This window comes from Canis lupus, chromosome 19, assembly GCF_011100685.1.
Source record: "Canis lupus familiaris isolate Mischka breed German Shepherd chromosome 19, alternate assembly UU_Cfam_GSD_1.0, whole genome shotgun sequence".
Lineage (NCBI taxonomy): Eukaryota > Metazoa > Chordata > Mammalia > Carnivora > Canidae > Canis > Canis lupus.
The window spans coordinates 19657970-19946327 of record NC_049240.1 but is presented as its reverse complement, the minus strand read 5'-3'; the positions used below and the strand labels follow the sequence as shown (position 1 = coordinate 19946327).

General features: G+C 37.9%; 2 protein-coding genes, 1 long non-coding RNA gene and 1 other non-coding gene across 5 annotated transcripts; 2 read left to right on the top strand and 2 right to left on the bottom strand.

Annotated features, from left to right (window-relative positions):
• Positions 1-57636: 57636 nt before the first annotated feature.
• On the bottom strand, positions 57637-100358 carry NDNF (neuron derived neurotrophic factor). Its single transcript, XM_038564766.1, has 4 exons — positions 100010-100358; positions 73991-74179; positions 64149-64273; positions 57637-62024 (listed from the first exon to the last, which is right to left on the bottom strand). The coding sequence occupies exons 2-4, from the start codon at positions 74176-74178 to the stop codon at positions 60631-60633; spliced, it is 1707 nt and encodes a 568-aa protein (XP_038420694.1). The 5' UTR covers position 74179; positions 100010-100358; the 3' UTR covers positions 57637-60630.
• Positions 100359-100779: 421 nt separating this feature from the next.
• LOC106560046 lies at positions 100780-145347 on the top strand. The gene is made up of 5 exons (XR_005373974.1): positions 100780-100830; positions 101065-101210; positions 112538-112711; positions 125710-125856; positions 143708-145347. It is a non-coding gene; the product is annotated as an uncharacterized LOC106560046 (long non-coding RNA).
• A 2151-nt stretch (positions 145348-147498) lies between these two features.
• LOC119864556 lies at positions 147499-147604 on the top strand. The gene has a single exon (XR_005374379.1). It is a non-coding gene; the product is annotated as a U6 spliceosomal RNA (small nuclear RNA).
• A 1967-nt stretch (positions 147605-149571) lies between these two features.
• On the bottom strand, positions 149572-252521 carry TNIP3 (TNFAIP3 interacting protein 3). 2 transcript variants are annotated; one of them, XM_038564764.1, is made up of 14 exons: positions 252396-252521; positions 237432-237517; positions 200315-200435; positions 183656-183742; positions 179976-180056; positions 178007-178072; positions 176543-176674; positions 173941-174069; positions 168933-169052; positions 165945-166070; positions 161956-162006; positions 160911-161009; positions 157996-158056; positions 149572-150183 (listed from the first exon to the last, which is right to left on the bottom strand). In XM_038564764.1, the coding sequence occupies exons 1-14, from the start codon at positions 252495-252497 to the stop codon at positions 150152-150154; spliced, it is 1293 nt and encodes a 430-aa protein (XP_038420692.1). In that variant the 5' UTR covers positions 252498-252521; the 3' UTR covers positions 149572-150151. The 2 variants fall into 2 exon arrangements, with proteins under 2 accessions (XP_038420692.1, XP_038420693.1); XM_038564765.1 differs by lacking the exon at positions 165945-166070.
• Positions 252522-288358: the final 35837 nt, after the last annotated feature.

Sequence of the window (288358 nt, the reverse complement as noted above, 5' to 3'; positions counted from 1 at the left end):
AAGTTAAAAAAGAATCTGATGCACCTAACATAGAAAAATGAAGAAAGAAAACATCTATAACTTAGAAATAAACACTTGGGACTAAAATGATTCTTAGTTATTTGTGACCTATTTAATTTGACTTAGATGCAAGCATGGAGGTGCACAATTCCACAGAGCAATAAAAACTACCTTTAAAATATAATGTACCAGTGCCCAAGTAGCAACAGAGATAATACGTCTAAAAAAATATTTGGCCTTAAGAACTGTAATTACTGATGCAAGACAAAAAAAAAATTAGTTTAGGTCAACCCATATGTTTTCTCTTAAAAAAAAAAGGATAATGGTCTGAAAAGAAAGAGAATAAACTGATATTTGTAAAATCTTTGACAGTTTGGAGTGAGAGGGAGAAGGCGGGACAAAGGTATTACTTATAAAGATTAAGTGTTATAAAGATTAAGTGTTAAGAACCTTGAGTTCTTTGTTCTTGATTCAAAAATTAGTCATTTTCCTCATTTTAACAACCTAAGGTATCATAAAGTCATTAACATTTTACCGTGTGACAAACTTCATAAATATGAAAAAATAAGGTACCATCTTTCTGCAATAACTGCCACATGATCTAAATGGCTTATAAGGAATGTTTGCAAGAATAGTACACTAAATATGAGATTTGTGTGTTGACATTGCCAATATTCTTAATGCACATATAATAATAAAAATGGTTATTAATGAGTATGTGCACAATGTGAAACTTCATTTAATACTTTTCCCCTTAGAGATGTATAGAGATAAATAGATTTAATCCTTCTCAAGAAACACTTCTACCTCTTGGGAATATTCTAAGTTATAAACATTCTATGTCAATAAAACAGGGCCTTAAGGACTAGGTTCACTGTCTTGCAAGGATTTTCATGGCATTCTAATGCCCAGAGAAGTATGGATCATCTAGAGTAGACTGATGCTTCTTGAACAAACATGTAATAATTTGGGGCTTCACTTGGGGGTCCCTCTTTTGCACATATACACATAAAGCACACATGCATTTACTCAAGTAACCAGGTTTGAGGAATCAAAAGCAGGAAGAAAATTATAGTAGTTTCCAGATGCTGTTATAATCAAATCTGAATTACCCATCGGCAAGTACCTCCTGCCAGGGAGAAGAGTAATGAATCCTGACAGATGGGACACCTGGGCCAAATCAAATCAAAGCAAATTCCCTCACCCAGCAAGGCCTAATGTCGCTACCCATACAGAGTGGCCTTCCTTCCCCATGCGGACTCTCCACAGCTGGGGCCTCTGCCACCTTTCCAGTTTTATCTGCTACTGAACCCCTACAGGAACCCTATCTAGCAATCACACTGATCCCTCACCTCATCCAAACACACTTACTGCATTCATGCTACACTCAGGGTGAGCTCACTCTTTAACTGAAATTGCTCTTCCTTTTACCACTTTGCCTTCCAATTGGCTTATCCTTCAAAACTAAAAAATTAAAAGAAAACACAGACAGAACCACAGACAGATAGACAGACACACAGACACACACACACACACACACACATACCTTACCTCCTCTCTGAAGCCCTCCTTGATCGTCTCAGAAAAATTATGTTTGTCTAATCATGGATGCACTCATCCATGTCTTCTATTTTACTTGCAGCTTTTTGTGACTTGGGTTATAGGTACTTCCTCTCCAAACATGGCAAACAATTGTGAGAAGAGGACCAGGAATGGGAGACTTAAGGAAGGGGCCTGTCTTACATTCTAGGACCTACAAAGTTCTCTCCGTAACTCAATATTTTCAGTTGCAGAACAGGGGAATTGGGCCCATTAATCTCTAAAATACCTTTGAATTCTAAAAATTGATCTTTCTAGCATGTTACCTGAATCAGTAAGTTTTTATTTCTTGATTTCATATTCTTTACCCATTGTTTTGGTTTGCCAGGGCTGTTGTAACAAAGAACCACAATTTTCTGCTATCTCTGCTGTCACTTAAGTATAATTGACAGTTAGTCATAATCTCCTGTCTCAAAAGAATGTCATGAAAGCAAGATACTAAGAAAGATTTTAAAGCACATTGGGGACTATTTAGCAGACCCTACCAATAATAGGAGCTAAACTATTCACATTTCAAAAACATATTGGCTCTTTTAGACCATAATAACGTGGCTGTAATATGGACTCGTTATATGGATCCCGATATTAAGCCTAACCCTAATGATGCTTAATAACAAAATCCCTTTGAAAATCTGATCCTCTATGAAAAACAAGTGTCAAGTTATTACATTTCTTTTTCCAAGTTGATTGCCCCCTTTTAATCTCTTGGAATTTGTAAAATGCAATATCTTTTGGAGCTAATCTAGTGATGAAGATTGGAGAATGGATTTAAACCAAATATGAAGTACATTTCTCGTGTAATAAATGTAACATTGATGGATTTTTAATAAACTTATTGTCAGAATACTATGCTTTCTGTCTTTCATCTCTTTCCTAAATCACTCAAGCCCATCTCTGAGATTTAATAAATCCACATTAAGTCTAAACCTAGAGAAACCTAGCCAAGACTCATATTGGTGTCTGCCAGTGTTCCTACAGCCCTCAACCTTTGTAACAACGCAGGCAAATTCTGATGTCAAATTCAGGAAGTAGTGTGAAACTCTTACTGAAGCCGGCACAGATTGCCAATGTTTCCTAGGAGAAAAAAATCTTTAATCTGAACAAAATAGTGCAATTCTGAAAATGAATTTCCCCAGGAACTCAGAAGTGCCAGAGAGACTACATGAGACCAATAAAAGAGGTTGCTGGGTTCCACAATTAAGGAGCACCATGGGTCCAGACCCCACAGTCTAACCTGTGTCTTAAGGGCTGCTCTCTCCTTGAATCCTGCCCTTCATCACACATCCCACCCATCTCCCACTCCCACTCCTCACTTTCCCCCAGAAAACTAAGAGGTACTTTCTTGCCAAACTCCACACAAATGAAGGTCTGTCCTCTCAGCTGGTTGGCCAAGGTGCCAGTATTCCTTCAGGCTGTCTTTATTAAATCAGTCACCTGGATTCAAAGACATTCATAAAAAATAAAATACATACTCTCACGTGCACAAATATATAACTAGCATTTCAATTTTACTAACCAAATAAATATGTATTGATCTTTTGAAACGGTATAAAAGTCACCCACTACTTGAAGTACTACAAATGTATAAAAAGACAGACTTTTATTCAAAATTGCTGGTTTCCAATAAATATATTTTATTTTAATATTAAATTATAAAATCATAGTATCCATGAAAAATATCAACTAGACTTTTATTTTTTTTATTTTTAAAGATTTTATTTATTTATTTATTTATTTATTTATTTATTTATTTATTTATTTATTTATTTATTTATTCATAGACACGGAGAGAGAGGCAGAGACACAGGCAGAGGGAGAAGCAGGCTCCCTGCAGAGAGCCCAACGTGGGACTCGATCCCAGTTCTCCAGGATCACACCCCAGGCTGCAGGCGGTGCTAAACTGCTGTGCCACCGGAGTTGCCCTCAACTAGACTTTTATTTTTTTATTTTTTATTTTTTTTAAATTTCTTATTCATTTATGATAGTCACAGAGAGAGAGAGAGAGAGAGAGGCAGAGACATAGGCATAGGGAGAAGCAGGCTCCATGCACCGGGAGCCTGATGTGGGATTCGATCCCGGGTCTCCAGGATCACGCCCTGGGCCAAAGGCAGACGCCAAACCGCTGCACCACCCAGGGATCCCTCAACTAGACTTTTAAATATCACTGTCCACATCTAGTTTCAAGTTCTTAATTAATGATATACTTAACTTACTGAAGACAATATTAAGGCTGATTTTCTTTTCTTTTCTTTTTTTTTTTTTTTTTAAAGATTTTGTTTATTTGATAGAACACAAGCAGGGCGAAAGGCAGGCATAGGGAGTAGGAACAGGCCCCCAGGCAAGGGGCTTGACCCCAGGACCCAAGATCATGACCAAAGCAGAAGGCAGATGCTCAAACAACTGAGCCACGCAGGTGCCCCAAGGTTGAGTCTCTTTACTAATTAAAACCTTGCAAAATATATAATGTACAATAATTTTATTTTTTTCTATTTTGTTTATTTTATTATATTTTATTTTTTCTTTTCAAATTAATATGTAACAATTTTAAAATTCACTTCCAGTCAGCATTGGTAAAGAGAGAACTTAAAAGTGATTGCCCACTCTATTAATTACATATAAAACTACCCATAATTTTTCTTGCTTTTTCTTCTACTCATCTTCAAACTTTTTTCTTATTACTAAAAGTGTTAAAGTACAAAATTGTAACCTCCCCTTCTGGAAGAACACAAGGGTCAACTATTTCTTACCATTCAACTACAGAAATTGCTCATCCCGAGATGAAGTGGTACAATGTAGAGAGTGATTGTTTATAGCTATGTGTTGTTCTATATTTACTTTAAAAATAAATATTGCTTGGTAATATAAAAAAGCAGTGATTATATTTTTTGTTATGTCTGACTCTAGAGTGAGCAAATATAAAAAGTCTTTTCTAGGAGTAAATTATTCATTAGGTTAGGTCATTGAAATCAGATTTACACAAGATTTTATCACTTTAAAACTAAATTCCTCCTCATTTTCCTACCAGGCAATAGAAAGCAATTTCAGTAAATACAGTGCCTAATGGGTGTACATCCAAATATCCACCCCAAGGATTCTCCATATGGCTCACATCACAGTGTACCATTCTAGGTTATTTCCCCTAGGAAGCACAAGTCTTCTGAAATTCTACATTGCTTTCATACTCAGTGATATTCAACAAACTTCTCAGTACCTGAGGAAAACACAGCTTCCACACATTCCAGTATTAGAATTTCGTGGAAAATTAATTGTAAAGGTGAACTCATCTGTTATATCAAGCTTTTTACTCACTAAATGGTAAGTATCCATTCAATCCATTCTTCTTCGATTAAACTATTACAAACAGTAATTATAAGTATTAATGACTTTAAAGGATTAATATGATAGGAGACATAGTCTTTTTTTTTTTTTTTTTTAATTTATTTATGATAGTCACAGAGGGAGAAGCAGGCTCCACGCACCGGGAGCCCGATGTGGGATTCGATCCCGGGTCTCCAGGATCGCGACCTGGGCCAAAGGCAGGCGCCAAACCGCTGCACCACCCAGGGATCCCGAGACATAGTCTTCTATAATTGGTTCTAAACATCCCACTTGAGTGAGTTCTTGTTTTCCTTAAATGCATTGTCTCATGGTCATGTAAGTCTTCCTTCTTTTCTTCTTGTCCTTGCTCATTTAAATCAAATGATCTGAAACAGTCTGTCCATTTCTTTTTTTTTTCTTTCTTCTTATAAAGATTTTATTTATTTATTCATGAGAGACACAGAAGGAGAGAGAGAGAGAAACAGAGATACAGGCAGAGGGAGAAGCAGGGAGCCTGACATGGGACATGGGACTTGATCCCGGGTCTCCAGGAGCACGCCCTGGGCCGAAGGCAGGCACCAAACCGCTGAGCCACCCAGGGATCCCAGTCTGTCCATTTCTTTTTGCCGGTCTGAACCTCAAAGTCTTCCTTGATTTATCAGATCACTTCCCCTTCTTTATGCACAAGTTGTGTTGTTGTTGTTGTTGTTTTTAAGATTTCATTTATTTATTCATGAGAGACATAGACAGAGGGAGAAGCAGGCTCCATGCAGGGAGCCCAATGTGGGACTCGATCCCAGGACTCCAGGATCGCGCCCTGGGCCGAAGGCAGGTGCCAAACCGCTGAGACACGCAGGGATCCCGACAAGTTTTTTTAAAATATTGAAACAATTGCTAAGATGTGGACATGGTATCACTACTGTATTTCTAGTATTCGATTTCCATGAACAAATCACATTTTGATTACAAGTATTTTTATATTTATGTAGATGTTGCACAATTTTTTTTAAATAAAGGAAATTATAGACATCTCTGAGAAACAGGTTACTCTAACCTAAAATTTGCTTCTTAAATTAGTTTTTGACCCTGTTGTCTCCAAAGCTAGAGACTGGTTTATTGGTACAATATGATATTTATGTATGATATCTATTAACATTGAAGGAAATTATCAACCCCCCTTATCTTATCTCATTTAACTATTTCATTTCTGTTCCAATTAAGACTCCAATATTTTCACACATCTTCTAAAAGGAAGTTGATAATATGTTTCTGCACATGAGTTACTTTAGCATGTATACAATTTCTCAAATGTCTCCATATGCTTGAAACATAATACCACTTTGCTATAATTTTAAAAGATGAGAAATTTTATTTTAAAGAAGATTCTTGGGCAGCCCAGGTGGCTCAGCGGTTTAGCGCCACCTTCGGCCCAGGGCCTGATCCGGAGACCCGGGATCGAGTCCCACGTTGGGCTCCCTGCATGGAGCCTGCTTCTCCCTCCGCTTGTGTCTCTGCCTCTCTGTGTGTGTGTCTCTCATGAATAAATAAATAAAATCTAAAAAAAAAAAAAAAAAAAAAAAGAATTGTAAATGCAAAATTTTAGCACTTTTCAGTGCCAAATGTCTCTAGTTACCTTTTCAGAGGAATAGCTAACTTATAGGAGGCACTGTATAAATATAGCCAAATGAAATTTTTTTTAAAAAGTAGAAATTTTAAAAAAGACTATCAAATTGGCTAAAATTACAGACCTCTCAATAACTGCCACAATCCCCAGGAGAGGAATATAATAGTAAGCATTATCCAGAGGTTACTAGTATTATAAAACTCAGTTCCAGCCTACTTCTATCTTAAAAAAATCTTCTCCCATTATCTATGGTCAGATAGGATTTTTTGTTTATTTTGCTCACTGTTGTATTCTTACTGCTTATAATAATATTTGGTACATAGAAGGCATCCAATAAGTACTGTTGAATAAATGAATAGCAAAACAACAGCAACAAGAGAAGCTAATATTTGTTGAGCACTTACTAGTAAAACACTGGTTGAATTTCCACAGGGACTTTCTCATTAAGCTTAACAAACACAAGAAACTTTTAGATCACCTAGAAAAACTAGTCAGAAACAAAATTGAACCAGAGCATTACCTGAATGATCCAAGCACTTCTAAAGGCATGCACATTCATCTACATGGAAAATACCTGATTTTATCTAGATTTACATAATTCAATAAAGTACAAAATAGGTGTTTTGCTTAAATTATCTTGCTATTGTTTGGAGTTTTCTGTATTACTGTTTTACATCATAGTAAACACTGATTAACAAGTAGAAAGTTAAAATATTTAATCTAAATTTTACTTACTGAGGTTGTGGTAGAAAGCATCTGAGATGATGAATATGAAACACAGAGTGAGAGCTTAGTGTATACTAAGTGTACTAAATGCTCAGTAAATGCTAGTTATTGCTACTGTTTCCTAAAATATTGCTACCCGAGGAACACTTATAACTATAAGGTAAATTAGAGGTCAAGATTTATAATTCAATTAAGAATATATGACTGTGATAATGTTGTACTCTTTTCCAAAGTAATTTATGTTATTTACTTTAAAACAATCTCAAGGACCCATCATGTTACTCATGGTGTCCACTACAAGTTACCCAGGGAAAGGGAGAAGAACATGACTGGCTGGAACTCAACAGAGATATGGGCAAGCGTTAATAACCCACATAAGTAAATATGAAACTCAAATAAAAAACGTAAAACAATGTACACTTTTCCCTTGGAAACCTCAGTTTTACTTAGGTGTGGATCAAAGTGTGGTGGGCATATGCTGATCCTTCTTTTGCAGAAGACAATTAGAAGAAGCATATGGTCTCCAAACTTGTGGCCAACACTTTGATAAGTGTGTTCAGGGTAGAAAAGGCATAATACTTAATGTTTGGCTTTAAAAGATGTTTCTTGAAGCTGAATTAAATTAAAACCCCCAGAATCTCAACTTTCTCCTCCCTTTTAAAGTCTATGGCCAATGGACATTTATATGAATATGTGATAATAACATTAAGGGAATTAATACGGTGGAGGGAAGATCTAAAGATTGCATCTTTGAACCAGTGAAAGTGAGATGGGGAAGCTGAAGGGACTCCATTTTAGAAGGGCTCCATCTCTGCTCTTTTTCTGCGAGGCCTCATTTGCTCACATTCCATATTTGGCCCCTGAATAAGCCAAAGGAGCTCTGTTCCCACTTCAAGGGGGAAACGAGAGTTAGTCATTCTCTAAGTTTTGTTTTAGGCCTCAAACACCTGATATCACCTAAAAAGAGCCAGATTCCCAACATGTTCCAGGACATTCGCTTCAAACAAAACTCTGCCTAGAACAAAACTAATGCTGGAATCAATGCCCCTGCCTTTGGTAATTTGTGGAATAACACTTATTATTCACCTGACACTCACCTCTGATTGGACCCTACCCTGGACTCCCGAAGGAATGCGTACCCAAGACCTCTTTCCAATATACATCCCTAGCCCCAAATAATGGTGAGATTCATTCTCTTTTTCTTTCGGAGTCTCCAAGACACTCTGTCTGCCATTCTGTCAGTCATGCTTTTAAATAAACTCTGTTTTTACTTTTTCCAGCTCATGTTTGATTTCCATCTTATATAAAGCCAAAGACCCTCTAGGCTGGTCCTATGGGACCTTCCCCTGGGTTCTCAGATCTAGCCTGGCTGCATCAAAAGCAAGCTTTCTCCCCTTCAACTGAGAGAACTAATGTAAAACTAAGGACTCTGAAAGCCTTCTCTTGCTGAATTCTACTTAGGCAACTGAGCCATTCTACTCCTTGACTTCCCAACCAAGTTCCCAGGGAATCTATTAGTAAATAAAAATTAATGATTAAAGAAAACTGTTGGGATCCCTGGGTGGCGCAGCGGTTTGGCGCCTGCCTTTGGCCCAGGGCGTGATCCTGGAGACCCTGGATCGAATCCCACGTCAGGCTCCCGGTGCATGGAGCCTGCTTCTCCCTCTGCCTGTGTCTCTGCCTCTCTCTCTCTCTCTCTCTGTGACTATCATAAATAAATAAAAATTAAAAAAAAAAAAAAAAGAAAACTGTGAAGAAATTTCCAGAGTTCAAATTGCTATTCAAATTTATTTGTTTATGAAAAACACATAAAAAAATACTCTGAAAAAGATAATACCAAAATCTCAGGAGGTGAAGGTCTTCAGTATAAATGCCAAACTGTGAAAGATATTAGGTTATTAAAATGCACATTATACTCTAATATTATCTTACAACACTTACTTTTTTTTTTACTATTATTAATATTTATTTATTTTTGTAGATTAACTGGCCAAAAATCTCTACCCCTGAGACAGAGCATTTAGTTGCAAGAACCATAAGAAATTTTGGAATCAAACTTTCCTCTCATACTTATGTTTTCCCTTTATTTTAGTGATTGAGACATTTCTGACAGAAAATCAGACAAGCAGTATCTGCTTCATATTCTTGAAACAGAGGCAGTGACCCCTGGATACGTGTGTTTCTTTCACGACACAAGAAGTCCATATCTTTTGCAAAACTGCGTTCTTCCCTGACATTCTAAAAGAACAACATAAATAACATCTTCAGCAAATCCATGAATAATACCTCCTAGCACTGAGTTATGTTTCCACTCACTGCTCATTTGAACGGCAAAGCAAGTAAAATCAAGAAAATCGTAAGTCTGTAAGGAGCTCCTGGAAGCTTTAAGATAATGTTCAAAAGAACAAAATTAGAGCCAGAGCTTGCAAGACAAACCCTCGCTAAGCTTTTATAATGGGCAACAAGTTTCTTCGGGTGCTGGTGCAAGTATGTGAAACTGCTGGACCAGTTTTTGGCTGAGTCTTACTTAGGGTTTGGGCCTGGAAGATGACACCTTACTTTATAAAAATTGCCTTTGACAGCTTTTGTACTTCCGCAGCAAAACTCAGTGCGAGGGGAGTCCCCCTGCGACACTGGGGGAGATGAGGATTAAGGCGAGGATGCGGCATCACTGTAGGGCATGGGCAAGGTCATAGAATGTCTCCTGTACTACATTCTGCTTCTGAAAGATTGAGCTTTGTGACTCTTTTCCTTCACAGTCTGGTGTTGATAGGACCAGGACAGTTAGAGATATAAGACCTGGAACAAATCGCATTGACGTGAGCTCAACGCAAACCACATGTTCACTACTGATTTCGAACTTGTGTTCCTCCAAAGAAATCAAAGACATAATCTACTTTCTTAAACAATTAAACAGGCCTTTTGTCAGTGTTTAAGAAGGCCTTTCCCCCCTGAGGGAAAATGCTCCCCCTCCCGCTCCTCAATTCCATGATGTTGTTTTCTTTGCCTACACTTTTGATGATGTGAAATACATGTTTTTTCTCCTCTAATATATTTTGACTTGCTATGAGCAAATGATTTATAAAGATAAAACTTGGTAACATTTGCTTCTAGAAGTTATTTCAAAACCATTTGACTTCAATCAGTATTTCCATCTAGTCCATTAATTTCTTAAACCTCAGAAATTACGGGAGTACCATCACCCTCCACTTAGTTAAGTTTAGATTGAGTCAGGTTTGGAGAACTTTATTTTTGATCAGTAGAAAGAACCGTGTGAGAGTAACATCATGCTCTCTCAGTTTGCTACCTCACACGGAAGAGGCTTTCATTAAAATCATTCCTCAATTTCATAATGTTTTTGCTCCATTCTATTCATATTTTAAATAATATTGCCAAGAATGTTGTCTTTCCTCTCAACCCAGATTTCCTGACTACCACTCAGGTTCAGAGGCACATAAGTAAATAAAATTTTAAAAAGAACCAACTCTGTGGGTCCTGGAGGAAGGACACACACTCGGCTGCTTTCGCCTGACTTTTATTGTCAAGCCTGCCTGCTTTCATTCTCCAAGCCATTTTGCCTCCATCCCAAGCTTTCACGCTATACGTTATTATAAAGTTCTGTTTTCTTTTACCATGGGAACATAGACACTTAAGATAATTAATTACCATCATCATTATTTCTTTAACTAAGACCAAAAATTACAAAGCAATTTAATACAGAGACTCGTCTTGAAAACCCTTTACAAACCTAAGCTAATTTGCCATTGTAATTCACCAAGAATGGCTATTATCCTCTCTTTATAAAGGGGTAAACTAAAAGGTTAAGTGAAGAGCTTAAGGCTACTGAATAAGTTAATACCATTTCTGGGAGTAGATCACAGGAATGCCAGGTTCCTGCCTTTAAGCTCCAATTAGAATACCACGTCTATAAGAATGGCCCATTGAAAAGTCTGAATAAAGGCACATTTTACTCAAGACACTTTCTTCCCTTTAAAAATAACTAAATAAAATCTATTTCATTCACTTAATTTTAAGCATGTTTTTCTGAATAAATGTTTATTATTGAACACTCAGCATTTACAGAAAATAAAATAATAACCACATACAACTCAGAGATAGCCAGTAGTAAAATTGTGGGTAGAGTATGTTTTCTGTGCACAAATTTACTTTCATTTCACGAAGTTACGAGTATGCTTGAGCTGAGATTTAGAAACCTTTTTCAATAAACTATGTGGAATATGCACAACATTTCCACGTCAAACTTAATTTTTTCCTAAATTAAAGCAAAGGCAAATGTCAGTAATGAACAGAAAATAGTCACAATAGAACGAAGGATACAACTTAAGGACAATAGCAAATGTTTGCATAAGAGGTAGTCTAGAAACAACAACAACAAAAAAGCTTTGAATATCTGGCAAAGGAATTGGATTTTGATAAGTGAAACTGTCACTCACAAACTTGAATGCCCTGATCTCTTAGTGCATGATTTCTCCCAAAGCTCAGAAATGTAAAACACGAAGGAATCACAGTGAAGAGTTTCCTAGAGGCTCTCCTCTAAAAAATGCCAGGAGCGGATCCACATTTTGAGGGATATCACACTTAGGCAGTTGTGTGTGTGTGTGTGTGTGTGTGTCGTGAGGGGGATGGTACATGAAAGAAAAAGAATACAGAATGAAGGCACAAAATTGAGTATGAAAGTGAGAATTTACTTAGAATGAAAAAAAGAGTAGATTGCAAATTTTTAATAGCTGCAAAACAGATAAGCACATTATGCAACATGTAAATTATACCCTGAAACAAATTTTGAAAAGCTAATGAAACCACAAACATTCCAAATCCAGGGGAAAAATATATATGATATATTGGATCACTTGTAATAACTTTGTTGCCTCATTTTGCATTTCCTGTGATAAAGATTCAGTGATACCATTTTCCACGGAGAGAAGAGCAAGCTAATTTAAACTTCCCCCTAGCATGATTACTAAACATTTATTTATTTGTTTGTTCGTTTTTAAAGATTTTATTTATTCATGAGAGACACAGATAGAGAGGCAGAAACATAGGCAGAGGGAGAAGCAGGCTCCCCACAGGAAGCCCAATGGAGGACTCATCCCTGGACTGGGATCACTCCCTGAACTGAAGGCAGACGCCCAACCGCTGAGCCATCCAGGCATTCCACTACAAATTTATTTTTATTAAAACAGTTTACAAAAGAATTTTATAGCTTCACAGATCATTATTGGTAAAGTTACAGAAATTTTCTGGATTTTTGTTGAGTTCAATAAAGGCTCCTTTTTTAAAAAAATTTATAGACTGTAAGTCTTCGGGGCATTTCATGTTCTGTGTGTGTGGTAAGGGTGGGTGTGTGTGCAGGGAGTGATCACACTCAATTGACAATTAGCCAGTTTTTAATTGGAATCTTTGGTTGTCATGGAGGTTATGAGTGTTTTCTATTACCTTTGTCACGGCCAGATTGCCAGTCTTGAACATGCAATCATCAAGAAACGCCAGTCTTTGTCTAGCGTGTATATGATTCACTTCTCTTCATGATTTGATTAGCAAACAATCCAAGAACCTCTTTATTATTGTATTCAAATCTTGTCTCCTCCTTTTAATTAATTGCAGCCTTTGAAATAATCTTTTGTTACAATTTTCTTCTAACAGCAGAATAATTTACATTGATTTCATCACCTTAACACTTTCACTTTGTATTTCCTTACTTTTTACCTGAATTTTCACTCAGTTCTTTAACAAAGAGATTTAAAGATGACAAAGGATATGACCAAATCAAAACTCTAAGATTTTTCACCTACTTTATTGAAATATTTCGGAGTGTCTTTCCAACTAATAGCTAAAATGATGTATTCGAACTTTACCGAATATGCCATAGGCATCAAAAATAAAAGTACTGGGTCCAGGTTCTGTGCATTTCACACCTCCTTTCCCCACCGTTATCTACACACTTCAGCACTGGACACTATGGGGGCATGCTCATATCCTGACCTCTGGCCCTGCAGCATTATGTCATGCCACAGTTTGGGTTGACAGTATTTCTGAAAATCATTTCTACACTAGGGACAGCTAGAATTAACTTGACTATACAGAAAGTTGGTGTGAATCACAGAAAAATATTCCCATAAACCTAGACTAAATGAATCCTCAATTCAGTTTTACCTTGGCTATATCCCCCAAATGCCACGGGTCACTCCAACCTCACCCAGCTAGAGGGGAATTGTGTTAGAAGAGAAGTTGGACCAGAAAGCCCCACCATTTGTAACCAAATGTGGGCACAACATCTTATTTTTATAAATTTTATAAAAACATATAACCAGGGGCAGCTCGGGTGGCTCAGCGGTTTAGCGCCGCCTTCAGCCCAGGGCCTGATCCTGGAGACCCAGGATCGAGTCCCACGTCAGGCTTCCTGCATGGGGCCTGCTTCTCCCTCTGTCTGTATCTCTGCCTCTCTCTCTCTCTCTCTGTGTGTGTGTGTGTCTCTCATCAATAAATAAAATAAATCTTAAAAAAAAAACAACATATAACTAGACAAGTGGATTTCTAGCCATCCCCTTCGCCCTCACCCCCACTAAGTATTGGGGTCTTGGAAGGAGCCTGGGAAAAGAAGAGGCTCTGAAGCTTAAGCTTCATAGGTTTCATGGTGAATCCACCGCAGATTATTTATCTATATGGCAGTCCTGCAAAGTAACTACAATCATTACCTCCAGACGAGGGAATTCAGAAAGGTTAAGAGACTTACACAGAGTCAGAGCTAGCAAGGAGTGGAACCAGAATTTAATGCTAATTGTTGAGTGTGGAGCTCAAACACAAAACTGAGTGTTTAGTATGGGCTGGGAACTATGCTGAGCACTTTATTTTATTTTATTTTTTTTAATTATTTATTTATTTATGATAGTCACACACACAGAGAGAGAGAGAGAGGCAGAGACACAGGCAGAGGGAGAAGCAGGCTCCATGCACCGGGAGCCGGACGCGGGATTCAATCCCAGGTCTCCAGGATTGCGCCCTGGGCCAAAGGCAGGCGCCAAACAGCTGCGCCACTCAGGGATCCCATGCTGAGCACTTTACATTCACTGCTTAATCCTCAGAACAAGATTATATTATAGGTATTGTTATTATCCCCATTTAGCAGATGGAATAATCAAGAAGCAAAGATATTGTCATCTGTCCAAGGTCATCCAGCTGGTAAGTGGGGTGGGATTCAAATGCCGGTCTGTCTACAGAGTCCACAGACTTAACCACTTTAGCACCCTCCCTCCCAATATTCTTACATCATATATGGCTATGATATGGATATACTATGAAGTAAACCACAAAATGCACTTTACAATTTTTTCAAAGAAAAATTTTGCACTTGCACAGAACACTTTAGACTTGGTGCCTAGATCTCCTGTTTAAGCGATAAACACACACTATTTTGGTCTAGTAGGTCTATTTTTTTTATTTTTATTTATTTATGATAGTCACAGAGAGAGAGAGAGAGGCAGAGACATAGGCAGAGGGAGAAGCAGGCTCCACGCACCGGGAGCCTGACGTGGGATTCGATCCCGGGTCTCCAGGATCGCCCCCTGGGCCAAAGGCAGGTGCTAAACTGCTGCGCCACCCAGGGATCCCTAGTAGGTCTATTTCGATGAAACTTGACATTGACATGAAAAGCATTGAGGATTTTTGCACGGGGAATGACACAATAAAAATATTGTTTTAGGACAGATATAAAGAAAAATTATCTGAAGAAATAATGGTTGAACCGCTGCAATTAGTTAAGTGCATCAAGTTTTAGAGATTACAGAAAAATGGAGAGGTGTTCCCAGATATGAGTGGGTACAAAGTCAGGATGGGAGGCAGAACCAGAGTTGTCAATGGTGGTGGTGGAGAGGAAGTGTCAGTAAAGAGGAGAGAAGATTAAGAGACAAAACAAAGGAAATATTTAAATGGGATGAGGAGAACTAGAAGCCAAGTCAAGGCAAGAGAAATTTCGAAGGCCCAAGTGGTCCAAAGAACCAAATATCTAACAAGAATCAGAGATGGAGACTGAGAAACAGATGTGTGAATTTTTAAAGAAGTGGTCAGAGCTATTGTAATGTTAGGCTTTTAAACATCGAGAATAAAGGGATTTAAAAAGCCATTTGCCAGAAGTTACATTAGGGAGGTTATGCAAGTTCTCAAATATTCTAGTCTTCAAATTTACCACCCTTTTAACATTTTTATTTGCTTTAAGTGCAAAAGGCACACAGAGAGGCATGTTGGAGATATTTTTAATAGATATACGAAATATGAGGCTATCAGTGAGAACACAACCTCAGGTTCCTTGAGGGCAGGGATTATTTATTTTATCTTTTTCTTTGTCCAGCACAGAACTTGGCACCTGTTGGGTGCCCAGTGGATGGCGGATAAGTGCAATGTGCGTGGTCAGAAATGGAATGGTTTGTCACCACAGCTTTGATTTCTTGGTTTGCTGTCTCTTATACTTCATTTAGTATCCTAGGACAACTACCAAAGTTGAAACTTTGGTACAAAGAACATTTAAATGTTCTATATACAGAGTCGCCAAAAAATGATGTGAGGTTTGCGGATGAAAATAGTTTGTTAAAAACCATGTAATGAAGCACATTAAGACTCTCTTCCCAACTTTTCTGTGTAGTGTTTCAGGTGAACTTACCTCCAAACTCCAGCAGTGAATCCTTATTCATAAATCAATGAGGCTAATTTCATCTCTTTTGCCACAGAGCAGGTAACTCATGTTCAGCCCAGCTGAATGCAAGACACTGACTTGCCTGGCCACAGAGATTATTTCAAGAATGGTCTTCTCCACACAAAAGTCAGGAAAATTTGGGGGGATTCTGGGATCTCTTCTTGTTTGGGGATTATGATTGATGTTATAAGGCAAAAAAAGCACAAAATGTGCACTCAATTCTTCCTTTTGTGGCTTCATTTTCCATAAGCTTAAGCCTGTAAAGAGTGTCCTGGAGAAGTAGAGAGTAGGGAAAGTGATCCTTCTAAACTAGGGGGAAGAAAAAAAATAATAAAATAAATAAAATAAACTAGGGGGAAGAATGGAGATCTGTGGGGTGCAGGGGAACAGCATTTGCTCCATGTCAGATCCCTTGAAAGCAACAAATGCATAGGACACTGTAAGAGGTCAATTTTGAACCACTAGAATGTCCATGGCCAAGAGTAGAATAGCAGGATCAGAATGAGCAGTCCCGTTGGGTCTATTTAGGCTATATCCCTCAGGGTCTTAGTGGTGACCAGCATGAAAAGATGACCAGCTGTAACCAAAGGACCTCTCTGATGTATTAGAGCATATATAAAACCCCAGGACCTTTGCATAACTTTGCACAGGGAACCCAGTAATGACTGGAGCTGAATTATTTTCCAGCTTGACAGAACAAAGGCTTCAAAGAAAATAAAGAAATAAGTTTTTTAAATTTTGCTTCCTTGAGTTTGTGAACTAAGAATCACACTGTCTTTGGTTAATCTTCTACATTCTGGTAAAATCTCTAACACCTTAAGCATAAGGTGGTGAAAGCATAAGAGATGCCTAACAAATGTATGATGGATGGATGGTTGGATAAATAGATGGATAGCATTTTAGGATGAGATTTGAAAGCTAGTGCTCCAACAGAGGCTATAGAGTTCCCATACAATAACTTCAAGGATGATGAGCAATGATTAGAAATTATTCAAATTCTGATAGGTCTGTAAGAGTCAAATCTAGCGGGGTTATTCTTTCAGTTGTACAGAGTTTTAATAAAGTACGTTAAATCTGGTGTTACCTTACATCTGGGTCACTGAGGCCAAACAAAACGGAGTAGAAAAGAAAACAAGAGAACTCCAAACTGCACAGAGCTCTCGGTGATTTGAATCAGAGCTGTCTGCTATGTCATCCAAGCACAACAGAAGTGCAGGTGCAGGCATGGGGATAAAAGTCAAAAAAGAGCGCATGTGATCTTGAAAGTCCCAGAATTTATTCACCATGTAGAGGAGTTAACCAAGTGATTAAGTGGCTCCAGTGTGTTTTAGAATCCTTGGTTTATTTTCCCCTATGTAGGGATTGTCCTTTTGCAAAATGCTATAAATTAGGTTCTGATGTGGGGACTACTTTGGTCTATCAATTAACTCTCTACTTTTGGCAGCACAACTGTACAATAAATTAATTAGGAACTCTTGAAAGAGCTTTAGCAGTCTTAAGTGTTTTTGTAATGCTGTTGAACAGGATGTGGAAGTTTGAATTCCATGTTGGTAATTTCCCAGAGAAGTGGGTTGGTTTTACAACTGAAGCTTTCCTAATGGGTAAATGTCAATTGACCTATGTTCAACATGAAGTGTGAAGTATTTCGATCCACACAACATTTATTAAGTTAACGTCTGAAGGTTGATAAATAGCTATATAGGATAGATGTAATCTTAAGAGACTGTATTTAGTAACTGCCAGAGAGGTGATTTTCTTCCTGGCATAAGAATGGACACATTCTGAGCGTTTTCATACCTAACAGCACCTTGGGAAAAAAATATTTCAGGGATGTACTGTATATGAAAAAAATTACCTCAAAACTTTGCATTTTCTTCTATACATGATGAAGAGTATCATGCAAAATTGACCCCCAGACAGATTTCTCTAGATGATAGATGAAGTGTAGAGTCACTGCACACTGACAAAATGAAATTTTTTGAAAACATTTGTATATAACTCCATCACAACGTTGGAGTGGTTGTTAATTTTTTAAAAAATTGAAATTGAAAAGCAAGATTATCAGTCGCACAGTGTTAAGGACAGCTTTTCATTGCTCTGGATCCACGGGGAATATGTCTTCAGTTGGGATGTTGTGCCTTAAAATCCTCAGCTACACAAATTTCTTCTGCAATTTTCCTCAAAACAATCTTGTGCAGGTCTTATTCATTATTCGTAAAGTTCGAAAAGTACAGGTAACAGAACAAACGTACAGGGACGGGAACAATTGCGTTATACCGGCAAAACTAGCCGTAATGAATCCTTTGGCTGGGATGTCCAGTCAATGTTCTAAGAGTGTGGACTTTAAAATTGTCAGTCAATGGAAGGGGGAGTGAGGAGAAAGAAGAGACTGAGGAAAGAGATCTATTTTGCTCTAGCTTTGCTTACAAACTTGATCAAGGACCTGGCACAACTTGAAGTCACATTGTCCCTATTTTCCTTGTGTCATTCTTCTCCCTCTTCCCATGGCAACAAGGAAAGTTTATAACCCACCAGGAATGCTATGAATGTCTCAAAATAGTAGAAAATCATCTTGGTGGAATGGCAATGGTTATCTCTCACAGGTTCCTTCTGTTTTGACCTGACTGAGAGGTCATTGACCCCAACTGAACATATAGGGGTCCTTTGAAGATACCTCACCCAGCCTTTCTTTCTATTCTTCTTTACTAGAGTCATCTTTTCAAAAAGCACTTTAGAGGCTGTCACAACACTCTAAGTATTATCTGATTTATCTCTGAGAGCAGTAATTTCAGAGCAGTATGACAAGTCAACATAGCATAAGACCCTCACCAACAGCACACTAGCAGTAAGAGGCCGAAAGGCTATAAGGTCATCTCTAAGAGCCTCGTTTTGTTATATGCCTAGAATTTGTCCCAAGTTCTAGGAAGAAATAGTTCAACAACGTAAGTGCTCATACTCCACTGTATTCTCCTAAAGAGTCTCCAATTTTTTTTTTTTTTTTTTTTTTTATGATAGCCACAGAGAGAGAGAGAGAGAGAGGCAGAGACACAGGCAGAGGGAGAAGCAGGCTCCATGCACCGGGAGCCCGACGTGGGATTCGATCCCAGGTCTCCAGGATCCGCGCCCTGGGCCAAAGGCAGGTGCCAAACCGCTGCGCCACCCAGGGATCCCCATTTTTTTTAAAAGCCTACATTCTCTTACCTTCCAACAGACCAATGCTTGGCAGCTGTTTTTGACAATTTTTGAATGAAATTTGGTCTAAGCCTTCTTCATTAGCATGTAAGGACCTTCAAGGCATTGCAGTGAAGCCCCGGGATACAGGAAGTCAATAGAACTTGAAGAATCCTTTTTTTTTTTTTTTTTTTTTAAGATTTTATTTATTAGTTCACGAGAGACAGAGAGAGAAACAGAGAGAGACAGAGAGAGAGAGAGAGAGAGAGAGAGGCACAGGCAGAGGGAGAAGCAGGCTCCAAGCAGGGAGCCTGATGCTGGACCCGATCCTGGGACTCCAGGATCACACCCTGGGCCGAAGGCAGGCGCCAAACCACTGAGTTATCCAGGGATCCCCTGAAAAATCCTTTTGGAGTGTCACTTTCATTGAAAGGTTTGGAGAAAAAATGTTTTGATGTTAGAGACCCCCAAGAACTTTTAGTACAAGCACATCTACATTTTTCCTCTCCTGGGCTATGCAGAGTGGACATGAAGACTTACTTTTGTGAGTATGTCAGTGATGACAATGAACCCTAATATCGATGTGCACAACCTTTGTCTTACAATTTCACTTTTCTTCCACTCATCTAAATTGAGAGCAAGAAAATGTGAATGTCAGAATGACCAAAATTGTTTCATGTCCAGGATAGCTCCATTTGCAGGGTGTGAGAGAGGAACTAACCAGACTCACACAGTAGATGACCCGAAGAACTGTACTTGGGAGAAAACTCAAATCCATTGTTGCTTTGTTAGCCTCAGGCTACTCTCTATGATGAAGCTGTGGATGGTACTGATCAAAAGTTTTGGAGCTCATGGGGAAAGTTTCAAGGGTAGAAGAAAAGAAAGAGGGCAAAAATCTTGGATAAGGGGAATTAATTCATTGTCATCTTAACAATAGTGGTTAGCTTATTAAGTTGACTTAATAGCATTAAAAAATTTCCAATGGTATTTTCCTTTATGAAGCAAGACAGCATCAATGAAAGTGAGGTTCAAATACCAAGTAATGTTGATTATAGATAATATATATAAATTTTCTATTTATACATATACTTATATATACATTTCTATTGTTAACTTTTTAAAAGTATTATATTTATAGTAAAATAAAAGCATATGTATTATGAAGCAGAATGTAAAATTAACCTATATTATCATGATGAAATAGGAAATAAAAATTTTTTGTAATATAGTGAGCCACTTTGGAGAACCTGAGTATTCCTTTATGGAGGCAGACCTCACAGAGAGATGATGGCTAAGAGTAAATGAGGTAATGCTAAGTACTTAGTACTGGGCCTGGTTAAGTTTAGTCATTGTTGCTGTTACTAGTATTACTTTTGTCATCATCATCATCATCATTCTTGCCATCACTATCACTATCAAGGTAGAAAAAAGTCATTCCCAGGCAGATTTTAGCATGTTAGCTTTGCTCATTTCTCAGTTTCCATTGAGGAGAGTTTCCACTTTCTTTGAGATTACCCATTTACTTATAATACCTCACAATGGTCTAAGGTGAAGAAAATGGGAATAAGTAGGATTTTACTGTATCACAATAGGTGATGTAGCTTCACGCTAACCTTGGAAAGATCCAAGTATATATTCTCTTAAGTCTTCAGAACAGAAAGAGAATTTTCCCTAGTAAATATATCCAGGAAAAGCAAGTCAAGTTAATGTGTGTGTATTGCCCGAAAGCATGCATATCTTAATCTTGAAGTATTTACATGTGTGTGTTAGATTCTTTCTGGTTATGGATATTGTTGGAGAAAGTGAAGTTGCTTTTGAAGTTCCTCCTTAGATATGAAATTGAATTCCAAAAATATCTCTACTCTTTGAAAAAAAAAATCATGACATTGTAAAACAAATTGTTTTTGAAGTCTTTTTATTTATTTAATCAATACTTTCTAGGTTTCAAGGAAGAATTTAAATTTATTTTTGATAATGGAAAAAATGGTTTTTATTGAAAACTCTACTTTTTTTTAAGATTTTATTTATTTATTCATGAGAGACAGAGAGACAGAGAGAGAGAGAGAGAGAGAGAGAGAAGCAGAGACACAGGCAGAGGGAGAAGCAGGCTCCATGCAGGAAGCCTGATGTGGGACTTGATCCTGGGTCTCCAGGATCACACCCTGGACTGAAGGAGGCTCTAAACCGTTGAGCCACCCGGGATACCCAAAAACTCTACTTTTTTATATCTTTGTGGTAGATATAAAGCAACATTAATGCTTCCTTACCAGTCCAGGATTGTTCCACATTTCCTGGTCTTCCAAGCACTTGTGAGAAAGCACCATTTTGTTTTTCTGAATGGCCAGTGGAAAATGAGGGAGACTTAGGACTATAACCCAATGAATGAATTTGTGAAGGCAACTCATATGCACGCCACAAACCAAAGAAACCATTCGACCATTTGGATTATTTCTAGAACTGTCTGAATTCAGTAAGACAGTTAATTTTATTCTGCCTTTTGCATTAGTTTTACCAAGAATAGAAAGAGAATTGGGCCTTTGAGCTTACTTAGTACTAAATGACAGACAAATCCTAGCCCTGGGAGCAATTCCATTTTCATTTCCCAAGTCTGATACTACAAGTGATATGGCCTCCTTCCCACCCTGTTGCATGAAAGCACCTTTGGGAGTTACTTTATCCAAGTTCACAATAGAACACCTCATTAGTCATGAATAACACCTATTAAAAAGCCAAAGATTCTTAGAATTCCTCTATAAAATTATTCATCTCAGAATTTTTATTTTTGACATTCAAAATACATTTCCAGGCCAATACTAAATCCTTATGATTTGATTCTTTCAACTTCCCAGGAAAATATATTCTTAGTCTCTCCAAATTGTTTAGTGGGACATCACAGGCATGATATTTGCTTCTCATGGCTCAGATTTCCCACTGGCAAGTGAGATGAATAATCATACAAGTTATTGCCCACAAAGATTTGCTCTGAAAAAATGTACAGGTTTAAAATCAATATCAACTATTAAAATATTTAATTACATATGCTTCATATTTAGTCCTATGACAGAAAATCATTCCATAAGTGTGACTGTTAGGTGAGAACAGGAAGCTTACATATAAGTATAATTGCTAGAAACTGTGATCCTTATAATCTTCTCTTCAAAAAACTGGTCAACTTTTCAGTTCATAGCAGGCCAGGTTAAAATTATGAAGTTGCCAGGTAGGCAAGCCAAGGTCATACATGTAAGGAAAATATTCTCAAATCCTGTTTTTGGCTGCAATAAGTTATCATTAATTTTGCTCTCAGTTTTAAGAAGAGTTTTTTTTTTTTCCTTACTACAAATTCAAGTTTATGTATTTAAAGTTAGACTCTTGGACTTAAGATTTTAGTGAATATCCCAGAAATGGAAAACCTGTGCTTAAAGTCAGAAAGAAATCTTCTAACCATCATTCTACATAAAAAATCACTTTTCACCTGCTATTGTTCTTGTGGCCAAGATGACTTTTGATTATCCCTTATTTGGATCTGAATATGACAGAAATCAGAGCAAAAGTAGAATTATTATAAATCTAAATTATGGTGAAATGGGAAATGCCATTTATTTCACTATGGACAACATAATGTACCTACCAGAAGAGTTATATGAAACTTGAAAAGAGATTATTGAGTGTTCTTCTATTGTAGTATGGGGCTTGATATGTTTGATTGTCTGGGGTATATTACAACTCTGTAGAAGCAGAGTTGTCTCTGTAGAAGTTGAGTTGTCCTTTGGACCAACTCTTTATTGGTCCTTCATTTAATGAGTTAAATAACAGATTTGATACCTGTTCATTTTATGCTTGACTAATAGCATAATTTTAAACTGTTTGATAATTATGTTTAACGTGCTCTAAATTGTAAGTTTAAAATAATAATAACCAGAAATAACAAAGTTGTCACTATGTAAACTTAACATTACAAATGTAAGACATCTGGAACTGAGACCTCAGGGATCTCCTGTTCAATTTTCCTAATTTCAGTTGATACTCTTGAGCCAAGATAACTTTGAAGAAGAGAAAAGAAATTGTATTTTGTTCTACCCCCATCCTCATATCAAATAAATCCCTAAATTATGGGTATTCTACACCCTTAATACTTCTCCCTGTCACTATCTTCTATTTTTTTTATTCTTTTAAGTTTATTTATTTAAGTAATCTACAGATCCAACATGGGGATTGAACTCACAACCCTGAGATCAAGAGTCTCATACTCCTCCAACTGACCAGCCAGGTGCCTCTCCCTCCTTTTTAAATTTTGAAGTATAGTCAGCATATAGTGTTTTCAGGTGTCTGACATAATGAGTTGACATTTCTATACGTTGTGCAATGCTCATCATGATAAAAGTAGTTACGATTTGTCATCATGCAGCCTCTTACAATATTATTGACCGTATTCCCCATGATGTTCTTTTCATCTCCATGACATTTATTTTATAACTGGAAGTTCATACCTCTTAATCCCCTTCATCTACCCCACCCATCGTCCCATCATCCTCTTCTCTGGCACCCACCAGTTTGTTCTCTGTATGTATGAGTCCCCTTAGTTCTTCTTTGACTACATTCCACTGACACCACCTCACCCAAAATATCCTCATCTGTTTGCATTACCACAATAGCCACCCAGCCAGTCTCCTCATTTCCACTTCTGCTTCTGTCTACCTCTCCCATACATAAAAGCCAGTACACTCTTTTGAAAATATTTTCTGATTATGGCACTTTCTGTTTAAAATACGTCAGTGGGGCAGCCCCAGTGGTCCAGTGGTTTAGCTGGGGACCCAGAATTGAGTCCCACGTTGGGCTCCCTGCATGGAGCCTGCTTCTCCTCTGCCTGTGTTCTCTGCCTCTCTCTCTCTCTCTCTCTCTCTCTCTCTGTGTCTGTCATGAATAAATAAATAAAATCTTCAAAAAATAAAATAAAATAAAATAAAATAAAATAAAATAAAATAAAATAAAATACATCAGTGACTTTCCATGGTCCATAAAATAAAACCAAAGTAGTTTAACTTGAGCCTTCAAGGCTCCTTGATTCAGGTTCTATTTCACCAGCCATGTCCCTGCCTACTGCCTCTCCATTCTCTAGGTCAGAAGTCAGCACACTTTTTCTCTAAAAGACCAGATAATAAATATTTTAGACTTTCCAAGCCATACAGTCTCTTTGGCAATTGCTCACTCTTCAGTCATAGTGCAAAGTCTATCCCTAGCCAATCCCTGCTATAGCTCATAACTGCCCTTCTTTCAGCACCTTCATTATATTGACCATTTTCCTACCCCAGGATCTTTGCTCACACTGCTGTGTCCCTGCCGGGAACACTTTCTTGTCTTCTTCCTTATTCTCAACTACAAATAGCTTACCATTATTCTCTCAAACTTGGCCTGCTTCACACATATATGTAATTAATTGTATATCCATGAAGGCATCTGAATGGTCCTTTGTGAAAAGTCCACTTCTGGATAGTTCTAGATAAAAATTTAACCTCTTTCCCCACCCGGGAAGAACAGTACCCTCCTCAAGACTTAGGGCAGATCTAAGAACCCTAGAACCCAATGGTGTCAGCTGAGTAGGATAGATCCTTGCAAAGACTATAAATTTTCAAGGTCTTCAAGAGGTGGGTTGACTTTGGGCTTTGGGCTAGGAAATTGGAGCTAATTTGTATAGTTTCTGAAAATCTTTCACCACCAGACCAATCAAACCAGTACATCCAAACTAATTTTAAAAAATCAAAACATCCTTAATAGTAAAAGAAGGAGAAAAAGAAGGAGGAGTAGGAGAAGAAGAGGAAGAAGAGAAGCAGCAGAAGCAGCAGCAGCAGCATCAACACCAGGTCTCCTTTTCTGAAAGATATAGGTAGCAGAAGCTCCTCCTTTATGGAAATCTACTTGAGGAGAACAGAGTTAAACATAAAACCAGTACACAATCCCCTTTCCAGATCAGGACTGAATGGGATACTAACTCATTTCATCAAATTAATGATCTTAATCCCTGCATTCTCTACTGTCCTTTCACAAAAGGTTGTGCCAGGAAGCTACATGTCTCAGTAAAAACAAATTACTTGATGCTAAAATCTGGTCCCTCTTTGGAAAATATGTCTCTGGCTTTCATACTGAAATCAAAATGCTACATTTTCACATATGCGTTGTTGAGACACACAAGATGCTGTTTTGACTTCTACAGAACGTAAAACTGTTTTAAAAATGTTGTAGCAAACACTTTAGCCCATTCCTTACAGAAGAAACAATGGATATGCCCCAGAAGATGACGTTTCTTCTGAGGGTGGTCCAAGACAGGGTGAAGATTTACTTAGATGGCTCTGTGCTTAAGGTTTTGATAAATTGGGGCAACAGCCTAGGGTCATATATTCTTTGCTAGACAAGGGAGGTGAGGCTGCTTTAGAAACCAGGCAGACAATAGGTGGGAAGACACTTAGTTAGGAGTCAAGCTAATAAAAAACCTTAGGGACTGATAGCCATGCAATTGGCAGGTAAAATGCCCCATTTACAAAGCTTTGTCCATCTCTCCTGCCCTTCTTAGATGGGGCGAGGGATGTGCCCTTCTGAGTCACCACCTCGGAGGTCTCTTTCTAAATTTGATATTATTAATCATTCTTTTTAGTCAAACTTAACTTTTAAATACTTCAGAGATAAAAGAGTGAAGGAGACCAAATGTGAATTTCTCTTGAGGCCTGACTCCTAACTAGGGTTTTCCGTGACCCCCAGATTTCTTGTTTCCCTTCATAGTTAATCATGAAACTAACTTATGATTGTCTCTAACTTGATGTGGCCCACTTTGCCTATTGTTTTTATTCCTGCTTAGTATAGTACTACCTGCATAGTACTACCATCCCCTTGCTGCTTTTCTGTGGGAGGCAAGATTTCGTAGGTATATTTTGGTATATTGAGTTCTCTTTCCTTGCCAAGAGGACACCTGTAGTTCTGTCACAATGCACAGCAGACTACCACACACAGTGTTCCTTGGGACATCATTATAAATTCAATCTGAGGAATACCTGGGTGGCTCAGTCGGTCAAGTGTCCAACTCTTGATATTGGCTTGGGTCATGATCTTGGGGTTGTGAGATTGGGCTCTGAGCTCAGCATGGAGTCTGCTTGAGATTTTCTCTCTCCTCTCCCTTTGCCCCTCACCCCGCTCACATTCTTTCTCTAAAAAAAAAAAAGTAAAGATTTTTTAAAATTTCAATTTGATCGTTTTCTCTTGAAATGTTAGTTTTCTTTGTGTATACATTATTTCACCAATCCTCCTGATACCTGAACCATGAGTATTTGTCAAGAGTGACTGTGACTTATTTTTTCCTTCTTTTTGTGAATTGGGTTCTAGAGTAAGTTTGGAAGATATTTGTATAAGTTGGTGCTTTGTAGATGACTCCAGGGAGTATTTTTCCTATTCTTTTAACAATTTTCATTTATTTTATGAACAGGTATTATATTCCCAAGTTTTAAAATCAGAATGCTATAACAGATTTATGTAGAAAAGTCTGTCTCCCATGCTCTCAGTTCATATAATTCCCTAGTGCTAATCACTTTTTGTTACTTGTTATTATATTCCCTTCTAGAATTTTTGCATATATATTCTTATTTTCCCTCTTTCCTATATAAAAGGTAATACACTGATACTCAGTTTCCTACCTTACTCTTTTCACTTAACAATATATCTTAGAAATATTTCTATATCAGTAAAAAGAAAGTGACCATACTCTTCTCTGTTCTCTCTTGTCTCTCCTCTCCTCACTTCTCCTCTTTTTTAATATGTAGGATATTTTAGAGTTACATATTTTACATTTAAACTCCGTGTGAAATTTATCCTGTAGAATCCCTATGAAGAAAAGATTAAACTTTGCCTTTTTTTTTTTTCAAATGACTATCTCATTGTTCCAAAACTGTATCTGTCTTTATGCCATTAATTGAAGATAACACCTTTGACACATCCTAAGCACCTGTATGGATTTGAGTCTATTTGAGGTTTTTCTATTTTGGACTATTGATCTGTCCATTTGTTCCTGCCCTAGCATCATGTTACTTTATTTATTAAGACATTACATTTTGTTTAAATGACTGATAGGTTGAGTCAATTTTCATTGCACTTACTTATCTTTCAGTTTTCCGAGATATCTTTCCTTAGTTCATTTTTTAAAAAGATTTTATTTTTCATTTGACAGAGCAAGTGACTGAGAGAGCACAGGCAGGGGGAGCAGCAGGCAGAGGGAGAGGGAGAAGCAGGCCCCCCATGGAGCAGGGAGCCCGATGCAGGGCTCAATCCCCAGACCCTGGGATCATGACCTGTGCCAAAGGCAAATGCTTAACCGACTGAGCCATCCAGGTGCCCTTATCTAGTTTATTCTTACAGAAAAACTTCAGGATAACATGCTTAGTTGCAAACATTTGTAACTTAATTGGGATTGCATTTAATTTATAAATTAACCAGGGAGAAATAACATATTTATACTATTAAAATTTCCTACTCAAAAACACATCTTTCCACTTAGATCTATTTTGTGTCCTTCAAGAGCCTTGTAAAGCTTCTTCATATAATATATCTTCATATAACATCTCTTAACTCTTTTTTTTTCATATTTATTTGCTTTTTTAACCTTGCTGATTTTTTTATGTTTAGCTTTTCTGAATCAGTTTTGTGAATCAGTTGTTAAATCCTTCTAAAAATATAAGTGAGAATAATCATTTATACTTATCTATATGTCTGGGCTTAGTCTTGTATTATTTTCTCTGTCAAGAACTGTTTTTCACTATGTGATCTCTGCTCATTTATTTATTTATTTAAGAAAGAAGGAGAGAGAGAGAGAGGTAGATGGAGGAACAGAGGGAGAGAGAGAATCTTAAGCAGGCACCATGATCAGCACAAAGCCCAATATAGGGCTCAACCTCACAACCCTGGGATCATAACCTCAGCCAAAATCAAGAGTCGGATACTTAAATGACTGAGCCATCCAGGTGCCCCTCTTTGCTCTTTTAAAAAATATAGCCCTATGTCTTAGGAACTTGTATTTTTGTTCTGGTGGCTTCTTCTTCTTCTTTTTTTTTTTCCTTTAAGATTTATTTATTTATTTATTCATGAGAATACACAGAGAGGAGAGAGAGAGGGGCAGAGTCACAGGCAGAGGGAGAAGCAGGCTCCATGCAGGGAGCCGGATGTGGGACTCGATCCCGGGTCTCCAAGATCACACCCTGGGCTGAAGGCGGTGCTAAACCGCTGAGCCACCCGGGCTGCCCATTCTGGTGGCTTCTTGAGCTCCTGCATTTTCTACATCACCTATAATCTCCAGGTCCACTTCAAATTCTCAAATGGTAATTGCCCAACGCCTACACCTGTCTGTCTCCTCCCTTAGTTATGCCATATATGTTCTGTACAGTCCTCTATCAATTTTCAAATTTTCTGTAGGACAGTTGGATTACAATGTTCATCTCTTTCATGGCAATATTTTTTGGAGAGTTTTCATTATCTAAGGAAAAATCGAGTCTCTTTGTTTCAGTTTTCTTTCTTTCTTTTTTTTTTTTTCAAGATTTTATTTATTTATTCATGAGACAGAGAGAGAGAGGGAGAGAGGCAGAGACACAGAAGGAGAAGCAGGCTCCATGCAAGGAGCCTGATGTGGGACTCCATCCCTGGTCTCCAGGATCATGCCCCGGGCTGAAGGAGGTGCTAAACTGCTAAGCTACAAGAGCTGCCCTCAGTTTTCTTTATAGTATAATTCATAGGATTCTGTGCTTCTTTAAAAAAAATATTTGAATTTATTTGATTTTCTTGGACTATTAGCAGAAGGTTCCAATGGAGGAAGAGATGACCCAAGGTAGCATCCTAAAACTCACAGTTTAAGGGCTCCCTTTTCTGTTATTAGAGCAGAGTTTCTCACCCTTGGAACTATTAACATTTGGGGCTTGATAATTCTCTAATGTGGAGCTGTCCTGTGCATTGCAGGAGGTTCTCCAGTGTGACAACCAAATGGCTCCTGCCATTGTTCAAACCACCCTGGGTTGAAAAGCACTGTGCTAGAGTGAAAGACTTTCTTCTTAATCTGTGTAATCATATCTCCTTTGATAGCCAGTGTCATATCTGATTCAGGAGGGCTTTTGTCGCCAGTCCATGCATTTCTCAATCTCTCTTCTTCTCAACCAGAGGCATCCTCTTGACCATCATCAAGAGATATCACTGTCTTCTGAGAATGCATGCACTCTCAGATCCGTATTTTGTGAGATCTTTTAAAGGTCTGCCACCTATAGGCTCCTTTGGCTATAGTCTTCACCTTTTTTTCTGCCTCTCTCCCCATTATTGGGCTGAATATGAGCCTTAGTCATCCTTGAGCCCTGTTTAGTCTCCACACTGCTCTCCGCAGCTTCCTCTCATGGCATGGTCTCCTAGGAGTGGATATTTTCTAGAGATCTCTGAAATCTGTCCCTACTAGCTTTCTAGCACTCTGTTCTTTTGCCTTGCAGTTTCCCTGCCTCTGCCCGTGGCAATACATCTTACACATAATCTGTGGTTTGGGGGATTTCACAGTTTTATAGAAAATGCAGTCTGTGGGAATTTTTTGGGTCCCCCCATCCCTGTATTTTTCTCCCTTATTTTCTCTGTATAGGTTTCAGGGAAAGTGGTACTAACTTGCTCATATTCATGTAGAACCAGAAGTCCTGAAAATGTATTTTAAGTATTTTTTCTTTCTAGGACAACATTTTTCTCTGGTGGATGTAGTGGATTGGCCCTTAGTATCCATTTAACCTCCTTCTGGTGAGTCTTCCTTCTCATACTCCATGCAAGAGTGTCCACAAGCTGGTTGGAGGTGCTGGCTATCAGAAATAGCAGGTTTTGAAGACCATGGGGACAAAGGCCATCTGCCTGCTGTTCAGCTTTTCTGCTAAGAAGTAGAATCCTTGAGACTTTGGGATTTTTATTCATTGGAAGTAAGTATCCAGTCACATCCTTGGTTAGTGGCCAGATGCAGTTATGGCAGTAACAGGATCATAACCCTGTCCCTGGGTCTCAACTAAGGCAATCTGCTTTTTAAATATAATTGTTTTTAATTGTTGTAAAATATACATAACGTAAAATTCATCATCTTAACCATTTCTAGGTATACATTTCAGTAGTAATAAGCATATTTACAGTGTTGTGTAACCAATCTCTAGAACTTTTTCATCTTGCTACACCTATACTCATGGAACAGCAATGTTCTATTTCTTTTGCCCCATAGTCCCTACTGATCACCATTCCATTTTCTGTTTCTATAAATTGAATTATTCTAGATAGCTCACTAGAGTCATACTATATTTTTCTTTTTGTGATTGGTTTATTTCATTTAGCATAATGTCCTCAGGATTCATTGATGTGGCATGTGTCAGAATTTCCTTGCTTTTTGTATTTGTATACAAATACACCATATTTTCTCTATCCATTTATCCATTGATGAACATTTGAGTTGCTTCTATCTCTTGGCTACTGTGAATAATGCTGCTGTGACCCTGGAGTAGGCAGTGTGCTTTTGAAGTCAACAGTTCCACTGACAGCCCCTAATTCCAATCTAGCCAATGATAAGAGTTTGGCGGGTTAGCTCAGCAGCATTGCTCTGAAGTGTGCTTATCCGGCCCTTCCTGAGTTTTGTTTTGTTTTGTTTTAGATTTTTAAACAAGTAATCTCTTTTTCTTTATGAATGCTAGACCATTTTTAATTTCCTGCAATGGACCTTGACTCCTTTTGTTGTTAGTTTCAAAATAGTTGCAGGCCACTCAACGTTAAGTATGGGAAACTAGTTTGGTTATCTGACTTTTTGGATTTGATTAGAGATGACCCAGTTATCGATGGAAAATGGGAAATGGCAAAAGAACAAAATAGTTATTTAAGGGCAGGGGGTGGGGGTGACTGGGTGGTGGGCACTGAGGGGGGCACTTGACGGGATGAGCACTGGGTGTTATTCTGTATGTTGGCAAATTGAACACCAATAAAAAATAAATTTATTATTAAAAAAAATAGTTATTTAAATTATCCCCTGGAATAAAGGCCATTGAAGGCAAGGCTTCAGTGGGCTGGGGCCTGTTGTGATGGGCCATTATGTGGGGAGTCAAAAAACTTGAGGACAAAGTGGTTTCTTCTGATTTCTACAGAAACATAAGGAAAGAAGTGTAAATATCAGGATTTTAAGTTCTTAGTTAATTGAAGGGCAGTTCATTCATAGGCTTTCTTGGTCTCATAGGAAATTTGGAATGTTGACTGAGAGAAAGGGGATCTGAGAATTGGAATGGGGACATTTGGGGGCATTTATATTAATCATCGCACCCAACAGCCCAAGCTGCACTGAACCTTCCTTATCAAAAGAAGAAGTGACTCCCTTCTTTTTCCCTAGGGACAAAGGTAGAAAATATTGCTATTGAAATGGGTTTACAGATGAATGGCAACTCTCAATCACCCGAGCAAAGATAGGCATGGTCATCATAGTAGGCGGGAGGGTAGGAAAGGTAATCTGAAAGGTTTGACCTTTCTTCTGTCACCTCTTTGGTGATAGCTACTTGATAAATGGGAATCTTCAAAGTGAAAAAGAAGGGCAACTAAAATTCTAGAATACTCCACCTCTAGGAAATACAGCAGCCTGACTTATCATGGTAGGGAGATATGATTTCTTATGCAATTTTCCAGAGGTCTATAACTGTGGAGTACATTTAAGGAAGGCCACTGTGATGAGGCCTAAAGTTTGATTTGTAGATATTTATGCTGCACTTCCCTAAAGGGACCTGTGGCCATTTTTTGAAGTTTCTGTGTACCTAGATGTTTTCAGGGCTTATTGGGAACTACTCTGATGCTAAGGCTTGTCACTTAAATATCACTGTGTTCTACCAATGACAGTTGATTGGGAATCAACTGTATGAAGCTCAGGTAACACAAGGAATTTTGGCTTGAGACTGTCTCATAGTGGACATAATGACTCCACGACCAGACCTTAGTTATTTCTTCCATTTATTATTTTCAAAAGATTCATTTACTTATTTTAGAGAGAAAGGAAGAAGGGGAGACGGAGGGGCTGAGGGAGAGAGAGAGAGAATCTTAAGCAGACTCCACACTGAGTGTAGAGCCTAACTTGTGGTTCAACCTCATGACCAGAGCAAAACCTGAGCCAAAACCAAGAGTTGGTAGCTCAACCAACTGAGCCACCCAGGTGCCCCTCCTCCACTTATTAATGTAGATTTTAAATAGGAATTCTTGGGAATTAGCAGAATATAGCATTGGCTCACTAACCTAGGAAGTAAAGGCGGTTCTGATGAAAATGCCAAGAGGAAGCATTTGTAATCCTCCTTCCGTATCAAATTGTTAACCAAAAGCAGTGTCACTTTTCTGGAAGAATACAGATGTTAGTGTCATCTTCAAACAGTTGAAATAAGTAGAGGTGGTGCTTCCTATCAAATGGCCTTTTAACTTGGTTTTTGGTTTAGGAGAATGAAAAGGGATTTTTCCAAAATTAATAAGGTGGTGACTCAAATTATAAGTGTTGTTCCAGATGTGCTCTATTTACACCACCACTCCTAGCATATGGTATACAGCCATTGATTTTGAAAATGCTTACAGTGAACCAGCTGGAAAGACTTCTCATGCCCAAGGCCAATTAAAGCTGGCAGCTTTATGACTTATCTGGTAGAGGGAAACATGTATATTTGTATGTATATTTTTTTTGTGTGTGTATATATACACACACGCGTGTGTGTATATATACACATACAGTCATCACAAATGTGCTTTTGTGCTCCGTTCAAAACCTAAATGCTTTATGAAGGCCCTTCAGGCCTTATGCTTGTTCTTATTGGTGGTAGCAGAGATGAGGCAAGGTATAAAAATTTATATTTCATACCTTCATTTTGGAGATCATATACTAATATGTCTCAGACTCCAGAAAAGAATCACTGGGATAAGAAAGACTGCACTTTCCCAGGCTATATAACTTTCTGGCATTTAACTGTTTCACTAAGGTGTTTAGATTTCTGCTACTTCCTGCTCATGATGGCCTATCATAATAATATAATTGACCAGCAGGAAGTCCTGTGAGGTTAGTGATTATATTTAAATGTGATTACATTGTAACATGGGGTACAGACGTTCCTCTGGTTTGTTCTTTGCTTATATTTTTTTTTTACTGAGATGAAAAAAGACATTGAATTTATCATTTTGATCACTTTTGTGTACATTCAGTGGTGTTAAGTATATTCATATTATTGTGCAATAGATCTCTAGAATGTCTTCATTTTGCAAAACTGAAACTTTAGACCCACTAAGCAGTAGTTCCTCCCTCCCCCCATACCAGCTCTTAGCAACTATTTTTCTACTTTTTGTTATTGACAGATTATTTTAGATGCTTTGTGTGAGTGGAATCATATAGTATGTGTCATTTTGTGACAATTTCTTTTGCTTAGGATAATGTACTCAAGATTTGTCCATGTAGTAGCATGTGATAGGATTTCCTTGTTTCTCAAGATTGCATCATATTCCCTTGTATGTTTATACCACATTTTCTTCATCTGTTTTTCTCTCAGAGGATCTTTGGGTTCCACATCTTGACTATTGTGATTAATGCTGCAGTAAACATATGTGTGCAAATATCTCCTCAAAACTCTGCTTTTGATTCATTTGGATATATATTCAGAAGTTGAATTGCTAGATCGGATGATAATTCTATTTTTAAGAACCAACCTCCATACTGTTTTCCACAATGGCCGCCCCAATTTGCATTTCCATCAGCTGTGCACAGGCTTCTGATTTCTCTGTATCTTCACCAATACTTGTCATGTTCTGTTTTGCTAGTGGTCATCCTGATGGATGTGAGGTGCTACCTGCTTGTGGTTTTGATTTGCATTTCCTTATGATTAGTGATGCGGAACCTCTTCCCATATGCTTGCTGGCCATTTGTGTATCTGCTCTAGAGGATTGTCCAGTCAAGGCCTTTGTTCATTTTTTAATCAGGTTATTTTATTGTTGTCAAATTGTAGAAGGTCCTTATATATTCTGGATATTAACCCCTCATCAGATATGATGTGCAAATATTTCTTCACATTCTTTATATTGCCTTTTCATTCTGATGATTGTTTCCTTTGATGAGCATAAATTTTTAAGTTAGTCCCTTTTTGCTTTAGTTAGCTCTGCTTTTAGTGTAATGGCCATGAAATTGTTGCCAAATCCAAAGTCCTAAAGCTCTTCCCCTATGTTTTGTTCCAGGAGTTTGGTACTTTGAGGTCTTACATTTAGGTCTTTATCTATATATATTTATATATAATGTCTTCTTATAATATAATATGAGAAGATAAACAATCCAATAAAAACAGACCAGATTTTTTTAGGTTAGGAATTGGGAGAGACTGAGGAAGAGGCAAAGAGAGAATCTTAAGCGGGCTCCATGCCCAGCCTGGAGCCTGATCTCACAATCCTGAGAACATGACCCGGGCTGAAATCAAGAGTCAAACACTTAACCAATTGAGCCACCCAGGTGCCCCCAAACAGACCAGCTATGTATGCAGACATTTCAGAAAAGAGTTATACAAATAGCCCTATTATCACAAAAAAGATATTCCAATGAGGTACCACTATATACCCAGCAAAAGGCTAACATATAAAAACATATAATAATAACATAAGGCTAATATATAATAAATAATCTCAATTCCAAGTGTCAGTGAGTATGTGTAAGGATAGCAACTGGGTCTCTTATACATTGCTGGTATATGTCTAAAATGATACTTCCATTTTGGAAAACTTCTTGGTAGTTCCTTATAAATAATACACTTACCCATGATCCTGCAGTTTTCTTTGTGGGTCTTTATCTGAGAGGAATAAAGATGTATATCCACAAAATATCTTAAATATGAATATTCATAGCATCTTTATTCATAATGGCCATAAACTGGAAACAACCCAAATTTCTATCAACAGGTGAATAGATTTGTGGCATATTCAACAATAGATTACTACTCAGCAATAGCAAAGGAACTATGTGCCAATTTATATAATAACCTGGGATGGATCTCAAAAACATGATCCTGAGCAAATGAAACCTGACACAAAAGAGTATATCTTGTATACTTATATGGCTTCATTATATGAAATCCTAGAAATAATTTTGCTGTGGTGATCTCTTACTAATGTGTAAGGTGAAAGCTGGTGAATCCCAAAAGTAGTTGATTTCATTGTCATTAAAGCTAATGAGGGGTGCCTGACTGGCTCAATCAGTGAAGCAGGCGACTCTTGATCTCAGGGTGATGAGTTCAAGCCCCATATTGGCTGTGGAGCCTACCTAAAAAAAATAAAAAATAAAAATAAAAAATAAATCTAATGAAATACCTTAGGTGAAGGGAGGTTGAGTATTTCCAAGAGCATTGCTAATCTTAGTTTTAGAATTTTATTTATTCTACTTTTCCTGGAGATTGAGGATTAATTTTTTGTTAATAAGAGCCAAGGCTTGGGATCCCTGGGTGGCGCAGCGGTTTGGCGCCTGCCTTTGGCCCAGGGCGCGATCCTGGAGACCCGGGATCGAATCCCACATCGGGCTCCCGGTGCATGGAGCCTGCTTCTCTCCCTCTGCCTGTGTCTCTGCCTCTCTCTCTCTCTCTCTCTCTCTCTGTGACTATCATAAATAAATAAAAAAAAAAAAACTAAAAAAAAAAAAAAGAGCCAAGGCTTTGCAAAGTTCATTAATAAGAAGCCCAGTAAAAGATGTGACCTGTTGCTAGAAAGATGGGTTAGATTTCACCATAACAGAAATAAAAAAAAAAAAAAATCAAACAGATTTTTCACTACAACTTCCTTTGCAGTGACAAAAAGCCTCAATCCGTCCTGAGAAGCGAATAATGACCGAAAGATACTTTTTGCCCATTTGTAGGGGTGAAGAGGGCCAGAGGAATACAAAGGAGCTTTGAAGCATTGATTCCTTTCCATGTCCCACCCATCTTTGCAGTCTTGCCAGGATTATGTTGTTGGCAAGTATGACATATAATAGAAACATCCTCGGCAATATTCTTTATAAAAGATGAAACATTTTTTTCTAAAACCAAGAAGAGCATTTTGTATAATCAGACAACAGTTCTGTGAGCACCATGATTATTTTTGAGCAGTGTGTATTCTGATTTTTGCAAATGTCTTTTTTCCGTGAACCAGGGCTTACCTTGGGCAATACATGGCCTCTTTGAGTCTCTGCAAGGCTTTTTTCTTTTTGAGGGGCATGGGTACAATAATCTTAGTTATTTCTGAAGAGCTCAGGAAGCCTCTTTGATTCTGAAGCATTACCTGTATCACAGCCCATTCTACACACTTACCTACTACTGGTATAAATATTTGCTCTTTAACTCGTGTAACTTGACTATCTCAGGGGAGAGTGGTCAACTCAGCCATTTGACGGATTTAACTTTTGGTAGAAACTCATACTCTACTGGTGGAGTTTGATCTCTGATAATATAACCTGTGTAACATTTTCCAGTTTTTATTTTTGGATAAACAAAATGAAATAAGGATTATCTGAAGGAGTTTCCAGAAAAAATTATCCTACAAAAGTCAAAAGATTATGGGATTTTCCTTCTTTAGAGAAAGGAATGTTGCTAGGTGTCAGGGATTATAGCAATGGATAGAGATCTTTGAAAGGGAAATTAACAATATGTCCTTGAATATTAGTAAGGTGTCTAGCTGAGGAGTACTGATGTCAACACATTATGGGTAGCCATCACATTTGAGACAGGAGAACTAAATCAGTTGAAATTTTCACAAGCTCTGCTAGTCAAACTTTTATGTGAGGCGGATAAGCAGGGGCCAACAGACTGAAATAAGCACTGGCTTCCTGATTGCTTTCTTGCAGTTGAATCAATATCCCAATGCCTGTCCAGGACAATCACAGTAAAAAAGAGTGAAGAGTTGGTAATAATTATGTAATATATGTAATATTCACATATAAGATCAGGGGTTGTTGGAGAGATTTCTTTAGTTTTAAAAAAGGTGCGATCAGTTTGTTTTCCCAAAGAAAATATTGAATGATCTCAGCAGAATTTAGTATTTTGTGCCTACATCGTCCCCCAAGCCTTAAAAGTCCCATGTGCCTTTGGTAACTGATCTAGAAAGTCCCTAAATTATATAGTTGACTAAATTTTTTTGGGGGGGTAATGGCCAAATTTGGCTGTTTCTGCATTTTTGCTATTAATATGATGAAGCTATAAATACCCTTGAATATTTCACACATGTACCAGTCTATTTAGAAATGGTAATGTCTTCAGAAATAGCTGGATCTGGGGAAAACGAATCCTGGCAGAGCCAACTTCTCTATCCATCTTGCTCTTCCTTCTTGGGTTTACTTTCAGGCAGGCTCTTCCCGCATTGCCTAGAGTGTCTTTGCAGTCATACTTCCCCAGTTTAAATCCTGGCTCTCCCATTTACCAGTTGTGTCCTTTATGGAAGTTACTATATTTCTGTTTCAGTTTCCTCATTTTATAAATGGAAGTAATAATTGCTATCTTATATGATTACTTGGGCAATTAAATGAGACTAAACATGCAAATTATTAATACATGTTTTATTAGGGTTCCTGGATCATAGTAAATACTAAATAAATATTAGATTTTATTATTGCTGTTTTTCTAAATGATTATTGAACCAATCAAAGGCTAAATGCCCTGAAGAAGAAAAATCAACCCAACTAAACTATATGGATTAAGAATAGTGAAATTTCTCAAAAGAGAGGCTAAAAAGAATGAAACAGTATATCCACACATACATACATATATATGCCTAATATATCCTATCATAATCATAAAGTACAACATAAAACTAAAATCTGGGCACCTGGGTGGCGGAGTTGATTAAGTGTCCAACTCTTGGTTTCAGTTCAGATCGTGATCTCAGAGTTCTGGTATTGAGCCCAAGCATCCGACTCTTGCGCTCAGCACAAGTCTGCTTATGATTATCTCTCCTTCTCCTCTGTCCCTCCTGTTCATGCTCTCTCTTTTTCTCTAAAAGAAATAAATATTTTTTTTTAAAAACATAAAATCTGAATAAGCATGCATAGTAATAAAAAATGTCAGAAATGTAATAGCAATTGCATTTGAATGGTTGGATATTGGCGTTTAAAATATTCTATTGTTTTCAAAAATGTCTATGACAAATGTGTACTGATTTTATAATAACATAACCAATATTCCATTCAACAGAATCTGATGGGAGTTTCTACTGGCTGGACTCTCATCTGTGTGTTAGGACTAGGGAGGTGGGCAAGAGACAAAACTCCTTGCCTAGTGGTGCTTACATCTAAAGACAATAGTAAGGACGCCTGTGGCTCAGCAGTTGAGTGTCTGCCTTTGGCTCAGGTGGTGATCCCGGTTCCCAGGATCGAGTCCCTCATCAGGCTCCCTGAGAGGAGCTGCTTCTCCCTTTGCCTGTGTCTCTGCCTCTCTCTGTGTCTCTCACGAATAAATAAATAGAAATCTTAAAAAAAAAATAAAGACAATAGTTCTCTATCACATATTAAAAGAGAAGCAGGCCCAGGTTTGCTGATAGAATTGTTGGCACAGTCTTAGCTCTGCTACTTGCCGCTGTATGACCCTCAAGAAGTCACTTGCTATCTCTGAGCCCTACTATCTTCAGCTAAAAGGTAGGGATAAAGGACCTATCTTACAAGGTTACTGTGAGGACTAAGTAGAACAATGGGTATTTCAGGGTTCTAAAACGTAAATCACAGTACAAATATTTAAGGCGTGATTAATGTGGGGTCTTCTATACTTGTAGCAGTTACAAAATAATACTCTCAAATTATTTTTATGACAAAATGTGTTTATAGGAAGTACTAAATGATGCAATATTTAAATCCTTTTTATTGGATTTGTTTAGTAGTGTGCAAAGCTATCTGAAGGTAAAGTTGTGTCTTTAGTTGTACTGGATGAAGAAACTGGATTTTAAAATATCCAAGATCTCTTTTATTACTTAAGACTGGAAACATGGAAGACTTTTTGGATAAAGCTCATAGCCAAAGTTTTGGTTGCCTAGGAAATTTGTCAGCTGTCTCACCACTCCTGAAATGCATTTCCTAATTCTGCCTAATTTGCTAAAGGTTTTAATAAATTTAGGCAGTAATGAAATCTTCATTTAAATATTGCTGCATACATAAAATGTCGCTTTTTTTGTTCTGGCATTTCATCTTCAGCAAATATTATTTTTAGTGATTTCATGCAAGTCAGGGTGCATAGGATTATTTATACTATGAATCAAGAGCTTTGTTATTAAGAAGAACATTAGGGATTCTCTAATTTAACGCCTCACTTTACGTTGAAAAAGCAGAGCTCCTGACAAGCTAAATGGCTTCAACCCACAGTCAGTGAGGTTGCTGTCTCCCGTCCACCACCCCCCACCCCAGGATCCTGGGGATTTGACTCCTAATGTAGCACGGACCGGTTGGTTCAGTACAGCCAGACCTCCCAACAGCTTCTACCCTTCTGTGAGTTTCCATTGGCTCTCTGGGCTGGAGCCAGAAATGAAAGTGTCACAGTGACATTGTTAGATGACATCCCTGCTGTTTTCCCATAGAAATAGTTACTATTTCTGTGGTGTTTTTTTTTTTTTAAGATTTTATTTATTTATTCATGAGAGACACAGAGAGAGAGGCAGAGACACAGGCAGAGGGAGAAGCAGGCTCCCTGCGGGGAGCCCGATGATGGGGGTGGGGGCTCATCCCTGGAACCTGAATCACACCCGGAGCTGAAGGCAGAAGCTGAACCACTGAGCCACCCAGGTGCCCCTGGCTTTTCTTTTCTTTTCTTTCTTTCTTTTCTTTTCTTTTTTTTTTTTTTTAATGTTTGCTGAATTGAACTTGTCTTTTCTCTGTCTCTTGGTCCCAGTTGCATTGTCACCCAAATGCTTCCCTTCCAAAAATTAAGCTCTGGAATTCAAGAGCAGAGCAATAAAACATTTCCCTCTCAACTTCTCCTTTCAGGTTAGATTTATGTCTTCATTTAGAAGGAAACAAGGGGATATCTTTTGGAGTGTAAACTTTTATACTTACTTTTGAAGCAGCCCATGCCATTAGTTCTTGCGAAGATTCTAATTTATATTAGAAATTACTTGAAATTTCTTACTTGAAATCCCCCAAATCTATATCTTAGAGACAGGAAGAACAAAGCAAACAACAAAAGCTTCCAGTGATGCTCCCGAATGTTTACAATGGTACAGGAAACCAGGCCAGGCTCCTGCCAGCACTACCTTAGCAGGAGGGACGCAGAAGGACCCCCGCAGAGAGCTCTGTACGGGCTGGCCTCTCCAAAGCCTCTGCAGTATTCCACATGTGACAAAACCCAGCAGCAGCCTCTCCTCTCCTCTCCTCTCCTCTCCTCTCCTCTCCTCTCCTCTCCTCTCCTCTCCTCTCCTCTCCTCTCCTCTCCTCTCCTCTCCTCTCCTCTCCTCTCCTCTCCCTCCTCTCCTCTCCTCTCTTCTCCTCCCCACCTCCCGTCCCCTCTCCCCTCTTCTCCTCACCTCTCCCCTCCGAGGCCACCCTTCTTTAGTATTGCTTGTGGCTTGTCCTTACTTTAAAGGATGGAGGTTGTAGAGTCTCTGTTTCTGCAGTGGCTCTGGCATTTATTAGTCCTCATTGCCTTTGGCTCTGGCAGGCAGTGTTTTCAGTTCTACCCCAGGCCTCCAAACAACTGGTACCTCATCAGTTTTCTAGAATTGTGATTCATGATCACTGCTCCTCACCACCTCAGTTAGTAGGAGTTGGCCAGCATTTGTTTATGGAAAGAAAATAGACCTTGATTAGGCATGGAATGCAGCTGAAGTGGGGCTACAAGGCGAACTGATTGATAGGCCAATCTCTAGTTTTCATGTTTTGATTGCAAATTGGTAAATGTGATTTCTAAAGTAAAGCTCCAGTGTGAGTATTTTTAATGATCAGTGTCATGGCAAGTTGGAAACAGGTAGAGGAGTGGAAGCAAATATTCCTGACCACCACCTTTACCACTTAGAAGGCCTAAGAAGGGTAAATTGCATTGCATTTGCATGGAGTTTTGATAGTTAAAAATATTTGTGAAAAATAATTATGACTATTAGGTAAAAAGCTTGCTAACTAATTTTGAAATAGTGCCAGTGAATAGAGGAGCCAAACAAAGGAAATATTGTACAATAAAAAGCCTTTGAGTAGGAATCAAGGAACAGCCCCCATACCTTGCTGTGTGACCCTGGGCAACCTGCTTAACCCTCTGAGGCTATTTCTTTGACTTTAAACTGGGGATGCTTGACTGGATTAGCTGAGAGAGCTCTTCTAGGATTAATTATCTAAGTAGTCTGTATCTCTTGTTGTTTTATGACTTGCTAGAAATTACTTGGTGTGGAGGGGTGAGATTGTTTCCATTCTGTTTCTGAATTGTTGACAAGGTATATTGTTCATTTCTCATCATTTGAGCCCATCTGTTTCATAACACTGCAGATTTACAGCCCTTTTTGCAAGGCACCCACATTATCTATATTGCAAATGTGGAGGGTCACAGAATGTTTTTAATAAGCTAGGACTGAAACAGCAGGACCATTACATAAGCTTCTCAGAACAGACATGTGTTAAGGAAACTAATCACAGAAGCTCAAGTCATAACATTCCGCAGACCTAAAAGAGGGGCATTTACCCTCTATTGCAAAAAGTCATTTTTAGGTAAAGTGTAATAAAGTGTAAAGTGTAATATTTGCATAGTATATTTAAATGTAGGGTTTGTTAATTCCCTGTACACAGGTTATTCTTAACGTGCACTTTTTCTACTTTTATCAAAGTGATAAATTTTCCACAGTTGTTTTGTGATGTAGGCAACAGGAAGCCATTGGATTTTCACAGTTTTAAAATGCAAGTGTTTTCCGGGACTCTGTTAGCTTGTTTTCTGGGTGCTCTATTCTGGTTTCTCAGTAGGCAAAGAAAGGGTGAGAGGAAACCTTAGTAAAACTAACATCAACACAAAGAAAAAATTTGAAGGCTAAGGTTTAGTTCCAATGCAATTTTCTCTTTTGATCCTGATGTCTGCAATGGTGTCAGCAACCTTGAGTTTATTTATGGCTCCTGGGTATAATCTAGCTATGTGTGAAAGCCTGGTACCAGGCTTCCCTAAATGCCTTGATGATAAAGGTCAGTCCAGAACAGAAGTATGAGGGGAAGCAACTATCCTTACCCTGTTCTGTTTAACCTAGCAATAGCACATCTGGCCAAAGTTAGAAGTGGGCTTCTACAGTAGTTGAAAATTTAGAAGTGCATAAATTTAGAAGTGTATAGCTGTGTATCTTATAGATATATACATATATACCTAAATGGGCATTCAAATATGGCCTGGTAAGTTGAATTTGGGAGAGAGGGCTGAGATCAAAAGTAATAAAAATGTAAAGAAATGCAATGCCCATGGGGCACCTGGGTGACTTGGTGGTTGAGCGTCTGCTCAGGTCATGATCCCGGGATCCTGGGACGATGACCATGTCCCGGATGGGGCTCCCCGCAGGAAGCCTGCTTCTCCCTCTGCCTATGTCTGCCTCTCTCTCTCTCTGTGTGTGTGTGTGTCTCTCATGAATAAATAAATAAAATCTTGAAGAAAAAAAAAAAAAGAAAGAAATGCAATGCCCCCAAAGCAGACATTTTTAATTGCATCTTTGGGTCTGCAATCAAGGATAATGCTTATAATCGAGAAAAGAAAGGCAACAGCACAGAGGGAGTTTCCACATTCTTGAGTTTCTGATACTTAGATTCTATACCTTCCAGAACATTCAACTGACTCCCTTAATATTTTGACTTAACATTTGTAAAATTTTCTTAAACGGTACAGTCTTTACCTAAACTCGAAGACAGAGTATTAAATCCAGCTGAAATAACACCCCTAAAGGTTGTTTTGTTTAGTAGCATCTTTCTTTTATCAATCGAAAATGATGAAGAGATATTTGTTTGGGTTTCTAAATTCCATTTGCTCTGTTAAAACAACATTGCAGCCAAAAGACCCTAATGAAAGTTTCCCTGTGACAAGCCTAAACAATGATCCAAGAGGAATGAAAAACCGAACTAATGAGAAAATGATGTAAAAGGCCAACTCTCTGCTCTCCCCCCAAGGATTTTAATTACAGAGAATTCAACAGCTGTGCCAGGGGTAACACAGGAGTGCTGGCCATGCAAAATAACACCTTGGAGTGGAATGAATTTGAAGTAAATGGGCTGGAAATATTGGCTTTCCAAGCAATCAACAACAACACATGAGGGGAAACATGGAGTCTTTAATTTGGTTAAGGGTGCTGATCCCAGACTTCTCTGTAGCATCTGATTCTGGTGAGTGTGCAGATGCTTGTGATCCCTGATTAATGGGGAAATAATCTTTCACTTCAACTGTCCATCATAGATGGTGGGAGTATAAGATCGTGTTCAGGATCTGATAAGCCATTGTATACTTTTCCCACGTATAAAAGTGAATGTTCCCTAGACTCTACGATTCATTGTAGAACTATATTATTCTGTATCATCATTGACTTTTTGTGCAGCTCAACTTTGACAGAACATTTTAAATAAAATTTTCTCTCAGTTTCAAAGGGCTTATGTCTCTTCCCTTTGTTGTTCCTTTCTATAGGAAAATTATAGGGAACTTAGATAAATTACCTAAAACATGTTCTTATTGATCAGCCCACCAATGAGGAGTCCGGATATGCCAAAGAGTACCCGAAATACTGTTGTGTCAACCAAAAATGTCACAGGATTTCTCAAATGGGTTCAAAGTAGTAAAAGAATGCAAAAGCCAAGGGAAAAGAGAAGTTATTTTCAGCTTTTATGTCTAAAGAGTAACCCTGAGCTTTTATTCTTACTTTAATTTTTAAGTTTATTATTTTTTAAGATTGTATTTATTTATTCATGAGAGACACTCAAAGAGAGGCAGAGACATAGGCAGAGGGAGAAGCAGGCTCCCTGCAGGGAGCCTGATGTGGAACTCGATGCCAGGATCTTGGGATCATGACCTGAGCCAAAGGCAGATGCTCAACCACTGAGCCACCTGGGTGTCCCTCTTACTTTAATTTTTTACATAAGTATTGGAACACCTCCCATTTACTTGAAAGTTCTTATTACGCATTGCAAAATGCAAGAGAATCACTCCTGTTGGGGGATTAATTCAGCCCTTTAGTTCACCAGTAAGAGGTTGTGGCGCCGTGTGGCCCCAATCACTCGCTTCAGACCTTCTTCTATTGGGAACAGGCAGGTGACTCTTTGTGGCATCACTGTCCAGTCCCTCAGGGTTTTCTCAGGAAGAAGCTTTGGGAAGGGAAAAGAGCCTGTAGGTTAAAGTCAGATTGACTTTGAAGCTCAGCCTTATGATCTGGGCAGTTTGCTTAACAAAGCAACTTGTCCAATGTGACCTTGTTAGTAGATGAAGGAGCTGGCATTTGAATTTAAGGTTCTCTGATGTTAGCCTTGTGCTCAGTTAAGCTTTATGTTCTTGGTGAAGATGCATATGTCACATAGAGTCGGTATAGATGGGTATAAGTATATATGGGTTTCCTTAGAAAGTTCTGCTTCCTTCCTGAATGCTTTGCAAAATTCTGGCTGCTGCTCGCTTCATAGCAAACTGGCCCCGAGCTGCACAGCTCTGGGCTCTGAGTGCTCTGTGGCTGTGCCCCGTCTGCTGGTCTCATCTGCTGCCCCGAACCCGGGTTCTGCTGCACCCAGGAGAACAACGCAGAGGCGGAGAACTCCCACATTGTAATGCATATGCACATGTCAGGGTCAGGACCAAGGTCTCTCAACCTCTGAAAGACAGGGCTACTTTCTGTCAGTTCCTTCTACCTCCTTATCTTGTTTTATTTAAATTATATCTTAATGATTGAAACTGCTTTTAAAGAATTAGATGCTTTCTTCTCCCTTTCCTCCCCAAGCAAAAATATTCAGCACTCAGGAAATATTTGGGCTGGACTTTGGCTCTCTTGGCTGTACATTGCTACTGCAGGAGCCAGGAGTAACCTCAGTAGGTATCTGCCTCGACTCGGTTGTCAAAAAGAGTAGTTGAGTGTTGGCTAGACTACACTTTCTGGGAAGGCGGTGATGGTATCTGGTTTTCCCCTACTGTATACCAAAACATAGCATGGTGTCTGGGTTGTAGATAGCACTCAGTAAATATTTACTGAATGAGTGAAAGAGTTAAAAAAAAAAAAAAAAGAAAAGAAAAAAACCTGTGACTTTAGTTTTACAATGGTCTGTATGTTCATTTATTCATTCAGCAAATATTCAGTAACCTGGATACGGTGGATATACATCAGTTTAGGTACTTAGGGATGCATGTACACCTAGAACATTCTGGTGCATTCACTAGAAAACCATATTTTTCAATATTTGACTATGCTGGAATCATTTTAAAGATTTCTCTAAGGTCACGAGGCACCATCTACTTCTTTTAATATATTCTATTTTTTAGAAAAAAATTAGATTTATTGAAAAATTGTGTAGATAGTACAGAGGATTCCCATATACCTTACACCAAGTTCTCTGATTATTAGCATCATATATTACTATAGCACATTTGTTACAATTAATGAACCAATATTGATGCATTATTATTAGCCAAAGCCCATACTTCATTGATATTTCCTTAGTTTTTACTTAATATCCTTAGGCTCCTCTTAGCTGTGACCATTTCTCAGAATTTTTGATGATCTTGACCGTTTTGGGGAGTACTGGTAAGGCATTTTGTAGAACATCTCTCAGTTGGACTTTCTCTGATGATTTTCTCATGATTAGGTTGGGATTATAGGCTTTTGGGACTCAGGAAGACTATGGAAGATCATGTCAAGGTACTTGCTATCAAGATCAGTATCACTGTTGATGTTGACCTTAGTAATTTGAATCCAAAATTCATATATTGAAAACCCACTCTTAGGAGGTGGGGCCTTTGGAGGCAGAGCCCACATGAATGGAATTAGTCTTATAAAAGAGACCCAGAACACTAGCTCATCCCTTCTATCATGGGAGGACACATTGAGAAGTTAACAGTCTACAACCCTTCTTAGGGCCTTCACCAGAACCTGACCGTAATGGCACTCTGATCTTATGCTTGTAAGCTTCAGAACTGTGAGAATTAAATTTCTGTTGTTTATAAGCTGCCCAGGATGGTATTTTGTTATAGTAGCCCAAATAGACTAAGACAGAAACCAAGATCTGAGTGTTAGCTGTGCTTACTGCTACTGGGATAGGATTGCTTTTCAGCCTTCTCAGCTGACAAAGCATGGAAATATATGTGTGTGTGGTCATCTGTGTATATACATATATTGATAAATCTTTCCACATGTAAATATCTATATCTTTCTTAATCTAAACATGAGTTTATAATGGCATCTCCAACTCCATTCTATTATCACATGGATCACTCTAGCCTCCTCCTCTCCTTACTTATTGGTAAATTCCCATTCCAACAGTGAGAAACCCGTCTTTCCATCCCCGCCATACATTTTACCTAATTGTACAATTTCAGTATACATGGGTAGCAATATCAGAATGAACACTTAGCCCAATGGGAAACCTCTTATCAACTGGACCACGTTGCTCGCATAGTTTTTTTTTGCTCTAAGTCTTATACACATTTTCAAAGTACCCTAGGTCAGCAACTTCCACCCCATTCCCTACAGTGGGATTGTTTCATACATTTTTAATACAATTAGATTCCATGGTCAGTCTGTGATCCATTCTGTGATTTCCTTACTTCTTATACGATTTCTTAAAATTTGCATACAAAGATATACTGTTAGGGACTCCTGGGTGACTCAGAGGTTGAGCATCTGCCTTCAGCTCAGGGTGTGATCCTGGAGTCCCAAGATCGAGTCCCGCATCGGGCTCCCTGCGTGGATCCTGCTTCTCCCTCTGCCTATGTCTCTGCCTCTCTGTGTCTCTCATGAATAAATAAATAAAATCTTAAAAAAAAAAACCCAAAGATATACTGGTAGAATAAAACAAAGTAAAGATAAATAAGCAAAATAATCAACTTATGTGATTTAAAAAACAGTATAAAAGCAACGAGAGCAGAAGGAAGAATGAAATAATGTTAATATTAGAAATTAGCATAACATAAAACCCAGAGGAGGTGGTCCAGGATGGTGGCAGAGGAAGATACTGAAGTCACCTCCTCCCACAGACACACTGAATCAAGAGTTACATATGAAACAATTCCCAGAAAAAGATCTGAAAATTAGCAGAACAGCTCCTTCACAACAAATGATAAAAGAGCCACATCAAGACGGTAAGAGAGGCAGAGAAGCTGTATCACAAAAAAAACAAAACAGAATACCCCACCCCAGTGCTGTGACTAAAATTGGGAGGGATCTCACCTATCTGGAACTTCTGCCTGAGGAGCAAGGGGTTTGTGCCTTAGTTGAGGCCCCTCTACATGCAGGTCCTTCAATGGAGAGACGAGTGCCCAGAATGTCTGGCTCTGAAAAACCAATGGGGCTCACATCCAGTAGACCCAAAGAAAACCAAGGCTATTGGGAACTGAAATCCTTCTCAGAGCCAGAGGGTAGTGTGTTGGGGGATGGGCAAAATGGGTGAAGGGAGCCAAGAGGTAGAAACTTCCAATTATAAAATAAATAAATCATGAGGATGAAATATATTAAAAAGAATAATAATAAATAAACAATTTAGAAGATTTAGAAGACTGAAAAAATTTAGCAGCTTCTGGTTTCTTTGGGAAAAATAAAACGATAAGTTCATGAGAAGCTTTTAAAAAATAAAACCTAAGTAATTTGAAAAATAATAAAGAAAATAAACTATATAGAGAGAGAATATTTAAAACTATAACATAATACTATGAACAACTTTGGAACAGGGAATTTGAAAATTTAATGACAAGTACTAAGGGAAAATATGAGTTAAAATTTTGATTGAAGAGGGAATACGAAAATGGAGTAGAAAACGATTAGTAAATAAATAGAACAAGTAGTCATAAGGCTCCAAAGGATAATAGAACCAGATGGTTCCCAGGTGTGTTTTACCAAATATTCAAGAAACCAATAACCCCTAATATTATACAAATTGTTTCTGGGGATAAGGAGAAAAGGAAAGCTCCTCAATTAATTTTGTGAGGCAAAGATAACTTTTGTAAGAAAACCAGACAACGGCAGTAGGAGAAAGAAAAATTAGAATGCATTCTCATTCTGGAACATGAGAGTATAAATCCAAGACAAATATTTTATGGTTATTATATTCTATACATGCTTTTTGTAAATAACTTCATATCCTCTGTGTATTTACATAAAATACATATAATTTTTTTTGTAAATATATAAAAATCAGATGTACAACAAACCAGATGTTGGCATAAGCTGTATATTTTATCTTGCCCAAAATGCAGATGCAGTAATAATTTTTATTATACACTCTTTAAAAATATTTTTCAATTCTTAGTTTAATCCAGTATAGGTCCCTTGAGAGTAGTTTCATTTTACTTTTTTATGGTCGCTTTGTTTAATCAGAATTTGGAATGAGCATGAAATAGGAATATTAAAGCTATTTGCTCAAGCTCTTGTTAGAGAAGTGTGTTACCCTATATAAAAAGGTAACTGAGGCAAGCTTGAATGACCAAAAATTGAGTTTATTTGGGAACAGTAGAGGAATTGCAGTTTGAGAAATGCAAAGTGCAGTAACCTATAAGGAGGCCATTGAAGATCTTGGGTGAGTTGTATTTATGGGCAAGGAGTGCAAAGAGTGGGAAGTCCAGCCAAGGTCTGGTCATTAAATTCATTAGGTAGAGGATAGCGAGAGATTCTTGTCAGCTGTTCGATGGTCAGGAGATAAGTTTTGGTTTTCTATGGGAAATTGGTCTCTCAGTTCTTAAGTTTCCTTTTCCAGAGTGTGTGCGCAAGGTTCTCCATGTAACATCCTCTGGTTCCATTTTAGATTGAAATCCTTTCACAGGTGGCTTTGCATTTAACTCCCAAGTGACAGAGATGCTGAACCCAGGTGTTGGCTCTCTTTTGTGCCTGTCCTATCAGTCCCCTCCCTGAATGCTCCAAAGGCAGGATACAAAGGAGAAAGCCTCAAGGTGACCTGACTGTGTTTGTCATTTTCATCCAAGGCAGAATTGTTTGGGAGTAATGGTGGAAAGATAAGAGACTTTTCTCCTTCACTATTCCTTCCCCAAACAGGAAACTGATTACTGCTCAAGACACATGCAGAGTGAAGAGTCCTTTGAAAGGACTCCTTCCCTTGCTCTTATTGGATTAAGTGAGTGGGGGGTAGAGGTTTGTGAGGGCGATAGTAAAAGAGAAGCCAGGGGGTGACCTGCTTTTAACCCTACCTCTATGTCACATGGACTCAGGGACAATGTAGAGCGTCAGCTTTAGTTGCCAAATGTCAACTTGATTAGTGTGGATAGAAACACAGATCATCCCAAACAATGTTTAATATAAATGTTAACATAAAAAATCCCTTAAACTGGGCTTCAGAAATGTGTCCTTTGAACTTAACATTGGAATACATTTGTCTGTTTCTTAGAGTTATGTGTGTATTAACCCCTAAGCAATATTCCATATTGTGGGGGTGAACACGCCCACAAATATGCTGATGAGGAGGCAGATGAAGACAAGGTCTGAGAGTGTTTTACTTATGTTAAAGAAAAGTTTATTCTGACATCTGTTAAAAGGGTAAGAGAGATTTTATTCAAGTCAGTTACGGTAGGTCTAGAGAGACCACTGCAGTGGGGTTTTGCAGTAGGGGGAGCTTGATCCAGATATGACAAAGAGAAGTAGGGATTTACAGCCAAATAGGAGGGTGGGGAAGGTGTCTGTGGCTGGAAAAGGACTTTGAGAATATGGTCACTCTGGCTAAACTCACTGAACAGGGTTCTTGCTGAAGACAAGCCAGGATGGTAAGATATTATCTGGGGGGTGGTGAGGGATGAGGAGTTTGGTCAGATATCAAGAGTTATCGGATAACAGAGGTGGGGGGAGTTCTAGCAGAATTCTTGCTAAATTTGGCCTGTGCAGGACCTACCAGGATGGACGCTGAAAGTCCAAACTTTGATGGCTTAGATGACAAGCCTCATGAAAGTTAGGTCAAAGAGAGTCCATTGTCCCTTGTTGGGAGAGAAAGCTCATGGGTCACAATGGACGCAGGAAAGGTAGGTGTTGATTCGGCACTGAATTTGAGTATGGTTTCATTTTTTTTTTTTAAGATTTTCTTTATTTATTCATGAAGGACAGAGAGAGAAAGAGGCAAGAGACAGGAAAAGCAGGCTTCATGCAAGGAGCCCGATGTGGGACTTGATCCCAGGACTCTGGGATCATGCTCTAAGCCGAAGGCAGATGCTCAACCACTGAGCCACCCAAGCGTCCCAGTATGGTATCATATGTAACTGAGGTAGGTCACCACTGAGTGTTTATTTTTATTTTATTTTTTTTACCACTCTGTGTTTATGCTGAGTCAGGCTTTACACATCTGAAGGCAATGTCTAGGAAGAAGCAATGTTTTATTTCTTTTTTTTTCTTTTTATTTCTTTTTAATTTAAATTCAATTTGCCAACATATAGTATAACACCCAGTATTCATCCCATCAAGTGCCCTTCTTAGTGCCCGTCACCCTGTTACCCCATCCCCCCACTGTCCTCCCCTTCTGCAACCATTTATTTGTTTCCCAGAGTTAGGAGGCTCTCATGGTTTGTCTTCCTCTCTAATTTTTTCCTACTCAGTTTCCCTTCCTTTCCTTATGGTTCCTTTCACTATTTCTTATATTCCATATATGAACAAAACCATATAATAATTGTATTTCTCCGATTGACTTATTGACATAGCATAATACCCTCTAGTTCCATCCATGTCGATGTAAATGGTACGTATTTATCCTTTCTGATGGCTGAGTAATATTCCATTGTGTTTATATATATATATATATATATATATATATATATATATATATATATCTCACATCTGCCTTATTCATTCATCTAGGTTTTTTAAAGATTTTATTTATTTATTCATGAGAGACACAGAGAGATAAAGAGGCACAGACACAGGCAGAGGGAGAAGCAGGCTCCACGCAGGGAGCTTGACGTGGGACTCGATCCTGGGACTCTGGCATCACGCCCTGAGGCAGATGCTCAACCACTGAGCCACCCAGGCATCCCCATTCATCTGTTGAAGGATGTCTTAGCTCTGAAGTGATGTTTAAAAAAAAAAAAGAATGAGATCAAGCTGACATGGAATGAGGACCAAAATATCAAGTTCGATGATAAAAAGCCAGTTACAAAACTGTGTATTTAGTATAACTCCATATTTTATAAAAATGAATAATAATGATGATAATAATTATTTGTTTATGTACCAGGGAAGGAAAAAGCATTGGCATATGAACAGAATTGTTAAAAATGGGGTTTTTTTGGATGAGAAATTAGAGTGAGGGTTCGAGTTTCATGTTATGTGTTTTAGTAACGTTGAAGGGTTTTTTAATACCAAACATTGCCTTAGGAATTAGGAGAAAAATTTTTTTATAATAAATTTATTTTTTATTGGTGTGCAATTTGCCAACATACAGAATAACACCCAGTGCTCATCCCGTCAAGTGACCCCTCAGTGCCCATCAACCCATTCACCCCCACCACCCGCTCTCCTCCCCTTCCACCACCCCTAGTTTGTTTCCCAGAGTTAGGAGTCTTCATGTTCTGTCTTCCTTTCTGATATTTCCTACCCATTTCTTCTCCCTTCCCTTCTATTCCTTTTCACTATTATTTATATTCCCCAAATAAATGAGACCATATAATGTTTGTCCTTCTCCGACTGACTTACTTCACTCAGCATAATACCCTCCAGTTCCATCCACGTTGAAGCAAATGGTGGGTATTTGTCGTTTCTAATGGCTGAGGAAGATTCCATTGTATACATAAACCACATCTTCTTTATCCATTCATCTTTCGATGGACACCGAGGCTCCTTCCACAGTTTGGCTATTGTGGACATTGTTGCTAGAAACATCGGGGTGCAGGTGTCCTGGCGTTTCATTGCATCTGTATCTTTGGGGTAAATCCCCAGCAGTGCAATTGCTGGGTCGTAGGGCAGGTATATTTTTGACTCTTTGAGGAACCTCCACACAGTTTTCCAGAGTGGCTGCACCAGTTCACATTCCCACCCACAGTGCAGGAGGGTTCCCCTTTCTCCACATCCTCTCCAACATTTGTGGTTTCCTGCCTTGTTAATTTTCCCCATTCTCACTGGTGTGAGGTGGGATCTCATTGTGGTTTTGATTTGTATTTCCCTGATGGCAAGTGATGCAGAGCATTAGGAGAATATATTTTTAAAGCAGGGGAGGAGCAAGAGAAGCAACAGGGCCCTTATCCCTTCTTGGCATTGTCTAGCAAAGAGTGCTACTAGAGAAGCTGCATCAACTAACTTCCTGGCCCCAAAGACCATACCTGAGGCTTGTCATCAACTCCCCCCCTTCCCCACGCAGGGCTGAGTTCACCAGCTTTCTGTCTGGAACTTAGGCAATAGCCATGTGAGCTTCTTCAATGCCAAATACACAGCAAGAATTTGTATGGGAACAAAGATGCAAGAAAGTGTATCAGAAGACTATGAATAGCAAGTACCCAGTGCAAAGCAAATCCTTAGTAGAATGAACAGTCCAATATGCTCTAAAAGTAGATTTGTGCCAGTGAATTCCATAAAAACCAAAAGCAAGGAAAAAGGGTTATCTTTTGAAGCATTGGCTTTATCCATAACCCTGGATTTGACACTGGGCTGGACCCTTTCTTAGCTGTGTGATGTTGGGGAAGCGCCTTAACTTCTCTGACCTTTGCCTTGTTTCTTCATCAGTAAAATGTGGACAATAGCAATATCTGTCTCATAAGGCTGTCGTGTGAATTAATACCACAGTGCCTCAGCTCAGGGCTTCACATATAATGAAGGCCCAGTAAGTGCCTGCCATTAAAAAACAAAAAACAAAAAACTATAACAAAAGAAGGCAAATATGCACAAAGGCAAAACTGAAACAAAACTAAAAGTAACCACAGACAACTGTTTCTATGCTGAAACGCAGAAGCATTAAATAAAGGTTTATTGGCATCATATTACTGACACACATTATATCATATGTAAACATCACAGCAAATTCTGTATAAGAAGGTCTATAAGCAAAAACCAAGCAAGGTTGTTGGTACAAGACATCACTAAAACAGGAAAATTCTACCCAGTAAGAGGAGTTTTGCTTACTTTTTTTTAGTTTACTTTACTTTGTGAATTGCCTCTCTTCTGTCTTTAGCCCTCTGTGTTTATGCCAAAGATAATTTGTTTATAAATGTCTAGGACAAGCTTTAAATATATTTTAACTTTTCCCCATTCTTATCAATCCACTTCTCATGTATTCTATTCTGATGAAATTCTGGTTCACTACTAAGTACTAGAGCTCGCAACCGCACCAAGTGGAAGGAGAAAGATGCATGGATTTGGAGCAAGATGTATCCACTTTGTGACATTGAGCCCGTTATGCAATTCCTTTGTTCTTTGGGTTATTTGTCTCTTCAGTGAGACTGCAATCATGTCTTCATCTCAGAGTCATTAGGATTAACTAACTGTATTTCACATGCCTGGCACTCAGTGTGTGCTTAAAGACCGTTTCCTTGCTTTTCCAAAAGGAATCTTAGAGATCATCACTCTTTTCATTTTACAAATGAGAAAGCTCAAGTCCACAGAAGTTAACAAAACAAAACAAAAACCAACCCCACATACCCAAAGTCCCATTTTTAGTACACTTTCCACTGCAGTCCTTTCTCCTATGAGCTTGTTTAACTTCAAGAGAGAAGAGAAAACTCAGTGGAATCAAAAAGTATTCTTTTTAATATAGGTAAGCCACCAAGAGATTTTTAAAGTAGGAGTGAGTTTTATGAAAGGTAATAAGTAGTCTAAGAACTGTCTTAAATCCTCAGAGACATTAAAAACAGAAGTTCTGTTCTTCCAAGATTTCCATAGCAGAGCATAAGTATTCTGTATGCTTTGGCACCAAAAACTCCAGAACTGAGCATTTATCTGCACATTTCAACTCAGGCCTCCCGGAATGCTTGCCTGTGGAATTGGCAGAGGAGCTGGCGTTCAGAATTTAGAGCAGTCAAGTTTGCTCAGTACACAGCTGTATTTGAAGCCCAGCTCTCTGCCATTAGTCCCCCGAACTTGCACAAAACACAAGTAATTTAAATGGAAATGCTGTGATCTTACCCTGCTTTCGCATCTTTGTCATCCTTTTCCATACCTGAAGAGATCACCCATGGATAACCCAAGAGAACCGGTTATCATGTACATGATGGAAAAAAAGCAAAGATTCAGCAACCTGTAATTTAGATCTTGGACTCTATTTGAGAGAGAAAGGCAAGCTTTATTCAGCAGGAAGGAGATATTCAATACTACCATGTAAGAATAGCCAGCCAAGAGTCTGTTATTTCTTTAAAAACAGTTGTTAGAATGACATTTTACCAAATAAAACTGGTTCAATTTTATTTGGTTATTTAACAAATGTATGCATACTTGTTTGTCTCTCTCACTTGTCTCATTTGCCTCTTGTCTCAGGTTTAAGATTTTTCTCCATCCAGAAAGAGCAGGACACATAGGATGTCGCTAGGGCTGCTTGTGGCTGCTATGATATGTGGAAACTCAGTCTTTGGAAATGGGCCATGCTTGTGACTACACCAGTTGCTCTTAGCAAATTGCTCATATAGCAAACTAGATCTGTTGTTGTAACTATTACATGGGTAAGCCACAAGCTACTTACTTTGCCATATGGATCTGCAGATGAGCATGAAATGGGTCAGACAAACACAGAGGCCTATGCAATATATCTGCGGCTCTTGAGGGTAGCAGCAAGCTGCTTCTAAAAACTGCTGTTGTTCTGGCTTTGTGGAACTTCTCTAGACTGAACGGCAAAAGCAGCTATTACATTAATCTTATTTAATAGGTCTGACTTCATTCTATAGGAAGGGATGAGACTGAACAGGACTCGATCCCAGGTCTCCAGGATCCCAACTGTGTCTTAATGTACTTGGTTATTTGTTATAACCAATTTTTCTCAGAACCAAAACTTTGCCAGAGTTATAATTAAGGATGGACTTTTGAGTCTTTGTCAAGTATTATCTTAAAACAGCTGCCTATGTGGGCACCTGGGTGGCTCAGTCAGTTAAGTGTCTGACTCTTGGTTTTGGCTCAGGTCATGATCTCAGGATCCTGGGATCCAGCCCTGAGTTGGGCTCTGAGCTCAGGGCGGAGTCTGCTTCAGTTTCTCCCTCTCTCTCTACCCATCCCAGCTGCTTTACTCTTTCTCTCTTTCTAAAATAAATAAATAAAATCTTTAAAAAAATTGATTTAGGGCAGCTTGGGTGGCTTGGCAGTTTAGCGCCACCTTCAGCCCAGGGCGTGATCCTGGAGACCAGGGATCGAGTCCCACGTCGGGCTCCCTGCATGGGGCCTGCTTCTCCCTCTGCCTGTGTCTCTGCCTCTCTCTCTCTCTCTCTCTCTCTGTGTCTTTCATGAATAAATAAAAAAAATCTTAAAAAATTAATTTAAAAAACCGTGTATTAGTCTGTGCTGCCTTATTTACACAAGTCGGAAGGATTATATCAAGAGCTAACTATAGACAAGAAATAGATTTGCTTATTTCCAAATTATGGCAACATTAATCTTGGCAGGTATTTACACAGGAAGAAAGAAACCCAAAACATTTTGAAATTGCTGCTTAAAACTCAGTTTCTTACAATAATATTGGACTCAAAAACAAAGCACCACATTCATCACATCTCTTATTATAAGCTGATTATTTTTTTCCAGACTGTTCTGGAAAAAGTGAGAACTGTTCTGCTCCAAATTCTCTGTATTACACCTTTGTCTCAATTCCAATATTATGTCAAATTCTGAAGTCTTAGGACACATGCTCATCCTGGGAGGGTGCTTGATGTGCCCTTGGCTTGAAGTATCTAAACTTTACATTTCTGAGAAGTTTCAAGAAACTTACACTTACCTGAAAGTTCTCCCCTGTAGCATAATGGGATGATGAGTTACATTCATCCTTATTTCTGTTTTTTAATGAGTCTTTTACTAGGACTCGGTATTCCTCCCTGCACTACTTCCCTCTCCCTCTATCACTCGAGGGGCAGCTGGTGCCACCATATCTTTAGTAGTAGCTGAATAATGACAAGATGGCGATGTAACTATGCTGAAGGCCATGTACTCTTCAATCTTGGAACCAATAATTTTTTCTGTGATGGCAATCAATAGCCTTCTATTTATTTTACGCTTTGAAAACATATTTAAAAACATCTTGGAAAGAAGCATAGGGTAGATACGAAAAGCCTTTCTAAGTAACTTTGCCTCTAAATTTTGATTACTGAATTTCTCAAAGGTTCAGAAGGAGGAATGTGAATAAACAGAACTGAAAATCTTATCTAAATAACGTGATTGATCCTTCCTAGGAAATGAGAATGTCAATCAGTGCATCCAATTTTAATAGAGTGGATGGTGATCTAGGTTAAATTTTCCAGTATAATTTTGCACATAAAACAGAACCCAAAATCTTAATAAAGTTAAGCTAGAGTAGATCTCTCATTGCCCTTGTTCTCTCAGGCCCCTTCGAGATAGAAACTTAGATAAAACCGTGCTTTTCTCCTTGCTCCTTTTCATCTTCCTGCTCTCCTCTCTTCCACTTTCTACCTTCAAAGCAAAAGCAAAGGCCCAAATCCCAAACTACTGTGTATTTTTCTGGCCAGAATTCTCTGGGGAAAACGCAATGATGAGTGTGCCCTGATGCCTCCCAGGTCCTGTGATCAACTACAAACAGAGGACAGCTGAAGTCTGGCAGTGGTCACTTCTCTTGGTGCTGGTGAGAGAACCCAAAGTCAAGTTCCCAGACGATTTTATCTCTATCACACCATATCAAAGTGGGGAAGGAAGTGGCTGGAGACGCTCCAAATGACCTTGTTTTTCAAGTTAGATGCTAACTTGTTTTGTTTTACTTTTAAGCCTGCCACAGAATAGAGACAAAGAAGTAACTCTGGATGAGTCACTGTATGCTTTCTGGAGTAAAGAAATGCTTAAAATGAAGTCCTAGAGTGAACATTAAACTGGGATTATAAGAATCTGGGTTCTAGTTTTGTTGGGCCTCAATTTATCTGTAAAATGAAGTAGTAGAAATAGATGATCTCTAAGAGGGAATGGTAAAGTATTGGAAGAGATCCTGATTGGCTTCAGGTCCATCAAATCCTTGAATTGTATACAAAACGAAGTGTGTGTGTGTGTGTGTGTGTGTGTGTGTGTGTGTGTTTCATTGAATGCCTCTGGACCTCCCAATCTATTAAGAATCATTAAGCTGACTTCAAACTTTAAAGTTTATCTAAGTGATGGTTTTTATTGAAGTCATTTCATTTGGCTTTTCAAGATACCCAAATCATAATTTTTTCAAATGTACTCTGAGTAATGAAAATAAGAAATGAATATAACCTTTCCAGCACATACCCTTTAATGCATGCACATTTAAAAATTATTCTAGACACTGATTATAAAATAATTTAACCAAGAAAATCATCTGCTATATTTTTTTATAGATTCTGGATAGTTTTAGATTTAAAAAATACAGGGCTTATCCTTACAAATCATTAATGATCTTATAGCCTCAAGTTTGTGTGTGCCTGAAACCTAAAACACTTTGTGTCTTTGAAAATAACTAAACATATCTTTTTTCTTACAAGTTTGAAGTTGTCAGTCATAGGTTACACACATACTCCTAAGAAAACCTGAAACAACCTTTAAGAATAAATTGCTTTGCAATAATAAATAAGACAAAACATTGATTTCCTTTTGGAAATGACCCACAAGTGGCTTTGTCTCCCTCCAACAATTAGTGATTTATATCCTGGTAAGTATTTTGGAATCTGGGTAATTCCACTATTTATCTGTTTTGATCATGAGAACTTTATTTTTACTTCTCTAGTCTTCAGTTTCATTTGCACCTGATAAATAAAGATTGTGAACTTGCATGAAATGCCCTCAACGATTCTTCCCTCCTCAATGATACCGTGGCGCTCCTTGGGATTCTCAATGTCCTGTCTTCAAAACAGCTTTCTGGATTTTAAGGTAGACAAGGTAGTGCTTTCATAGTAGCTATTTTCTAGTTTTTTTTAAGAACAATTTTTTCTTTCTTGTCTCCAGTTCACCTGAATGCTCCTAAAAATCTAACACATTAGTAAATGAGATCTTTATTTTTAATAGGTTTTCCCCTTTCTCTAGGAGTGATAGATGTTTCACGAAGTGTATTTAATTTTCCTGTAAGTTCTAAAAGGTAAATTTCACTGGGGCCATGAAAGAATTCTCAAATTTATCCAGGCTATGTAGAAACCACCATCACAGCTGGCTGAAAGGTAAAAGCTTGGTTAAATTGACTTGGCTGGGTTCCCAGGGGTTCACAGGCATTAAGCAATATCTGAGAGTAAGTCCATTGCCTTCAGAAGCTGTAATAACTCTTTGATCCACTGTAGTTCCATTTAGCACATTGCTCTATAATAACATATTTGTGAGTTATATGAGAAAGTCGATTCTCCTTTCAAAGGCACCATGTTTATAACTTAGGATGTAACATCTCTGGGATGTTGTCAATTTTAAAGTTCTTCCAGATGATTGACTACATGGCCATTGGGCACATTTTCCCTTTTCCTTTTTAAAAACTCTTTCAGGTATCATTACTGTTTTATATAGATGTGATCAATTTTCTTTTTTTTTTTTTAGAGGTGATCAATTTTCTTTTGATATCATAACCCAAAGGAGTTGGATGATAAATTCTTAGGGGAGATATTTTATCCTAAGGTGATCAGATCATAGTGACCACCACATATATTACCTTGACCATAACGAATCTATACTCCATAGGAATGCTGCTGATGTGTGCCCGCCACATGAAAGGTGGTGCCAACAGGTAGGGGACAATATAGCAGTTAAGAGATTATATCTGTCCCCACTTGTGCTCCCCACAGGAGCACTTTATAATTTAAGAATCGTATAATTCTACAAAAGACAATGTCTTATATAATACGAAATATCTTATAGTGTCATCTTATCCAAATCTGTCACCACCCCATTTATAAACGGAAAAGGGGGACAGTGGGAGTTAACAGATTTTCCTAAAGTTATATAGCTTAGGTGATTGTAAATTCTATACTCTTCTGACCCTAATCTAATATTCTCATGACAGCTCATGTATAGAACTGTGGAGAATGAAATTATCTAAGATGCTCTTCGAGCAGTCTTTGCTAAATGGTTCTTGTTATTGTTTGCCTAAGTTACTTGGCAAAAATTCATGAAAAATCAAAGTATCAGATTGTGAATGTTATCAAACAGTAGCTTCTATCATCTCCTCATTACCAAATAAAATCCTAACTGGTGGTTGCTAGATTGCTTCAGACAGACATGAAAATGGTTATTTTGCTAATATTCAAGCAGATGGAAAATACTTGGGAAATCCCAACTTTGTACTTAAAACAGATGCTTATTTTTAAGATAAATGTAATATATTTTAGGTCGTTAAGAACAATTTGTTGAATCCTTATCGAGCTACGGTGTTTGGCTTAACCCGGTCTTTTAAAACGGGTCTGTTAGAGGTCCCTCAACTCTCAGGACACCTGGCTCCAGTGAGTGTCCGAATACAAACTGTAGTAACTGTCTCTAATGCCACAGTGACTTTAGAGAGATGTAGTATGTTATTTTCACTGTTAAGAAGAGGGTTGATGCTGGTGCCAAATTATATGAGAGCACAGTTTTGTGAACAGAAGAGAAATTGAATACACCATGGTAGCTGCTTGGGAAAATGAACCGTATATAATCTAATATCTTTAATTTTATGTACATGGATATAATGTATGTCAACTTTGTACATGAGATACATACAGTATTTAAACATTTTACTCAACAGATAAGAATTTACAATAGCAATATAACTGACTAGAGGGCCGTCCACGTAATATACTTAGATTAGATCTGTACTTTAACAGGAAAAGAATTTAATAGTTTACAATCATAGAAACACTGACATTTAAAACAAGACTTTATAAAATAATTTATATATATCCTAGCATCTATAGAGAGGAATGATTTGCATTTGTTGATGTGTGCAATGAATGGCATATTTTAAACTTTTAGGTAATAAAATAATTTAGAAGCAGTTCATGCAGTGGTCAAAGCAAGGGATGGCAGTTCCTTCAAGGTGCCCTCTATCTTTGACATCAACGGGCAGCAGACGCACAGTAGGTACCATGGGGCACACTAGAACAAGTCTCCTCAACAGTTACTCATATAAACAGCAATATACACAAGGTGATATCCTTCCTTCCCCAGTACGAGTACCGCTCACAACTTCTCTCAGCCTTGGGGGTAGTCGGTTTACCCTTAAGGTGATTCCATGTCTCTCCTGCAGGTCTATGTAATAATCTCTCTCCCCACGAGGTAACTAACAGAACTTCCTGGTTTTCACCACCTTACTCTGATACCTCACTGAGTGCCCCCCATGTCCAATGACATAAACATCCAGCAGGTAAGACTTTCCAGGCAGAAGTCCTTTAATTGTTTCCGTGGTCACTGCTCTCTGTAGGTTTTGACTGTGGAAATATTTACAGAGGACTTTTTCCGATTTCTTCCTTGTGTCTGGTCCGAGGCATTGGTTTTGCTCTCTCTTCTTCTGGTCTTCATTGTAGTTATCATCCACTTCCTTTTTGTAGATGCAGAACTTGTTCCTCTCCTGAGTGCCCAGCCAAGCCACAGTGGCCGAAGAACAGGTGCGGAGCTTGTCGAAGGCTTTGATTCTTGTGTCTTCGGGAAGAGACGGGAACGGCTGCTTACTAGGCCTTGTGGTGGCCAGTATTTTCAACATGGACGCTCCTTTCTTGTGTCCTTTCAGTCGAATGAGATACTTGGCTTTCGGCTTTCCTCTAAGCTGGAACTGTCGGATGCCTTCCACATTCTGAGACAGGAGAAGTTTCCCATCCCTTCTCACTTGGATTTGGATGGCATCCAGGCAAGAGTGAATGAAGAAAGTGACTTTTTGGTGAGAAGAGACTGGGGCAAACCGTAAAAACTTGGCCCCCTTCCTTTTGACGAACACATCTGTAACCTTCCCATCTTTCAGCTCAACTGTCTTCTGTTGGGCTTCTTCCTTGGTCCTGGCAAAAGTGCCCACGTATGCGGTGCTGGTGTTGCTGTTGCTGTTGGCCACGAAGACGTCGAAGTAGTACTGCGTGTCGGGCTTCAGATCCGAGACGGTGAAGATGTTCTTGTTTCCTATGCAGATTTTCTGAATGTCCACCTTGGGCCTCGCGTAGACATGCCGCCCCAGTTTGGGAGAAGGCTTTGCGAGGAAGCTGCGCTCTTTCCCCGGATTATCTGAAGGAAACCCAAAATGGGCAAAATCAAAGGGGCTGAAGTCCAGCCCGGGTTTTGGAGCCATCATAAAAGCGTCATCTGCACTCACTTTTGCATCCACTGCACAGAGACTTTTGAAATTGTGCTCTCTGTTGATGACCACACAGTACTGAATGGGCTGTTTCAGCAAAGAGGCCGTGGGGCTCGGTTTCCAGGCCAAAGTGACCGTGGTGCGTCCCAGGGAGGTAACATCTACTCGTGGGTCATAAGGTAATTCGGGGTAGGGTTGATCAGACTCCGGAGTTGTGGTGGCATACACTTTGAAATGTGTGTCTTTCTCTGTTGAAAGAAGCTCCAACTGATATAAACCAGACGGAGAACTAGAAGATATAAAATACTCCACATCATTGCCTTTGTAGGAGAATAATTCTGTGCCTTCCTCATTAATGATCTGTTGCCTCTGCTGCTCCAGAGGCTCTGGGTCACCTAGAAGACATGAGAGAAGCACAAGCTACACATCAGGGTATGTACCACGGCTTGCCGACCTTAAATTCTGTCTTTAACACTATCTTTTTATGTTCTCTGTTATAAAAATGATAATGTGGGGCCTGCGCTGCTCAGTTGGTTCAGGGGTGGATTCTTGATTTTTGGCTCAGGCCATGATCTTAGGGTCCTGGGACTGAGCCCTAAGTCTGGCTCCCTGCTCAGCAGAGAGTCTGCTTGGGATTCTCTTTCCCTCTCCTTCTCCCATGGCACCTTTCCCCATTTGAGCTCTCTCCATCTCTCTCTCTCAAATAAATAAATAAATAAATAAATAAATCTTAAAAAAAATGATTCCCAGGACATAGTTGGGAAATAAAAAAAAAAACAAGAGAAAAATTCATCCATTAATTCATGGTCCTGAGACAGTACTTTGTTAGTGTTTTGATTCCTTTTCTTTTTTCTTTAAAGATTTTATTTATTTATTCATGAGAGACACAGAGAGCGAGGCAGAGACACAGGCAGAGGGAGAGGCAGGCTCCCTGCAGGGAGCCCAATGCAACCCTATCCCAGGATGATGACCTGAGCCAAAGGAAGACACTCAACCACTAAACCACCCAGGCATCCCTATTTTGATTCATTTCCATTCCATCCTTCACATATTTTATGCAATTGATATTATTCTTTTTCATCTTTCTCTATAACTTAATAACATTTATTCTCATACATGTATGTTCCCAGACAACCTCCATTTTTGAATCTTGTCTTTCTTGCTTAATTCTATTATATAATAAAATAATTTTTAAAAAACAATATTTTCATAAATATATAAATAATACTGTTGGTCAATTTCTGACCATTTAAGATGATGCCTATATATATATATATTTTTTTTTTTTTCTGAATTTAAATTTAGGCTTCAGGATAGACTTCAATTACTGGAAGTTTTAGATCAAAGACTGTAAACCTTTTAGAGATTAATCCCTTCTGTCAATCTGCTTATCAAAAGGATTCAATCTGATTGCTTTTTGATGGCCGGCCATTTCACTAATTTTACCCTTGTTACTAGGACTGGATAGTTTCTCATTAAAATATAAAGCACCAGTAAGAGTACCTAATTTTCAGCATGGAGAACATATGCCTAGGAATAATAGGAGGGTTGTATTGAAAAACTAATTTTTCTACCTTTTTTATTGTTAATATTAGATATCACATAGATACCAGATAAGCGTAGAGGACCTGATGAAGGACCGAGCAGTGAGAGTGGGAATGTACCTTGTTCAGCTTAATACTGCAAGCTCGGTGAGGGATGTAGAATTTCATATTCCCAAATCATGAAATGAACAATCTCATGCAGTTATTTGTTCTCTGTCTCCCTTGATGATGTACTTCCTATATTTTCCTGGTTCCAACTCCCTCTGTCATCTCATCACTATGAGTAGAGCAGCTTGCTAGCATCCTTTGCATGGCACCAGTCACCAGCCTTCACCTTTAAGCTGTGATGCCTTTGCCCCTTAAAGGGAGCTGGTCACCTTGGGACCTCACATGGGCTTTTCTCATTTCCCGGTATCTTGGTATCTGCTTTCCACAATCTGCAACTTCTTTAAATGCCTAACATACCCCCTACTGACTTTCTAGTCATCCTCGAATTTCAATGGTGAGAAATGCCTTTTAACTCCTCTTTTTGGCATCATCCTTTATTCCCTAGAGATCTTGGCTGCATATTGGAATCACCAAGGGAGAGATTTTAACAGCCCTATGTCCTGGCCACACTGACAGGGCAATTAAATCAGAACCTCTAAGGGTGGAATCCAGGCACCAGTCGTTTTTAAAGCTCCCAGTGCTGATTCCAATGTTTGGGTGAGATTGCAAACCACGGCTAGAGAGGCTAGTCCAAACCTCCATTTCTCACTCTTTTGGGCTCCATGTCTGTCTCCCTTAACTGGTTATGTTACCAAAATCACTGTCATTTGGTGCCATCTGTCATTTCTCTCATCTCCATTGTGAAGTCTCCAGCTTTTTCACCTATGCATCTGTGCTGCTTTTTTGTACAGACAGAGGTCTGTATATTTCATAGGTCCTTTAGCTATTCATTCAGAGGTCTGGGGCCAAACTGATCACGCTGCTTACCGGAGCCTTCCCCGCTTGCCTCCTCTGGCAGCTCCTGGAGACTCAGCTTCCACTCTAAAGGTGCATCACAGGGAGTCACTGTGACTGATAATGGAGTATTGTCTTCTTCAACCACAAAAAAATACCTGGGGAGAAGTGAGCCAATTCAGACTGAGATCATTCATTTTAAGACTTGCAAGCAAGAGTCACTGGGAAAAAAAAAATCCCTGGTTTAGTTTTTAATCATTTAACAGGACTACTCTGACACCTTATGGAAAATATCACCTTCCTGCCCATGAAGTTCTCTTTCACACTTCATTTGTCTTCAAAGCACTTATCACTACCTGGCATATTACATGTTTCTTTGTTTACCTTTTTATTTTTCCATCTCCTCTAACTAGAATAGAAGGTATAAGAGCTCAGGATATTCAGTTCATTGATGAAGACTTACAGACTAAAGTAATTCTTAATAAGTATTTGGTGAATGAATTGATTAATACATTTAGACTTCAGCTTTTTGGGGAAAAGTCTTTAATTGTTTGCAGAGGCTAAAACTTCCTCAGTGTTGGGGCCCTTGCCTACTTCACTGACCTCTCATCTTCTGTGCTCTGAAACACATGGGGCTCCCCTAGTTTCCCAGAATCCACCCCATGTTGGAACCTCTGGGATTTTGTTTTATATGCCTGAAATGCCACCCCCTGCCCTTACTTATACTCAAGTGTCGCTTCTTTAGGACTGCCTTTTCTGACTCCTAATTCGGGGTCAGGTTCTCATATGCTCTCAGAGAGTCCTGTGCTTTTCACCTGGAGCACTCACTGAAATTTGTGCCTGTATATTTGTATTATTTTATTGTCATTTTCTCTATAAAGCACCACTTAGGGTTGTTTTGCCTTGTCATTGTGGTCCCAGCATTTAGAACTGATTTCTGCATGTGGTAGGTACTTGATAAATATTTTGAAATGATCAATTACTAAATTAATGAGGAGAACTCAAGAATCTTAACATCAACCTATTATTCCAGCTCCAATATACTTACACCTACAGTCTGCTTCTATCTAAAGATACAGAACCTGAATGGCACTATAAGTACTTCCCCCCCACACACACATCATTCAAATGTGGGAGTAGGGCAGTGAGAAGAGACAAATAAAGACTCTATAAAAGTAAAAACAACATGTTCATAAAATAATAAATTTAGATGTCATCTAGACAAAATAGCTAGATGACTGAAGTATTTACTGCGTAGGAAGTTATACATATCATAAGCATTTTTCAAGACAGGTGTCAGATGACTTAATTTTCAATTGAGTCTACTTTTTGGAGAATAGAATTTTGTTCATTTGGCCAGGTTGCATGAGATATATTAACAACAGACACACAACTGAATCCGTCTATATTACAAAGAAATAGGTACAACAAAATAATGTTTGGCATCATGTAAGTAAAAATGTGCTCAAAACTTCTAGGTTTTGAGTTTCACGTGGCTAGCAGAGCTACCTACTGAAGTAGAAATCCATGTGTCGGTTCATCTGCTACCTTCTGTTCTCATTTCACACAAAAAGTAGCTTATTTCCCAAAGTAACTGTGCCTTACTAACTTAAATACAGGCTATAGGCAACCAATGACAAAACAATTCTTGCGTTCCACAAGGTACTCATTATACATATAAAACAGCAAGGAGTCCCTCTAACTCAACGTTTTCATATGGAAGCACTTATGATTAGGTATAAAAGATAATCTGAACAAACTTTAACAATTTAACAAACATTTGTTGGCTACATACACAAAGCACTTGGTGAAGAAAACAGCAATCAGAGATAATAGGGCATGATCTATGTGCTCCAGATATTTACTGGCTGGTGAGGGAGACAGAAATGTAATGAATAACTAAGAAAACATGGCCCCAAATTATAAGGCCAAAGCTGAGGGATAAACACCCCATGAAACATTTAGCCTTTGAAATTTATGTGTAAACATAAGCATAATTAATGAAAAAAAAAAGCTATTCACAGCTGCTAAATTTTATCAGGAATTTCGTTAGTTGTAATATCAACAATGTCTATGAGTGCCTCCCACTGCATATTTCACTCCTAGAAATGATGTTTCTATTGTTGCTGCAACTCTCAACTCAGTGTGAATTGACATTTCATCTAAATGTAGATATCAAAGCCCTCAGTCATTATTTGTGGGGAAAAAAGCCAGGAAAGAATAAACAATTATATATAATTTTTGAAGGTCAAAATATTATGTAAGCCCAATTTGTTGATGGAGTAAAGGTAAATGAACAGTAATAGTTTTGTTTTAAAGATTTTATTTATTTATTCATGAGAGACAGAGAGAGAGAGAGAGAGAGAGACATAGGCAGAGGGAGAAGCAGGCTTCATGCAGGAAGTCTGATGTGGGACTCGATCCCAGAGTCCTGGGATTATGCCTTGAGCCAAAGGCAGACGCTCAACCACTGAGCCACCCAAGCATCCCAACAGTAATAGTTTTTTACTGAAGTTTGTTTTAATATTCTCAGAATATAATCATATTGTTAAAAAAATTATCTTTTTTTTAAAATTTAAGTAGGCTCCATGGCCAGCATGAAGCCCAATACAAGACTCAAACTCACAATCCTGAGATCAAGACCTGAGCTAATATGAAGAGTTGGAAGCTTAACTGACTGAGCCACCCAGGCACCCCAAAAGGACTATCCTTCTAAGACAATGTAAACCCTTGAGGAATCATATGTATTCATTTAATTTCACATATCTTTTAGCTTCTTTTTGTTGAGATACAACTGAAATATATTAGTTTCAAATGTACAAAAATAATGATTTGATATATGTATATCCTGTAAAATGATCATCACAGTAGTCTACTTTCCCTCTGTAACCATATAAAGTTACATAATATGCAATATAATATTATTGACTGTAGTCATTATGCTCTACATAACATCTCATTTTCTTTGGAGAGATACCCAGAAGCGGAATTCCTGGGTTATATGATAGTTCTACAGATTTTTGAGGAATCTATTACTGTTTTCTGTAGTGGCAGTACCAATTTATATTTCCACTCATAGTGCACAAGGATTCCCTTTTCTCCACATTCTTGCCAATATTTGTTATTTACTGCCTTTTACATAATAATAATTCTGACAGGTATGAGGTGGCATCTCATTATGTTTTTGATTTGGATTTCCCTGATGATTAGTGATATTGAGCATCTTTTCATATATCTGTTGGCCATACGTATGTCTTCTTTGCAAAAATGTTATTCATATCCTCTTCTTTTTTTTTATTTTTTTCATATCCTCTTCTAATCATTTAGATTAGAAGGTTAATAGACTGAATAGACTAACCTGATTAAAAAATAAATAATAGACTGAATAGACTAATTACTAGCAAGAAGATTGCTAGTCCCAACCAACAGAAGTCCAGGACCAGATGGCTTCATTGGTGAATTCTACTAAACATTCAAAGAAGGTTAGTCATTTTTAAATCAGGTGTGTTGTGTTTTTATTTATAGGTCATATGCATTCTTTATATGTTTTGGATTTTAACCCTTTATTAGGTATATAATTTACAAATATCTTCTCCCATTCATTAGGTTGCCTTTTTATTTTGTTAATGATTTCCATCATTATGCAGAAACCATTTAGTTTGATGTAGTCCCACTTATTTTTGCTTTTGTTACCCTTGCCTTTGGAGCCAATTTTTTTTTTTAAAGGAGAAAAAAAAAAACAAACCCAAAACATTGATGGGACCAATATTAAGGAGCTTACCACCTATGTTTGGTTTAGTGATCCAGTTTCATTCTTTGGCATGTGGATGTCCAATTTTCCCAATATTTGTTAAACTCCTTTTCCTATTGTATATTCTTGGCTCTTTTGCCATAAATTAATTGACCATATATTCATGGTTTATTTCTGGGTTGTCTATTCTGTTCCATGGATCTATGTATCTGTCTTTATGCAAATACCATACTATTTTGATTACTATACCTTTGTAGTACAGTTCAAAATCAGGAAACATAATACCTCCGGCTTTGTTCTTCTTTCTCGAGATTGCTTTGGTTTTCAGGGTTTTTTGTGGTTCCATACACATTTTAGGATTCTTTGTTCTATTTCTGTGAAAAATGCCATTAGAATTTTGATAGGGATTGCACCGAATCTATAGCTTGCTTTGAGTAGTATGGACATTTTGACAGTATTAATTCTTCCAATTCATGAACACAGAATATGTTTCCATTTATGTGTGTCTTCTTCAGTTTCTTTCACCAATGTCAGTTTTCAGTGCACAGGTCTTTTTCTTCCTTGGTTAACTTTATTCCTAGGTATTCCATTGTGTTTTTTTTTAAAGTTTGGAAAACTTTATTGAGAGAATTCCAACATTGAATATTCCATTCTTTTTGATGCAATTGTAAATGGAATTATTTTTATTAATTTCTCTTTCTGGTAGTTCATTATCAGTGTATAAAAACACAATAGATTTTCGTATACTGATTTTGTATCCTTCAACTTTCCTGAATTTATTAGTCACAACAATTTCTTTTGGTGGAATCTTTAGGGTATTCTATATATAAAATCATGTTGTTTGCAAAAGGTGACAGTTTTACTTCTTCCTTTCCAATATGAACACTTTTTATATCATTTTCTTCGTAATTGGTTGGGCTAGGATTCCTTGTACCACGTTAAATGTCCGTGGCAAGAGCGGGCATCCTCGTCTTATCCTTGATCTTAGAGAATAACCTCGTCTTATCCTTGATCTTAGAGAATAAGCCTTCACCATTTTTTTCACCATTGAGTGTGATGTTAGCTGTGGGCTTGTCATATATGGCCTTTATCATATTCAGGTACTTTCTCTCTGTACATGCTCTATAGAGAATTTTATCATAAATAGATGTTGAATTTTACCAAATGCTTTTTCTGCATATTTTGAGATGGTTATATGATTTTTTTATCCTTCTTTTGGTTAATGTGGTATCACACTTATTGATTTGTGATGCATCCTTGCATCCCTGGAATAAATCCTACCTGATGGTGGTGTATGATATTTTTAATATATTGCTGAATTTGGTTTGCTAATATTTGTTGAGAGGTTCTACATGTAAGTTCATTAGTGATATTGGCCTGTAATTTTCTTTTTTTGGTGTCCTCATCTGGTTTCAATATCAGGGTAGTGTTGGCCTCATAAAGTCAGTTTGGAAATATTCCATCCTATTCAATTTTTTGAAATATTTTGAGGAAGATAGGTATTAGATATTCTTTGAATGTTTAGCAGAATTCACCAATGAAGTCTTCTGGTCCTGGACTTCTGTTGGTTGGGACTAGCAATCTTCTTGCTAGTAATTAGTCTATTCAGATTTTCTATTTCCTCATGGTTCAGTCTTAGAGATTGTATGTTTCTTCAGATTTATCCACTTTTTTCTAGTTTGTCCAATTTTTTGGCATATAATTCTTCTTACTAGTCTCATAGTAGGTCCTTTGTATTTCTTTGATATCAGTTGTAACTTATTCCCTTTTGTTTCTGATTTTGAGTCCACTCTTTTTTTCTTAGTGAGTGGAGCTAAAAGTTTATCAATTTTATTTTTTCAAAGAACAACCTCTTAGCTTCATTGATCTTTCCTATTGTCTCTTTAGTCTCTATTTTATTTATTTCCACTCTGATATTTATTATTTTCTTCCTTCTTTTAACTCTGGGCTTCATTTATCCCTATTTTTCTAGCCCTTTTAGGGGTAAAATTAGATTGTTTATTTGAGATTTTTCTGATTTCTTAAGGTAGCTCTGTATCACTATTAACTTCCCTCTTAAAACTGCTTTTGCTGTAGTGCATACATTTTGGTGTGTTACATTTCCACTTTCATTTGCCTCAAAGTATCTTTTTATTTTACTTTTTCATTGACCTACTATTTGTTCAGTAAGTAGCATGTTTTTAAGTCTCCACATATATGTGATTTTTCCAGTTTTCCTTTTGTGATTGACTTCTGGTTTCATACAATTATGGTCTAAAAAGATGTTTAATATAATTTCAATCTTCTTAAATTTATCGAGACTTTTTCTTGGCCTAACATATGATTTATCCCTGAGAATGTTCCATGAGAAGAATGTATATTCTGTTGCTTATGGATGGAATGTTTTGTATATATATCTAGTAAATCTATCTGGTCTAATGTGTCATTTAAGGCCAGTGTTTCCATATTGATTTTCCATCTGGATGATCTAGCCATTAATGAATATGGAGTGCTAAGTCCCTCTACTATAATTGTATTGCTGTCAATTTCTCCCTGTAGGTCTGTTAATATTTGTTTATATATTTAGGGTGCTCCTATCTATATTGGGTATATAAATGTTTACAAATGTTAAAATTTTTTTAAAATATATTTACAAATGTTATATATTCTTGCTAGATGGACCTTTGTATCATTATGTAATGCCTATCTTTGTCTTTTATTATAGTCTTTTGTTTTAAAGTCTATTTTGTATGGTATAAGCACAATTACCCCAATTTTCTTTTGGTTTCTATCTGCATGGGACATATTTTTCCATCCCTTTGTTTTCAATCTGTGGGGGTCATTATATCTAAAATGAGGTTTCTTTAGGAGCATATAGAATGGAAAACAAAACAAAACAAAACAAACAAACAAAAAAACAATCCATTCAGCCACTCCATGTCTTTTGACCAGAGAATTTAGTCCATTTATGTTTAAAGTAATTATAAGCAGGTGTATACTTACTACCATTTTGTTCATTGTTTTCTGGCTATTTTATAGATCTCTTCTGTTCTTTCTCCTTCTCTTGCTTTCTATCCTTGTGGTTTGAGTGTTATGTTTAGATTTCATTTTCATTATCTTTTTTGTATATGCCATAGGTTTTTGCTTTATGGTCACCATGAGACTTACAAATATAAGCCTATGTATATATACCAGTCTATTTTAAGTTGGTATCAAGTTAAGTATGAACACATTCTGAAATTCTACATTTTTACTTCCCAGTCCCACATTTTATGCTTTTGATGTCACATTTACATCATTTTGTATACATATTCTAAATAATTATTGTAGTCTTAGTTATTTTTTACTACTTTTGTCTTTTAATCTTCATGCTAGCTTTAAAAGTGATTAAAGGTAGTGTTTACGGGCAGCCCAGGTGGCTCAATGCTTTAGTGCTGCCTTCAGCCCAGGGCGTGATCCTGGAGACACAGGGTCGAGTCCCATGTCAGGCTCCCTGCATGAAGCCTGCTTCTCCCTCTGCCTGTGTCTCTGCCTCTCTCTATCTCTGTGTCTCTCATGAATAAATAAATAAAATCTTTTTTTTAAAAGGTAGTGTTTACTACCTTTAATATATATTTAACCTTACCAGGGAAATTTTTACTTTCATGTTTTCTTGGTACTAGTTAGTGCTCTTTTTATTTAAAGACATTTCTTTAACATTTCTTGTAAGGATGGGTTAGTGGTGGTGAACTCCCTGGTTTTTGGTTGTCTGGAAAACTCTAGCTCTCTTCAATTTTGAAAATTGTGCTGGGTGAGTTATCTTGGTGGGAGTTTTTTGCTTTCAGCACTTTGAATATATAATATCATTCTCTACTGGCATGCAAAGTTTCTGCTGAAAAATCTGCTGATAATCTTGTGGGGGCTCCCTTATTTGTAACACGTTTTTCTTTTGGTTTTAAGATTCTCTCTTTATCTTTGAATTTTGACATTTTAATGTAATATATCTTAGTGTGGATCTCTTCAGGTTCATCTTATTTTGAACTATGGGTTTCCTGGACATGGATGCATATTTTGTCTTCCAGGTTAGGGCAGTTTTCAACTATTATATTTTCAAATAAGTTTTCTGTTCTTTACTCTCTCTCTTTTCTTTATGGGACCTCTAGTATGCAACTGTTGTTCCATCATACATTGTCCTATAGGTTTCTTAAAAGATCTTCACTTTTTCTAATTATTTTTTCTTGTTCCTGTTCTGCTTAGGTGAGTTCCACTGCCCTGTATTCTGGGTTACTGAACTTTTCTTATGGTTTATCTAGTCTGTCGCTGAACCCCTATAGTATGTTTCAGTTTGGTTACTACGTTTTTAAGATCTATGACTATGTCTAGTATTTTCTTACATTTTTCTATTTCTTTGTTAAAATTCCCTTTGTGTTCATTCATTCTTCTCCCAAGACTGGTGAGCATCTTTATGACCACTACTATGGAATTTTTATCATGTAAATTACTTATCTCTGTTTCATTAAGTTTTTTAAATTTTATTTATTTATTTTTCCTCCCTGGGGTTTTATCTTGTTCTTTCACTTGGAACATATTCCTCTGATCTTTTGTTTTTTGTTCTTTCATTTTGCTCTCTCTGTTGATTTCTATGTATTAGGTGAAAGAACTATCTCTCCCAGTCTTAAAGGATTGGTCACAAGAAGACTGAGATGACTCTCAGTCTTCATCTCTGCAGTATCTTCATGGTGGTAACCTGCAAAGAACTGTTTCTCTGATTATTTCAGTCCCATGGGGCTTAGATGTGTAACCACTCTGGTCACCAGAGTTGGGAATTCACAAGGCATCCCCTGTGTGGCCTGTGCATACCTATGGCTTTGTTTGGGCTGTGGTGGAGTGCCAGGCTGGGGCAAGCCCACCTGCCAGGGTTAGTAATGTGGGACTGTAGCAGTGATATGGGGTAAACAGTGCTAGTAAGGGAGAAGGAGAGTGCAAAAATGATACCTGCCAGCACTTCCATGCCTTGAAAGAGTTCCAGGAGACCCCTTACCTTCCAGCAGACATTTTAAGATTAGCCAGTGAATCTCCTTTGCAAGCAGTCTAGGCATTTTTCAACTTGCTGTGTTTGTACTGGGCCTGGGGGTGAGTAAGTCTGTGCATATGCCCTTTAAGAGTGGAGTTTTAGGGGGTGCCTGGGTAGCTGAGTCAGTTGAGCATCCAACTCTTGTTTTGGCTCAGGTTATGATCTCAGGGTTGTGAGTTTGAACCCTGCATTGGGCTCCATACTCAGTGGGGAGTCTGCTTGAGATTCTTTCCCTCTGTCCCTACCTCTGCTTCCTTGCTCTCTCTCTCTCTCTCAAATAAATAAATCAGAAAGAAAGAAAGAAAGAAAGAAAGAAAGAAAGAAAGAAAGAAAGAAAGAAAGAAAGAAAAAGTGGAATCAGTTTCTCATAGCCTTTTGGGTGTCCTGGACATAAGCCAGATGTTTTTGGGGCTTGTCCCTTTGGTGTAGGTCCCAAGGGTTGGGGGGCCTGATGTGGGGCTCAGACCCCTTGCTCCTCAAGGATGTGTTCTGTATTTTTCAGAATCTCCCTGTTTGTAAGTTGCCACACTAGGGGGGTAGAGTTTTTGGCAAGATCATGCCTCTGCCTCTCCTATCCATCCCTGTGTGGCCTTTTTATCCTTTGTATGATGGAACTATTCAGCTAGTTTTCAGATCTTCTTCAGAGAGAATTGTTCTCTATATGGCTGGAGATTTGTTGTGCAAGGGGAAGAGGTGAGTTCAGGGTCTTCCTATGCCCCTGTTTTGAAACCTGTTCTTGATTAATTTCATCTTGATCCTAAAGAATCCTTCTTAGAAATTTCCTACTATCCCAAAGTTAAGAAAATAATCATTCCAAAATGTAAGAACTGCAAAAATTGCCCTCTCCATCCCAAAAGAGATCACAATGAGAAAAGATCAAACAGCTTCTACTTAATGATTAGATGTTGCATTGACATTTTCTTTTCTTAGAGAAAAGAGGCAATACTATTCAGAGGTTGACTGCCAATTATTTATTCTGAGTCTAAATGGTTACTTTGCTTTTTATTTTTATTTTTTTTTTGTTACTTTGCTTTTTAGAGTCAAAAATGAATAAATGAACTTTTGATAAAGAAAGTACTGCAGAGAGAATACCTTTTGGGTGTGTCTCGAAAGAGATAACTGCTAATTTCAGCTCCATCTGGAATTACTGATGAATCATGAAAAAATGCCTTGTCACGGATCTGCATCTGAAAAAGTTCTTCATCTCGAGTGGGTAGCTTCTGAGTCCTTGAGCTGAGTGGTAATAGCAGCCACAGCAGACACCAGTGGAGAGGCACCATCCTGAGGTAACAGAAATGATTGCTTACATTAGTTCTGCAGGTAGACACTTGGGCAAGTTGCAAACTTTCTAAAGGGTTAAGAATATTTTAGTTTTGATATAAAGTTACATTTGCATTATGTACTTTGAATACATACATGATCTTTTTTTTAAAAAAGATTTTATTTATTTATTCATGAGAGATGAGAGACCAGAGACAGAGAGGCAGAGACACAGGCAGAGGGAGAAGCAAGCTCCATGCAGGGAGCCCGATGTGGGACTCGATCCTGGGTCTCCAGGATCACGGCGCTAAACTGCTGAGCCACCTGGCTGCCCTACATACATGATCTTGAAGACAACTTTCCTGTTTTGTTTTTTTGTCCCAAAGTATTTCATGGAGTTGACAACAAATTCACTAGAATTTCAGATATTAAAAGATTTTGAAATGAAAGGACTCTTGGTACATCAACTTCTCTGGATATTCAGAGAGAAAATTCCCACTTCAATATGGCAGAAGTCAATATGGTTCTTGCAGAAATGTGCACACAAATGTCTCAGAGAATTGCACCATAGCATAAAGAGACACATAGACTCACTGAGAGCCAGAAAAGTACCATCACACAATTATTTTTATTCTTTCTTGAAATTTGACTAAGGATTATACATGTATAATATTATTCTTGTTTCCAAGGTCATTTTTTCATAAAACAGAGGTTTTTAGAGAGGTTTAATTATTTTATAGGTTAAGCATTTTGTCCAAAATCACAAGGTAAATTATTTGCTGATGTCTAATTATTATTCATTACTACTCTTCAGCACAACATTTAAATATAAGCTTTTATCATATTAAAAGTGGGCCTGGATTCCCACTCTTGAATCAGGTGGGATCATTGGAAAATTGTATACTTATGTCATTTGTCTTAACCTTCAGTACAGTTATATATATACTACACCTGCTAAGTGTTTTCATTGAGTTCCACTTTGGCATTCAAATTTACTTTCACCAAAGATCCTATAGATAATTGGGTAATTATGGATCACTCTCTACTGCACACTGCTATAGGGATATTGTCAATGATACCATCATCTACATGTCTGTTTCTCTAATAGGAAGCCTCAGGTAGGCAAGCTCTTTTGATGTCAAGTACTGGTGAAAGGTTTTGCTTCCTCTGAGGATTTGTTTGGTGCCCTTCTCCCTCACAAAAAGAACTCTGTAAGAAGTTGTTTTCCCTTATCTCTTTGACAATGTACATCAGGGAATTCAAGCATTTGGGAAACATAGTATGTTTATACTTAAGTGCTTGAAATAGTGGGAAAGTCAAATGAAAACATTTGCAATAATTTGAAATGATGTGAACATCAGTTTTATTTCTAAAGCATCATTACTATAGCTATGAGATCACCTCTACTCAAACCATTATTTGACTTTAATTTTATCTTTCTTGGAGTGCTATCAAAAATAGATTCATACAACTAAAAATATTTTTTGAAGAGAATATGCTTTTCTTTTTTATGAGAATGTGAGAAGTAATTTTCTCACAGTGAGCTTACTCAAAAAGTAAATTTAACTTCCTTTTTCAAAAACAGGTGGTTGAAACAAACAAACAAACAAACAGGTGGTTGTTGTTTTTTTTTGTTTGTTTTTTTGCCATGTGTTCTGAAGTTTTCCATATAAGATATCTGCAGTAATTGAGAGTTACTATGTGCAAAGCAAGGTGTTAAATTCATAGCTGCATTATTGCATTTAGTCTTCACAATAATATTGTGAAGTAGATGCTATTCTCATATAAGAATAAACCTTTTTTTTACATAAGCAGAGAAAGGATATAAATCCAAGTGGATCTTACTGCAGAGCCCAAACATTTGTCCTCTATGATATTTCTCAAGAAATCCATCATAATTTCTAAGAAGGGGTTCTTATTTCTCATCCTCATTGCTCAATTGTATTGTAATTGAATACTTGACTAAGAGCTAAGAAATCTGACTTTTAAGTTGTAGTGCTAACTAGATGGTAATCTAAGGCAATGTTTCACCACCCTGGATAGACCTCAATTTTTTGAAGGGTTTAGATAATGATCTCTAAACTTTGAAAACAAATGATGATTCTGAGACTGAATCCTCAACTCTTCCTCCCAACTAGCTAGTAGTTTAGAAGTAAGACCAGGCCTTCTTAAGTTTCATCAAATAATCTGAACCTCAGATATCCAGATGATTGTCTGGATGGAATCTAAGAAGTTGGGGATGGAAAGCGGGAGCTCAGATTAGTTACTAATAGCAGATGAAGCATAAAACTAAAAAAGATGGCCAGATAGATCAAAATCAAAACTCAGTGAACCTTTTTAAAACCAACAGGGACATGGTTGACTAAACTGAATGAGACCTCTACTCACAAACCTTAGTCCCTCCCCTCTGATGCCCTTCTTCCTGCAGCTAACAGAAATGAACAATTTGATAGACTAGAATTTGCTTGACTGCCACTATTAAGAAATAATTATTATTTCAGCATAATGGAATTTATCTAGCTTACTTTATAGCAGCATCCCGGAAACTTTGATTCCTGAGAGCCGAAGAAGCTGGATAGTAAAATTCGTCTCTTTAGAAATGGTTAGAATTTGGCTTTCCATAATTATTAGGAACTTAGAGCAAACATGCTATGGCAGCACTGAGTATGAGCTACTCAGATGTATTTGCCCTAGAACCACTCCAGGGCAGCTTTACCTCATTAGGCTCTATGTTTGCCCAGAAAGTTGTCACTGTAGAGTAGCACAGTACAACTCAGCAAGACATGCTGCCCAATGCCCCAGGAGATTTGGGATATTTAGGTCAGCTCCAGAGTAGAAGAGGTAGCTAGGTATGATTGGTAGGGTTTTCCCAGCATCCAGGCCATCCTCCATGGGACGAACTTTCTCTTTATTAAATCAGTAAATAAGAAATGAGTTTTGAGTTAAAAACAACAATATTACTAAGTTTTGTTTTGTACGTGATGCACTCTTCTAAATGTTTTATATACATTATCTTAGGTAATGATAGCAACAATTCTATGATGTAGGCAATATTATTTCTCTCATTTCAAAAATGATCAAATTGAGGCTTGGACATGTAAGATCACATAATGAATATAATATGATATAAGGAATACAATTTATCATGAGTAAGTTAATATGGAAAGTAGAATTATTGTATATTCTCCATATCAGCTACTTTAAAATTTATAAATAAATAAACAACAGTGAACAGCTTCAGATGATAGGATTCTACAACATAAGTGTTGAGAGAGAATTCTCCAGGGGTCTCTGTGCTTGTTTTTACACTTCTTGGGAGCAGAACTAACTGCCTTTGTTCCAGATTATCTCCTCAAGGATGTTTGTATAATGAAAAGCCTTGGAAGATAAAGTTTCTGGAGCCAAGAGCAGGCTTGCTCACTATACCATGGAAGATCTGAGATCCCCAAGCTCAGGACTCGTAAAAAAACCTATTTCGGCGCTGGTGCTGTCTCGCCCTCTTTTCATCTGTGGGAACTGGGGGTCAGGGAGCCAGTGGGAGAAAACCATGGATTCTACTATTGCTCTGAGTTGCACTGATATAGCTTTTGTCTCTGACCCAGGAGTCTCATGCCATCTAGCATCAATGAAACTATGTATGACAGGTGACTTGTTAGCTTACAAGCAGAGTAAAATCTCAAACTCTTCACAGTTCTTGACATAATGATTTACTTACTAAATTATTTTACTGGCTTATCTACTTTACCGGCTTAGATAGAAGTTTTTATTTAGATTACTCCAACAGGGAGTAGACTCAACTCTTATCTTTTGCTTTCTTTATTAAAAAAAAATCATTACTCCTCCAGTTAAAATTCTATCAGGTAAACTTTTTTTTTCTGAAACAATTTTAACCATTTTACTTGTTGTGTATTATGGGCAAAAGACACTTTTGGGATAAGTGTTTAAAATTAATATAATTCCTTTCTTTTTTTTTTCATTCTATCTATATAAGATGGATGCTAGCTAAGCCTATTGTGGTAATCATTTCATCTCATATATAAATCAAACTATCATGTATGCACCTAAAATTTACACAGGAATGTATGACAACTATCTTTCAATAAAACTGGAAAAAATTAGTATGATCCCAAAGCACAGATCTTTATATTCTACAGAATTATCTTTTTGAAAATGTTATCTAATAACAGTCTCTATTGTTGGGGAAAAGCATACTCAGTCATCAGAGAAAGTTAATCATTTGATCGATTTGATCAGGTTACAGTCAGAATTATCTTAAATGGAATGTATTTAAAAGAAGCATTGAAGATAGCTAATAAAAATATTATGCAGTGTATATATTTTTACAACTTCACTGATCCAGGTTTAAAGCTTTACTTAGATATTGTTTAAAGGGTTGTTTTAAGATTTTATAGATTCCCCCCCCTACTAATAAAATGTTGTCTCACAGACATTCAGCTTAAGAATTAGTTATTTTAAATAAACAACTAAAAATACATTCCTCTTAAGAATAAGACTTGGGTAAGCCAGTCTATAAGAACTGACTTTTCTTCTAAGATTACAAAAGTGCCCTCTAATGGCATAACTTTTCCTCTCATTTATTTTTGTTGCTTCTAGGTATGCAGAGCTTATCTAAATTAAAAGTTTAAATTAAATAACACTTCTCAACGTTTCTCTTTCAGCATTATTTCTTTGTCAAGGGCAGCTGGTAGCAATCTCGACAACCTATCTGTATAACAAGAAACCACACTCTTTTTATAATAAAGGGTCTAGTTTCAACAGAAGTAGGAAGTTGCTAGGATGATTCCAAATATTTTTATTTTTCTAGGCAGATCAATCAACTTGGCTCCACAATTATCCACAGCCCAAAAAAACTAGATGGTGGTTACCCTATTACTGAGAAGATTGACTTTGTTTCAATTAAAAAGTTCTAATGAATCAAGTAATAAAGATGCTAATCTAAAACTGATATTGTTCATGTTGTCAGAGGTATTTTCATATTTGGCATACTCTTTTAGACCCTGCCAAGACTGAAGTGAGAAAAGAAAAATGGTCTAATGATTTGATATACCTCAACCTTTAGTCTAGATATGAATAATCTATATTATTGTATAGCTTTATTCTTTGGAACGCTCATGTGCCCTAGATGAAAAGGAGAAATTGTTTTCGGAATATAATTATCCAACGATTAAGCATGTGTTCTGTACTAAAAAAGTTAGAGAGTGGTCTGGGCACTGTATTTATATGGCACACACATACATACACTCTCCCACCCACATATTTAAGGTCAAACTGTTTGGAAACATTATATGAACACGGTTGCTTCTCCTGCTCCTCTCCACCTTCTCTACAGGGCTCTCTGCTCCCCCATCCCACAGAGCGAAAGGGGAACAGTAGAGAGCACAGGGAATGAACTCAAGACCAGTTTTGAAGAACATACCGACGAAGAGTTATGAAACATTTGTGATATTTCCTAAAGGGAAGGGAGTAGAGCATATGATGGACAACTGAAAACATGCAATTCATTCTTTTTTTTTTTTTTTTCATGTAATTCATTTTCAGACTATTTTCAGCATTCACTTAAACATTTTATTCTATGGAGCCTTTAGTGTAGTTAAAACAGTCAAGCTGACCTGGCATAACTTTTTACCACAAACCTGTGTGAATGTTTGAGAACTGTAAAATTGTCTAATGGTAAGCAGGAAAAAATTAAAGGAAGCTCAAATAATTTACCAGTGTGTCAACTAAACACAAGAGGATGACCTCTATCACCACAAAAACATCGTATGGTTAAAGCAATAAAACTTGCCAGGGGGTGTCTGCAGCAACTTCACTACTGTCATTTGACAAGATTTATCTTTAATTACATAAGATTGGCTAGTCAATTTACTATCTCGGTTAACCCCCTGGGTCACTTAGTGAACATAAAAATTCATTATTTGAAATTGTGTAAACAATGATTATAAGTAAATAAACCTGGTTAATTTTTTACTTCTTTAAAAAAATATATTAGATGTATTTAATTGCAACCCTAATTGGTAATCTTAAGAGGAGGGAAATATCTCATGCCACTAAAATGCTCACCTTTATAGACTACTGTTTGGCTATACTATCTCACTAATGTAAAGAATTTGCGAGTCTGGTAAATAAAAAGTTGTTTCAGGTTTTTGTGAACTGTCCAAGACTCTCTGAATAGAAGGTGTCACATATATTAAAGACATTGTGACCATTCTCAGCACTGTGGATTCCTCAGAACAGCAGCCAACTTCTCAGGCTACCTGTGAGTGATAGGATCAAAGCAAATCCCTCCATCCCTCCACCGCCAACCACCAAGGGCCTGCAAGTTCCTTGCAAGAGCACGTGACATATTTGTAAAAAAATGTTGTCAAGCTCTTATAGATATTAAATTTTGCAAAACTCAGTAAGATCAGATTCATCTGTATAAACAGGCCACACCAAGTGAACGATTAAAAGAAAAAAAAAACCCGTAATGTCATTAAGATTCACTTAAAAACTATTCAGTGCAACCCAATCAAATGTAGGCCACAAACATGAAATTTACAATCACCAGAAAGAATAGGCATTCTGAATTTACTTGAGGCAAATGCATCTGGAGTAAATGAAATCTAATGTTTAATTACAGGGAATGGAAAGTGCATGATTATAATTGAGTGAGGATGACTTCAAGGAGTGGTAGGCCACAGAGATTTGTGTTCTTTTCCTTTCCTTTTTAAGTGCAAATATTTAGTCTCTCAATTTCTATTTTTAAACTCAAGGGCATTTGTTTTTGTTTGAAACATCCATGCCACATCTGATAATAAATCTGAAGCATTTAATCTAGCTGTAAAGAAAAAAAATGTAGTGTTCACTGGGGGACTGGCCCCTGTGTTTGCCACAGCCTGCTCTGTGAGCGAGGGAGTCTGGCTGTGTATTTTAAGAGCACAATGCCCAGCATGGACATACAGGTTCCCTCAAGGCTGACATTTAGCAATGAAAAAAGCTGAATTCTCAGAAGTTGTTCTGTTCTGTGGTCTTGCAAACAGGGCAAAAACATTAACTGAAATTAGCTGGTCATTCTTATCCATACGGAAATATCTTCTGCTGTGCTTGAAAACTGGTGGGAAATAGAGCATCTTGTGGTTTGGGGGTGTTTCTATATCTGAAAAGGGTGAAATGAAGCAGGTGGTAGGAACTGGTTCCCACTAAGGAGCGGTCTCTGGCACGTGCTAGGTGAGCCCTAGTTCCTCAATGACTGCACAGCACAGCTGCAGTGCGCTAACCCCAGCAGAGCAGAATCCGAGTTAGGCACACAATCCACTGGCTAAAGCTCTCCAAATGCAGGCTGTCATTACATAGTGGAATGATTATTAAGAGTTTTAGTGTTCATTATGTCAATAATCTATGGATTAGGGACCTTCACATGCGTTTCAACTGCAATGATTCCAACCTCTTCTACCACTTCTCTAAATGATTGCCAACTTTTATTCTGGAAGGAAATTAAATTAGTATGAAAAAGCAATGTAAAATTAAAACATGCCAAAGATCTGAATAAAGTTTCCATTCTCTCATCTCCTCCCCTCTGATCCTCATGGTGTGTAGTTCACAACGGGGCCGAGGCTAGGGCACTCTAATTTTAAAAGATGGTCATGCCTACAGAATAAACTTGAAAGAGGATCAGATTTTAGAATAAGTAATCATGTATTCCCACCAACACTAATGCCAATAAAAAAGAATAATGAACAAGAGAAATGGCCAAAATAAGTGTACTATAGATAAGAGTAGTCTTAGATCTAGGAGGCCAGACCCGTTTTACTAAAGGAAGGAGTAGATCTCCTAAAATGCATCTGATAGGCAATTAGAAGATACGGTAAATTCAAGAGAAACATAGAAGATAATGCAAAGTAAAACTGGGACAAAGGACTGAATATCTTCCTCCTATCAAAATTTCCTCTGCATGTGCAACTGAGATAGCTGGGATAATTTCCACTATCTTAGGAGAAGGAGAAGCTAATGATTCCTGGAATAATGCAAGCCCCTAAGGGAGGAATAATATGCTTGGTTGCTTTTCTTACTTTAGTTTGGCAACTAAGCCTTATTTCCTGTTGATCTGCAACAAAATGAAAATGACTTCCTGTGCAATGTTCCCCAAAGCAGTTAACAAACTGCACGCCCCATCCTCTGCTGAAATTTAGCTAAGATGTAACACGGCAATGTGCCAGTTGCATCTAGCAATAGCACCTATCAGCCTAGAAGATAAGACATGAATTGTCACAGGCAACAGATACTGGCTCCCTGCTGTGTGTATCACACTGAAATTACAAAGACGCTTAAAATGGATTCAGACTGTTTTGCAGTTCACAATTGAGTTGAGTGGACGTTAATTACAGATACAAGTACCCGGCAATGTAAGATAACACAATATTCAAGGAAACAAGTGGCTCATACAGTAAGTGCTTAACAGAGGTTGAGTGAAGACACAGCAAGAATCAGAGAGAAAGTAGGAAAAAGAGAGGAAGTAGATGCCGGGAACGGAGGTAGATGGAGGTGGGAGCCCAGGAGCTGAGTCACAGAAGTAGGACTGCATCAGTAAGAGTTAATGAACAAGTCTTAATTGAGCACTTCATTTGTGCAAGACCCTGTACAATGTGCCAGTTATATGAGATGTCCTCTCTTCCTGAGGTACTTATAGTCTAGAAAGAAGTGAGTAAGAAAATACTTTTGTAAGAGATCAAGAGAGATCACTAGGGAACTAATTGTGAAGGTTCATCAGAGCAAAATATCGCTTTATAAAGGATGGGAAAACTTAGAAAGCTAAAAGATCATTATCTAATGGTTTACAATCTATGTTTCTTAGCAGGCACTGAAATTCCTGGGAAGAATTTTGAAGAGGGGCCCTACAGTTCTACATCATGTCCTAAGACCACAGGGAAAGACTACAGAGTCAAGAACAAGTATTTCCTCAAGCAGATTACTTTTTCAAAGAGCGTTTTTGCAACACTCCTCTTTTCCCCATAGAATTTCCTTCTCTTGCACCCCCACGGTTGGGAAGCATGGTTCAGTGGGAAAAAAAATAACACACTAACTCAGGACAGTTCCACTGCAGGCATGAGAACTATCCACATTGATGGCTTGTTGGCCCAGATGTTCTCCTGGGTACCCTATAGTCATGAATGCCTGAGGGTCTAGGGAAGTGCATCATAGCTCTAGGAGAGCTGGCAAAGAAAGACAGAAACTAAGTTTCACAAAGATGCAAAGTATGACTTGGGCTCCTCTGTATTTAATTCTAAGACAAAAAAGAATAGGCTAAAGACAAATGAAAAACCAACCTACTTTTATGGAAATCTGTCCATCCATTTCAGGGACTGAATGGTTAGTGCTGTAAGTTAGCCCTGGGAGTGGGCTTCCCACTGCTGTGGTAATAGCATAGAAGAGTATTAATGTGAATTTCTATTAATGAGCAAACCCACTTCCCACTCCCTTGGAAATGATCATTATGACAGAAGAGGTGAGTTGTTGTGGACTCATTGGAGGTTAAGACTACAGTATGTCAATTTTGAACTTAGCATTTTATAGTTATTTTAACCAGGATGGGAACTCTTCAGTAAGATACTCCATAGACTTCTTAGGACACCAAAACTAAGATGGAAAGAGATAAAAATGAAGAGAATCAGAATTCTCCAAGCACTGATTCCATATCCCAAACTGAACTAGGTGGGATGAGGACTCATAAGACAAATCATGGGAGTTTACAACTTACTCATAAAAACAAAACTTACATACCCAAGCAGCAGAATTCAATAATGTCAGTATATTCACTATTTTTTTTTTTTTTTTACTCAACCTATCTGTCATGGGTCCTTGCTATGTGCCAGACACACTTCTAGGGACCCTGATAATCTCATGAAGCCTTATCCTAGTGGAGGTGACAGCACATACACAGAACATAAATAACGAAACACTAGTGGCTGGCATCCACTGCTCCACAGAGAATTAAAATAGGCCTGCGTGAGACAAAGTGGTGACCACTTTAAGGTGAAATATTTAGAGAAGGTTTCTGGGAAGAAATGACATTTCCTCTGAGATATGAACCAGAGGAAGCCAGTGAAATAAATGTCAGAAGAAGGAGCATTCTGGGCAGAGAGACAGCTGGTGTAAAAAGCCCAAAGGAGGCACTAGACCTGAGTATGGATGAAAGAGAGGATATTAATGTGGAATAAAGTGGGCAGAGGGGAGAGTGTAAGGCAAAGGGCAGATTACATACAGCTCTGAAAACCATATTAAGGCATTTGGATTCTATTCTGAGAATGATGGAATGCCTTTAAGAAGCCCAGGATCACGGTCTGAACCATGTTTGTTTGTTTTTAAGGAAAAATTCTATTTTGTGGAAAATGGATATTAGGGAAGGGTTAACTATAAAAGCAAAAATCAACCTCATCTTTGTAAAAGCAACAAGCTCAAATGATCAGATGAAGGAGATCAGACCAGATGAAGGCTACCGCAGTTGTCCACGGCACACATGGTGATGGCCTAAACTTGGTGGGGGCGATGAAGAGTAATGGGACATGGGCTATATTTTACAGTCACAGTCACCAAAATGTGCAGGTGAGTCGGAGGCAGGAAGTGAGGGAAAGAGAAGAATCAAAAAGAACACCTCGACTTTAGGAACATAGGTACAATAAAATAACAAAACATTGGAAGAAATCAGAGAAATGAAATTAGTTGGTCAGAATTTCTAAATGGCATCAAATAATTCATGAATTGCTCATCATCTTAGATGCAGTATTTAGAAGCTAATTTGTATACTGAATAAGGTGTTAGAAAGACAAAAAAGGAAGATATTCTCTTCTTGCTATGAGAAACCAAAAGGAGCACCGGCCAAAGTGGGAAGTAGCAAGATGTGCGAGTCAGAAGAGCAAAAATATTGATTTCAATTATCAGGGTGGGAAAAGGGATCTGTTGGGTGCTGGGAAGGTGGATGAGACATCCTGGGGAAAGGCAGCAAGCATACACACACACACACACACACACACACACACACACACACACACACACCAGTATCTGTTTCATTGAATTTATATTTCCAATGAAGAGTGCGTAACATTTGAGGCTAACTAATTTGTCAAAACTTCTGGTAAGAGGCTGCTTATGGTCAGGGAACAGGAAGTGAAGAGAAACAGATATGAAGTTATGAAGAGATTTTGACAAGAAAACACTGAAATTGGGAATATACTCAGACCTCTTCATAAGCTGTGTCCAAATGGGCAGTCTACTTAAACTTAGGAATCTTCCCGTAAGCCCACATCTGCCAAGTGCCACCTAACTGACACTATGGGCATTTTTCTGTAGGGCACCGCCATCCACCGAGGAATCCTACAGGCAATAGGCTGAATGAGAATGAGGGGAGCTGCACAGGTGCGGGCAGGGAAAATGCAGATGGTGAGCTCAGTGACAGGCAGGAAAGAGCAGACTAGAGACAGCAAACAGGTCACTAGCTGGGCTCTTAGGATAGACACCAAACTTCGAAGTACAATACCCTAAAGCAGAAAAGTCAGCAATCTTTTCAGACATTTTGTAATACACAGAGTAAGGGTTCCCTAAATACCCATTGACTGGTGGGCCACACTGAACAACCACCACATCTGCTGAGCAAAGAGCATGACTAGTTTTGTGTGAGAGCCACAGCAAGGATAAAACAAAATACTGTAGCAGGAACAAAGATTCTAAAAATAATCTCTCTCACTCATCCATCAGCAACAACCTCAAATTTTCACGTATTTTCCATCTATCTCATACTACCTTCTCAAAGGAACTTCAAGAATTTTAAAAGCTTTTCTCATTCTATTTACCACACTAACAAAACCAGGTATTTAATTATTCAGCCTTGAAGACACTCCTGTTCTCATGACAAACCTGGTTTCAAAAATTGCTTCGGTAATTCTCCCAGCTATGTCTGCTGCACACATGGGCTGAATATTCCATAAAGTTTTGATCAAAGAGATCTTTATAACCCAGCTTCCAGTGATGTAATAAAAAGTGATACTCATCAACATGGCAGGGACAACAGGAACTTTTTTCTTTTTATTTTTTTTAAAGAGCAAGCATGATGGAATTGCAGAGTTCACCGGCTGATTCAACAAATGTTTATTGGGCACTTACTCTGTGCCAAGCACTGCCTGAGATACTGGGAATAGGGCAGTGGACAAGATGTGTGATGTCCTCATGCTTGCAAGGCTGGCCCTTCGGTAAGTGAGGGAGGTGAGGTATGACTAAGCATCTACGTGTGAAGAGGTCGGAGGGAGCCCTGGGAGGGAATGTTGGGGGTGGGGAAGAGCCCTCCTAGGCTGAGTGGTCATGGAAGGCCTCTCTGAGGAAGTGACATTTCCACAGGGACTTGAACAGAGGATTAAGTCATGGAGACCGAGGGGGAAGGATCTATTCGGTCTACAGGGGGCTTTATGTCCAAAAATCTGCCCCACCTGTGCCTTAGCTATAACCCTCAGCCACTAAGGGGGACACAAGCGCAGCCCACAGGGACCAGAAGACAGCACTGACTCTCTGAGGCAGCCACAATCACATCTGGCGAGGAAGAACTGGCCAGTGTTAAATCCAGGAATGCTGGGATGGGTGGTGACACCAGATGTTTTAAGGTCCGTTATCAGATGAAAGAGGGATTAGAAGCACTCTGGCTGGCCCAGCTAGTCCCAGCGGCTGGCATGGGTCTACAAGGAAGGAGTTTGGGACTCAGTAAAATAAAGATTTATCTGACAAAGCCGTTAAACTGAACAGAGCAGTTTAAAAAGTAGGAGGTGTTCTGACAGAGAAAGGATGCTTCCTGACTTTCTGGAGTGATATACAAAAAAAAAAAAAAAAACCTACAAAATCTACAGGAAGATTCTTAATAGGATTGCAGCAGTGTGATACTAACCTAGATGGTTGTTATCTGAGCCCTCTCCGTACCCTGCCAGTGAGTGGACTGGTGTTTATTAGGGGCCTACTGCAAGTTCCCTGGGGACATGAGAGGTTGATAAGGCAGGATCGAGGTCTTCCAGTGAAACCAGAGACTTTGATTCTTATGGCACTTTCTTACTTGAATTATAGCTATTTTAATATTTTTTCTCGTCTTAAAAAAAATCTTCATGAGGTTTTCATAGCATGAGTTTACTCAAGTAAGTGCCCTTTAGAAAAGATTTTTTTACTCATTTTTCTATCTCTTAGATAGACTTTTTTAGTTCTTTCACAAAGTGGGCACTAAATAAATGTTTGCTTAATTCTACTGATTTCAAGAAGTTTACTGTAAGGAGTAAGGTGATCAGAAATCTCTGCCTTCATATTCTGGACTATGCAAGGCAGCTGGGAGTGGTCTCAAGGCTGATTCTTAGCTCCAGGCCCATTTTTCCTTCTGGTGCCTGGGTGCCTAATACTCAAAGGTGTGAAGGGGCTCAGCGTTGTCCTCACCAGGCTAGATGCAGACTGGAGTGGGAATCGGGGCCCTATTCCTTCCTCTACCAGGACACTTTTGCACCATCGAGCCCACCATCAGATTAAGTAACTGCGACCACTCCTGAGCTGCCTTGGTTTCTTTTCATGTTTGTTGACTGAAATGGAAGAGTGGTTCTTGGCAAGGCCGCTGAAGGGTCACCCAGATGCTGCCTGAAAACCAGTACATGCTAGTTTTACCTCAGTGGCACCGTCCTGCCAGGTGCCAAACTAGGCCTTGACGTTACCTGCTTTTCTTCAGTCTCCATCCCTGACTAAGCAACACATCCTGCCAACCTACCTGCTGCCTATTCTCTCAGATTGGTTCTCCCTTCTCTGTCCAAACTGCCAGTCCCTCAAATGATCCACTTCCTGCTTCTCACACCTATTTCCCACATTTCTCCTTATTTTGCACAGTGTGACACTATAAACAAATGTTTCATTCTTCTGCTGACAGAAGTAAAAAAAAAAAAAAAAGTCAGATGGTTTCCCGTGAACTGGAGGATCAAGTCCAGGCACCTGAGGTCCTTGACCTCGCTAGTCCCTGTGCCCAGCTCCTCTCCTCCAACTCCCCACACTTGGCTCCCAGCTCCCAACAGGTGCTACAGCCCTGGGCACAGGGGCCACCTCTGTAGGGTGCCTCTGTGGCAGCTCCTCATTCTCCATGACTCAAGCATCTACTACCACGAGGAAATTTCGTTGTGCACCTTTTTATGCACATACTTCTGCCACAGACCATTTTAACTTCTCTGTGTGTGTATTCTTGAGATGCCCGGTTCTGTAGAAAGGAGATGCAATCTTTACGACAGTTCTTATGCTGATCGTGGAACCCAAATGCCAAGCAGACGTTCATGACATTTTGTGGGTATGTAACAAGTAAATGAAATTGAAAATAATAAAACCGATTATTATTGCTGATTTATGAAATTTGTTTCACAAGAGATATTATTAGCTAAATAGAAAAGAAGTTGTGGATGTTTTTGACAATTTTATGGGCATAAAAAGGTTTACTTTGTAAGACTTAAAAATTTGGGGAGTGTTTCTTTAATCTTTTGAAGGTTGACTTCATGGAAACCTGTTGGTTGGCTGCCATAGACGGGTGGTATGTGCTGGATGGTCCAGGGGCCTGGTAGGAGGATGCATTTTTTCTGTCCTTAAAAACACAGACATGTCCTAGTAAGAATAACACAGTGCACTGCTCAGCAGGACCTCTTTTCCCCTGAACACATGTAAAATATGGTTTGGTTGGGATACATTCTGATCAGAGAATAGAAATGCTATAGAACAGTGCTTCTCAAACCTGAGTGTGCAATCACACCACTCAGTTTTCCCATTAAGATGCAGATTCTAATTCAAAAGGTGTGTGTGGGGATCCTGATCCCTCTGCTTGGCTTCCAGCCTCTAACTATCTCGGCACAGAAGCAGATTCTCATAGCTGATGGGCTGTACTTTGAGTAGCTCTGTCTCTTCCAATCCTGTGACGGATTACCTGGTAATGGTGGCACTGTGATTTTCTTCTCCAGTATTTTCACTGTTCTTACTCTTTTTAAAATATTTTATTTTAAAGTAATCTCTACACCCAGCATTGGGCTTGAACTTACAACCCCAAGATCAAGAGTTGCATGCTCTACTGACCAAGCCAGCCAGGTATCCCTTGTTATTTGAACTTTCTGATTTCTAATTTTTACCTTTCTAATTTTACCTTTCTAATTTTTCTGATTTCTACTCATTACCAAATGTAATGTACTAAACATCTATTTAGCATAGATGACACGGAGATTATACACATCCTTTCCCCCTTTTACTTTGAATATTATTATTACATCAACACAATTTCACAGCTTTCTTTTCCCTATCTTCTTTATGTTAAAGAAGAAGAAGGAGGAGGAGGAGGAGGAGGAGGAGGAGGAGACGACGATGATGATGACAATGACAGGCAGGCTTACTCCCTCTGGGGAATATGTCTATGTTTATATTAAAGCCCAATAATAATGGCCTAGTGGAATTTTTAGGAGATTGTGACAAGATTCTAATTTCTTCGTATACTTAATGCAACTGGCAAATACTGAGAAATAAGATGCTATCAAAAAGAAATTATAATTACTATAGAATTATAAATACCATAGACTAAGAATTGGCATATGATTCCATGGACCCATTCTCATATTTTCCCAAATACATGATGGTCCCAAAACTTTGCCTCTTTACCCCCAATTGGCAGTTATTTTGATAAGACAGCATTAAAGCCTATCTACTATCAAAAAGTTTTTGAGGTTGCCTCCAGTGCTAAAGCACAGGACAAAATTAAAGTAGTAATTTAAAAATAACGATAATCAGGGTAATATAATTCAAAGATAGAAGAGTGAGACATATGTCCCGGGAACTTTAAGTAGTTAAAACAGTTAAACCTTAAATTATTCTTATTTCCAGAAAAAAGAAAAAAGGGGGGGCTACCCAAGTATGCAGTTGTCGTGTTCTTGTAAAAAGAAATAAGTTAAAGTAACAGTTTTCAAATACGTATTTCTTCTGTGATCTCTCTTACAAAATCTAAGGCCAGAAACAAACTATAAATGTAGAGCCCTGTCTTCGGAGAGATGAGATAATACCCCCCAAGGACACTGGTTCGTGACAATCTCGCAGTTGAGAGAACCTGAAAGAAAGGGTAGTTAACGTATCGCCTCTCTTTTCTTTCTGTAGCTCACTCTCTGGTCTAATGTCTCCAAGTTTGGGAGCAGTTAAAAGACTGACAAAGTAAAACAGAAAATGATCTCTGGACTTCGAGTAAGAAGATCTGAATTGAAGAGGTTCTGACTAAACCATGATTGGCTTTTGTACTTTGAACAAGCCTCTTCATCTCTTTTAGTCTCTGTTTCCTCATCTACAAGATGGACACAGTTATTCCCAGGGTTGTTATGAAGTTTAAAATAGTGGATACGAATGCTCTTTTCAATTGAAAAAGGGTTCTATTTATCTATAAGTCAGCTTATAAAACAGCTTCTCTAACTAGTTGCAAAATATTATTCAATAACAAAAGGTACGTGTTTTGATCTACCTGCTCTTTAAACAGGTATCAGAAGGAGTCTCAGCAAGAGGTTATTCTATCTGAATTTACCTAATCAGGAAAAAGTTAGGCTCCTATTTCATCAAAGACTGACTAGAAACACAGAGGAAAGCCAACACATTGGGTTTTTAAAAATCATCACATAAAACAGTAGGAAATTCTTAATATTCTTTTTTGTTAGCCTTGATAGACCATATTGGAGGGCATCAGTATTGTTTAACAAACAAAGATGGATTAAACGGATTCAAAGGTGAGTGTGCTCAGGCTGTTTAGGCACTGGATCTAGCAAAGGATTTCAGATGCACGTGTCGAGATTAGAGAGCTGAGGATCAGGCTCAGTTCCTGGGATGTTCTGCATTATTATTTCTGGATTAAGAGATGATTAAAGAACAGGGCACTCAAAAGGCAGATAATGTGGACAGACCCCACAGTCACTTTTAATGAAGACTTTATAGTAAATTATGATGATATAACACAAGCACGTAAGTCTGCAACAATCAGAGAGATGACAAGCCACAAAAATGCTGACCACAATTATTTCCTCTCTACTTCCCTCCCCATAAAAATTAAGATACACAGTTAGGTGTGGTTTTTCTTCCTAAAAAAAAAAAAAATTTTTAAGGGACGCATGAGGGAAAGGCTGCAGCTGGTGAGTGTTGGGGATCGACGGTGTTTAGTGGTCATTACACAGGATAGAGCCTGCCAAGAGAAAAAAGATGTTTCCAAACTGCCTCTTTGTTGTCATTGCTATGTAAGTGTAAATAAAACTTTAAATATAGAGATTTTAAAAGAATTATAGACTGAACTTTCTGGCTGAAGTGTTAATGTGTGTGTTATATACATATTTTCACTGTTTGAGCTTACTTATTACTCATTATGTTTTAAAGGACTTTCAACATTTAGACTATTTGGAATATGTGTCTATAATAATTCTCATTATTCCATTGAAATGTACAACTTCATCCAATTTGGGGGGAGATCATTTATTTCAAAAATTTTAAAACAGATCTAACTTAAAATCTTATCTCTTAAAAATGCCACATTATTACTAGATTGCTAGAATGACTATAAAGGTAAATTATTAGGAATTAACACTAATTTAAAAAGGGATTCTGCAGATTTTTTAATTTTCAGTGTTGTACCTTAACACATACTGACTTAAAAGTGGAAAAGTGTAATCGTCTTCCTCTACAAAATTACCTAGTAAGTTAACCATAACCAAAACCAGCAAACATTTAGCACATAAGCTGTCTATGATTAAGGTCTTATGAATTTAGATAAACTCAATGATATTTTTGAATCATTAAATTGTAAAAAGAAAGAGAAAGAAAGAAAGAAAGAAAGAAAGAAAGAAAGAAAGAAAGAAAGAAAGAAAGAAAGAAAGAAAATAAATCCAAGCAAATTGTTTCCTTATAAAGTAATTTGGAAACTAATATCAGTTTAAGAGTTTTAAATATTTCCATCAATTCTGCTTCTGAAACCAGAGTCTCCACTTTATTTTAAAAGTTAGTGAGTGTAGGTAAGTCTCTTAACTAAAACGGAGTCTCAGATTTCTCAGCAGTAGGAGGATTAATATCTTCCTCACTGGGTTCCTGTGAAGATTAAGGAAAATGATGGATGTGGCAGGCAGTACCTTGTAAACAATTGAGGGTTTTTCAGAGTAATAATATTGTTAATAAGTAGGATAATATCCATTCACCTTGTGAAGTTCAAAGTACAGGAACAACTTTAACATAAGTTAATAACTGGCAACTTTACGGAGAAACAATAAAATCTCGAATAAAAAATTCAAAATGTAATACAATATATATTTGTGTGAAAGCATTAGGCAGGTTAGATAACTTTTTTTAAACTCTTAAAATACTGAAAATTTCAGAAGATAATGGAGTATATTATCTATTTACGGGTAACAGAGGAATTATCAAATACTTATACATAAAACTAAGAATACTTTTGAAGATAATGGTGACTAATTTATTTGAGGGCTCTTTCAGCTTTCTGTTTAAGACCTCTGGTTCTGTAATGTGTTGTCTCCAAATCTTTTCGAATTGGGATTCAATATATGTTGCTTAAGGCATTCGACACTGCGGTGAGTATCATAGTTGATTATATTGGATGAGCTCCTACACTGCACATCTTTTCTCTGGTTAACTTGTGGGTAGGTAGGGCTGACTTCTAAATCTTGATTAGAATGTCATTATTTTCACCTGTTATTATATTTACTTCACAGAAGCTATCACCTCTATCATTATTGATTTTTTTAATGACCATCCAATATGCTGAGTAAGAGTGCCTTTGTCAATAGATATATTAACACAATGTTAACAAAACTTCTTTTCCTTATTTACACATAAGAGTAAATGTAAATAGAGCTTTTGATATTTTCTCCTTTCATCATAAGGGGTCATCTTGTGAGGCCAAGAGGATACTTCTTTTAAAGGAAGTATTAAAAAATTTTTTTTAAAAAATAATAAAGGAAGTATTTACAGCAGACCTCTGCTTTACAAGACCAATACTATCAAAAGCTAGATACCTGTTCAGTACCTCAGTGGTTTAAAAGAGTATTCTGTTTCTTTCATTTTATTGAAAAGATAAGTTTTTAAATACAAATATTCACTAGACCTAACCTTGCAAAGATAACCTCAATGTCCTTACCAATTCCTCAACATCGAGATTCCATATCTTAAATTCACATCAAGGTAGAAAGAAGATGAATAACATATTTTGTGGACCCAGTATAAAATGAAAAATTGTGGGGCCCAGTGCAAGATCTCTTGTTCAGAAACTAAGAATTTTAAGATGGTGACAGACAAGCATTCAACTAAGCACAGGAAGCCCTTCCAAGTGTGGTCCGTGAAGCTGGCCCCTGGTAAAACTTAAACTAGTATATAAGAAACAAAATCAATTATCAGAAGAAGAGAATACCTAGGGCTATTTTCATATTTGTAGTGGACACTGAAAAACAAAATTACTTCAAAAATGAAAAACCATCGTTTTGCAGATAGCATTTTAGTACCATGAGAGACCTTGGTAACACTGGGGGCAGGGTGGCTTCCCCAATACCTCAGGCCATCTCTCAAGGGACCTGCCGGCTTGTCCATCTACTAATACAGTTATGCCTGCTACTGTGATCTTCAGAAGGTCAAATCGTTATCTTCTATTTAAGAGGCAGTTTCATTTTTCATTAAAAACAGTAATATATTTTCATAGCATTTTAGCAACCTTCAAAGGATCACCCCTAGAACTAAAATATCTGAGACCTAGGGAGGCCAAGAGATAAATGATTGCTGTCTTTTCTCAGTTTGCCAGGTGTTTTTAGCTACCACTGCTGTTTCTGATCTCTGTCACCACTGTTGGCAACAAATCTCTCTTCAATTATAGGATCCAGTTACTTCTAAATCAATCCCAATTTGAAGCTTTTGATAATATCACTGAATTTTAGTGAATGCTGTGATTTTACTATGAATTATGACATTTATTGAGTGCTATCAACATATGAATAATATTTAGGTTTCAACCAAGACATATATACTTGTGTATTGTTATAGGTAAAATGTATTTGTTGTCTGCCTTTAAATGTATTTTAAACAAGATAACTAAAAGGGATCAAGTACATTTATGCTTATGTGAGTTGCTTGTTTTTTTGTTTTGTTTTTTTTTTGGTATGACTGGTAGTTTGATCAGAAACATATTTTGTTACAGAAATAAAATGCAGAGAGTTACATTTGGGAATGCCCATGAGCTTAGAGTACACATGACCTGAACAGAAAGAGAGTAATCAAAGGCATCTCCTAGGTTCCTATGGATTGCCGAGATTTATTTTTCACTATGATGTGCTGTAAATCATAACCATCTATACTCTTGTAGCCCTTTAGTTAGAGAAAATAACCCTAAATAAATCAAGCCCTTTTACACTAGCTTTTCCCTTTTAAATATAATATTTTCAAGTAAGTATCACAATGTTGCCCCTCATTTTGTCATCTATCCAGACACAGTATTCTCTATCTTTGCAAATAAACATTTGTTCATAGTTTCTATACTAAAATTTAAATAAAAGTCATGGTGATTTCAAAAACAAGATATCACCCTTCACAAATCTTTCTAATTATGAGTTCAGGTTTTACTGTTTCTTTTAGAAAATGATAAAATTCAGTCTCATTCTATATGCTCAGAGAACAAAATGTAGTTACGATGATTTTTAAGTTACAGATAAAACACCCACTTGAATACCGTTCATATTTTTTGGCTATGTCTTTAGATTGTGGAATATATGTCCTCTGAGCACACAGCTGGAAGAAGACAGTGTGTGTCTCACTTTCATGTCCGGGAGAAGACAAAAACTTGTACAGTTACCATGTACTACAGTCAGTCACCACTCTTTGTGAGATTGGCTGTAATCATTCCAATTAGAAAACAGACATGAGTGCATGTTGCTAACTCAATTTTTGTTATTTGGCTATTATATTTAAAACCCCCACACTGCAGAGGCTATTGTCTAAGAGGTCTGCTCAAATGAGTCCATTTCTAATTATGTGTAATTATGTTTTTATTGAGTTCCTTCCAAACTTAATATAACCCATTGTTTCTAAAAATGTTTCTTTTTCTCATAACTATATTCTTTCAAAAGAATAGCAACAAATTCTTTCAAAAGAACAATTAAGGGACATTGGAAAAGTTAACTGTATACGTTCTTCCATAGTTTTCTTTTTTAAAGATTCATTCAGAGTTTTCACAAGTGAAACTAAGAATACTTCAGAGAAATATACAAAATTTTAAATATGTGTCATTTTCAAATTGGATACAGGAAAAATTAACAAATCAAAACCAAAAACTACTCACCAACTTACTATAATAAATCAGTTTCCAAAGGATCTGGAAATTGTTGATGGAATAATGACATGTAATCTTGGAAGTTTCTATATTTAAAAACTTGAGGTCTGTGGACTTTAAAGTTTAAATCACATTTAGTTCAGTGAGTTCTTAAAAATTTTGACATTGTAACAGGACCCAATACCCAGCTGTTCTGTGGTCAAATCTGTCTATCCCAAAGGGAAAAATCTGCAGAAACATGGCCAGTTTGATTTTATCCTATATTGATCAAATACCTTACTCTTAATTTGTAAAGTGTGAAACAAGTAATATCTTTTAAAATCTCGGATCAGTTAATAGTATATATTTTATAATTTTCAAATATTGCAAAATACTAAAATGTATAGATTAGTTGGTTTGCTGGTTTCAGTAAACTACCAAAAGAAAAGGGGAATGTGTGAATATAGCATCTTCAGGTTTCGGAAATGTGTTCAGGAAGTAAGCAGCCAAGAATACACCTGCATTAGTTACTGGCTCGGGCACTGGTGGGCTACAGAATGCAAATGTCAGGTGTCATCTCAGAAGTGGCAAGGGATCTAAACACACGTCCTAACACAGATTCATCCAAATGGCATAGTTTTTCCCAGAAATATAACTGAATTTAAGATCAGTATGATGTAATAAAATATTAGCGTTTTGCTTTTCTATGTCATACTGATTCTTTTTTTAAACAATAGTAGCAAGATTATTTACTTTTCTTCCTAGGTGAAAATCAACATGTGGCAGCATTAGTGTGTATATCATAGGTATCAATTTACACCATAACACAGTGTTAAAATTAGGCAAGATTTAGTGTTAAGTTCCGGGTTCAAATTGCAAAGCATTTTTAAATGGAGTATTTAAATTTTGGAGGACTTTAACTTTGAGATCAGTTTGAAAGCAAAGATTTAGCATCATTTACCACTTACTACTCAGCTATAACTTGTTAAAAGTTGTCACTTCTACTGAATGATTGTGAATGAACTGGATAAGGATAAATCACACTCTTCAGAATAGTAGTTCCAAAATAGACATTTAGGGGTTCTAGACACTGTTTCAAGCTCAAGTGAATAATTTGAATGAGTTTTGTAGATCACACTTGCCTTTGGCCCAATATAGATGCCTTTGGGATAGGATTTCCTCCCAGTGACTAAGCTGATGGCAACTGACCCTGGCGAGGTCCAGTCCTTACTTGGATGCTACTCTGGGCTCCCCAAAGCAAGTCCTGACACTGAGACGGGGAGCAAAAAAGTGTGAAAGCACCGCTCAGTCACTGCATTCAACACTATCACTGGAATAACTAAGGAAGAAAGATTAAAAATTTTTTAGTGCACATTATGAGGAATTCACACTACTCTTCACTATTTGTAAACTCAGGCATAGTCGTTATATTTCCAATATCTACTCATTCATCGTTGCAAAACGATGATTATTTCTGTCCTAACAATGACAACAAGAACACAGTCAGTTTGAAAATAAAAAATTTGGCCTCTTGATAGACTGAGCAGAAGTACAATAGAAATGAACATAGGAGGGTAACAGCGGGCAGGTGCATTTTATTTCTACCTTTCCCTCTTCCATCCCAAGTAATCAGGGCTCTACCACACAACTTTTCCCCTATCACAAGGAGACTCTGGTCAATAAATCCAAGTGAGAAAACAAATATCTGGATCACCAGGTTCATGAAGCCAATCAAAGAAGTCACTACGTTATCTGAAGACAGACCCGCGATGGGGGCTACGATGGCTACGTCAGCATTCCTTCAGCATGGGATTGCCAAGGTTATGACATCACCCTTTGCTTTTTACCATTCATATGTCACCAGACATATGTTCAATAGACGCAGGACAAATAAAATGAGGGTCAGGGCTTCCCTCATTCTTAGAAGGATATTTTCCAATTATATATTTTGTTACATCTTAAGAGATAAAAGCTGTGTCTGCAAGTGATTAAAAGATGTTTTATATTCATGGTTTCATTCCTGTTGAAATAAATGCGTAATTTAAACCATACATGATTCCTAGCAATTTAGGCCCATTACAGAGTTCTAGCTTCTTTTTTATGATAGTTACTAATCAAAACAGAGTGTTGCTGCCACGTGGAGCCTGTGACTTCCACATACAGGTTTAATGAATAAAACGTCCTGACATAAAAATGAAAACAATACAGACAAAGCTGCAAGCCGTGGCGTTTCTGGTGTGTGGTAAAGATTAAGGACATTCGCTGAAGTTAAGAATTATGCAGAGAAAACACTTGTAATTTCTTTCTCTAAAGGAAGAATGAAAGGATTTTTTAGTGAAATCTGAAATAGTCACTAATTTTTCCAACTTCTGGACCCCTCATTCCCAGCTGATTCCCCCTCCTGAAGAACCTAAACTCATCAGAGTCACTTTTAAAGGATAAATGATGGGATATTTTAATGTAATCTTGCATATAGGTTTAGATTGAAAATGGGAATTGGGACCATAATTAATTATGTTGCCAAGTTTTTTGAACTTTAAGGAGACAGACTGAGGCAAACGAGGGCATTTCATAAGACTGCAACCTCCGAAAAGTTCATGGGTTAGAACTTTGGTAAAAATGACAGTATCTTTTTTGACGTTTAATTAATTCCATATGCAGAATGAGTGTGAGGAATTAATACCCTTTTGGTGTGTTCACTTTCTGAAACCACTGTAATAAGAGACTGACACAAAATGAAAACCAAATATAAACACGGTCTTCAGCTAGGGTACGGCCTTATTATCATCCTTAATAAACAATAATCAATAATGATAAATACTGAGAGCCCTCGGCGCACTCTGCCCCGTATGCATATCTGCTCTCGCATCCATCCATCACATCTTTCAGGATAATAAAACAATTCAATCCCATCAAATCCCCAAAACCGCTCCCTCTGGAGGGATGTTTTATCTCCACTTCTGCGAGCCCAGGGAGGATTTTGCTTGTTTGAAAGGGGCGGAGAATGGAGCGGGGGGGTCCTATTTTTTCCCATTGACGACTCCCCTGGTTCTCACAGGCGCTCAGGGACCGTGTGGGAGGAAAATGGGAGGAAAATGGGAGGAAAATGGGAGGAGGTGCGGAGATTCCCTCCTTCAGAAGAGAAAAAGAGTTCAGGAAGCCCGGGCAAAAGAAGGGGTGGGCGAGGGCGGTGCGGGACGCAGGGCAGCGCATCGGAGAGGCCAGCGACCAAGGGAAAAAAAGAAATTCTTTTCTGACATAGTAGGATCGAATGGTGAAAAGTAGACAAATTAACCAGCCCAACTAAGTTGCTAAGAGCACCTATGTTTAAAAAAAAAAAAAAAAAAATCGAACCCAGAGGTATTTTCTCAGCTTCACTTGTCGCCCAAGGTCTTGGTTTCAGGGAGCTACCTGCACCCAGAGCGGGAGATGGACAGCGCCCGAAGGGCACCGGGAGGGGACCCACGACCCGGCCCGGAGGAGAGCGCAACGCCCTCGCGGAGGTGCCCGCCGCAAACTCCGAGGGCCTCGGCGACCCGCGTGGACCCGGTGCTGGGGGCTGCGGCCGATTCCCCGGCCTCGCGAGGGGGCACGCGCGGGAGGGGGCGGGAGGGGCGCACAACCAAACGAAACTGCACCCTAAATTGTGCAGTTTGCCAAGTGTCCCAGGAGAAGAGCTGGGACCCGCGGCCACTCGTGCGCACGATCCCCGAGTGTCGGGGCCGCCCCAACTCTCAGCTCCGTACTGAAGGTAGCGCCGACCCCAGCGGACACGACTGGTGCACACCCAGGGCGAGGGCACGACGGCCTGTCGCGCGGTCTGGGCCTCGCTGGCGGCGCCGGTGCCCCCCACCCCCCACCCCCAGGCCAAAGCAGCTTCGGTCCCAGGCCTCCCTGCTCAGCTCGAGGAAGTTTCTCCAACGCTGCTCGCTACCAGGCGGAGGGCTAACGGGGAGCCGGGGCGGCAGGGGTTCGACCGGCCGGAGCGGACCCAGGTCCCCAGTGCCCCCCGCCCCCCGGGAGCCCGCGCCCGCCCGGCCCGCGGGCGAGCCCCGAACGCAGCGCAGGCGCCTCGCTTTGCGTCCCGCGCCGACGCGCCGGCAAGACCCGGGTCCCGCAGGCTTCGCGAGCGAAGGGCAGAGGGCACGAACCTAAGCGGAGGCTGCAGCCCTGCCGGCGCCCGGCCAAGCCCGGGATGGACGCTCGGCGGCTCTGCCGGCTCCGCCACGCCCGGGCCCCGGGAGCCCCGTGTCCCCGGCCTGTGCACCGTGCCTCCACCTCCCCGCACGGAGCCCGCGTGGAAAACCGAGGGAGACCTGCCCCCCACGCCCCTTAAGCCCTCAGCTCCTGGGGCTCTGGCGCCCTCGTCCAGGGCGACCGGGAACCTCGCCGGGCCCGTCCGAGTCGCGCAGACGAGCCCCGGGGCGTGAGCGCTCCCTGCGCCGGGTCTGGGGCTGGCGGGCTGCGGAGCCGGGGCGTCGGAGTTCGGCTTTCCTCTCGCCACTTACCTTGCAAAAATCTGTGTGATTTTCCTGGGAGGGGGAGAGGCAAAGAAAAAAAAAAATCCCTCCCCGAGGTGTGGTGTGCGGAACAGTCCACGTCCCCGGCCAAGATGCTGAGCGCCAGGACTCAGGACCCGGAGGGGCTGGGAGGCGGAGGGGGAGGCAGATAAAAGAAAAAAAGGAAAGGAAGAAGAAAAAGAAATCGGCCGAAGTGTCCCAACTTTGCGGTGGGCGCTGCAAACTTCAAAGGCGGGCGAGGCTGGCGGCGCGCGGCCGCCGAAGTTGCCGCGAAGTGGAGCGCGGAGCAGCGCGGGCTGCGGGGGTCCCGGGACAGAGCGGGGAAGTGCGGGGCGTCCTCGCCAAAGGCGGGGAGCGCGCGGGGGCCCGGGCGGCGGGACCAGGCTGCCGCGCCGAGCCGGGCTGTCGCGGGCTCCGCGGGCGGCCGCTCGGGGCACCGGCGCCGGGCTGCAGGGCGACGCGAGGAGAGCCGGGCGCGCGGCGGAGGCGGGTGCGCGGCTCGGGTGGCTCCGCTCGCTCGCGGCTCCGAGCGGGGAGTGTGTGCGCTCCCGAGTGTCACCGCCGAAGCCCAGAGCCGCTCCCCCGCCCGCCCCCTCCCTCCTCTGCCCGCTGCCTCCCCCCGCAGTTCCTCCCTCTCTCCCTCCCTCCCGCTGCGCGCCACCGCGCGCGCGCGCAAACACACACACACACACGCACACACGCGCGCACACACACGCGCACACGCATGCACGCGCGCGCGCGCCACGACCCAGCGCTCCCCGCACCACGAGGAACACTCCGCGGTCCTTAACCTCCCCGCCTGCCGCGGGGTAGGCGACGGGGGCCCGGCGAGACCCCCGCCAAGCCGCAAACCCCGGGGAGAGGCGTGCGCGGGGCCCTCGCACCGTCAGGGAGACCCGGGTGCACAATGGGAGGGGGGCTCTCGGGTTGATGGGGGGTGGGGGGGAGGCGGGAGCGGAGAGACGAGCTAGATCCAGAAGGTCGGAGGCGGAAAGCAGGGTGTGCAAACTGTGCATTCATGTCCCACTTCTCACCCGCCGCAGCCCTCACTCGGGGAGCGTGGCCACCTCGGCGCGCAGCGAGCCTCCTCCGGTTGGAAAACTCAGCAGCTGTTTTAACAATTGAAAAGCGGCCCTACAGGACCAGTGAGAGACGGAGCAGAGTGTGTGAAGCCATTAAGGCTGACTAGGTAATTATGATAAGAAGTTACCTAATTAGCAACCTGGCCAGGGCATTGAAAAAAGGCTGGGGGGGGGGGGGAGTGCTGAGTGATTTAGTGATCTCATTTTCCCAAATGCGAACCTAGTTTCTAGCAAACCTGGTTTTTTATACCCTCGAATTTTAAGTTCTCGGAATGTAGTTTATTAAGATACAGTGTCAGTACTGAACGCATGAAAAGTACTTGCCCCCTTCTTATTGCCACGGAGAAATGGAGATAAATAAGATGAGAAGCACCCTTACCGAGGTCGTACTAACAACTATGGTCTTTTTGTTAAAATACCTGGTCACAGAGGGCGGTGCAACGAGGCTTCCGAAGTTTTGTGGCTCCTAGGTGAGAACACTGCCATTAGATGGATTTATGAAACTGTTTATACCCTACAAAGTAGTTTTGTAAAAGCTGTAGAATATTTAAATACTAACAAGGATGTTGACATCACTGTGCAAGCTTTTTTCTTTCTTTCTCTTTCTTTCTTTCTTTCTTTCTTTCTTTCTTTCTTTCTTTCTTTCTTTCTTTCTTTCTTTCTTTTTTTGTTTTTTTAGCATATGACACAATGAAGTGGGAAAGGGGGTCTTCTGGTCTCTACTCAGGAGATCAGGGGAAATGACTCCAGCATTTAATGGATGTGACCCAGAGCTGATCATTGGGCATTCATTAATGAACATTTATTAAGTGCCTGCCGAATACTATGTATATTTTTGTGCTGTGATTTCAAGGTGAGACCTAGTGTATCCTGACTTTACGGAGCTCCCAGCCTGGTGGGGAGACAGAGGCACAAACGAAAGTGGGATTATCACTGTAATAAGTAGGAGTATTGGAAAGGAAATGGCTAACTCTTCTTTAGGAGGTACTCTTGATAGAGATTTTAGTTCTGAAGGATGAGGAAGAGAATGCCAGGCAAATAAGGATGGGGAGGAAAGGGCATTCCACAGACAGGAATGCAAGTGAAGAGTTTAGGAAAGTGTTAAAGCACTTGCTATGTGCTGAGAACTGAGAGAAGGTCGGTGTGGCTGGGTTGCAGCTGAAAGTAAGCAAGGCCAGGCCACGGGGCTCTAAGGGCCCAAAGAGCCGAAACTCTCCCAAGGGCGGTGCATGGCTGGGGAACTGTTAAGGGTTTTATGCAAAAACCTGTGTTAAGGTTTCTAACTGCCATCCAATGAAAGTTTTTATTTTATTTTACTTATTATTTTTAAAGATTTTATCCATTTATTAGAGACACAGAGAGAGAGAAAGAGACAGGCAGAGAGAGAAGCAGGCTCCATGCAGGAAGCCCGACATGGGGCTTGATCCTGGGTCTCCAGGATCAGGCCCTGGGCTGAAGGTGGTGCTAAACCACTGAGCCAAGGGGGTCTGTCCAATGAGAGTTTTTAAAAAGTTATGTCTGCTATTCTTATGGAAGACAAATGGGAAGGAGATGGCAATGAGGAAGTTATCTCCAGAGAAAGAGTTAGGGGCTCAATTAAGACCATGGAAGTAAAAAAAACAAACAAACCACAACAACAAAAAAATAAGACCGTGGAAGTGCCAACTGGGAACTTGGGACAGCTCTAGAGATATTTAGGAAATAGACAGGACCTAGTGGTTGATTGGATATGGAGGGTAAGGGAGAACCGGAGTAGTCTAGACGGACATGGAGGTTTCTGGTAGGGGCAAGAAGGTAGGAGATGGTACTATTTGCCAAGAGAAACAACATAGAGAGAGGAGCAGTTCTGGTAGGAACGTACTGAATTCTGTCTTAAACTTCTTGAGTTGGAGGCAGATGTGGGACATCTGAGTACAGCACTCTATAGGCTGTTGGAAGGAATGTTCCTAAGAGAGAAAATCCAAGCTGGAAGATCCACCAAGAATCATCAGCATTCAGGTATTTCTTGAAGCCAGGGAGAAGAAGAAGGCAGGCAGGACGAGACTTAGCATGGAACAGGGCAGAGCACCAATGTTCCATTCACGTAGGGGCAGATGGAAGAAGAGAAGCCTGCAAATGAAAGAGACAGAGACCAGAGAGGGAGGAGGAAACTAGGAGAGAGCAAGACTGATGAAGCCAAGAGCAGAAGGGCCTACTGACCAGTGCAGAGTGTGGTCGAAGGATCACAGCCTGAGGAGCAACTGCTACTCTTTACAAATGTCTCAGTGATCTCCACCTAAGCAATTATAGTTTATAGTATATGTGTGTGAAGGATCCAGATAATAGCAGGTGGGAGAGAAGGTGGGATCATGGGGGCAGAGAACACAAGTTCATTATCCTAGCAGTTTGGCCTTGAGGAAAAGGAGAAAAAGTTATAAGGAAAGCACTTGTGTAGAGGCTGTACTCTTGTCGGCCTTTCTTATGTGAGACACTTGGTCTTAATTGCATGATACTGAGGGGAAAGCAGGTGGAAAGGGAAAGGCTCAGAAGTCCGTGAAGTCCTCTGAGGGTCAGTTCCCTCCTCAGTATGGGCAGAGCACCCTAGCTGGCCTGTGAATCTCAGAGTTGGTGAGGAGTTTGAATCAATTGGAGGCTGAGATAGTGCTTTAAAATTGCCAGTAGGAAGAAACGGAGTCCAAAAGGCATTAAAGTGACTTATCGTTAACGCAGACAATTCATGACAGACCGAATCTATGTGACGAGTTCTATAAAAATATTTCTGTTTTAAACATCAGGATTTGCATATATCAATATACCTATCTTCTCAAAAAATATATACATATTAAATATCTTCAGACTTGGGTGATATGCCACATTAGATAGAACACGCACTATTTAGTCAGACAGACTTGTATTTAATTGTAGACTCAGATAATTATTTGCTATGGGGTAAATAGGTTTGCCTCACTGAACTGCAGTGTTGTGTTTTTTTTTATCAAGTATAAAAATGGAACAAATTGTAGCTGACTTACAGATGTTTCGTGAGGATTAAGTAGTATGCCATATTCAAGCGGTTTTTAAAAAATATTTATTTATTATTTATGATAGACATAGAGAGGGAGGCAGAGACACAGGAGGAGGGAGAAGCAGGCTCCATGCCAGGAGCCCGACACGGGACTCGATCCCGGGACTCCAGGATCGTGCCCTGGGCCAAAGGCAGGTGCTAAACCGCTGAGCCACCCAGGGATCCCCCATATTCAAGTGTTTGGCAGAGATTTAATTATCTATTTCTGAAATTACTTTTAAACTATGAAATTTACTATTTTTTTTTTAATTTTTTTTTTTTAATTTTTATTTATTTATGATAGTCACAGAGAGAGAGAGAGAGGCAGAGACATAGGCAGAGGGAGAAGCAGGCTCCATGCACCGGGAGCCTGATGTGGGATTCGATCCTGGGTCTCCAGGATCGCGCCCTGGGCCAAAGGCAGGCGCCAAACCGCTGCGCCACCCAGGGATCCCCGAAATTTACTATTATTCAATTGGGAGGAAGAGCCCGAAATGATGATAAAATTAAGAATATAATTAAAGTCTATATGAGAGAACTCCTTGGTCTTAAAGCAGCCATCTTCAAAGTATGGTCATTGACCCCTTGTGGGGTTCATGGGATCTTTTCAGGGAGTTTGGCAAGGCCAAAGCTATTATTGTATTAATTATAAGATGCTATTTTTTTCTACTATGTTGATATTTGCACTAATAGTACAAAAGCAATGGTGGGTAAAACTTGCTAGCACCTTAGCATGAACCGGGGTAGTGGAACCAAACTGTACTCGAGTTGTAGTCTCCATTGCCACATATGTCTCTTTCTTTTAAGAATGTCTTTGATGAAGCAGTAAAAATAATTCTTTTTTTTTTTTATTTAAACCTTTGAATCTGTCCTTTTAATATTCTGCATGGCAAAAGGAAGGCACATATAAAATTCTTCTGTGGCATCCCAAAGCAGTGTTAGTCTTGGATTAAAACCCTTGAGTAATTGGGTCATGAGCTAAACTAGCTGTTTTTTTTTTTTTTTTTCATGGTACATAGTTTTACTTGAAAGAACAACTGACAAGCTATGGTTATTTACACTTGGATGTTTTGCAAATATTTTTTTCAAAACAAATTAAGTGAGCCTGTCACTTCAAGGTAAACAACTGGAAGTACTTATTTTCAATGAAAACTCTGAGCTTTCAAGTAAAAAATAGAGAATTTGGAAAACTTGTCTCTGTCACCATGAGCTTGGTCGCTTTCTTATATTTAAGGTCTTTTGTAATAAGACTGTGATCATTTTAATTAATGTGGCTTTTGATATTATACAATGAAATGTATTGTATTTGGAAGATCTGCATGACTCAGTGAGCCGGTATTTTCCAAATAACCAATTACACATGATGTTATAAAATCATTCATGAGTTAAAGATCCATTCAAAGTACAAGATAGATTGAAGAATTATAATATAATGGAGTATGAAAATTAAACTGACACAGTTTCATATTCCACATTACAAGGTTTAAGAAACTACTGCTTGTTGATTTTTGGTATAGCACCAAAGAAGAATATCCAGAATTATTAAGAGTGTTATTAAAATGCTGCTTCGTTTTCCAACTACATGTCTGTGTGAAATGGGATATTCTTCATCTACTTCAAACAAAACAACATATTGCAATACAGATTGAATATAGAAGTGATATGAGAATCCAGCTGTCTTCTACTAAGCCAGACATTAAAGAGACTTGCAAAAATGTAAAACAATGCCACTTTTCTCACTAAATTATTTTCTTTGGGAAATATAGTTATTTCCAGAAAAAAATGTTATGTTAACATGTAGCAGCTATACCACAGTTATTTTAAAGTATATTTATGAATATTTTTAAAATGTATGTTTTAATTTCTAGCACAGTGAATACCGATAGCAATAACCCACATAAACCAAAGTTCCTTGGGATCCTCAATGATTTTAAGACTGTAAAGTGTTCCTGAGAACCACTGTCAGATGGAATAGGCTCAATCATGAGAATAGATTAAAACATTATCAATAAACTGAAAGATAATTGTTGGAAAGTCTATATAACTCCTGAAGTTTGGATTAAGCACTATCATACTCCTGGCCATACCACTGAATCAGTACTGGGCATTCTTTTGTTGGCACAATTTCAATCCCTTCCCCACCCCACCCCACCCTCTCCATGGTAAGGGTTGTTGCACAATTCTTGAAGTGGTTCTCTAAAGTTCCTTTGAAATTAATGGTTACCTCTAATGTGATGACTCTAACACCCTGAACCAATGTAAAGGTGAAACATTAAGCCTGAGTCACCCTTCATTCTTCCTGAGGGCATTCATTCACATAATAAATATTTGTTAAGCACCCACTATATGTCATGCATTATTCTGACTGCTGGAATAAGAGAATAGACAGAGCCCTTGTTCTCCAGAAGCTGAAGAATTAGGTAATTGCTTTGTGATATAATAAGGGGTGTGTGTGCTATGCAGTCCATGAGGAGGATGCGGGTGGACATCAGGAAAAGATTCTTGAAGAAAGTAACATCTAAGTAGAGACCCAAAAGATGGATTGGTCATTTTGGACTACAGGATGGGGCTGTGGAGTCAATAAGAGTTGGAAGGAAGAAAAAACATATAGGGACTATTACCTACTGGAGATACATGTTACATTAGGGAGTGACATATTTAGGGAATATTACAAAGAAGCCATTACAATAGAAAATTGCCTTAATTAAATCACTTTAATTTTAAAGGTGTAGATAAGATCAACATAATTTCCTTGAGTTTTAGTTTGTTTGAGAATTAGAATGGTATATTTAAAAGTTACTCTAGGGCAGCCCAGGTGGCTCAGCGGTTTAGCGCTGCCTTGGGCTCAGGGCCTGATCCTGGAGACCCGGGATCGAGTCCCACGTCGGGCTCCCTGCATGGAGTCTGCTTCTCCCTCTGCCTCTCTCTGTCTCTCTGTGTGTCTCATGAATAAATAAATATCTTTAAAAAACAAACGTAAAAAAATAAAAGTTACTCTAGTACAGTGAAATTAATTTAACTTAAATCAGAATCACCATTATCTTACGAAAGAATCAATGGATTAAAAATATTTAACATTTTATTAAAAACCTCAAACATAATTTTGCATAGACTTTTAAAGATTAATTTAGTACATTGAAAAGATTATTTACTTTGTTCAAGGCAGTGTGCTCACTGCTGAAAGAGATACCAAAATATACATAGAATAGTATTCGCCCAGGACAACTCTGAAAGAAGAGTTCATACTTCTTTCCTTTCTTTAGACATTCAAGAAATATTTATCTGTGAGATCCTGAGGCTGGGCTTTTAAAAAGACAGATGTTGCCCCTGCCCTCAGAGAGCTTACAGCACAATAGAGCCAAATCAGTTGGCTTTCCAATTTCGGTCACAACATTAGACACCAATGGATAATTGCCAAAGGAGTAGTAAACATTATAAAACAGAACTTACTCACTTTGGGAAAGGTTTGGATTGATGGAGAAGAAGGCGAGAGCATCAAAGCCACAGCAATATCGTTGGTAGAGAGTCGGAGGAAGAAATACCCAGAGGCAGTGAAGAGTACATTTTGGCTAGGATAGATTTTGCTAATGGAATTAATATAGAAAAAGAAATTAGATACATACATAGATTGGGCAGATTGGAGTGATCATGTTAAAAGAGGTTTAGACTTGTTCCTCTTGGCAATGGGAAAACTTAAATAAATAAACATTAAAGCAAGCACCATTTGCCACACTTAAGAAGGACACTCCTGGTTTGTCAAAGAGGCATTCTTTTGATTATAGTAAATGAGGGCCTCTTACAAAACATCCCCTATTTGTCTTACTTCAAGGTATATATCTGTCCATTCACTGCATTTCAGTATATATTTTAATATATGAAATTAATAAAAGCAACATTTTTGATATATTACACTTTATCAGTTATGTGCTGGGAAAACTAAAACATGTCTAAATGTCAATCCAGAAAACATTTCCTGAGAACCTCCTATGTTCCAGAAGAAGGAATCAGACATTGAGTCTCAGCCTGTGGTGTCCTATCACTATTTTTTGGTCCAGGCTGGTTGACCAAATCAGCACGGATTGCTGTTTTCAGTACCCTGCACCAGATCAATTATATAGCAGTGACCAACAGTGCAAGCCTAAGCTAGCAGTGATATTGTAAAGGATACTAAAGTTCTAGGCACACAAAAAGGGAGAGAGGAGAAAAGTCTGGAGTACAAAAGGAGCTGAAAGAAACAGGGATAAGGATGCTTTCTTAGCTATAACAGGGAGTCCAGGGGTATGTGATTAATATGTTCCTATAATGTGGGATTATTTAAAAATTGCTTTATTTTCTATATTTCATGGCTTGTTTAGGCACAGCTAAAAAGAAAACTCTTTCATGTGGGCAATTTAGCCCAAGTGCCTGATAGTTCCATGCAATGATATCATACGCCTTAAGGCCACACAGACACAAAGCCTGGTTATTTTTTAAATGTTGTGAAGCTGAATGGCATGAGATAGAGAGGAAAAAAACACAGACTTCTGAGTCAGAGGTCTTGGGTATGATTTCCTACATTGCCTCTTAATAACTCTGTCGTGTGTGAACTCGGAGAATTATTTAATCCCTCTGAGGCTCTGTTTTCTTATCTGTAAAATGGGGAGAGTAAAATTTCTCCGATAGGGTTACTATCAGAATTAGACTGTTTTAAATATGTAAACTGCCTGATACAAAGATAACACACTAAATAATTGGCAGTTCTTATTCCCTGGATTTAATTTGCCTTAAATTTAAATTCAATTTGCATAAATCATTTGTCCCTATGTAAGCAGAAAAACCATTTTTAAGTGAAAAAATAACATGAATGGAACATTTAGAACCTACTTGTTAGGATGAAAAGAACATAATTTTCCCTAGTTCTCAGATGAGGAAACAGATTTATTTTTTTAAAGATTTATTTATTTATTTATGATAGACATAGAGAGAGGCAGAGACACAGGAGGAGGGAGAAGCAGGCTCCATGCCAGGAGCCCGACGTGGGACTCGATCCCGGGACTCCAGGATCGGGCCCTGGACCAAAGGCAGGTGCTAAACCCCTGAGCCACCCGGGGATCCCCAAGGAAACAGATTTAGAGGCACAAGTGACTAGGCTGGGGTCTGATCCAAAGCCCCTGCCCTTAACCAACTCTCCAGGCTGTCCTGATATGTTACCTGAAGCCCTTCTAGCAACTGTTTTCACAGATTCATTTTTCCTTTTTTGGTGCTGTCGTATTAATGGGCAATTTTTAAAAGAAGATCTTACCACAGAATCTGATTTGGTGGCTCCTTGTTGGCACTCCATAAGAGCAACTGTAACCACACAAACTGTTTCCACAAAAGCATACCGATTGATCAGTTCTAGCCACAAACCTCTTAGGTCCCAAGTCTAGAAGGTTAAACCAGAGGGAGGTGGAGTAGTCCAGACTGAGTTAGCTGCCTGAGTTTTTTACTAGACAACCATTGAAACTCCGTCTTATCGACCTAGCATGGGTGCTTCCCTAAAGGTATTTAACACATTTTGTCTATGAAAAATGGCATGGATAGGAGGCCTAACACAATTTTAAAAATCTTAACATGTGCAGCTCACAAAAAGTAGGCATATGATTATATGTGCCTGTGATTCAACCAGTTTTCATGACTAGTACCTTGTTAACCCTAGAGCTCAATTACTTTAAAAAAAAAAAAAAGAAGGCATCTCCTCATTAACCTTTGACTGTCTAATCCTTATATTAATTGAGTGGTATCTACATGCCTGCTACTGTTAGCACTCACTAGTCCTCACAAGAGCCATCTCCCAGAGGTATTATTACAATCCCCATTTTCCAGATGAAGCTACTGAGGCTATCAGATTTTCTCATATTTCTTGCCAACAAGAAATCTGAACCCAGGCATCATTTTTTTCTATGACACTCTCTTCTCTTCTTTTAGAATAGATTCAAGGTGGTCCCTCACAAATGTGAGGAATGAACTAAATAATGAAAGGATGTTAACTCCAGTCATATCGACATCCATTCTCAGCCTTGCCTTTTCTTTCCTTTTCTTTTCTTTTCTTTTCTTTTCTTTTCTTTTCTTTTCTTTCCTTTTTTTTTTTAATATTTTATTTATTTATTTATTTGACAGAGAGCAAGAGAGCACAAGCAGGGGGAGTAGCAGAGGGAGGTGGAGAAACAGGCTCTCCGCTGAGCAGGGAGCCCAACAGGGAGACTTGATCCAAGGACCCTGGGATCATGGCCTGAGTCAAAGGCTTGGGCTTAATCAATTGAGCCACCCAGGTGCCCTTCAGCTATTTCTTGTAAACATGTTCCCTTTGAGAAAATAAAACTTTTCTTGAATAGAAGAGCATTATTTAAAAATTCCATTAAGCTTCTTTATGTGTGTTATCAGACTCAAATATACCAAATTCCTTATTGGATTAGAGCAGCTAAGGCTGGATTTTGTCACATTTCTAGTTTTACATACCACATCTAGGAAAGAAAAGTATTAATATTTACTTCAGTGTGCCAAATCAGATTCTGTCGTAAAACTAGATCAAATATGAATCACTACTCTGTAAAATTCAAAATCTGTATGTTCAAGATAATGAGAAACAGAGGCAGTTCTCATTTTCTGAGCATGACTTCTCAACTCTCATTATGCTCTATTGAAGAAAAAGATTGCATTATTTCGGGTCATGTAAAAGGAGTAAAGCCATTTTTTTCTGGATAATAAATTGTAATTGAATCACTGGAATTATTTTGGGAAAACAGCTTCCATTCCAACAGAGTCCTATATGACTCTGAAAACTCCTGGTGTTACAAAGGAAAATTATGATTTGTGCTAATGTAAGCTTGGATGATTTAACCTAAATCATCTTCATTCTTCGGATTAATCCTTATATGACATTCTCTCCCTATAGAATATAATCAATATAGAACCTCGAATTTTTCTCTTTTGTCTTCGTAGCATTTTGTCACTAGCTCTAAAGTACCTACATTTCTCTTAACATGACAATCATAGTGGGGGTGTATTCATTCCAATCCCCAAGCCTTAAACTGCTCAGTCAAAATCTGAGGGAATTCCCATTGTGAAGAGACAAGCTGAGTGGTTGGACATTTTTTCTGCAATTAGAAGAAAATAATGTGAACATTCAAATAGTTTGGAAATTCAGAGGTCATTTGAAATACTAAACTCCAAAGGACTCATTTGTGCATCTGTCAAAACGTAGAAAAATCATTCTGATTTTGAAAGAACTTTTCAATGACCTTATCTATGTGGGAAATTGCACACTGACCTATGAGGAATATGTAATTTGTGTTAAACACTGAGTCTCATTCAAAAACTAAAGATAATCTTAGATCCAATCAATTCTAGACCAGAATGTTTGAAGTTTGACCGAGAAAGTTCTTGAGGGAATAAGGGATACACATTCGGCAGGATCCAAGTGCAGAAAGACCTTCAAAAGTGCTAAAATGTCTGACTCTCTTTGCATGAGCAAACACATTAGGAGCTTCCTATTTGTTCTTCCTTGGTATTTGGAGGCAAGTCCAGCAAGACACACGTAGGGGAAGAAACACAATAATAATAAGAAGAAAGATGACGGGAAATAGAGATAGGAGTGAAGAAAAGGAGAGAGAGTCACTAAGAGTATAAGATAGAGTCATGAGAGGGTAAAGACAGGTAGAAAAATGGTTAAGGTGAAGGACGGTGGTAGAGGGTATGAAGAGAAGATTTAACAAGTGAAGAAGGCAGGAAAAGAAAGACCGAATGCATCAGTAGAGTGTAGAAATCCAAGAAAAAAAGGGGTGATATGTGACTTAGCACCAAATCTAGAGGTAACATTGTAAAGCCAATATTTATACAACAGAAAACAAAGTGGAGTCGGACAATGACAGTTACTGGTGGTGGATGTGGGCAGGGTAACACATTTCAAGAATTTGGATCTCCTTACCAGTTAGGAAAGCTTCAAAGAAGAGTTGGGTTGTCCTCTGAGTGAAAGGAAAAAGAATAGAAGGCAGAAACAGGGAGGGTCTTGAAGGTAGAGGAGTCCTCTTAGGAAAAAGAGAGAAAGTAAATTGAATTGTATATTTGCACCAAGTGGGATTTGAGCCAATATGCCTTAAAGCAGAATTTCCCCAATGTTTTCTGTATTTAAACATAGCTTCTACTATTACTTGGTTTGTTTAAACTGTAGACCTCCTTCTTCTTTTTCTTTTTCTTTTCTTTTTTTTTTTTTTTTTTTACTAACTAGCTTATTTAAAAGGGAAATTAACAACCTAAACAGTAATACCTGTTTCATATACAAGTCACATTTTTCTTTTCTCATTAAATAAATAAAATATTTGCCATGGAACCAATCTAAAGTAATATCTCATGCCATTGCTGTTTTGTACACAGATGAAATGAGCTGGTCCTACACTGAGAAGACAGGAGGGATCTTGTCTAATCCACTGTGTTGGAAAGCTCCTGAAAGATCCTAAAGAGACAGGAAATACAGGAGAGCAATGCGTGGTGAACCCCACAGCCTGGAAGAAAGGAGGCTGAGATGAGGAAGTGGCCCCTTGACATCTGGTATGGTGGTGTCTCTCACACTGTCACTTCTGTCTCATTCTATTGATCAAAGCACCTCACAAAGCCAGGGTGGAGTCAAGAAGTGAGGGAGTAGACTCCATTCCTTGATGGGAGGAGCTGTAAGGAATTTGTGGCCATTTTCAGTCCACCTTGACTCATATAATCACAGGCTCAAAAACTCAACAGAGAGTCATCAACAGAATTCAAAAGGGCTGACATTAATATAGAAAGTCATTTTCATGGTTTTTTTTTTTGAGACATATATGTTTGGCGTTGCATTTTACAGAATTAGGTCAGGTAGGAGAGGAATAGGTAGAGGGACAGTTTTATTCTAACTCTTGCTTTTATTTATTTTTTTATTTGGGATGCCAGTTCTGGTAGATCCAATTTGACATAAATACACATGCTCACGTAAACACCCCCGCCGCCCCAGGTCTATTGCAGGTTTCTTGCACTATCTTAGTTCCACTACACTAGAAAATCATTTTTATGATATGAATGGGAAGAACCAACTTAATTTATTTTACCTAAAAGTAAACACAAAATGTCTTGTTTTTATATGACATCTTTCTGTGGGCGCTACACTGAACTCAAGCATTTAAAGGTCAAAAGAAAATCATTTAAGGTAGAAGAATAGTTCTACTTCGCGTGGAGATGGAGAAAGAATTTTATATTCCACTTAATTCTTCACTAAGAGGCCTATCGTGTTTTATTGAATACTTCTAGAATATTGTTGTTACCTCGAAAGTATAGAAGAGAATAATCTATACATCCTATTGACCAATATTTAAGAAGCAGTGGAAAGTTCGCAAATCTTCCTAAAACAATGAGAAAACGTTCATTTTTACTACCTCATTGCCTAGCAATGCTTGGAAATGATTCTTTTCCTGAAGTCTAAACATGTCAGAGGCCCTCCCTTTTTATTAATTAATTAATTAATTAATTATTTATTATGATAGACATAGAGAGAGAGAGAGGCAGAGACACAGGAGGAGGGAGAAGCAGGCTCCATGCAGGGAGCCTGTGTGGGACTCGAACCCGGGACTCCAGGATCACGCCCTGGGCTGAAGGCAGGGCTATACCGCTGAGCCACCCAGGGATCCCCAGAGGACCCCTTTTGAATATACAAATGTGCATGTTGCAGATGTAATATATATCATTTTGTGCCTGGTATGAAGCTCTTCTCGCTCCATTTTGTACTCACCTCCCAGCCCCTCCCCTGCTTTGTAGGGTTGAGATGGGACCCTGCGCAACCCACTTCTGCTTTGCAGGCTGCTGGGGTCAGGTTTCCCCCGGGGGGTGAGGGCAGGCAGGGTGCCAGGCTGTAGGGAGAGAAGGAACACCTCCCTCCGCAGTGCTTCTGCCCTTGGCAGTGGCAGGATTTTGCAGCAGCTGCAGAGGGGCCCAGGCAGCGTCATGACACCCTCTCAGGGACACGCTGCGGGCCTTTGGAGGGTGGGGGTCGGGGTTCGGTCGGGGTTCCCAGGCCAGTGGGGCCCCCTCTGAGACGGCAGCATGAGCCCGATGGGGCCTCCCCTCCGCCAATTCCTCCAGGCTTCTGCTCCTGCCTCCCACCTTTAACAATCCCACCTCCCCTCTGGGGTGCGGTGGGAACCACTACTTTCTCCCCTACTACCTCGGTGAGACCTCAGTGCACCCCCCCTTTTTTGCCCCTCCTGTGCCCTTTCCAATTTCATGCTTGGTTATATTGAATCCTGTTTTTAAAAAACAGATCTGATTTCTTTATAGATCTTGGATGCTAGCTAGCCCTTTATCTGATTTCTGTTTTCTGATGGATCCCGACTGATACACAGTTTCTTTTCCTTTCCTTTCCTTTTTTTAAAGATTTTTATTTATTTGCTTATGAGGGGCAGAGACATAGGCAGAGGAAAAGCAGGCTCCTTGTGGGGAGCCCCATGTGGGACTCGATCCGAGGACCCCGGCCGGGATCATGACCTGAGCCAAAGGCAGACGCTCAACCACTGAGCCACCCAGGTGCCCCGTTACATTGTTTCTTGTGTGAAAAGAAATTTGAATTTTTACATTGGCTCCATTCTTTTTTTTAAGATTTTATTTATTTATTTATGAGAGACACAGAAAGAGAGGCAGAGATATAGTCAGAGGGAGGAGAAGCAGGCTCTCATGCAAGGAGCCCGATGTGGGGTGGGACTCGATCCTGGGAATCCGGTGTCAGGCCCTGAGCCCAAGGCCGATGTTCAACCGCTGAGCCACTCAGGCGTCCCATGCTGGCTCCATTCTTACTAAAGGAATTTTGTTCATAGGGCAGCTAACCTAGATGATGAAGTGACAATATAATGGTAATCTTGATCCTTCGAGGCACGATCTTTGAAGTTCAGGATGTACCTCCCAGAAGGCTTTAAAGAATACAATCTTGAAGAAGTTTCAGGGCTTACCACATTCGGAGTAGTTGAAGATTAGCGAGACTCTCTGATATGGAAGCTACAGAATGTAACGCAGACTTCTCACCTAAAAATTCGAAAGCGCTCTGTCCCACGGACCCTGCAATCCATCTGAGCCATAACCTTGTGAGTCCAGTAGGATGTAAATATAATAGACGTGTCAGCCAAAGATTCAGATTGCTTCAGGTATACTTGTTTCAAGCTAACATAGGGGAAAATCCAAAGAAGTCATTTTAAATACATCTAAACTAAGCAAGCCTTGTAGAAGAAAACAAAAACAATTGATTGCCCATGGATCGCAGCTTTGGTTGGAATGTGTGAGCATAGGGACCATTTAAGTTGTTATGGTTCTGAGCAGAAGATGTAGCAACTTCAGGCTTCATGGGGTCCTGGGTTCCCTGCGGCATTGCGTGCTGAGAATGATGGTCTTTTCAGACTTGTGACAGAATTTTTCTCAGTGACCAAGTGACTCTTGGTAGTAAATACGGTTAAGAGAGCAAGTAGGCCAACTGTAAGTGTCAGCTCTGGTGTTGCTGGCTTCCAGGGTGTTAAGTGGAACCGTAGGCTGGAGGAAGGCCTGGGGGGCAGTTGAAGAGTTATTAAAAGGTATGTAATAAATTTCTTATAAACATAATATCTGTAGGAATATAAACTAAAAACTGATGATGCCTGTCCTGAATGAGGGATCTGAGTGGCTGGAAAGAAGACTGGGAGAGGACTTGCCTGTTACTGTGCATTTGTATTTTTTGAATTAGATGCAAAGTTTATATATTACCTATTAAAAATTAAAAAAGATGTTTAATCCATATTTGTATTGTTCTGTACAGTTTCCAGATGGCTCCAACTTCTATGAGTCTCTCTGCTCCCACAGAAAGCCTGTGAGGTACATGTGGCCGGATTCTCCTCATCTTATGCATGTGAAAACTGAGAATGCAAATGTCTGACTTCCTCAGGGTCATGCAATCAGTTAAAGCTTAGGTTAAAAACCAGGGTTTCTTGCTCCAAATTGTTCTTTCCATCATATTGCACTGCCTTAGGTGTGCAAAGGATTACAAAACAGATTGGGCGGAAAAAAAAAATCTGCCTTTTACAAACCAGTTTACAGGCCAAACTTGGGGCCATGTATCCCTCGATGCCTGCTGGGAAGACTTCCTGTAGCCACAGTAATGTACAGACCAGAAAGCAGATAAAAGCTCCATGCTATGTGCATTAAACTGATGATATTTAATTTGTTGGTTAAACATTAACTGATAATCATAATGATATCCCTCCTTTACCAGTTCAGGGTTGAGGATCTTACATGCATTATTTGCAGTCTTAGCCAAGGTATTACAAATAGCTCTTCTCCCCATTTTGTAGTTGGGGTAATTGAGATACAAAAAAGTCACATCACCAACATATGAGGTTAAAAAAAATTATAAGGCTAGGATTTGTCTTCAGTTCATCTTTCCCAAAGTCCATTCCGTTTTCATAGCGCCAGGCTAGTTGCTTTTGTGGATACATAGGTAAGTAATGGAACAACTATCTTAAACATAGAAGTGTTGTTGTGGAGAAGAGTAGAAGGTAGAGCAGAGAAAAGACAAGTTGGTAAACCCAAGTATGATAAAAGGAGTCCGAGCAAAGTGCCATAAGGAGGAAGCAATCTCTGTCTCCTTTGTGTGAGTTGGACAGGGCTTCATGATAGACTGAGGATGTGAAATAAACACTGAAGAACTACTGAGAAATTGAAATATGGAGGGGACTTGGAGTCATGAATAGGAGGAACGTGACGCATTGCAGATGAAATGTGTGAATGTTTTTATGGCTGGCCAGTGCCTGAAACATAAACTATGTTAATAAAAAGAAAAATTTGTCTGCTGGTTTCCCAAGGTCAGGTCCCTAAGCTGCAGGAGTCATAGCTGAGATGCTGGAGACCAAACCCCCTCAGGAGAAAATACTTACTTACATACATAGGTATATAATTTTTAAAATGTTGAAATGCATATAAGGTGACAAAGAAGGCAAAGAAAGTTTGAGAGCCCCTCTCCCCCAACTGTCTATCATATCTGTCTTGGATGAGCTAGGAGCTATAGTAATCTCTTATTGAGGTAATTCCTTAGTGCTTGATTGTGATCAAAACAAAACAAGATAACCCCTAACACTATTAAGGCCCATAAGAATGCCCAAGTCATGCTTTGCTATGTCAGCCGGCTCTCTTCAAGCTCAGGGACAACGGCAGAATCCAGAATTCCTGTTGCCAAATATCCACTTCCCTTAATTTAGAATAGCTTGAGTAGCTTTCCAACTCTGCTTTTTAGATAGCTTGGACCTTTGAAAAGACTTCAGGGATTCCACAAGGAAGTTTTAAATTGCCTGAAAAACTCATCCACTGATTTTATTTTATTTTATTTTATTTTATTTTATTTTATTTTATTTTATTTTATTTTATTTTATTCTATTTATTATTATTATTATTTTTTTTTACTGTGGTTCCAGATAAGATTTTATTGTTAGTAGTAATAGTATTTCTTTATAGACCCAGCTAGGCAACATATGTCCTTGAAATACATTCTCAATGTTGCAAGACTTAGAAATTCTGGGCCAGGTGGAGGGCAGTCACACGAAGTGCAAATGAAGGGAAATGAAGGTGGTCAGCAACAACACAGTGTAATGGAACAAGCCCTGTATTGGAAGCTGTGACAGTGGTTTCCACTATGATCCTACTAACAAGATGGGGGATTTGCTCTTATGTGATGGAGTGACCTGAACAATGAAATCTGACCTCTTGGGACTCCCTTTTCCTTATCTATACAGTGAAAGGATTGAGAAAGATGGCTGTCTCTTGTCCAGCTATTGCCAGTTTGGTACTGAATACTTTCTAGGATTAAAGAACACTGTTATTTATTTATTTTTTTTATCCAGTTAGCTATTTTAGACAGTTAAAAATGTTCATTTCATGTGAATCTATAAACTGAATTGAAGAATTCACTTTAATTTGTGAATGACTAGAATTGTCCAGCACAAAGTAAAGTGATTTTTCCAGTAATTCAATATAACCTGTATTAATTGCTTCTTCAATACAAATGTTACAATGTATAAGTATATACACAGGCTGGCTTTAAATTTATGGAATATACAGACTGTCTCCTAGCCAATTCATTTATTTTGATCCTCTTAAAGGTCGTTGTTGATTACGATAAGATGACCCGAATGTTATGACATGGTAACCTGTGTAGACTTGCCCATCTGTGTATTGTCAAAATACAATTTGATAGAATTGCCTACTATTCCATGATAGAGCTTATGTGTTATGACCATGTGGTCAACTTCTTAAATGAAATCACTATTGTTTACAGTTAGTTACATGGCAAAAACAAACCACCACCAACAGAAAAACAAAACAAAACAAAACAAAAAAAAACCCAAGAAACAAAAAACAAAACAACACTCAAACCAGAAAACTATTAACCAACCACAAATGGCCTTTTTCTCCTCAGAGTGATAGGTTTGATTACTTTTCAAAATTCATCACATATTATTTCATTATTGAGCACCTACAGTCACTTCAATATATATTATTCACTGTTATGTGCCAGGCTGTGTATTAGCACTATGGTTACAGCTGTGCAAAAAATAGAGTCCCTGTATACTCTGTATACCAATTCCTGTACACAAGTCCCTGTATACCATTTCCTGAGCATACCAGTGTTTGTAAATAGGCAAGAACAATTAATTACAATCTATAAAGTGTAAGATGCCATTAGAGGTACATAGGACAAATATCTGACCCAGGTGAGGTAGGTAAATAGAGATTTTCTAGAGGAAGAGATGTATAAGCTGAGAGGCCTGGTAGATGGGAAGGAGTTAGCCTTTCAAAGAGGTTAAGAGATATGAATAAGGCTGATCTAGACCTAGGAACAGAACAGGAAAGGGCCTGAGGTGAGAGAGCGTGGTATGTTGAGGGAACTCAAAAATCTCAGAAGAGCTGGAATGTTGGGTTTTCAGGGGTGTGACAACAGATGAGGCCAGAGAAGTGAGCAGTGCTCAGGTTATGTACACTATTGTAAACGATTTTAAGGAAGTTGGATTTTGTTCTATAAGTCTTTAGAGTGATTGATGTGTTTAACCAAGGGGGATAATCAGATTTGTATTTGTCAAGTTTACTCAACCTTCAATGTGGAAAATGCATTGCCAGAAACCAAGGCTAGCGGTGGAGTGGGTTACAAGACATGGTAGAAATCCTAGTGAGAAATTATGGTGGTCTTTTTTTTTTTTTTAATTCTTTCTTTTTTTTTAAGATTTATTTATTTATTTATTCATGATAGACATAGAGAGAGGCAGAGACACAGGAAGAGGAGAAAGCAGGCTCCATGCAGGGAGCCCGATGCGGAACTCGATCCCGGGACCTAGGATCGCGCCCTGGGCCAAAAGCAGGCGCTAAACCACTGGGCCACCTAGGGATCCCCCGAAATTATGGTGGTCTTAACCGGGATAATGGGAGAGAGATTGGAGAAGAGAGGCCATATTCAAAACTTTTCTAGTTGGTAGAACCAGCAGGACTTAGTGTTTGGCTGATTTTTTGGAATAAAAGAGAGAAACAATTCAGGGAAGATACTCTGGCTTCTGGCTTGGGAAGCTTAATAACTGGTACTGCCTTTCAACGTGTTGAGGAACAAAAAATAAGCAACAGATTTGGGGGAAGAGAGAAGATGTGATGAGTTTGTCTTGGAACATGTTGTACTTTGGGTGCATATGGACCATTCAAACAAAAGTCCAGCAGGTTTTATGTGAGTATAAAGCACAGAAGACAAGTCTAGGATGGAGATCAAACAAAAGATACACAAGTTTCCAATCTAGTAGCACCTGAAGCTGTAGATTGATGATGGCTCAGAGAAAGGCTTAGAACAGAAAGCCAAAGACAGTACATTGATTGATTGAAGTCCACTTTTTAAGAGATGGATTAAGGGACATCTGGGTGGCTCAGCCATTGGGCACATCTACCTTCGGCTCGGGACATGATCATGGAGTGCCAGGATCGAGTCCCGCATCGGGTTCCCTGCATGGAGCCTGCTTCTTCCTCTGCTTGTGTCTTTGCCTCTCTCTTTCTGTGTCTTTCATGAATAAAGAAATAAAAATCTTTAAAAAATAAGATATGGATTAAGGCACAAGAGGAAAAAGAGAAACATAAAATGTCATAGAAGTTCAAGGTAAGAGGGCACTTGAAAGAAGAAAGAATGGCCAATAGCATTAGGCGATGTAAAGAGGCCAAATAAGGAAAAGTTTAAGAAGTACTCATTGGATTTAGCAACCAGAAGGTCATTGGTGTCTGCTGTGGGGATAGCTTCACTTGAGTGATGGGGATGGAAGCCAGATCACATGGAGTTCCGAACCGAGTGAGGGCTGTAGTAGTGGTGACAGCATGTGTAGAAAACCCTCTCAAGAAGTTTGACTGTTAAGGAGAGAAGAGAGATAGAATGCTAATTGAAAGTGTGTATCAGATTGAAAAGAAGGCTTTAGGAAAGACTTAAGCATAATTAAAGCATAATTATATGCCCTTCCAAAGAAACCAATAAAGAAGAAAATAGCAGTGGCAGGAGATCCCTAAATAGGTGGGAAGGAGGATATGAGATGGTGTAGAAGCATTAGCCTCTACCAGGAAGAGGCAATCCCTCCCAGAAGCAGAAGGAAGGAATGATGATGGTCCAGATGGTTGGGTAACAGAAGATAGTGTGGTAAGAGCTTTCAAGACACAGAGATGAATATGCCAGGATCCCTGTTCCCTCTCGGTTTAGAGGAGGGAGATAAAACATACAAATAAATCTGTTATTAAGTAGAAAGTGATACATGACACGAATGACTTAAAAATGAAAGGCAATGAGTGGTAGCTCAGAGATTTAAAAGGTTGTTTCTGATTTGGGATGGAGTAGAATTTCATACAGGAGGCAAGATCTAAAATATGTCTTGAATTAGGCAAGAAACTCAGAGGTATAAAACATTATACAGGAAGAGAACAGTTTAAGCAAAGAGAACATGTCAATAAAATGAAGGTGGTATTTAGGGAATAGATAATATTTGAGTGAAATATATGATACATGGACTAGTAGATGATAAATCTCATCTGGAGCTCTGTTGAAGAAAGCCATCATGTCAGACCCAAGAGTTTGGAATTGGGTTTGTTCTCAATGAGTGGTGGGAGGTTATGGAATAATTAGTGTTTAAAAAATAGGATATTTGGGAATCATACTAGAAAGGTATGATATCATATTGAAAATTAAGACATGGAAAACACTGAATACTAAAAAAAAGGTCTATTAGAAATTTGAGAAATATTGATTAATGAATGAAGGGGTACTTGGATGGATGAACCAGGAAAGGAATGTGCACTTATTCTAACACTGGAATCAAGGGTTGTGTTGTTTTGCACTTACTACTAAAATCATGTGAGGAGGATGCCTTCAGCTCAATGTCTGCTTTTTATATCAAATCTCAACAGTGTGCAGTCATTTCTATAACAAACAGGCCCACAATCCCCTCATTGGTGAATTTAGTTGTCTAGTTTCAGGACTGGAAAATAAGCTTCTAGAAGTCTCAAAAGTAAATTTGACAAAGTGTGAATTGCCTTTGTATTTGTTCATATAATAGTCAAAACCTAATATTTGAAACTTCATTTTGACAAATGATTTATATGAAGAATGTAAAATTACTGTGGTAGTTTTTGAGAACCTTATTTTATTTACTAAATTTTACTGCCAAGTAAATTATGCAAGGAAGAATGTTTACTCTTAAAACTTTAAAAATATTTTTTCGATGGTGAGGGCTTTGAAAAACCCTTTAAGAAAGTATTATAACTATTTCAGTTTAATTTTTTTTAGTTTAAAATTTTTTAAAGATTAATTTATTTTATTCATGGGAGACACAGAGAGAGAGGCAGAGACATAGGCAGAGGGAGAAGCAGGCCCCTATGGGGAGCCCACTGTGGGATGATCCTGGGACCCTGGGATCACGCTCTGAGCTGAAGACAGAAGCTCAACCACTGAGCCACCCAGGCATCCCTCAGTTTAATTAAAAAACAAAACCCAAAACCAAAAAACCCAAAACAAAACAAAAAAACAAACAAAAAACTTTCCCTCTGCTTTTACAGAGAAAAAAGAACCAAAGTATTTTCAGTGACTTCATGCTGACTCAAACTTGCTTTATGAAAATCCTCACTTTTTGATATTTCGAGTTATAAAGAGTTTGCTGAGAGGCTGATTGATTTCTCTTTATCAATTGTTGAAAGTATTACACTTGTAGGATGACATGTAGAAGAAGCTTGTCATTAAATTGGAAGTTTGAACCCTCCAACTAGAATGCTTTTATATCACATCATAGCTTGGCTTCCTCAAAATTACACTTCTTAAAGATAAGTTAATAATGAACCCTAAAGCTATGTTTAATGATAAAACATAATATGCCATAAGGACATTAAGTAAATACTTTAAGAATATTAGTCATAAACATTATAGTAAGAAACCAACAAAAAACCTTGAGAAGTTGCCTTAAGTATACTAAACTGAGGGCAAACCATGACAAATTTCAGCTAATAAAGAGAATTTTTATATTCATGTCAGCAATTGCAAACAGGAGTGGAATGTAATTTGCAACTTTACTGTGTCACTCGCATTAGCAAATAGTAAAATAGACCCTTTAAATACAGTTGTGTACTCTGGACAAGAGTATGTGAATGCACAACAATACTGTGTTTTTGATGACTTGACAGCATTACCTAATAGACACTCATATTTAATCTCCATGTGTGTGTTTCCACACTGAGGGTTTTTATCAAGGGCTCGGTTTTTTTCCGAGCCCTTTAGCTTTAGGGTTTTTATTTAAGCTCTGTGAATTATTTCTGAGTCATTAAGCAAGTTCCCAGGATTCTTATTTTAAGGCAGATTTTATAACTAAGATATTTTCATTTGTTTTCATTAAACCCGTGAAATGCATAGGAAAAAAGTTTTAAAAAACAGAAGTCAGTTTTGAGATATCTTAACAAAAAGAGTCTTAAGAGATACAAACATTTTCAGAAGGTAAGCTGTCAAACGGCATTCATTTTAAGTTCCAATGTCATTTTTATTAAAAAAATAATTTGAAAAAAACGGGCATTATCTATCAGTTTTTATGATGTAATTTCCAGTGGGAAAGTTTTAGAAATGAGCTCTTTCCAAGGCATCGCTCTCATTCTTTTGAAACAATAGTTCCATCTAGTGGACATATTACTTAGAAACAAACCTTTAATTCCAAATGTTAGGTTTTTTGTGTTTTTTTTTTTTTTTTTTTTTCTTTTAACGAAATCAGCATTGGAAGAAAATAACTAGAATAATAGAGATAATTTGTTTTAAATATTAAATTCACAAACAATGAACTAGAAACCAAATGATTAAGTTGGAAAACAAAAATGTTTACTTGTAAATAAAAACTTTCCTGTTTCTTTTTTTTTTCTTTTTTTTTTTTTTTACGGTTTTATTTATTTACTCATGAGAGACACAGAGAAGAGAAGCAGAGACATAGGCAGAGGGAGATGCAGACTCCCTGTGAGGAGCCTGATGTGGGACTCGATCCCAGCACCGCAGGATCATGACCTGAGCCAAAGGTAGACGCTCAACCACTGAGCCACCCAGGTGCCCCAGTTTCCTGTGTTTAAGAACACAGGAGAAATTTGGCAAAAATTAGGGTTATTTCTTTAAGATTTTTATTTATTTATTTATTTGACAGAAAGAGAGAGAAAGAGCAAGTACACAAGCAGAGGGAGTTGCAGGCAGAGAGAGAAGCAGGCTTCTAGCTGGGCAGGGACCCCAAGGTGGGACTTGATCCCAAGACCCCAGGATCATGACCTGAGCTGAAGGCAGATGCTTAACTGACTTAGCCACCCAGGTGCCCCAAATTTGGCTCATTTAATCAGTGTAGAGAACTGAACTAGATGGCACTGGAGTGACTGAGATGAGTCTGGTACAAGTATTTCCAAACATAAAAGTAATAGAGATAATTTATTTGTTAATTTCCACAACCGCATTAATTGAGCTTCCACCCCAGCTAGGTACTGGCCCCTTTCTAGCACCTGGGATACCGACAGGTGATTTAGTCATAGGGCATGAGAGCGCCTACCTACCAATATCGCTGGCAGTACAAACTATGGGCCACATAAAAACTGGACCTCTGATAGTGGCTTAATCTGCAACACAATAGCAAAATAGCCAGTCTATTTAGATGTTTCATTCAAACATTAATCATTTGGAGGTATTCCTAAATATTAACGTGGTTGGATTTTTAAGATTGATCCGGCCCTGTGACTTCTAATTACATTATCTCTAAAAGTAGATTGAAGGCCTACAGAGTAAACTTCTAACCACTTGGAATAAAGTAAGCCTGAAGTCACAGTTCTTGTCATTATTATCTTCCTGAACTTAAAACCTGACTCTTCTGTGGACGGCTGTGTTAAGTAGACTTTTAACTAATTTCATTTCAAATCATCAAAATGGTTGATGGAATCATTATTTACTTTTAGTTTGGTTTAAAATTAAAATGATTAAGGTCTGGGCAAATCTTTTAAAATGTGCAGATTGTATTTCCAGGTGCAAGTGTCTTTGGATTAAGGCAGGGCATTTTCTGGCTCTCTCATACCCCTTATATTACTTGACTATGATTGGGTCAACCCAGAGCAGACAAACTGACTACAAAGGTGGTCTTAGGTTAAGTGGTATCTATGTACCTCTTTTTCTTTTTTTTTTTTTTTCACATGGGAACCAATTCTAGGGCCTCCCAATGTTATTCTTCAATTTAACCAAATGAGCCGATATTTCTCCTAGGATTCCCATATATTTGTGTGGTGACAAAATGCCACTTTGCAATTGTAAAAGAGTGGTTCAGTAACACGGTCCTTGGAAGTCTTCTCTCTAGGTCTCAGAAGTTAATTACCCTTGCCCTTTCAAGGGTGGAAGGAGTCTTACCAACTGTCTTTAATACTATATAAGTACTTTCTAGTATATAATCTTCAGAGTTATTCAGACAGACATGAATGGTCTTGAATCTCTAAATATATATTCTCTAACGTTTTTTCTCCATAGTAGAAGTTATAATCTAGACTTGAAGATGAACTTGCTGGATAGACCTTTTACTGAAATGTTAAATGGGTTAGAAAATTAAGGAGTGTTTTTGTGATCTATGCAAGTGATTGAAATCAAACTCTTAAGAGCAATGAGAGGAAAAAGTGAGAAAAAAGCCCCAACCTATGGCAATGGGATGAAGGAAGTAGCTCAGTTTGGAAATGTAGGGGCCGGAGTATGTGGCCATTTGGAAATAAAACTAATGACTACCAGTCACTCTTGTCTTGGCACCAAACATTGTACTAGGTACTCCATGTGTTGCCTCATTCGTCTCACAACTCTCTGGGCAACAGAAATTATTACATATTGATGCATTTAACAGTTAAAAAACTTGAGGTTTATAGGAATTAAATTACTTCTCCAAATCCACACAGAAAACGGGAGGCAGAAATGGCATTGTCTGACTCTAAATCTTTGGTTTGTTATGCTTTTATAGTGAAACTATTATCTTCACCTTCAGATGAAATGCTGATAAATAAAACTAACGGAACTTCATGGAAAGAGGTCGAAACCACTGTCGTACTGTCTTCAGAAAAAGCTTTACTATCCACAGCAGCATTATTCCCAATTGCCAAAAGGTGGAAACAACCTAAGTGTCCATCAACAGGTAAATGGATAAACAAATATGGTATGTACATGAAACAGAATATTATTCAGCCTTTAAAATGAGTGAAGTTCTTTTTTTTTTTTTTTTAAGAACCAAAGTTCTGACACATGCTACAACAGGTATGGATCTTGAAAACATAACGTGAATTAAGGCAGACACAAAAGGACAAATATTTTATGATTCTACTTATATGAGGTGCCCCTAGAATAGGCATATTCATAAATACTGAAGGTAGAATGGAGGTTACCAGAGGCTGTGGGGTGGGGAGACATAGGAAGTTATTGTTTAATGAGTACAGCTTGGGATGATAAAAAAAAATTCTGGGAATAGATAGTGGTGGCGGTGGTTATACAATATTGTAAATATAGTTAATGACACTGAACACTTAAAAATGGTTAAAATGGTAAAATTTTTGTTATGCATATTTTACCACAATTAAAATGAAAAAGAAGGGTGCCTGAGTGACTCAGTCTATTAAGTGTCTGACTCTTGATTTTGGCTCAGGTCATGATCTCAGGATTGTGAGATCCAGCCCCATGTCAGGCAACACACTAAACATGGAGCCTACATAAGATTCTCTCTCTCCCTCTCCCTTTGCCCCTCTGTGCCCCCCAACCCCCTGCATGCACTCTCTCTCTCTCTCTCAAGAAAGAGAGAGAGAATAAAGAAAAATGAAAACAAAAAAGAAGTCTTTATTGAGAATGAAAAAGATTTGAGGAACAAAATTTCCAAATAAAATTAGGAACAGTGGAGGTGAGTAAACTCTGCACTTGCAATACATCCAGAAAAGTTAGAGGGTAGAGCTTGAAAACTTCTGGGACTGAGTTGGGATCCAAGAATTCAGGCAAGTCTGAGTACAGATACTCAAAGGGAAAAGGGTAGACAAAACAGGGCCCTACCTAAAGAAAGTGTATTGATTTTCCTGTTAAGATCCTAATTAATCACTGAAACTGCTCCCAACTCAATCCAGGAACAGGAGACGTGGTGCTTTGCTTTCGCAAAAGCAAAATGGGCTGAATTGTAACCCTCTTCCCCCTCAATTCATATGTTGAAGCCCTGAACTCCAGGACCTCAGAATATGAGTGTCTGTGGAGACAAGATTTGTAAGGAGATGATTAATTTAAAATGAGGTCATAAAAAAATAAATAAATAAAAAATAAAATGAGGCCATTATGGTGGGCCTTCATCCAATCTGGTATCCATAAGCAGAGAAAATTTGGACACACAAGAAAGACACCAAGGAGGCTCACATACCAGAGGAAGGACCGTGTGAGGCCACAGGGAGAAGGTGGCCATCTGCAAGCCAAGGAGAAGAAACTAAGCATAGCAACACATTCACCTTCAGAACTATGCGAAAATAAATTTCTGATGTGGTGTTTGCTCTGATGGCCCTAGCAGACTAAAACAAGTACAAAACTTGTTTCTTGAGGTCTTCTTGGTCTATGGTAGAGTAGTTTTATAGATGTAGGAGCTAATCTTTCATATGCTGTGCGGAAGAGGGACATTGAAGGGGGAAATGAAGGGCTACAACCCTAATAAAAATGGCTTTTGGGTGACTTGAGAGCAGCTGTCTGGAGAGGAAAGTGGTGGGACCATTTTCTACAAGTGTCATACATTCTCTGCTCTGGAGTTTCACTCATATAAGGCAAACTTCCCAGTATTCTTAGACTCTTGTTGCTGACTAGATTCGCATCTTAAGGATCCAGCCATGTTCATGCCTTTATCCTGTTCCCATGAAATGGAAGCAAATGCTGCTGCTGACAAATCACAAGTGGCTTGAATAGTTGAATAATCAAATTGTATTATTTAATCAGGAGTCAGCAAAATGAATGAGAGGAAATGGCATATTATTTTAGGCACAAAAATCAGGGAGCCTGATGTGGGACTCCATCCCGGGACTCCAGGATCAGATCCTGGGCCGAAGGCAGGCACTAAACCACTGAGCCACCCAGGGATCCCCAAGAGCATGAGTTTTTGAATTGATTAGAATTCTATACAAAGAAAACTGCTGGCCCAGGGCCCTTTGAGGAAGGTCCAATTCCTGGCCTGGTGACCACTTTATTCTTTGCCTGGTTGCTTGTTTGCATCTTCCTCCTTTGCTTCCTTCCATGAGAATTGAGTTCCTATTATGGACTGAGCACAGCACTGAGGGTACAGAAATGAAGTCCAGAAACACAGTTCCTACCTTCAAAGAGTGCCAGTTGGAGTTATGGAAAGAGCCAAGTAAGCCAGTGATTTTGGGCAGTGCATTACATCCCATCACACAGTGATACAGAGTCCCATGAGAAGACACAGCCAGATAAGTTGGAGGCTGGGGGAGGCTGTTCCCAAGGGCAGTGGGGATGGGGATGCTTGAGTTTCATTTTGATGGAAAAACTCATTTATTTTTCCAGCCAATAGACAACTATTGAGTATCTATCATGTGCCAGGCATCTTCTAGTGTTTCCAAAGGTAGGAGTGCCTCAGAATCATCTGGAGGACTTGCAGAAACACCCATTGCTGCTTGCTGAGGCAGGCGGTCTATAGGATGGTTTGAGGATTTGTGTTTCCAACCTATTTATAGGTGATAGTGCTACTGGCCCAAGAATTATACTTTGGGAACTACTGCTTTAGACAGAGCAGTAAGTAATGGGGAAAAAGACAAGTAGCACCATGGGTTGGGTTGCACAGTTTTAGCATGTAACATGGCTTGAGGACAGGCTGTGGTGACAAAGGGCCTTGAAATCCAGCCTCTACCACACTTGCTAAGTCCTGAGGGCTGCCTCAACCTGAGGGACGAACCATATGCCTATTTTGTCCATTTGGCAGAGCCCTTTTATTTTTTTTTATTTATTTTTTATTATTTTTATTTTTTTATTTTTTATTTTGGCAGAGCCCTTTTGCAAAATGTCTTTCCTGTGTGTCTTTTTATCATTGCTCTACTCAAAGGGACAATTTTTTTTTCTGTAACTTGCACACAGGCATGAGCTGTGCCAAGGGTGGAAGCGATGTGCAAAGCAGGACATGAGAAGTGGAGTTGGAGTGGGTCAGAATGTTCAGAACACACAGGCATGTGTTCCACATGCTCCACATGGCCAAGGTGACTTCCACCTTTATACTCAACAACCTTGATCCTCTTTCACACACACACATGCTGTGTTAAAATTCTTCACCCACAAGGGGACTGTCCTCATCTCATTTTGGATCCACCCTGTCACTGTGGACAGCTCTTCCTATTTACAGGCCAGGCAGTGTTGCCAGATATTAAATAGACACAAAGATAAGGGATACAAAGGACCAATCGAAGGACACTCATAAAATAATGGCTTAGGGGAAGATAGTCAATGACCAGAGGAGGCTGCGCAAGACCAAAACACCTAATGATGACCACAGGACATGTGGTCTTGGGACATCTGAACTTGGGGATTCACATGAAAAGATTAGAGGGCGGGATCTCTGGGTGGCTCAGCAGTTTAGCACCTGCCTTCAGCCCAGGGCATGATCCTGGAGACCCAGGATCAAGTCCCACATCAGGCTCCCTGCATGGAACCTGCTTCTCCCTCTGCCTGTGTCTTTGCCTCTCTCTCTCTCTCTCTCTCTCTCTCTCTGTCTCTCTATGTCTCTCATGCATAAATAAATAAAATCTTTAAAAAAAAGAAAAGATTAGAGGGAATGACTGGCATGTCAAATGAATAAATAAAAAACAGAAAAGATGATTAGAGTGGCTGTATTTAGGATTAAAGAAACTTTGCCCCGAGAAGAAAACCTATTAGGAGTCTAGAGTCCTTGGGCAAAAACCATTCTGAATAAGAGATTTAGCCTCAGTAATGAAGAGGGAGAAAATCCTGCACATGGAGATTTGTATTTTTAAAATATCAGCCTGTGGGTCACTTTGGAAGAACCCACCTTGCTGTCCATATCTATGGTGTCCCCATGGCCCAGAATTGTTCAACAGGACTTGTAGTGTCAGAGAATATGATCCATGAGCTAAATGCATTTGGGTGAAAACAAGCAAATCTTGAAATTTCAACACTTCTGTAGTGAAAGCAAAGGGCTTAAAAAAGATTATTTAATATCTTCTCTGCATTGCTTTATTAAGACCTCCAGCAGCGCAAGACTCTTTGTGTTATCCAATTAATGTGCAGGTAAAATCTGCTACCTGCTAAGTATCTCGCACGTGAGAGTTCAGCATGCATCAGGCCCCTGGAGGGATTGTTCAAACAGATTGGTGGACTCCCACTCCTGGAATTTCTGATTCAACTTCTGGGATGTGACCTGAGAATTTGTGTTTCTAACAAACAAGCTCCCAGCAGATGCTGATGCAGCTGTTCTGGGGACCACACTTTGAGAACCACTGTTTGTAAACATTAATAATGTCTTTTCTTACAATGAGGAAATTGGCGTTTAAATGGCAAAAGTCACAGCTTTTGGACGAAGCATTGTGGTCAACGCGCTGAGTTACGACAACACTTGAGAAAATGTGAACACCTCTCACTCTGCCGTGAAGAGATCTCACCAATTTTGCCCAGCCTGCTTACCAAAGATTTCACACACAAGATGACATGTGGAATATGGAATCGTTTGATAAATTTTACCTCAGTGGAAGAGCAGTGATTATAATTTGAGGCAAGGTTGATTGGGTCATGCTAAGCAAATGGATGATGTGAAAAGGGTTGTTTTGAATTTTCTATTAAATGATAAAAAGATTCCTTACAAGTAAATTTGAGGGCATATATTTGCTCCAATCACCAATCCGAGCAAACTTGGTGCTACATACATCTTTGAACATACCACTCTGTTTGAAGAACACTGTCGGTTGGAAACAAGCACAAAGAGACCAGCACAGAATAGACTTCCTGGTGATGTCCACAAGCAGGTCTGGGAACCCGTATGGATCTTAAATCAAAAGAGCCACCACTGAGATTCAGCAAGCCACAGCTCACCCGTGCATTACTTAAGCATTCCTAGATTAAGTGGTTTCTTTGGCCCCAAGGAAACCACAGAAATAATTGGAAACTGAAGTAGCTGCTACACACTGTCCTTCTTTCTTTGACAGCTGAACACATCCCTTCAGCGGACAGGTTTAACGCAATGAAATGATAAGTAGATCAGAACTACTGTGGAATAAGCTCGAACTGGCGAAGGGGTTTCCAGTATTCATCTGTGAGTGACCAAGCCTTCACTAGTGTATGTATTACTTCTATAGACTGGCCTATGAATATGGAGCCTTCATCCTACAAGCTAATTTGGGAGAGCAGTAGGTGATGGGGGCCTATTTCAAATGGACAAGTTTAACGTAACACTTATTCTGAAAAATAGCACCGTTGGTTCTTGAAAATGAAAATGCATAGGCGCTGAGTAAGTATCATAGGAAACATTACAGGGTCTTATTAGGAATGCTGTTGGAAGTAGCTGTGGTGGGAGGGTGGGGCCCAGCCCCTTTAAGAGGAAGGTTGGGCCTATTGAGTGCCAGCGGCTCCTCTCATTAAAAGGGACTTAAATGAAGACTCCTGACTGTGCAGGGGAGGCCAGCCAGGCTGGGTGAAGGAGGAGGCTTCTGCTAACAAGCCTGGTATGGGGCCTTACAGAGAAAATCAGCACAATTGACTTCCTTTGTTGTTTCTACATGGACTGATGTATGGGAGAGAAGGCCCTGATGGGTTAGTTAGGGGTATCCCTTTTGAGGGAGCCCTAGAAAAGGAGCCAGATGGTAAAATAAAGACTAGCTGAGATCAATGTGACACAGCCTCCACGGCACCCTTTAGTTATGGCTCTGTCATACTGGAAAAAACGTGTTTGTTCCCCTTCTAGTTACATGCTCTGCTGGTGTGGTGTGATGTCTTGAATGTGCCCATATAAATGCAAAATGTGAAGACCAATGTAGAGTGTTATTTAACTGTACACACAAAGGCACCTCCATTAGCCCTGCGCCCATGATGTGAGTATTTGCGTGGCCACCATTCTTCACTCTGCATATGGGCTAGCACCAGGTGACCACAAATCGCAGATGGACTGTTGGGAAAGATCCACTCCTCACCCACTTCGGTCAAGCAGCTTGTGTTCTTTTGAGCACTCACCATGTGCTCAGCACCCTTATGTTCTCAGCTTTTGTGGGTATTTGGGCTTCTTCACCGTGGAGGATGACCTGGTGCCTCCAATTTATTCCCTTCCGCTTTGCCTTTAGAAAATGGACTCATCCTAAGTGAGTCCAAGAGAAAGATCTGATTCAAAACGGGATGGTGATTATTGCAGGACTGTTTTCATTAGGAAAGTCAGAGGATGTCATGCATATTTTTTTTCCTCTTTTAGACCAAATAATGTTTTGAAAAGTGCTGTGAAACCAATGAGATAGAACTTGAAGGAAAAAACTGCAAGATGAGGGTTCTGGAGGCCAGAAATGACAAAACGATGGTCATTGTCATTTTTATGGCTTCATTTTTGTTGCTCTCAAGGGATTCCCTACAGAAGCTTGTTCAGTTCATCAAAGCAAAACAGCTGACTTGTTCGGGATGTCTGTTGCCGACACTAAGACTGGCCTCCAATTTGCCAAATAAGAATTCTTGCCTTATGTTTGGCATCTTTAAAGTAGCCTTCCTCCTTATCTTCGGTCAGTGCCACATGGAATTTATTTTCCACAGTTTGGAGGCTGAATCCAGGATTAGGGTGCCAGCATACCTGTGTCCTGGTGAGACCCCTTGGGTTGTGGAACGTCTGCCTGTGTCCTCATGTGGTGGAAAGGCAAGCTAGCTCTCTGGAGGGCACTTTTGTGAGGGCACTAATCCCATTCCTGAGACCATCCCAAAGACCCTGATACCATCACCTTGGGCAATAGGTTTTCAACATATGAATTTGAAGAGAGACACAAGCATTCAGACCATAGTACCAGGGTATCTTTAAGCCAGAAAGGTACCCTGCGATGGGTCAAGCTGTGTCCTCTCAAAATGTATATATTAAAGTCCTAAACCTGGTACCTCACAATAGAATTTTATTCAGAAATAGGGTCATTACATATACAATTAGTTAAAGTTAGGATGAACTCATCCTGAAGTTGGATGAGCCACTAATCCAATATGCTAATGTCCTCATAAAAAAGAGAAATTTGCACACAGGGAGCGCACCATGTGAAAATGAAGATAAAAATGGACTGATGTTTTTATGAACCCAAAGAACACTGAAAAAATGGCCTACCACCATAAACTAGGAGAGAGGCACGAACCAGATCCTTCCTCACATCCCTCAGAACAGACAACTCTGCTGGCACCTTGATCTCAGGTTCCCAGCCTTCAGAATTGTGAGATGACAAATTTCTGTTGCTGAAGCCACCCAGTCTGTGGTATTTTGTAACAGTAGCCCTGGCAAACTAATACAGATGCCATTGTCCAGCAGTGCTTCATCCATGGGGATGCCATACACTTTGGATGATCAGCCACTTGTCAGGACTTGCTCTGCAGATGGCGGTGGTGGCAGATAGCATGTTGGGAATGATACCTTTGGTAGCAGGGAGCAAGGTCCTTCCTAGTCACCTCAGTCAGGTCCAAGCCTGCTAAGAAGTTTCTGAGGTAGTCTTATGTGAGGATGTCACCTCTGCAGGTCTTTTTGTTTTCTGGTTTCTCTAGGCCTAGGAAAAATTCTGTGAGGAACTCTAGGCTAAAGTTGGTTACCAGGTCAAGGATGGGATCAGGGAAGGGGATGTTCTTTTTCTTCATTCCTTCACCTCCTGAACTTTGACCTACAGTGACGGTAAATGGCCTAACCAGGGGTGTCCTGGGGGAAGGAGGAGAAGAAATACATGCAGGGGATTGTGGAGGCCCATTGCTGTAAGTGCCTTTGCTTCAGACATTTCGAATAAGTCTTTTTCTCCTACCTTAAGTTTTGCCACTGGATTAGTTAAATCTAAGTACATTTTCAATTTCCAGCAAGAGAATGGAAAAGCTAAATGGAATTTGATTTGATATGGAAATATATTTACCTCCTAAATGTTAGATACATAGTACATTGGAACATATTAAAATTAATATTATAACTTAATGTTACAACTCTTAAAAATAACATTTAACACCACCATATTTATCCCATGGTGATAATACAGTTTCTGAAGCTTCCCTGAAACATGACTACAACTAATAACTATTGCCTTTTGAATGCCTACTATGTATCAGGTGATTTATATGCATTACTAATCTTCCAAAAACTCTGTCAGATGTGTAAGCCTTGCAGTTAAGATATACAAACCCTATGGTTTTAAAAAAAAGAAAATGTCAGGGCACCTGGTTGGTTCAGTCAGTTAAGCATCTGCCTTCAGCTCAAGTCATGATCCCAGGGACCTGGTATCCAGCCTTCCAATTGGGCTCCCTGCTCAGTGGGGAGTCTGCTTCGCCCTCTCCCACTTCCTCTGCTTATGTGCTTTCTCTCTCTCTAACAAATAAAGTCTTAAAAAAATTTATAAAGAAATAATAAAAAAGAAAAGGTCAAGTAAATTGTTTAAGATTGTCCAAGCAGTAAGTAGAAGGGCTGAGATCAAATCTAAGTCTTTCTGACTCCAAATCCCATATGTTTTCCACCACAATACTTTTTTATTGTTTTACCATTATTACTTTTTTTCTTTAAGAAGAGAATGAATTCCACAGTGTAAGAGGGTTCCCCTTTCTGCACATCCTCGCCAACATCTGTTGCTTCCTATGTGGTTAACTTTAGCCATTCTGACAGGTGTGAGGTGGTATCTCGTCATGGTTTTGATTTGTATTTCCCCGATGATGAGTGATGGTGAGCATGTGTCTGTTAGCTCTGAAAAACACTATGGAAGTTCCTCAAAAAGTTAAAAATAGAGCTTCTCTATGACCCGACAATTATACTACTAGGTGTTTACCCAAGGGATACAAAAGTACTGATTCGAAGGGGCACAAGCACCCCAATGTTTATTGCAGCATTATCAACATTAGCCAAACTATGGAACAAGCCCAAATGTCCATGGACTAATGAATAAAGAAGAGGTATGTGTATGTATATGTGTGTGTGTATGTGTGTGTGTGTGTGTGTATACACACAATGGGATACTACTCAGCCATCAAAAAAGAATGAAAGCCTGCCATTTGCAAGCTGTGGATGGAAGTAAAATGCATTATGCTAAGCAAAATAAGTCAGAGAAAGACATATTGTATGATTTCACTCATATTTGGAATTTAAGAAACAAAATAGATGAACACAGGGGAAGGGGAAAAAAGAGAGGAAAGCAAACCACAAGAGACTCATAACTATAGAGACAAAACTAAGGGTTGATGGAGGGAGGTGGAGGGGGTATGGGCTAGATGGGTGATGGGTATTAAGGAGGGTACTTGTTAGATGAACACCAGATGTTATATGTAAGTGATGAATCACTAGATTCTATACCTAAAATTGGTAAAACCAATTTTACCATACATGTCAACTAACTAGAATTTAAATAAAAACTTAAAATGAAAAAAGAATGATTTTAATATATTTGGAAACAATCATATCTTTTTATTTTAAAAAATTCAAATTTGAATATGGCATAATCTGTCATAATAGCAGTTGGGTATCCTAAATGCTGCGAAAATAATGGATACTTTTGTAAATCCATTCATTATCCTCCATTGATTTCACTAAATTTCACAAAGCTTTTTTTTTTTTACAGCATTTATCTATGCAATTTTACTTCTCCTAAATTCCTATTGGAAAATGCTCTTATTTTAAATAAAGTTATTTTATACTACTTTTTAAGTGTACTAATTAACTTATGGATATTGAGCTAAAGAATTTGCACATTCTAGTAAATTCTATTAAGTGGTGGCACCTATTGACGATGTATGATATTGCAGTCTAACATCAATAGAAACAAATTCTTAAGATTTTAGAATAGGAAGAAACTATTTTGTCAAGCTTTAAAACTACAGAATGTGTATTCCTTGAGAATATGGTATGTCTGGATTCGAGAGTGGAGGCACAGAGTATGCATGGCGCATCTTTCTGACATCTCAATTTTATTCAATATTTATATATGAAAACAAATGTGTATCATGACTTAGCAACATTGGCCTACATTTTTTATCCATGATGGAAATCTTCCAAAAAGTGTTTGTGTTGCAAACATTTTCATTTTTTTCTTTGCCATTAGAGGTTCTTCAGCGGAAAGTTTTTAGAAAAATTGGGTCAAGTTCATCTTCCTTGTGTGAAAGACAAGAAAATGATGTTCTACTGGTAGGTCCAGGGTCAGACACAGTGCAAGGAAGGCAGAGTTCCAAATTCTTATTCTACATTCTTTTCCATAGGAGTTCACCACACAACCCTCTTTTACATAGTACATGCCCAGTTAAAATTAGAAGAAATGTTAAATTTGGAGAATCACAAATGCATGGTCAAAAAATTGGGGGAATGTGAGAAGTTCTATAACCTTGGAGTTACTGGAAATTGGTAGCAATGCTAGAATGAAGATATCCCACCTGAGAAATCTTTGCAAGTTCTCAAATGACTGTGGAGAATATTAGCAAGCACATTTTCAAAACCGATAGTTTCTTTTTGCTGGAAATTTTAAAATTCAATTCTCCCTGGAGGAATTTTGGGTTGAGAATATGCCTTGAATTTTATCATATCAAACAACAGATAAATTACCAGCATAGCTTTATAACACAGTCAACATTCTGAAACACAGCTATTCCATATAATGGAGAATCTTCAAATTTAGGCGAAAATTTTGAGTTCAAAGAACTAAGACTGTGAGTGAGTCTATTTATTATTTGATATGTAACTAGTTAGACCTCCAGATTTTTTTCTCATTTATACTTTTTTTTTGTTTTACTTTGCTTTCTCAAAAAGCAAAGGGACTTAGACAATAGATAGACCACTTCAAAAATTCCAAGTGATTGCTCAAAATGAAATCGTAGACTGAGGTTGGCAAAGATAAGAGCTGAAAACAGAAAGACGTGTTACTGTTGTAAATAACCAAACCTGTCTCAAAAATGTGCTAAAAGTTTCCATATTGCTGAAGAGGCATGCCTTCAGCTTTTACTAAAGTGGCTTGGTCAACATGGAAACTTAATTGTTGTATATAACTAATGTCTCAGATGTATGGAGCCTCCAGGGTTTGTTAATTCAAGCAACTTAAGAATGCCATTAAATACTCAGAGTCATTCCTTTTGTTCTACTAGCCTTGACATCTTGGATAGGCTTTCATGTTTGCAAAATGACTCTATCTGCAAACCATATATCCTCACAGATCAATGTCCAGAGGAAAAACAAATACAAGTGTGCTCTCTCTCATGTCTCTCTTTTGATTTTTTTCCCTCATGTCTCTTTTTAAGAGCATAGAATCTTTCTCCAGAAGCTACTCCAGCAGATTTCCACTCATGTCTTATTACTTAGGATTGGATCAGGTGCCATTTTCTGACTCAATTTCTACATGGCAAAGGAACTAGAACTACTGTGTTATGGTTGGTTGAGACTAATCAAGAATCACTCTCTGGGGCTGAGACTGGGGCAGAGCTAATCTTCCCTAAGACCTAATTCCTGCGACGAATATAGATTTTACAATAAGTAAAAAGGCTCAGTAAAAAAGCAAGTATCTGCTACACGGTCCCTCATAAAGCAAAAGAAGTCAACCTCCCCAAAGCCAATGAGGAGAGACTTTTAGCACGGGGGGTACCACAGTAATATAGAATGTACAAGTGAAAGATACACTTAGAGGGGCTAAAAAAACCACATCCAGTGCATGTTTTCATCTAACACTTCTGCTATTTGGGAATTTAATCTCTGACTGCAGATTTTCAAAGGCAAAGGCAGCCTCCGATTTTATGGCCACTTTCCATAGCTAATGTATATAAAGCATAAGAAGGATCATGGCTTGTCCTGCGGAATGCTGGGAGAGCAAAAGAGTCTGTCCCACTTGCCTCTTTACCCAGCACAACTCCACGTGTTGTTTATACTGTGCTTACACTGTGGTATTCTGTAGCAGAATATGCACAGCAGATGAGAAGAAAGCCATTTGTTCTCAAGAAGAATCATGAGCTCTTTGGGTTCCATGAATTCAGTTTAAGGGTACTGTCAAATGATGTAGATTGTGTAGATCACGTAGTAGAAATTTATGTAGATAATTTTGTCCGTATTGCATAGTCTTCTTATGTTCTACATTATCCTTGGAAACTAGATTATAGGATTTTTTTTCTCGGACAAGATAAAAACAGTCACAGGGATATTATTTTAATAAATCACTAACACAGGATCACATGATAGAATCATTAGAAGAGTCCTTAATCTTCTTTTTAGAAACTTGAAAAACATCGAAGAAAAGCAAACCAAGGTTCCACCAGCAGCTGGTTATAAACATTTCTTAGCATAAAATAAATAGTGTACTTGGATAGCCTAGCTAGTAGGGAGTAATGTCCTAAAACCATGTTCAGCTAAGCCATATTTTTATCTGTACTAAAGAGAGCTCAGGTTCCTTTCAGATAATATGATTCTAAGAATTCTGAGATTCTATGAATTACTAAAATGTGTATTGTTCTCTTTGTTACTTAGTATTTCAGAATTATATGTATCTTCATTAACTCAACAAATATGCACTGAGCGCCTAGTATGTTCCAGGGCGCTTGACATACATTTGTAAACAAAACAGACAAAAGATCTAAGCCCTTGTGAGTTAATGTTCCAGCAGGGATGATAAACATAATAAATTAATAAATATACTATGATAGAAGGTAGTATGTGCAATGGGAGAGAAAAAGAGCATGAAATAAAATCTAGACTATGAGAGATGTTGCCTTTTTATTTATTTATTTTTTTATTTTTTATTTTTTTTTTTTTAATTTTTTTTTTTACTGGAGAGCTAGGTGTAAGATGTTGCCTTTTTAAATGAGATGGGCAGGGTTGGCCTCATGGAGAAGACTGTACATATTTATTATATATGTGTATGTATATATGATGTAGATATAAAATATACATTTACATGACTGTAGAAATACAACCTGAATTAATATGAAATACTAACTATATACGTATACATGTATTTTATACTGAATATCCATTAATGTATACCCCATTATTTTTAAAGTTGTGATAATTCAAACACTAAATTGCTTAAAAAAATTATCTTTGTGTTTTCCATGAAGAGCTTCAAATATAAAATAATTCCCAAAATAATGTTTTTGTATTTTTTGAATTTTTCTTGGTTCTAAAATCTTGTTTATTTTAGAAAATTCAGAACATTGAAAAGAAAATAAAATCACCCATAATCCCACCATTCATAGATAACTACTAATATTTTAGAAACATTTCTTTTTTTTCCTACCTGCACTTTTTCCTCTTCTCTCCTTCCCCTCCCTTTTTCCTTCCTTCCATCTATCCATCTAGATAGAATGAAAAATAAAATAAAAATAAGGGGATCCCTGGGTGGCTTGGGGATCCCTGGGTGGCTCAGCAGTTTAGCGCCTGCCTTCAGCCTAGGGCGTGATCCTGGAGACCCAGGATCGAGTCCCATGTCGGGCTCCCTGCATGGAGCCTACTTCTTCCTCTGCCTGTGTCTGTGCTTCTCTCTCTCTCTGTTTGTCTCTCATGAATGAATAAATAAATAAATAAAAAGAAAAAGAAAATAAAAATAAATATACAGTTTATAAGTTTTTTAAATTGAGACTGCATAAATCTTCAATTCCTTACCTATAACTTTTGTAACCACAATATGCTTAGGAACTGAGACTCGATTAGCTATGAAAAGCTAATATGTTATAAGCTGTATATTATATAACACCCTTGGTGTGGTCGGGGGCAGGACCCTTTGGTTAAATACATTAATGTTGAAATGTGGGATCTTGGGTGGCTCAGCAGTTTAGTGCCTGACTTCAGCCCAGGGCGTTATCCTGGAGACCTGGGATGGAGTTCCACATCGGGCTCCCTGCATGGAGCCTGCTTCTCCCTCTGCCTGTGTCTCTGCCTCTCTCTGTCTTTCATGAATAAATAAACAAAATCTTTAAAAGAAAAAAGTTGAAATGCTTGAGGTTTACAATAAATAAGATAAATAAAGACTATAAATAGCCTTATATGAATTCAGGTCATATTTTGCTATTAAATGAGTTACAAAATAGTTTTTGTTACTTGGAGCTTTTAGATTTCAGAATTGTAGATAATGAATTGTGAACCAAAGTACGTTTTTTAAATGGTGATTTATCTTTACTTAAAGTTAGCATTTCTATGTTAAATTTTTGTAAATAATTTTAATAATGACAAATGGCTCTATTACATGTTTCTTAATTTAGTTCACAACTCTCATGTAGATTTTGATTACATTTGATTACTGACTCTTTAATTTAGATTCTTAGAAGAGGACTTTACTGGATCAAAGAATAGGAGCATTATCAAAACACATGATACATGGCATAAATGGCTTTCCAGAAAAGGCAAACTCATTTATATTCTCAATAGTAGCATATGAAGATTCCAGGCTCATTTTAGATAGCATAGAATATAAGTCCTTAACACATATTTATTAAATAAAGGTGTTTTTAAAGATTTATTAAAGCTATTTATACATTAGACATGTTAGATAATTGTCCATATTTGATACATATGTATATATGTATTTCTGGTTTTTCTTTACATATTTATATTGTTTTTAAAATATTCACCTATATGTCACACGTAAATACCACATATAGTATTTATAGTGTTTACCTACATGTTTCCTAGTTTATATTTACATATTTATGATTGTATTTTATAGATCAAATATATTGGTTTCAGTTGTTTTTCTTCCATTTTGTTAAACATTGCTTTTAGGGTTTTATATTTTTCTTTTTACTGTTTAATCCATGGAAAATATATTCTTGAGCTACAAATTATCTTTAAAACATTTTTTTTAGACTTCCACATGGGTGATATATTTCCTGAGCTCCTGTATATGGGAACTCACCATACAAGATTTTGTCAAGTACAATGGGTTGCAATAGTTCCTCTTCAATATCTTGTAAGGATTTTCTCTGACTTATGAGAGCTTCTCTGATTCAGAGAGGTGCTCTTAGCCATGTAGAAAGCTTAGGAATGGAGTCCTAAGACCCTCTGAGGGGAGAGTCACATGGTTCGGCATGGCTGGGGCTGGGTCAATATGAGAAGGTCCTCAGTCAAATATCATCTTCAAAAAACAGACAGTAATTGTGAGTAGATGAAAAAGTGAAGAAAAAAGCAGCTTTTTTCTTAAGAAAGTTTTTAAAGAGTAAAAGAAGAAAATCCAATGATTGTGGTGAATGCCAGTATAGCAGAGCCAAGACAGCCACTTTCTGTTGTGGGCTATAAGAGCTGACCCGATGCTAGTAAAGAACAGAGAAATTCCTTAGGCTGTGAACTATGTATACTAAGATTCAAAAACTCCAGAAAACAACATGGTGACTCATTCCATGAGCCATACAGATAGCATTTCACAGAAAAGCTATTTGGTCTGCCTGGTTGATGGTCACGATGTAGCTTGTCATGGGTACTACTTTACCAGAGGACCTCAGTGCTTCAAAGACTTTGGAACAGAAGTTGGATTCTGGCTGTAATGTTCCTGGGCTTTTCAATTAAGTGAAGCTCATTGGTTTTGCTCATGGATGTGTCAGATGATAGGTATTCATTGATGTCACCCTTCCTCAACCCTACCTATTAACCCTACATCTTCTCTTTGTCTAGCAGCTCCTTTCCCCCTTACTCCCAGAGCCTAGTAAAACCAGAAGACTGTGAAGGGGTAGCTTAGATGAGAATGTGAGAAGAATTTTTTTAAAGCTTACTACACTCTGCATTCTGCTTCTGATTCTAGCAATTCTCTGTCCAAGAACATGCAAATGCCACACCAGCATGACTGTTTCTAACTTTTACAAGATGCATGTAACATCCTTAGCAATCTATTTAGATATCCCTTATAAAGAAGCTGAAATGGGGCACCTGGAGCCCTGTGTAGGCAGATTCTCAGCAGGGAATCTCTGCTTGAGATTCTCTCCATTTCCCTTTCCTTCTGCCCCTCCCACTGCTCTCTCTCAAATCAATCAATCAATCAATCAATCTTAAAAATTCTGAAATGTACCAGGGGGTATGTTTATTGGTGCAAAAGAACTTTCAGAAATTTACCAGAAGAAAAAAAAATTATCAAAATCTTAGTTCCTCTTTTATTGTTACATTTTTGTTAGACTATTTTAATTGTCAGGACACACGGATGGCACAGTGGGTTAGGTGTCTCACTCTTGGTTTCAGCTCAGGTTCTGATCTCAGGGTCATTAGATCAAGCCCTGTGTCTGGCTCCATGCTCGTGGAGTCTGCTTATGATTCTCTTTCTCCCTTTTTCTCTGCCCCTCTTGCTCATGCTCTATCTTTCCCTCTCTCTCAAATAAATAAATAAATAAATAAATCTTTAAAAAAGAGAATATTTTAATTGTCTAGTTTGTGCTATACCTAAAAAATATATGTAATATTTAGAATATATATATTATATTTAAGTTGTTTTCACAAATTAATTATAAAGGAAAAACATTTGGATTTTATGCCTTTTACCACTAATTTCCTGTTACTTAAACAAATAGCTTCAGGTATATCTTTATTTATACTTCTAATTTATACTTTGTACTTCTAATTTTTGAAATAGCCTAATTAGGAACTTGTATGCATATCCTGTTGAAACTAATCAACAATTTAATTGTTTTTTGGAAATGGGAGGTACCTTGCAGACATTAATATCAAGAATGTGCCTGAAGCTGCTTTACTCTGGAATATTGTCCAAAATCTCCAAAATTCCTCTACATAAAGTGACATATGTAAGTTTGGCTTCATCAGAGTACCTACAAACTAGAAAATTATATAAAAAGCTATAATTCTGCTAGATTGGTAAATCTATACCCACATCTATGATTTAGTTTCTCCTTCCATTATATGATTTGTTTTTCTAAGGGAGATAAACATGAAATCTGAGTTTTACTTGAAGTTCTTCTGAATTGCAAGATAGAATAAAAATTATAAAAAGGATTTTGTGCAATGGCCAAAATGTAAAATGCTCTTAGGTTTCAAAAATAAACACTTCTTACTCAATTAGTCTTCTGCTTTGAACTGTGACCTACATATTATAAAAGTAATAAAACCTTCAGATTTTCAAAATTGGAAGATAAATTCTCAGAAAGGCAGGCTCCTTGCATTGTATCATTGCTACATTCTAACTAACCATAGATATGGTAAAACAAATATGTTTTTTAGAAGTGCAAAAATATATTACTAAGAAATAATATATTTATACTTTAATTTTTTAAAGATTTATTTATTTGAGAGGGAAAGAGCAGGGAGGGAGGGGCAGAGGGAGAGGGAGAGAGAGAGAATCCCAAGCAGATTCCCTCTGAGCACAGAGCCAGACACGGGGCTTGATCTCATAACCCTGAGATCATGACCTGAGCTGAAATCAAGAGTAGGATACTCAGTGAACTGAGTAACCCAGGTGCCCCAGACATGAGGCATTTATAATTGCTTATAACATGTTAGGAAATTATAGAGCAATTTATATAAAACTTAACATAATTTCATTGTAGTAATTCAGTATGTTATTTTACACTGATACCTGAAAAATGAGTGAAAAAGTAAATGAAAAACAGTATAATGTAAAGAAAAAATGACAAGTGCTATTCCATTATCTTCCTGTATGTTGTGTTGTCCAGGATTGGTTGGTATCCCTCTATTGTTCCTTTTTTGACCAATTGTTTTTTTTAGCTTGGAAACTTTTATGAGAACTATTTCTTAATTCATAATTATTACCTTATTTTTGTAGCACAATTTTTTTCAGAATGTGCCCAGATATTTTATTTTGTTTCATTCTTTCTGCATCAGGATAAGCCTTTTTGATTTGCGTGCTTTGATCCATTTTCAGTCAGGTTCACCTTGAACACCATTGTTACTCCACGTTGGATTTTCCCGGGACTTACATCTAAATTGATCTTCCCTTGTCACCTTCTATTTGGCATATCACACCCATTCACTGGGCTGGCTTCCTCCCATCATCTGCACCTGTGTCCACCCCGTCAGGGTATGTACCTCTTTTTTTTGTGTACCTCCTTTTTGTTCTTCTACCCTGTCCCATCCTACTGAAGCTAATTTTAATGATATGTGATGTGTGATATCAATGTTACCTGAGAGAAATCTCTTTAACCATCATAATAAGCAGGACACTGATACATATTAACACAAAAGTCCAATATTATTCTGTTTTTGGTCTAACCTCTTAATAAGCATAATATGTCTAAATTCCGTCAAGATTGGGAATTTATGTCTCTGTCTTGCAGAAGTTAATCTTGAATGCAATATGATTTTTGTATTAATTCTATTTATGTTCTCCTTATCAACATAACATCTGAACGTGTTGGGAACTATTCACAATGTAAGTTTTACAATTTGCAATTTCACATGAAGAGATATGAGAAGTGTCCTACAGCAAAAGCTGAGTTGAACAGAACACATCTTACACTCATGGGGACAGGGAATGCTTTGCTATACAATCCTTATTTCCCACCTACCAAGCACACTTTGGGAAATGTTACCCTAGAGAAAGCTCTTTAACCATTACGATAAGCAGAAAGAAGCTAACATATACTGACCACCACCTGGTGCCAAACACTACATATTTGATATAGTTGGTTTTTACAAAAATCTTCTGATAGTGTTTTCTTATTATCCTTTTTCAGTTATGGAAGTTGAGATTCACTAATTTAGGCACACTTGTTCACGTTCACAGCTGGTACAACTAGGAGCAGAATTTGTATCTGACTCCAAATCCCATGCTCTTTCTACAAAATTTTGCTATACCCATTCATTACATTCTTTTTTATTAAAGTGGATTTCTTGAAGGATTTGGGATAAAAGCTCTTAAACTATCTTGACTACTTCTATTGGAAAAAACCAACAACAATAAACCAAAAAACCACAAAAACCCATTTTTACCTGATTATCTTTTCATTTTACTGGGAAGCAACTTAGCACATGCTGTCTCCTCAGTTCACAGAGGAGGTGAAGGAGATAGATGTTAAATTATTTGGTGATGAAGCAAGAAAGTCCAAAGGAAAGTTAAAGATTTGCAAAATAGTGTTAATGATAATTTTCTTTAGGAAAACATTAATTTATGTCAGAACATTGGCTCTCCACCTATATTTTTATTTATTTTTATTTTTTTAATCCACCTGTATTTTTAAAAATCCATTTTAACTTTGAAAATTTTCTTAATAATTAATCTATATTCTGGGATTAGCCTTTAATGTTTTATGGGGAAAATGGATTTTTGTCATATTGCTAGAACCTTATTGAACTAAGAATAATATAAAAAGAAAGGCTAGTTTTCCTTTTGGAGAAAATGATTCTAGATTTTGCTAATTATTGAAATAATACATTTTCATAAAAAAACTTACAAACTTTTGCTAGAGTACTTGACTATTGTAATATTTTGTTCATTACAAATTGCCAAATTCTGACTGTCTTCTGTGTTTTACATAAAAATATGATACTTCTAAAGACATAGAAAGGCCAAAAAATATGTTGAAAATTAAAAGGAGTTTCACTCTCCCGGCTTCAGTGCATCCTCCCTACAGCTGTTAGAATACTTTTCTTTAGACAATAGAAAGAATAGAAAGTGCCTCTGTTTCTTTTATGTGACCCATCATTGCACACACAATACATTTTTATAAAATCAAAGCAAATTTCTAGTAAATGACATTGACAAATAATAATATCCAAAACAGATATTTGATCAAGATGAGAAAATACATGTAGAATTGATCAGTTATCTAAAAACGTGCTGACTCAATTTTGAAGCCATTCAGGATACCAAGGTGCTCTTCCAAAAATTAAAAAAAAAAAATAAATGTAATGGGCGTTTGGAAACCAAGACACAAATCTCTCTCAAACTCATTTTTCTTCTACTTCAGCATAACCAGATCTGCCTACAAATGTGTCTCTGAGTAGAGGTGGGGAGGAGGTGTCATTTAAAAAAAAAAAAAAGATTTATTTATTTATTTTAGGGGAGGAAGGTAGAAGGAGAGGGAGAGAGAGTCTCAAACAGACTTCATGCTCAGCACCAAGCCCCATGCAGGGCTTGATTTTTACAACCCAGAGACCATGACTCCAGCTGAAACTAAAAGTCAAAAGCCCAATTGACCACATCACTCAGGCACCGTAAGGGGGGTCTCATTCTTCTTGCCAGCTGTGTGTGCAAGTGTGTGTGTGTGTGTGTGTGTGTGTGTGTGTGTGTGGTTGACTGATGTGGGTCATCAAACTTCGGCTGCAAGTAGGAGAGAGGTTCCCTCACAGATGTGCAAATTGAAATTGCTACTCCATCTAAGCACACTCCTGCCAGTCAAGAGCAGACTCAGGAAAATCAGTTAATAAGATGGATTCTCTCAGCAAATTAATTCTCAGTAATAAGTTAAGCACCTCAGGAGGCCCTAAGGGTGGGGTTTAATTTACCAAACAGTATTTCCTGAGCCTCATAAGGAAGAGCCTTGTGCTCTTCCTTCTGATATTGTAATGAAATAAAATCAAAGGAGAGTAGAGAGAAGTCATTTTACAGTATATATTTATACTTACACTTAAAATAATTTGTGCAATACACAAATTAGTGAAATTCACACATTCCCACAAACATTAAAAGTCTCATATCACTCAGCAATTACTGGCAAATTAATGGGTTCTAGATCTCAGCACCATTGCTTTCTGTAGGAGGCTTAGAATGGAGTTTGTCAGTATTCTTGGCAATATATTATACACACAGGGATTTGAAGTAAATTTTAAAAATAGCTTTATTATGCGGAATTTTCCATTTGAATAAATCTACCAGTCACCAGGAGAAAATGGAGGCCAGTGTGTAGGTAAGATGGTAGAGGCAGAGCGTGTTGTTTTGTGTTTGTGGTGTGTATGTGTAGCGTGTGTGGTGTGCATGTGTATGTGGAGTATGTGATACATGTGCATGTGTGGGGTATGTATGTGTGGTGTGTCTGTATGTGATGAGTATGTGTGTGTATATATGTGGTGTGTGTAGTGTGTCTGTATTTTGTATATGTGTGTGTGTGCATGTGGCATATATGTGTATGTGATGTGTGTTTATGGTGTGGGTGGTTTGTATGTAAGTGTGGTGTGAATGTAGAGTGAGTGTGTGTGTGTCTGAATTGTGTGTGCTGATAGAAGTGTCCTTTTCTATAGAATCACAAAAGCTGGGAGTATAATTTTTCCCCCAGAACACCTTTCTTCCTTGGACCAAAACACTAATGGGAGTGATGAGGTAGGTATGTAAGAAGGAAAGGAGGGAAGAGAAATTATTTCTAGAATTACTAAAAGTGGGGATTATAGCAAATATTTTCTTTTCATTTGAGCTGTATAATTGGAGCTTAGGCAATTCTGAGCCAGCAAAGAATGGATTGTAGCATAGCTGCAACAGCAATGCAACAAGATTCTGTATCTCCTTTGATTCTAATACGTCGGGGTCCCTGGGAAGATGGAAAGAAAAATGGCAAAAATGAAAAAGGGGCAAAGGGAAGAATAAAAGGTGCTAAATCACTCTGCCCTCCCCTCCAAATATGGACTCAACCAAAAATAGTGCATAGAGACAGAGGCAGTGTGTGATATTTTATGCTGCCTAGACATTTTTGAAAATAAGTGGGTATTCATTTAATGATTTTTGTGCTCACTTAGGCAGCACATATACTAAATTAGAATGATACAGAGAAGATTAAAGTGGCCCCTGAGAAGGGATAACACACAAATTGGTGAAGTGCTCCATATTAAAATAAAATAAAATAATAAAATAAAATAAAATATAAAATAAAATAAAATAAAATAAAATAAAATAAAATAAAATAAAATAAAATAAAATAAAATAAAATAAAATAAATTGTTACATTGAATTATTGAGTAGGGAGGTCATATGTCTTTCAGATTTGATTTCACCAGTGACCGAGCTACATTAAAAGTATTGATACATGAGAGCAACCATTCAGACCCATACTTATACCACGTAATGCACTTTAACGTTAAGTGATAGACCTCAGTAAAGAAACTAAAGAAAATCACCTGGAAGTATGTTCATGCTTAATAATATTAGCAATTTAGCCTGGAATATCTTTTTGTTGATAAGTAAAATAGAGAAAAAAAATATACGCTAGTAGCAATAGAAGTTGGCCTAACTCCAAGATTTAACCAGTTCTTGACTTCACGTCACAACCAAGACAAGGTGAATACACCTTTTTCTTCATGTGATGCCTTCAAGATAAAATTCTCCATGATCATCAAAAATTTAAAATGTGCCCGGGTTTACATTTCCTAGATAAAAGAGACTGTGTGATATGACTTCCTCTCCTTTCAAAGGGATACAGCTATTCCTCACATAATTTCCACAAATTGTGTGTGATAATGAAGCAAGTGCCACAGCTGAGGATCACCCTTACAATGCGCTGAGACAGAAGTCCCCAAACAAATGATTTGGGGAAAGGGACACAGGAGGGACTGGCTGGCTCTTGGGCCAGAGCTGTAGAAATCTGTCTTCTTGTAGAAATTCTGTCTTTTGTTGCACTCTGATCAAGGGGTCCTCTTCCCACATTTGCAGTCACCCACTGGGAATTCAAATTAAATTAGGTCTCACTTAAATTGGAGTTTTTCCCATTACATTAGCATTTGCATAATCTTGCCAATGTTTGCCAACTTGCTAATTAATAATAGGATGACTTCAGTAATAGTAATAAGATGGTTAAATCATGTTTTATTGCTGTTGGATTGACCTAGAATGAGTCCATCAAAGGGTACTTCTTGTATGTATGTTGTTTTTATTCCAGTAGGCACATCTCAGTTGGCAAACTGAATCCACCACTAAAAGTTGTTATTGCAATGGCTTTTCCACTAATCTGAAGAAATGGAAATTAAAAAAAAAGTTTTGATGAAACTGACTTGTAAATCCCATTGTTTTTCTGATTCACTTACGCTGAAGTATTGCTCAAGAATGATTTGTCTCTTTAATAAGTAGCAGCAAAAACAAAGCTCTAGAGAATTAATGTAACGGAAGGATAATTCTTTCTCAGGAATTATCTTTCCAGTAGCCAGACTGAGGCTGAAAGTATTTAACTTTCTAAGGCTGGTTCACCTTCCTGTTACACAAAGCTGCAAGTATACTCAGAAGTTGAAAAAGGAAAAGAGTCTGAGCTGGAATTAAGTAGTATAACTTCTAGAGGCTGGAGCTAGATAGTTTCAGCAGTATGTTGGATTGCTTTGCTTGACTGTAGGTTCAGCAGATGCTCCTGGTTTTCTTTAGGTGCTTGCAGGATTACAGATAGCTGTGGATCTCACACTCCTGCTATACATCTCCTCACAAAGAGGATCTCCAGTTGGTCCTAGCAGAAACCATATTAAATGGATGAACATAATACTTTTAAATCTGCTTAGTCTTTAGACGTCTGTCATGTCACTGTATAATTTAATTGCAATACAATTTGGATATTGAAATGAATGAAAAATTTCATTTTTCACTTCCATAAGTTTGAGGAGTCAGATGTGTTATTCATCAATAATTACTCAAATCCAGAGGAAGTAAAAGCAGATTTCACCACAAATCCATGTGTCTCCAAACTACTACTGTAAGCACATATGAATGCAGCAAAGCCATCATCATCAGACTATGGTTTTATCTTTCATAATCTATTCCACCTAAAAATGAAGGAGGCTCACAGTTTCTCACCACGTTAGAGGAATGATCTGCTCAGAGCATAGTTTTGAGGTGAACACTTTATTCAGACTGAACCATTCATTTAGTTTAAGGAAGTATATATACCTCCTCAGCCCTATCCATAGGTTCACCAAGGCCAACAATCATGAACACAGTATCTAGTCAAACTGGCTAAAGAACCAAGCCCTACAAAAACAATGGGAGCCATGTTACACATTTACAACTGCTGAAACTTTTCCCCCAGGGAATAAATATTTCAATCAACATAGAACATCACTGCACCAAAAGTGAAGTTGCTGAAATCACGAAATAGTCTCTGTAAATCCAACAGCAATGTGCTGAAGAAAGTTTCAAAGAATGGTACATACTTCATCTGCCAAATCTCATTTCGAGGAAACTGGAAGTTGTGTTTGGTTTGTAATACTGGCTTCTCAGACTTGATCAGGATCCTAGCTGTCACAAGTCTTTTCCTTTATCCATGCCAAATAACGGTCACTGTGCACAAATAACGGAGCTGATGATGTGCAGTTGTGCAGACACAAGCCACCAGCAAAAAGAAAAAAAGAGAGCCCTCAGCCAAGCTCTCCCTTTGCCCGTATGCTCCTCCACTTGTGTGTACTTCTACTGTTTGACTTCCTTTTCTGAAGAGAAACCTATGAAAAAGAGCAGGAAAATGTTTCAGATTAAAAATTAAAAATTCATTTCTCTTCTTCTGGCTCAGGGCTAACATAAATTTTGAGGCTAGTAAAAAAAAAAAGAAATATTTTATTCATAAGCTCCCACAAGTTTACACTGAGAAAGAGGCGGGAAATGGAGGGTTATTATTTTAAGCGTTGACATATGCTTACCACTTTGTGAAATCAGCTGTGGCCTATTTCTACTCATGCCTGAAGAGGAATATTCTGTGCTACTTCTTATCTTTGTTGGCATTTTGGTGGCTGAGGCATTTGCTTATGAAGGTAAGTCATATATGTTACTATTAGGCTTAGTACTTAGTCCACAGAAAGATAACTACGACATAAACTACTTGAAGTACAGTGAAGGGTACATTATTGCCAAAGCAATAGAAAAGATCACAGTGCTTAAGATGTGTTAATGTGCCATGAAAACCAATATGAAAACGTCATACACTTCAATGAGAGTGGGATAGAATGCCACAAATGAGCACTATCGGGAAGACAAAATTGGATATCTACTCATGATGACAGATAAAATAAATAAATTTCAAGAATAAGTTATTTTCCTATTCATGATAGCAATTTAGAATATGTAAAATGTTTCATACCTGCTGCGCTGTATTTGGTATTTTAGATACACAAACATTTAAAGTAACTGACAGTTTCCCTTCCTGGCTTAAAAAAATACTCTTCTAAGAATGGTGGCCATTAAGATAAAAAGGTATCTAATATGGTGAGAGCATAAATTTGGATCCAGAAGCATAATCCACAGGTCTAAAGTCTAAAGTTTAGATTTAATCCATTTATGATATCTATCCATATGTATCTTAACACATCAAGAAAAGTTAATTCCTCTGTAGCTCTTAAAGCACTCTTGTGGGGATCCCTGGGTGGCTTGGCGGTTTAGCGCCTGCCTTTGGCCGGGGGCACGATCCTGGAGTCCCGGGATCGAGTCCCGTGTCAGGCTCCCAGCATGGAGCCTGCTTCTCCCTCTGCCTGTGTCTCTGCCTCTCTCTCTTTATATCTATCGTGAATAAATAAATAAAATCTTTTTTAAAAAAAGCACTCTTGTGAAATAGGTAGAGAGGTAAAGGTCATTATCCCCATGTTTTAGACAGAGAGAGGTTGTGACCCACGAGGTAATCCATGGCAGAATGGAAATGTGAACAAAAGCAAAAACAGGATTTCAGTTCCTTGAAGGAAAGGCAGAGTGTCCCCCTGTGTAGTGAACATGGGAAGAGATTTCTGTCATCAGACTTGGCTGCACGGTTCTAATGGCAGGGCAAGAGAAACACCACTAGGGAGTTATGGGTTCTTGTGGTGCTAGACACAGTCCGATTTGCCTAATTGGTTGGTAAAGAATTCCACTCACTAATCATGTGCCTTATTATTTATTAATGGTGTGTGTAAAAAAAAGCACTCTATGCTTTTATGTTCACAAAAGTGCAGGTTAAGTACCATATGACTAAAGTGATCTGAGCAGGACCCAGAGATCTTGGTGTCAGAGGCCATCAGGGACTGTCTGAATCTGAAGTCCCCTCTTAGGGTACAGCAGAAGGGTTCAAGGGGGATGGTGCTCTCTACATGCCCACTCACCTCAGAATGTGGATGCTTATGCATCAATAGTAAGGAAATGTAGGTAAATAAACATTTTTCCCAGTTGGGATGAAATATGTAATAGAAACCTCATTTCCCCACAGATTTTTATCTTCCATTTAAGAGAAATACTGTGATTTTATCCACCTAGTGGAAATGTGAATAGTCTGGCCTTATTGCGTGCGTTTTTCTCATCTAGGCTCTATCTATCTATAGAACCACAATCTACATAGAATGTTAATCAGGATGTTTAGTCTTTGCTTATCAATAGATGTCTGCTTAGGAATATATCTGCTACCTATATTTTCATATGTTCTTATACATATAAATATACATTTACATTTTATTTAATATTCCCTTAGCAAAATCTCTTAGTTTACCAATAAACCAATCTTTTTAGCATTATAAGGTGAGGATGCATTTCTCCTGCAGTTCTTCTCTAAAAATCTAGAAATAGGCATAAAACTATCTCTCTTTTGACTAATATTTTTATTAACTGATGGTAAGATAATTAAGTAATGTATTTTATAAAAGAAAAAATATAAAAAAAAATATTCTTAATCTTTTATCCATCTGTATTGAAAATCACACAAGTATAGTCTCTAAGTTTCATCTGTTTCTTACATCTCTTAAGTAGCTTCTGCTATTTACACTGGCTCCTGTATCTCCTCATACTACCAGGTGCTGAAAAAAATCCAACTAGTCCTGCCATTTTACCAATGTAAAATTATTTGTAATGTTCAGTTATAAAGACAGTTATTGGGACGCCTGGGTGGCTCAGCGGTTGAGCATCTGCCTTTGGCTCAGGATGTGATCCCAGGGTTTGGGATTCAGTCCCACATCAGGCTGCTTGTGGGGATCCTGCTTCTCCCTCTTCCTGTGTCTCTGCCTCTCTCTGTGTGTTTCTCATGAATAAATAACTAAAATCTTAAAAAAAAATAAAGATAGTTATAAACAGACACAAACTTAGAAGCAAAGATTCTGGCTTTCAGGATAGGGCCATTAGAATTTACTTAAATAAAATACATGTAAATGATGACACTATTATATTTTAAAGTATAGCATGGGTTGTATATTGCTTAGTGGTTACAGTGTGGGCTTTGGAGGTAGACTGCCTGGCTTGTTTATGTTCTAGCCAATAACCAGCTACATGGACTTGGACAGGTGACATTATCTTCTGTTCCTAAGTTTCCATAATTTTAAAACTGGAGCATCAGTAGTACTCATCTCATAGAGTTGCTATAAGGTTTTGATGACATTATATATAAATATATACGGCACCTAAAATAGTTTCTGGCATGTGATTAGTGTTATGGGTTGAATTGTGTCCCCTCCCCTCAAAAGATATGTGTAGATCTTAACGCCTGGTACCTGTTAATGTGACCTCATTTGGAAATAGGACTTTGCACACATAATCAAGTTAACATGAGATTATACTAGATTAGCCTAATCCAATGCGACTGGAGTCCCTATAAGAAGATGAAACTTTGGACACAGACGCAGACACGAGGGAAGACGGCCATGTGAAGAGTGAGGCAGAGATTGGAGCTGTGCTACCACAAGCCAAAGAACATCTGGGGCTACTAGATGCAAAAAGAGGCAAGGAAGGAGCCTTCCCTAGAGGCTCTGGAGGGAGTATGACCCTGCCAACACCTGGATTTCAGACTTCTAGCCTCCACAGTGTGAGAGGATAAATTTCTGCTGTTTTCAAGCCCCCTCATTTTTGATACTTGGTTATGGTAGCCCTAGGAAATGAATTCAGTCAGTATTCAGTTAATTAGTTATTACTAGACACTAGTAAAGGCCAATTATAATAGTTGGGCTTTGATCTTCTATATTGTAAAGAAATAATTATGTTTGCTCACAACATACTCTCACATGCCTACATTTCATGTCTTTCCAAATATGTAAGACTTGAGCTCTAGCTCATTAGATGAAGTTCAATTCTGCACCATATGAAAAATCTGGAAGGTAGAGAGGTGACTGGCGTGCCATGTAGTTAGAAAACATAGCCTTTTGACATTTCACAAAGGAAGAAATAAAACAACATGCTTTCAACGTTATACTAATTCTACTATGCCATAATTGTTCTAGAAACATGGAAGTCATTTTGCATCCCATTCTGATAACAGATTAAATGAGATTAAAATGTTCTTCATAAAATCACCATGTTTCTAAACAGAAACTGTAGCCCCTTAACATCTGTAGGCTTCAATATATAAAAATACCATTACTTAGTGCTGTGCAAAGAGAAAGCCAAGTAAGTCTTAAATGTCTTGAAAACCTTTCTTTAAATCTTCAGTGTTTGAAAGAGGAGTTAATTTCCATTGTGTCTGCAAAGCATTCTAAAATAACCAGAGATAGTAACTGAGAGCAAAGCTGAAAATTAGTTGACCCAAAGATCGTTCAGTAGTACTCAGTAATTATTGACTTTAATCTTTGGCCAGCAAGCTTTCATTAGGTCCCCACTCTAAGAGGACCCTGCTCTGACCCTCCTATAGCCACCTTCCCCTCCAGTAAGAGTCTGCCTTCTTCTAGAACAAGCTCTTGGTACTCACATGCAGACCCCAAAAGTCTTGCCCAAGTCACCCTGTTTCTGCTTCTAGGCCTCATGTGGTCGTATTTCTCAGGCCTGAAATCAAGGGGTGCTGTTTGTAGCATAATGAGGGGTATATGGATGAAGTTGTGATGTGCCAACTGGGCTACACTCAAATTCACACTTAAGATCCCGCCCAGTCGAAAGATGAGAAGAGAAGGGGGTGGGCCATGGCTCAGGTCTTCCTGTGCCACTGTGTCTTGGAACAGAACTGGTTGGAATGTGAGCATTTTAAAATTTTACTTTGCCCTTCTAGGTATATTTATCAACAGGGGGATAGTCTGTAATAACTTCTATGCTTGCTTCATGACATTTAAATATTTAGCCTCAAGTATGCGGCTCTCCACATATTCTTGCCTCAGGCTCTAGGAATATTAAAGGAGGATCTAGTGGTATTATAGCAATTTAATCACTCATTACCCACTGTACCTTTTAAAACTCACAAGGTTACTGCTCTACAAACACTTCATGTATTGTTGTCAGCGCCATTATCTCAGGTTAGATTACCATAAAAGGAAAAATTATAAGGATAGATACTAGGATCAAAATATAATGTGCTATATATATTGGGATCAGAAAAGTAAAATTTGTTGGGAGTCATAGGAAATTAGTAAAAAATGAGAGCTAGGACAATGTATAAACACACATACAAATTAATATTCATTTTAATATCCATATTTCTGAAAGGGTCATTTCATTTAAATACAAGTAAAATACTTCAGGACTTATTATATGAATAAAGCTTATAAGAGTTTTAAAAAAACTTCCTGTTTATAATTTATCAGAAGCAGAGCCTAATTTTTCCACTAATTTTTTCTTCCATTGTTTGAGTTTGGGTTTTTAAAGCCCAAAACACAGGGTATGTTGGCTAGCAGTATATTCCTGAATAGTGAAAGGTAAATATATTAGCCAAATAATACGACAATGAGTAGTATCATAACATAAATGTCTGTATAATAAAAATATTTCTAAATTCATATTTAATAATATCACAAAGTTACTTTTATGGATTCTGAGCAATTTTGTTGGATGTACAAATCAAAAGGAGCTTTTCAATTAAATGAGATAGAAGAAGAATCCACCGAAATTAAATAATGGCATATGAGAGATTCTTTTGACAGGGGTGATTTCAGAGCTTTTGTCAATTTTTATGAACTTGTTGGAACCTTGAAATAGCATCAGCTTTGGAAGCTAGAAGAGGAGAAATAGTAATCAAAAACAAGTAGATTACTGAGTAAGGAATTTCCTTCTACAGTGGTCCCCTAGCCATGATCAGCCCTCTTCCCTGCTTCAGACAAGCCGCAGTCAGCTGCAGAGCTGTGTTGGTAGGAAGAAGGAAAGGGTTCAAATGGCAACATATCCCATCAGTTTCTACCAGGGATGCCCAAGAATGAATTCATCCATAACATATTTATTACAAGCTTAATCTTATGTAGTACTTCATCCTTTACCTGTGATATTCAAAATACCAAATAAGTAGCCCAAATAATACATGTTATGATTTCATAGGAAGAAAAGATTATTGAGGATTAGAATCTAGTCATATAATTATCCAAGTTAAATCCCCCATTCTCATTATATATCTGTCATTGTAGAAAATTCTAATATAGTGAGAGGGGTAGGTTTTCGAGGGCTCTATAGGATGTGATTCAAAGCATAGGTTTTGAAGACCTGGACCTCTGGAATCTAACCCCAGGATCAAATTTTACCAACTGTGTGATTTAGGCATGTTACTTAAATTCTCAAGCCTCATTTTCCTCAACTGTAAAATGGTATAATATAATAAAATCTATTTTATAGCATTGTTGTGAGGATTAAAACAATATCTTAAAATACTCAGGTTGCTACATAATAGAGGTTTATTTTTTATTGCAATTTTACATCTGTAGACTGTTACACAGCATGTTTACACACCACAAACTTCATTGTGTTTCTTCCCAAGTAGACAAAAATCAGTGGGTCATATACACTGACTATAATATTCTATTTCTGCATATTTTATTTCGTTTATGAAGGTTATCACAATTCATTTCTACTTTATATAATTATTAGCTTCTATTACACTGGTCCAAGAAGAACCTCATAGTGATGCATAAACATCTTTATGATATCACTAAATTCTCTACTGCATAATTATATTTTTTAGTGATTAAGCTCCAACTCAGGGAGAAAATATCTTTAATATTCATTCCAGACCAACGTAATATGAAGTGGAAAATTATTACGGGGTGGCAGCTCAGCTATTATATAACAATGGATTTCAAAAACACAGGCATTTTGCAACAATTATTATGGTTAATAGTATGCCTTTCTAATAAAAGCTCTCTATTATGGCTGGAACCCGAGAACTTCATTAAAACCAATGGTTATATTCATAGTAGAAAGAAAAGAAAAAAAGAATCTTACAGTTTTCTGATAAATGCCTAGACATTCTTTAATAGAGTTCTCACTTTTTATCTTTCTTCTCTATAATGTTTCTGTAAGCTAGGCCTTTGCCACTCCTAGTGCTGCTGTGTATAGCTGTCCAGGTTGTGTATTGCACAACCCTACGAGGCTCCATTTACACAGACTACCATGAAGAATTCCTTGGACTTGTGAAGTACATAACTTGCAAAACTACATGTGTTACCCCTGGTTTTCTATTTCCTCTCCATAATGGGCTCCTTGTAGTAAAATCTAGAATTCTATGATCTCAGATCTGAACTAAATGAGATCAAGTTTCAAGAATGGCCTGAAATTGGAATATGGCTCATCTTCAGCTTTTCTAGATAGATTAAAATCTCTGGAAATTAACAACATACAGTCACAGGTGTGTGTCATATAAGATTTTTAAAGATGGAGCAGACATGGCTGACTTTTGATCATATGAGATGAGAATAGAGGTGGGATTGTGGTTATAGTCCATTCCTGGATGGCCTCATGAGACCACAGAAACAAAGCAGTAGAAAGTATAGCAGATTCTGGAAAGAAGAGAAGAATGGTAAACCAAAGAAAAATAAGATAAAAGAGTACTTAGTTGTGAGTACTTTATCAGTGAATTTCTAGGTTTTTTTTTTTTTTTTTTCCAGCATACTTAGAGGCGGGTGTTGTGGGCTACCTTGGCCTAAACTTGGAGTCTGACATTTAGTCATTAGGGAATACAGTTCTGAGTCTTTGGTTTCCTCTGTCTGTCTGCCAGTGACATTTAAAACATCTGTCTAGCAAACTCAACCTGGAATAGTGGATGTGCATCTGCCCTTTGTAGTGGAATCCCAGAGCTTTGTTGTTGTTGTTACAGTATAGCTCTACTTGAAGTTTTCATTTCTAGCCCCAGATGGAATACTGACTCTGAGACTGGAATAGGAGCAGAAGCCAGAGCTGAGATCCCCGCAATTCTGCATTGAAAATTTTCTTTTTTTTTCTTTTTTTTTTTTCATTTTCTTTTTTCTTAAGGAGTTCAAGTTAACCCCAGGTGCATCAAATTAGAGTTGTGTATGCAACACAACTTTATTGAAGGCCCTCCCCAAGTACAAATGAATGTATGTTGAGTAAACATCCCAAAAAGACCCCATTAAAATGTAAACATGAAAGAATGCTCGATACAGCTGTGGTCTTACCATTCGCCTTGTGCTGCACATCTGGCGGAAACTGGTCAGGAGCATACCACTGATAGTCTGGCTGTGTGGAACAATAAAACATTATTATAGCAATATGGACTTCAAACAAAACATAGTGGCATATTAAAAATATAATTATACTATGTGGCTTTTATTACGCAGGCAACACAAAAGTCGTTTCTATCCAAACCTGTTGCCAATCACGTTCATGTCTCTTACCTCCTTCATCACTCTCCCCATCTCCCAACACTCCCCCACCATCCACTCTGTGTTGGCCAGAATTTCTCCTACTTTGGGGTTGTGGCATTCTTTTTTAAGCAGATGTGTTTTGGATATCTGCAGAAGTATAAACACTTCTGTAAAGCTTACTATAGCTCATAAATAAAACAAAGCAGATTACCATCAATAAATACTATGTTTAAAGTCCTCACACAGGAGGCAACAGAAAGACCAAGAGAACAATGACAAGTTTAGTGTTTTCTGGTATGAGGAAGAAATCTAAGCCATTAGGTGCAGACATGGCAGGAATGGCAAAGTAGGGCAGATCTTTTTCCCTTCCTACTGTTCCTCCACAGAAAGTACTCTCTAGATTGTTCAGATGGTTTAGACTAGAGAGGCAGTGAGGGGTAAGGGCAGACTTGGATTTTTCTTGTGGGATTTTCTTCTAGGCTTCACCAGTTAAGAACACCTAGATATTGAACATCAGGGAACATGTAAGATAAACTGCTGTGAATAAATCATGAGCTACAGGCCCACATTTCAAGATACAGTTCCAAGACGAGTACCTCTGTATTTAACCACTTGGAACAGAGCAATCTCAGCTTCACCTGCCCATGAGGATGGTCTGTCTTCCTGCTCCCAATGCTCAGTCCTACCTCCTACTTCCCCCCAACACACAGAGAATACAGACCTTTTGTTCTATTAATCAATTACCTACTGAAAATAACTCAGGGAAAATGTCTCTACCAATGAGCCAACAGGGAGCATTTACAGGGCTGCCAGACCACTGAAAGTAGCCTTAAAGTTCAATTATCTGACAAGACACTAAGAAATGCTGCAGTTAGTACAGTGTGACCCCACTTTACCCCCACTCAGACACCTAGGCTCTTGGCTCCTTTTGGTCCATGAAAAAGCTAAAAGAGGAAATGAGATCACCTCTGTTTTTTATCTCCTCGTTTATTTTTAGATGTCTCAAATAACACGTAGGATAAGTGACGTGAGCCTCAGTTTTAGATTCCAGGAGAGTTGCCAAAAGAAGGCAAATATACTGTAATTTTACAAACACCACTGCTTGTGCTTTAATTCAGGCTTAGAAATAAGCATAAAACATGAAATATTCTTTAAAAATGAACTCCGAGAGTTAAATTCTACTGTTATACCAAGATTCTTTTTAACTGAATACTGCTTAAAAATGTAGGACATTGTACATGGCTTGGAACCTTTTCAAATACAGACCTTTATTTGGTGATAATTTTACATGGTCTGGACCACTTTACTTCTTATAATTGACCAGGAAAGTTTGATGAGCTTTTATAGTAGGTAAATTTCTGCCTTCTTTCCATAAATGAGAATTTGAAGAAAATAGTCATTTTTACTTCTAGATAAACTTGCATGACTCATTGGTTTTATAGTTAACCTTTCACAAAATATCTCTCCATTTCCCCAACCTGTAGGAGCTAACTCCAAAGTAAACTTCTATCTCTTTATGTTCCCCACAATATTAATTTAGTTCTACATTCTGAAAAAGAAATTTAAGGAATGATAGCTGTATTTGGGGATTCCCAGAAACGTTTCTGATAAAGACTGAAAAGTAAGCAAACAGGTAAAGAAAAAAGGAAATGGGGCGGGTGAGCAGACACAAGTGACAATGGGCAACAACACAAAAAGAACCAAATTCTCAGCAGTGTGCTGTGTCACACCAGGGTCAAATAAGCGATGCTCATTAAATTCTGACATCCCTCTGCCACCCAGAGAGTCATTACCTCCTCCCTTGGGAAAAGAGCTTTGAGTCACACTCAAATACAAAAGTATGGCAACCAAGAGAATCATGATCTCCATAGTGCTCTGCTAGGAAAAATCCCAGTTAAAATCTCAAGATTCTTTGCATAATTAAAAACACAGTTAATAAAAATTGAGGGGTAGGAGAGTGGTCTGAGCATTTCCAAAATGCAGAAAAACACAATATTTTATTTTCGTATAAGGCTTCTATGTAGCCAAAACACAAAGTAGAGACCAGTATGCTAGACAGTGGGGGAGGGTGGATGAAATAGTGCGATGGAGAAAGGAAGGAAGGTTGCTTTGGGGCTGACTTATTCAGGTTGACTGTCCAAATCAATTCCACTCACAAATAATTGCTCCACTGTTCATTTCATTTTGCCTGGCTAGACAGAGCCACAGAGAGCAACTTAAGTGGGTCACTTTTTCTTGGATCCTTTAAGAATATCCTTTTAATTGGAAGATGTCAAACACTATATTGCACAGATGTAGCAATATCCATAGTAGTTCAATATAAGTTTACAACCGAAAAAGGCGTCTCTCAGACTTGCTATATTCGTTTTGCTTTTCCCTACACACAAAAATGCCCTTTTGGAAGGGTCAGGTACGCCTCTAAAATGGCCCATATAAAATGTTGTATGTTCGTGCAAGGAATTACAGCTTCATTTGATACTGTTCAGTTAATTTATTTGTATCCATGTGTGTCCTGTGAGTGCCTGTCCCAAAAAAAGATAATTATAGTGTACATTGACCACTGCAACTCTGTAAATTTGAGGCTGAGATAGAAAGAGGCTCCTTCTGTGGACAATAGTATGTGCCCAAATTATAGAGACAGCATTTCTACCAAAATGGAAAAAAAAATACTAGCACTTATTAGATAATATAAGGACTTCTATATCGCAATGCAAGCTCTTACTTACTGGGTGCTTCTGTGGATCCTGGTCAGTCCCCGGGCCTGCTGGTGCACATGGATCCCGCAGGTGGAAATTCAAGCTGCAGCTACAGATTGGGAAATACACCTGAGGAGTATAATGTTGTCAGTTCACTGGAAGTGGGTGAAACTGGAGAATCACCTGATACTTGCTTTATACAACCACAGACAGGTTTGGCTTCATTCTCCAGGTTCAGTCTAACTCTCACGTAATCCCAACTCAACATAGTGGGCTTGTGGGTGTAGACTCGATACTGGCAGAGATGAGGCTAACTGGGCATATTTCACTTAAGGTGAAACTCTAATTAGCTCTTCGTGTTGAAGACATTAGAAACACTTACAAGGTATAAGGTTCACTTTATGTTTCTGAGTTCTCTTCACAGAGGGTCCCTCCCTTAAGAAGAACCAGCCACTAAGCCATAAGACAAGTTTTCTTAAATTGTAGTCAGAGACTCCCACAGCATAACTTATGTCCAGAGAGAGCATTAAGAATACAAAGAAATTAATACTCATTTCTGAAGGCTACTAGAGAACCAATGGGATGGAACACTGCTGTGCCCAAGAAGATACTGTATTTTCTCAAAAGAGGCAAATCTTTGATGCAATTTTCCACTGTAAATTGTGTAAGCAACTGCAAGAAATACCAAGAAAATCTATTTCCCAGTTGTTCGTGGGTCTATGAAGAAATCTCCACTTGCGTGAGCACACACTAAGGCTTGCGCTACTGGTAACATGTTCTGGGAAACATGTGTTTTTCGTGTTAGGGCAGAGAAGTGTTGGTGGTACCTAAGCATTACCTATCCACTGGCATTTTAGTCCACGATGCAAAGTGCCGGTTTGTCCTGAGCCATCTGTAGCAGAGCTTTAAATACACCTTTAATTGGATCCATGGGGAATTGCTGTGCTTGGGAACAAAGGTGGAACAAGGGTGGAACTAAAAATTGCCCTTTCAACTATGACAAGAAGTTTGATGAATTTAGGTCAGGAACAACATACCTGTTTTTTTGTTTTGTTTTGTTTTGTTTTTAACATACCTGTTTTAATTGCTTTTCGAGTTTTTCTTTCTCCATCTGACAAGCTTTTATCTATGGACAAAACAAAGGCATTTGTTTATCGAAAGAGTTCACATGATTCGTTCCAAAGTTACACTCAACCTAGCTGTCAGTGGCCTGCTCAGAAACCGCAGGGGTGAAGCATTGATGGCAGTCGTGCCAGTGAAAACAGTCACGTTTTAGATTTTCCAGACTTGCATTCGTTCTATCTTAAAATGCCCAAGTGCAGTTTGGAAAGTGGAATAGTTTTAAACTGTTATTCCAATTTGTTGAAAGGACTGTAATTCTCAGTTTTAGGTTGATATACTGAGACATAGATATAAATATAGAGACATAGGAGTAGATGGAGATACAGAAACAGCTTTCACTGCTTAATGAATATAATTGCAATTGGCCAGCTGTACATTCGAAGGCTGCCATCGTAAATGTTAGAAGCTGTGCATGTATTTCCACGCCAGACACTGACCTAAGTGCTTTACATATAACTCGGCGATTCCTCCCAATGCCTCTGTGATACTGAATGTCATTATCCCTATTTTACAGATGAGGACATGGAGACATGAGATACTGTGTAACATGTTCAAAGTCACACTGCTGTACTTTATAGCTTCTCCCTATTGAAGACCCAACCTCATCTAGCAGAGTCACCCACCCTGGATTCCTTCCACCTCTGACACAACTAGAGAAAGCTGTTTTCTCTTGACTCATGAGTCATGCTACTCTCATTCCTATACACCCTGGTGCACATCCCTGTAAGGCATATATCCCTATTGAATGCTACTGTTCCACGTGCCACCTATCAGAAGGATCCTCTCCTTCCTCTGCCCTCCCATCTGGCCCTATACATTTTCCATGTGACTTTTTATAGTCCAATGTGTACTGTGTACTGTCATTTTGCATTATCTGCAGTAGTTATATTCTGTGAAGTCAGCATGAACACTGAAGTGGAGAACAGTACCACTGCTCCTCGGGAAATGCAGGGTTAGGTTCCCATGAACCTCTGGTCATACCATTTTCATTAACTGATCAATATAAAATCTTGTTTTATGTGTGTTTCTGTTAAAGGCATCTTATTTAATACTGTTGGTCCATTAACAGTGAATTCTTGGCCTATCACACTATGGTAGTCCTTGAATGAATCTTATCTCATGGGCCTTTTCTCTGTAAGGCTCAGGATGGTCTCCCTGTGCTAAGGAACATGAAGGAGCACCTCAACACTATGGGGGCCATTTTAAACACTGAAATAACCAATAAAAAACAAAAATGAGAAAACGTGGCACTAAGTAAACCACAAAAAGGACATCTGTCGCAGTCTGAAAGCCAGAACAAGGAGGCAAGGCCTCATTACACCTCAACTAGGAACAAGTGTGTCAGGTGACTCAAGTCTTTTTCTGCTCTGTAAATGTTCACAGATAGCCTTAGGTGGCACCAGTATTGATTCTGGGGTGACAAATACATTTCAGTGAGTAGGCAAATTCATAGATATAGAATCCACAAACGGGATCCCTGGGTGGCGCAGCGGTTTGGCGCCTGCCTTTGGCCCAGGGCGCGATCCTGGAGACCCGGGATCGAATCCCACGTCGGGCTTCCGGTGCATGGAGCCTGCTTCTCCCTCTGCCTATGTCTCTGCCTCTCTCTCTTTCTCTCTCTGTGACTATCATAAATAAATAAAAATCAAAAAAAAAAAAAGAATCCACAAACTATAAGGATACAGTATGTATGTCCCCCTCATTATGTTGTGAGTTTTTAATAGCAAGGATCATTTTTTTTTTTTTTAGTTCTTTACAGTATATAACAAATGACTTGCAGAAAGAAAGCATCAAAATTAAATTATGGAACTATGTGTGGCATGTTAATTATACAACTAAATGACTCTTATTTAAAACTCTCCTTCCAACAGACTAAAATCATTTGTGAAATACCTGTGAGCCATGACCTGAGCTAGATGTTTTTGTATAGGTTTTTTTTTTTTTTCATTTCACACTGAGAACAACTTTGTGAAGTCATGAGGGGGAAACCACCACCCATATTTCACAGGTGAGTATACTGAGAGATTTGGTAACTCGTTTTTAGAGACAGAGGTTTTAGAATGATAAGAAATATTTTAGAGACCACCTGGTTCAACTTTGCCATTTTACAAAGGAATAAAAGGAAGCACAGAAAAGTAGAACTTGCTCAGTGTTATTCCTTATTGTCAAAGCAGGCACAAACACGATGATTTTACCCCTACTCCTACTCCTAAGTATCTCTAAGTATCTTGCTCTTTACCACACTTCTATTTTACCAGTCATTGTCTTAAAACATCCTTAGCAATAGAATCAATAAACTCTGATATGTAAGCAGAATGACTTGACCTAAGTATTCCTTTTTTTGGACCACAGATAATATGCCATTCAAATAACATCATGCCAATTCTATTACATTATGGCATTAAATCTGCTGTTAATATATTTAACATAAATTGTTAAGCCATTTACTACATCTCTTTGTGAATTCTGTCATCCTTTGACCAGGGTGAATGAAGCTTCTGAAAAATAAATGCTTGGACTATCATTATTTAAAGAAAAATGTTTGATAGTTTTAAGATATCACCAAGATTATCCCTTAGTTCATTTATTAAATTATACTCTCTGCAGACAATGCATTATTTTGTTAGTATCAATCAAAATTCGTTTACAGATGACAGAGAAATGAAAATTACTTGTGGATTATAGTCTCTAGAATATTTAGATGGTCATGTGTTCCTGGATGCACTAGAACATCTACAATGGCAAAGACATTGCCCATCTTAGACACAAATTTATCATCAATCTGAACTGAATATAGTAGAATTAAAAAATGTCTGGAAGTAAAATAATTTGTGCAGTGACCACTTAGAAAAGATTAAGGGAGCTTTGCATGTAAGACATACAAATGGAGAGTGATTTCCTCACCGAGAGTAGTCAGAGTAGTAAGTTGCATGAATTATTTTTAGAAAAGCATTTTGTTATGCTTTTGCAACTATTTTATTTCTTTTAATTTCTTAGAAAATAGTTCTGCCGAATAATTTTTGCACGTAAAATTAGGAATTTCAAGCAAATCCTTGAAAAACATGTCAGAAAAGAAATTAAATTTAATTCACAGTATATTGTGTATTAGGAAGAAGAGGATTACAAATAGTTAAACATTTCTTTTGAGACCAAGAATATTGCAGCTCTAGAGCTGTCACAGCATGTCCTGCAACAATTTCCTATTTACTGAAAAGCATTGGATGATTTTGTAAGTCAAAAATTCTGTGGTTCATTTTCTTTTCTTAGGCCAAAGTTGTGTTAGCTACATTCTCCTCATTAACATCAATATTTGCCCATCATGCAACTTCCTGAGCCTACTTTTAATATATCCTATTACATCTAATTGTAATATGCTTACATTTAATGTATTCTATTCCAATAAACTGGCTAATGTTATGTGGCTTCCTTGAGAGAGCTCCAGTTACATTTAATTGGGGAGCCCACTGAACAAATTCTTGGTTTCACTGTGTTTTATATATATAAATGGCATTTAGAAATATGTATGTTTTTGGAAGACGGGAACATTCCAATATAGCCCAACATAGCCCTCAAAGAAAATGACAAGAGTTTAGAAACAACTTCACTGTGCTGGAGTGTTTTGGATTTGAATTTTGAGTATTAGGTAGTTCAACTCCCATTCTACCAAGATAAATATTATGAGAAAAAGATCAAAAGAATTAGATTTTATAAAAGACTTTGGAATCCAATTTCTTAGGTAACTCCTTAATAGACTTAAGTTAAAAGAAATCTCCAGTCATTTTCATCTCTTTACAAGATTGTTTAAGAATGATTTCATCCCAGGTGCTTACCTCTCAAAGAAAACCAATGTCAATTAAAAGGAGCCAAAGCCTTGATTTTTTAATGAAAAAAAATAAAAAAATACACATATGCTGGAAAAGATTATTTTGTTTTGACTTATACCTGAGAATTCAGCCTGTTTAACTGGGATTGAGAAGTTTGATTAATTTGCTGTAGCTCCTCTTTCTCTTGATTAAGTCTTTCTCGGTCTGATCGCTCCTTTTTGAAGTCTTCTTCATATATTTGCACCTAGGAAATATTGACTTGCTGTTACTGTTAGCATCCTTTTCTCTAAGCCATTTAAATGATTTCAGAAGAGGTGCTACCTGGGGTTGTTCAATCTGAATAATTTCTATCCTCTTTCCATGAATATTTCTTCATGGTGAGACTCTATCCTAAAGGATATGGTCATAATTCTATCTCTTGCTTTGTTTAGAATGACAGTTCTCAACTTTGCCTCCTTGAGTATGTGTCAGGAATTTAGAAGTAAAGTAACAACATGGATAGTTTGAGAAAAAAGTGCCCTCACCCATTATTCTGCTGCATATTTCTTTATTGTGATGAGCACCCCTTCCCCCCTTGCCTACTGTTAAGTACCACTATTTTGAAGCAAGTCATCCATCCCCAACACAAGGCTTTGATGTAGGAATAGTGCTTAAAGTTCTAAAAGACAGTTTACTGACAATAGCTGTTAAGTGAAGCCACTAAATATTGGCCTGCCAGTTTCCAAATATAAATAATAAGTTGAATACAAAATAGAAATGAAAGGTTCATGTTTGTGGGAGAGCAAAATATTACTGTTGAAAGGTATTCAGAATTTGCCCCAGTAATTTTGGGGATACATCACTTAAAAAAAAAGTAACAATATATTAGTGGAACACCTCTCAAGAAATATTCCAAATATTCCAAAAAGCAATCAAACCAAAAGAAAAACGGATTTAATCATCATTGTTTTTAACTGGCATAGTGTTGACTGATAGCTTGGGGACTAGTGTGTGGAACTATGAAAATAAATGAAGCTTAGGGAATGGGATACAGGAATTCCTTTCCAACAATGAGTTAAATTACAACTTACATGGGAACCTAGTAGCTAGAATTTTGTCTATTAATACTAAGATACTTAGCACTTTCACCACCAATAATGCAACACGTTTTAACTAGAGGCTTATTGAAGTCAGTAATAATACAGCAAAATGTAATAGGCAAGAGAGGATAAAATTAAACATGTTATACAGACCTAGATGCAGATGTACATTTTTAATTTTTAAGGTTTTACTCACCAGAAGCATCGAAAGGGAACTACACCCAGCTAAGCTTACATTTTGTTTTAGTTTTGGTTTTGGTTAAGATCTGAGGCTCAATTCCAGACATAGTCAAACTAATGCTCTGTAAACAATTACCAGAGGCATTTGAAATGAGAGAAGCTCATCTGATCAGAACTGAACACTTTATCAAACACAACACTGATAGCAATGTCATCACTTCAGTCAGGTAGCCAAGATTCTAGCTCAGTTTCTTTGTGAATTTAAATCCTATAGTGTATGTATCACGTAACACTGGGTGGTGATATAGTGATTGTGGGTGTCAAATTAAAAATGTGCACACTTAAAATATGTATGCAAAAGTTAGCAAAAGAGCCACACAAAAACTAAGGAGATGGATTCTGGACTTCTTGGGAATAATGAAAAAAAGGATACCTGTCATTGTCTGCATCCAATAAGAGCTAAGCCATTGCTGTAAACTCTATGCATGTGTAAGAGTGACTCTCTTGCATGTGGGATGCATTATATGAAAGCATCAAAGATGATTCAAGTGTCTAAACATAAGAAGTAGTTTTGTTTTGTTTTGTTTTGTTTTGTTTCAGAGGAATCCTGTCTAGTGGCAATGATACTTTAGGGGTTGAGAATTTGGCAGAGCTTTAACACTCTGAATACTACCCTTATTCTCTTCATAGGCTTATTTTTGAACTATGTATTTTATCCCGAATGTAATGAGGCAGATTATTCAAATGGGGTTGATCGAAGAGAACATGCAACTTTAGCATCAAATGCTCTGAATTTTCTACACTTACAGATAGGTTACCTCCCATGAAGTGATAACAATAAACAACAACAGCAATAATACAATTGCTTAATTCTTTGGTGTATTGCATCAAAAATCCTTGTAGTTGGCCTTGCTCAAGAGCAAAACAGCCAACAAATCAGTTCCAGGGACATACTTCCCAGCCCTTTGTTCTATAACATCCTCTCCCCCACCGCTAATGTATTACTGACAATGTGTGCTTCAGAGATAGAATTCCTATACTTATCCTATATTTATTGACATCGCCATGAACTGTTCCAGCCCTTTACCTTCATTAGTTTATTTAACCTCTTACAGGAAAAGAGATGTGATATGCATGGGTGGCCCCTCAGCTAAGCCAGCTCCAGCTGGCTGAACTAAATTTAGACCCAAATAGTTTAGGCAGTGCTATGTGCCTATAACTCTATGTTGCTGATACATGCAGCTTACTCCTTTACTCTTCTGTCCACTTGGTGACATGGAGTTGAGGTTGGATGAGGGGGCAGGGGAGCAAGGTGTGGTAGATCAATAAATTGCTAGGTAGTGCCATCCATATGTGGCTGTAGATGAAAAGATCTGGCTCTTCAGTCATTGTGATCAATGCAGAATATTCCCTTTAAAAATGCCCTCATGGCCCAAAGGCCTGGAAGCCAGCTGCTACAGAATAACAGCCTAGTTGCTACCATTTTCTGAAAAGGTCCAGGGTTTGGGGTGGTAGTGTTTTCAAAATAAATTGTGTCTACGTGAAATTCTCTAGACCAGTGCTAATAAAATCTCAGCAAAAGGTTAATTAGTAAGCTGTTCCTTTAACTGGATGATCTTGGACAAGCCATGTAACCCATTTGAAACTCAATTCCCTCTGTTATAAAGTGGGAGTTGGGCTAGCTGTCTATAGTCTCTCACCAAGCTTTAAAATTAGATAATTCTACTGAAAATAAATGCAAAAACTTTGGACACATTTTGAATAGAAAGGTTTCCACATATGTTCAAAGGAGCATGAACAATAGGCCCTGTGTTCTCTACGTGATCATGCCACTTTCAACTTCTCACCTGCTGTTTGAGAACTTCCATTTCTGTTCGCATCTCCTCATGCCTGCACTCCATCTCATACTTTCCCAAATAGTCCTCAGGAAATGAAGAACTCTCGATTTTCAAGGCATCCTGAAGAGCCTGTGTTATAGGATAAGCACGTGGTTGAGCTAAGAGTTACCTATGAATTCTTCTATAATTGTTACAATGACTCAGATGCCCAGGGCAAGACAGAACTCCATTTTTGCTGCTACTTTTATGACTGAATAACTTCTTTCTCCTTTTTTAGCATACAATTTTTTTTTCATAATCTCTGTCTTTTCTCCGTGACGATCTTATGTTATTCAACTGTCATTGTTATTTAGAAGGGCTTTTGACGTTGATGTCTGGGATCCCCTCCACCAAGTCCACCATGAAAAGAAAACATATCTATAGCATTTCTCCAGATTCTCTGCTTCAATCAAACACATGCTTTATCAATAATGCTCAAACTTTAGAGAGCATCAGAATCACCTAGAGAGGTAGCAAACATGCCCATCCCTGGGCACTGTCCCTAGAGATCCCGAATCAGTAGATCTGGAGAGAGGGTCTGAGAATCTGCATTCCTCAAAAGCTGATGTGGCTGGTCCCAGATGACACTGTGATATTTTTGCCATCCAGCCCTGCCCTTGAAAGGAGAGAGGAAAACCCACAGAAATGTGAACCCATGCAGATCACTATTCCTTAGATCTATTGTACTGCTGCTCCTCTGCCCTGTCCTCAGTATATAATGCCCTGGCCTAGCCACAGTCATAGTAATTCTCTAATAAAACATTCACTAACTCACTACAGGCTGCAGAGAGTGCTCTGCTCTCTTTTCTTCTTTTTTTTCCTTTCCTTTTTTTTTTTTTTTCTTTAAGAGAGAGAGTGAGCACAAAAGTGTGCAAGTGGGGGTGGCAGGGAGGGCAGAAGGAGAGGAGAGAGAGAAAATCTCAAACAGGCTCCATGCTCAGTATGGAACTCAATGCATGGTTTGATCTAATGACCATGAGATCATGACCTGAGCTGAAACCAAGAGTTGGACACTTAACCAACTGAACCACCCAAGTGCTCCACACTTTCTTGACCTCCAGTACAACTTAGTGATTTCACTGTAGGGTGAGGAGGTGAAGGAAACAAGAGACACTTAGATTTGCCAATAAGATTATCATCATTATTCACTAGACCATGACCTCTTACATACACTATACTTTGTCAGATCATATAAAAGACATTGCCTCTATTCTGAAGACCTTGGTTCATGATGAGTTCAATAACATACCTGCCAAAATTGAGACACAACACACCTCATCCTGGTGTGGTCTAGGAGCCTACATACAATATGACTACTTGCTCATTATCAAATGAGTCCTTTATACAAATAGAAAAGTTTCACTTTCAGAGCTCCAGGATTTCACTTCCTCTGAATTTCTTTGGTAGTTTCAATGATGATCATTTGATGATACCATTAGTAACTTACTTTCTTGAATTACTGTATAATATGGTCATATAGGTAAGAAAAAAAAAGCATAGTTACTGTCTTAAATATGTATAGACAGGCTAAGAATTTTCTAATAGAGTATCTTTAAACTCTATGGATACCGTGTGGCCTGATGTAGGTATGTATCATTTTTCAGGAAGTTGTAAGAGAAACAAGAACTTTTTTCTTCCTCCAAGAAGAATTTAAAGAAGCAACAAATGTTTAATAATTAATGTTTTGTTAGAATTTGTTGCTAAGCTACAGAATTTTAGGAAGTATCATATTAGTTGAAACTTTTAAAAATGTGTTAGTAGTAATGGAGAGACTCTAGTTTGGGGTGAGCCAAATGAGTTAAGATTTCAATTAAAAATGCCGATTTCATATCCTACACCTATGAACAGACTGTTTTTGTGGGTCTTGCTCTATCTGAATTTCCTGGTCTACCTTTCATGTTACTCAGGCTTCTAGAAATTTTGCAAATGAGTCATAAATGAAAGGTGAGTTTAATCAACATTTATTCCATCTTGGGGTTTTCCAACTGCCTTGAACAAACACCTGTAATCTATTCTAGAATAGTAATTTACTATCAGCACAGGCATACTAAACAGATCTACCCATCCCACCATGGTGAGATGTTGGACAAATCAACTTTGTCCATGGGTGGCACTGGCTGCCTCACCTCAGGTAATTTCTCTTACTATGGTTAAACATCTGGATTCTCTTCAAGAACTCACTGAAAACAATGCCCCTGGGTATTTCCTTCAAAGCAAATAAGTTGAACTAAGTACACACAGTTGTGTGAACTTCTGAAAAACATATGTTAATTACTAAGCTGAGAAGCTACAAATTTCTGCTGAGTGAATGGGTCAGCAGACGGTCTGATTGTGCAAGTAGGGTGGGCCCCAAATTCCATGCTGCGATGGATGGTATGCACAGTTACCCAAATCAACATTTGGAGTAACTTCTATTTATTACAGTGGTTAGGAGAGGAAATAAAAGAAAAAGAAAAGAGAAGAAAAATCTACAGTGTAAAATTCTATAGTAATTTGTAACATTTCATTAGACTGATACATGAACTAAATGAGAAAAAAAACTTTTCATAGCTCATCACTTTATATCTATGCTTTTGAAATGACACTTTAAGGTATAGATGTGGTGGGCAAAATCTTTTCTGGCCTGAAGTACTCTTTTATTTTTATTTGTTTTCACTAGTCATAAATAATGCATTATGCCTGTTAAAGCAGGAAACTCGGGACCAGAATTGGCTATTGAACATATTATGTACTAGAGAAATTATTTAATTAATTCATCCACTCAATAAATATTTAAGAACATATTGTGAAAAAGGCCCTGTTGCTGGCATTTGAAATAGAACAATGAAAAAAAACAGGAAAACTTAGGCCATACTATGACTGTTGTATTTGTGAATCCATGCCTCCAAATAAATACATATTAAAATTGGTTTATAACTGCACTCTTGAGGCACTTGGGTGGCTCAATGGTTGAGCGTTGCCTTTGGCTCAGGTCCTAGTCCCACATCGGGCTACATGGAAGGAACCTGCTTATCCCTCTGCCTATGTGTCTGCCTCTCTCTCTCTGTGTCTCTCATGAATAAATAAATAAAATCTTTTTTAAAAAAAAACCCTGCATTCTTATTAAGGTGAATAAACTAATGAAAATGTTTTTTCAACCCAGAGTTCCATTTTTTTTCTCCTGATTTTAAGAGAAATTAAACATATTAATAGGCCATTAGAAATATCATGAGCCCTCAATACTGTGCCTACTATCCTAACAGGGAAGTCAGTTCTGCAAAACTCCTACCCCCATGGAATTTACAATCCAGACTTGGAGACAGGGAACAAATCTGATGATAAGAGACACTGAACATATACTGGATATCAATAAATTCCAAAGAAACATTAAAATAGGAAATATGCTAGAGTATGTAATTTTAATTAGAATGGCCAGAAAAATCCTCTGAGAAGGTGACATTTATATAAATACCTGGATTTTGCTCAAATTAATTGTTCTCATTTTCTCCATTTTATTATAATCACAAGGGTTAAAAAAATTTCCTGACTTTTAAAACATTCTGTTGACTATAGATACAGATACACAAAAATGAAGGGTACACATAGACATGGGCAAAAACCAGAGTCCAGAGTTCTTGGCTGTTCTAATTTCTACAGGGCTTATATTCTTGTGCCAATATTTACAGAAATGAATTAGAGAACAGAAGAAAACTTATCAAATAATACATTGCAAGTGGGAAAGATTTCAAATGTAATCTGAATGCTGGTTCTTGTAATTCATCTGTTGAGGATTTCCAACAGAGAATAAAAGGGAAAAGTTATTTGCCCTAAATTTGTATCTGAACATTGTTTCCTCTCTTAGAGGATAGAGAAGTACATTGTTTATGAAGTCTCTACTTTTCTACTTTCTCCTGACCAGTAACTTGCCTCACAAACAGATCAAATATAGCATCACATTTGTAAAGCAACCTGTCAACTACACAGGCACATTACTTAACGTTAACTTTGAGGATCTTTAAATGATCCTCTGAACACAGGTTAACTACAAGATGCACAGTCCAAAATACTGAGCACTTCTTCAAGGCCAGTCACCTACGCTTGTTTTAGAAGGTAATTTCTGTTACTTTGGTCAAGAAATATCTAATTTGAGAGACGAGTATCTTGATCTAAACATGTACTAGAAATATTCCTATGGTCCACATCTGTTATGACTGTCTGAAAAATCAACAGCAAAGGATTTATTTGCTTCTTTAAGTCAGAAATCCCTTCCCCAGGAAAATTAAGCTATTAGTCCATAAAACTCTCACAGATACACACACACACACACACACAAACTCTCCCTAGTCATCCTTTGGCAGCAATTCACAGGTAGCCCCTTTGATTAGCTAAGTTGAAGCAAAGGCATTTAACCACTTGTGTTTTTCTAACAGAATTGTTCCTCCAACCCCTTCCGCAACCCCAGACCCCACACCCCAATTAAAAGTGAATTTTAGGCTTATTCTATGTTAGGCCACAATCTCAGCCTTGGGCTTGGCATTTAGCATGATTCCATATAGACTGCATCACAGCCAGTTCCATAGCGATGATTTTAAAGAGCAGCCTGTTTCCTCAGGAAACTTTTGTGGTTGACCAAGAGGTCTGCTATTGTTCACAAACACCCACTTGCTTTATGTGGTTCTCGAACTAAAAAAAAAAAAGTTCTTTCTGTCTTCTAAATTTTCTCCTTGTTTCTCTTTATCATGCTTATTTGCAAGGACACTAATTTCTTAAAGCCTCCTTAGCCATGTGTGGCTGAAAGATGCAGATAGGAGTGTTCTATAAAATTACAGAGAAGCTCCTGTGTAAGCTCCCAAGACTAGTTGCTACACTGCAGCACAGATTTCGTTGTGACTCTCCATTAGGAATGTGCTTTTTTTTTTTTTTTTAAGAAAAAAAAAAAGGAATGTGCTTTTTAGAAGGGATCTCTCCTTCCATCTCCCCAGTCTGACCTGGCTGATACCTTATTGAGGCGTTTTATTTCACATTCGTAATGTTCCTTCTTCTTGCTTATGAGAGCATTTTTTTCCTTCAAAAGCTTATTTTCTTTCTTCAATTCATGTAATTCTTCATTTAGGCTCTCCTTTTCCTTCTGAAGTAAACAACAAGAAGACAAAATCGAAATCAATAAAATTCAGATGAGATAATATTATAGGAATACTTCCGAAATACAACAAAAATAGGACCTGCTAGATTTCCATTTAATGCTCCATGTAAGCAATATTCTCTGGGTGGAGGGCAGGGTTCAGATAGAGAAAATCTTTCTTTAATCCGTAGTTTTTAATACTAAGTTTTATGATGCCAGAAAAAGCTCAAAATCCCCAATCCTCACTTTCAAGGGTCAAATGCGTCCACAGAGTAAGCTAGTTCCAATGTACTGTTACAAAGTGACATATAAGTGACTTAGTAAAAGTAATTAAAGTTCTAAAAAGAAAGAAAAGTGTCATTGCAACAAAAAATAGGAAATATCTCAAAGCTCAATCCTGCCTGCATCATTCTGGACCGAAGACAGGGAGAAGAGGATAAAACTTCATGCAAATGAGAGCCTTCAATACAGATAATTATTCAGAGCACCGTGTTGTCGTGATTACTACTTTTAAAGGGTAGAGATTAAAAAAAAAATTAAAAAAAAATTAGGTAGAGATCAATCAGTCCAATGCCATCACTCCTGCATGTTCCAGATAACCTTCAGGAAGTCCTGTGTTTTAAAAAACTGAAGCAAGGTCAGTTGCTTTGAATCCAGTTTGCTCTGGGTTCAGACAACATCTGTCTTCTAATTCTTAATTTTATATTTTACTAAAGATTTTATTTATTTATTCATGAGAGACAGAGGGGGCGGGGGACAGAGACACAGGCAGAGGGAGAAGCAGGCTCCATGCAGGGAGCCCCACGTGGGACTCGACCCCGGGATTCCAGGATCACACCTTGGGCCAAAGGCAGGCGCTAAACTGCTGACCCACCCGGGGATCCCCAATTTTATATTTTAGATAGCAAACTTTTTGTAGAGTGAATTGGATCCTTAACGTCATTCAGATTTTAACCTAATAAGTATTCCAGAATGTAGGTAAATCAAGATGAGAAAATAGCTAATATATATGTTAAAGTATACTATTTTAGTAATTAGTATTTCCCAATACAATTATCAGATTTAAGATATCTAGCTTAGGTGATTCATTTTTTTTAAAAAGTGATAACATGTCTATTTGCTTTTCCTTAGAATGGGCTCATACACACTTAGAAAAGGAACTGATCATTTTCTAACTTGGCATAATTTAAAAGAAAAGGACTTCAACTAGAATATGGTTCCTTCCAAGGGCATGAGGCCACGATTGCCATGATTCCTGATCAGGGTCTAAATGGAAAAGGAAGGGACTGCTCCAGGACCAGAAGGCATTGCTAAACCATGTTTGCTTTCCTCCCACCCACTGAACCCGAGATGCCCTTCACAAAATAAGAAAATCTACACTAAGGACTGTCCGCACTGATTTTAGGCATTGCCTGAGGATTGGTGTAGGTGTTAAAATACAGCCAATGCCTCACAATATCAGTCACAAGACTTCACCTGAGAAAGCTACCGTTCTTGTTTTATCTTAACATACATAAAAAAATGAGAGGCCACTAGAGCTTAAGATTTTTCTCCCATTTTCTACAGTATCCATTAAGCCCCATAACTAATAATAAAACCAAGAGCATTTTAGGAGAGAAGCCTGTGGCTTCAGGACCACCATCTTGCTCTCAGCAGGATTAATAAAGACAGAATCTGGGTATCCCGGGGTGGACCAGCGGTTTAGCGCCACCTTCGGTCCAGGGCGTGACCCTGGAGACCCGGGATTGAGTCCCACATTGGGCTCCCTGCATGGAGCCTGCTTCTGCCTCTGCCTGTGTCTCTGCCTCTCTCTCTCTCTCTCTCTCTCATGTGTCTTTCATGAATGGATGAATGAATGAATGAATGAATGAATGAATGAATGAATGAATACAGATAATCTGGAGACGGGGTTCAAGTCCCATGTTCCCAGGTACTAGGTTGGCAAGGTTGACAGGTCATGCAACCTCTTCACATCTCAGGTTTCTCAGCTTTAAAATGGCAAAAAGAGTATTTTCCTCACAGACGGGCCGAGCTAGTTCAACGAAGTGATGAGGGCGAGGCCGTCCCCCAAATGTATTTCTTATGATCCCAGACACAAGACCTACTTGTAAAACTCTGTACGCTGAAAAGCAGCTGTGCAGAGGCAAGAGACTGCCCATCATTATTAACACCCGTAATAAAATAATATACATGAGTCCAAGCAGGGTTGATTCTCTAGGCTGAAATGCTCTAGAAAGGCAGCGCCACGTCCCCGGATCGCACCCCCCCCCCCCCCCCGCCACGAACGCCCGTCCGCGGGGGCCGCACCGAGCAGCCGAGCAGCGCGGGCCCCTAGCTCGGACCGCCGCGCACGCGCGCTGCTCGGCGGCTCCGGGGCCCCGGCGCGCCCCGTGGGCCCCGCCCCAGTGCGGAGTGCGCATGCTCAGGCCTTGGGGCGGGGGCGGGGGCGGGGGCGGTCCGCTGCGCGCGCCCCGCCCACCTCCTGGCGCTGCAGCCGCTGGCGGGTCTGGTCGCGCAGCCTGTCGCTGTCCCTCTGAGTCTGTTCCCTCTCCTTCTCCTGCGCGCCGAGGAATCTTTCTGCCGCGTCCAGTTTCGTTTTCAGCTCTGCGACCTGGAGAAGTCGTTTACAGAGAGTTGCAGACGCGCCTTCTGAAAGTCACGCCCGAGCCCAAGGCCCCCCCGCTCCTGGCGGCCCCTGTCGGCAGGTTCCGCTTCCCACCAGCCTTCGCAAAGATCCCGACAAGTGCAGCTTAAAAAGAGCTTCCTCGGGGTGGGGGGGTTGGGGGGGGTGCGGGATGCAAACCCCGTAACCAGCCTTCAGCCCCTTCCCTCCTTTTCTCCAAACCACACCGCTTCCGAGGGAATAACATTTAGACCTTAGGCCGGGACACTTCTGGACCTGCCCTTCTAAACCTGACTCTCGGTGTGTGCCTTTTCCTGGCCTGAAAAGGGCAGCAGCGAGGAGTAGGGAGTAAGTGAACAAACAGGTCTGCACCAGAAAAAAAAAAAAAAAAAAAAAAAAAAACCAGACATGGCTTTTCACTCTTCAGTCCTGTGCGATGCTTACGCCGCTACAAAATGCTAAGTTAGTCTTCAAAAGTGATGCGGGTCCAGCAGAGAAGCCTCAGGAAAGGGTGAAGGCCAAAGCTGCACCCCATTGAATAGAACAGGTGGCCTGACCAGGGTGGCCCTGGTGCAGTGGGAACTGTATCCTGCACTTGCTAAATACTTCTGCCTATCAAAATGGGGAAGAAAAGAACAATATTACTATGTTACTCACTTGTGGTCAGGTTTCTTAATTCTGAATTATTTAGGGAAATTTACTTTTTCTTTTTCTCCCTCTTTGAACGTGGGATAATTTAAAATGATAAATTGACTTTTATCTATTAAAAGGTATGCTCTCCAAAAGGTTTCTCACCAAAGCAAAAGATTCTTGATAGAGAACACACGTTAGTGGAAAAGGGGATGTCCCACTTCCCCTCATACTTTCACTGTTACCGTTGTTTATTTTTCTGTGGAAATAGCTTGTGCTATCTAGTTAAAGATTTAGAGAACTAGCCTTATATAAAACAGTCTGGACTTTGAACCATCTCTCATCTCACTTGTAACCTTGTGTGTTCGTGACTGCTAAGAACAAAACCAAAGCCAGGATTTTCTGTGAGCTCTGATAAATGTGTGCATAAGAACTCTAGAGACATCTCTAGAGGCTATTTTAGTACTTTTTTTTTTTTATTTTGCCATGCTCAAGATAATTCACTGATATCTTTCATTAATCTTCAGTACCAAGAGGCCAATAATACACTCAACACCTTTCCCCCACCCGCATCGTTTTTCAACAGTTGGCTAGCCACAAATCTCCTTCAGCTGAAATCAGTGAGAATCTTTACAGACTTGGTCCCCAGCTAATTGATGTAAAGCAAATACTAAACAGAGGGGTATTTACCTTTTTTTCATATGACTCTTTCATGCTTCTAAATTGCTGATCCCATTGCTGGTTAACTTCCAGGAGCTGAAATTATTAAAGTTTGGTAAATCAATATGAATCTTTGCCCATTCGGAAATTTGGCCAAAATGAAATCACTTTTTCAGGTTACTAAGATTTTGCAAGCCATGGGTGAAGACAGTATTCCTTCCACCAAATACTGGTAGGGCTGGGATGATTTAATTCAGTACACTCTCCCCATTTTCATAACTGGCTCATATATGAAAAACTATTAGGTACTCAGTATATCTTGCCTAGTCAGCTGAACCATTTATTAGCAACTTTCAACTCTGCTTAGTTATTTGAATTTTTATCTGTGTTTAACCCAATCAAAATCCCATAAAAATTTGTGAGTGTTGATGGTTTTATGTAAGATTTATTAATATGTAAAGGGTCTTTTTTTCAAATCTTTCCATATTTTTCTATGTGCTTACACTGATTATTATAATGAAGTATTTCTTCTAGCTTTTAAAAACAGAATTTATATTAACAAATTCCAAATCACAATAACTGATCATGTGCTTACAATATTATGCTTTTTAAAATCAACACATTATTTGTAATGCATATGCAATGAATGGATAATACCACCTTTTTCAAAGGATAGATTTTCAAGGACTAATAGTTTTATCATAAGACAATATTTAGAAATGATTTAGGCTGAAATTTGGAAGCTTTAAAATTATGTACTAGATAAAAGGAAGAAAAAACACTGTGACCCACGTTTTACTTTTCTTGTAAGGGAAGTCTGTAATTTCCTACATTAAGAGAAATTAATTCCAACACTTTCAATATGGGACAGAGATCAAGAAGATAGTCACAATGACTAAAAAGAAGCAAGATATTCTCCAAATTATAAAATAAAATATATAATTCAGACAGGCAGTCACTAGATAAGTCTTATGCTGGAAATAGATATAGGTATTTAGTAGAGGCTATGTAATATTATTATATAAGGATATCTGATCTGTTGGCATCTTAAGGATTAACGTTAACATTTCTATGTTATAGTACTATTACTCTGGTATTGTTCAGTAATTTTCCAGAATGGCACAATATTTTATGCAGTATCGAAGAGGAGTAGACCTCACCACAGAGAAAACCATGAGGGATGTAACATTTATAATGGTTAAGAAAAGGAATTTAAAAATTGACAAAATACACAGTGCTAAAATTGTTAAAACTTTTCACCTCTTCATCTGTCAAGAAGAATAAAGAGTTTCTAACATTCATTAAACTCAGAAAAATAGAACTCAAAATAGCACCCATCACATCCCTAATGGCATTTTTGAAACAAGCAGTTTTTTTAATGATAATTACCCCTAACCCCTATGTGGTTGGATGTCCAGCTCATGAAGTCATAGCCCCTAAGTCAATTACACTTTAGGCCTTTAACAATTTGAGTTTCAAGTTGTGTTCAAGTTGCAAGGCATATTGGCACAGATGATAAGCTCACATAGTCCATGTGGAGGAAACATCTAAGTTCTGAGAAAAATTGATTATAATTATTGGATTTATGACTGTCATTTTTTTAATATCTTATTTATTTATTCATGAGAGACACAAAGAGAGAGAGAAAGAGGCAGAGACACAGGTAGAGGGAGAAGCAGGCTCCATGTAGGGAGCCCGATGCGGGACTCGATCCCAGGACTCCAGGATCACGCCCTGGGTCAAAGGCAGGCACTAAACCACTGAGCCACCTGGGCTGCCCAACTTTGTCATTTTTCACTCATTTACAGACACTGAGAGACTGAGTAAGAGAAATATAGGCGAATAAGAAAAAGCACTCACTTTCAAAATAATGTCATGCAATATCCTAGAGATAAATACTGTGACCCAATAACAAAAATAAGACTCAAGATATACATTCTATTTTATTCTTAGCATTAAATCATGGTACAAGTTGCTTCAACTAGTATTTTTTAATTACCTCTTTTCTCTGTTTTTCCAAGCACCTTATCTTTTGTTCAAGAGAATTTGTCAAGTTCTTTCTGCTTGATGATTGATCACACTTAAAAAAAAATAAAAACAGTGAAACAAAACTCTATAACATAAAGAGTAGAAATGCATTTGGCCAACTCTCCTGCTGCGATTCATAAAAAAATATCTTATTGTAGTGGTAACAGTCCTCACACCATAGTCCCTCATAGAGACCTATTGATGGATAAGCTTTATATTATGTTTCAGATTCCTTTATATGAAGTAATTGAGAAAATAATTCTCTAATAAATTACAAATGTTATCTATTCAATAGACAAATGAGAAATCAGGATTTAATGAGTTTGGGTTTCAATCTCCCTCCACCCCACCACCAAAAAAAGGAAACTAAGAGTACAGTTCTTATAGAAATCAGGTTAAGTTTAATGGATATATTTTGGATATTTACATTAAGTAATAAACATTTCTAAAAAAAAGTCATTTCTGTAGATGTGTCCATATCTGAAGAGCTGCCCTGGTAAAAGTCAGAGGAATGATAGAACTGTCAAGAAAAAAAAGACTAATAGATACAACTGAAAGGCAGCAAATTGATTCTAAGACTATAATAAATTAGTTACCTCAATGTCCATCATATAATTATGTTATAGAGAGGTTGGCATCGAGGTTGGTTATCTGGTATATTGCAATTTTAACCAGCCCTTTGAATAAAGCTAGTAGGTTATATATTTAGATAAATAAAAAATCATTGGCACAGCAAAAAAGTTAACCACCTTTCTCTTCAGCTTTTTTTTTTTTTTTTTTTTCTTCCAGCATTGGGGGTATTTATTTAAAGAAAGCACAAAAGCTCTGGAAACTGTGGGCCATCTGTCTAAATGGACCACCAACAAAGTTCACTTAAGTGCTGTTTTCTCTATACTAACTCAATAGTCTTGTTACCATCTCATTTCTGAGTCATATAAACAATACAATGAATCTGGTGATGAGGATACTCCTAAGTCTGCTATTCAGTTTTAGGCTCCATAGTTATATGGAAATTGATTACAGATATTCACGAACAATTAAATCTTTTAAAAATGTTTTGGCTTTCATCAAAAACATTTATAGGAAGTGTTCTTTTACAATCACCATGGAATTTCAAGGCTTTTTTTTCATTAGAAATGATTTATAAAACTATTTTTCTATCTTTTCCCTACTTATCTATGTCTCACTCAATGTTTTAGGACTGGATGATACTTTATATCTTTATAAATTCTGTTCTCAGTTTTCTTAGCTTCTTCTTATTCGGACCCATGTACAATTAGGACCACATTTTAAAAGAGAAAATCCTCTGTGGGTCAATAAATTCAGAATTATTATACTTACTTCTGACCTTAAAAAGCTGATTTGGCTGAGTTCTGAAAGTAACATCAAAATCCAGGTGACAGGGGCACCTGGGTTGCTCAGTTGGTTGTTTGCCTTTGGCTCGGGTCATGATCTTGGGGGTCCTGGGATCATGGCTCAGATCATAATCTCTGGGGTCTTGAGATGGAGCCCTGTATCAGGCTCCCTGCTCAGGGGGAAGCCTGCTTCTCCTTCTGCCTCTGCCCCTGCTCACACACTCTCTCTCTCAAATAAACAAATAAATAAAATCTCAAAAAAAAAAAAAAAAAGTCCAGGTGATAATATGTTGGGTCTTATAAGGGCTTTCCATTTTTTTAGGTAGTCTAGACTCGTTCTGCATGAGAACAGGCTGAGTATTAGGTACTTTGACATGAAAAATGCTATGAGCCAACTGTATTTAGGGTGGCCTGAGCTCAGCAAAGCAGTACAGTGAGACCAGATTCCAATCCAGTGGTTCTTAGTACAAGAACACAGAAAAGTCACTGTGGGATCTTGCTAAACACACGGCACCATGAATACCGAAACAGAACCCATTTTCTTCTTAATAGACATTTTTTTAGAGCAGTTTTAGGTTCGCAGCAAAATCTACTGGAAGGGGCAGAGATTTCCCATATGCCTGCTGCCCCCATACCTATTTATACATTATCGACATCTCCTACCAGAGCCCTGCATTTGTTGTATTTGATGAACCTTTATGGACACGTCACCCAAATCTGTAGTTTACATCAGGGTTTATTCTTGGTGTTGTACATTCTATGAGTCTGAACAAATGTATAATGACATTGTAGTATCAGAATAATTTCACTGCCCTAAAAACCCTTTGTGCTCTGCCTATTTATCCCACCTATATTTAATAAATTTCAGAGGTTATAGTAATTCTATACTAAAGTTCAAGTTTCTCCTATTCCAGGCTATGCTTGGAAACACAGACTGGGGGTCCTCAAAAAGTCTCCTTTCTATTTGTGATATAGACAAAAAAAATCTGTGACCAATAAATATTTGTATGACCCAGCCTTCCAGGAATCCTGATTAAGAGTAATTAGAGTGTGTTTTTTTGGCATATATGATTTTCTCTGGAAAGAAATTGTAAAACATTTGGACTTTGGTTTTTATTTTGTAAATAAGAGTTACTGAAAAGCTAGATACTAAATCTGTGTGTGAGAGAAAAGCATAGTAATAGGAATTGCTTATAAGCAGTAAATATATCACAAGGGGTTTCTCTGGAGATTAATTAACGTGTTACCATATGTCTCGGGTATGTATTAAAATGAAGCAAAGTCAATCAAACACAAAGTTTTGGCAGAATTTTCCATTTGTATTTGCTTTATCTACCAGCTGCTAATGGAGGCATCTGATGTTTCAATAAATACAAAGATTTTTAGTCATTGGTTCTACTAAGGGCCCACTGACACAACAATTATTCTTTGTATAGTGTAATCTGTGCTTAAAGTATCTGCATATTTCTTTCTCACTTATCGGAACATCTAGACAAACTTCTAAGATATTCAAATTCTGATCCTGCTAAATTAGGTATCTAAATGAACCAGAGAGTTCCACTTAGTTTGCTATTATTATACCTTGGTAATCTCTAAAAAGAACCTTATTTATTTTTTAAAATGATTTGATTTATTTGGGAGAGAGAATGAGAGAGAGAGAGAGAAAGCAGGGGGAAGGGCAGGGAGAGGGAGAAGCAGATTCCCCATGAAGCAGAAAGCCTAATGCAAGGCTCCATCCCAGGGCACAGGGATCAAGACCTGAGCCAAAAGCAGACACTTAACCGACTGAGCCATCCAGGCTCTCCTGAAAAGAACTTTAAGAAAGCACATTCATTCATTCGTTCATTTGATAAGTATCTCTGGCAGTAAGCAGTAACCCAACAAAAACCATGGTATTAATTGTACATACATAAATATTTTACTACGGCTACTCTTTTGCTCTATGTTCTATTTCCAACTACACCAATATTCTTTTTTAAAATTTACATTGAACCAAATTTCTCTACATCAAGAGCAAAATATGGAGCCCACTGAACTGGGGAGCTGAAAGGACTTTGGACAGGACTTAATCTCACTTTGCAAAACAAGAAATATAGCTCAGAGGGATCAAAGGAAATCCAATGGACACCAAATATTTTTTCCTTGTTAAATAACATTGATCAAAATTACACTGCAGATATTATCTAAAGAAAGCAAACTAGCCATTTCTACTCCTATTTGTCATTGCATAATTAACTATTAGAAATGCAATCGATGTTAGATATGGTCAATTCATCCCCTAGAAATGTGTTCTTACCTCTGCATGCTCCATAGAACCTTCTGCAGCACTCATTTTAGTTGTGCCCTGTACAAAATGTGCCAGGGAAGCTGTTTTTCCTGGAATCTTGGAAGACAGGGAGAAAAAGAGAAAGAAAATGTCTCCTGCGGTATCTTTTAAAATGAGATCAAATATACAAAATTTTAAAAAGACCACACAGTTAACTCATGATAGAGAATAACAGCAATAGTTTTTCGTTAAAAATAAACAGAAGTGACTCTGTATATGATTTACAGAGAATAAGGTCATAAGCACAGCATCTGTGATTTTAACTTTTCTTCTCTTCCAGATAGGGATTTCCCAGGATGTCTCAAGGTCACAGGCTGTGACTAAGACAGTCTTATTAGCCTTGCCTATGGTACGTAAATTGTCATTCTTCCTTTACTGGCAGTTTCTCCCACTGGAGGAGGAAGTTACCACAGAAAGCCTGGGCAAACCAAGTCTTTCTTCAGTAGCCAAACTGCCATAACTTCATTGTATTTCCCAGAGAATTAGGTAACTGTTGACTTTTTTGACAACTCGGTTACTTGCTTCCCTAAAGGCAAGATTTTCTGGCAATGCTTTCTTACTGTGAGCTTAGCCCTGTGGAACTTAATGAGTCATATGCAATTCTGTAAGTGCTACTAATTCCTATGGATCTAAAAGAGAAAATTCATTACAACAAAAACGGGCATGTTTGCAAAGCTTATCTTTTACATTGGCAGAAAGTTTAAACTCAGTTCTCAAGTTTAAGACTGTCTTTTCCACAAGTCAAATCCAGATTTTCTCCATGATCCATTTGTGGTTCAAGCTTTTCCTCTGCACTAACATTTTAGTGTTAACTAGTTGACTCATCATTTTACCAGGCATTGAGGTAATGGAATACTGGGTAGTCAGATAAAAGCATGAAATGACAGATGCTTGGAGCTACACAAATGGGTTATGGTAGACCAGAAGACCTCAGTCTGGTCTTGTTAGAGAGGAAGGAAAATAGAGCCAAGAATATAGAAAAAAAAAAAAAAAAAAAGAACGTATTGCTGAAGGAAGACAAGAATTTATAGTCGATCACTTAATTTACATTTTTCTTTGTACCTTCCTATGAGATAGCCTCTTCTATGTGGGATAAACCCTAAAACTCCTGAAGTTCAAACTCTCTAAAAGAGAATAATGGGTGACCAAGATTTGGTTGTCTTTTTTCTCTTTCATATCTTCCACCACTTCCCAACTCTTCCTGTGCTCCAGCCATCCTGAATCCCTTTCATTTCCTGAAAAAGCCATCTGTCTAATACATGCTGCTTTCTCTGCCCAGAACATTCCCTCTTCTGAGCTCCCTCCACCCAGTTGATCTGGAAAACTTGGCTAATGCTTCCCTTGCCCATGACCTTATTTGACCTCTTTCTACCAACCAAGCAGAGCCCTTACTTAGCATTTGTAATAGTTTATTTACATGTTTGCAGGGTCACCTCTGTACCTACAGTACCCTGACACGCAGCAGGTGTTCAACGCATTCTGCTGAATGAATAAATTGGTGTATATCCGCGTGCTGAATGTATAGATTTTTTTGCTGTGTGTGCGTGTGTGTGTGTGTACATGGTTTTGTTTTCTGCTGGTCTCCTGATTTGTTTCGAAGGTCCACTTGAGTGAAATGGAGTGATGTTTCCTTAAGGCAAGCTCCAAAAAATGCAGGTGGGAATCAAATTGTTCAGATTTCTAAAAGTAAGAGTTATGACTCACAGATGATCTGATTTTAGGGTATATAAGCAGAGAATTCCTGGAGACTGACACTTCATTAACACTGAAACCTGCTCATCAAAAAAGGAAAAAAACCAAAACTATAACATGAAAATATTTTCTTCTGATCCTCCTCCCCCACATACATATATATAGAGAGATAGATAGATACAGATATTTTATATTTATCTGTATTATTCAAGGTTCCATTCAGCCTTATCTGTATATTTGGTAATAATAAACCCAGTGGGTGTGGTAACATTAACATAGAGGAGTGACTGGTAAGAACATTTTTTGCCAGAAAGTACTGTCCTTGGCCTTGGTGTCTTTTGGGTCTCTTCTGTACGGGTTTCCTGATGCACACTCATTATTGCAGCACAGCATGGTGTGATGGCTTCTACTGAATGGAAATCCTCTACTTTTGCATTTTCATGACAATTCCTCTGCCTCTTCTGCTATGTAGTTTAACAGTAAACAGATTTTCTATTAGCTCCAGAGAACCGTGTGGTAATTTATGAATTAGCAATAACTCTTCTGGAGAGCCCCAAGTTTGGTTTGAGAAAAGAGGAACTTGCACTAGGGCCAGTCTGAGAAATGTACTGCATATTTTCTGTTACACATGCCCTCCTCACATCACCTCCCGCCCTCTCGCATGTGCTACATACATAAGAGTCTGGCTTTTCATTAAGCTTTGTTTCGTGAGAAGTCTTACTAGCAGCAATAACCCTCAGAGAAAAAGACATGCCACTCCATGTTTCCAAAAGGATCCTGAAGAGTCCTCATTCTCAAGTGATTAAAACATTACACAGAGGAAAATAATGAACAAAGGAAGAGATATAGTGAAGAAAAAGGAATGAGGAACAACCAGTCACGGGTCTGTAACTGTCACTTGAGTTGATAATTCTTTCAAAACTAGTTTAAGACAGATAATCACATTTCTATAAATGCCTGGGAGCATTCTTTGTCAGGTAAAATAAACATTTTTTTTTCTATCCTTTAGAATGAGGGTTGAAACCCTCCTTTGCTTCCTGAACCTGCTTTAGCATGAGGGTTGAAACCTTCCTTTGCGTCCTGAGCCTGCTTGCACAAAATTTTAAGGGAGTGTGCTATCCAGGGGATGCAAAGGTCTGAATGGAGTCAGCTTATTTGGATTCATAACTTGGCTGTACCATTCACTACCTGTGACTGTGGGCATGAGGCTTCAGACTACTGAGGGTCGACTCCCACATTTGTAAGATAAGAGTAGTAACAGTGTCCTCCTCTTGGGGACACAATGGTATCCTCCTTGCTCTCTGTGATAACACATATAAAAGCTTAGATATTAATAACAATATGATCTTAAATATAGGGATAGTGATCAAATTACTTGTGCAACAAATAATACGAGAAAAGGAAAGGACTACCAATCATTTGTGTTCCTTTGGCACTGAGTTGATGCCAAAGGATAATAAGCAAAAGTCCCTGCTTCTAATGAAGTTAATGTATACACACATATGTGCACATGCACACACACACCTGCATGGAAGGATTCAGAGGAGAGAGAGCTCATTCTCAGCCTTAATTGTTATGGAAGGAGCTTCAGTTCCCGGTGGGCCTTGAAAGGTGGATGGGATTTTGATACATGGTGAAAGCTGAGTATGTTGTTATAATGTGAGCAACATAAACAGAACAGAAGTGGACAAACCTAAGTATAAAGGATTCTAACAAGCTCAATGTGACTAAGTAGAGCTCATCTAAAGTTGATTTGGATCAAACTGTGAAAGGCTTTACATTGCACATTAAGAAATTTTGGCTTTATTGCATAAGCCACGGGGAGCCACTGAAGACCCTTGAGAGAAGGAACTTTACATGATCAACATGTCTTTTTCCTAAAAAGGAACCTGGATATATGCATTATATACCATATGAGTGAGGTTGACAACTGTAGTACCACTTGATAGATATCAAAAATAGTATTTGAAATATTTAATGGCTTGTGGTACTCCAAATATTTAATGGTCAGTTCATTTAGGACACTCAGAATGAATCATCCAGACTCTGCTATTAATCACATTCTTGTCATCTCTATTTGGATGCATCTCCTTCTCCACTTGTATAAAACGTATTTCCTGTTCTTCCCCATAAAACTTGTCTTCCTCATCACAGTCAATGGCAACTTTCATGATCTATAGTTTACAAATCTTGGAGTTGATATATTTGATTCCTCTTCCTCTCATAACCTGTATCCAATTTATCTGAATATTTTGTAGGCATTTTGAAAACATACAAGAAGAGAGAGCAGCACATTGGCACTAGACCCTGGAGGCTTCCTCGGTTCGATGAGGGAGTGGCAGGGTCCAATAGACATACCTTTTTACAACTTTTTTTGAAATGGGAACTTTAGTGTTTGTTTTTTGTTTTGTTTTGTTTTTTTTTTGAACTTTAGTGTTTGTGTCCTAATTTCACTCATATGAACATTTTTAGAGAACATCCAGTAATGGCTGAAATCTGTCTCTGTGTTATATCCTCCTTTTATGTGACCTTGGGTAAGATGCTTCATATCTTTGCACTGATCAAGCCCCCCTTAGCCCTTAGGTGCAATAACCTAATAGCCTCTGTGCTTCCACTCATGCTCCTCCCCCCACCCCATCCCACCATCTATTATTAATATAGGAGCTATTGTGAGTCTTTAAAAATATGCCATTTCGGGTCATCCCTCTGCACAAAACCTTTCAGAGACTTCTCATCTCACTCAGAGCAAAAGTAGAACTCCATAGATGGCCCACAAGGCCCTCGCCTGTGCTTCCCTGACTTCTTTCTCACTCCTCTTCCCTTTGCTCACTCTGCTTTCTGTCTTGTCCACACTGCTGCTCCACAAACCTGTTGTGCACCTCCTAGAACTGTCTTTCCCTTAGATACCCACATGGCTCACCCCCTCACCTTCAACAGGGGACTGCTTAAATGGCACCTGTTTCTTGATTTTAAGTTGCTCTCCACTCCAGCACTTTCTATCTTTGTTGCCGTTTTTTTCTGTAGTGCCATATATAACACACCATAGATTTTTCTCCTTTGTTGCCTCCCACCATTAGAATGTAAACTCCACTGATAATAATTTTTGTCTGTTGTGTTCATTCCATATTCCTCAAATCTAAGATAATGTCTAGTATTTTAGTGCCTACTCAAGTACACAAAATGCTCAGGATACCCATAAAGCCTCCCCTCTACCCAAAACTAAATCAAGAATATTCCTGAATCAGCTATCTTCTAAAGATATTATAAAAGATCTAAGGATCAAAACCTTCAACTTTTTGGCCTCTAAACTAGGAAATCACCTGTCCTTCAGACCCCAAGTTTGGGCTTAGACCAGGAGAGTCAGGTGAGAGAAGTGTCCCAAATTCTATAACATCATGGGAGATATAAGCTTTTGTCCCCCCGGCTTAAAACTCTGAAGCAATTCCTTCAGGAAATTTAGAAATGTTGCTTGAAGTCTGTCCCCACTATTCACTTTTAGTTTTTAGTGCATATCAAATATATCATAGGGCAAATTGGTTTTTGCTGACTAGTCTGTAGTCTTAATGAAACTGAAGACTTCATGCAACTTCCACGTCTGAAGATTTCTCAGGGTTTCACAAAGCAGCAGACACTCTGAGCCAGCTAGACTATCAGCCCCTGCTTTGAAGGCTCCCCTGGTTCTTCAGAGCAGATAGTTCCTCCTTTATGATCCCAGAGTGCTTTGTGAAGCATCGATTCCAGCATTTACAGTAAAACAGTCATTAGTTTTATGTACCTTTCTCTTCTGAGAAGCTGTAAGCTTCTTGAAGGTAGGAGCCAACATAATACCTTCAGGGTTCAGAGTAGTGATACCATTCTTTTATTGAAAAAATCTGTTTATGCATGAATCATCAGTAGGAAATCATAGCACACCTCCACTTCTAAGAATATGGCCCAGAGGAGAATGATCACAGTGACACACAAAGCTATATATATATTGTCTCCAAATCAGAAAAGATCAAGTAGGAGTATCAACCCATTTTTAAAACACTGTTCTAATTCAGTGTGTTTTTTTAAATTCATTTTATAGGTAAATATTTTAGGTAAATATTCCACCCTTTCCTATTTCCTGTATATATTTGCCTCCATACAAATCCTGATTTAACTTTTTTTCTCTTAACCTTGGTTACTGCTTAATAAATAAACAATATAAATGATTGCACATGCTATGGGGGGATTTTTAAAAGGCATAAATGTGGTCTTCAATAACATTTCCTTTATTTTTACAGTGTTTTATTACATCTTATAAGTTAATATCTTGATGCATTAACTGATGATCCCTCCAAATAGGCATTGCTCTTTGTTTTAAGTAACTAATCCTTTCTTTGCTTGGTTAATGATATCTTTTGCCTCCAGGGCTGATTAAGTTTGCCATTGAATGCAAAAGGAAAAACAGTCCATGTTCAATCTTTGATTTTCAAAATAGACTCTCCAAACTCTAGGGGCCATCGTGAAAACCAAAGCTTTGAATTGTAAAAGCTAATTTTTTTTTCCTGAAAACTATGATTAATTTATTTAAGACTAATTCCTCTTTTGCAGTTTATTTTGAAATGCCTCAAAAAATTACATGGATTGATGCATGCAAAGAAGGGTGAGTAGGTGGACAGATGCATGGTAAACAAGCAGAGTAGGTTGGTGGCAACATTTAGGTGGTTGGACATACAGGTATATACCATAAAATCCTTTCAACTTGGCTATATATTTGAAACTTTCAGAACAAAATGTTTGAGAAAAAGTCAGAATCCAGGCCTAAATTTTGTGCCATTAACTGATAGAAAAAATGGTAGATGGAAAAGTCAATATAACTTTTTCCTTATCTCCTCCACCCCCCACTCCCTCATTGAAGAATAGATAAGGTTTCATGGCCTGAGGGAAAATGAGACAAGATCAGGGAAGAAGAGTATTTGGATGGTTGTGAGGGCTTGTGAAAAAACGGAACTCTACTCTCTTACTTCTAGGGACTCATCCATCATTTATCCAACTGCCCAGATTGAACAGCAAAGAGCAGAAACAGCTCCAGCCTCACCCTCTGGGTTAAGCCTGGGGAAGGGGCAAGTCTTGAAGAGAATTTCTCCATACCACCACGGTACCTAGCTAGACTGTGTGGCATGTCTATGTCCTGAGACAGCACAACCCCAGAGTGCTGTGGAAGCAGAACCAGAAATTTCCTACATTTCCGGAGAAGAATGCAAAAATGATTAACTGAGAAGGATGCAGTATTTACCATTTGGAATAGGAGGTAAAATGAATGACATAGAAGCTTCAGTGACTGCCAGTGAAGATATAGGCCAGTGAAAAGACCTTAAGGAGTGGTTTACATTAGTGCCAAGGGCATTGTAAGATGGTTGATTGCTGCAACCTAAAATGCCTTCACCGTAAAGTTGCCAGAAAAATCTAGGTAAATTTGGATTCCAGGTATACGTTTCTTTTCTTTCTTTCTTTCTTTCTTTTTGTATAAGTAAGCCCCATGTAATATTTCATTGTTTGTCTGAAATTCCAAGTTAACTGGGTATCCTATATTTTTATTTGCTCCATCTGACAATCCTACTCCACCTGGATTGCTTCACAGAATATGCTTCACAGATCCTATGTGCCATTATGGGAAGAAGGAGGTAGAGAAAAAAAGTCCTGCAGTATAAATTGCCTGAGAAACCAATAAAGTAGCTGACATCTCTGGTAGCCAACCAGATTAAATTATCTTCCAAGAGACAGGATGGGAGTCCTAGTCCTAAATTCAGTTTAGAAAAATATATATACATAATCTTGCACACATGAGTTCTGTGGTTTGGAGCATTTTATTTGCTTTAATTTGAACTTTATAACAGTTCTATATGGTTGTCAGGAGAGTGTCTTTGACAGCAACAAGGATTAAGTTGAAATTCAGACATGTTAAGTTCCTAGCTCATGGTCATTACATGACAAGCAGGTAGCTGCACCCCTACCAGAGTTCACTTAGTCCCCCAGGTTGATTCCCTGCAAAGAACCTTTTACCTAGATGGGAGAGATAGGAATAACACAGTTGGAAATTACTGGACATCATGTACTTATGTACTTATTTGATGCAGGAGCCTGAGCCATTAAGGAATAGAATTCAGGAAAGTTTCAAAGGTGTGGAGCTTTCTTGAAGGCTAGATGTGAATTGCTTGACCTCAGGGGTCATATCCAAACAAAAATCTTACCAATTTATACCACTCAATGCCTAGAGATTAATTTCTACAAGGAATAAATAGTAATCAGCAAAGAGAAATTTAGCTTCCAAAAACTATAATCCTATCTGAATTAAAAATTTTGTTTTCTCTTTTCAGTAAGGACATTAATTCCTTATCACTCTATATCAATGCAGATAATTTTATTTTTCTCATACTTTGCTCATGTGTTGACCTCACCTGCATTCATGTATGCATTCTTATAATAAATATTTATTGATTATGGATATGATCAGGCACTGCGCTAAGTATGGGGATATAAAAACAAACAAAACAGATGTGACTTTCACACATTTTCTGGTTTTTGAATATAAATCTAAAGATCAGAGGGACTACTCCATTGCTGATGGAACTGTTTCTGCAGCATTTCATGATCAACAAACTTGGACATTTCAGGTAAAAGAGATTACTTTCTTCCTTAGACAACACATACCAACATCATATACATGGATTTGGATACTATTTTAAAATAAAAAATTATAACTATGTATAATTAAGAAAAAGCAAGTGTACATAAAGATGATGCTGGAGGGGTTCCTGGGCAGCTCAGTGAGTTAAGTATCTGACTCTTACTTTCAGGTCAGGTCATGATATCAGGGTCATGGGATCAAATCCTGGGATGGGCTCTGCACTCAACGTGGAGTCTGCTTGTCCCTCTTTCTCTGTTCCTATCCCCTGCTCATGCTCTCTCTGTCTCTCTCTTTCTCAAATAAATAAATAAATAAATAAGTAAATAAATACAGTCTAAAAAAAAAGATGACGCTGGAATAAGGAGGACCTATGGTGATGATGCAGCAGAAACACAGGTGATGCAGAGTACATATCGGGAATATTTTGTCTGAAAATGAGCATGATTCAAAAGAAAATATCTCAATATGCTAGTATAAAAAATTGCAAACATTTCTTAACTGATCTTTAATGATCTAAAGAAGATTTATTTTAAAAAGTAAGCTTCCTCATTGGAAGAAAAAAAAAAAGAATTATTTTGTTTTTGCTGCTTATCCCAGATTCCTATTGGAAAAGAAATCTATAAACTTTATGAGTCAAGCCGGTGTGCCAACAGAACCAAGACAGGCCTTCTTGTTGCCTAAGAACATGCAGGCAGAGCTTTTCTAGCCAACCGTTCAGATATTTCCTAATGAAAACTAAACAAATACAATACATTTTTTTCTGATAGAAAAAAAAAAAAAAGAGAGAGAATCAAAATATTCCACAGGGACACTTGGGTGGGTCATTTGGTGGAGAATCTGACCCTTGGTTTCTATGCAGGTCCATAATTTCACGGTCATGAGATCGAGCCCCACATCAGGCTCCATGCTTAGTGAGGAGTCTGCTTGAGATTCTCTCCCTCTCCCATTGCACCTACCCCCCTTAAATAAATAAATATGTCTTTTAGAAAAATATTACACAGCCACTAATGCTGCAATTAGATAATGGGATTCAAGAAAGAAGCTAGTCATTATATGAGAAAAATGTAAAAAAAAAATTCGGGGGTCTCAAGCTCAATCTACTAGCATAAAAATAATGAAGAAGATGATGATGGTAATGATGGCAATAGCACTTCATACTTAAAAAATGCTTTCACTGTTTCACTCACTTTATTTTTTTATCATAATCCATTTTACAAAGTAGAGAATAATATTTTGATCATAAAAAATTCATTTTGATAAAGAATACTAGCTTAGCTTTCAAAAAAGGGAAATAAGGAAAGGGAAACTAGTTCTTTTTTTTTTTTTCAACAATGTGGTTACAGAAAACGTGTGTCAACTTACTGTAGTTTGCAGGAAGTTTTTCCTTTATAATCTTTCCAAGTGTCATAAGTTTATATTACTCTCTGAATCATCAAAAGAATTTTCCCAGGGCTTTTTATGTTGGGAAGAATGTCCAGATCTAGAATTTGTCCTCAGTTACTGGGAAATCCTCCCTTCACTTGTGCCAAAGTTATTAAAAGCCAATTTCAGGTACTGCCTCTAAGTTAAAAACAGAAAGAAAAAAAATCCAAAGACAAGACAAACTTAAGCAAATTCAATTCTAGTGGCTCTTCTTAAAATTTGGATACTTTTCCTTCTTACTTCCAAGTTGGATCCTTATTTCCAAGAATTACTGGAAATGTATTTGTCCAAAAAAAAAAAATACATTTCAATTCTCCTCTCACTTTCTTTTGTATTTCAAGACCTACAATTACAGGTCACAAATTCATGTTCATATATTAGTTTTTTCATAGTAGTAGGAGCATGTCAACTTCTATTTAACATTCATTTTGGATTTTGAATATTATTCTCACTTAGACAATTCTGTTTTAAAGATTTATTTATTTATTTGAGAGAAAAAGTGTGTGCATGTACATATGAGTTGAGGGCAGGGCTGAGGGAGAGAATCTCAAGTAGACTCCCCACAGAGCACAGAGCCCCCTGCCCACTTGGGGCTTGATCTCATGACTTATGAGATCACGACCTGAGCTGAAACCAAGAGTTGGAGGCTTAACTGACTGAGCCACCTAAGCGCCCCTCATTTAGGCAACTATTTTTCTTCTGTCTATAAGACTTTTAATGCTCTTTGTTTGCCAACAGTCTACTTCAACTCTCCCAGAATCTTAAAGAATGCTCTCCTACTGATGGAGTTCCTCATGTTCATCAATAATCTTTTCCATTTCCTCACACCAATGAGTCAGTTTGTTCATTTTCTCTTATAGTATTTCTCCCTCTTTACTTATTCTTGGCAAAAGTGGTTGAGCAAAAAAGGGAACTTGACATGTCTCAGGCCCTTTCATTAAATCATATCTCTTTCATTCAGCTACACTTTTCCCATCTCATTAAGTTATAAATAAATTAATTTTCTGCTCCTGGAAAGGGAGTCTACTGTACCGTTCTTATGGTTACTTCATTCAGTGGAAAACGAAAGACACTTCCCACAGTCTGTCATTGGCTCACTTTTCACTTTTGTCTTACACCAAAAAGAAATTTTATTATACTTTTTTTCAGTTCTATCAATATGTCAATGAGAATGTAAAGGTTTTTGTTTTGTTTTGAATGTAGGATTCCCTCCTGTAGACTGCTATTGGGTAAATAGTAATTCAGCTGAGGTTTCCAACTGGAAACTACACTGTGTTCACTCAAGCAGTCAAATATTTGAAGATACCTTTAGACGACAATTGAGGGAGTTATGCTTGAAGTCTACTGGGATACAGAGAGACTCCCAGGGGTTGTTCCTGGGAAACTTTTCTCAAAGAGTAAAGCACAGGGGTTTTGGGGTTTGTTTGTTTGTTTGTTTGGTTTTGTTTGTCTTTGTCAAACATTTTATTGGGGAAGGTTCACACATTCTGACCCTGTCTTAGGCCAGAGAATGACAAAAAGGTGACAGGAGTGCTGGGACCCTGAAGTGGCTCAGATAGAATCTGCAAGAACTGTGTCCAAAGTTCTGCTCTTTGATATCTGTTTCCTGTTCATGAAATGGGAGGGTTATGCTCCCTTCTGGGTCTGAAACACTGTTTGAGAAGATAAAAGTAAGGTGAAAGCCACAAGAAAGAGTTTCCCCACTCCCAAACCCTGCTCTGCAGCTCCTCCTTCACAGCATGGAGCCAGAAAAAGGGAATTTGCCCAAGAAACCATGTTGTCCAGTGGCCCCTGCAGTAGGAGGAGGGGAGTGCAGCTCTTTCTGAATACCTAGAAACTGGGGCAGGAACAAAGGGGGATTCTTGTCTGGACAACATCTTGGTTTTCCAGGAAGGAAAATGACTTTCCTGAGCCCTCAGGGCAGAGGGTAGGGAGGCAGGTAGAGCCCCCAGCTTTGCTTTATCACAGTAGCTCCATACAAGGATGATGCTTTCAGCCCATAGAGGAGGGGTTGCCCTGACAATAACATCATTCTTGATACCAACTTGAGTTATGGCCCAGTTGCCAAATGACTCTTATGTGAGGGAGAGGGAATCAAGAGGAGAAGGTGCAACTCAAGTCAGACAGAACTGGGTTTAGGTCCAGTTTTAAGACCATGAGAAAATCCTTTAGACTCACTGAACCTCAGTTTTCCCATCTACACAAGGGTAAAGATTAAATGGGCTAATGTATAGAAATGCTTTTCAAAGTGCTGGTCCAAAATGGTCACTCAGTAGATGGTAGCTAAAACCCCAAAAGTGGGAATCAAAGACTATTACATATATCTCTGTGAAACACTGGATGTGTAAGGTAGCATTGGAAACGAGTATAGCTAAAATTGGGAAAGAAAACGTTTCTCCACTCAAGTAGAGACAGCAGTAGTGTTTATGTGTATTTGGGGCCCTGGGGTACACATCCCATTTTAGACATACACAGCACAGTGAGTAGTACCACAACGGCATTGCCAAGGGTGATAAACTGACATCTGGAAGCTGCAGTGATAGGTAACCATCTGACAATCATTAACAATCAATAGTTTTAGGTGACCCTAATGAACAAGAACAAATGGTGCTTTCCACACAACAGATGAGACTCTGGGTTTATGAGTATACATTCAAGATTCCCCCGCAAACTTTGAGAATTACTTGTGGAGGGATACTAGAGATAATCTGATTGTAAATCTAGCTTTACCATAGATCAAACATGTTGTTTAATATAGGTGCCTTCTAAAAAAAACCCTATATTGTGACACTTCATACCTTTATGTGACATTTTATATCCCATCCTTAAGAAGTTCATGACTGGTGGTGATGACATATCTATACATAAAGGATTATAAAACCAACATGATAAAGCCTATGAATGAACTATAAAGGTAAAGGTTTAGGACAGAGCAGAAGGGGCTTGAGCTATTCTGTGGGACTAGAGAGGGAGATGAAAAGTATCATGAAAGGTTTGAATTGGCATAACAGACAGTTCATCAAATAGGAGGTGAAGGTTTCCACAAAAAATAAACAGCATGTATGAGCATTGGGTGTTATTCTGTATGTTGGCAAATTGAACACCAATAAAAAATAAATTTATTTTTAAAAAAATAAATAAACAGCATGTGAAAATTCATAGCATATGAAACTACATGGTCTGCTAAGGGATTATGGGGTGGCTAGAGCACAAAGTGCATTTTAGAAAGTGGCAGGAGATGCAAAAGGCAGCATGACACTGTAAGAAAAATATGCACAAGCTTGGCTTCCTATTTTAAGACTAGAACTTTACAACTTTGTGAATTAGGTAACATTTTAAAATTTTTATAACCTTAGTTCCTTCATTTGGAAAATGAGGATAAAGACAGTAATATGTAAGTGTTGTTATAGATATCAAACATAATGTAAAATACCTCCATACTTGTTTTGTTAATTGATCAATAAATATTAGATTCTCTTCCTACTGTTTTATTTTAAATGTAGGCAGAGACTAGACTCTGGAGGATTTTAAATATCAAGCCAAGGCATTTGGACTTTATGATGTAAGTAAGGGAGTCTATGCTTAAGTTCTAAGCACTTGTACATTAAACAAGATCCATATTGGTAAATATGAGTTGGTGTGGAGGAAAACTTAAGATGGGCAACCAGTTAGGCACCTCCCAGCAATAGTCTAGGGAAGAGATAATAAGTCTAAACCACAGCACGATAGTAAGAATGAAGGGAAAGAAATGAAGTCCAAAGATTTTATGAAGGTAGGAAAGGCAAGAACCTGAAGGCTGGCATTGTTCTATGAATGCCTCCTGGAATTAAGCAGCTTGATAGCCCTGGAGGAATCTAGGATTATACCCAAATTTGGATCACTGAGTTAATAATGATCCATTAACTAATGTAGGAAATGTAGAAGGGAAGAAACAAGCAGTTTTAGCAGGAAAGATGTTGAATTCACTTTTGAAACTACTGAGCACTCGGTGTTATACTGTACGTTGGCAAATCGAACTCCAATAAAAAAATATACAAAAAAAAAGGAAAAGAAACTACTGAGTTAAATTGATGTGCATGTAGAAAAGAACTCCATGTTACAGGAACTTACAGTGAAAGTTAGAGCTATTGGCATATATTTTGTAGTTAAATAAGACAAGGACTACATGTAGATGCCTGGGTTACACTGATAATACACAGGCATGTTACGTAAATGAAGCCAGTGAAGGTGAATAGGAAAGATCAGAGAAAAAAAAGTGTGTATGAGGCAGGGGGAGGATGAGAGATTGATTTTATAGCTGTTGATGGAGACATTTTTAAAAGGTTAGTAAATAGCATCAAATTCATATGAGAGGACAAGTGAAAAATCAGCTGCAAAATGACTGTTGGATTTATCAAGGTGAGCTTATTAGTGATGTGATAAGCGGGCAAAAAGCTTTGGATGCCCTGACCAATAAACTTGGCTGTGATGTGCAAGAATAAGTTAGAACATTAACCATAAAATAATGTGGGATCTCACATATGTTTAAAAGTGGAGGAGTGCTGAACACATTTTAAGCTGGCAAGTGGTGATGACGATATTGAAGACATAGCTGCCCAAATACCATGTAGGGATTGGTCTTATCATCAAGAGGTGGTGGCCAAGCTCAATGCTGTTCTCACAGGTCTTAAGAACTCATTGGAATTTCATTCCTTTCTTCTGTCTCCCACTGCCCATGCCATATCTTCTCCAACTTCCTTAAACACTGGATCTCACATCACTTTTTCTAGATGTTTTTTATCTCACACTTCACAAGGAAATGTGCAATCCTTTACCTGGATGTGTGGTGTGTAGGAAAATAAGCAAATTTCATCAGGGAAATGATGGGAAAAGCAGTATCTTAAAGACAGATCAAGTTTTGGTTAAGTCCCCCAAATAGAGGAAATTAATTACCAAGAGGATGACAATGGGGATGTAGAAGAGGTTTTTATCATCTAAGGAGGAATCCAGAAGATAAAATGAACAGAGTTGGGAAGAAGTCAGTCATGAGCAAATGGGTCTTGGGGGCTGAAGATCAGAACATATGAGGATCAGAATACTGGAGGGGATTCAAAATCCCATTGTTAGGTAGACAAGGAGGCCACTTGAGAAAAGCATACAGTTCTATGAAAGAGGAAGGACTTAACTGGGAGTTAGAGGTGTGTATATGAGGGTTGGGAGGAGGGGATGAGATGAGAAGTGGAGAAATAAGCCCTCCGTGGCTCTAATCATCCACAGACATTCTTACTTTAAAAATAGATGCTACTTGTGGCATCTTGGTGACTCAGTTGGTTAAGTGTCTGACTTTTGATTTAGGCTCAAGTCGTGATCTCAGGCTTGTGAGATTGAACCTCACTTCAGCAGAGTGTCCGCTTGAGGATTCTCCTTCTGCCTTTCCCCCCACTTGTGCTCTCTCTCTTTCTCTCTCTAAAATAAATAAAGAAATCTTTTAAAAAAATAGATACTATTTTTTCAGGAAGAAGTGAGTTTCTAAACAGGAAAACATATGTAGATATCGAACACACACAATTCTGTGTTTATTAAATGTATTATTAAATGCCTCTTATTAAAAGAGGCATAAGAATATCTGCAACATATTTTTAAAGTGAAAAAAGGTAGGTTCAACAAACTGAGTATGTGCTGGTGAGTGTGTGTGTGTGTGTGACAAAAAGAGAGAAACAGAGAGACCTCAAATGCTAAGAGATGCTCTCTGGGACTGGTGGGCCAAGAGGAGATTTCAGAGAGAGATCTATGTTGAGTGGGGTTTGAAGTTTATACCTTATTCAATTCCAGGGCCTCCATTAAGAGAAAAAGATATAAGTGTATGAATGCAACATAGGTACATAAGTAAATATTTGTTTATGGGATTCAAGCTTCATTAACTCCACAGGAAATCTGTCTCTACAGGGTTTTTATAGTTGTCTCTGCTTAGTATAACTTTTCCACAATGAACATGAATTACTTTAGAAATAAGAAATGAAGTAGAAGTTATGTACATTTTTTAAATTGTCAGCCATACTCTCAAAATTATTTATATTTAGATTTTTTGGAAAAGATCATTAGAGATGGTTTGTAATCAGGGGGGCTACAGAGCTTGAATTCGTGTTGTTATTTATGATGCGTTTCAAGAAAGTCATCCACAAAATTCCTAGCTTAACCTTATCTTTGAATTTTATTTGCTTCCATGAAGCACCATAGACAAATATCCTGAAACAAAAATTCAAAGTCAGATAGCTCCTTTTATCTGGAAAGCCTGTTTTTTCTTTAAAAAATGGACAATGTGGGGTCCCTGGGTAGCTCAGTCAATTAAGCATCCGTCTTCAGTTCAGGTCACGATACTAGGGTCCTGGGATCAAGCCCCACATTGGACTCCCTCCCTCCTTCTCCCTCTCCCTCTGCCATTCCTCCTGCTTGTGCTCTCTCACTCAAATAAATAAAATCTTAATAAATGAATTAATGAATGAATGAATAAATAAATAACAATGAATTGTACTGATTTTATAACGCAAGGTAAGATGGTTTACACAAATTGGATGATTCCCTCCCCCACAAAAGAGATGTTGCTCTATTTAACATTCTTTTTCACAGCATGAGTGTGTCCTCACTTCCCTATAGCAACACTTGCCTGCCTGGTATCACACTTTGAATGGGAAAGTGTTTCTGCTGAAGGGTTTCCTCAGTAACAGGAAGTGACTGTGTAAGAGAGGTTTTATAGTGGTTGACTTTATCCTCTCAGTCATCAAGGAAGTACATTACTGTAAATGATTTGGGGACTGTCCCCATAAATTCTTCTGGGTGAACACACATTTTGAGAAAATGTAGAAAGAAGGGTGGTTTCTTACCTTTAGAGAACATGAATTTCTTTGACCTGCTGTGGCTCCTGGGGTGGCCCCTTTATGATTGGGAGAAGCATTCCTCTCGATCAGATCTCGGATTTTATTGTCCAACTCCATGCTCTCACATCTGCCCAGGGGGAAATGGGAAAGGCACATTTTACAAAGCCAATTAAAAATTGTTTAAGGGTACAATGAGTTTTCAATGGCATGGAGGTGTTATCCCTATAGAGTACCTCTCTAGAATCTTCGGATCTCTAATCTCATTTTGTATTCATTAGTCCATGCCATTAGAGCACTTTAAGGAATACTGGAGTTTAATTTTCACTTCCTTGCACATTTATACAAAGTGATATAGTTTAAGACAAATTTAAGCATTTTCACAGCCTGATAACAATGACCAGAATTGAGCACTCATGGTGAACTCGGGTGACTTGCAATTTCTTATTCAGTGGCACAACAATCTATTGAAGTAGTCACCCATACCTGCATTTTACAGATAAGCAAATTTGGGTTTAGAAAATTAACTAAAATACTAATTTATGCAAAGTCAAACATTAGCAAGGTCAAGAGCAAACACAAATGTATAGTGTCTATGGGTGGGTGTGTGTGTTTTGTTTTTTTCCCCTCCAGTTCTATTGAGAAATGATTGGCATATATTACTGTATACTTTTAGGGCATACGGCATGAAAGTTTGATTTACATATGTTGTGAAACGATTACCACAATAGGGTCAGCTAACATCCATCTTCTCATATAGATGCAATAAAAAGAAAAGAAAGAAACGTTTCTCCTTGTGATGAGAACTCTTAGGATCACTCTTAATTTTCCCATATACCCTACAGCAGTGTTAGCTCTAGTCATCTTGTTGTGCATCATATCTCTAGTACTTATTTATCTCATAACTGAAGGTTTGTATCTTTTGACCACCTTCCTCCAATTGGTGCTCCCCTCCCCCCTGGGGTAACCACAAATCTGATCTCTTTTTCGGAGAGTTTGGTGGGGGTTTTCTCGTTTTGTGTTTTTTTGTTTTGTTGTTAGATTGCATATATAAGTAAGATAGTACATACAGTGTTTTTCTCTGTTTGACTTATTTCACTTAGCAATAATGTTTTAAGGTCCATCCATGTTGTCACAAGTGGATGCATTTCCTTTTTTATGGCTGAATTATATTCTAATATATATATATATATATATATATATATATATATATATATATATATATAATATATATGCCATGACTTCTTTGTCTGTTCATCACTGATGGACAGTTAGGTAGTTTCCATGTCTTGTCTATTATAAATGATGATGTAGAATTTGTCTCTTAGCCATTTTTGCTGTATGTTTATAATTAACCTAAGAACAAATGCTTAAGCAATTATTTGCTACCAAATGGAAATACTATGTTAGAGTCAAAGAGTATCTACCTTAAGAAGAATCTAGTCCAACTGCATCATTTATCTGAGAATGAGAATGAATTACTCACATCCCCACAACCATTAGTTAATAATGCCAAGATTTAAATCAGATTTTCTGACTTAAGTCCATTTTTCTGTCCTGTTGCATCATAGTGACATGATAGAGAAATTTTCTCACTAAAAACATAATTCATAAGAAAAATGCATACATTGTGTGACTTTTCTTTACATATATTTTTTGCCTGCCTTATCATTTCTCATCCCTTAAAAATAACTCCTTGGATTAGGGTAGGAGATCTTTTAGGAATACTTTCCCAAGTCATCTGCACATAAAATAAACATACAGATGGATAATCTAATTGTAGACCAATGTGGCAGAGGTTGCATGGCTTGCTTGCCCAACTCACTACCTTCTTTGAGAGTGACTTTCAGGAGCAGGCTCTGAAACAAGCTATGCTTGTTGTCACTTCTTGACCTCACTTCTTTGGTTATAACTGATCATGAGAAAACAACTGATTCCAGCCAAGAGATTCTCTTCTATGTGCAGAGTTAAGAATGAAGCATATGGGTAGGAAAATGCAGGGCTGTGAGATGAAGAGAGTCTTGACAAGTTTCCATTCCTGAATAATTCCTTTCTAAGGCATCCTGCCTTCCTACTCTTATATTCTGGGAGCCACTCCATGTCTTTATAATGAACTACCTCAATCTTTTTTTTTTTTTTTTTTTTAATATGATCTAGCTCTGCTTGGTTCCTGTTATTTGTGATATAAAATCCCTAAATAATATACCTTGACCTTCATATTTATATTTATTCATTATTTCAGGCTGTGAAATGTCTGTACCTTATGCCCCCCCCCCCCATATGATGTCACTGTGTGTTACAAGCTATTGGGTGTACTGTAAAATTCTTCATGGCCCAAACTGTTGCATATGCATGACATTGAGTCTGTAATGGCTTCCTACAATCCTCTGAGAAGACTTGCAAAATTCCTTTGAAAATTGCCTCAACTCATTCAGATTAACTAGATTTTTAATTAGCCCTGGGATTGGAATAGACCACTTTTTCTGAAACAGACTTGCCTGCCACAGGCTCGCAATACCTTCTGGTACAACATCTGTCTGTGGCAAACATGTTACTGAGCTATTTCAAACCCCAGACAGGATCACCACTTTGGTATGACCCATTACAACTTCCAAACCCCAAGATGATCTAGCTCTCTTGCTATGCTTCTGAGCTCACCTTCTATTTCCCTCCTGCTTGTTTTTTTTTTTTTTTTTTTTCCTTCTGGGCACACTTGCTTCATCACAGTATACAGACCATGCTAAGCATGATGCCCACTCTGGGGCCTTGGTGTTTGCTATTACCTCCATATGACCTGCTCCACACTGTCCTGCCTCAAATGTCACTTTATCAAGAAAGCCTCTGGGGATCCCTGGGTGGCTCAGCAGTTTAGCTCCTGCCTTTGGCCCAGGATGTGATCCTGGAGTCCTGGGATCGAGTCCTGCATCGGGCTTCTTGCATGGAGCCTGCTTCTCCCTCTGCCGGTGTCTCAGCCTCTCTCTCTTTCTCTCTCTCTCTGTGTCTCTCATGAATAAATAAATAAAGTCTTTAAAAAGGAAAAAAGAAAGAAAGCCTCTGCTGACTAACACATCTGAAATAGCTTTTTCATACCCATCAGTAGTGTCTCTTAATTCTGTTTTATTTTCTTAGAATTTTCTATTATTTTGATTTCTTTTGTTTACTGTCTCTTTGTTTTTATTCACTGTTCTGCTCCTTGGCACATAGTATGAACTCAATAAATATTTGTCATTAAATAAATGTGACTCCATGATGAAATTTAACTCAAATCTAACCATTAAATTAGATGCTTATTTAAAGTGTATGCAAATAACCTCAAACTCATAAGACTGATAAAATTGAGACATAAATCATAAAGCAAGGAAACAGTAATGGCAGCCTTAAAGTGGATACACGAGTTTAGTTACTATTGTCTTCATGGTCGCCTTGTTTTTTGTTTGTTTGTTTTTGATTTTGTTTTTTATGTAGGCTCCACGTTGGGACTTTAGCTTACAACCCTGAGATTGAGACCTGAGTTGAGATCAAGAGTTAGACACTTAACTGACTGAGCCACCCAGGCACTCCTGCCTTGTTCTTTTATAGTTGAATTATGTGCATTCTTCAATGTTTAACAAGAATTCAGTGAGTATTCACTATTGCAGGGTATTCACTTTTCACAAAAACAATCATATGCCATGATCATTCTCATACTGTCTCAACTTTAATGGTGAACATGCTTAAAGGTCAGTAGCCACCCTTTCCTTTTTCATTTGGACAAATGAGTAAAAGTTTTGCTTCTGAGCAGGGATCCTGTTCCCTCTCTTAAGAGTGGGGTTAAGAACAAGTCCACACTGTGGTGACTTTGACCACTGAAAAAAGAAGAGAAATGACAGCAAAGAGGAAGAGAACCATGTGGTGGTGACTAGAGGCAAGGAGCTTCTAGTCACTTATATGGAGACAGTGGGTGTCAGTGTTGATCACTGTGGCAGGAACAGTGCTTGAGCACTCAGGACCCCAGTAGGGAACTGAAAAACACAGGAGGGGTGGAACTCCAAAGATCATACCTCCCTGAGGACTTGAGCTCATTTCTCATTGTCATTGTTATGGCATTGTTGTCACTATAATTAGTATGTCTCAGAACTTATGTATGAAGCTTCTGAAAGAAGCATTAGATGCAGTGGAAAGTAGAAAATAAGCCTTAAGAATTGAAACTAATGATGGGACTTAGGGTAAGTCCCTTAACTTATATGAACCTTATTGGTGTGGCTTTATAAAAAGAGAGAAATACTATTACATTGCGACACTATGGGTGGGATTTGTGATAACATATGTACAAGCATTAGCACAGTGCAAGACATGGTATATAATTGAGAGCACTGTTATTACTCTGAGAGTCTGGCCCACTTACTAAACATCCTAATAAATGATTTTGGAAAGTAGTATATATAGTATATTAGTATATTGCTAAAAAGAAAAATAATTTAAAAAACACCCAAAAAATTCAGTTTGGTTCCTAAAATAAGCAAAAGGTTTAGTCACACTTTGGGTAAAAAAGATAGCCAAGTTGCCTATTTTGGTTTACAATATTCTTAGCAAATCTCTTATTCTTTAATATAAGAATTTCCTGGACAAATATTTTTATATATTTTTTTTAATTAGTGAAATTTATTATAGTTCATGAATTTCTTTTTTTTTTAAATGTTGTTTATAATACTTCGGAGTGTGTTTTTTTTTTTTTTTTTATTCATGATAGACACAGAGAGAGGGAGAGAGAGGCAGAGACACAGGCAGAGGGAGAAGCAGGCCCCATGCCAGGAGCCCGATGCGGGACTTGATCCCGGGACTCCAGGATCACGCTCTGGGCCAAAGGCAGGCGCTAAACCGCTGAGCCACCCAGGGATTCCCTAGTTCATGAATTTCAACCGGCCTTAGATTAATTCCACAAAAGAGAATAGTACTTACCGAGGTTTATTTCTTTTCTATAAAGCTCAACAATCTGACAATGGAGAGGCATACAACATAGTTATAGTCTTAATATAATATTTTGACTCAAAGTCTAGAGTAGAGGTAAAATAATAACACTGTATCAAGATTTTACATACAAATAGAACAAATTCTACATGACTTTGCATTAGTGTTACTGGGTAAATAATATCCTCACCTTTGGATCTGTTTCCTGCTTCTACCCAGCTGATTAGGTGAGGTTTATGGCTCCAAAGACCTATATTCTGGGCCCTGCTCCTTAATCACCCTTATTTTCCAGGTGAGAAAATTGAGCCTTAAGGAACAAGTACCTAGGGACACCTGGATAGCTCAGGCAGGTAAGCATCTGCCTTCAGCTCAGGTCATGATTACGGGTTTCTGAGATTGAGCCCCCTATTGGGCTCCCTGCTCAGAAGAGAGTCTGCTTGTCTCTCTTCCTGCTGCCCCTCATCTCTGCTTGTGCTCTCTGCCTTGCTCTTCTCTCTGTCTGAAATAAATAAATAATTTTTTAAAAGAAATAAATTCTGGAGGTGGGTGGGGGGAGGAGTGAGGGTGAGGGTGGTGGTGGTGTTGGTGGTGATGGTGCCCAGTTGGTTGAGCGCCTGACTCTTGGTTTCAGCTTGAGTCGTGATCTCAAGGTCTTGAGACTGAGCCCAGTGTCTGACTCTGCACTCAGTGCAGACTCTACTTGAGATTTTTCTGCCTCTCCCTCTCCCAGTATGCCTCCCCCTACTCACGTGCTCTCTTTTTCTCTCTAAAATAAACAAATGAAATCTTGAAAGAAAAGAAGAAAGAGAAAGAGAAAGAAGAAAGAAAGAAAGAAAGAAAGAAAGAAAGAAAGAAAGAAAGAAAGAAAGAAAGAAAGAAAGAAAGAAAGGAAAGAAAGGAAGGAAGAAAGGAAGAAAGAAAGAAGAAAGAGAAAGAGAGGGAGAGGGAGAGGGAGGGAGGGAGGGAGGGAGGAAGGAAGGAAGGAAGGAAGGAAGGAAGGAAGGAAGGAAGGAAGGAAGGAAGGAAGAACCTTTCTAAGGTCTTTTGACTTATAAGAAGCAGAATAAGGATGCACTCTGAAACCCATGATGTTTTACTCTACATTTGGCTGCTCATGATTTTAGGAATTGTCAATACAGCAAGACTAGATGAGTGCTATGTTATCCTCAAATAATCTGGTTTAGGTTTCCCATCTTGCTGGGTATGTCTGCTTCAGCTTCAAAGAAAACAACCTACTGGTATCCAAACTGAAATGTAGCTGATTTATAAAGTCACATCTTAGGAGAGCCTTAGAAGGAAAGCTATGAGGATCAGGTGTCCCACATATGGCCTTTTGTGTGGTTCCTTATTTTTCTAAGTTGTGAGTTCTTTTTTTTTTTTTTAAAGATTTTATTTATTTATTGGAGAGAGAGAGAGAGAAAGAGAGGCAGAGATAGTGAAGAGCTAGTGAGAGAGCAAGAGCAGGGAGGAGAGGGAGAAGCAGGCTCCCTACAGCAGGAGCCCGTCGCTGGCTCAATCCCAGGGTCCTTGGCAAATGCTTAGCCAACTAAGCCACTCAGGCACCCCTAAGTTGTGAATTCATCCCCTACATGGATGGGATGCAGAGGTCCATGGATCATTCCCAAATAAAATTAAATATAAAATAATATATGTGTTATATGCTCACTGTCTTTTCCTAAAAACCTATAGTTTTTAGTAAGTTCTTGACTTCCCCCCAAAAGCTGAAAATCGCTGACCCAACTTAAGTTATTGTCATGAGTGACCATTGTAAAATAAAATCTCAGCATGGCTTTCTCTAAGGGGACGCTTTAATTGCTTTTTTTAATCATGAAGAAATTACAGAAATTCATAAATGCCTCTTTCACTTAAACCCTATTACTAAAATTTTTTTTGACTTGCAAAATTGCAAGTGAGCAGAGAATTACAGAGACAATATTATTAAAATCAGAGTTCTCTGAGGTGAGCACGACAGAACTCAGTGAAGTCTAATAAATTCCTGCTAGGCCTCGACTTCTATTCATAGTTTATTTTAAAATTACATGAATATAAATCTCCTACATTATTATCCCTCATTCCTACCTTTCACTTACAAAAACAAACGAGCATAGAAAGTAAATAAAAATGGTATTAGTATGAATTCGATTTTACCAGTAGGATAATAAGTTAATTCAATGTGACAATGAAGTTTTGTTTTTTTTTTTTTAATTTCCCTAAATTATGTATGTCGTGTGAGTTGATTTTCCCTAGGTTACCATCAGGAAATAATGATTCACCCAGCGGGCAATCAGAGCAAATAGGGAGAGAGGTGAATGAGTTTCAGGTATATTTGGAGCTGTCAGACTTCTGTTACATATTTGAGAGTCTCCAGTACAGAAGCCTTCAAAAAATTATCCAATAAAACAAAGGATGTAGCATGTCTTTGAATGCCATGGTATAATAGGCTCATCAAAGAATTATTTATTTAAATTTTAATATTTGATTAGTGCCTAGATATTTTTCATTTGTAGAATCCTCCCTAGTAGAAAAGATAGTCTCAAAGATTATGGTTTCCTTCCTTATAGGGTATTAACTAGTGTTTAATCTAACCATCTTATTCTGACATTCTTTTATTAAATTGCCCATAATTACCCAGGTCCTCAAATGTTCTTTGAATATGCCTTCTTATCTTTTTGGATATCATTAATTAATGAGTTGAATTAAAACCATGAACAGAGGTTCATTTTATATTAAATGGCGGTCATGTTTTTAACTTTTTGTGCAATGATGTTAACATCACTGCATATTTATACTCTAAAACTATCAAATTTCTAGTTGCTGATAATGACTCAGGGTGAGCATGGAACCCATCAGACTTGGTTTTTATGCTTACATGCTATGGTTGCATCATTGGTATTGGCAAGTAGTGTAAATTCCCGAAGAACATAATTTTACCCAATGGACAAGACAAATTCATTTAATTCATCTCCTGCATTAGAACACAGAAAAATGAGGCTCAGAGGGGTTAAATGACAGATTGCAAAGCCAGGGCAAGAATTAATGTTCTTCCTTCCTCCACACACTCGCCCACTTCAAATGTCCACATTTCCTCCCAGCCTGCTGCCAAGGTCACATTTTATGCTTTGATCTTACATCCTAAGCCAAGACCTTTTAGGGAAGATTTTGGAGAACAAAGCACATTTGCAAATATAAGACAAGGAAATTCGATAGCTGGTTCTTCTATAATAGAAATGCTTCCAAATGTTCAAAGTCCAGGAATTGTAATCTTTGGTGACCCAAAAAAGAGACATGTTGTCTAAAAGACTATAATCAAGGAGAAACTTTTTAGGTTTTACTTTTTGTTATTATGATTAGTACTCTACTTATGTTCGTGGCCAATTTGGAGAGAAACAAATACCTCAATAAAGAAATTACCTTGTGTATATGTGTTTAGATGAGTAAGTCATGGTGTCTTGATTATTTTAGTAATTGGGAACTTTAATAGTTGTGGCTTAAGAAGGTAATAGAAGAGAAAAGTTTTGCTCAGAGAATTTTTAAAGTTGTATTGGCCTGAGGCAAGAGTGAATATTTTTAAAGTTTTACCCAAAACTGTGTGGTTTAATAATTTAACTAAGTGTCCAAAAATGGTCTTGGAATATCTGATATGAAAGCCCAGAGGATGGGGTTATTTCTTATACACATGGACTCTGCTACAGCCCTCAATTTGCATTCCTGGCTGAGCCCTTGTCCTTCTCCTCTCTGCTTTTGAAATATGCCAGGTTGCTGAACTGATGTGTCACATACCCAAGCCAAAGCTCCTGTGGCTGCACCTGGGAGGAACATGCGGGCAGAGGAGCCAGGTTGGAGCAGAGCTACAGAGCAGCTGCAGGTGCTGGTCAGACCACAAAAGGGTACCAATGAGTGAAGCTATGCAGAAACCACATCCTCCTACAGTTATCCTACTGAGCTGGCCTCTTCATTGGAGCTGTTCCGCAACACTCTCATTCACAAGGGCAGAATGACAGACCAAGATGGGATGATGTAGTGTCAGAAGATATTCAACACATGCATACATTGGCCTTTTGCTTGGCTTCATGTTAGCCACTCGATGGTTCTCACCTTAAATATGGGACAGAAACTGAATCCTAGATTGCATGAGATAGTCCAACTATGTATCTCCTTAGCAACCTGTATTTCTCTGATTACAAAGCTCATTATGCTTTATTGTTATTGTGTGCTTACTTGCATGTATTCTCCGTCAGATTATAAACCTCTGGAGGCAGGGACAGGTTTAGCTTGCTTATCCTTCTATGTCCAGATCCTGGCCAGGATTATTAAAATATTAGATAAGAGAACAACTACGACTAAAATCAACAAAGGTAAAAGATAGTCCTGAAGATGGGGCTTATATTAGAAAGTCATGTGCAGGCTGTTTCTCTGTCTTTTTTTTAGATGCATTTTTAGTCCCCGTGATATCTGTTACTTCTTCCCTTTTCATGTCAATACATCTGCCTCTGAGAAAAGGAGCTGACAAAAGCTTAACGGCTAAGAGTATCTTGACAGGGACACACCTTTCTGTTACAAAGTGTAGTTTCAGGTATCAGTAGGCAGGGCTCAGGAGGTATTTCTGAGTTGGGAAGTCCCTTCCTGTTCCCTGGAATTAAACTCACAGTCAGATCAATACTTGAGAAGAAATATAAATAAGGATAAAACCTTATCTGAAGGCAAGTATTAAGCACAATTGTCTCCTAACACTCTCTCTGAGTTTTAATATAAGAGGAAAATGACACCATCTTAGATCTCATCATGAGCAGGCTTAGCCCAGAAGAGCACAGCACGTCAAAATGTGAGTTTCTCTACTCCAGGGAGCAAAGATCCTAGGAGAGGAAAGGGAGAAAGATGAAGAAGTTATGCAAACATTGCTATTCTGTCTATCATTTATTGCAGAGTTTTAAATAACACAAAATGTACCCTTTGACAGGGATACAGGAAGAAGCTAGCTTAATAGCTTTGTGAATCAATAAGGGGGTAAATTCCTTGGTATTTTTGTTGTTCTTTTTGTTTTAATATAGGATACTATCACCAAGGTTGTGTTCTGTTTATTTAAAATTCCATTCTCCTGAAGAATCAGACTATAAAAAGTGAATAATCTTAAAGGATGAGATGATAGGAGGGACGCCTGGGTGGCTCAGCAGTTGAACGTCTCTCCCTTAGGCTCAGGGCGTGATCCAGGGATCAGGCTCCCTGTGGAGAAGCCTGCTTCTCCCTCTGCCTATGTCTCTGCCTCTCTCTGTGTCTCTCAGGAATAAATAAATAAAATCTTAAAAAAAAAAAAGATTGAAGTGATAGGAAACATAGTTCCTAACCAGCATTACGAACAAGTTAAACCTTCCTTTTTAAGTCAAGAAAACCTTGGCACTTATTCCAACATTTGCATCACCTAGTCAGTGCTTTGGAACCAGTGTTCTGTAGTATAAATCTACTCATATTGATTTATTGATAAACATCAGGAAGAGAATAAAATTAAACTAGATATACATGCACAGAAAAAGTATATATTTTATTGTTAATGCTGAAGGGTGGGCGACTATTCCAGTCCAAAATATGCCACTTCAGCATAAGGATTACTTTTGAGTTAAAGTCACTTGAAAAACAGCAGATGTAAGAAAAGCATCCAGATCTTTTCTCTTCCTGAAAACAGGAGATAAGACTCCATTTGAAAGATGTCCTCTTTCTACTAGGAGAAAAGGAACATTCTTATTACCAAGGACAGGAAGACTGAGAGAATTCTGCACAAACAGATCTTGTTGAAATAATTCTGCTTTTCCTTTAGCCTCACCATACATTTTACATTTCCCACAGCAGCTTCTCTCTGTTACACCTAGTAGAAAAGCATTTAGGTTTTGCCATTTCTTTGGATCGTCCTTTCCACACAAGTGCTCCCATATCACAGAAACATTTGTATGTTTTCCTCTTGCAAGCAGTCTTTTGTGACAGAGACCCAGCCGAGACCTAAAATGGTCAGCAGAAGGAATTTTCCTCCCTTATAATGTTCTTGGAAATAAGAATTTCAACAGGAACATTAAATGATATATTGTACTCTTGAGTCTGTCTCAAAAAAGCAAAGGAGAAAAGTTAGGCCTGGTATTTTCATCTGATGTAACCGGTCTTGCATTGACACTCATTTTCCTTTAACTTCTGAAAATGTATCTCTCAAATCTCTACACAATACTAATGTGTGACTAGGAAGACTGGAAGACTAAATTTGGAGTCATATCTAATAATTATAATATTCTTTGTACCTCAATGATGTTTCTTGACTATGTATTTAGGTAAGAGTGACCACCAAACAATAAAACAATGTCATCTTAAAACTATTCTCTTAAATTCATATTATTAGAGCTGAATTTCATTGGGACACATGTTTGAAAGGACTTTCTATTTTAAAGGAACAGCTTGGGCAGCTCGGGTGGCTCAGCGGTTTAGTTGCCACCTTCAGTCCAGGGCATGATCCTGGAGACCTGGGATCGAGCCCTGTGTCAGGCTCCCTGCATGGGGCCTGCTTCTCCCTCTGCCTGTGTCTCTGCCTCTCTCTCTCATGAATAAATAAATAAAATCTTAAAAAAAAAAATAAAGGAACAGCTATTGGTAAAATTATCTCATTAAAATTATTTTAAATTATAGCAAAGTAGATGAGAAAGACATGCTTTTAATATCTATATATGAGGTAGGCTGCCTGGGTGGCTCAGATGGTTAAAGTCCGCTCTGGCTCAGGTCATTATTCCGGGGTCCTGGGAGGGAGCCTCACATCAGTCTCCCTGTTTAGCGGGGACCCTGCTTCTCCCTCTGCACTTTTCTCCTGTTTTTGATCTCTCTCTCTCTCACTCTCTTTCTCCGAAATAAATAAATAAATAAATAAATAAATAAATAAATAAATAAATAAAATCTTTTTTTTTAAATCTATATCTGAAGTATTAAGTAATTTAGACACTGTAAACTCAAGAGCCGTATAAAAACTTTATAATAAAATAATTTACCTTTCTACTTAATTGGCCATTAAATAATATCTATGTAAACTATATCAGTTTAAATGTGATTTTTTTTTTTTCACATCTGTTTTGGAGTTTCAAGACATGGTTGCCATTCTTGGTCTTAGTTTATGAGCAGTCTGTGGGTTTGCAGCAGCAAACAGCACAGGGAGATGCAGAGCCAAGCGAAGACTGGCAAGTGAGGCAGATGGCTCACTGGAATCCACGCTGGTCTGTCTACGGATGTTGAGGAAATAATGGAATAAGCTACTAACACATTCATTGTGTGAGAAATTTGAGATTTCATAACGGTGTTACCAAAGGTCGCAAACTGATCCCTTGCATTAGTTTTCTTGCAGGCAGTACCCAATATGCTGAATCAACTCATAGTCAGTTATTATTACGTGTAGAATGATCCTAAGTATTTAATGAGAACTGTGTCTGAAAACCAATAGAAATTTAAGTAGGTTCCTCCGCGGTTGGAAATACTGCACTGATTGAATGAAGCCTCTAGAGGGCACTCTGCATTCAGTTCAGGTAGAAACTAGTTTCTGAGGTTGCTCACATTTTCATTTTGAATTTTGAGGAAGAGAGTTGGAGAGAAAGAGAGGAGAGATGTGTAGTGTACGCATGTGTAATAATCGTAGTTCATCTGTTTATTTTCTTTAAAAATTTTTAAATTAAAATTGTGTTTCTTTTTTAGTAAATTTGTTTTTTTTTGGGGGGGGGGGTGTTTGTTTTTTAAGTTGCAGTCATTGTTTAACATTTATGTAATAGATTTACACCAAATAGATTTCTTCCTATACTAGTAAGTTGGTTTATTAAAGATTGCAATAGTCCATATTCACTTTTTTTTTTTTTTTGGTAATGTTCATACGAAAGTAAAATTGATGAACCTGTAATTCCTTTTTGTGCCAGAAATTAGGAAGTATTCAAAAGATTGCTTAAAAATGGGACAGTTTTGAGGGGCTCCTAGGTGGCTCAGTCGGTTGAATGTCCTACTCTTGATTTTGTTTCAGATCATGATCTCAAGGTCAAGGGATCAAGCCCTGCATTGGGCTCTACATTCAGCACGGAGTCTGCTTGTCTCTCTCCCTCTGTTCCTCCCCTAGCTCTCTCTCTCTCTCTCTCAAATAAGTAAATAAATAAAAATCTTTAAAAAACAAGTAGGACAATTTTAGCATTACATAAATAATGATAAGAGTGCATTACAACTCATTAAAATAGAAACTTATTAATTTATACTTATACAAATTTTAAAATAAACATGAATGGGGACAGGAGAAGTGTTTACATTGGAATGCCTACTAAAAGATACAGAAGAAATTATGGTGTTAGAAAACCAATATTTGGCAGTCATCACAGTAACAATTCAAATAAATATCAATGGATGCTAAAACTCGTGGCTAAAATTTTTATGAAGAATGGAATATTTGTATAATTTTATGAAATCTCCCTCCCCAATATTTAGTGACTACTGGAGGAAATACTAAAGAAAAACTTTACATTAGAGAATTTTGGCAAGCACCACCTTAGTCAAATTATCAAGGTTGAAATTACCTGTAATGAGAAAAATCCAAACTGTGATCATCTGATGGGATACATTAAATGCACACAGCTTCACACCTTTGCCATTATTGTCCAAAATGCATAATCTGAATCTAATTATGAGGGACATTAGCTGAAAGCCGACTGAGAGGCATTCTATTGACTATCAGGCCTAGAAAGTGTCAAGTCATGAACTTGACAAGCAAAGATCGGGGAACTATCTCAGATTGAAAGAGGCTTAAAATCATGAAAAATAAATGCAATGTATGATCCTGGATTGCATCCTTTTTTCTATGAGAGGGGTATGAAGAGGACAATTGGCAAAAAACTGAGTGGGTTTGAGGATTAGATGGTAGTATTGTGCCAATGTTCATTTTCTGATTCTGATGTGTGGCATTTTATATCACTTTGACATAGGATGATTTTAAGCTGAAGGCAATTTAGTGGAGACAAACACAGGAAGAACTTCTCTGCCCTCCCCTGATCTCCCTAAAAAGACAGCATACATTTCCCTTTGTGAAGGTGGCATAAATTTCATCCCTCTCCTGTACCAGGATGAGAAGAGAGACTTTTATCCACAGTGATGGAGAGCCAGCATGGAGATTAATCAGCATAAACAAATGTGACTAAACTGGACCTTATACCATTGGTTCCCCCTTATATTTCCTACTCACTTCTCTACAATTTATCTTCCCCTGATGCTCACACCCTCTTGCCTTTGTTAAGAAGTATAGATAGGCTCACAAATCTAACTGCTTCTTTAAGTTTCACTCACTTCTGTGAACCACTGTGCTAATAAAAAGATTAATAAATGTATATTAATTAATGATAAGCAGCCTTTGTCAGTTAAATTAGCAGGCCCCTGATACTGAACCTAAATGGGTAGAGGAAAAGGTTTTCTTCCTGGATAGGTGATTATCTTGTAGTTACCTAGAAGAATGTCCTTGGTTGTAAGAAATGCACGCTAAATCATCCAGTGGTAATTCATTTCTGAATGACACAGGAGTAGAAAGAACTTTGTATACTTATACATGTTTGGCAAGTTTGAAATTATTTTAAAATAAAATAAAAATAAAATCTGATTTGACACATATCTTATGCTCAATGTTGGAATCATTTTATAAAAATGAAATTAGCATTTCATTATATAGCAGACACTAAGACATAGGCCAATAAATCTTCTTTGAGATTTGTGAAATTTGTGCAAACCAAAACAAAGCAAAGATGATTAGGTGTCTTGTTTTACTTTTGTAAAAAGAATACAGAGGAAGAACATTTGTACAAATCATATTACTTTGATGGTCTGTTCCAGCCCTTCCAGAAGAACAAATGAGCTATTTTCGCCATAATATTTAAAACCCAGTTAGGAAAGAAAGAAAGAAAGAAAGAAAGAAACAAACAAACAAACAAACAAACAAACATACACACTCAACAAAACCAAACAAAACCACCAAACTTTGAATTTCTTCACCTTTGCTCTGTAATAGCTGGCATTTGACCTCCATGTAGACTTAGAATAAATACACAGGTTCTGTTGAACTTTTCATATTGTAGAAGCCTACTTTTGGAAATGTGTAGAAGTAGGCTTCTATAATATGAGAATTCTCAGAAAGACTTTTTTCTCATTTAATTCCACAAATATTTCTGTAAAACTTCTTTGTGTAAGGCCCAATAACCTTCAAAATCAACCAAGACTGCCCTCATTATTTTGGATGAGTTTTGAAAAGAAAGAAATGTGCCTAAAAGGGATTTTGTTCTTTCATGAATTACATTTTTTTCTACATAAGGATATGACCTTTGACATCAGAGAATATTACAGGTGCTTAAAATGAGTTTTTATCACAGTATTATTTTTAGATGTAAAAGCTCTAAAGTTATATGGACCTTGTCTACTCATTTCTGAGTATCGAGAATGGATTATTTATCTGTAGGTGAAATGGAAAAAAGAAAACAACACTGGCTTCTCTTTGTTTTTACAAAGTATCAAACTATTGAATTAAGATGGGAATCATCAAGGGTCGTGATTATGTGGGAAACCAGCAAAACAAAACAATTTTATTATTTGATATAAAATTGGGTTTTGTTCTTCACACTTCTTTTCAGGATTGACATTAGAGCAACTCTAGTATTTGTATAAATGCAACTACACACACACACACACACACACACACGCACACACACACACGAGACCAGAATAGGAATTACTAAAACTGAGTAGGTCAGAATATACATGGCAGCAGGAGTAAAACTCGCAGACAGCTGGTGTTTCAGAGATCCAGTGGAAAAAGGAAAATCTTCAAAGGCAAGGTAGCATTCTGCAGTAAAAACAGGGACAAAAGGGTAGGTGAGGTGACTGTTTTTATGAGTGATGACAGGAAGGATGAGAAACAGTAGCATTCCACTAAAGACATGACATTCACCCTCACTCAGGGACACCTGTTGAAATAAGACAAACATAAAGTCGGCCTAGCCGGGCTAGTCATGGGGATGACGGTGTATATTGAGCCCGGCATTGCACTCAACACTGTATATGCTTTATCTCATTCAATACATAGCAGTCCCTCCTGAGTTCAGAACTGCCTTCCTTGTCTTACAGCTGAGGAAACTGAGGTTCACAGAGATGAAATCATTTGCCAGAGATGAAATTTTAACTCTTACTTTCCATTGAGCAAGGATTATGTGTACAAAGGTGAAGCATTAGAATAAATCATAGTGACACTGGTAGAGGTAGATCTTTTAAAAAGTAGTTCTTTTTTCCCATAACAAGTAAGATTTAAAAGGGGAAAAAAAAAACAATAAGAAAAGAAAGGGTCATATACAAGATGAGGTCCTGAAGAACTAAAAAAAAAAAAAAAATCAGGAACTGGTACAGGAAGTAATTGTGCGTGGTTGACTGTGTAATGGAGATCACAACACAAGTAGATTCAGAATTCCAGTGAGATTTGGAAAATAAAAAAATTGGTCAGACTATTTGTAGAAAGATGAAATCATATATCTCCAGGGGAAAGAATTAAGTTTTGTAAATGAAAAAAAATTGTTTAAAAATATGCATTCATGCTAAAAAAGTATGAATAGCTAATGAAGTCAAGTCTCAACAATGCTTAAGAAATAAATATGAATAATGAGTACTTTAATCTTTGTAATAAGTATTTTTTATAATAATTATTTAAGACTACAACTTTAATGCAGAAAACTTAGAATAGACTTTGGAATAAATATCTTCTTTATACACACTTTTTTTGTAAATTGGGTTTAGGGGTATATGAACTTCTATATTTTGCTTTTGCTGTTTAACGTATCATCAGAGTGTAAGGTCTTTTCCTTTAGTAAAGATATCCATGGGTACAATAGGAACTCAATTTAAAGCATTCAAGAATAAACATGAGCCAACTTGGTCCAAATTATGAGGCTTAATAAATGATAATAATATACAATGTATTTAAGTACCCGACAGGCAAAAACCAGCTAGACGGCAGTGAGACTATCGGTGCAATGCAAAAGCTGAGTATGGAAGTGTTGAATCACTATATCGTACAACTGAAACTAATATAACACCATATGTTAACAAACTGGAATTAAAATAAAAACTTAAAAAATTAAAAGAACAAGCAGATGGCTGTTCAGAGTTAAGAAACTTGATTTTCGACTTTCCTGTTAAAGACTTTGGGTGTTTCTTAACACCTAAGTCCAAGTGCAAGCACACGGAGGATCTATTCTAAGTCTGGCTGTATAGCTACACATAAACAAAAAAACTGGGATTCACCCAAAGATTCTGAAGGAATTTGAGGGAAAATTTAGGAATCTTCTTCAAAATATGTTCGCCATGATGAAAGAGACATGTGGACTACTAATCATATGTTAATTAACAAGAAGAGCCATATAAGAAAGTCAAAGACTTTATCTGTCAGTAGTGGAATTTCATGATATAGATCCACTAGTATGAAAGTAAATTTAAACTGTAGAAAGAAAACTTTCTGTACGGACAAATCTTGCTTCCCTGAATAAAGACACATATGAAAACTTGACTAAGATTATAGGTAGGTAAAAGCAACTTTAAAAATTGAGTAGCAACAAAAATGTTTTGTCATGTTCTAAAAATCAGTTTCTAGAAAAGAAATGAAGGATATAGATAATAGATATATTTCTGGATCAGTATAAATATTTGGTTTCTCTTAGGGATCTAGGCTAGGAAAGATTTGGGGGTTTGCTTTTGTTTTTGTTTCTGATAAATTACCGAAAAGAAAAAGTAAGCAATGATGATGACATTTTTAAAGCCTTTTCAAGCCAAAATTCTAAAGCAAAAGCAATTAACTCCAGGAAAGATACACAAGCTGATGGGTAGCTTTGAAAAGTAGTACATGACTTTCATTGTAAGGCATTGCATTCAGAGAAAAAAAATAACCCAAAACATATCGTTTGCTTGTGAAACCATCCTCACAGCTCTACAGAGCTTAAAAAAAAAGCAAAATAAAAAAAGAATGAAAAAAAAAATAAAGAATGACTAGATTTTATCATTCATCCATTTAGCAAATAATTATTGAAAACCCACTATGTGTCAGACGTTTTTCTGGATGGCTGGCACATTATATCAATGAACAAAAAAGAAAAAGAAAATTCTATTGTGGAAATTACACTTTAGGATTTCTTAAAAACAACAATAATTATCTGGCCTCAAAACAAACTTACAGTGAATCTGCTGCCAGGTTCATTAATAAACATGGCTCAGAAGATCTAGTCAGGGTCTGGAACACTGATCAAGAAGATTAATTGCTCTCAAATAAGTAAAATTTTAGTATATGTGTTTGAAAACATAAATAGGTTCAAGGAGAATGTTAACAAAATCATAAATTATGTTATAAGAACTATCCCTCTTCTCCACAGCGACTATGGTCTGCATTATGACCCTAGAGTTTATGTCATAAAATACACATAGTTCTGAAGTATTACATTTTTAAAATAAAAATGAGCAATTAGGGAGGTTTCTAAGAAAGATAATATCTTTAACATGTAAACTTCTCAAAAATTCTCTTGAAAAGGGTCCAGATCCCCTATGATGGCTAGAGACAGAGCATTGTGTGAAAATCTGGAGGGGTGGTTTGATGAAACTCTCCAACAAAATTAAAAAAAAAAACAAAAAAACTCCCAGGAGTCCCAAGATGCAGCATAGCAGCCCCAAGCAAGAGCACTATGCAAGGATGAGAGAGAGGAGACAGACATTTCAGGCCAAAATCAAAACAGAGAAGGAAAATCGAGAGACTCTTTGGAGGATGGGAAAGCTGGGAGGTGCTCTTGGGGCACCTCCGCAGGGAGCCAGCAAGGGCAAGAGCTAGGGGAAGTTCAGGAAGGTGTCTGTAATAGCTCCTGACAGCAGCTTTTCTTCAAAAGTGAAATAGGATGGCCATGAAGCCTGTGAGAAAAGAATGGAGCTCCTCTTGCAGCTTGCCAAGGCCTCTGCCCAGCAGAGGGAAACGGGCAGGGCACGCACGGACTCCACAGGTCCTGGCCAGGAGCTAGGGGTCAATGGACTAGAAGAGTGGCAACTGGCAACCATCGATTAAAAATTTCAACCCATGACAAGTTGAGAGATGTGAGATTAAACTTACAACCGAACTGATTTTTATCTGCCCAATTCTCCCACACTCAGCTGGAACACATGGTGTGTGCCAAGCTGCAACGCCTAGAGAGGAATGTTCCAGGGAAGAGAAAACAGATCGTGGAAGGAAACCCAAATTCACAAAGTCGAGACATGAAGCATCCCTTTGGTTACCCCCAAATAAGACAGGAAGCAGAGGGAGCTTGATCTCTTAGAGGTGACTTTGGTGCAGAGTAACTCACAGAGTGCAGTTGTCCTGGCTGCTGTGCAAGAGCTGGTGATGTAGGAGGCAGGGCAGGCTGGGATGTCCCCGTGTCCCCTTGCCACACTAAGAGCTCTGGGGTGGGCTGCCTGTACCCAGAAGGAGGAGCCCCTGTTTCTCAATTACACGAAGGCACTGCAACGGGCTAGTGGTGCCCAGGCAACTGTGTCCCCTCTCAAAAACCACAGTCAGAGGCAGAGCCCTTACCTGGCAACGCTGGGGTGGCATTGGGCATCTCCTCTGTTTGTAGGTTGAGGCATGGTGACCACTCTGAATCAGCCTCCTTACTGCCCCCACCTGGAAACAGACAGGCTAAAGGAACCTCCTCTTGCCTCTTCTCACCCAAACAGGCAACACCCATCGCACCTGGGAGTGCTAAGCAATGGCAGTGGGTGACTAGGACAACTGCAGAAGAAATTTTACAAAGAAGACACTACGAAAATTACAAATTCCCTTTGCATAATCTTAAATTAAGAATAGGACACTTTGCAGTCCAAGATTTCTCAAAAACGTTATAGTAGGGCCCTCAGCAGTCTTTATTTAGACCCAATTTCTCAAAACTATACCTAGTTAGAACTTGTCAGGCTGAGGGGATTTTCCACGCTTCTGAGCAACGTTTTTCATCTTTACACAGAGTTTTGACAGTTGGCAGCTGCAGAGCCACTGGCAGTCTCTGGATGCATAAAGAGATCCCTGGGCGTACATGCCCTGACCAGCAGGCTTCCAGCTCGCATGGTGCTTTTGGTAACCACCAACGAACTGCTGATTAGAAAACTTCCTTTGCCCATGACTGAACAATATAATTGAAAAAAAAAAAAAAAAAAAAAAACACCTCTGGCTGACACTTGCTGCTTGATTGATTTAACGACCAGGGAAATACTGCCAGCAAGCAAGCGTGCTGGGTATCCCTTCTTAAACAGATTGTGTGTGTGTGTGTGTGTGTGTGTGTGTGTGTGTGTGTGTGTGTGTTTTGCTTTTATTTCCTCAGAGAGCTTTTTGTTTCTTTTCATCCATTGGATTTCTGGACTCCAGTCTAGCTGGCCATTCCAAGTCTTCTGCTCAGACTCAAAGGAAAAAGCAGAACTGTACAGGACAATCATATATCTTAGGTAAACTAACCCAGAGGAGATTGTCACAAAGTGAAACTGTTCTTTGGATATGCTAGGTGAGAGTGAAAGTAAAGGTCACTTTTTGGTAAGAGACTCTAAATATTAGTGAGAATGGAACTGTGCGTTGGGGAAGAGAGTAGGAGTTGAAGGTCAAGGGGGAAATTTGGTGGCTGCAGTAACTATGGTTAATTTATGAATGGACTCTAAGCTACGTCAGTGCATGCTTCTGAGGAGCCTGAATGAGTAGGGGGCAAGAGAGGAAGTTTTGGGGTGTGAGGAAAGTCCAGAAAAGGTGCTAATCAAATGTTCCACAAAAGGGAACAACCGGGTAGCCGTATTAAGGCTTTATTTAATGCTCAGAAAGGACCACAAGAGGACTCACAGTAGAAACCATGCAGATGGCTTGTGGTCACTGGCCTGCGTCTGACAGAGCAGCAGGCTCCAGGCTAGAACATCTGGTGATTAGGTATTATTTTATGTCTCATGTGTTTAATATTAATTCCTAAGCATTATTTTGCAAGCTTCAAAAAACGAAGCACAAAAGCAAAACACCCAAAAGAGAAAATAACAAGCTTTCTAAGAGGAGAATATAATGAATGGTTCTTTGCTGTGATTTTTGCCTTAGGTAAATATAGAGCTAGAATATTTATAAGGGTTTTCTGGATAAGTCTATCATTGCTTCAGGCAATACATTTTTCTCCCTGCTGCTCTTCCAAACTTATGTGGTCATGGAAAGAGCCCTGGACCCGGAATCGGAAGATCTGGATTCTAGATGTACCTCTGCCACTACCTACCTGTGATGTGGGCAAGTACTTAGCTCATTCTTGGCCTATTAATGAATGCATCTATTCTATTTATTCGATGGCCGTATGCCAAGAAACTGCTATGTGCGCAAGGATCCCATTTTCCTCATATGTAGTTAAAGGAAATACCCTAGATCAATTCAATGTTGAAATTACATGGTTAATTTAAAAATGCCACTTTTTTATTTTTGAGAATTGAGGTAAAAATCTAGGTCCTCTGATATGATACATAAACTCATATATTTATCAAAGTATTGGGCTATGTATTTTCAAACAATAAACTATTTTTTTCTTTATTTTTACATCAAAAAGCACATCCATTTTAACAAGCAAACATTAGAGAAGATAAAAAAGAAAATGTTAATAATATTTATATTCTTCCCTGAGTTTTACCTTACTGTGATAATTAGTATATATACATATAAAATAATATTTATGTGATATTTTTTCTTCCTTTCTTTTTTAAAATAAAAATATGCCCTATTATACATTACTCTGGTAATTATTTGAATATTTTATATTACTCTGAACATTATTTCAGATTCATACATCTAGCATTAACCAATTATTTTTATTTTTTATTTTTATTTATTTTTTAACCAATTATTTTTAATGGCCAAATATTATTTCAAAGTTATGAATGGACCAAATTTATTTAGTCATTTCCCTATATTGGAATATCAAGTTGTTTTTAATAATTTTTCCTTTTTAATTTCACTAAAATCAATCTGTAATAGAAATACTTGTGTAGGGGCACCTGGGTGCCTCAGTCAGGTAAGCGTCTTTCTTGGGCTCAGGTCATGATCCGGGGAGTCCTGAGATCAAGCTCCATGGGCTTCCTGCTCAGTAGAGAGTCTGTTTCTCCCTCTCCCCTCCCCTCTGCTTGTGCTCTCTTTCATGCTCTCTCTTGAATAAATAAATAAAACATTTTAAAAAGAGAAAAAGATGATCTAGATATCGTTTTACATACTAATACTTTATTTATATTTAATAGATTTACCAAAGTTAGATTGATGGGTCAAAGAATATGAATGTTCAAACTCTAATAATGCTTCTTGGTTATTTTTCAGATTGGTTATAGTAGTTTTCATTTCTATCATCTATGTGTAAGACTTCTTATTTTCCTATTACTGAAGGCAGCTCTACATATATTAATATCTTTACCAAAATGGGTATCCCATTGTTGCTTTAATTTGTATTTTCCTAATTATCGATGATGTTGATCATATTTCAGTACGGTTATTATTTATTTGTTTGTTTATTCTATAATTGCTAGTTCTGGTTCTTGACTGGCTTTCCCTTATGGGTGTCTTTTTCCTTTCCCATCTGCAATAGTACCTTGTTTGTGAGCATTTTCATAGGAATAGGGGTTATAGAAAAAACACAAAGCAAGATAAATGGGATCAGGACTATGGATGTTGTTTTGGGGAGGTAAAAAGTACAGTTTTATATAAATGATCAAAGGCAGGGCTCATTGAGAAGGTGACATTTCAGCAATCCCTGCAGGAGGTGTAGGAGTGAGCCATGTAACTTGCCAGGGAAACAGTATTTCCCCTCAAGGTAGCCACTGCCAAGACTCTAAGGCTAGAACTTGTTTGGTATGTCTAACAAACAGCAGAGTGGAAGGTATGACTAGAGTAGAGGGAGCTGGAAGGGGGGCCATAGCTGATAATATTAGAAATAAAAGGGAGGCAACTCAAGGAGGGCTTGTGGGTATTAAAAAATCTTGGCTTTTTTTTGTGGTGAGCATAACATAATGTATAGTTGTTGAATCTCTATGTTGCACATATGAAACTGATGTAACACTGTGTGTCAAGTCTACTTCAACTAAAGAAAAGAATGTTGGCTTTTATTCTGAGGAGATGAGGATTTTGAGCAAAGGAGTGACATGGTGTGATATATTTTAGAAAGATCACTAGGTTGCTGGGGTTTAGGGAAGTAACGGAAAAAGCATAGACCTTTTTAGAAGCTCATTGCAGTGATCCAAGAAGAGGCACTAGTGGTTTGGACAGAGTAGTAGTGGGGATATAGAGAGAAAAGGTTGGGATTCTAGATGTAACTTGAATTTAACCAGAAGGAGGAGAAAGGAGGAGAGGGAGAGACAAAGAAAATAAGCAACTGAAAATTAAATGGAGTCATCCTTTATTGAGACAGAGAAGACTGAGGGAAGAGCAAATTTGGAATACTGAGAGAAGGAGTTTTTTTGAGCCTCTTATTTTGGATGTCTTTTAGACATCTCTACAAAGACATCTCTGTAGATATGTTGATTAAGCAGATGAATAAGATTTGACCAAATTTAATCCTCACCTTAACACAGCAAGGAAGTTGTGGTTATTGCCCGATTTGTAGGTAAGTTAAACGTAATCGTGATCAACTTGTTTCTTAAAAGTAATTTACAAATTATTCAAAATTTCAGAGGCATTTTATGATAGACACACTACTGTTTTGATCTTTTAAATACAAATATATTTAAAGGTGTTGAAACATTAGGCTTGGATCTTTCTCTTTTTTTTTTTTTTTTCTTGTACTAAGCCCCTGAGGGTACAAAACTATCTAATTTTGTATTTCTGGGGTTGCCTCTTGACATTTTGACTCACAGTAGAAATAGATTTAAGTATTGGCTCCAAAGGGCAAAGAGCTAAGAACAAAACAAGATGGTCAGGTAGAGGAAAATCTTGTTGGAAAAGAATAGTCATGGAGGGTCATATTAGTGAGAATATATAATGTATGTGGTCTGGGTTTTTTTTTTTCTTCTTCTTCTTCTTCTGTTTTTTAGTATTATTGTTAACTACTGGCAATTGAAAAAAATGACGCTGAATATTCAGATATTTGTCCAAAAATACAAAGAAAACAAACATAAGATGAGTAAAAAAACAATGGTCAATGATGTATTTTAACCTAGAGTATAAAGAAGACAAATTCTGATTATAGAGCAGAGATTTCTAAATCACAAAGAGAAATTAACAAGTCTCAGAAAAATCAGAGAATTTAATTAAGGTTAAATCTATTCAAGTTTGGTAGGATACACCAATACTAACCATAGTGATTTATGATGGTTAAATGTCAATGACTTAAGAAACTAATTCTGCAGGTGCTATATTTCTTTAAATCTTACTCTCTACACTATTTCATAAATCAGGTGATTTTTAAGTGTCTTTTTTAGGTGTTTTATTTAACTATTCTAACATTGAGTTAAGATATTAGTCAATGAAAACTATAACAGCAAACGTGCAGATTTGGGGCATAATTGATCACACAGCAGAGCAGAGGAATTTAGACAAGGAGGCCAAAAACTGGGTCAGGTATAATTAAAAATATACTTAGTCTTGCAGCACCTGGGTAGTTAAGCATCTGCTTTCAGCTCAGGTCATAATCCCGGGGTCCTGGGACTGAGCCTGCCTTAGGCTCCCTGTTCCGTGGAGAGTCTTCTCCTTCTCCCTCTGCCCCTCCCTACTGCATGTGCTCTCTCTCTCTCTCTCTCTCTCTCTCAAATAAATAAAATGTAAAAAAAAAAAAGTATATGCACACACACTTGGTCTTTGTCCCTTGTTCTTAGCAGACCTCCTAATACCCTTAGAATTTCCTGAGTGATAGGAGTGTTTTCTTAATCACAGGGAGCTCCTTCTGACTACACCTGTTTTTGTTTTGTTTTGGTTTTTTAAAGATTTTATTTATTTATTCGTGAGAGACACAGATAGAGAGAGAGAGAGAGAGGCAGGGACACAGACAGAGGAGAAGTAGGCTCCATGCAGGAAACCTGATGTGGTAATCTATCCCAGGACTCCAGGATCATACCCTGGGTGGAAGGCAGGCACCAAAGCGCTGAGCCACCCAGGGATCCCCTGACCACACCTGTTTATGCTAATGAGGTGAGTCAGGGTGGGACTCCTAGAGCTTCATGTTGGTGCCAGAGAGGGCAAGGAAAGTGAGCACCAGCTCCCCTACCATCCCATACCTTACCTGGACGTCTCTTCCTTTTGGATATTTCTGAGTTGTATGCTTTATAATAAACTGGTAAATGTAAGTTAAGTGTTTTGGTTGAGTTCTGTGAGCCATTCTAATGAATTATTGAACCTGAAGAGGGAATTATAGAGCTCCCCAATTAATAGCTGGTCAGTCAGAAGCATAGATGGCCCATGGAGCTTGTGACTGGAGTTCAAAGAGGGGTCAGTCTTGCAGCACTAAACCATTAACTTGTGGCACCTGTGCTAACTCTAAGGAGCTAGTGTCAGAATTGAATTGAATTGTCAGATACCCAGCTGGTGGTGTTGGAGAATTTGGTGTGCAAAAGTCACTCATTTGTTATCAGAAAGAAAGATATCACAATGAGTATAAGTGATGTTTATATTGACCCAAATATCATTATATATATATATATATATATATATATATATATATATATATATATATATAAATAGTAGTGAGCTCAGAGGAAATAACAAGTCTCCAGATGAGCTTTGTAAATTCAGATCAATAAAATTATGGCAAATCTCACATATATTTATTTGTAGCTCCTAGGCTCCACAAAATAACTGCAAAAGAGTCAAGATCCTCTATTCTTTGATCCCAAATGGGGTGAGATAAATATCAGTTATATCATTTTGTTGTGTGATTTTTATTTACTCATTCAACAAATATTTATTAAAGTTTACTATGGGCCAAGAACTGTCTTAGATATTTCTTATATTTGTTATTATAAAACACAAGCCAGTGATACATTTTTGGGTACTACATATAACTATACCTAATTTTACTTGACTGCTTCTAAGAAAATTACTGAAATTTGAAAGTGTTTTTAAGCAAACTATTTTCTATACCATAGCCTAATTTGGTTGCTAAGTAGTTGTTTTAAATATATCTGCATGGTGATTGAATGCTTATTATGGGTCAGAAGCTTTATATGTATTATCTTATTTAATCTGCACAGTAATGATTATCCCAATCAGTAAGATGAAAAAATGAAGATTTTAAAGAGATTAAGTAATTTACTTAAAAAAGTGTGATTTGAACTCAGGCAGTCTGACTCAAGAAACCACATTCTTAACCACACTACTGTTTTTAAGTGGTGTCATTGAAATAGTGAATGCCCTTTACTTGTCAGTAAATAAGAACTTTGGCTATCAGCTTTGCTCTAAAAGGTAGGTGTGAGTGACCCTGAACCATTGATGAAAAGGGGTTTCACCATCTTCTAATAAATTATACCATGTAAAAATTAGACAAAGATTAGCACTATATAGAGATGAAATAATTCCTTGTGTTCTAGAACATTTCTAATAGTCTTAAACTGAACTAGGTTTGGTGATCACATGGCTGATAAGTTCTTGTGGTTCTCTAAAGAATTCAAATTGCCAGGACTTCTAGATGCCTATTAGATATTAGCAACTGCTAATCCAAATTGTTCTACACATGCTCCCAAATTCTTACAGATCAACAAGAATGGCAAATAAAATCCATGACAGGCACCTGCAGCATAAACAAGTGTCTTAGGCTGCTCGGGCTTCCATAACAAAATACTGCAAATGAGTTGCTTAAACAGAAGAAATGTATTTCTCACCATTCTGGAGGCTGGAAACCCAAGATTTCTTAACAAGGGCAACGTGGGGGGAAGGTATGAGTGGGGAAGGGAGGATGAGGCTTGGAAAGCAGGAGTATCCTATGGAATTTGGTGGTGAAAGGATAGAAGCAAGCAAGCTGTGGAATTGAATGCTATGGAAATAAAATCAGAATATATGTCAACTTTGAATACATCAACCACCCAAGGAAAAACATTTATATTTATCAACAGAAGAGGGTTCCCTTGAATTAAGAAACCTAGTAGGACACATGCATCATATCTACATAGAAACATCTCCTATTCCTAGTCCAGAAAAATGATTATAGAATGATGGGCAGCATCCATGAAAAACTGAAAGAAGAAAATAGGAAATGGGAATCAAAGGTTTTAGCTGATGGAAATATTCTTTAGAAACACAAACAGGAGACAGAGGAAAATTGCACACCCATCCACAAGTGTTAAACATTTCTGAGTATTTTTAGATATAAAAGAAGGACTTAAATCATAAATTCAGAAAATTCAGGACAGAAGTGGACAAAAAGCACAATTTAAAAGGAGAATGATCAAATTCAGGAAAGAAATTGAAAGAAAATATAAAAATCATCTTATAGGTGAAGCCTAAATTACAAAGTATCTAAAGGAGAGTAGATCTGGCTTCAAGTCTAATTAAGAGATTTTGAGTAGAGGAACAAAAAATGAAAGGTCAGATAGAAGTGCTAGATACAGAACAGCAAAAAAGATCATATATACATTGGATCTTTCTCAATAAGAAAAATAAAACTGGGATCCCTGGGTGGCGCAGAGGTTTAGCGCCTGCCTTTGGCCCAGGGCGCGATCCTGGAGACCCAGGATCGAATCCCACATCGGGCTCCCAGTGCATGGAGCCTGCTTCTCCCTCTGCCTGTGTCTCTGCCTGTGTCTCTGCCTCTCTCTCTCTCTCTCTCTATCATAAATTAAAAAAAAAGAAAAAGAAAAAGAAAACTATGGAGTAGAACTACTATTAAAACTATAACCAAAGAGAAAATAAAACTTTAAACTTCTTGTTGAAAGTGCCCACCATATACCTTGGAAATTACAAGACAGAGTCTAGCAAAACTATTTACTTTTAAAGAATCAGAAAAAAAAATATGGGGAAAAAGAATACCAAGAAACTTAGAAAGTTTCTTGATGGAAACATACAAAAACAACACAAAAATGACTTTTTTTTTTTTTTTTTTTTAGCTTAGGGAAGTATGAGTAAAGAATTTTGTATCTTGTGTATGTATCAAAACTAAAGGAGAAAAAACTAAAGGAGATGTTGGCAAATGGACTGTTGATGAATATTAAAATAGTAGATCTAAGAATATATCCAGGATTAAAACAAAGGTGAGAACAATTATGAGAAAGTATTATGCAAAGTTTATGCATTCTGACAAAGTAAAAGTAAATTAAAAAATTGGAGAAGGGAAAAAGTAGAAATTAGAATAAGCTCATTGATTGCTGCATAGATTATAGACAGACAGCAAATAATATGTAAGTCTAACAAATTGTAGAAACCTGATTAAGGGGAAAAAAGGATAAAGGGAATTCTAAGACTTATTAGCAAAGAGTTAGTCAACTACTAAAACAAAAATACAAGCTTTCCTAAATGCAAAAATAAGTACCAAAAATAAGCAAAGAAGACAGATCAATAAGAGGAAGAAACAAAGTAAATCTAATATTAATATTGACATCAGATAATAAGACAGAATTGACAACAATCATACTGGTCACATCAACAAATGTAAATGGGATTAAGTCTGCTATTTGATAAGCAGGATTTTCAATGTGACTTACAAAGCAAAACAAATCTTGGCTGAAGAAAAGACATTCCAAAACCAAGTGATTCAGAGAGGCTGAAAGTAAAGGACCGGGCTAAGTCATAGCAGATAAATGAAGGCAGCAAGAATGCTGGGGTTGAGATCAGTGGGGTAAAATTCAAATGTGAAGTATTAAATGAGACAAGTTAACACTCTATGAAATTAAATGGAAGTAAATACATTTGATAATTTACCTATCTGGCAATTACTTTGAAAATGTCAGAAAACATTAAGTCTCAGTATTAAAACACTTAGTCTCACTTATAAATATATATACATTTATATATAAAAAGAGAGAAAATGAACAGGGAGACATGTAGAGGGGGAAGGAAAGGGAGGAGAAAAGAATATCAAGCAAATTCCACGCTGAGCACAGAGCCCAACACCAGGCTTGAACTCAGGAACCTGAAATAATAACCCTGAGATCATGACCGGAGCCAAAACCAAGTGTCTGACTCTTAACAGACTCAGCCATCCAGAAGCCCCTATCAAATAATTCTTAAAAGTAATCTTGACATACTCTGTTTCAGTAATAGTGAGGTAAGAATTATATCAATATGATAGATAGTATGGAGCACCTGGGTGGCTTAGTTGGTTAGGCATCTGGCTCTTCATTTTGGCACCGGTCATGATCTCAGGGCCCTGGGATGGATGGAGCCCTGAGTTGGCCTCCCTGCCCCTCCCCCTGCTTGTTCTCTCTCTTTCTCAAATAAATAAACAAAAACTTTAACAAAATCAAGTAGATAGTACGCATCAGTTTAACTCTTCTTTTTCTTGAAGCTCTGTTAAAAATCCCAAGAACTGAATTCTTTAAGCTATCATTAACCCATGAGGATAAAGAGAATTGAGACAACAGCTACCAGGAGACGAGACTTTTCTCAATTGATTTAGAAGAAGAAGAACAACAGTTGCAACTGAATTAGTGGGACACAGGAAGTTAAAGCCAGTGTTTTTAAAGATAAAAAGCCACCACGAAGTGAAGACAATTTGCCCCAAAGAGGCTAAGCACTTGAAAGGGCTGAAGAAAAAGTTGAAAACAAGGGAATTGATTTGGTGTCTGATTCTGGTGCATTTAAATCCCTGAGGTCCCTTCCCGACTAAGCCTGTGCAGCCTGGCAACTATCTTTAACACCCTTTGTGTAGCCACAGGCTGATTGTTTTGGAAAAATCAAATCCAAAGCCTCTGGATTCAGGGCCAGAAGGCACCGAGGAGGACACAGAGGGGTGGGGGTGAGAGGTTGCATAAAAATTGACATTCGACTCTAGTAGTCTGAGATCTCTTCCCCACTTTTGCTCTAAATGCCTATTAACCAGTCCTGTGTCTCCAGAATTCATATCTGGAAAAATTCTCACTAGAAAACCTGAACGGCCATAAAAGAACCAACGATCAGAAATTGTGAGGTGGTGAAGAAAATTCTAGGGAAAAATCTGCACTGTAGGCCAGGGAGTAACAATCCAGATTAGAGAGCTGAACAAAGAGTTCAAGAAGTGAGGGTGTTAGAAAAAACAGTAACTGATGGGATTTAGTGACAAGGACTTCTAGAAAGCCAGCCAACTGAAGTAACAGAGCAATTTTTTTTAGTTCAAGTAAGGGATAGCATTCTTAGGGAAGAAACTTTGATCAGAGTGAGGTACTTAGTTTAACAGTGAATAATATTTGCAGCAATAACAATACTACAGAGAAATACTCTATTCGTTTTTTGTTTTTGTTTTTGTTTTTTTTTTAGAAATACTCTATTCTTGCAGGGAAGGTAAACGTGTTATTTTTCTCAAGAGCATTGTGAAGTACATACCAAAAGTCTTAAGTTTTTCTAAACTTTCACTCGACAATCTAATTTTAGGAATTTGTCCAAAGGGGTGCCTGGGTGGCTCAGTCAGTTTAGCTTCCAATTCTTGATTTTTTCAGCTCAGATCATGATATCTGGATCATTGAGATCAAGACTGCCTCAGTCTCCATGCTCAGCAGGAAGTCTGCTTGAGATTCTTTCTTCCCCCTTCTCCCTCTCTCTCAAAAATTAGTTAATTAATAAGTAATTAATTATTGATTATAAGTGATTATTTATTATATTATTATAAGTAATTATTTATTATTAAAATAAATACTTAATAATTAATTGATTTTACCCAAAGAAAGCAAAAGTGAAAGTGCACAAAAATTTTGTTTGTTGTAGCATTTTACCTAATAGTAAAAGGTTGAATTCAACCTAAATGTCTCAAAAAAGGAATTAGTTAAATATTGAAACAGTTGAATAGCTGTATACAACTGAAATAAATATTTACTTGGGAAAATATTTATAATATACTTACCAAAAAAAGTTTCCAAAACAACTTTTTGCTATGATCCTATTTTTAAAGAACAAAATGGAGAGGTAGATATCTGAAAAATTCTATCAGTAGTTATCTTGGGATAGTGGGTTTAAACCTGACTTTTATTTTCTTTCTTTTTGTCTGTATTTTAAACCTTAAAGCCTTTTGCATAAATGCAGCAACTCTTAGAGTTGCCACACACAAAAAGAACCGACTTAGAGCTCCTGTTTTAATGTTGTAATTAGAAAACAAAAACTAGTTTCCAAAGGAAAGAGAGAGACAAGGAGGATAAGAAGATGGCATGGTGACAGGTTAATTTGTAATGACCAGAAAATGGTTCTTTTTAGCATAAGAGTAGAGCAAATTTACAGGCTACATTAATCTCCACTGTATCGCCTCATTCAGCAAATATTTTCAGGGCACTTACATGTGCTACTCACTGTGGTCAGCACTTCTTCTTATAAAAAACAACTAACCATTCAGCAGATAAGACATGGAAACAATTGGAAGTAACCAAGAATCACATACTGAAGCTGACTTTTCCATTTGGCTTGTAACCTACTCTAAATTTAGACATCAATGTGAAAAGACTTTCCAAGATGTGTGAAACAGTAAGCAAATGTAAGTTTGATTATGAATAATAGCACCACAACAATGACATATTCAAATATTTCAAGTACTAATAATGACAGTAGAGGGTGTGAAACTTAACTTTTGGTGCTAATATTTACATTTCCTTTCTTGCTTATGTTCTAAAATAAAGTCTGATATGGTATAGAGTAAAATGAAAAATATTTTAAAAGGCAAATAAGCAAAATGGTTTCAACCTTAAAATAAATTTTATTTTTGGGCGCTTGGGTAGCTCAGTTGGTCAAGCAGCCGGCTCTTGAATTTGGCCCAGGTCATGATCTCAGAGTCCTGGGATGAGCCCAGTGTTGGGCTCTAGGCTCAGTGGGGAGCCTGGTTAAGGATTCTTTCTGTCTCTCCCTCCTTCTCTGTCCCTTCCCCCATCAAATAAATAAATAAATCTTTAAAACAAATAAATTAATTTTTTTTAATGTGCTGGTATTTTCTACAACAACTGAAAACACTGATCTGGTAATCCTTTAAAGAGAATAATGGAACTTACATGGTTAAAAGAATGGAGGTAATCATGTTTGAAAAGCAGATGTCCCTAGCTTAGAAATATTTTCTAGATGTGAAAAGGATAAATAAATCTGTAGTCCAGTTGCCTTGGAAATTGAGGTGATGTGTGATGTAAGTAATTACAATCCTAACAGAACAATATATTCTCAATATGGTGACAGCTAGAATACTATATCAAGATAAAAATTAGCAAATGATATAAATGACTAAAAAGTGGGGAATAAAAATTTATATCAGACAAGTTCCAAACACAACCTGTCTACTCTCTAAAGTAAACTTATGTTTGTACAGACATAGATAGTTTTTGAAGCAAAAGCCTACCAGAGATGAAAAAACCCAGCTTGTTGAGGGTATTAAATTTAAATTTTCAATGTATATTAAGATATAAAAGAGAAAGAACTAAACCAAAACCAAATTGAATTTTCCAAACTTGAGTTCCTTCGTTTTTTTCATTATTTCATCACATAGTATAGTTTCATGACTTCCTGCCCAAACAGAACAGAGTCATGAATTTGTTATTTCCAAATTGCCCTGAAAACTTAAATTTTGCTAATGCAGTATCTTCCATCATGTTACTTGGCTCAAACTCTATCAAGTTTGAGCCATGAAAACTGACTGCACTGCCTTAGAAGGGTCTGTGTATTTAATTAACACATTGGAGGAGATGCCTTTAGCTTAAATTCTTAAGCCTTCAGCAAAAAAGGCAACTCTTAAGTGTTGGCACACACAGAAAGAGAAGACTTCTATATAACTCATTCAGCTGACTGCATGTTGTCTGTGACCTGCCCAGCAAGCTCTGTCCCACCACAGTTCATATCAAAGACATTTCTATTGAGATAAAAGCTGGCAGATACAGCCTCCAGATACACAAATTTCATGCTGAGAGGCAGAACCAGTCCTTCCCAGAAAACTGATAAGCAGATGCTTTGGAGAATTTTAATTTGGTATTCTTTCCACCAACATCTCCCCACCACTTCTTAGCACATAGTAGGAATTTTACAAGTGACTGTTGCATTGAATCAAAGAGTTTGTGCAGGCATCAAGTATTAAAAACAGACAGAACAAAAGATCTACTCTAGATATCTTTTTAGGTATTCTGTGTAAGTGAGGCCTCAGAAAATGAAGTCTGTGTTTATCCCATGGGTGTTGTTTACATGGAAGAGGTTTTTCTCAGATGTGCTTGCTTTGCAGAGTCTGGCTGAGAACACAAGTTTTCCAAAAATTCCCTGTCTTAAATCTCTGTGACTTAATCCACCTAATAAAAATTAATTTTATTTAATGTATTACACATAAACACATCATTGAGATGCCACCTTCTTCTTTCGGAAAGAGAAAACACTTAATTAGACTATTGTCCAGATGTCCAATATGACTTTGATGTTTATTAGTTTGAATATCTATAATTTATGAAAAACTGACAAATTTGTTTCATGAACTTTAATATTGAAACTACTTAAATCATGACTAAGAATTAGTAAAACTTATAAGAAAAAATTATGATGAACTGTGATGTTCTGTGAGTCATTAGAAATACTCAGCACTTCAAAATCAATTTCTCTTCTAGCTGAGGAAACAATCTAAATGGACAGAAAATAATTTTTGTCTGAGAAAGTAGATGGTACCATTAACTTCTCTACAACGTGGACAGCAACTATATAAACGGCCTTTTAGTCCACCTTTCCAAAATAGTTTAAGGTCAGGTAAGAAGGAAGTTAAAAACAAAGAGGCCAAAAGAATTGTAAAAATGCTGATGATATCATAAAAGAGATCACTTTAGTTTTCTCTTACCACATACACAGTCTTGCTCCAACAAAAACATCTGCCTGTCACCCCATAAACGTCCCTACACTTTTCTTCCCTTTATGAGCAAAAAATGGAACTTTAAGGGACATTTAATAGCCAGCAGCTGTTTGGCTGCCAAATACTGCATCTGGATGGGAGTGTACTATTCATATAGAAAAAAAAAAAAAAAAAAACCTTAACCCAGCAACTATTGCTTTATTTTCTTAAAGTACACCAATGTTTTGCGTAAAGACATTTGAGTACTTTGAATATGGGGAAAGACACAGGAGCTCCTGAAATGCATCTAAAACCAGTACATTGTTCCCAGAAGGCAATGAATGACTGAGATTGTATTCAATCATGTTTAATACATAAGTTGAATGAATAAGTTGAATGAATAAGTGGTATCATGAATAGTTTAATGTTAGGTAAAAGAGGCACTTCATGAGAACTTAACATTCATTCTATCCTTCTGAGATTACCTCTACTTGAGGCTATAATGAATCATAGTATTTTCTTTGCTACGTTATAATTTTCTGAACACATAATTCACTTAAAAATACTCATATTTCTTAAAATAAATGTTAAGACAGGAAAACATCCACGTTAGAAGAATTAAGATGAGGAGCTTGCATTCAAAACAAGGATGACCCCAGGATCATTATATATTGAATGGGACTGCTTTTAAACAATATGCTTTGAGATGTTGTTAAAGAAGGATATAAAAACCATCAAATACTGTATTTACTTTGATAATCCTTTCCTGGGCTCAGAGTTGTTTCCACTATTCTTTACTTCTACATTGCAAAGAAGCTTGGTATAATATCCATAATATCATTACATACTACTTCAAGAGATGGCAAATTTTACCCATGCAGGATCTAAAATGGTTCAATTAAAAAGGAGACTGGTCAGGAGAGCAAGAGAGAAAGATGACTCAGTACTCACTATTCTGTTGTTGCCCTGTTGCCTCTCATCTCCCCTTTTCCTTCTTTCTTTCTCACCTCCCCTGAGACAAAGACGCAGACTGCAGTAACTGCTTCATCCATTCACCCTTCTTCTGGGCCCCAAGTCATATACACCTTAAAAGGTTAACCTGAAAACTATCTCTTGAGCATTTCAAATTACTGTTAAAGACCTATCTCTCTCTCTCTTTCTCTCGGAAACACAGATTTTTTACTACTGTAGAAAAAAAATGTTAACTACTAAATTCTGTGTAATTTTCATCATTTAGTAAACAGAGAGAATCTTAACATTACTGTTCATTGCAGGAAGAAACAACAGAGTAAGACCTTATAATTTTCCACGTGAAGAAAATGGTGTGTGTGGGGTTGAGGGGTGGGTGAGCTTAATTCCCACCTCCTCACAGAGTGGGTATCTTGAAGAAAAAGCTAAGGATGTATGTATCTTCAAAACACAGAAACAATGGATTTGACTGCCTTCTTTCCTTCCTCCTTTCTCCTTTCCTTGCTTCACTTTTCTTTTTTCTCTTTTAAACTGGTAAAATTTGGCTCTACCGAAGGAGAATGGGGTATCGCTTTCTAGAAATCGTTCAACATTGTAAACTGTATTCTATGCCTCTACAATGTCTACAATACCTATAGTATCTTAGAGATTCTTAATATAATCGGTTAATCCCCAGAGTACTCCTGTGATATAAATCTATATTTGACCTACATTTTATAAAACTCTATATGAAATAGATCAATGCTTATTGTAGACCAACTATTAAAGTGGGTTATACTGTTGTTGGCTAAGTTCTTTCTCTTGAAGTGGGTTAAATCTTATCAAGGAGACAAGACTGATACACCCAACACAGTTATAGAATAAGAAAAAGTAGTACAAAATAAAATGCTAAATTTATACAATTAAAGGCTAAAATGCTTGATATAGATACTGGTTGAAAGGAATGGGAGAAATTGACATTTCTCTATTTGTTCAAGTTTCTAATCTTCCTCCTTGCCAGTTTTAAACACTGTTGCCAGATTAGCCTATTGTCCATCCCCTGTTCAAGATTCATAATGGCTCCCCTTGTGCACGGTCATGATTCTCATACTGAAAGTACATACAGACCTCTTTTCATGAATAGGTTTCCACAGACCAAGAACCCTGAACATATGTCTACAACCCTATAGGTTATAAGAACACTAGTGTGAGAAACACTGATTTAAGAACCTGAGTCTTACTACTTCTTGTTAACTTTTACTTGAAAGTTTTGTCTTTATAGACAGAGAAACACTGCTCTGCAGAATAAGTTCTTGGTTATTTCGTCTCTCATTAAAGATGTGTTTTGTATTATATGCCAGATGTGGGAGCCAAAATGAACTGCTCCCTGGTCCCCCTACACAAGTCCTCAACTTTTCTTTGAGGACATTTTTTGTGCATATTCTGCCTTCAGCATGCAACATTCCTTCCTTTACTTTTTTCTTCATTTCTCTCCCATCTTCTTTTTGCCAGAAGTTAGGCCAAACAAATCTTTCTTCATGCATTTTTTTATGTCCACAACTCGATTCTCACCTTCTTCTGATTTCTCAGAACAGTGCATATGTGCCTTACTTATGAGGCAAACGCTGAACGTATATTATACTGAGGTATGTGGCTTTTTACATCTGAACAGCAAGCAGCGGGAGGATGGGGTCTGTATCTGATTCATCTTCTGCAAGCAGCTAGCAAAATATCTTGCACCTAAGAGGTGCCAAACAAAAAGTCAGAGAAATACCTATGTGGGTCAATGAATAGAATGAGGCTTGAGAAAAGCCATAAAGGGTGGACACAATGCAGAAAGTGACTGAAGTTGGGATACTTTGATAAAGGATTTAGTAAATTTCTCACCCTATCCCTGAGCTAAGGATTTAATAACTCAGGAGGGAAGATGTAGCTCCACCTTAGTAATGAAATAGAGTTGTTTTCTAGGAGATCATTTCTGCTATTCAAGAGAAATTATCTTAAGATCCAAACTTGTGAAGGGAAATTTACCAAATACTTAAAAAATAAATAAAAATCTCCATCACTTGCCATGATTCTTGCTCCTGAGATAGCAACAAGAGAAAATACATTCAAATAGTCCACATTGCTATCCACCCCCTTTTCCTTATCTACTTTATATGGTTTGATCCAGATAGGTTCTCATCTACTCTTAACAGACTCATCATCTTTGGTGGACAGCAGAAGTCCTCTGGTTAGGACGTTATTATTAGAGGCATACATCCTCTAAATGAAAATGTCATTATTACCTTTCAGAATCCTCTGGCTGATTGGTGAACATTACCAGTTTCTCTTCGTGTTTCTCGTTTTTGTTTATGCGTCGTCCACATGGAATCTAAAAGAAAAAAAATATGAAGGACATGAGGCTTGGATGTGTCTCAAGGGAAGATAACCATGTCAGTGACTGGAGGAGAAAACCACCTGTTAAATGCATTTTTCATCAAAAGTCATGTTTTTATTCTCATGTCTTGTTTTCAGCACTGCCAGTTATGAGAAAACAGACCACAAAGTCGCCTTCTGCCTACTTTCAGCCAAAGGTAAAACACTGGGTATAAACATAAAGACTCAACCTTTCAGTTATAGAAGAGTCTCATGACAGCAAGAAACTGTCCAGGAGCAAGTAAATGAAAGCTGGACATATCAACATACGAGTCATAAACTGTTAACGTCGTCAGACTGACATGTTTGTAGTTCAATTAGCCACAGTCTGGAAATGAGTTTTCCAGGAGTCCTAATAACCCAAGGACACCAAGAACTTTCTTTTCAGAACAGCTTTCATTCCAGCTTTTTCTCCAATGAAAGTTGATCATTATTTCTGTGATTTTTCAGATAACAAGGGAACTGGTTTGTGACCATTAAAAGAGAAGAAGGAAGTAAAAAGAAAACAGAATTTTTTTCATTTCTCCCTTTATTTTTTCTATTAATTGCAACTGAAGCACCCAACTTTGGTCCAACATGACATAGACGTCATTGTACTTCAGGGGCTTATGGTAGATTCCTGAGATTGAAGCATTTGAAGACTCCTGTATGCTTTAAAAGCCAACTTCTGCAGGCACTTAACACATTTTAAATGCATCTGGAAACCACTAATTGCTGTGATCCCATTAGAAAATTCAGGCAGTTCAGGCCTGTGGGAAACATGAAGCCAGCTTGTCTGAATTTTATGAGTTTCTATTTAATTGTAACAATAAGCAAAAAAAAAAAGTTTGTTTGTTAAAATGATCTTAGGATTAGTTTCAGCTATTGGCAAGCTGTCTGTACATAGTGTGGGAGGGTGGCTTTTTTATTTTGTTTTGTTTTCAGCTTGTGACAGCTGTTTAAAAGTCATCTGTTACCACCATCGTAGCCAGTTACTAGATGAAAGCAAATGCCTTTCAGGACTGTTGTAGGAATTGGACCACCAACTAGTAAGGCTATCTTTTAACTATGCAATATTGCAAAAGTGCCCAGTTTCTTTATATGGCACTCTGGAAATATTACACAAGCCTGCAGATGCATCGAAGGGGGAGGCAAATGAGGTGCTACCTGATAAAGAATGACTTGCAGTAAGTGCCTGTACTGTAATTCCTGGAAGATTTTTAAAATTTTAATTAATTAATTAAAATAAATTTGTAGCAAGTTTTTTTATTTTTTTATTTTTTAAAAGATTTTATTTATTTATGCATGAGAGACAGAGAGAGAGAGAGAGAGAAAGGCAGAGACACAGGCAGAGGGAGAAACAAGCTCTTCGCAGGGAGCCTGATGTGGGACTCTATCCCGGGTCTCCAGGATTACACCTTGGGTCGAAGGTGGTGCTAAACCACTGAGCCACCCAGGCTTCCCCTAGAAAAGTTTTTTAAAAATGCCTTAAGTGCCTTCATTATTCTTAAAATTACTTTTTAAAAAGTACTAATTTCACAGAAGTTCTGAAATGACACATGGAGTTCTGGAGTTTCAGAGAATCATAGGATTTGGGACCTTGGAGAATAATCCAAGATTATGGCACCATCATTTTGCAAGAGAAAAAAACCAGAAGCCAGAAGAGGACAAATGATTTGGCTAATTAATGGTTCATCCAGGGTTAGATACCAAGCCATCTGAATTCACAGTCCATGATTTTCTATTGTTTTCTTTTCTTTTCTTTTTTAATTTTATTTTTTTATTTATTCATGATAGACATAGAGAGAGAGAGAGGCAGAGACACAGGCAGAAGGAGAAGCAGGCTCCATGCCGGGAGCCCGACGCCGGACTCGATCCCCGGTCTCCAGGATCGCGCCCTGGGCCGAAGGCAGGGGCCAAACCGCTGAGCCACCCAGGGATCCCCTGTTGTTTTCTATCCAAACATTATACAGACAAAATTTCAAGTTTGAAATAAGGGGAGATCTCATTTTAATGCTAAAATATTGTAAGAGTAACATACAAAAATTTTACACGATGAGTGAAAACTCATTAAAGTATCATCTATTTTTTCTTTCTTCCTTTTTTTTTTTTTTTCTTTTAGAGAGAACACATGTGAACAGGAGGAGAAGCAAAGGGAGAGGGAGAGAGAGAATTGCAAGCAGGCTCCTCACTCATCATAGAGCCTGACTCAGGGCTCAATTTTAGGATCCTGAGATCATGACCTGAGCTGAAATCAATATCTGGACACTTAACTAACTGAGCCACCCAGATGCCCCCATCCCCAAAACTCATAAAAGTATATTTCTTAGGTAAGGACATTGTATTAATTGAACTAACTATGGTGGTAAACAAAACAGCATCTGGAGAGGGAAATCTCCAGATTTAGAATTTTATAGTTGAAGTTTCAGAGAGAAAACCTCTGAGGTAGTGAAAACATACAAGCTGGTATTATCTCAAAGGCATTAGCTTACTGAATGTTGTATTTCCTTTCTAAACAGCCTTTTCACATGCTGAGATTTTGCACTTATTATTCTACATAGAAGTCAAAATATTAAATAGTGATAATCAGAAAAGCCAATAGCCAGGCATATTATAACTTCCAATAGCTTATCCATTTCCACTGATAGAGATATTTTTCCAACGGAGCGTTGACGAAGAAGACAACCAGAAAAGGACACTGGGCAATTAAAGGACATCTCTTTCAAGTAGAAGCAAAGAAAATCAAGCCAAGGACACAGGGCCTTGCTTAATACCAGTGCCTCATTTGTTTTAATCATAGGCAAAATGAACAACCTCAGAAGTCTCATAAGACTTAGCAAATATTTGCGTGTCTCTGAACATTATTTCCACTAATTACAAGTCAGGGTGACATGAAACTGTAAGATAAGAAATTCTGAAATCCTCTCATTAATAGTTTTTCACTGAGCAAAAGCACAAAATCAATCTAAAAGGGAAGGAATGGATTGCTAGAATTTGTATTGGGTGGTGTAGAGACATGAAAACAGGCAGGAGCGAAGCCGCTACAACAAACCAGCAGACACTGCAGTTAGAAATGCCAATTCCAGCAGCACACTGCAATTACCTTTGGTTATGGTTCATTAAATCTTATAAAATGTGTAATTCAAACATTTTTACCTTGCTAACCATTGTAAGTATTTGAAACAGATTATAAATAGGACAATTAATTTAGACACAGAACATGACAACTCTTCATTATAGCAAACTGTATCTGAATACCGAACAATAAAAAGATAAAGGAAAGATAGGGTAACTCACCCCTCTTAACCTTAAGATTTAGGATTTAAATCATAACAGAAAGATTTGCAATTAAAGACTGTAGAAGTTAGAGTACCTGACTGGCTGACAGCATCCTCTAAGCTAAAAGCAAATATATTTCTTTGTTTCCATCTTTTGGCTACTTTCTTCTTCCTCTTCCTTTCTAAAAACTTCCTTTCCTCCTCTTTTTTCCCTCTTTTTAAAGAGCTTGTTTGTTGTTGTTGTTGTTGTTTTTCTGCCCAAGAAACAGCTGTTGCTTTCTGTTTAACTTAACCGAAAGATGTCCTGGATTCTTGGATGGATTTCAGTAAATCAATGAAGATCATAAACTGTTTGATTGTTTAAGCAGAAGTTTACACAATCCACAGTTCCAAAATAACCCAAATTTAGAGGGTAAATTAACTTTTGGAAGTAAACCAAGTTTTATGAGCTTTTGGCCATTTGTAGTGACAGCTTTTAATACACTTGGATTTCTAAAGTCAGATTCAAGGACGAAGACGAGTATTACCAGCCGTAGTCAACTCTGCAAAAATAGATTTTACAGACCTTGAAAACTTCATGTTAAAAATTACCGAAGAATTCTTCTACCGTTGTCTAAGTTTTTGTGTTGATCAAACTTATGCTATAGCATTGGGAGGTACCAAAATATATGTGTAATCAAAGGCACGAAAACTCTACTCAAAAGAGAAAGAACTTCAAGCTGACAAGGAATTTTTATCTATATAAGGGGCTCTTTTCTCTGGGACATATAATTTGGAACTTATTTTTTTTTTAAGATTTTATTCATTTATTCATGAGAGACAGAGAGAGAGAGGCAGAGGGAGAAGCAGGCTCTATGCAGAGAGCCCCATGCGGGACTCGATTCTGGAACCGTGGGATCATGCCCTGAGCCAAAGGCAGATGCTCAACCGCTGAGTCACCCAGGTGTCCCTAATTTAGAACTTATAATTCTTACCTAGAAACTCTGTTAAAAACAAACAAACAAACAAAAAACAAAAAAATAAACCAGACCTCTGTTTAATCCCAGTATCCACTTATACTAAATTCAAAATCAAGTGTGAACCAGATTCAAAACATTTTAGATGGAATGTTCTAGGTAAGCACTAAACCATTATGAAAATTATTATTCTTATAACATAGATATGGGTATAAGATAAATGTTTTAAATATTTATTTAAAAATAAATATTGTATAAGACAATATGCTTCCATACTTATGCTTACATTTAAGGAGATTTTATTGATTTTTTTAAAGAAATGATATTTTGGTGTCTAATACATTAAAAGAAAAGCTTTCTTATCATTCACATAAGAAACCTATAGATAGTAGTTGATCAGGAAACTGGTTAAAGCTGGGACTCACGAAGAATAGTATATTAATACTTTATTTTAACTTAAAATACCCAGGTGCACATCAAGTGGCAAGCTCTCTTTTCCAAGTAGGAGTCTACTGATGGTACTCTCCATGGGCTTTCTGGCCCACAATGAATCCTCTGTGAATTCTAGGTTTAGTTTCTTTACAAGGGAATTGGAATTTTAAGCCATTTAGGAAACTATCTGAAAACAATGCTTTTCGATCTCTATACTGTTCGTCCAATCTTTCATATTTGCCTCACCCACATCCAATTTAAGTTTGGCAACTCACCTTTATTGGATGTTTCAAAGGAACTCAAATAAACTTGCTTAGAAAAAGCAATTCTTTTATCTTTTTTTGTTCTCATGCATGATCAGCTTTTATAAATTTTATTTAGAGTGTGTAATTGGAAGAAAAATAAAATTGTCATGAATTATTTGGGGGAACGATAAAGGCCGATTCTTGGTGTAACATACCACTCAACTTTGGAGGCAGAAATAAGTGAATGTCCTTAGCTGCAAGCATTCAGTGTGCCTTGAGTACCAGTCTGTATGTTTTACAGAGAGAGTGGTCAGCATGGTTAATCTATGCTGAGTTGGTTAAGTGGAGGTTAGAAAAAGAGCAATAGTTCAGTCAGGAATGGGAAAACGCTGCAGGGTCAGGAAGCTAACATAAATTGGTGGCACGTGATGGTAGGACCTCTGAAGAACAAGTTAATGCATGTCCTGCCTAAAGGCTTTAAAATTCATTAAAAAAAAAAAGTAAAGTGAACAAACAAAACACAATCCTCTCTAAATATTTCTATTTACTTCCAGCAATTATAGAGTATATTTTTCATAACTTTTTGTAACTTCCAAAGTCTGAGCTTCTTTGATGTCAATATGCAGATACATCAACAGTTTTGAGTTTCTTGTTATTATTCATAAGAAAGAAATATATATAAAAAAAGCACCAGATTAGAAACTTTTTTTCTGGGCCCAATTCCTAAATTAACTAGATGTGAAATCTTAAGCATAGTAATTATTTTCTCTAGGTTTCAGTCCTCTTCTGCAGAATCAAGGCCCAATTAGATTATATCTAATATTCCTTGAATTCTAAAATTCTATGACTATCACTGCCAAATATTTACTGTCAGCATGGGATGGTGACCAGAATCACTATTGGATTAATGCTTAAGGCAGAAGTCTAACATGGATGCTATTGTCTCCATGGTTGGCTCTCCTTAAAGTAGAATTAGGTGGCTCACACAAAACTTGAGAATGAATTGGGGAGCTAAAGGGCCAAAGAAGTGTTCTTTATGCTTAATGGTCTACTATATTGGCCAGTAAGAAATAACTTCAACCATTTTATAGGTTTTTTCCAATGCTTGCAAAACACTAGCAATAAATACTGTTCCTTCTTACCTGGACCACTGGAGCAGCATCCTAACATGTGCCTCTTTCCCTTGGCTCCCTTCAATTTGCCCTCCACATTGTAGGCATAGGGTTTTTTTGTTTTTCTTCTTCTCCTCCTTCTTCTTCTTCTTCTTCTTCTTCTTCTTCTTCTTCTTCTTCTTCTTCTTCTTCTCAAAACCTTGTCATCTCTCCTCTCTCCACCCCCACAAAAAAACACCTTCATGGTTTTCCATTACAGTGACCAAAGTTCTTGTCATAGCTGAAGGGCTCTGTGTGTCTTAAATGGATTACTTACTGGATATAGGAAGCGATTGTTCTTTGTCATGTGGGAACACTTCTAGCATTATAAGATGTTTAACACCACAGGCCCCCAATCATCATGATAACCAAAAATGCTCCCTCCTCCTCATTGATCCAGGAGCAACTTCCAGCCTCTTCTCTATCACCCATAAGGTAATTTTGTTAGTTTCTTGAAGGAGCCATGTGCCCTTCTGCTATAATCTTTGAAGCAGTTGTTCCTTTTTAGATTGTTCTTCCTCTTAAACTAAATCTTTCCTGACTTACCATTTTATACAAATTCCTTTAATATATATTCTTAGAACTATATGCACCTTCCTTTTGTAGTATTTATCATAATTGTAATTTCCCTATTTTGGTGCGTGAATGATTATATGCTTAAGACCATTCTTCTCCACTAGACTGCAAATTCTGTGATTTTACACCTGTTTCATTCAATACTGAATCTCTAGCACCAAGTACAGTGCCTGTAATATGCTAAATGTTCCACGAACATTCAGTGAATTAACTGAAGAATATTAATTATGCCAGCAATTAGTTGTACGTGGAACTGTAACATTTTTTTAAGACTTATTTATTTTTGAGAGAGAGAGAGAGAGAAAGAGAGAGCAGGGGTAGGATCAGAGGAATAGGGAGAGAGAATCTTAAGCAGGCTCTATGTTCAGTGCACAGCCTGACATGGGGCTTGATCTCAGGACCCTGAGATCATGACCTGAGCCAAAACCAAGAGTCAGACACTCAACAGAACTGAGCCACCTGGGCACCCCAAGAACTGCAACATTTTTAACAGAAAACCTTGAATATGGTTTCCTAATAATACAGCAGCTCTGCCTAATTACTCTTTATACCAGTTTCTATGTTCAAGAAGCTTTAGCCTCACAGATCCTTATCAAAGTTATTGTACCTTCAAAAATTTTTTAAAAGAAAAGAAATCCACTTAGCCTAAAAACGGGAACTGTAAAATACTTCAGGTGATTATAAAACAACCTAAATTTACAAGCACAAAGCTAAGACTCAATTAAAATACTTCAGATAATTTCTAGTCAAAATTAGGCAAATGTTCAAGGGTTTTAAGAATATGATAATGTCATACAAATTAAGCATATGTTCTAGGTTTTCATTCATTTATATTCTCTAGCAGGTAAGATTCCTGTATCTCACAGATACTTAAGACCCTTTGATTGCAGTGTGGAAGAAATTGGAGGAGACGAAAATTACACACCACTCTCATTTACAGTAATGGCTTGAGGGAAATTAAGAATTAGAAAGATTTTGGCTATACATCGTTTGGCTAAACCAAAAGAAAGAAATACCCAAAAGAACTGCCGTTGTTTTTTTTTTTTTTTTTTTTTTCCATTTCATATTTCTGAGAAAGGTGTCAAATGAGGGGACTTTTATCATCTATTTCCTTCTAAGAAGTCTTGTTTTATAGCAATAAACTAAAATTCTTTGCCATCACAGAATCTCTATTGTTCAATCATATCAGGCCACCTGCACCACTACTATATGGAAAGCTGACATCTGAAGACTGAAACTGGGGAAGTTCCTGAACCAGGAGTCAGGAGACCAAGATTCTGACTGAGGGCTGTCACTAAACATGTTTGTTTCTGGATGAAGTGTTTAACACGATTTCTGAAATGAGCCAGGATTGGACATTATAATGGCTAAGATCCCTTCCAGTATGTTGGTACTATGGAATTGGTCATCCTAGGATTATATATATTGCAATATCACACATGATGCATATATCTCATAAATTCACCAAATACAACCAAAAGCCAATTCTTAGCCTATAAAGAGGATTTTGTTGTCCATATAATAGTCCCTCATTTTGCAGCAAGACAAGCATGTGCTTACTCTGGGTATTTATCCAGCTTAGTTTGGGGAACTATTCTTAGAGTGTGGATTTCTACTGAAGAACCTCACTGAGGTTCCCTAAATGATGACTTCACCTTTCTTAACATGTGTATTATAAAGAGATTGGATTAAGAGTCGAGAGATGTGGGTTCAACTCTGTCTCTTACACTCAACTAGCTTTGTGACTTCTGGCAAATTATTTAAATTCTCTGAGCCCTCAATATCCTCATCTGTGAAGTAGGATAATGCTTCCCGTTTTCAAAGGGAAGAACATATGGATTAAACAAGAGATTGGATATGAAACCCTTTACAATTTACCTGCACTTCAAGGACACTTGCCTAGAGTTGCCTATTCCATACTTTTAGAATTGCCTATTTAGTACTATAGTAACAATCAGATTGACTATCAGTATGTTCTAAATAAATATGGTGAAATTTAAATCTTGATTAATATCTAATACTCACTGAAAGCCTATAGAGAAAGTGATTTTTTATGGAAACTAAATGTTATTATATATGTTATTATTTGTGAATATTGATTGTTCTGATAATCATGAAAATGTGAGTTTAAGAATGTGTTTTCGTTTTTAAGAAAATATGCTTCAGGTGACTGTATTCTGACCTACACTAAAATTTTTAACAATGGAAGCCATATCAGAGACTATACTGTCAAAATATTATTATTGTTTGTTATTATTAAAAGTAAGCAATTGAAAGATAAAAGGGATTAAGAGTACACTTAGAGTGATGAGCCCTGATTAATGTATAGAAATGTTGAATCATTATATTGTACACCTGAATCTAGCATAACACTGTTAATTATGTTTCAGTTTAAAAAAATAAAATATAAAAAAAATTAAGCAGTTGCAATAAATCTAAATACTCTTGACCACAAAGAAATTACCTTGGAATTTTAACAGGCGATTATCTCCAGATTAACAAACATATGTAAAGAACTATGCTATCTCAAGATGACTCAAACAAAAATAAGTGAAAGGCTTTAGTTATAATAAAAATTAATTAATAATAATTGAACTCAGCCTTGGGATTTTAATAAATGCTTTCTGTTGGTAATGAAAAGTTGAGATGACACTTGACCCCTAGGGGTTCAGCTAACAGAATCTGTGCTTTGATTTTTGCCTTAAAATTCAAGATCCTCTCAGACTAATCTTAGTCTGATCTTAATGTTTTTGGTTATATTTTTTGATATTTATTTCTCATTTTTAGATGAGCAACAGAACAACCTCTAATTAGAAAGTCATCTTATTTTTTGACACATATTTAGGTAGGATGAAATCTGTCTATATCGAACACCTTAAAGTTGAAAATCTTCTTACCCATTTTTTTGCATTTATTACTCAAATTTGATAGTTTTCAGGCTGCTCTAATGTTTTATGTTCCTCTCTACAAGAAAAATTCAAAAGGGAAGTACATTTTCCTTTTGTTTAGGCTGAACACTTTTTTCGGCTTAATTTAGTATCCCCAGCTGTTTTGCCTTTTGTAATTCAAAAAATGTAAGTTATCTTCCCAGAAGACTTTTGAACACCTTATTCTAGGGAAGAGTTTGTGAAAATTGATGATGTATTCTCTAAAGTTGAAGGATAAAAAGTGAATATGGCAATCTATTGAAAAATATACTGATATAAACTGTAAGTGTATACTTTGTTAGTCACCAGAACATAACCTATTCTATTTGTCAATACTTACTCGCATCAAAAGGAAACATTACACCATATTTGTGATTTAAGATTTAATTTAAAACTATTAAAGGGTTAATTTACCTCCAAACATATTTCATGAATAATGCTGCTTAGTAGATTTCTTCTTGCAGAATTTATACAAAAGCATAGAATAATCAACTTTGATTACTTATCATAATAATCTATTAACTGTGTACTCACTGCCCACTGTGACTACTTCTCTGTCATCCAGGGTTTTTTTGCCTTCCTAGATCAATCAAAGGATCCATTTGTTGAAACTGTGTTTCATGGCCACTAGAATAATTTTCACCCATAGGTTGTCTTAATTTTAAAACCGTAGGGATATTTAATCTTGGCAGTGTTTTCAAATAAAAGTAATTTTTTACTCATGCTCTGCGCAATTTCAGTAGAAGGACATTTTAAAGTTTTGCCTCTTTCTTAGAGACTTGAGGACGTATGTGCGTAAAGTACGTTTCTTTTAGTCTAAGTCCTTCATCCTACATGAAAATGATATTTGAAAGGTCCAAACTGTCCCAGCTCTAACAGATGGGAAAACAACTGTAACCCACAGGCTTTCCTGTGAGGGATCCTCATTATCTATTCTGAATGAGGATACAAAGTTTAGAAAATGGTAGTTAAAGTGCTAAAAATCGAGCATTAAAGAACACTTTTTAAAAGTTAACAGTGAAAATGAGGCCTAAGGTTTTATCCTCAGCAGGAAGTATTCAGCTGACAGATCACTTAGTAAGCATCTTTGGTCTCCTCCCTGCCCTGACCCCCACTGGGCCTCACTGGTTGGATTAGGAGTCCTAACCCCATGGAGTCCATCAGTCAGGGGCCAAGGATCTTGACGCACTAGGCATAGAGATACCTGTCTCTCCTGTATTATTCCTATATTATTCCTTTAGACCTATATGCTTCAGATTCCTTTAACAGGAGGAGCTCAGCTTAATATTCAATTTCCCATGTTCAAAAACTATTATTTCTTCTTCATTCATGTGTCATTTACCTCGTTTAAATTGGGAAGTGATACAGTAGACACAAATTTCGTTGGAAAAGTTACACTGGAAGCTAATAATATACTGATTAAAATGTAGATTTAATGGAGAGAGAGAGTAGAAGCAAGTGGAGAGGGAGACAGAGAGACAGAGAGAAATAAAGGGAGGGTGGTAGAAAGGGAAAGGTGAAAATGAGAAGATAGGTTTCCCCTTATTTTCTGGGCTTTGGAAATATTTACAGTTCTGATTTTTTTTTAAATTGCCTCCAAAAAAACAAACAAACAAACAAAAAGATTGCCTCAAAAAACTGAGGAGAGCATATCTGAAAACTGAATTCACATTGACCCGTCCTACAAGTACTTACTTCTCACACATACTGTTGAGGCCCTGCTCAAGCCTTACACTACCAGGGCTAGGTATGTGGATGCTGTGCTGTTTAGAAGAGGGCTTTTGGAGTTTCTACAACACGGCATTACCTTGATTCCTAAGAATGAAGTCCCTTAGCATTCCACAGCAAGAAATTTTGTGGCCAAGACAGAAATTTCATGTTGCTAGATTAGTGAAACCTGGTCCTTATGCTCTGACACTTAGCCTACCTTTGTCCATCCCTGACTTTTAAAATGAACTTTCCTTAGATGTCACTTTGATTATTTACACTTAAAATACCCCCAAAGAAGTTTAGTTTTGTCTTTCCTTTGGAACATTTGACTATTTGACTAAAACAGTCTAGTGAGTTTATATCTAGAAATATACTTTTTAAGACCCTTTGATGCCTCTCAATATGATTACATGGCACCATGAAGGATATGATGACTCTCTGCACTGATTATTCCTCAGTCAAGATTGTTCACCCCCGTAAGAGATGGAAAGGATAGTTAAATTATTCATACAAGTACTTCAATTTAGTTACTATTGACAGAATTTCTAGAAATAATAAAGTAAATAGGATAACATTCATATAGTTAAAGGCGTCATTTCAAAAGCTTGTTTATATGATGTGGACAAAGAAGCTATCTGGTAAAAGCTATAAAAATGCTAAAGGAGAACATCACACATTATTACATTTCATAAGTTCTATCTTCCCACCTGGAATACACGAAACCATATGCTAATTGCTATTATCAAACTTATAATCAATCGCACATGCCATTTTAATATGAAAACTTTAGGTATTTAAAAAAGAAATTAAGGTACAGCGAACTCTGGTAAGCAAGCAAAATGAAAGTAAAGGCACCCGGCATGTTACTCACCATGTTCTACACTGAAAGTCCCTCTCAGATCTAGGTAAGCATACTACAAGGTCTAACAGAGATGTGGAGAGGTTGTCTTTATGACTCTTTGAATCAAACAGTAACTAAGTGGTTTAAGTAGAAACATATATTTTGAAAGGTTAATCCACCCATACACAGGGAAACCCCTTTTTTTAAGAAAGTCACTCTGCTGCCAAGAGGCTATTAATATTCATCTCTCCGATACAAATACAACCACCAGATAAAAGATTCATAACCTATGTGAAAATACCACAGAGGATTCCCTCTTAGTCTCAATGTTGTAATGGAAACACAAGAAAACAACACACCTCATCAAGCAATCAGGAGTACTACAGGAAATCAACCTGCCCACTTAATGGAAAAGTTCTATCAGCTTAATAGGATCACAACACACAAACATAAAAGTAGAATTAGTATAATTTACTGTAAGGACCACATAGGTCACACACTCATTTCTAGGAATGTTCCTCTGTTTCATCTTCCTATTTCTTTCCCTGAGAGAGCTAGCACCCAGGTTAACATTTAAATACTCATCCTTCAAAGTAATTTAGAAATATGCCCACTACCTTAAAAAAAAAAAAAAAAAAAAAAGTTGCTGAATTTTTTTTTTTTTTATGTAGAGGGGAAATTGTATTTATAGTCTCTATATTGTTTCACTGGCACAACAGAATAGGAATTATGTATATTTTTCTCACCATACAAGAAAATAGTCTATATAATTATTAGCAGTGGCAAACCTTTCTAAAATGATGAAAAAATTTGTGCCAGTTCAGGAATTAGATCATGGCAGATGAAGTACCCAATAGTAATCACTAGTGGTTATTTGCACCATTTTTTTATGTTGAAGTATTCATTCTTCAGGTAATCATGATGAGCTTAAGTAAACAGCAAAGAGCATATTGGCAATATGCTGGAGAGAACATGGGTATATCAATTTGCCTGTTTGACTGACTCCAGCTCTCATCACAAGGCATCAAGCTTCAGGAAAACAGACTTGACAATGTGAGTTAATGAGGATCCCACTTCTGTAATTCCAATTCTACAAACACACTTTTCAAAGTCGATGAATCACAATGGGACCTTCAGCATTATCTTTCTTATGACAAAATGCTATAAGTATCAGTCTTAGGTGGTAAATCATGAATGTTCATCATATTTTTCTTTATGCCTTTCTTTATGCCTACTTTGAAATAAATTTTCAAAAGAAAAAATAGTCCATAATGCCATGTAGCTTGTACATATACTCGACCTAAAAAAAAAAAAAAAAATCTAAACAAAACTAGGAAGTCAACAATCTGTACTTAATCTGAGTTATTAAACATTTGATACAAAAATATCATTGTTATAAGGTCTCCTAAAGTCTTTTGAGTATTATCTTTAAAAAGTATTTTGAGGCAGCCCGGGTGGCTCAGCAGTTTAGTGCTTGCCTTTGGCCCTGGGGTGTGATCCTGGAGTCCCGGGATCGAGTCCCATGTCAGGCTCCCTGCATGGAGCCTGCTTCTCCTCCTGCCTGTGTCTCTGCCTCTCTCTCTCTCTCTCCCCCCCTCTGTCTCTCATGAATGAATAAATAAAATCTTTAAAAAATTTTTAATTAAAAAAATAAAAAAGTATTTTTAAATTACACAAAATGACATTTACCCTGTTAGTTTCTTTCCATGTGAAAAAAATAATGTTTCACAAGAATATGACATTTTAGTGTGATACCAAAAAAGCAATAATATGTTTATTAACAAATAGCAAAAGGTGATGAAGTCAATAAGGTGATGAAGTCATTCTTACAGGAACTGGAAACTAGATCTAATTAATGTCTTCCTTTGTTGAAATTCTTTTACAATTACAGAGTGCTATACAAATGCACAATGTAAATGCTGTCATTAAAACCTTCAAGTGTTCACAAAGTGTGTCCAATGTTGTTTGAAGCTATGCACCTCTTCATTTGATGACCACATAAATTATAGAATGCAGAAAAAGCACAGAAGTTTGTTTCAGAGTATACTGAAGTTTATGCAGGAAGGTTATTTCCATTAAAAACTATGGAATGGACAGTGGGGATGGTGATGTTAGTCAGTGGAAAATGATATAAGACATGATTTTCATTTACCCCATGAAATGTTGGAGAAAAAAGAGTTCATAAAACACAAAGACAGATCTTGTTACCTCCACCTGCACTGGAACTGTAAGAAGGACGCTGGACTCTGTAGAACACCACCGTGAAACAAAGGTGTTACTCGTCCACAAAGCATTGTATTGCTTCTGGTGTACCTCTAGGTCACTTAAAATCAACTGGAAGAAAAAGCTGCTATTTGCTGACCAAATTATTTTTACAGTTCACAGAGTGTTTTGTTTAGTGATTTACCTTTAGGGAAAAACAAGGAAATGAGTTGAAAAACATTTTAATAAAACTTGAAGACTAGTGTCTAAAGTGATTGATCCAAAATTAATTTCACATGGCTTGAGGGTACAAGTGTCTGAGGGAAAAGGGGAAAGAAGGGGAAAATGAAACTAGTGAAGTGAGACAAGGCTATTGAGAGTTGAGTTGAGGGGGGAAAAAAGTCATATTCAGTGTTTTTTCCTTTATCCAGAAATAATACCAAGAGTATTTAAGAGTCTAAGGGAAGGAGGTTTCCACGCTCTGGGCTTGGGAAAGGGCAAATCCAATCTGCTGGAAAGATGAGCAGAATTTGTCACCTGGTAACAAGGCTCCCCAGACCTCAGCTGCGCCTTCTGGGCCAGCCCCAGGTGTCCTGGAAGACCAGCAAAGTGCTTCCACGTGCTTGCTTTCAAGACCATTCCAGGCCTGCCCCTCACCCTCTCTGCCACCACCTCAATTTCCCAACATTCCAGATTCCATTCCATGGGTGAGAATGGAGGTTGAATGAAGACGATGTAAATCTTACAGTTGAAGAATTCACTAAAAAGGCTTCACCACCATAAGGTTTTCTAAGAAATATGACAAAGCCGACCTGGCAATGTTAGTCCTGTTAAAGTAGAGTTTCTTTGGGAGTTGTTCAAGCTAGTTTGTTTCTATTCAGTGAGAGTTTTCTGTGGATTAGGGACATTTGATGGCTCTCCAGAGTCCTTCAAGGGGAGGCCATGGCCTCTTGCCAAACTTTGGTCCTTATTGTTTCCCTGAGAGAGTCAAAGCAGAGAGTGTATTTTTATTATAACTTAAGAACATCACCTGTAATGTTACTTAAAGGACAGAGATGGTTGTGCCAGGAGCTTCAGCTGGATGGATATCAAACTAGAAGGGTAATATGGCTTATACCTTACGGTCTCCCATCCCAGTTTATTGGTAATAAAACTTAGTTTTTAATTTGGTCTTTTTACTTCATAAAAAAATGTGTTTTTTTTCCTCTTGGATTCAAATTGTCATAACAATCAGGAGCATAGCTGACTTTGCCATTTGATGAAACCTCATCTGGATAAAAACTGACATAAAGAACAGATAATTTGTCATCATTTTGCAAACTGAATACTCATTCATAAAACTTTGGAAACTGTTATACTTATGATATAATGGTTAAATTTGATTTTTTCTCTGTTCTTTTTTTTCCCAATAGAACTATAGTTTTAGGGAATTTAGTAATTCTATACACTTTTGCTGAGTTTTCCCTCCTTACTGTGTGTGTGAATGCTTTTTAAAAATTCCAGTTATGGATAACCAGGGGCTAAACAACATATGATTTAAACCACTAAATTATCACATTTCTGCTTTTTCCGAAGGGCTGGAACCAACTTTTCTCTGAAAAATTCTGCCAAAAAGAAGATATATCAGGCAAACAATTAGGATGGACAAGGGGCATAAATCTCCTTTCTAAAGAGGATGAAAGAATGGATGAGAATCACGGATGTAGATAAATCAGAAATGCAGCTGTTTGGGACCGAAGTCCAGTTATCACTGTACGCCAGGCCCAAAGATGTGGTGATCTTTAAAAGACAACCTTAGGTGTTGACAAGTTGAGACGTCCCAGGAGAACTCTGACACTCAACCCCTTTGACTTTTACCCTCACCACAACTGCATCCCATCCTGTTTTCAATATACATAAATGTATTTTCTCAGCCAAATTCAGGAACCATACCTGTTTTCAACATTAAATTTGCTTTTGATCATTTCTATCTTACAGGAATTACCACCCAAAGAGCATTAACTTAGAAGTCAGGCATTCTGGATCAAATTCTATAAGATCAGCATTAAATAATTTACACATCCCCATCTGTGTAAAAATTTAGTTTGGGTATTGGAAGCCCTACACATCCTATTTGAAGGGATATTTTTCTTCTAGCAGTTTCTTGTTTTTAGATGAAAATCTAAAATGGGGAAATAACTTTTGATCTTAAGCTGTGATTTCCACCTTCTGTGACCCTTCTTTACAGTCAAGTGCCTTCATGTGATCTTCAGATCTTAACTCCACATCTACAGCATTGTGGGGTTTGTGCACTCGGGAATAGACAGGAACTTTGAAACTGTAAAAACAGTTACTAAAATGATTAGCTTTATGATTATTTTAAAGAAAAGTCATTTACCATGCTGAAGTTTGGGAGGGGTCCTCATTGTTTTATCCCAAAGGACTAAGAAGATTATATAACAAATGTAAAACTTTACCTCCAGCACTGAAACACAAAATCATTTTAAAGCTTGTATTGGAAATCATTTTAAACACTAAGGAAAAAAATGCTGAGATCTGTTCATAAAAGTTTAAACTAAACCAATTCATTATTCTCCAGTGGCATTCATTCTAACAGCATTATTACAAATTAGATTCATTTCACCCCTAAAGGCTTCTATTCTTTTACCTAAGATTTGGACAAGGTAATGCCTAAAATCCCATCCCAGGTCAAAGATTCTATAATTTGGTATCACCCCAAATAACAAACAGCACATTTCCGTTTTGATTGGTTTTATGGTTTTTAAGGTCCCTTGTATAGTTGAGGAGAAAAAATATCAAAAATACAATCCTCTCTGTCCACAAATGTGTCTACTTTTAGTTAATTCTACTTGTGGAATTATATTAACTCATTCAGCTCTTGAACCAAAGCATTAAAGACCTAGAAGAGCTAAACTCTAAGCAAAATTAAAAAGTCATATACTTGAATGCCAAATTTACTGTCAAGAAGTAAGTAGGTCTTAGGAAAAACTGATCTCATCATGTTCTTCACTGTTCTGTGAAAATGTTTGACAGTAAGGGGAAGTACTTCTCTCTTAAGAAAATTTTGTCTATTTTACAAATGCTCAGGCTCCAGAAAGTCAAGCACACCCAAGGACTAAACATAATAATAAATTTTCCATTAATTTTTTTAGGGATTTAATTTATGCATTTGACAGAGAGAGACAGAGAGAGAGAGAGAGAGAGTATAAGCAGGAGGAGTGTCAGAGGGAGAGGAAGAAGCAGGGAGCCTGAGGAGCTCAATGCCAGGACCTTGGGATCATGACCTGAGCCAAAGGCAGACACTTAACTGACTGAACCACCTAGGCACCCCTCCTTTAAGTTTTTAATTACAAGTGTCAAACATGAGAATTATGCCAAGTTTAAGAGTTATAAGACTATATTACATAGAATGAGAAAAAAAATGGAGAAATAATTTCTGATATTAAGCGGTGATTTCCTATCAAAACACCATTTTCAGGTAATTTGCTGCATATTCCTCCAGTTTTTTTCTTTTCTATACATGTAATAATTATATTATTATTAGCTATAATATTTTGTTACTGAATGAAGATAACAAGTATTACTATTACTGGCAATAATATTTCTGATTGGATGATACTAAGAACACTTCTTATAATTTAATAAATTATATAGTCACTCCTTTCTCTACTAAAATGGAGGGAAAAAAATAACATATATTGAAGAGGTTTTTATGGTCATTCTCTTTGGTTTTTAAAACTGTGAATAAATGATCCATGTAATATAAAGAATAAACACATATGGGCAGAGCCCATTGCTGAAATTAAGCCAATTTCATTATAAAAATTAGCTTGGATAAATTTTAATAACTTATATTATCATTGTTGTGTTACATGGCAATTATAAATTGAGGCAATTCACATACATGAGTTTGATGATGATGATGACTGGGAATAATGACTAGCAATAATTTCTGATCATCTATTGTATATCAGATACTTTACAAACATTATCTCCTGGCTACTTAAAGTGAAGTCTTTGGACCAGCAGAAAACTTGTTAGAATGTCAGACCCCACCCCAGATTTACTGAATCAAAATCTATGTTTTAATAAGATCTCCAGATATGAGAGGGAATCTCATTAATGAATACTGAAGTTTGAGAAACGTTGAATTATATCATGTGTTCTTTATAGTGACTAGTAAACAACATATCACTAGTTCCCTATTCCCATGAGGAAAATGAAACTCAGAGAAGCAAAAGTGATATTCAAAATATTTGACAACTGGGTCTGGGTCAACATAATCATCAGCCAATGAGAGGGGAGACCTGAACAAGAGTAGGGGGAGACATCCAATATCAGTCCTGCCAAGCAAGGGCTGAAGTATCATCTAAGTAATCAGCATAGCTAGGATTCAGACCCTGGTTTGTGTGTCTCAGAAACATACTTTTCTCACTATCCCACACAGATTATTGATTGTTTCACAAATCAACCAAGAGTTTCTAAGGTCAGTTGGGATAAGAGGTAAATCCAAAACTAACCTGACTCCTTCACCATTTCCAATTTCCCTCTGCCCATTTATCATTTCAATCCCTTTTGTCCTACCTCTCTGCTTGAATACATCCAAGAGAGTCAAATGGTGTGGCGCCTCAGTCAAACAAACTCCAGTTCCCTTGAGGATGGATAAGGCATGACATTTACCTGCAAAGACCTTCTATGATATTGTGATTTATAATAAGAAGCTTATGTTTGGACTTTGTCCTCCTCTCAGGCACAGAGCTCTGGAAACCCTTGAAATTTCCTGAGGGATGAGAGCCATAAAGCTACCCTGTGTCAGTTAACAGAGTGAGCTTTGGACCTTACCTAAGCTTGCCTGGAGAACCAGTGGAATTTTTCCTTTCTATCCTTGACCTCCAGGGAGGGGAGTGGGGCTGGAGGCTGATTCAATCAACACCAGCCAATGATTTAATCAATTATGCCTCTATAATGAAGCTTCCATTAAAAACCCATTAAAACTCCATTAAAAAGGATTGGTTTGGGAGAGCTTCTGTGCTGGTAAATGTGTGATTCTTTGGGGAAAGTGGTATGTTATGAGAGATCATGGAAGCTCCACAGTCTTTCTCCATACCTTGCCCTATGCATTTCTTCTATCTGACTCTTCCTGAGTCAGAGCCTTTTATAATAAACCAGCAATCTAGTAAAATGTTCCTCTGAGTTCTATAAACTACTCTAGCAAATAAACCAAGGTTGACGTGGTGGGAACTTCCCATTTATAGTGTGTCAATCAGAAAGACAGGTAAAAACCTGGACTTGGGACTGATGAATGAAGTCCAAGGAGGGGGTTTTTGGAACTCCCAATCTATAACCTGTCTTTCAGAAGCATATGTGGCTATCTGGATTTGCAACTGGCCTCTGAAGTTGGAAGTAGGCGGTCTTGTGAGACAGAGCCCTTGACTTGTGGGATATGACACTATCTCTGGGCAGATAGTGTCAGATATGAGCTGAATTGGAGGACACATTGCTGGTATGACAGAGAATTGCTTGTTGTGGAAGAAAGCCTCCACACATTTGGTGACCAGATGTGCCAGAAGTGAAATGTCCTGTGTCAGCGTGGTAGTAATATAAAAGTAAAGGAGATACAACAGGAGAAAGACTCACAGGTGGACAAATGGGGTGTTCTCTATTACACCTTCCAAAAATGTAATGATTTTGCCCTTCGGACTGCTCTTCTCACAATAAAAGGTTATGGAACATTTCCAGTGACATGCTGGTAAAATCTATGTCACCTCTGTAATGTGGAGGTCCATATTCATTTTGATCCCATAGTCTATTCACAATCTAGCAGGAACCCAAAGTTCCTTATTCACTGGTCAGTGTCACTGCAGCCAGCACCCTCTGCCAGGCTCACCCAGGAGTGTCTGCGTGATTCCTTCTTTCATCTCAAAATTGTGACCATAGGTAATGTGTGTGAAAAGGAGAATTCATTTATCTATAAAGTATTTTATGGTTACAACCTGTGTCTACATGTTTCTTCTCAACACAGTCAAAGCAAAGTCCAAACCTCAAGGTTAGGAGAATTTAGGAGGTAGGTTTTTTTTGTTTGTTTGTTTGTTTTAGATTGCTAATTGATGTATACCATTTAGAAATAGTGCATTTATCATAAATATTTGGCTTGGTGAATTTTCAAAAACTGAATATACTGTATAAACAACACCCATTTCAAGAAACAGAGATTCCCAAGGAGATAGCCCTCTAATTGCCTATCCATGGCAGGGTTTGTGAATTGCCAGAGGTAAGTATTTCTCTAATTTGTGAGGCATCTCATCCTAATGAAGTCTGATCAGTTAATGGAGCCTATAAACTGAGGTTCAGATTAACAGGCAAATGTAGAGTCAGAATAAATTGCAGTGGGATATTTGCTGATTATAATTGGAGAACCTGATTATTTCCACTACTGAATTCTTATTTGTTGGGTCCAGCTTCAGAATCTATGGCCTTATTTTTAACTCTCAAAGTTCACTGGGCTTTCAGAATTTGATCTCTCTCTTTTCCCTGCTCCTGTAGGACCTCTTTTTCTTCTTCCTCTCAGTGTGGGAATATCAAAATGGTTCAGACATCTTTAGCTATAAATATATTCCACTCGTATTCCACTTATACCTTTGCCAAGCATCTTTCTGTCATTTCTCCCAACTGATCTGTGTGGTTACCTTCCAATTGGGATGAGAAGCCATGGGAATTCTCCTAGTCACTGTTTGTTCTGGATTTGTTCTTGAATTGTGAGGTAATTCTACATGGTTTTTCTGTCTGAGGTCATGAACCACCCCAGAAATATCTCCTTTGGCTGTTGAGTTATGTCAGTTCTGAGGCTTCCATTCTGTCTTGTGTCACTGGTAACAAGACTCAAAGTCTTTCTCGAAGGATTTTAGAGGAGTGGTCTCTGTGAATTTCTTCAGTTTATGCTAGAAATTCCTTATGCCCATAATTCAAAGCCTGTTTGATTACAAGTCACATAGTAATAGCCACTTGCATAAGGAATCTGCACATAAGGTAGAACAATAAGCCTGCAATAATCAAAGCAAGAAGGATATCAACCTAAACGCCTGTCATTTTTCAAGAAACGTACTTCATGGATGTCATATGAAAAGTGAGATAGTAAGTTTTCCTAAGTTACTGAAGCAACAAAATATTTTGTAAGTTTGATTCTGTACCTGAAATAGCCAGTTTCAGACCACACATTCTCATCCAGATTGCAATTTACATTTCTGTGATATTACATTAATGTTTCATTGGCAACTGGTAGAGTTCTGAAAAGGAGGAGCAGAAACAAGCATATGCCTCTTGAGGTCTAGGCTCAGAAATTCCTTTCCTCCTGTATATATTGGCCAAAGTAAGCTATAAGGCCAGCCCAGATTCAGGGAATAGAGAAATAGATTCTGTTTCTTTGATGGGAGAAGCAATGTGACTTCAGTTTTTCTCATCAAGAGGAGAGACATGTGTCCCGGGTGCTCCCTCTCCTTCCATCTAGTTTAATGGCCAGCCAACCCCCCAAAGCATGATTGCCTAGCCTGGCCAGTTACTGATGACAAATATATATATGAGTCCCACTGAGACCAAAACTGCCTCTGTGAGCGCAGCCTCAACTGACAATCCATGGAATTGCAAGGTAAATAATTGCTTGTTTTATAACATCACTAAGTTTTAGAGTGATTTGCTACATAGCAGAAACTGATAGACTGCCCTATCAGATACTTAAAAATGTACAATAACTATTAAACATTACATTATAATTCTGATTTTACTTTTGTCTTCAAAAAAAAAATTAAAGGGTATCTAATGCATAGCCCAGAGCCTCACTTCTGAGAAAAATAAACAAAGCAACACCATCAATCCCCTATCATCTGCTCTGTAATCCCTCAAGCCGGTCTGGAGCACTTCTTGCCTCATTCTGAAATCATTCCTTTAAATTCTGACAAACACCCTGCCCACTCAGGCTCCTCACTTCTGTTCTCTCAGAAAGCCATGTTGCACTGCCCCCCTGAGAGAATGGTTCTAGCGGTCTGTCCCTAGCCCCTCAGGGAGCCAGAGCATCCAGCAGCTCCCTGTTCCCTTGTGCTTACTCACTGGATACCTGTGGCCTGTGCTCTTCAGAAAGCTGGGCTCTTTCCTCACTCACGTTGCTTTTCTTACAAGGAAACCTCTGAAAAAGTCTTCCAAAGAAAAGCATCTCTACCTTGTTACCTAAGCAAATCCTTCTGGGGGATGATATGTGGAAATAAAAGAGCTTCAGAGTGTGAAACTCGTTCATATTTTCATATGAGGTGCTGTCTACACTCTCTTCTGGACATATTGCCAATGTCATCCCTGAGGAATGAATCCAGACTAAAAGTTTAAACAGAGAAAAACAGAGTGAGGTGAGGCTTTCTGCAAACAAAGTTTAGAAGATAACTTTTAAAAAAATATGGTAATTTCCTCAAGGTGGCAAGCTATCCCCAAACAAGTGGAAATCAGAAAGCAAGTGTTCCTGTAGTTGCTGGAAACTTAATAAGAAATGTCTCAGCATAGGTTCAGCTTCGGCTACTTCTCAAGAGCTATGTGGGTAAACTGTGGGTATCAGGATGTTTTCTGTGGGATAACAGATAGTCTGACTTGCCAACTGGTATGGAAAACTCAGCCAAAACAGTGAATCAAGAGATTAGGTTACTGGAGAAATTCAGGAATGAGAACCAAGGAGAAACAGGCCAACGTATTCACACAGTTTGTTGGATCAGAGTCAGTTATCACATCTTAGAATCAGCCATGAGGGCCAGGAGTAAGTAAAACTACTACATCCAGAACCCTTTGGGAGGAGAAACTAAAGTGCTTTTACTTAATTCTTTCCTTCCTAAAAGTGATCTGTGTCTATATGAGTGGAAAGTTGTACAAATCTGCACAGTATGTACCAACTAACTGTTAGGAGAACCCCACAAGGGTTAGGTGAGGCTTAGGCATGTTAGCCGTGAGCAACAGAAGGTGGAAAGGTCAAAGACTCTGTATTATTATCTAATTTCCAGGACCTTTCTTTGGCCTTGGAATAGACATGTTGGAGATCAAAGGTCTCGTCTCAGACTAAAAATTCTTTCTGACTCCTTGCTGTGATGGTTATAAGTAGACAACAAGACCAAGCTGGCCAAAAAGAAGATGAGTTAAGGTAAACATGACTGTGGTAGTTACAGTAAAGTAGACTTGAAAATACTTAGAAGGGATCGACGAAATAATTATGTTCTTATTGGAGATTATTGTTTTTTTAAAGAAAGGTATACAGAATGGATTAAGAATCACAATCTCTGACATGAGAAAATTCCCTCAGTGAATATGATTTTTTCAGTTTGCCATTTGTTAATAAGCTTGATCAATGAAAGGATGACTCAAAATCATGTATGAAGTGCAGTTGAACAAAAGCATTAAGTTGGATTGGGTCAGAATCTGGAAAGTTCAGTAAAATTGAACTTCCTGAAGGAGATTGTTTAGGTAGAGCAGATTCTAGTGTTATCATAGGGACACTGTTCTTTAGATAGGAGGGCTGCTTGGTCGGTGATGGTTCTGCAAGACTGAAAGTGTTGTGTCAAAAAGGTGATCCCTGGCTATTAGTCTGAACAATTAGGATTATGAAGTCAAGTTTAGTTATGCCTAGAGGGCAGAGCTAAGATATGTGGTTTAGGTATATTTGTACATCTTTAGGAATCACATTTATACCCCCCGTGGGGAAGAATTGTGCTATCTTGGGCTTGTATTCATCACCTTAAAGATAATATCATGTTGTTAGGATAGAGATTTCTGCAATAGAATCTCATAAAGGCATTCCATTTTCTCAGCTTAGACTTTAACTTGAGTATATACTTCATAAATTCTGCAGAAATTGCTGTTGAGCTTGCAGAATCTTGAAGGTAGAAGTGTTACAACTTGAAGAAGCAATTGCATCAAATAATCTGATATAGCAGATAAAATGAAGTAACATGCCATTAAAATTGCTGTTTTTAGAGTAGTTGTAAAATCTGCATGACAGTACAAAGAATTATACCATCTGTCATGAAGTTAATTACATCAAGGAAGTGCAACTGCAAATTGCCATCCATATTTTTAAGGAGTAGAACTTGTATTCTTGTATGTATCACTGATAAGAAATTTGCCTTGCCCTTATTGCCTGACTCCTAACTGCTCACTGGTATAGACTTAGTGTTTTTTTTCTTCATTTCTGGCCTCTGTTCTTTCTAGTGGTGAACATACTCTTATGGAACTTACCATATTATTAGCCTTGGCCTCTGGGTCCCCAGGTTTTGACTTTTGGCTCTATAGTGTCCACATCATTCTCAAGATCTCTATAAAATAGCACTGTAATTTTTAATTTTACATATGTGCATGTGTACATGTATGTTGACCCTTGAGCAACGTGAGGATTAGGGGCACCAAGCCCCCATGCAGTTGAAAATCCACATGTAACTTTTGACACCCCCAAAACTCAATTCCTAATAACGTACTGTTGACTGGCAGCCTTACCAATAACATAAACAATCAATTAATATATTTTGTATGTGGTGTGTATTTTATACTATATTCTTATAATAATATAATCTAGAGAAAAGAAAACATTAAGAAAATCATAAGAGAAAATACATTGACAGTGCTGTACTGTATTTATTGAGAAAGATCCACATAGTTCAAACCCATGTTGTTCGAGGGTCATATATATCTTCACCTTCATAATCCAAGCCACAAAGCCATCAGATGAATCATGGCTTAACCAATGCTTACCTGTAAGATTGGACTTTCTTTGGAATAAGAAGGAAGCTTTTTTTTTTTTTGAATTTTATTTTATTTTTTATTTATTTATTTTTTATTGGTGTTCAATTTACCAACATACAGAATAACCCCCAGTGCCCGTCACCCATTCACTCCCCCCCCCCCCCCCCCCCCCCCCCCCCCCCCCCCCCGTCCTCCTCCCCTCCTACCACCCCTACTTCCTTTCCCAGAGTTAGCCAGAGTTAGCAGTCTTTTTAAAGAACAATGAAATAGTATCAGGTTTCTTTCTCTTCCTACCCACTGCACATGATACTGGGGATGCAGAATTAGGATCTGTTGGGATTCCTGCCTCAAGGTGAGGGAGCTGTGGCACTTGTGCAGCTGGAGGAATGACTTTTCATCTGGATTTAGAGTGCATCAACTCTAACACTGTCAAAACTTGGAGGTCTGCAATAGGAGGTGCCATTTCAGAGTCAGCTGTTCCTCTAGCCTTCAGAATATGGTTGCTGCTTTCCCTCATCTGACTCCTTCTGCATGGCAAGGTACCCTCCCATCTCCCTCATTCAAGAAGCTATCTGAATTTCATTAAATCGTGTCTTTGAAGTTAAGGCTCTGACCACTACCAGAGTGTCAGTTGCCTCTAGATTCCTGAAGTGAGAGAGTCAGACACTTTTGGTTTTCAAATCCTGGCTTTGTGATCTTAAGCAAGATAATTTTTAGCCTCTTAAGACCTTATTTTCCTCATCTGTAAAAAAAAAAAAAAGGATTATTTTGGTGGTGATGGTTATTATCATTATTATAGGGTTGTTGTGAGGATTAAAGAGGCTGCCTATAAAGTCTCTACATCATCTCAAACATTTTATTAATAGGCTTGGGTAGAAGAGAACATTTCCCTTTAATGAACCCTGAGGAGTGGATATCTGAACTTCCTATGAGTCATAAGTTATACTGCCCCTTATTACTGGTTACACAGGGTTATAAAAGGCCATCTTTGGGTCTCCAATCACAGTTGTAAGGTACTTTCTGAGTTTTATATTTGTTATCTTCAACTCATCAGGAAATTCTTAATAAAAAAATTACATCCCAGTCCTAGTTGTGGTATGGGAATTAGATGGGGTAGCCATACTCCTCAAGGCCACTTAAAGAGCATCATCAGAGTTACCCTGGAGGACTGGTGTTCTCAGAAGATCACAAACTTATGAGGGTCATCTCTGCCACAGCAGTTGAGTGACTGCAGACAAGGTTGCTGGAATTTGAAAACTTGAAGCCTTTGTCCTGGAGAATATGCTATATGATTCCCATGGGCTCTCAGAAATATCACAGTCATCATTGGAAGGGGAGCTAATTTCTGGAAATTAGGCCACAAAAGCTTGTACTAAAATTGTGGATAAAGAGGAAGTACCTCCTCAGGTTGTGGTGACAGGTTGTCAAGTCTGGAGGAGTAAGCACTGCACTCAGTTTCATTGCCCTGTATTAATGAGAAGGTAAAGGGCTTCTAATGTGACAAGGACACATGGCTTCATCATCATTTCAAGCTCTTTATGGCAACCATGGATGTGCCAGATCTTTGGGTTAGTATTGTCCACTGGATACCTTTTCAGGTGGTGGTAGGATTATAAAATTGACAAACAGGCTGTGAAAATGAACTGCTGTGACTTCTGTTTTATTATTCATTTCACATGTCTCTCTCTCTATGAGTGAATGTGTGTGTTTACACACATACAAGTATAGAGAGAGACACAGATACACATATATATTTACACAAAACTTAGAATATGGACATTTGAGATTGTGTGGTCTTTGGTAAAATAAAACTAATCAATTTTTTTTTTTTTTATGAAGACTTCAGCTTTAAGAGAAAAATAAATTCAGAACATCACTTTCTGTCTGGTAAGTGCCTCTGCAGGGCAGTGTATTCTCGGCTAAGATAATTTTGAGAGCCACAGCCTCAGGCTGAGCAATGCAAAGATAGAAATTACTTGTGGGTGACAACAAGGAACAGTATGACCAAAGGCTTTGGAGAATTTCTAATGAAATGCTGAATTAGATATATTGAAGGATATATATATTTATATATATATAGTGACACAGCATCTTTATTTTTAAACGGAGCAAATCAAGATATTTACAGAAGCACATGGCTTGAATGATTAGATGTGTGTGTGAAGAAAGTCTTAATAATTTACTGTATTTGTCGATGCAAGTTGATACAAACTCAAGCGTTGTTTTAATAAGAACCATAAGCTGTTTTTTGAACATATGTGTTGGATTTGACAGTGAGAGAATGAGAACGGGGCCAACTAGGCAACTGAAAAGTGGCTGGTTACTGCTCAATGAGATGAGTAGGAGCCCCATCTCGGACTGTGAAGCGTCCCTGACAACCTACAGCTTCCCACGCAGATCGTAACCTCCTCCCTCACTGCCCCCACCTCTGCCTTGTGTAGGAGTTTATCTTTTCTAGCTATCACTATGGGTAGGGTAAAAACTACTCTTATAAAAATTACCTTCATGGTTACTGAAAGCTGAGGAGGAATACTTCACTAATCATGGGTCATGACTCATAGCTTGAAGACTTAACTAGTAAGCATTTATACAGTGTCTTTGGGGATAGATTTTTCTCATTGCCTAAAGATTCCTTTCATTACATTTCATTTCGTTTTATCCACATCATAGCATCGCTTTCAGGATGAAATACTTTACTCTCTGAATTCAACCCTTTGCAGACACAGAGAATTTTGATGGCTATTTTATTTAAAAAAGAAAGGGTCTTTCAAAATTGGCCACTGTATGGAATGTATGGAACACTCAGAGGAATTTACAAGGATTTTCAAAGTAACAGAAGACATTTTGATGACAGAAATGAACATACACAAACCTCTTCAGCTATATATAAACTAGTTGATGTATAAAGGATAGTTCTAGAAATTTGGAGACTTGGATAAAAAACTGCCAAGCTCCTATTCTGATGCATGAAAACATTGAGACTATATCATGATTTTGTGGGAAACGTTTTATTATGACTGCTTTTCTTATCCTTTAATTTGGACAATTAAAATGCAGGTAACTTTTTTAAAAACTGACTTGAGAAATGAGCCTGATGGTTAGATGTGAGAATATGTCTACACTCCCTTTGAAGGGTGAGGATATCATTCAAGAATACTTTTCATCATACAGTGCCAATGACTTCGGAAATGGTGTTCTTAAATGGTGTTCTTTATGCTGAGCTTAAATCCACCTTTAATGTTGCTTCAGAAAAACAAACGCTCTCTGTGTGAACATCCCTCTTATGATTCTCCCTTTCACAAAGTATATGTTAAAAAGCTCCTTACAAGTAGATTAAGTAAAACATCAATTTCTACAATTTCCAAAAATAGGAAAACATTCAAAGGAAATGAAGAAAAAAATCCCGTTAACTAAATCAATAACATAAAGGAAACTTAAACCTTCAGGCAAAATTTTCAACAAATAATACTCTTAAACAGATTATAGTGTATCACTTATTTTTAAGTCCTAGCATATTAGTAGCATTTCTTCAATGATCTGGAATTAATAAATTGTACATAATTAAAAATCGTGCATCTATCTATCTATCATTTATGTATTTTTCAATTGGGAAATATGTGGGGTTGTTTTCCAGCTTTATTAAGGTACAGTTGGCAAGTAAAATTGTAATACGTTGATGTGTTGATTTTATAGTTCATGTTTTAGTTTCTGCCAATGTGTTATCAGGGTCTATAAATTAGTTTATTGGTACTGATGTTTATAGAAGCACTTATATAGGCATAGCATACAATGTATATACATAAGCATAATGTAGACTGTGTGTGTGTGTGTGTGTGTGTGTGTGAAGGGTTGCATATACATAAAATGCTTGTGTCTGTTTAACACAGTGCTTCTGGAAGGATATGATTCCAGTGAGATAGGAAAGAGAGGTGATGGGAGAGTAGAGAGAGGTTGAGACAAAGGAAGTTAACAAGAGAAGCAGGCCACTGCCTCACATATTGCCAGGGTATTTTGAATTCTTGGAAGCCTCTGAGGTGGGTAGACAGACATAGCTTGCAATGGATTTGGCAGTAAAAAGGAAGCAGGATCTTTGTGGACTTTACCCTCTGGTTTATATGACATCTTCCCCTCATTATTGTCAGACCTAAACCTGTAGTCAATTATTTCAATCTCTGGAATTCTCAGTATCAGTTTTCAAAGTGTTGAAAACTAGTCCTTTGTGGATGATCTTAAATACTCCTTCTGTGAAAGAAAAAAAAATCTCTTGAATATATTTTACAAAATCGTATTTCAAAATCTTAGATTGATTTAATCCAATTATAAATTGCTGACAAAACACATTCCCTAAACTAATTTTCATATGACAAAGTAAAGTTTCATGCGTCCATTGATTATAATGATACTTTAATGAGGGGCACATGGGCGGCACAGTTGGTTAAGCATCTGACTCTTGGTTTCAGCTCAGGTCATGATCCCAAAGTTGTGAGATTGAGCCCTGTGGCTCTGTGCTTAGCATGGAGTCTGCTTGAGATTCTCTCTCCCTCTGCCTCTGCTCCACCCCCTGTGCTCTCTCTCTCTAAAATAAATAAATTGTTAAAAAATAATACTTTAATGAAATTTCTCATTTAATACTGAACTTTCCCTTTGCTCAATGATGGTTCTGTATCATTAGTATTTTATCAGAAAAATGGTATCTTAGACATCTCATCACACTTCATTAAAGTCTGTCAGAGGCTACTGAATGTCACTGTGATTGTCTTAGAACTTTTCCAGTTGGCATTATATGGATGAGGTAAAGCACCTCTTGGCTAAAGGAAAGCTGCTCTTGGCCCTGAATTATTATATTATCTGTAATCTAAAGATTTCATAGCAAATTAATAACAGTAAGGCAAATTTATCATGTAGCTTCAATTTTTAAAAGTGTTTAAATCTATGTTTAAAATTGTTTGACTAATGTACTCCTCAAATGTGATTTTCTCCAAGATCTTTTATAATCCTTAAATATCTAAAAATTTTTAATTCAATTTTTAAAAAAATCTTAACTCTCATGAGTTTTTTTTTTAAGATTTATTTATCTATTTTGGGGGGCAGTAGTGGGTAGAGGGAGACCATGATGGATTTGGATGAAGCCTCCAGTTTTCTCTTGTCAACTAGATGCATAACTCCAACAGGCAATTCACAAATTTTTCATAATGTGACCTCATATTTCAATATTTTTTAAAAAATCTCACCTATCTAGTTAAAGCAAGATCTTGCTATCATAAGCAAAAGGCATTGTTTATAGCCCAGATGAGATGATTTCTTAGCAGTGGTAACTTCTGTTAAAACCAGATAGGAATTTAAATCAATATATTAAAGGATTTGAATTATCTACCTCATTTTGACTATAGTTGTAAGAAATGGAGGAGACAGATTTAAAAACCTACAACTTAACTGTCTAGGGCACCAAGGAGCCCCTCACTGTGTTTTTTTCAACAACTTTGTTTACTTTTAATACTTAAATGTCTTGAAACATGTAAAATAAAACCATGATGCATACAAATGAGCCAGGGGGAAAATGTGTCTTTGAAACTGCCTACAGAGAATAGCACTATTAACTAAATTTCTCTTTGAGGAGAGGGAGAAGGTTATATAATAAAAATATTGACTTATTTTTCTCATTCATTCAATAATTCACTTAGTCAATATCTTTTGAGAACCTAATCTTTTTTTTGTTTTTACATATATGTGTTTTCTATTGAAATTCAGTTTGCCAATATACAGTATAACACCCAGTGCTCATCCCATCAAGTGCCCTCCTCAGTGCCCGTCACCCAGTCACCCCATCGCCCCGCCCGCCTCCCCTTCCATTTCCCCTTGTTCGTTTCCCAGAATTAGGATTCTCTCATGTTTTGTCACCCTCTCTAATTTTTCCCACTCATTTTCCCTCCTTTCCCCTATAATCTCTTTCACTATTTCTTATATTCCCCATATGAGTGAAACCATGTAATGATTGTCCTTCTCCGATTGACTTATGCCCTGGTGGACCAGAAGATTAACTGGAGAGGGATGAAACATTAACAGGCAAGTAAAACATAAACTATGTCGGATGGTGATAAATGATATGCAGAAACACAAACCTAGAAGTGATGGAGATGTGGGATTTGGCAAAGTAGTTCCCTCTTTTTTTTTTTAAGATTTTATTTATTTATTCATGAGACACACACACACACACACACACACACACACACAGAGGCAGAGACACAGGCAGAGGGAGAAGCAGGCTCCATGCAGGGAGCCCGATGTGGGACTCAATCTTAGGATCCATCCCAGGATCACGCCCTAGGCTGAAGGCAGAGGCTCAACTGCTGAGTCATGCAGGCATCCCAAGCGATTCCCTCTTATCCATGGTTTCACTTCCCAGGGTTTCATTTACCCCCTCCAACACCCAATCAACCACGGTCTAGAAGCAGATGATCAGAAAGTCAATAAAAGCCTAACATTGTCACAAGGCCTACGTCATTCACCTCATTTTGTCTCCTCATGCAGGCATTTTTTCATCTCAGTCATTACAAGTACATATAAAAAGCTATTTTGAGACAGAGACCACATTCACATGACTTTTATTATAGCTATATTGTTATAATTGTTGTATTTTATTATTAGTTATTATTAATCTCTTACTGTGCCTAATTTATAAATTAAACTTTATCATAAGGTCATATGTATAAGAAAAAACATATACAAGGTTTGGTACTATCTGCAGCTTCAGACATCCTCTGGGGGTCTTGATACATATCTTCTGTGAATATGAGGGACCACTGGAGTCAGAGATAGCTCCACTGACAAGGTGATATTCAAATCGAAATACAAAGAAGGACTTCCTGATAGGCCAGATGGAAGAGTAGAAACCAGCATGGAGGCTCATCTTGAACTACTGGTGAATCATGATGAGAACTCTTCCACTAATTTTGGGAGATAAAGCACAAAAAGGTTTTTTTGTTTTTTTTTTTAATGTTGAAAAAGTGAAAATCAACATTATTAATATTTTTCATTTTTTTCCCACTGTCCTCCAAGCTATGTCTTCTTTCTGTTCATATATCCCTGTACTTGACCCTTCAGTTATTGCTACCCGTAAGCCTTCCGATGTCACTCTCACAGTTTAGTGAATGGGACCAAAAGCCCCAAACAGCCAAAGTTGGTGACCTAATAAAACTCAAAGGATAAAACACTGTATAAAAAGAGAGCAGGTGGCAAGAGTCTAGATGAACAACTACAAACAAAGGTAAGAGAGGGAGGCATGATTAGCCCAGTGGGGGATAGATTCAGGCCATCCCAAGGAAGGTATGAAGGAAGAATGATTGACCTAAAAGAATCAAGGATGGAAGAGGTGGCTTTAGCCAGGGTCATAAATAGGTATGTGGGAAAAATTTGCTGAAGCATGGCCAAGGAAGAGAGGTCAGTGCTAGTTCAGGAGTAAGGGTGGGATCTTTAGACCATGAGTGACCTTTATAGTTTATTGTGCACCCTTCTACAGAATACTTGCTTCTTTCCTCCTCAACCATGTTGACTCAGCTATGAAGAATTTTCTCTTCTACTCATCTTCCACATCCAAGTACAATAAGTACTATTAACTATAGTTATTACACTATCTATTATATCCCTAGGATTTACTTATCTCATAACTAGAAGTTTGTACCTTTTGACCACCTTCATCCAATTCTCCCCCCACCATCAAGATTTTTTTGTGGGGACAAAACTTGTAGGGGAAGTTAAGCAGTTTATAAAAAAAAAAAAAGTCTCTCAATTTTTTATGTATTTATATCAGACTTTGAACTTTATTACATTAATGAGATTCATACCAGAGGAGTGGAAAGTGATGCCATTTAGCACTCCAGATATTAGCAAGCTCCAAAGTGATTACAAGAATAAGCCTTGCTTGTGTTCGTATGTGTCAGAATAGGAACAGCACTGTGGTCATGGCCCAGAGCACCCAAAGGACATAATGCCTTAACCACTGCTGTCTCTCATTGAGAACATGGAAAACTTGGCAAGGACACTTGGATTAATGATTAATATTGTAGGAAATTAACTTGCTTACTGAGAAATGTGCCTATAATCAGGAAAAATGTTTATTTTATAAAATTCACTTTTTTCATCTTTAGGAAAAAAAATATGGTAAGTTGTAGGTTTTTTGGTCTGTCTCCTCTATTCCTTACAATTATATTCAAATGAAGTAGATGGTTCAAATTCTTTAACATATTAATTTAAATTCCTATCTGGAAAAAAAAATAAATTCCTATCTGGTTTTAACAGAAGTTACCACTACTAAGAAATCATCTGGACTATAAACAATATCTTTTGCTTATGATAGCAAAATCTTGCTATAACTAGATAGGTGAGATTTTTTTTTTGAATATTGAAATGTGAGATCATATTATGCAAAATTTGTGAATTGCCTGTTGGAGTTATGCATCTGGTTGACAAGAGAGATCTAGAGGCTTCATCCAAATCCATCCAGGCCTCAACTGCAACTGAACATCACCTTGGGCAGCCTCCACAACAATTTAACCAGGAGAGACCTAATGATTCCAAGAATCTTCTGATTATTTGGCCCTGTTTCACCAAAAACAGTTTCCCTGTAACTGAGGAAGGTTGGGCTAGGAAGATACTGAGGATGCAGGGAGCCACTCTTTATCACTTGCTTTGCCAGCCAATGTTGCCTATTGTTACCAAGTTACGGATTTTGACCTGTTCTTTGAGAAAATAATAGAAACCCATTGCCAAATGATTTATATAGGAATTCTCATTATCATGGCACCATATTGTTAATGGGTTTGACTTTAGTTTGAAATATATGAAAATAAAAGAGATAAAGGTGAAATTCTAGGGCATGGTTCCAGATGATTCTTCCAGGTATTTCCAGTTTTAATATGATGTTAAGATAAGGTAAATAGTCAGCACAATGACAAGAAATGTGCTTTGTCCTTGGACAGCATTTCTCATAGAAGTGGAATGCTTCTCCACTTTTATTTTAGTGTGAAATAATTAGGTTATAGCTCACTGCCTGAAGAGACTAAACACAGTACTGCTTGAAGTAGTGTTTGAATTGAGCCTTCTCTTAAACATTTTCTGTAGTTCCTGACAGAAGATATTTTCTCTATTACTGTTATGGTCTTTCAAAGCACTGTTACACCTTTAATGCATAAAATTATACAGAAATTAAAAATTACCCACAATTTCACCACCTAAAAAAGTCAAATTATTTTTAAAGGAATACATAAATGTATTTCAAAAGTTCAAATGATGCTGAGAATAATAAAATTATAATTAATAAACCTTTCTTTTCTCACCTTCTCTGCCACTATTAAGTTTTTTAAAAATATTCTTTCAGTCATCTACATATACTAGACGAGTTCTACATTTTTCTTTTTGCACTTAATAATGTTTTAGAAATCTTTCTGTATGCACATACTGATCTGTTCATTAAAAAAATTTATATAGAGGGCAGCCCCAGTGGCTTAGCGGTTTAGTGCCGCCTTCAGCCCAGGGCATAATCCTGGAGACCCAGGATCGAGCCCCGTGTCGGGCTCCCTGCATGGAGCCTGCTTCTCCCTCTGCCTATCTCTCTCTCTCTGTATGTGTGTGTCTCTAATAAATAAATATAATCTTAAAAAATTTATATAGAAAAAATTATTCATTGTCTTAGCTTAGCTTCTGCCCAAAAACAGAGCCTGAAATAAAGGCTCCTTTACAAGTAGTTTATTGGAAGTAATTCCAGGGATCATAAATGAAGGGTAGAAGTGTGATGGTCAATCTCCATGATAGCCCATTGTTCCTACCTCTTGGTAGTCATACTCTTCTGTAGTCTCCTCCCGCATTGCACCAGTTAGTCTATGGCACTGAGAGGATGCAGCAGAAGTGGTAATATGGCCCTTCCAAAACTGGGTTGTAGGAGACATGTAGCTTCCTGCTTGCACTCTCCTTTGGCCTTTCTCCTGGATCTCTCACTCCAGGGAAAACCAGCTGCCATGAGGTAAGCAGCAGTCTACATGACAAGCAACTGAGTGCTCCTGCTCCCGACCACAGGAATACATTCAGAAGTGGATCCTCTAGCACCACTCAAGCTTTCTGATGAATGTGCCCTTACCTGTCATTTTAGCTACATGCTCATGAGAGACTCTGAGCAAGAACCACCGCACTGAAGCTGCTTCTGATTTGTTGATCGTGGAAACTGTGAAAATAAATATTTGTTGTTTTAAGTCACTAGGATTTGAGGCAATTGTTACACAGAAATAGATAACTAATACAGGAAATCAATCAGGGAAGGAGAAAGTTAATATAAAGATGGGTTGGTGTTTTTATGGTGAACTGATGCTCTACTCAGTAGGACCTTCTGAGGAGTTTTATGAACTGTGTGTAAAGGGAAAAGCATTCCTATCAGCCCCATTCTTCACTAATCAAACATGGTCCATAGGTGCTTACTTTCCAGCCTTCCAGAATATGTATGCGAATGCCGAGCAGATTCCCATGGACCTCCCATGCCACACTGTGAGACACATGATATGGCTCAAAGCAACACTGGTGGGTTGGGTCTTCACGAACATGATTGAAACAAGCTCCAAACCACAATCTTCACAGCTGGAGGAGCAGACAAAGAGTATTCATTATAAACATACATATCACAAGGTATTTCTTACACTCTTCCTTTCCATAAATCTATGCTACATGTCCCATTTTTAACATAGCAATTCTTTTTTGGTGTTTTATAAAATATTGAAACCGAATGCTTTCACCACAACTAACTTTTTACTTCATGTGACAAGTCAAAGTTTTATTGTTAATGTATCTATCTATTGCTTAATCCCATATGAATTTATAAATTAATTTTTTAGTTAAAAAGTTATCTTTGCTTTCAATTTATAATCCATTAAATTATTAAAAGGTCATATAAGACAAAATAAAAAAAAAATTTGAGTCTCCACACTGTTAAACCACATCGCTCAGGTCCCTTTGGAGTCTCTGATTAAGTAAAGCAAAAGAAATTTAGCACTTTGGGGACCCATTATGAACTGAGATGAATCATCACTTCCTTCTGCACATCAGAAATTGCAGTCGAATTCAACGGTGAGAGATGTTGAAATGCTGGCATTTTTCTTTTAGTTTGAATATTGTACCAACTTTTTTATTACATAATATCTCAAAATTACCCTTCTACTTTTTTGAGGTCAACTTTAGATGTCTAATGGCATTATACCTGCACCGAAGAAACAAGATACTGCTTAAAGTATCAAATGGCAATCATGCTTTGTGAATCTTTTCTGAAATTGGATGGAGAAATCTGTTGGCAGAAACAGGCTTTAAAATAAAGGCAGTGACTCAACTTCTGAAGTACAGCCAGGTTCTCAGGCTGCAGGGCTCTGGGGTGGGCAGAAAGAGAACTCATTTCAGGAGAGTACAGGAAGTTACTTAATGCTGCTTATGAGTCAGAAGAGAGTAGAATCAGTTATGATTGAACCCTCTTATCTAGTTATACCTATCCTCAGATACTTTAATGTGTATAAAATATGTATATGTGTATTTTTATTCATCTGTATTCTATGTTTTGCTTCGATAGGAACCCCCCACCCCCATCCTTCCTTCATTTTTGAGTGCTGTAGTAATGAGTCACTGCTGCCTATTGCTTTGAAAGTAAGGACTTTCTAGGTCAGAGATTTAAAGAATATATAAAACACTACACACTCCCCTTTATTTGCTACCCTTAGTGGGATCTTGTATAAGTGTATGTAGTTAGGAGAATGTTGGATTGGAGAGAGAAAAAGAAAATGTATGTTCACGGTATCTGCTATGTACTCTTTAGACACTATTTTATTTAATCCACAAACAGGTATTATGCTTAACTCTGAAAAATGTGAAAATGGCTTATGCTTAATTCTAAAAAATGTGAAAATGGCTAACAGGGGCTTAGTAATGTTAAGAGACTTCTCCAATATAATCTTGGAGGTGGCAAACTGGAATTGAAGCCAAGGTTTTCCCAATCACATGACACATGGTCTTCCCATCACATCATACTTCGGAGGCTTTGCAATCTTTGTCTATGTCAGAGTCCAATGCTGGGACATTGGCCAGGTCACTAACTCTCTCTTTTATTTTTAATTCTGAAGTTAAAGAACTCCGAAAGCCAGTTTGACTCCAACATCATTTAATTTGATTTTATTTTATAACAAGGGCTCTCAGAGTCTGGCCACTGACAATAAAAATGCTAAATAATATTCATAAACCATGTTTGGGACTACTAGATCTGCGCCTATTCAGACATTGGTTACTGCCACAATTTTCAGAGACTCTTCCATTCATTTGGATGTTTAGAAATATTTTCCTCAAGCAGAAAGGCCTCAGATAATCTGTGCTCATTTGGGATCAGTTTAGGTTCTCTTTATCTGATTGTGGGCCGTCCTTTGTCATCAGGCCATAATGTCTTGGGAAAATTTTAGGGAATTCTCATAGATAAAACTATTCCTGTCATGAAGAGAGAGAAAGATTTGGGGCCTTTGGCTCCCCTTTCCACATTGGGGAGAACAGAGGAATTGGCATATAGCTGGAAAAGGCAGGAAACCATCCTAACAATCATATAATCACTCCTGCACCTACAAATTTTGTCATCTTAATTCTAAAAGGTGCTCCTATGTGCAGAAGTTAGGTGTTATTTCTGGCAGTTTCAAGATAAGTTATTTTGTTGGAAGTGGTCTTTGACATACCATTAACAGATGATATTTCTGGGGGAGGCTGGGTGGCTCAGTGGATGAGCATCTGCTTTTGGCTCAGGTCATGATCCTAGGGTCCTGGAATCGAGTTCTGCATCAGGCTCCCTGAGGAGCTTTTTTTTTTTTTTTTTTTTTTTTTTTAATTTAGGGTAAGTGAGCACAATTTCCTGCTTTTAATGTGTATATATTTTAGATTTGACCATCTTTTTTACACACAGTCAGACAGGATATAGAATTTCAAATTTTACATTTAAAAAAAGCCGTTAATTCATGCATTCTATGCCTTCAGTTAATTCTTCAAATGTTTAGACTTCAGAGCTGCTAATGACACTAAATTCAATGCCAGGTTGATTGAGTCTGTCAATCAACTTTGTTCTGCAGAAGGCTGCTCCAGGTGTGAAGACCCCGCCCCTGTTAGGAAGATCAGAGGTATCGTTTAGAAGGGTCATGGCTGCCTGGACCATGGCTATGGGGGTAGCCACGTAGCCAGCCTCTGGTCCTTTCACCTGAGTACAAATTCTCATATTTGGTTTGTTCTTCTCCAGACCAAAGCCTTGACTGTATCCTTGACCAAAGAATGTCATTGTAAACGAGGCGGCATCCATCTGTTTTTGTGTTGGACCTTGTTTTGAAAAATAACCAAAGGAGAAGAGCCATGGAAATTTTATGAGAAGCTGCCTGCCAATGCCACACTTCACAAAGAATAAAAAGAAAAGTCCTGCAAACATCAGCTTAATAACGGAGGTGATGCCTCCCACAGTCAGTAAGCGGCTCACTGAACAGGCGATTGCTCCAAATTCTCATGCAAGTAACGCTGAGTCCGCCTCACAACAGAGACATCTGCTCCCAAGAAAGGAATAGAATAGCTATTCAGTTCTCTGCGGTAAAAAATTGGCCACCTTCTTTTCAATTTTGGACCAACAATTGCTTCTCCCTCTGCTATGTCTCTGCCACTCTGTGTCTCTCATGAATAAACAAATAAAATTTAAAAAAATTTCAGATAATACTAACACTTTAGTAGGACTTTAAAAATTCTGCTTTCTTTCCTGGAAGAGAAGAACCCAACTTATAAGAGGCACCAGGGTGACAGAAATTTTCTTGCAACTATTAGTATGAATAGCTATCTTAAAAAAAATATCTGATCATCTCTATACATCTATATTAGTTAATTTGCATTTTTAAAAAAGATCCAGTTTGAACATCAAAGACATAGAAAATGTGATCACTGCCAATTTCTGTTTGATAAGTCAGGAGATAAAGCTAAAAGGGCAAATAGTAATGAAGCACAAATTAATACAGGACAACTGACTGTAAAGGTTATTTCTTAAGGCTTGATATTCCTAGCCTTGTTTGTATTGGAAACAAAGATGAAGTAAGTATCGGGCTTTGCATAAATTTTTGGTTTGAGTTACATTTCTGGCTTTGAAATTAGAAGCCAAAATTCAGTTTTTGGGTTGCAAGGGCAAGTTGGTTCAAAACATACTATATCAAAGATGACTTTTTGCTAAATAGAATTAATTAGATGCTAATAGTAAAAATCTATTCTTTCTAAGTGAAATGATAGTAATTAACTCTCTAATCTGGTCATTGGATTTTTAAGAACTTCACTTGGTGGATATAGGAGGAATTGATAGGCTTTCTTTATTTAAATTAGACACCAAATAATTCTGTGACACAGAGCAAAGGAATAACCAGAGAACCACAAAATAAAAAGTAAGCACCATTACTACTATAAATATGACTAGTAACTACTACTATTAATAGTAATAATTACAATTTATTATACCCAACCATGTGTCAGATACTGTACATAATGTATTGTTTCTTGGCAGTGACAAGTGTCCAATTTCTTTCTACTTTTTGTGTTGAAACCTGTGCTTCTGCAGATATTTGCAAATTAGCCTGATGTTCTCAATAGTGGCATATAACTGGTGAGTAACATTTTGCAATACTAATTCAATGCTAATATTTTATATTGCCCAGTAGCTGAACATTGAATTCTAGAAAGTTTTTTAATATACGCGATTTTATTTTATATATATTTTTAAATATTTTATTTATTTATTCTTGAGAGACACAGAGACAGACAGAGGCAGAGACACAGGCAGGGGGAGAGAAGCAGGCTCCATGCAGGGAGCCTGACATGGGACTCGATCCTGGGTCTCCAGGATCACTCCCTGGGCCGAAGGCGGCGCTAAACCGCTGAGCCACCCAGGCTGCCCAGATTTTATTATATTTTTAAACCAAATAAAAAGCTAATCCTGATTTAAATAATTTTGATAGGAGTACTTACTTGATAGTCATTAATTTTACTTCATATTTTAATTTTTGTGGTTATGAATATTTAAAAGAAAATGAAATCATTTATGAAAGATAATTTTAATGTTTAAATTTTTTACATTTACTATAATTCATATTTGTATAAAATATATTAAAATGTATACTTTGAATATAATTACACTTATTTTTTAATCACAGAACAGTAGAACACGAATTATGGAGAAATTTTGATAACAATAACAGTGGTTTACTAAAATTTTGGAACTCATATAAAATTATTTATAATTTATATATATATGTATTTTATTACTCATCCTAATATTGTCAAAGTAATACTCATATAGGAGCAATCATGATTGAATTCAAATATCTTTGATATTTTGCCAAAAAAATACCTCTTTGCATATTTTTCATTGTGTTCTGATGAAAACATATTCGTTAGGATAGAAACATATACTTCCCTTTATTTGGCTGTTACTATTATTTGTAACTTCTAAATATTTAGAGTTATAGTAAATTGACCTCCATTTGTACTCCTTGTCCTGGAACCTAATGTATTAGGGGTAGGCCCGGAGAGAGGTACTCTGTAACATTCTCCAAATTCCAGACTCTAGTGCTAGACTGATTCAGAGATCCTCTAGTCTGACTGCTTTATTTTACAGATGGGGGAACCAACCATGATGATTGGCTGCAATCCTATGGCAAACCATAGCACTGTTTGCCAAGGATCAGGAAATGGACCCTCCTCCCTCCACAAGCAGGCAGAGTGGCATGCTCCTTGTGCACAGCTGGAGGACTCCATTCCTCTGAAACTTAAAATGTGGGTCCCAGTAGCCAATTTTATGAGGTTAGTTTATTCATGAGGCTGACAGGCAGCTCATCTTGGCAGCAGGCTTCTGAACAAGAGCCTTCTCTAGTTGTCAACTTTCTCTCTAATTATCTTTTAACAAAGCATTACATTTGTATGTGTATCAATAAAGGCTAATTTTAAAAAGGTTAATTATAAGGAGGCTAGAAACCACCCCAGGGATAGTGCAATATCCTGAGGCTAGAAGCAGCCAAATTGGTCCCATCGAGAGGTGGTGACCAGAACCCGGAGAGAAGCTAATGTGGAGATGGCTGCCTGAGAGGAGCAATGGCCTTTGGTGATTGGTCACAGCCAAATGGCTTCACAAGGAGGGATCTGGGAGTGTAATTCCCTAACCACATTTGTCTACTTTCTTCTCATCTCTGAGAAGGGCTCCCCATCCATCAAACCTAGCTGCAAGTCAGAGGGTACAGAAATCCTGATTATGTATTCCTTTCCAGCCAGCCTCTGGGGCAGAAGGGCAGGTGAAAACTGATGGGAATAGATTTGTAGAGTAAATGGATGACAGTTGGTAAAGAAAGTGAGAGTTTTTATCACATATTTTGGATTTTTTGATCGTCTTACTGACTAAAAAGCAGTAAATGGAGGGAGCAGTACACTCAGATATCTGGGCAAGAAAAGGCCTCTGTGCTCAGGTCATACACTTCAGGAGGCCCTGAGCTTCGGAATGTCTTCCTCCTTCCTCAATTTCTAAGACCTCAATTTATCATGCTTGAGACCAGCTGAAGCCCGCAGAGCCACCTGGAAAGGGTGCTCTGAATGTATATTGGGATTTGTGTGACCCTGGTTTTTGTTTCTTTCCACCAGAGCACTCTCTGACTCTCTATCCCACACACAAGGTGGTGTCATGTCCTCAGGAGCTCTGGGACTCCTGCCATGGTACTGTCCCTAGTCTTCCTGCCCAGGCCCTACTTCCAGGAGGGTGGACAAACATTTTGGTCTGCTGCCTAGTATATTTCTTTTATGGGATCATATGAAATTGGCCATCGGCATGGTGGTGACACAGTGATTTGATGTGACTCTCAGGTCAGACACATGATAAGTTCAAGACTCTGTTTTACGACTGACCTTTGATCTCAAACTGCAGGTCTGGACTGTGGCATGGCTCTCATCTGTCCATCTTTCAATCAGGGTATCACCTCCCTTCTATAAAACTCAAAAGTGATGAGCATGACAGAAGATATTGTTTAGCCTGTGTACCCCCTCTGGTACCCAGGCCCACCCCCTCTGCAGGCTCTTTGCCATATATTGGTCAAGTGTCCCAGACCAGGGCACACCTACCGGGCTGAAAGTGTTCAAGACCAATGCACCATTATATCAGTAGGCTCTTCTTCATGTTCTCTCTCATCTCTGATTGATTTTGTGATATTGTACTCTCAGGTCTGTCTTAGATCATGCCAGATAAGGGTAGACAGTCCTGCACAATGGGGCCACCCTTCTCATTTCATTCACTGACCTCTTGCCTATCCTTCCACAGGCAACAGGTGTGGAAGGCAAGGGTACTGGTGACATTGAAAGAGAGAACATTCTAAGAGTACAGTGATTATTGACTAATGAGTTCAATTTAAGATATACTTGAAAGATGTGTTGTTCTATACTTAAGGCACAAAGTTCTAGATGGTAAATTTAATGTCACCATAAAATGAATTATTATTCTCATTTTCCTACACAGATGGAGGAAGACTTGCATTTGTAGCTCCTTCAGTAAAGCACAGACATTCTGAGAGTCATTGGAAGCCAGCATTTCGTGGACAGCATGATAGATCACACAGTGTCAAAAGTAATGATGCAAACCAGCTTTAAATAAACTATCGGACAGTTGCAGAGGCAAGAAGAGCTATATTTTTTTTCCATATAAGCAGATTCTAAAGACTCATAGCATTGTGAGTTATAACAGCATTACTATTTGCTTGTGGTGAGAGATATGAAATCACCCAGAAACTGCATGTTTGTCAATAAACAAGATGAGATGTTTCCTGCATCTAAATGATTCTAAATGATGCTTGAACACCACCTCACCTCTTGAACACAAGAACCTTTTTTTTAAAAAAAAAATTAAATACAATTTAGTTAACATACAGTGTATTATTAGTTTTGAGGTAGAATTTAGTGATTCATCAGGTGCATGTAACACCCAAGAGCTCATTCCATAAGGCCCCCCTTAATGCCCTTCACCCTGTTACCTCCCCTCCAGCAACCTTCTGTTTGTTTTCTAGAATTAAGAGAATTAAGGTGTCTTATGGTTTGCCTTAGTCTCTGTTTTCATCTTATTTTTCCTTCCCTTCCCCTATGTTCTTCTGTTTTGTTTCTTAAATTCCACATATAAGTGAAATCATACGGTATTTGTCTTTGAGTGACTTATTTCGCTTAGCATAATACCCTCTAGTTCCATCCATACCATTACAAATGGTAAGATTTCATTCTTTTTAATTTTTTTTGAAATGTTACTATAAACAAGGGATCCACAAAAATTATTTGCCTGGCACCCAAACACCTAGAAGGAGTTCTAAAAGATCTTGTCAGTAGCTGCCTCCTTTTGTGCCCAGGCACAGGGCAAGGCTCAGGTTGACAGCAAAGGGAGTAAGATGGTGATATTACTGAGAAGATCGCTGGTGCAAAAGGTAGAAACCTGAGTTCAAGTGCAGACTTCACTTCTTACAAGCTGTGTGGGTTTCTGTAATCGAACTCGGTATCACAAATCCTGTTTCATCATATATAAACTGTATCTACATATATGAATCCTATTTATCAAATAGGTTTATTGTACTGATGAAGAAATTCATGCTTTTCATATGAACAAACTGTAAACTGTGATTTTAATAATAGGTATTTTGCAATAGCAAGTTTTGCATAAAAACTGTAAAAGTTTTTCTTTCCCCTCCAAAGCAGTTCAATAACAATCACATTTGTTTTATTTTATTCTTATTAGACAGTGAAAATAGTCTTTTCAAGGTCACCTTTTCTTTTCACTGGTTCAAAGCAGTGTTAATTAGGCCTCTGTATGTAATGGAACCAATCAAATTGCATTAAAATTATTAAAAAGCCATTTTCTTTCAAAGGCTATTTGATTTGGCTTTCCAAATCACTGACAATTTCACTGCTCTGTGTTTTCAGCAAAACTATACACTTAAGGCTGAGATATGCACTGAAATTCTCCCCCAGGATACCAAGAACACTATGAGTTTCCTTTGGTGTCATTTATGTTATGATTTTAATTGTTTCTTGACATTTCAGAAGTGAAAGCTTTGGCCTTCACTCTCTATGACTTCAAAAGATGGAACTTCTTAGATCAGTAAGTCAGCTAAGGGACTGAGGGGGTAATTTATACCGCCTCTGGTATACAATTCCCTTTTAGCCTGGAGTCTCTTTACCAGGGAGAAGATGAAGACACAGTACTGTGGTCTAAAGAGAAAGCTGAGTGGAGAAAAGACTGGGATCTATTTACAGCTCTTCCATTGCAAAGTATTTCAAAAGATTAAAGACCACAGTCCATTTGTTACTGTAGAGCTAGAGTGCCTTTGGCCTTTGTCTGCTTGGAACAAGTTTATGTGGTTTAGATCTCATGTCAAAAATTATGGACATGCAACCATGAACCCTGGAAGGGAAGACATGGTGGTATAGATTTTGAAGATCCTAACCAACTTACCCCTACATTCTTATGTATTGTGAAATTGGTATTGATGCAAGAGGGGCCATGCACCACCACAGTATTATAGATGTAAACAAACACACTGCTGTGGTTAACCAGTAGCAATGAAGTTGTTTCTGACCTTAGCCAGAACATTATTAGAAGGTTATAAGGTTATGCAATAGACTCATTTGGAGATACTGTAATTGAAAATATGAAACCCAAGTATTCAGAAGTCAGAAGTTAACTATAGGGTTAAAAAGACCCTTTGATGAGGCCTGAAGGTCTACTTTGGGTTAATGGAGAAGTGTGAGGAGTTTAATGATGACTTTCAAATAATAGAAGGTTTTAAACAGGAGGCAACAAATTTCTTTCATATCTTCTTGATAGATCTTCATTACTTTGCTTGATTTTTTTCTTTCCATCTTCTCCCCAGCTTTCTATTCTTTGCAACCTCAAAACCAGCTCCTTCTTAATGCTGTAGATGTCGATTTCAAATTTATAACAGATTTAACTCACCACCATCAAGCCCTTAGGGCCTTCTATACCACTAAAGTCTGTAATCTCTTTATCCACTCAACCCACCCATCAGTCTGTGCTGGCTCCAGTTCACCATCCTGTCCTTCCTTCTCAGCTACTTAACATTACTCCCTCCCCAGGGTCAATTATCTTCCCACCTGACTTTCAGGCCCAGCTGGCCTTCTAGTCTCTGTGTCTCTCTTGTCCCCATAGCTGATATTTAATCCCTACCAGCAGACAGTCCTAGCTGAGCTCCAGATCTTCTACACCGGTTTATATGGTTAGCAACAACTGCCAAAGATTTCTTCCAAATACCTCTTGTTCTTTCCATCCTATCATTAACGGTAGTTCAGGTCACATTAAACCTTTTTCTGCAGCAGGAATCAGTATACAAGGGTGGTTAAAATCTCTGTGTTCTGAATTTATACAGTTTGGGTCTGCGTCTGAGTTGGCTCCTTGCTACCTTTGTATCCTGGAATAAATTACTTAATCTCCTAAAATCTCTCTGAACTATAAAGGAAGGATATTTTAGTAGCATCAACCTACAGAGGCTGATTTAACACAAAGCTAATAAAGCTTGAGCACTCCTCACTTGAACGGGCTCCCTTCAAAGCTCTGGGAGGAGGAGCTTTAGAAATGTGTTTACTGAGTCATATCTTCTTGAAAATTTTGCAAATGTAAGGTGTTTTTCCTGTCTGTCTTCATCTGTTGTGATTTCCCCTCACTGCATGGTATTTGGAGTGGGCATAGACATTTTTGGGATCCAGCCACAGGGAAGTTTAGTGGGTGACATGTTCAATTTGCATATAGAAAGATTTATGTATGTGTTTCCTAATCATTTTTCATACCTGATTAAATTTTGCTTGCTGTCCTCACCTAGAAATGGCTGCAGGAATATTCCTACTGCCCCATGTGGCAACTCACTAGGTATTAAAAATGCAAAGCAGGGCCAGAAGTCATGGCAAAATATGAATACGTCCTGCAGAGACTGACATCAGTAGTATATGGATACAGGAGGAAAATCAAGATCTGAAATATACAAAGCTAGAAGATAGTTTGCATAAAACTCTTCCAAATCAGATGGGTAAAATTTTAATTTGAGGATTCAGATCCCATAGAGAACTATTCAAAATGGAAGATATCCCCTGTCAAGAATATATTATGTAATTCAGTAAATACAAATGTCATTGTGCTATATGCTTTTTGCCTGATTTTGATAAAAAATCATACAAAGTAGATCTTTCCAGCACTCCTGTTTGTAAGACACAAATCAATACTAGCAGTATTAATACAAACAGCAATTATATCTGTGACAAATACTAAAAAATTTTGATAGAGCTTTCCCCAAATTTGACAATGATCCTTAAAGGTTATATTACCAAGACCAATTGTCAGTTTAACAAATAATAACATTACCAATAATGAGTGAGAAAGTTGAAAAAGATTTTCCTAGGGATGCCTGGGTGGCTCAATGGTTAAGGGTCTGCCTTCAGCTCAGGGCATGATCCTTCAGTTCCAGGATAGAGTGCCACATCAGGCTCTCTGCATGGAGCCTGCTTCTCCCTCTGCCTATGTCTCTGCCTCTCTTTCTGTGTCTCTCACGAATAAAATATTTTAAAAATATTCCTAAATAAGCAATAATTTTAAAAGAACAAATTTTGATCAGCCACACTAGAGGAAGTTTTCTATTTTTTCTGTATCAATTATCTGTTACCTTGATAATGCTGTGTACCAACTGCCAAATCTCAGTGGCATTCCACAATAAGCATAATTGTTCATGAGACTGGAAGAAAATGGGGGTTGATTGGATGGCTCTTTTGATTGTCGCTTTGTTTGTTGCCTCCTGTGTTTGAGGGCCAGCTGGCTGCATACTGGTCTAGACTGGCTTCAGCTGTGACAACTACAGTGACCAGGCTTCCTTCCACACGTCTTTCATCTAAGTATGTTAGGCTAGTCTAAGTATGTTCTCATCACAAAGGCAGAGGTGCAAGACAGAGGAAGCCCAATTGTGCAAGTGCTTTTCAAGTCTTTATTGCTTCCAATTTGCTAATATCCCATTGGCTAAATTAAGTTACATGGTTAAGCCCAAAGTCAAAATGGTAGGGCCCTACAAAATTATGTGACAAATGTGAGGATACAGGTAGGGGTAAAATTGGATGCCATTTCTGAAATTTAATGAGTTATTTAAATAACAGATTATAAATTTGCTTCAAAGGTATGGTATAATCACTTCTGATATGCCTAGATTTATTTGGTAAAATGTTAATTAGATGGAGTCACAGAGGAAAATGATTATATGTATGTTATTTTAAACTTAGAGTTTAGAAATAACATACATTAACTTTTAATTACACAAATTACATTTATTTATACATTTTATTGTATAAATGTATTTTATTATAAAATGTATTATTATACATTTATACATTACACAAATTATCTCCTACTTGACCCTTATTTACCATCAAAGTATCTATTCTTTTATTTATTATATTATTTACAGTCTTACCTTTAAACTGAAGAGAAAGCATATGTGTAGAGAAGGTTGAGGGATGTTCAGATGTCACCACAGTAGTATTATCTGAACTTTTTTTCATAATTAGTTGTTGGCACCACTGTGGTAATTATTTTTCATTCCCTTATCATAATAATACCATAATAGCAGAAAGGTGAATTAAATAAAAGGCAGAAGGGGGAAATGAATAATTGAGTTGATATGTCAGGGCTCCATGTTCAGAAAAGAGCTGGGTTCGACAAGGACCCAAAGGGTGGCATGATATCACTGGACACAGGCAAAGGAGCAGTGGGAGAGCACTGAACTGAAAAGCCACTGTCATCCTTACTCCAGGATCCGAGGAGAAGCTGCACCAAGAAAATTACCAGAAGTGATTCTCGTCCTCATCAGCATGTTAACAGTAACTCCAATAACTCTGTCCATTTGAATCCAGCCCTTTCTAAGTTGGTCCATGGTACCACCAAAGTGGTTTTTTTTTTTTTTAAGCACAAATATGATTACATTACTCCCTGATTTAGCTTCCTACACTGGCATCCAAATTGAAACTCCGGTGTGTTCCAGATCAAACAGTGGCTTTCATATCTAGTCTCATCTTTTAGGTCTTCTCATTCTATTGTTAAAAAAAAAAAAAAAAAAAAAGATGACCAACCAAATAAGGAATAAAAGGAGCTTTGCATTTCCTGATAGTACTGCAATGTCTTGCTTTTGATCATATAGACACCATATACCCCCTGCATATGAAAGCTCTCTTCCAACCTGTCCCTATCCTGCCCTGCACCCAATGTAATGCATACATACCCATCTTTCTCTCCTTCCCCTCCTATTCTTCCTTCAGGGCTGGATTCAGAACCCATTTTCTCCAGAAAGTCCTCTTGGAAAGCAGCCCTCTTCCAACTGGCTTAGTGCCTGTCCTCTGGGAGCTCATAGACTTCTGTATTCAACTTCATTATAGCCTTTATCACTCTGTACTGAAATTGTCTATATGTGTGTCTTTCTCCTCTAGATGCAAGATTCCTGTGGCCAGGGATTGTGCTCTTTTAGGATGGTAGCCTAAGTGCTTAGCACTTAGCCTGACACAGAAAGATCAATTCTTATATTTAAACTGAGGACCATCAGAGAAAAATAGGGGCAATTAATAGTTACATTATTGTTGCCAGAGATTTTCTGAATATATTCAGAAGAATCAGCACTACCTTCAACTCTTCTTGCTTAGTCACCTGTTCTTTCAGTGTTGCAATGTGAGGACAAAATGCCTCCAATGTTCTAAAGACAAGGGAACAGACATTGTGCCTTTCTCATGCCTGAGGACATAGAATGAGTCATAACAGGATGCTAATGTTTGCTGGAAACATCATCTCTCTCTTCTGTTAAGTCCACCGTCATTCACAATCAGCTGTGTCATCTCCAGATGTGTTCTTTTGCTATAAGTCATCAATGTATAGCTTGATCTGGGAAGCACATTCATACTGTTGGACCACCTGTTACCGGAACATGACATGTTCAGGTAATTTCTCTGTTGCTGATCTCAGTATTTGTTTAGATCCAGACTTTTTAAGTAATTAACATATTAGAACCTGTGTGTGTGTGTGTGTGTGTTACAGAGAGAAAGAACATGAAAAAAGGGGAAAATAACGAAAATATATGCCTTTTATTATAACAATAAGAAAATATATGTTGGCTAGAATTTAGAGTTAGATAATATCTTCCTTTTCTTTTTTCTGTGTAGTGAACAACCCCAAAACACATTGGGCTAAAATAAGAGCAACATATATTTGTTCACTTGTATTTTGACAAGGCTCAGTAGGCACAACTTGTACCTGATCTACTCTCTACTGCACGTTGGACCTGGGGCGACTTCAAGGTGGGGGCTCAAGTCATCTGAAGACTCGCCCACATATCTGGCATTTGTGGGGTGGGTGGGTAAAGCTACACATGGCCTTTGTATGTGGCAGCTTGGCTTTCTCACAGAATGACAGGTGTGTTCTGAGGGCAAGCAACCAGACAGAGAGGGACAGAGAGCCACAGAGAGGCTGAAGCCATAACCCTTTTCTAAAAAGGGTTACCTTGGAAATCTCACAGTGTCACTCAAAAATAAATTTTTGAATATGCAATATGCAAATGTAAATCTAATGAATTGCTTCTTTGTATTAAATTTTATGTTTCTATGTAGCTTGATATGTCTCAATACATGATAAAATTTCCTATTATTAATATTTTTAGGTCAAAAGGAAATATATTTCAGTTTGCTCCTTTTTAAATATGTATATGTATAAAAGGGCATCAAGTGCATTGCTAAGATATTTACTTTTGACCTTACTTGAAGTTTATTTTTCTAGGGACATGAAGCAACATTTATTCTGTCATCATTTAACAATATTTAGCACATCTACCAAACTTTGGATGCCTCCACCTTTAGGCCAAAGCATATTTTAACTCATTTCAGACACCAAGGAACAAAGACAAACCTAAAGGGTTTTTCCTGTAACATATCATTCCAAGTAATATTTAGGTAATTCCAATAATTGCTATGTTCCTCTTCCTAGAAGTAAAACTGTCCCAGTAGATCTGGCCTCAGAGGTGCCTGGGTAGGTCAGTGGTTGGTTGTCTGGCTTTGGTTCAGGTTGTGATCCCAGGGTCCTGGGATGGAGTCCCACATCAGGCTCCCTGCATGGAGCCTGCTTCTCCCTCTACCTATGTCTCTGCCTCTCTCTCTGTATCTCTCATGAATAAAAAAATAAAGTCTTAAAGAAAAAAAATCTGGCCCCCAGAGCTATTGATTCTCCTCCAGGATTGGAGTAGATCAAAAAGGTATACATTCCCCCCCCCGCCCAACAGGACTCACCAGATCCATTTCAAAAGAGTTGATATAAGGAGGGAAGGGAATCCCATTTTACTTCTATCCCATTTTACTTCTTTTCTCACCTCAAACATTGAAGGGAAGGGTTTTTCCTAAAATTAGAAAAAATAAAAATAAAGTATGATTTCTATAAAAAGAGGTACCTTTCATAGAGAAGTTTAAGATCTTACAAATCTATCATGAGGCAGATATGCAATGGCTCTCTGCCTAATGGATCTTGTACTTTTGTGTAAAAACAATGAATATAAAGTCTTTTTATCACATCTGCCTCCAATGAGGAGACTAGTGTAAAATACAAATTTTATATATGTATATGCATGTATGTATACATA

Bases quoted from the DNA above. Each gene is read 5' to 3' on its own strand.
- TNIP3 (XM_038564764.1), bottom strand. From the start codon at position 252,497: ATGGTCTTGAAAGCAAGCACGTGGAAGCACTTTGCTGGTCTTCCAGGA. The intron at 158,057-160,910 runs GTAAGTAAGAGC...TGTTCCACACAG, and splicing joins AGGATCCACAGAAGCACCCA to CCAGACTATCAGTGGTATGC. The intron at 150,184-157,995 runs GTAAGACCACAG...TCTTTTTCATAG, and splicing joins TGTGCAGCACAAGGCGAATG to GTTTCTCTTCAGAAAAGGAA.
- NDNF (XM_038564766.1), bottom strand. From the start codon at position 74,178: ATGGTGCCTCTCCACTGGTGTCTGCTGTGGCTGCTATTACCACTCAGC. The intron at 64,274-73,990 runs GTATTCTCTCTG...ACTTCTCCCCAG, and splicing joins TTTCGAGACACACCCAAAAG to GTATTTTTTTGTGGTTGAAG. The intron at 62,025-64,148 runs GTAAGCAGCGTG...CATGTCTTCTAG, and splicing joins GGCAAGCGGGGAAGGCTCCG to GTGACCCAGAGCCTCTGGAG.